Here is a 288,358-nt window from a genome sequence, read left to right on the forward strand (position 1 = left end):
TAGAATCGAATGACCTCTCTCGGTTTCAGTGCGGGTTCCGAAGAAATAGTTCCACTTTGGACCATTTAATTAGACTGGAAACATTTATTCGAGATGCTTTCCTAAAAAAGAGAACGCTTAGGTCGACCTTCTTTGATATGGAAAAAGCGTGCGACACAACTTGGAGATTTGGTATTTGAAAAGACTTTTATAACCTCGGTCTAAGAAGTCACCTTTCCGTTTTTATTAAAAAAAAAAAAAAAAAAAAATTATCCCGCCGTTATTTCCAAGTTCGAGTAGGATTCAGTCTTTCCCGGCCCTTTTACCAAGAGGTAAAAGGGCACCACAGGATCTGTCTTAAGTGTCACGCGTTTTACCATTAAAGTAAATTCCATTACCGAACAACTTCCTCCAACTATAAACAGTGCGCTCTACGTCGCTGACTTCAACATATTTTCTCAATCAAGAAATATGAGGGTTATTGAGGGACAACTGCAACATGCCACTGACCGTCTAAATTCCTGTGCCACGACCAATGGCGTCAAGTTGTCATCGGAGAAGACCATTTGCGTCTATTTTTGTCGCAAACGTATCCTTCACCCGGAGGCTGAATTATGACTTGGACAAAGCACCATTCCAGTAGTTGCAGAGACGAAATCCTTAGGACTTATATTTGACAAAAAGCTGACATTCCTCCAACATTCGTCAGCTACGCACAAAGTGCATTAGAAGGCTTAACGTTCTCCGCTCTCTCTCTTCTACTTCCTGGGGTGCAGACAGATGCACTTTACTCCCTCTGCACTGTGCACTTGTACGCTCAAAATTAGATTATGGGTGTCAGGTATATGCATCCGCCACAAATAGCGCACTTTGCTGACTTGATCCCATTCACCATCAGACCATTCTTATTGCTACTGGTGCATTCAGAATATCACCTGTACAAAGTCTATATGTCGAGGCAAATGAACCATCCTTGTCACTTCGACGATACCAGTTGTCTCTACAGTATGCCTTTAGGCTGAACTCCCTGCCAGATCACCTCACGTGGACACTCGTCTTTGAGCCACGATGGGAAAATCTTTATACCGCACGTCCGACTGCCAATTGACTATTCGGCATTCGTGTTTAAGAGCTACTCACTGAGCTTAACATCGTGGTAGACAAGGTTGCTCGATCACCAAAACAGTCCCTTCCACCCTGGCATGCTCAAATACCAGCATGTGTCTTCTCGCTCAAGAGTGCGATGAAGTCTTCTGTCTACCGTCAGCTCTATTCACAACAGCGTACAGAACATTCTGACGTCTTGCCAGTTTACACAGACGGCTTGAAGTCGGAATCGTGTGTGGGATCCGCTGCTGTTTTTGCAGATAATAATATATCTGAGCAGATTCCCCTTGAATGCAGCATCTACACTTTAGAACTGCATGCGTTAGAGTTAGCTCTAGTTCGCATAAGAAGTCGTAGATACCAAAGGTGTATTATATATGCCGATTCATTGAGTGCATTACAGGCTTTACCAGCGATGACACACACTAATAATCCAACCCTGTCCCGGATTCAGTAGAAATATGAAGATTCTATATTCCCTTCTGCTGGATCCCAAGCACATCGGAGGAGTTAGAGGACATGATTTCGCTGACATTGCAGCCAAATCGGCAGCCCTAATGATCTTGAGTTGTTAGTCCCATATACAGGCAATGCAGTAAGTTGCATTCTCAGTGGCAAGATTTGTGGCATCGCTATGTTACAAACAAACTGTATATCGGATTAAGCCTGTGATCCATCTTTGGCAGTCCAGCCTACGCAGGGATCAGAAAGAGGAAGTTGTTTTTGGTCGGCTCCGCATAGGACATAGTCATCTAACACACTCCTATGTGCGAGCAATGCAACACCATTTATCCGTTCAACATATTTTATCCGATTGTACCAGTTTTAGAAATGCTTGTTTTACAGCTTTTACCCATCTGACTGAGCCTTATACACTCAGACAGATTTTAAATGACAATGACAATGTGTCAGCAGTTTTTAAAAGCAATTAATATATATAAACTGACATGAAATATTCAAAGCGTTTTTAATCCTTACTGATTTTGGTGTTTGAATATATATATACATGAACTTTTACGAGGTAATGATTACTGTACTTTTTTAAAGTTACCAAACTCCTCGCCTCTCTTTTTTTGATTTTTAACTTTGCAATGGTACAGTATAACCTTGTTTTTGCTCCATTAAAAAATCAAATCAAAAGCTCTGTAGAGTTTGATAAGCTTCTGGCCTCCACTTCCCTAAAGAATTACTGATGTGTGAACGTAAATGCAAAATACTTATTCAGTTTGTCAGCAATCTGAGCAGGATCACTAACAGTTGAACCATCGATATCAGGTCGACCAACGTGATTCATCCCCTTCCTTCCTGGTTGTTTCTATTTTACCACATCTTCGGAATTTTAACCCTAGGATTGACATTACTATACTGATGTACGAATCAATTTAAAAGATCATCGTATAACCCTCTGGATTTCTTTTATATTAAATGAATTAATTATAATAAGTAATGTATTTTAATATCTGAAGATATGCAGTATTTAGTGTTTTTAAAATTTCTGAATTTAAAAATAAAATTTAAGGTTAAAAATTGAATTTATAAGAAATTCTTAATAAACACCCAAACCACAATTGATTTAAGAGAAATGGCTCAATGTCGGCTAGTGTGTACCTTGATTGAGAAGTGGCAACGAATTAATAAAACGAATAAAGATTTTTATTGAATAATGCAATGGTATTGGAAATGAAACGAGAAAATTCCCATACTACGAGTTGCATGGGTATTGCACCACTCCAAATAATTACGTCAGTGTATTAATAATAAATAGCTAGTCTGCCATTGATTTAAAAGAGCAATCCAATTTATTGAAGTAATAAAATTAATCTTTCTTAATATTATTCTCTAAAGCTGTCAGAATCAAACAGTTATGAACGAGATAATATATATGCAGTCCCACACTTATTTTAGAGAATTATTAACTCTGTCAGATTATTGTACCATGCACCGGATTAACTGGTTTACTATACATACACTATTTATAACTACCAATATTCGATCGTAGCTTAATTATTTAAAGTGGCTCTTTCCTACCGAATAATTGCCCACCTTTGCTAGCGTCACTTCAAATTTCACGTAGTAATTTATCCCAAAATACCCCCCTTCGAACTGCAGTCAAGGTAGCACAGCTCACATCGGCTGATAGGAATTCCGAAACAGGTATTGATCTGCTCTAATTCATCATCTACCTGAGCACGTAGAATCACCTGCTCAGAAAGTGTGCGATGCTGATCGTTAATTGTGTACGAGTTGCGTTCATGGATTCAGTGTGCAATATTCATCAAGCTGATATTGCTGCGTGTACATCGATTATCATTCTCCACGAAAATCCATTGATATATTTCATGAACGTGAACTGCATACAGAAATATAGTAAAGTATTTAAGGCAACATTTTCTGTAAAATGCTAGCACCATTTTAAGATTTCGTATTTCGTTAAAATTTAATAACCAAATTTAATGCTAATATAATTTAATAATTTAGAAAAAAAGACGTTTTTTCCCTCTGTGGCTTACACCAGTGATTCTGATTTCGTGAAATGCGAGTTTTAAATTTCGCTTAGATGAACAGTCCATTTAGAAAGGTGGTTGTTATGGAAAACATAGGTTCATTAAACGCTACAAAATATTCAAAACACGAAATTAATAGAAATCACTAACTTAAAATAACGATTCAGAAAAAAATCTCATATGGAGGGAGGAGAGGAAACTTGGAGAGGGTTAGCTACATTCAGAAGGCTATTCTCTCTGTGTATTTCTCTAACCTTCCCTTCCAAAATTTATCATACATATATGTTATAATTTCTCTGGTTTTTCTAATATCTAATTGTTTCGCAATAAAAAAAAAAAAACTGAATCTGGTGCCTTATTCTTTAAGTTAACAGAAATCTTATGAAAAGACTGATCATAAAGATCAGCTTTTCACTGTAGTGACAAATCTGTGTATTCTATCACATAAATACATTATCCTCTCAAAAGTATTCAGCAACTCCTCCGAAGGTAGTGAACAATGCCAACCACTATAAACAGCATGTATTAAAGTGTACAGGGACAACAGTTATGATAATAGAGGCCAATATGTCGCGATAATCACGTAGAATATCCTAGGACGAGCTTGAACTACGGTTCAAGGTGAAGCCAGTCTTGGCTGAAAGGGCTGCCAAATTCCAGTTGGCTTGTGGGGGGTGCAGGAATAAAGAAAAATGTCTTTACTTTTTATTTGTTGTGATTTTATTTAATATTAATATTAAATATTCTATATTTTATTCCCTAATAGATATATAGACCTATCTTATACCCCCCACTTACACATCTGACTTTGGATTCACAGGAGAATTCAGGTTCAAGGGAACTTCTCAATTACGTATAATTCCCTCGGAAAGGCTGAGTGTTCAAGAATGACAAACTCACTAATTAATAAATAACAGTTTATTTACACACACATATATACAACATGATAAAGTGATCAAAACTCAGACACATACTAATATTATCCAAATTTGCCTACGTAGCATCAGATATATATGCAATTAAGTACATAGGTTTACACTAGAAGGGTTATTCCTTTCTACACAACATAATTAATATCCTTACAGAAAACTGCTATAGTTTCTTCTTTCTTTACACATGATCAATAAATACTTAAGTGGTTTAGTTAACACCCTTTCTCCTATGTACGTGATATTCTTACTTTATAAATTGATTTAGGAATTTCACTCTTAGCTTCTTATTTAATTAGTGCCCCTTTTTGTCTTGGGGAATATAATTTCACAATCTTTCTCTGATCAAGACAGATAGTACATTTGACATCAATTTCTGGACTAATGCTTGTCTTTAGCTACATTCAGAAGGCTATTCTTTCTGTGTATTTCTCTAACCTTCCCTTCCAAAGTTTATCATACATATATGTTAGACAATAACTAATAACAAGTATCAATTTTCTCTCCTTTACCTTTCTACATATGTCAAATTATACATTAATCAAAGCCGTTGCTATCATTATGCACTCGTTTCCTCCCCTTTTAGTTCTTTTGTCGATTTATGTAGTTATACCTGTCAAACTACAACTATTATCTAACTTATCTCTACATTAAGTATATATTTTGTACATAGATATATATATATATATATATCTCACAGTATCTTTCAAAACGTTCTGCTTAATTGGATGCTAGGTTTCCTACAGTCCTTTACTTGTGAGGGAGAATACTATATAACTAGTCACTTAATTTTACGAATCGGGCTTCTCTGTTTTAGGGCCTTCTGCTCCTTGTTTGGGACTGTCATCATCTTTTGCCAAGGGCATTCATCTTAGGGCTTTTCGTTTCTCAATGGGCTTTGGTCTACGTCTGGATAGGACATCATTGAGTCCCTTAGGAATTTATGGGCTGGTCTTCAATACTGCTACTTAGCCTTCGGTTCAGCTATTCTGGCGGGCTCAGGATTACAACTTTACCTTCTCAGCTCACTTATCTGCGCATTGGCCTTTATCACTGCCTCTAGATGATGGACTAGGGTTATTTCTCTCCTTACACCACTTATTTTCACGCTGGCCACTTTCAATACCTTCCGATTACGGATTAGGCTTATTTCTCCTTACACTTCACTCGTGGCGCCTCCGTAGCCAGGTGGGAAGGAGCAGCAGTGCATAGCACACGCTTCTTGATTAGACCTTGGTTCGAGCCCGTCACCACCAAATACAGAGGATACAAAAAGGTCAGAGAATGGCCACCGCATATTCACGGAGCAGTATGGCCTTAGTTGCTAATGCTCCTAAAAACCAAATAACACACACACACACTTCACTCTGTAAGATGTAAAATCTTACATGTTAATATTTTAGAAATGAGTGAGATTTATTTAAAATAAAGCTTAGGAAATAGCAAAAGAGGACAGTAAACATTACTGGTCACTAATATTATTCTAGGTCACTCACAAGGAATTAAAAATTAGACAAGGTTGAATTAGAGAAGGGAGCGGTAAGCTATTAGCAATTAGGAGACATTTCAGTTCCCACCATGGCAAAGAACAAACAATAACAACGGGAATGGTGGCAGCGACTACTGGCGAGCAGGTGCGAATAACTATGGCCAAGAAAGAACAAAGGGCTGTAGACTGAACATTGTCGGACATCCCTTTGTCCGGTGACACCTAGATATCCGTCTGGTAGTATTGGCGTCTGACTGTCGGCGATGGCATGGTTGTTAGATCATGAAAAATAAATCTGCTAAGTTTAACGAGGGGTGGCGAAGGTGACGGCGAACTTCAAAGCAGCGGATTGCCTGCAAAAAATTTGGAAATTTATTAAAATGAGCTCTGAATATACAGCTTGAGAAATTTTTAAGGACGAATAGGAAATGATGAAAGTTGACAAAATGAGAAGATTGGGTAAACTCAGAAAAAAAGGGGGCAGGAATTATGAGGGGCATTGCTGAATTCAGAGTAACAAAGAGTGAGCAGGGAAAAAAAACACAGTTCCTTCAGTTGAGCTTTATGTGGGCGGTTATGAAGATGAGTTAGAAACAGTGAGAACCCCGAGTTGAGTATGTGGGGGTGTGTGGAAATGAGTTAGGAAAGACAGAGTTGAGTTTTTGACAATGTTAGTGGGAAAATGAGTAATAAGTTGTGTAGGGTTAGATAAGTCCTGTCCTATCCTGTCAGCCAGCTGGGAAAGATCTGACAAAGTTAAGATGGAGTAGTGAAGGGTTAGATAAGTTTAGTGCAGTCAGTAAGTTAAGAAAAGTTAGTGGAGTTTAATAATAGAAGAGAACAGTCGAGTAGTCCGTTATCGGAAGGCAAGGGTAGTGGCCCGTATGCAGATGAATGAAGTGTAAGGAGAATAAGCCTGTCCGTCGTCTAAAGGCAAGGGTAGTAGCCTGTATGCAAACGACTGAAGTGTATGGACAAATAAACCTGTCCGTTATAGGAAGGTAGTGAAAGTGGCCAGCGTGAAAATAAGTAGTGTAAGGAGAAAAATAACCCTAGTCCATCATCTGAAGGCAGTGACAAAGGCAAGGCACAGATAAGTGAGCTGAGAAGATAAAGTTGTAATTCCTAGTCCGCCAGAATAGCTGAACCGAAGGTTAAGTAGCAGTATCGAAGACGAGCCCATAAATTTCCTAAAAGACACAATGATGCCCTATCCAGACGTAGACTACAACCCATGGAGAAACTTCAAGTTCTGAGATGAATGCAGTTGGTAAACGATGATGCCATTCCCAGACAAGAAGCTGAAGGCCCCAAAACGGAGAAATCCGATTTGTAAAATTAAGTAAGTGACTTGTTATATAGTATTCTCCCTCACAAATAAAGGACTGTTGGAACTCTAATATCAGATTAGTATAACGTTTAGAAAGATGTTAAGGGAAGGATATACAAAGATATACATAAATATAGAGATAAGTCAGATGATAGTTTTGGGTTTTGATTAATGTATAATTAGACATATGTAGAAAGGCAAAGGAGAGAAATTTGATATTTGTTATTAGTTATTGTCTAACATATAGGTATAATATATTTTGGAAGGGAAGGGTAGAGAAATACAGAGAAAGAAATAGCCTTATGAATGTAGCTAACCCTTGGGACCAGTATTAGTCCAGAAATTAGTGTCAAATGTACTATCTGTCTTGATTAGAGAAAGTTGTGAAATTATATTCCCCAAGACAAGATGGGGCACTAATTAAAACGGAAGTTAAGAGTGAAATTCCTAAATAAATTTATAAGGTAAGGATTTGATTTAAATAGGAGAAAGGGTGTACTTAATCCTCTTAAGTAATTATTGTTCATGTGTGAAGAAGAAGCTATAGCAGTTTTTGTAAAGATATTAAGTTTGTTGTGTATAAAGAAATAACCTTTCTAGTGTAAAACCAAAGTATTTAATTGCCATATATAACTGATAATATATAGGCAAATTTGAGTAATAATAATATGTGCTTGAGAGTTGTTAATTTTTATATTGTGTATATAAGTGTAAATAAAATGTTATGTTATATATTAATGTGTGTGTGTTGTTTGTCATTCTTGAACACTCAGCCTGTCCGAAGGGAATTATAAATAATTGAGAAGTTCCCTTGAATCTGGAATTCTCCTGTAAAGTAAAGTCAGATGTGTAAGTGGGGAAATTAAAATAAGGTGGACAACAACTCATAAGGGAACAAATAAAAAACCAAATAATAATTAAAATAAATGTGTTAAATATAAAATATAACTATCATCAGTATAATAATTCCACCCCCACAACTCCTTTGCATAGGGGCCTCTACCCTTGCCTTCCGATGACTGACTAGGCTTATTTCTCTCTACTATATTTCTTCCATCACCAACCATATGACCAACTACTCGACTGTTCTCTTTTATCATGAAACTCATCTAACCCTTCTTAACTCACTGACTGCACTTAAACTTATCTAACCCTACACTACTTCATCTTAACTTTTTCAGAACTTACTCAACTGGCTGACCTCCATACTTATCTAACCCTACACAATTTATTACTCCATCTTAACTTTGTCAGAACTTTCTCAATGGCTGACCTGTGTCGTGTCTTAGCTACGCGCGCTCTCTTTTTGTTTTCCGAATTTGTGTACCGCCCTCTTGTGTTGGCCCACCTTCGCTCAGAAATGTAACCACTTGTACTTCAATATTTAAATTTACATCTCGACTATTCGCTAGAGTGGGTTTCCCATGCTATGTGCATCCCCGCTGGATTCAAACTCCCATTTTAATACCAATATTCCTTTCCCAGGCCGACTGTTCCTTTTGAAATTGGTCGACAAATCCGCAGACACGTGCTACTAGATTCGCACCTACCCTAAATTTCTTTGGAACGAGCTATTGCAGACTACCAGGTGTTAGCCCTGTTGTTTTGGACACGGTATTAGTCGTGTACTCACTTCCTGTTTGTCTCCTGAAGTCTCGAGCAACCCTTTTTGTCGCTTATTTACTGATGGCTCTGCTACCCATTTTAGACCTTCAGATTTGTTTAAGGTATTTATAGCCGAGTGTTTTATCCATCTGTTGGTAGAAATTTCGTGCAGTAAGTCCCATGACGCTCCCTTGCCTTCGATTAGCCCTCTCCTTAATTTAATCTCCCCCATATTTTTAACGATCCACTTTGTTCAATTTATTTGATTTGTTATTTTATTTTACAATATAACTATTCCTGAGGTATCCTTTCTTATTAAATTTCTCAGTTTGGGAATGACGATCTGTTATCTTTATATACAATTTACTTGTAAGATTTTATATCTTACAGGCTACTAACATGAACTGATCCATTGCCGTTCACGAAGGATCAAGGTGGTCATTTAGGACAATGCCCTGCTCACACATTTTAATTTCATTCTTAAATTTCTATACCATGTTCTGAAATACTTTTGAAGGGATACTGTGGATATAGCCTACGATGGTGGATTGGTTAATTCTATGTTTATGGGGACGGAATAAACAGCTCTAGAGAAAATAGATTACTATCACATGACTCTGTCTTTGTTTATATTAAAGTTTATAGTAGCTTTCTCTCTGATGTGTAATGTAGTTCAAATTCCGGCAGCAGACGTTCTCCACACATCCCCCACATGCACACCTGCCCATCTGAGTGGAGTAGGAAATAAATTCATATCACGAAAGATTCACTTCGATCACAAGAACTTGTCGTGAACGTGTTTCGATCACAAAAAACAAGTTCTTGGAAGCGAAGTGATCTTTCGAGACCGTGATATTTCAAAGATAGCTGTTACTGAAGAAGTGGTAAGAAAATACCACGAAACGTTTGACTCCATTATGTACATATTTCCAATTCGGAAATGAACGTAATAATACCAAGGTAGGTTTGAGTGCTTTATTATCTTCAAACAGCACAATTACCTACGTACCATGCCGCTCAAGGTCAAATCTGCTGTACGTGCTATGACGAGAATAACTTGAACGGTTCGTATGCGTTTCTTATACAAACGCGTGAGTCCGGAAAACACTAATGGACTATGAAAACAGGGGTGTCGAGATCATTTTTGGAGTGTAGGGTAAATACATGACTTTAAACTGGTTATGCTTTTCATGAGTATTTTGACGGGGAGAAGGGATGGCTTGAATGGTCATGGCAGTATTTAACTGAATTAATTGGACCAATAAAATAAAATGCTGAATGCTTTTGCGCAGGCCGAATGGGTCCTCCCAGAAGCGGGCCGCAAGAATATCCTTATCACCAATTATGCATTTTTCAAAATGTGATTCACTATTTGTTGATCAACGTTTGAATTTAGTTTATTTTAATTAAGACCATAATAATTAAATAAGAAAAATCCAACATTCTTATTACATGTGGCTAATAACATTCTTATTACTTGGTTCTAATAATATAACAGTACCAAAATATATATATATAATAAGAAAGCAATTCAGAAAAAAAAATTTCCTTGCTAGTGATTTCTTGTGCCCAGTTTTCACCTATCTTTTCCCATTAATATGTAACAAGTAGTCTTATTGAATGCATTCATCTAATACTTACAACTCGGCATCTCGCTCGTCCGTAACGGTCGGACGCTTTTTTTTTCCCAATTAGACTTTAACGCTGTCATCCATTTTTGTACCTTTCTTTTGCGAAACTTCTCTACTTGAACAGTGTTTCTGGCTTCCAGAATAAATCTCTTGATCTTTTTCCAGTTAACTGAAAAATACTTCAACCCGCTATGATTTCCTCATTTGAAGTCGAAGAGATTTAAAGAGAGGGGACTATGAAGGGCACCGTTTCCTTTAATCACAGAAATCGTTTTGGTATATTCACGGATATATTTTTGATACAGTTTGTATCCTTGGTAAGAACTAGATCGAAGCCCTTGTACACTTATCTGACATTCTGGAATAAATAACAAACAACAGATGGTTCGAAAAATTAAACAGTTGCCACAATGTTGTAATTACATTTGCGTGTCCATTCAAGTTCAGTTGTTTAACAATATATGTAATCGAATTTTTAATATTTGTTACAATCCATTTCTGATCAATGTTAATTGCTACAATTCGATATTAACTGTGGTAGAAATCCCCAGTGTCCCTTTTGAGTAATTGGTTCCGGTATTCTTTGTCTTTTAGTAGTTTTTGCAATGATGGAGGTCGAAATTAAACTTACCACAAGCCTTTACAATAATTGATATCAGAAGAGCATCACGCATGAGTCCAGGATGCAAATGCGATTTCATTACATTAAAAAAAACAAAAAAACGTATTCCTCTGTAGGTACTTAATAAATAAATCCTCAGAAGCGATGAACTAATAGCTAATGCAATAAGCGGATCAATGGAGAGTCTTAAGCGTTCTTACCCATCAGATGTTATTATCATTAAGCTTCGAGACGTAGAGCATAACATTTTCTTATCGTTGAAAAATTCCGTCGTCATAGTAACGAAAAACAGCGTGCGATCTTTAAAGTAGAGAGAATTACTAACCTATTCCTCTAACCAGTCTAGTAAAGAGTCTGTTTGCCCTTTTGATAATCTCCTTTCCAGATAGATTCATTGTAAGGAATACCTGCATCGCATTCCATAGCGGTTGCGATATGTATGTTTGAACAAAATATGCATTTTTACTTCAAACTGCCAATTAAAATTTCAGCGAGACCATATGTTTGAAAGTAGTGCAATACCAGGGAAAGTCGTTGCGAAGGTAAAGTTTCTTCTGCTGTGAACATGAAGACTATTCTATTATCCAAGTAGTTAAATCCTGCTGGTAACAAGGACACACGAAAGAATAGGATAACTTCGCGGGCTCCTTACAGAAAAAGACTTTATACGAGTTTGATTTCAATTAAAAAAATGAACCACAAAAACTCTGTTTTGAAGAGGCGTGTCTGAAAATAGCGGGATAATTTTCATCCAAGCTCTTTAAACATAGCAGTAGCGAGTACCCAAGAGAATCTGTCAAATTAAGAAATCATATTTCATTTGGAAATACTTCCTTTGGAAGTCGCGAAATTAATTAGCTAGCTTGAATGTGTAACAAGGAAATTAAAATTCCAATAGAGATAATTAAGGAGACTTTTAATACAACTCGATAATAACTGTACTTCTTTAGATTGTTTAAATGTATGTCGAATATTCGCTGATTCCGTCATTTAATTAACTTGCCTGGAGAAACTATTTGAAAGAGCAAACGGCTTTCTCAGAATTTTGTCCCCCCCCCCCCCACTTTTTTTCTCTTTTATCTTTCCTGTTTCTTTTTTACCGATTTTAATGTGTTAAATTTTTTTAACATCACGGACAACTTGTTCCTAAGCAGAAGACTTAATCAAATATTCTAATTACTTGAACTTAATTTGACTCTGACTGAGACGCTTGGTAATTAAGACAAGCCTAAGGCACTCATTAGCCAACGCTGGTAATTAACCCGAAGGGAACAACACAGATTAACTCAGTTTCAAGCGCCGATATGACAAAAAATGATTCAGATGGGTGATGTTTATAATGGAGTCATCAGTGAAACGATTCAAGTGGGTGATGTGCTATTTAATTTCGATAAAAACAGGCAATCCGTGGGCATTCTGTTTTGAAAGTATTTGTCGCATACAGCAAAAAAAAAAAAAAAAAAAAAAAAAAAAATCTGCTCCTTGAAACATCGATATTTTCTCTTGAAGATTTGCTTTGTATATATGCTTGTATTTTGATTTTAATCCATTAAATAGAAATAGTTAATTTCTTGCGATTATTCTGCCTTTCATAAGCATATATTTTAAGCAATTTTGCAGATTACTTAAGGTTGCAAACATTAGGTTCAGTCATGCATTAACTCATAACTCAATATGCTATAAACACTAGCAATGAAAAAACCTAAACTTTATTTCCATAATAAAAACTTAATAGTGGTTCTATTAAGAACCACTAAGATTTTCCGGATTTTAGGGAGGTATATACCCTGTGATTTATAATTTTTAGAGGATCATATTTCAGTGAATGAATATTTAATCATAAAGAGCTGAACTTATTTACATCTGTAAACATTATAATGATTACCTGTACTTTGTTTATAGGCCAATAGGATTGAAACTGCTTGGATGATGCAATAATTTTAATTCTCATAGCAGAACAAATTTCCCTTTGTAAGACGTTACTCTGATATTGCCCTACTTTCAACAGATAGCTTTAGTTCTACTGCAACTCACTGTTTTGTATATCGCATGGTAGCACAGAACGAACAACTTCTTTTACATCTGTTTTGTCTGCTTGTTTTCACTAGATCACCTACCATCCAGCGAGAAGAAAATTTTGGAATGGGCTGCCATAGCAGTCTTATCTTTTAAACAAACTGCCACTTGACCTTTTGGAGCGACCATCTCTTTGAAAGTAGTGCAATACCAGGGGAAACTCGTTGCAAGGGCAACGAGTTGTGCTGGTTGCATAAACAGATTCTCGCTGGCTGCATAAACAAATTAGAGGACAAGGCAGCCTTGCGAATATCTTATAAAGAAAAAATATCGCTTTTCATGGATTCTTAATACTTTCTGATTGTAAAATGTGGTGTTTTTTTTTAATATAAGATTTGATAGATTTTAAATTCTATATTGCAAAGTGCTGTATTTTTAGCGGTTACCGTATTTCAAAAAATATGGCGATTGTCAACTATTCATTAGCTGAAAAACATTGCACTCTTTATTGCCAAAATTGTCCTTATTGGCTCTAAACAGACCATGGCTAAATTCCAGTGCGTATAAATTATCGTAAAGAATTATACACTACAAAATGAAGCCTTCAGATTTTTAAAAATTTCATTATGCTTTAAAGAAATTGATTTGCACTAAGGATAAAAATTATTCACGGAAAGGTGCGAAGGGAATGCACCGAATACGACTGAAGATGTGGTATTTGTAGAGGTCAATTCAGAAAGCGAGATTAAAATCGTGACGTAGCATTGATGAAATGTTATTTTGGGATTTTTGTTTCGTTGGCACTGCTCGGTGATAAACACGCTACGCTTTATGCTTCTCAGGAATTAATTTGAGTATTACAAAGAATAAAAACAAATGATTGGATTTATAAACTAAAAAAAAAAAACACTTCAATTAATTTGAATTTAAATATTCCCGTTAAACATCAGGTAACAACAAGCGGTTTGTGCATGTTATTAGGCGTAATTTTGTTATTAGTTTGCAAACTAAAAAATTAAATTAAATTAAACAGAGATGGTAAGATCATTTTAAACCACACACTAAAATCCAGTCTGCTGATTGGTAGTGAATAGCATCATCTGAAGGCATCAGGAAGTGGGAAACATTACGAAAAAGCAGTTTCATTAATGGAAGAAAACCCTTATCTGATTTTCTTTCTTAAACAGAGATGTTTAAGAAAAAAATCTACTTCTAAATAGGCAATCCATTGCCTTATTGTTATTAAACATCAAGTTCCGTGGAGTTCTCTTAAGTGTATTACAAGGCTTGGATCACTTAAACTTTTTTTTTTTTTTTTACTTCTTCCTGCAAACAAACAGTAATATCCTATTTCAGACTGAAAATTAACTGAAACTGGAGAATCACAGGATTTAATTGCTAAAGAATTTACTAGAATGCATTTCAAGCAGAGTAAACTTTGTTGCCGGAAATCCAATTTGACTGGTTTGGAAATGTAATTGTAGCGAGTTTACCTGATTTCAGAAAATACAATTATTTTGTTTTCTTTAAGTTAATGTAATTATTGTTCGGCTATGTCCTTGTTTCTACCATTTTGCAGTGTTCATTTTCTCTTGGAGAAGAAACAGAAATATTTCTTAGACAATTTATTTTGGTGTCGTGAGTTAGCTTTGCATGAAGGCAAAATTCATTACCACATTGTATCCTCGTGTAAACATTACGTTTAGGAAAGGCGTTGTCCTTTCTTGAAATGATTAATTTGGTGTAATTTAAACTGTCAGCACTTCATGACTGGATTTATTCTCGGATGTTAAAGCATACAAAGCAAAAGGGAAGTTATAATTGTTCTGCTGGTAAAGTCCTTTACAGATATCCGACATTGTGACAGGTCTGTTATGTTAGAAATGCTGATTTAGCTTTAAGTTATTTAAAGAAAGAAACGAAATTATTTTACACGGCTTAAATATAAATCCAACAATTAAACATGGTAACTTGCCAGGATGAATTAATGTGTACGTCACTTTCTACAACAGCGCCCCCTTTGGAACTAAATACAGTTTAAAAAAAAATTTGTAACTTATAGAGTATTATTTTAAAAATCGGATTCCTCGGCGATCAATAATAGTTCAATATTAATTTTTAATATTTTGCTAGACTTTTGGAACAACAAATAGTGGTAGCCTCACCAAGTATTAGCTTTTATCAACACTGCAACAGCAAATTCTGGGTTGAATATGCGTTATAACAAAATTGATTTTTTTTAGCTCGCCCTTATATAGTAGTAGTAGTGGCAAGTGATGTGGTGTGGCGCATTATAGCCTTAGTTGCTAATGCACTAATAAAACCCAACAACAAACAAACAGGCATGTGATGCAAAAAAGCAAGTGTATGAGCATATGCAGCATCAGACAAAAAAAATCACACCATTCCCTCCAAATACCTGTCCAGTTCCTCCTTAAATTTATTTAATCTATTAACTTCCACAACGACAGATGGAAGTTGGTTCCAGCAATTAACCACCCGCTGGCTAAAGGCAAATTTCCGCACATCTATTCTACATCTGTGTTTTCTTAATTTGAATTTATGTCCCCTTAGGTTCGTAATCTGAACAAGTAAAAGGATCCCATAAGAATTCAGCGTGCTCAATCCATTCAAGGCCTTATACACCTCAATCAGATCACCGCGCAGGTGCCTAGTCTCCAGCCACTGCAATTTGCAGAACTTAAGCCTCTCTTGGTAAGAGGATCCCTTTATTCCCCTCACCAATCCTGTTGCAATTCTCTGTACACGCTCAAGCAAATCTACATCCTTCCTAAAATGAGGCCTCCAGACCTGTACGCAGTACAAGGCGTGGCCTGACCATACTCTTATACAGAGGGACAATCATCTCCTTTTCCCTGCTAGCAAAATTCCTATATATCATTGACAAAACCCCATGACCTGCCTTGGCAGCCTGTCTGCATTGCTCAGAAAACTTCATATCTGACTGCACAATTACTCCCAGGTCTTTCATTTTCTACTACCTTAAGTGTAGTATCACACAGTTAGTACGTTTCTCTGGGGTTACTTTTACCCATATGCAGTACTTTGCATTTGTCAAGGTTAAACTTCAGTTGCCACTTCTTAGCCCATCTTCCCAAATTATCTAGATCCTGTTGCAGTAGCACACTGCCATTACCCTCATTAACAACCCTGCCAACCTTTGTATCATCTGCAAACTTCGACACTAAGCCTGATATACCTTCCATCAATATCATTGATAGATATACAAAACAACAGAGGACCCAACACCGAACTCTGTGAGACCCCACTAATAACATTAATCCGCGAAGAGCAGCACCCATTAATTACCACCCACTGTCTTCTCCCACTCAACCATCTTTTTATCCATTGTAGCAACTTATCCGTAATACCATTCTGCTCCAATTTGTACACTAGTCTTCCATGCGCAGCGGTGTCAAAAGCTTTCCTGAAATCCAAATATATGATATCAAAATTATTTTTTGCGTCCAGTTCCTTTGTAACCACATCATAATATCCTATCAAATTTGTAAGACAAGACTTTCCCTTAACAAACCCATGACGTGTCTGAATTATTGCTGCAGCCTTGTCTAGATGATCCTGCAATGCATCTTTAACCAGCGACTCCATTATTTTACTAGGAACAGAAGTTAAACTAACTGTTCTGTAATTACTCGTGTCACCCTTCGATCCCCCTTTGTGAATTGGGGATACATTTGCACTTCTCCAGTCCGTGGAACCTCCCCCGAGTCCAAGGATGCTCTCATAATTATGGCTAAGGGTTTGCTTAGTTGCTTTGCCGCCTCCTTTAATATAACTGGATAGATCCCATCCACCCCAGGTGCTTTTCTTATGTTTAATTTCAACAATTTCTCCTCCACTTTGCTTTCAGTTATTACAAAATCATTAAGCACCCTGCTACAATTTGATAACCTTCTGCCATTTTCAAACCTTAATTCCTCATGTGTGAATGTAGATGCAAAATACTCATTCAGTTTGTTTGCTATCTGAGCAGGATCATCAACAGTCGAACCATCGATGTCAAGTGGACCAATCAGATTCATCCCCTTCCTTTTAGAGTTTATATAAGTAAAGAAATCCTTGCTGTTTTTCTTAGCATCTTTTGCCAAGGATTTCTCGTAATCTGCCTTCGCCTGCCTAACCTCTTTTGTGACCTGATTACAGACTAGCTTATATCTGCAATAGGCTTCTGAGTCGCTTGATAATTTATATGCATCCCATGAATTTTTCTACTGTTACGAGTCTCATTAGTTCATTAGATAACCATTTAGGCCTAAAGCTTGATGAACAATATTTCTTAATTGGTATGAAACTTTTAGTAGCATCCACAATTAATTCCCTGAATGCTTCCCATTTAAAATTTACTGTTGGTAACATCGTCCGTTCATCCCACTGTACAGAACTTAAAAACTATGTGAGACCACTGTAGTCACCTTTACGGAAGTAAAAACTCTTTCCTTTACCCCTGATGGTAATTAAATCTTTAAGTAAATCCCATATCAGTACACTGTGATCACTGCCACCTAGTGGTTCCTTTATCTGAAAATTCTTAATACACGAATGATCACTGCTGATAACCAGATCGAGAGTATTACCCTCTTTGGTTGCCTCGCTCTCGAACATGCTGCTGCAGATATTAGCTGGCTATAGTGCGTGCCATGAATTTTGTGGTTTAGCAGGGTCGGACTTAGGACATGGTAAAATCCGTTCCATAAATTACCAGAAACTACGGCCGATCCATTATGTAGCACAGAGAAAGCACAATATTGGGTGAGAGTTAGCGTATCTGATTTGCTCCAATGTGTTAGGCGATAGTGATTATCTTTACTAGTGCAGTTCGGGTGGCATCGTATTCGGTGCATTACACAATTAACTTCTGATTTATGAAGGAAGTCTATTGCACGTAGAGAAATGTTGCTTGTTTCGAAGTCAGTGATGAAATGTGGACTATGGCCTCAGCGAGAGACTCTCGAGATATCAGTTGTCCCTAGTTGTGCAGAGCTAAGCTTCACCAATATTTGGGAAGAGCAATGGGGTAGATTTGCTAAAATTAAAGTGCAAATGTCGGGTTATTAGCAGTGATATATGCGAGACATAGCAAGTAAGGGTGGTACACCATATAAATTTCAGCTTTGTTATACAGAGAAATAATGATCATTACGAACGATCTGCATATACACGAGAGGACAAACACAGCACAGGGTATTACGTAAACTATTCTTGAAAATTATAGGATAGCATTCTGAGACCAAAAAAAAAAAAGTTATAAAATCTAAGGATCGTGACGCTAGGAAAATTTGAGGTTTTTTCTGGAAGCAGTGAAGTATTCAAGATTCAGTGGGATAGTGTGCAAAAGAAGAACGTGGATTACCTTATGGGCTACTCTTGTACGCTTGACTCTGTGTTTACTGTGCACTTCGCAACCTTCTTAAGCTGTTGGGCGTTATGCCGGAAATTTCTCCATGTGAGGGAGTTCCATCTTTCAAGATGATGCTCCAAAATGATCACCGTTTGTTGGAAATGCTTTGACCTTCATGTAAACGTTTCCTGTAACGAACATGGTTGATAGGACGTTACGTTATTAACCTCTGTTAGGCGTAGCTCATAATGAAACTTTAAATAAAAAAAAGTCTGTAGGCGAACTTGTTTTTGATTTTGGTTGCTGCTAACGTGTAATTTATTTTTGGTGTAGTTAACATAATTTGTGTAGAAAACTCAATTTTCTTAAAGGAATTAATTATTTTTAAAAGTAGTATACATTGAAGTTTTAAGAAGAATCTAAATCATCTTAATTATAAGTTGTGGCAAGTAACGTATTCTCTCTTTCTCACTCTACGAGTTGAGCTTATACATATTCAGGACCAGTAGTGAATTAGATTTTATAATTCTACTTTCTAGACTGTAATTCTTGCATGAAAGCAGGATTATCATACTGCGTAAAATGTTAATTTTCCTTTCCAAACAAAAGTACTTTTAGTGTTAAGTCGAGGTGCACGTGGTGGAATTTCGAGGGTCTTAATACACAGGAAGTTAGAGATTCAAAAGGTAGCATATTAATAAAGTGATTAGCGTATAGAATAAAGATGTGAATCTTTTAGAGGTGTCTTGCTAATGGGCCGTTATGTTCTCTGACATCTTCACCATGAAATGCTAATGCGGATTTCATCTTGAGTCCAGAAATGAGATTTAAAAACTTAAGTTTGACATAAGGGATGTTCAAATGAAACACAGAAAATTATCTTTTTATTTGCTTTACAAAAGATTATACACAATCACTGCAGATGTTAGACGTTAAAAGTCGCACGACTGCTCATTAAACCATCTTGCTATTGTAGCTTACAAAAATGTAAGCACTATCAAACGCTTCTTTGCAATGAGTAAAAGACTGGTAATCAAACGGAGAAAGATTACTGCCACAAAGAAAATGTTTGAGCATCTCCCAATGAAATTTACCAAGTGTATCAGTAGTAGCTCTGGCTTTGCAGGAACGTATTGTGCTCACTATGATTGGACACTTGTGAGTCCAGTCACTGTGGAGTTGTACAGAAGTTCTTTGGGTTTATTGTAGTGGATTTTGGTACCACTTTGCTTAATGCTCTCAGTGATTAAATAAAAATACGAGGAAAGACCTAGAGTTGGTATTTCCAGCACTGCCCTGAACAATTTTTCGATAACCAATAATTTACATAATGTATTAATACATTATTCGTTATACCAAATAATTTTGGTAACATTATTTTGGATCCATCCTGACTCAACTCAATGGATATGTGATTATTATAATGGCAGTTTGAATATAGAGATGATGATAATTTTTTTCTTCTGTACTACTTAATTATGATTACCATTGCGATTAACTTTATTTTCACTTTGAAATGTAATATCTAATTAACATAAACAGGGTTTACTTTTTCAGTTTTGTTAGGCTAAAAAAAAACTTTTTTTCGAATCTTAAAGGTAATGTCTCAAACTGGACATTCTGCAAAAGAAAACTGACAATTGGAAACCCCCAGGTGTGCTCTATGCCTTTATTTCTTTTATAGTAAATGTAGAAAACTCTCCTATAAGCTGATCTAGCTTTATTGTCATCTCCGGAAGCCTTTTCACAACTCACAGACAACGTGTCACTTTCGGTCTCATCCTGCCAGACTCGCCATTTAATGTTCATTGGTGACTTAACTCAGTGACAGAGATAGATTGATGAAACAAAAGCGATCTAGTGGGAATTACACCACAACCCTGGAACCATATTCCACATCTCGAGAGGAATTTAGGGGGAAATCCTTTCTTATCGCACGCATACGTGATGTTAGCGGTGTCACGTTCTGCTCTTTTGACAGAACTCTATTGCCAACTAAGTTTGGCAGTTTGGACAGAAAAAGTGAGACCTTTATCATTTTCTTAAGGTGACTGCAAGAAAATGAAATGAAATGATTTGGTGGTGGCCTCTCAGAGAAACGTTAAAACATTTTTTTTATTTTAAGAGAACATATAAAAAAATTATTTTATGAACATGAGTTTATATATAGTTTGTCATGAAGGAAGATATCTGTTTTGCATCTTTTAATTGGAAATAAATTAAATGAAAACTAAATATTAATAAACAGTACTAAACGATACGTTCCATCGTCTCCTATCTTGTAACCTTCAATGCTCTTAATACAGTAAAGCAAATAAAGAAACAGCAAATGCTGTCTTAAACTGGACTACATCCTTTATGGTTCGGTTTTTTGTATTAACACCACTGAAGAGGGTTTCAAGATAGAAGCCGGAACGTGTGATTTATTAGTGATGATAGTGTTAATATTTACTGACACTTATATATAGGTTTATTTGAATACTTATCAATGAAACGAAACCAATTATATTTTAGAGATAATTAAAATAATTTATGAAATTCGTTGTTTTTCTTCAGTGACGCTGATATGCTTTGACTTACATTTGACATTGTACGTATATGAAAAGCAGTTTCATTTGGCCATGACGTTATTCGCTGGTTTATAATTAATCCCTCTCATTACTAACTCATCTGAGATTACGCGCTACTAAGCCACCTCACGCAGTGCAGCAACTATGCTACCAACAGGGTCTGAGTTAAATCAGCAGTAAAATTATTCATTTACCCTCGTGCTACTATCCGTGTTTGTCTCCCTTTGCTGTGGAGAACCAGTTCTTCGATCTACATCTCTCTCCAAACATAATATGATGGAAAAGTGCTTCCGATATCCTTGTTGAGAAGTCTATACTTACGTTATCGACGAGAGAGAGAGAGAGAGAGAGAGAGAGAGAGAGAGAGAGAGAGAGAGAGAGAGAGAGAGAGAGAGAATATAATGGGAGCATTCTCCTTTTATCAGGAAACAGAGTTTTCATGCACTGAAGGCTTTACAAATATACGTACAGTAAGATTCGTTTTCGAGAAGAATGTTTGCTTAGAGAGAGAGAGTGATTGCTGTAGTTTTCTTCTTCCTTTTCAGACTGAAAGATATCGGGATGTAAATACTTCTCTTTTTCAGAAGAGGTTGGTGCGATTACTTGCTGGTAACTGAAGGGATGCTAGTGAAGGATTCTAGTAAAGAGATTAAAAGGGAAATATGCGATATATCCCTTTTAAGTAACAGTTCTTTGAACTGTTACTTAAAGGGATATATCACATATTATTTTCTATTTATTTGAATTGATAGAATCATTTCAATGTACGCATTTCAATAATTTGAAAGCACGCATTTCTGTTTTAAATTTCTGTTTTGTGCTGTTATTTCGCTGAGAGAGAGAGAGAGAGAGAGAGAGAGAGAGAGAGAGAGAGAGAGAGAGCAACTTACATCCACAAGGCTTGGATTTATACTAACGTTGGAAATTAATCCACCGAGCGAATTCCTTTCTGGTGATGCATGCTATTTCTATTAAAGCCATATTAAAGGGAGTGCATTAGTGCAGGCGTTTGAATTGCCCTCTGTCACTGGAAGGCGGAAACATGCGTACCATTTTTAAAATTATTTTGTTATTTATTTTAAATCCAGATTATTGCGATCTTTAGCAGTGGGCAATGCACATTCCTCAAATCTTGACTTAAGGCGAAGCAAAAGTACTTTTGGGATTCTTATTTGACTGAATAAAATATGATCCTTCGTGAAGTGATATTCAAATCAAATCCTTGCTAATGGATTCAGGAGACCCATAGAAGATCGTTTCCGTGCCCTCGTGAGTAGCACAGTTGACAGGCTCGTTGTCCTCTCCACACCGGGTGGAAAAGATCACAGCTCGATTCCCGTCAATGGGAGAAATTTTTATGGGTGGGTCTTTTTCACAACGTGGCTGAGTTAGTCGGTCTCAGGCGAGGGTAGCATGGTTTTTTCTCCCAGAAACTAGATTTTCGTCCATAAAACAAAATTTACCTCAGAACACACACGCAATTTACAACATACACGAAGAAACATGGTCTTATTGCCGATGCTCCGAAAACCTGACAATAACCAACCAACTGCAATTGAGGCTTCGACATAATGTTATCCCAATAGTGATAGACAAAATTCTTGGGACTCGTATTTGATAAAAAGTTGACCTTTCTTGAACACATCCATCAACTCCGTACAAAGTGCACGAGAGGTCTGAATATTTCCATGCTCTCTCCTCTACATCTTGGAGTCGGGACCAATGCACCCTACTGTGCATCTACCGGGCTCTTGTACGATCTAAATTAGAATACAGTTTCTGAGCTGATCATTCCGACCCCTTGCCTGTTTATACAGACAGCTCGAAGTCGGAATCATATATACGATCTGCTGCTGCTGTCTTTCCAGACACAACCATATCAAAGGAGATTCTCCCTGAATCTAGCATATACAATGCAGAGCTGTATACGCAATAGTTAGCCTCGGACCCCATCAGAACTTGCCAATACCAACGGCTTATGATATATTCCAATTCCTTGAGCCTATTACAGGCTTTATTAACTTTGAGATATAATTCTCATCTTGTCCCGTGTTTGTTTGTTTGTTTGTTATTTGGTTTTTAGGAGCATTAGCAACTAAGGTTATATTGCTCCGGGGATATGGAGTGGTCATTCCCTGACCTTTCCGTATTTGGTGGTCACGGGCTCAAACCCCGGTCTACTAAAGAAGCGTGTGCTACGCCACTGCTGTTTCTGCCCACCTGGCTACGGAGGCGCCTCATCATCCTGTCCTGTTTCGGGTTCTGCAGAAGATACACTTTCTCTATAAACAAATTCGACATCCGCTTCTGCTGAATTCTCAGCCACATTGGGATTAGTGGAAATGATTTGGCTGACTTCGCAGCCAAATCAACAATTCCCACTGATAATCATGGCCTGTCTGTTTCCTATACAGACTACAGGCAAATTATACACAACAAGATTCACTCCCAATGGCAAAATTCATGGAATAGACAGACAAGAGATAAATCGCATCAGATAAAGCCTGTAATTGAAACAGGTCGGAGAGTCTGCGCAGAAATAGTAGCCAGTAAGTTGTTCTTGCTCGACTCCTCATAGGGTACAGTCATCTTACACACTTGTTCCTGTCGAGGGCTGATGACCTCCTGTATGCGAATCTTGTGACTCAATTTTAACTATAAAACAAATTTTAACTGATTGCGTCAATTTTACCTATGCTCTGAATATCTTTTAATGCTTTTACTCATCTGACTGGGCCTTATATACTCAGTAAGATCTTATCAAACAATTATCGGGTGTTTTTAAATTTTTGCAAATTATTAACTTTTACAAATATATATAATTTAGTGCATGTATTTTTAGCCTGAGTATGCTACCATTTATTCTATTTTACATTTGTATATATACGCACTTTGACGTGTAACCTTTCTGACAGATTATCAAAAATCCTTTTTAACTATTCTGTAGTATGGTCGTGGCTCACTGTAGCTTCAGTTGCTGTTTCTCCAGAAAAACAGAAATAAATATATATTATTATCCTTCTGTTATTAAATTTTCTAATTCTTAAGTCTAGCTTGAAATGTTGTTTGCATCGCCAGATATTCAATTACAGACAGGCCAGAATGTATACATGCAGTGCCATGAAGAGAGAACAAGGGATTTTCTTATTGCTGTTAGCGTTTTTACACAATTTCTCAATCGAAAAACAGTCATCATCATCACCTTGATATTTGATCGCACCCGTTGTGCTTTTTTAGTCTTTAGGAAAATATCAGATTGCTGCATGGCTTCATTATACCTCGTCACAATGCTGTTTGCAACGTTTAATAACTTTTAGAAGCCGTTCTTTGATTTTAATACATGCATCCTGTTCTTTAGAATCTGCCATTTCGAATTGATACACAAGGCCTACACAGGCTCTTGTACTACTAACACGTATAACAGACGACTGAATGTAGATGAAGAGTTGGGAATATAGATGCGAACATTCCGACACACAATGATGCTGCTTCCTTATAAATCTGAAAACTTTTTATAACCCTTCCTAAGCGTGTCTTTGAGAAAAAAATCCCTTTTTCAGAGAATTTAGCATTAGTAGAGGCACACGATGCAAGAAAGCAAGCTTATACAGCATCAGCCAAAAAAAAAAAAAACCTTCCCATTTCACTGTTACAAATGTGGTCATGTGTTTTTGTAAAGGGTGGCTCCTAGAAAGTCTGTTCAACTCCGCCTCATATCTCTGTGAAGAACAGTATCACTGCAAATGGGCCAGATATGTGTGTGACGTAGGTTTGTGTGTGTTTTGTTGTTCTGTTCTGGCCTCTTGGCTACCCAGAAGCATCTGTCACCTGGACAGATGATTCTGGGTACTCGTCCACACCACGGGAAGGTGAGCCAGTTCCAGCAGAGCACGTTAAGTCTCAAAAGAGACTCTGACCCACCTGATGTTGTCAAAAGGTGGTCCAAGTTCCTGTGGAGGGCCCATTCCAGAGGAAGAGAGAAAAAATAGAGAGAGAGAGAGAGGGAGAGGGAAAAAATCCCGTGGTGTAATAAAAAAAAAAAAGGAGAGAAGCTACACTAGTGGAGAGCGGGGGTGGGGGGGGAAGTACGCTAGTGCAGAGCGCGATGAGAAAATGAGAAAAAAATTAAAATAAATTAAAAATAAAAACAAATATAGATAATTAAACTTTAGATTAGTAAAATAAAATTTTTAAGCTGCTGTCTGGGGATCCCCATTCGTAGCCTGAGTTATTCTGTAGGAGGCTTTCTTGCGCGTGAATACTTGCGTCGAGAAGTTCTGGAAGGCAGCCAGATTCTCTGGTAACAGAATGTCCGGTTGATTTTCAGTGAGAGGGATGCTATTTGCTAGGTCTTGCCTCAGGTCCTCGTAGAGAGCGTACTCGAAGAGAAAGTGGAACCAATTCTCCTTGGCCCTGCAGTAGCAAACGTCTATGGGTACTAGGCCTAGTTGGAAGAGCTTCTCGTTCAATGAGCCATGCCCAGTGACTAGGAATGATCTCTCGAGTTAGAGAGAGCCACTTCTGTGCTGACTTAGAGGAGGGGAAAGTCACATCCGGCAGGAATCTCCTTGTAACTGCTCCCTTGGTGAAGTGTCCCATCTTGTCTGCCAGATCTTTTTCATCTCATTATAACAGCGTGTTTTTTGTCTAGTTCTGCCTTGAATTTATTTAAGCTGTCAACTTCCACAACAACATAATGGAAGTTTGTTCCAGCAATTAACCACCCCCTGGCTAAAGGCAAACTTCCGCACATATATTCTACAACTGTCTTTCCTCAGTTTGAATCAGTCCCCCCTCAGGTTTGTAATTTGAGCAAGAGGAAGAATCTCATCAACATTGAGCTTGATCAATCCATTCAAGGCCTTATACACCTCATCAGATCACCTCGCAGGTGCCTAGTCTCCAGAAGAACTTAAGCCTTTCTTCATAAGAGCACCCCTTTGTTCCTCTCACCAATCTTGTTGCCCTTCTCTGTACTCGTTCTAGCAACTCTACATCCTTCTTAAAATGAGGCTTCCAGACCTGTACGCAGTACTCGAGGTGTGGACTGACCATTGACTTATACAAGGGGAACATTGCCTTATATAAAGCTCAATATTCAATAGTAAGATTTGTGCAAATCTCTTCTCCCCCCCCCCCCTATATAAAGCACTAATGATATAGCAGGAGGGTCAAGCGCACGGGAATGCATTAGTGCACGTGTTTGAACTGACCGTAGTTCAGACTCACGTGACTGCTAAATAAAATTAATGATAATGTTCTTATCACATAACCACGTCTAGATTCATCTGATCTAGGTAGTCGTGTCGGAGTATAAACAGAAAGTGCTTTCGACGGAAAACTCAGTTTCTTCGGTATTAAAACAACAAGTCATGCCTTATAAAATCCACTACTTTCATGTTGACTTAATTCAAAATCCTGTTAAGCCCTGTTCATTCTCATTTTCTCTCTCCATAAGAAAGTCTATGCTCCCCTGTCATTATCAATTACTCCTTAGGTTTTGCAAGCTTTTCTGAAACACAAAGATCAGCCATCAGAATAGCGGGGAGCTTTCATCCCGTTCCACTATCTTAGATAAACTAAGGAGTAACATAAAGTGACACTACGCGAGCATCATTTAATGAATGCTAAAAAAAAGAAAAGAAAAATTCGCCGCTTCTCTTCCTTTTAAATTTCCAATCGGGCAACTGCAATCGTCGGTGGAACAAATGGGATTCTGGGAACTTTAGCAGAGTCAAAAGATTGTTTCACCTTTTAATGTCATTCTTTGATAATTAAAGGCAATTTCATAAATTGGATATCACTAATTAATTCTCGTAAAATGAGAATATCGGCGATAGATTTGGTTTCAATCAATCCTGCCAAATTTTGTAAAAGCATTGAAGTATCCCATGTCTTGGCAATACCAGCACCGCCTAGGGTAGGAATAGACTGGTCTCTGAAGCTGTGAAGGTTCAAATGGGATGGCTGACATACGATTGTATTTCGCACACTGCGCAGTTGTGGGAAACCACCGGTGGCTCCCTTCCCCAAACGCTATGTACACTATGTATTTCGCACACTTGAGCTTAAGGAAAAAAATATTTGACGACTGATGACATGAATTCTGTATGACAGTTTTAGATGTTGAAATAAGCTGTGTAATTGTGTGTGATTGACTATTTGACTTTTCTGGATCATCCTCATATATTGTTCCTTAAAGCTTGACTGAAATTGAAGAAATCCTGAGGGTCTCCTGTTGTGGGTTATTAACCGAGCGGTGCTTGGAGCTTGTTCTTGAATTTGGGAAATTGGTCTTGATTGGCTTGTATTAATCTGCACAATTCAACTACAATTGGAGATTTTCTTTTTTTTCTCCCTCCAGATCGGATCTTTTTATTTATAGATTAGGCAAGCAATTTATAGATTAGAAATAATTGTTCTGAAATATTGGCAGGATGCTTGTCAACATGTACAGTATAGGATCACTTTGGGGTTCTTGCGACTTCCTCAACTGATGTTTGACTGTACTTCCTTTTTAATGGATTAATGAAGTTTATTGCGGTATATGTTGAAATTAATTATGATACTTTTATTGAAGCAATATTAGCTCATTCTATCAACCAACTTGGATGGCAAGTCGTCAATTTTCTATACTTTTAGGACAGCGAGGATTATTGAAGTCTTGCATTTGCCTTCATCTCATGTTGACTTCTTGTGTTACGTTTCTTCTTTCATGTTATAAGGCTCATTGTGGCATGTTCTTTGTCTAGTGGTTCCTTGCGCTACTGATTATATTTCTGACTTTATTTCTATCGTGTAATGCGCTTTGTGATGTGTTGATTGATTGAATTCTCACGGCTTGTCTTATGACCTTGTAATTTATGACCCATTTGTATATAATGTGTTCCTGGCTAGGGGCCGCTTTTTAATAAAAATGAAATGAATACTTAAGCATACAACACGCAATACTTTTCTGGCTTTTACCGTGGTGCTGTATTTCGTCACAGAGTACATATGGCACAGACATGGGGAACCACTGGAGGCGCCTTACCATCTATGTACCTCTCCAAACAAGTGACAAGCTGTGAGTCCACTATACTGGACAGACTACGTGGTTTTAAACTCTAACAGCGCCATGTGTGAAAGGCACAATAATAAGTTCTACATATATTGCATAACTACGCATGGACGTGGTTATGCAATATACTTTCATGATCAATTTGAATAAATAAATAAATGTAATCTTTTGTGTACAAAAGGATGTATACAATGTACCCTTCACAGCAGGAATGCCAGGGGCTTCACATTGGCTGGTGGACAAAGGCTTTTAGGACGGGGCCCACATCGAAATTCGGGTTCATCCCCCAGGGCCAACAATATAATAAGTTTCAGTTAAATTATTCACAATATGCTCAAAGTTATTATACAGTATTTTTGATATTATATACGATATTATACAGATATCCTTTTTAAATTTATTATACTGCCACATTACTGTGCAGTTTGCCTGGTTGAGTTTAGGTCATCAAGGATCTCTCTCCGGTATTTGCAATTCTTGACAAATTTGTAGAGGTCGCCTTCGATCGCTTGGACTGTGATAAGCATCTGATTGGGGAGAAAACAGTCGCTAAGGGCTAGTCTTATGGTTGGCCATAAGTGTTGGAGCTGACCTCAGTCCGGGTTGAGGGATTCTCCAGCTGCACAGTTCCCATATGTTTCGCTCCGAGATTATTCCAGCGGTCATTTTGGCAGTTAGTGTGAGGCGTCTTTCCATTATAAGGTTTGACAGTCGGGCAAAGTTCAATGCGGTTGCCATCGCAGTTGTTCTTTGCTGGGATGGACGATGATGTTTATGTGTGATCCAACGAAGGAGCCAGTATTCGGAGGAGTACAAGCGCTTGATATTCGTGGGGACTGCAGATGCCCATATTTCTGAGGCATATAACATGACGGAGTATACAGAGATGTATACGTACCGCCGAGTCACATCCAGATCCTTAACGTGGAGTAGTTGTTGTTTGGTAATCCACCGCATTTTGTAGAATTTTACGGACTTGGAGTCGAAGACTACTCCCAAGTCCGTATGTATATTTACCACTGGAAGGAGAATGCCATCTAGAGAAGCTTGGACTTCAGTGGGTTGGTGCTTCAAAGAAAAGACAATTTGGGCTGATTTTGCAGGATTAATAAGTAGTCCAAATTGATGGAGATAGGATCCTAAGTCGTGTAACTTTCAGTCGATCTTTTCATTAATTTTTGAAATATGTTCGCTGGGTTTAATCTAGGTGTGTAGCTTAATATCGTCAGCATAGCAGATTATGTCTTCTCTCTGTTGCACAAACGGAATAATGACTGCAGTAAATAATGCTCCGGATAGGACTCCGCCTTGGAACTTCCGCAGTGATTTTTCTTGAGATTATATCTTGATTCGCTGTAAGAACGATTGTGTCAGAAAGCAGGGTTGCGATAAACCACAACATGCCACCTTTTATATGGAAGTAATTTTCTAAGAGGTGAACGAGCGAGGGAATACTGATTGAGTCGAAGGCAGCTTCCAGGTGGACGTACGTGATGGCAAGTTCTGCTTTAGATGGTGCTGGTTATGGATTTTAAATTGACTGGATCTTCAGGGAATGGCATAGTGAATTTGTGAGGGTTTGTGAGGCATGATTTGATTGGTGATGGTTGAAAGTTAATGCCTTCTCCATAAGTTTCAAGAGGCTGGAAGAGCGAGATATTGGCCTGAATTGTTTAATGAGGGATGCAGATTAGCATTTAGGATGTAGCCTCACAGCATATCTGTTCCAGAGAGGGGGGAAAGTAGTGCTGCGTTAAGACACGGTTAAAAATTGAGAGTAGTGGATCGGTAATAAACGTGCTGAAACACTTGATCATGAATTGTGGCACAAGGTCAGGGCCTGCGGTTGCGGTGGGTGGCAATCCATTTATAGCAGTTATAAGCTGCTTCCTGGTGATGCAAACGGTGGCGAGCATATCCATTGGGACGTTGTTGACAGGTAAGTTGCCTGGATATGTCGGGCCACATTGTTCGAGAACCGTGCAATGTGATCCATCCGCAGTTCAAGGTCCAGTGTTTTAGGAATTCCTGTGTGTTGAGAGTCATAAAATGGTTTGCCCTTTTGTAGGGTTGCTTTTAGATGGCTTTTTTTTTTTTTTATTGCGGATGATTTCTGGCGGTTGAACACTTCCCTTGCCCTGGAGAAGGCAATCCAATCTTGAACAGTGCCTGACTCTTTCCATCTGTTATGCAGATTTTGTTTTTATTAATAAGTTTTGTTCAATGCAGGTGTCCACCAAGCTCTTGAACGGAGAGTGATGCAGACAGTCTTTTTCGCTCCGTAACTGGCAATGGTTCGGATCCACCTGGTCATGAGGTCCACAGTCAGATGGAGATCACAATTATTGAGAGCTTTCCAAGGGATAGAGGATGCAGCTTCGAGACATCGTGGTGGATCAATGAATTTGGGGGCTGTTATTTCTTTTTTTTCTTTTTAGGGCAACTAGTTAGGTGCGACTAAGTGCAGGAGTATGGCAATGGGTTCGTGATCGGATTGAAAGAGATTGAGGGCCGTCTTCGAGGTCGCATGGTGCTGAGGAGAATACCAAATCTAAGAGATTGGATCCTCTCGTAGGGTGGCAGTTGAGAAGGCTGATACCCACTTAATCCATACTGCTAACGGGTGTCCTAAGATGTGCGAGAGTAGGCGGAAGGTTGAAATCTCCACAAACAATGTGCTTAGCAGAGGCGTAGAGGTTGATTCACTAGCCAATGGATTACATCTTCAATGATATCACTGTTTGGGCCTAGTGGAATATATACTGTTGCTATGTCTATCAGGTAGGTGTTGAGCTTGAGGGACACCATGGCAGCTTCAAATGCAAGGGATTGGGTTACCACAGACTGGTCGACCGGGCTAGCCGGGTGGGTAAAGTGCCTGCCTGGCAACCCAAAGGTCGCGGGTTCGAATTCCCCCCCCCTCGGGCTTGGATCAGAGTAAATGCAAAATCTTTGGGAGGTGCATTATGGTCACAGAAGCCGATGCGCCAACAACTAACACACGAAAAAAAAAATACCACAGAATGTACCAATGAAAAGAGGGTGGTATTGTAGAGTATTGCGACTCCCCCTCCTCTACGATCCATCTTTTTTTCCCGTTTGTCTTCCATGTTCCATTTCATTTTCTGATAGGTTGAATATATGATCCTGGTTTCTTTTGAGTGAACCTGTTGATCGGCGAGATGAGACTTGGGCAGGGAGTGCATGCAGTTTGTAAGCCTTGCTGGTGGGATCTTTTGGATTTTATGATAATCTTTTTGGCTGGTGACTACTTCTGCAAATGTGGGTATCGATGGACCCTTTCCAGTTTGGATTGTCTGCTCTAACATTTTAGGTTTGGTATTATTTAGTGTCGATACTGTAGAGAGGGCCACCTTAGAGGTCTTAGAGTGGCTATCTCCAGTGATGTTAGATGCAGGTTTGGGAGAGTTTATCTTTGCTGTTGAGCTGATTAGTGGATTGTTTCACACTTTGTTGGCCATCACAATATGCTGGTACCTTGTATTCTTTTGGTGTATCTCTTTTGCCATTTTGAAGTTTGGGTTCTATGGTAGAAGGCTGGTTCACTACAATGAATTTATTTGCAACTACTTGTGCCTTGAGTTGTATTTCTTCCAGTAGGCTTGAGTTTTGGGCTTTAATTTGCTTAACCTCATTAATAAGCATATTCAGCTGAGTGTTTGAGCATCAGATAATCATCACTTATCTGCAAGCAGTTTTAGTTTTCCCTGTGCATCGAAATTGTTACCGTTTGGCAGCACTTTGTGGCCGAGGTAGCTACCATCATATATGACTCCTCCAGGGCGGCGTGGAACTACTGTGTGTTGAAACAGACGTGGAGGTAGCGTTGTCATCTGTGGGGGAATGATTGTCACCATCGGCGATTTGTACCTACTGATCGGAAGTTTCCGGTGTGGTAGGATGGCTTTATTTTTCTGTGCAGATGATGCAGTTTCAGTTGATGTGCAGGGTATCTCACAACATTGGGGAGGTGCCCTTGATCCACTGTTGAGGGACTCACTGTCAGGTATTTCCTTGCATGAAAGACATGAAAAATTGCGTCTTCGTTGCTTATTCATCTTCTTTAAATCAATTTTGAGACACGATCCACAAAACATAGCCTGGCACGTAACACAGATAATGCATAGATCAGTGTTTAAATTGCATAATTTACATTCGGCTGTGGTAAAGACTTCATTTAACACGGTCATATTTGGATATCTGATGGAAAATGCTCGTGTTTGAACGTTGAAACAGGCTAAATTGATGGTATTTAGTTCAGAAAGCTTGTCACCGACTTTAGGAATGCAGTTAATCTGTTCCCGGAGGAGGGGGTGAATTTCCAGGAATTAGTAATTGACGCGTATCACCAGGGAAACTGACCGCAAGTACTAACCTAGAGCAGTGCAGTCTGATCTTAATCTGTAGCCGGCACCGGTGCTGGTCAATTATCAGAGCGTTAATACAGCTTGATTATGAGATTCTGCAATATGAAAAGGAACTGCAAATAATAAATGCCTTGGTCGTCTTGAAATTGGTGTCTTCTTCTTCAGAGTCACTTGAGGAGTATAACGATACTAAAATCACCTTATAAACTTAGGCATAACTTTATTAATTTTAATGATTACTGAGAGCGACACACATACGTGACCGTACCGTCCGGCGCCACCTTTAAGACTTGAAAACAATGAAAAGTTCATCTAAATATGTATCCGACCCTGAACGGTTGGGAGCATTGGCTGTTTTGAATTTAAAAAAAATGGCTATGGAATTTTCAATGGCAAAAATAATACAATAAGCAAATAAGTATCAAGTGCGAATATAAAATTTTGCTAGGTATGTCTCTGCTTTTTCTTATTTATTATATTTCTTATGAAGGCTTAAATATTCTAGCTTTGGATAATTAAATCAATTCTTCCTTTTCGATATTCTATTATCGATGAACACCAGATATGAAATGGCTCTGTTATGACTCTAACCTGCCTTCATTTATGAAATTCTTGCGGTGTTTTTTTCTATCTTTTTCTTTATCCGTCTTGTTTCTTGAACTATTCACAAAATAAAATAAAAAAAAATACTTTTCCGCCTTCTACGATTGCATTTTTCGACTCTGTGGAATGTCCTCTGGTTATTTTTACTTTCGTAATAATTTTCTTCAAATTAAATTTTTTCTTTCGCGGCGAAATGAAATTAGTGCGCTTTTCTTCAACGAATAAAAATTCTTGTAATACCGTCGTACACAATAAGCATTCTTTAGAAATAATAAGATTCTCTTTCCGGAGCACTGGCAAGGAGGAGATAAACGAGGCAGAATAAAAATTACAATAAAGCACGAAAACATCTTGCTCGTTCATGGGTTCAAGAATCGAATCCGCTTCGATGAACACTTACGCTTATTGTTCGCAATGAATATTTCGTTAAAAGATAAGCAGAAAGAAATAAACATTCCCATGCAACAAGCAGTATTTTTAATACCTCAATACTCTGCGATTTTTCTTCCAACCTTTCTATATACATAAACTTCGACATCATACCTATATTTAGACTTTGGTAAAGCCTTTGATACGGTCCCTCACGAAAGGTTATTGTATAAATTGGAACGAGCTAAGATTACAAGGAAGATGCGAATCGGGCGCTCCTGAAAGACAAGACAGAGAGTGGTATAAACGAGCATTCTTCGAAGTGGACTAGTGTTGTAGAGTTTTAGGAGCATCAGCGACTAAGGCCATGTTGCTCCGTGTATATTGTCTGTAAATTGGGTGTGTTCTGAGGTCCATTTTCTGTTTTTGCTGGACGAAAAACCCGGGTTTCCGGGAGAAAAACCATGCTATCCTCGCTCGAGACCGACTAACTCAGCCACATTGTGAAAGAGCCCATAAGAATTCCTTACGTCATCGACGGGACTCGAGCTCAAGTCTTTTCCACCGCGTGTTGGGACAACTGTTATTCTACCAACTGCGCTATCCAAGAGGGTGGACTGGACTCCACTATCTATACGTGAAGTCCTTTAGGGATCTGTGCTGTCAGGGTCTCGCCTCCCATTATTAATCTTCCTTAAACGCACGTTAAAGAAGTACAGGTGAATCTATCAAATGTAGCTTCTCGGGATGAAAATCCCAACGATGTCCTTAAAAGGTGCAGAGTGCAAAGTTTGGCAACGAAACAGCTTAGGAATAGAGGATATCATTGAGGTGTATAAAGCCATGAAAGAAGGTGGATGAGTAAGATAAACGATGGAAGTATCTCATAGGTTGGAGAGACAAGAACTGGGGATGGAGCGACATTAACTAAAATATTAGGGAGTAAGATTATAGTTTTCTGAAACTGCTACTTTTATTCCAGAAGACTAGTATTCTCTTAAATAGGACAAATGTTTTTGAAATTCAGCTGAAATCTCCACTAAATCAAAGACAGACAACGCATATCCATCTCACTTCATTTTAAAGACAGGCTGTGAAGTATGGATCAGCCCCATGTGATCATGTCCAGGATAAGTAATAAAGAGCCCGGCTACGAGACCACGGCTGGTTAGTTAACATAACTTTTATTTTAGACAGGCATAAGCGAACGAATGATCCAATGAGGTTTCTGCATTGCTGAATGAAATTCGATAATGCTTTAGACTTCATAAAAATCTCTCTGCGCGTTCAAATGTCACTTCCACCCTGTCATTAAGACCAAAAAGCAGCAGTGAGTAACAGTGCACGTCCATAATCAGAGTCATGCATATTTATGGAAATCTCACGTTGTCTGCCACTTCGTTTCAGTTCCTATTTTAGACAGTCAGCGAAGAAAAATATAATCAGATGTAGAACTTCGTGCTGTGATGAGATGAGTCCGATTCATTACGTTAATTAAAAGATGCCAGTCGAGGGATAAGCATCTATTGATTTCCAGCATTTTCTCTCTTTGTGGGAAGTTCCAAATGTTTAAATAGTCAAAAGGATCCTTTATTTGCACACCCACAGATCAATAATGCATCAAACTTATAATTACGACTTAAAAAGGGAATTCAGAACAAGACTGCAAAGGTAGCCATTAAGCGGATGGAAGTAATTTGCAGTTTACACCCACCCACCCATCACCTGCATGTGTGTGTGTGCGGGCGCTTAGTTAATGTCTCGGGTTGTAGTCGTCATGGCAATTTAAATAATAGATGGCTCGGTGTCCGCGGATGATGGGAGAGTTATTAAAATTCAAGACGGTCTTAATGGGGAAAACCTTCAGCCCAAGGTATGTTTCGTAACAGCGGGAGGGAATAAAGATAGGTTAAGCTCATCCTTGGATGCCACAGATAATGCTGCTCTGTCCTCCTTTCCAAGGCACTCTTTTAAATAATTGTTTGGAAACTGAAGATTATCGGACAGGCGTGCGCTGAAACGAAACTACTTTTGTAATTGAGTACTCCCCGCTGGTACCATCCCAGCAGTCGTTAATAGTTCTCGAAGACGTTTTTATGTCCGAAACACCTTTTGAAGTGTTCCTCCTTCCGAAATGGGATCTCCGGAAACGTGTGGAAGAGCTGGGCATCGACAAGCAGCAGATTAGTAGATAAATGGCGATCTCCCGGATTAGTTCCGTTTGCAGAATGTGTTAGAGACTCCGTTTTAGTAATATTCACAGTATAGGGATGTCTAAACTTTTTTTTTTCTGAGGAGCACTAATTCATCTGATGCATATAACTTTGGATAAATTATACTAAAAGCAAAGTTCCTCTATCAATAGCGTTACTGAAACAGCAAAGCTACGGAAACAATGCATTTAAAAATAACTGTGCTGTAAATTGTACAGAAAATCTTTTAATGCCTTATAGATTCAAACTATATCTAATATATTGTTAATATTTTCGTGTGTTTTCATTCCGCAACCAGATAAACTGGCCTTGGAACACGCTTTGTAATTTTTAGTAACTGTTACTGCAAAATCGGAACAGATATCATTGAATGATAATAATGTGACATCATGGTGCGTACAAAGTGAATTTCCCAATTATCCGGTCAGATTGTCAAGTTTGTTTCCATGTTTTCTTCAAAACTTCAAAATAAACTCCTTGAATGGCATTAAAAATCAGAGAGTTTGTTATAATGCGGTACTCTCCAGTTTAAAATTCCCTAAAGGATTGACTTATTCCCAATATTGCATCAGTAAATTGGGAACCACAGATTTTAACTGTAAAAATTTTTTTTAGACTTCTTAATATTTACATCATAATTTGGGTTTTAATAAAGCGCTTCAGATAAACCATTTAGACCAGCCTGCTACTATGAAAGCTATATAAAGTCATTGTACGTGTCTGCCATAGCCTCTTTCTGTACACAGCTATGAGCAAACTAGGTTTGGTACTTAGTCCATAGAGCACATCTTGTGGAGGCACTTCACTATGAGTTGCCTTGGTATTGCACTGCTCTTTATTTGAAGTATATGCCTGAATATTGAAGTTATTATTAAATTTTAAAAATAGAAATACTATTAGAGTGTATTCCTAAATATTCATACATTATTCTATAATGCTTTCATAGCTTAAAGCATTTGCCCTAGACTTAACCATGTATACTAATTTATTGTACCATCTCTTAGCTTACATACTATAGATATAAATTGTCACTATGGTGGACAGCATCGAGATATCGACATTCATTAATTCTCAGATCACTGCATTTATCACAGTTAAATAAATCATGAAAAATTTTTATCCGTTTTTTATTGAGGATTTTTTTCGATCATTTCTCGTAATCTAAGGTATATTATGCACCTGACATGGTGAGAGTTTCTTTTGCATACTTCATAATCCTCATGCGATTTTCGGACTAGTTCTTACAATTCATTTTCTTCACAGGAATTTGTAAGAATCGTGGCTGAAATCGCAAAGATTGCGATTTATTTGAAATAGCAATCCTTAATATTCAATGAAGAGATAATACAATTTCCTCACCCATACTCAATTCAATTGTCAAGCACAAACCGAAACTCGTTATCGATCGACTATATTCTTGGAAATCACGAGCCACTTGTATGCTTTGTAAGTGTTTTTGGAGGTAAGAATCAGAAAGAAAATATTCTAAAAATGCTACAGCAGTGCATACTTGCTATTAATTATCTTTCTACTCTTTTATCTCTCCTGGTGTTTACGACCAAAACGCATCCACCTGAAACACGTCGGTGTCGATAACATCTTCGCACGAATAATCAGAGGAGGGAAAATAAAACTCTTTATACTGCTAGATAAAGATGTACATAATAAGACGTTCTGCTGCTGCGATGTGAATTTTTCTAAAATAAGACTCGTTTCAAATTGAAGTATATCGCTGTCTCTAGGGGTAGCGCACACAGTCCGTTGTATATTACGATTATTACGAGATTTTCCCCGCATCAGCCAGATAAGCTTTCTGCTCAGTGAACGAGATGCTTATTGATTGCTGTAGTGAAGCATCGCTGGAAGAAACGTTTCACAACAGCGCCGTTTCCGTAGCTCGCACGTGCGTTCTCTATGTACTCCCAGGAGATTTTTCACAATGCCAAGACGACGATCTAATTATTTTCTTATGGAAAAAAATAGAAGTGTGTGTGTGTGTGTGTGTGTGTGTGTGTGTGTGTATAAACTGCAGGCAGTCAAGTTTCAAGTGATGAGAAAACTTTTTGCCTGAAGTGTTCAGAAGCAACAGGTCCACCCAAAGAAATCAGCTGCTTTTTCGCTCTAATTATAGAATTCTTATTAGTCGAAAACTAAATTTTCATATTTAACGTTGGATTGCATTAAAAAAAGTTATTTTCGATAATGTAGTGTATTCTTTGTATGCAAGAACTAATTAGGTAGCTGTTAATTGGCTTTACGTGCTCTTGTAATGTATAAGACATTCGTGGGCTTCTTGCAATTAATTGGAAGCTTTTTTTTTCCCTATTTAATGACTATAAAATGAACTGTGCAATGTTTTTCTACCTTTACAGTGCGAACTGGCTAATTTTTTCCTTGTATGAATTACTAATTGCTTAAAACGTATCCGCATAGTTTGTGAGCAGTTAATTTTAAAACTTCTCCTTCTGGTTTTCTTTCCCTTAGTCCATGACAGAATGTTTCTTCTTCTTCCTCTTTCATCTTTCTTCTAACATAACGAATAATAAAGAGCGTAATAATCATTTTCTTAGATTTTTTTTTTCTAATGAAATTCGCCTTTGTTCATCTTAATCTGCTTTTTCTCCCTATTTTTCATTGTCCATAATTTTTCTGACTGCACAATTATTCCTGTACATTTTATATTCATTAGTATTTTCTAATCCTCTTTCTCTCTCGGTGCATCTCCACGGGCAAAGTTGAGTGAATATGGAAGGTGGGGTTGTACAGGAATGTTTTCTGGACCAAAACTTCTTGAATAGAGAGTGCACTATGGCCAGGGGCATTGTCGAGGAAGAGAATCCATCCGCCACTGGTTAGGAGAGAATGCTACCGACTAGTCACTGGCCCTTTTTGGATAAATTCATAGAGAATGATACTCCATGTTGAAAGAAACAAGCAGCATTGGTTGATTCTTTCACTGAGACCACTGGAATTCCGTTTGGGGAGGGGGATGATTGACCTAAAACCAAGTTTCATCACTAGGAACAGTCTAATTGTTGAAATTAGAGGTTGCGCCTCCCATAGTTCCTAACGTGGAGCTTATCATTCAATAATCTTGGAACAAAATTTGCTGATACTAAACGCGTGCCGAGGTTTTCGATAACAATTGGCTGGAATGATAGTGGAGATTCCCAGATCCTTCATCCACGGATAAACGACAGCCTTCCTCAAACGAGCATTATTAAAAGAAGTCTTGTATTCGGAGAGCTTCTGCTCAAATTTTCCCGTTCTTCACACAAACTTGTTGCAAACAAACAATGCTCAGCTTTCATATCCGTTAGACTTCGATAGAAGCCTAAGACAGACCTTAAATTTTACTCTTTTTAGTCATTGTTTTGGTGAAGCGAGAAGTGGCTCTAATCACTAACTCACCATCTTGGTCCTCTGATTCCACCGCTTCTTTTGTAATAAAGGTTTTAGAACTTTTTGATCCGATTTCGTGTGCCAAATATAATAAACATCACACCCATTTAAGGTAGAGTATTTCCACGAAATGTCATTTCAAAGAAAGTTTCAGGATTCATTTAAAATTGTATGATTCCATGACATAATTTTCCCAAATGCTTCGTTTGTTACCAGAGACACTTTATAAGGAGTAAAAGTTTTCTTAACTTCAACGAAACTTTTCTTTTCTTATATAAAGAAAGAAAGCCGTTTTAGTAACCAAATTTACTTATTCATATTGTTATGGACACTTTTCATATAACCTTTATGGCAAGTGTGCATGAAACTACGCCAGAGTTTCCCCTATAAGAAAAAAAAAATTCTATAGAATAAACCTACATCGAAAACATCCCTTTTATGCTGGATGTTGCCGACAAAAATGCCCGACATTCCCCCCCACCCCCTCAATTTGCCAGGTGAAATTGACAATTGTGTGCGCATTGTCAATTTCTAGGAAAAAAATTATTCCTCCTGGTTCTCAAAACCCATCGAGTTCAATTCTGTTGCTATGGTTACGGAACGAAAAGATGATAAGGTCTCCACGTGGCCTCTTTATTACGAAGGTAAAATACCGAGGCGCTTGTTCTCAGTGATACGAAAAGTTCCTTACAGTGGCAAATTTAAAACTTGTTATTTCGTCGATCTTCCAAAGAAATGTAATAGCAGTAGCCAATGACATGCACTTCAACATCATCCTCCTGTTCCTCGGATGTTTCTCCAACTGGATTTGCCGCGTCTGCCTCATTCATGTTCGAAGATAAATTACTTTGGCTGATGGAGAAAACAAAAATGGAAAAGGCTTATCGGTAGGAAGGAAGGAGTGCAGAATGTCAGCCGATCTACTTTTGTCTGTCTTTTCTATGGCTGATTTATTTACTGATATCGGAATGAATGTAGACGATATTCTTGGAACAAACTAATTGACTTTATATTTGTCTCCTATAACCGTACATTTTCAGCAATAAACTCAAAAGAGCTTCGTTTATTGTTCAAGTAAAAGTAAATCATATAAGCCCGACTTTGGGAGATGTCAAGCAACATCAAGGTGGTTTACTCGTGAAATGTTCCTCAGCAACATCTGGCACGACAACGTAGTTCACCTTTTTCTGTTTTACTTTACAAGGGATATAAAATCGACAGTTGTCTGTCCGTATTTGTATCTGTGTATAGCGTACTTTAAAACAAATACCACTTCGAAAATAATAATTCATTTTAATGCTTTTGTTGACCTAGTAAAAGATCAACTATTGCGAAACTCAGGGGCATCAAAAAATACAAATATTTATTAAAGAGGAGAAATTTTAGATGAGCGAATAATCTCTGGACATGTCATGATGGATGTACGGGAGTATATGCACTTATCGAACGATAAACCAGCGCAAATAAAAAAAAAAAAACTACTTCGTTGAAAACAGTGTCATCGATCAGTTTCTGAGGTGAATGATAAATGACAAAGTCTTCAAGTAACAACAGACATGGAAATTTTTAGCGAAAAAAAAAAAACAAAATGCTCAGTCTTAGTAGCGGCCTAGTGAATTTACTATCACAGATCAACTTACAGGAATCGAAGCTTAACATATATATCTTTCTCCAAGTAACAAACCTCTACCTTTAAAAATACAGGGAATATTAAATCAAGCCCATTTTATACTATTTACTACAGAATAAATAGCCAGGCGTGTTTAACAGATTTCTATGATTTTTAACTGCCTTTATAAGTTGGCGTATATCATCTTGGTGAAACTTTTAGCTGTGCTTTTTTGCACTCGTGCAGTAAGTTGGACACCAGTGGTGGGAATGGGGGAGCTGAGAGAGAGAGGTGGAGGCCAGTGAAACTCCAATCATATTCCAAATGTGTTCAATGAGCGACAGATCTGTGAACGTGCAGGCCAAGGAAGCATGTCCGCGTCATGTAGGCACTGTCGCTACATAATGCTCGATCCGCTATGTGGGCGAGCACTGGCCTGCTGGAAAATATCATTTTGGTTGGAGTGCATTTAGAGGCAGAATTACTTGTCTTAGAATGATTTAAACATAATTCTTGTCGTCAACGTGCCATATGACCACACTTCTTTCTTATGCAGATGACTTCGCTATTATCATTGAGAGGGCCCTTTTAGATTAGCTCTTGAACATCAGGCAAGCATCGTCCGCGTCGCACTGCTCTCCTGGACTAAAAATCAACAAACTGACCATCTCCACGGAGAAATCAAAACCCTGATAATAAAGGGGAACTTTAATGCCTCCACCACCCAGATTACAGATAACTCTCTAAAAACCCAGTTCTTTAAGTATCTGGAAATTATCTTGAATGACAAGTGATCCTTTCTCCAAGCCTGACGACAATAAAGGAGATCAAAAAACTTCATCGGCATGATTTTCTCTGGGTTCAACGACTTGGGGGACTCTATGCTCGCTCCCTACATGTTATCTACAAGGCAGTTTTCATAGCTACTGTTTGTTCTAGTGCGGCAATATTGCCCTCACAAAGTAATATTTCAAACTCATCTAAATCAGAGATCCATCTGCCTCCAAATGACCGGCTCCTGCGGAAGAACATCTATGATGGATTTAAGCCATAACTGGCAAGTTTCTTCACATTGCATACGATGGATTCTTGCACTCGCTCAAGAAGAACCAAGACGCAACATTTCTAGATATCAACACTAGATTGGATACTCACATCAAGGCTGAAAACGAGGGATCTGGATCGAGCTTAAAGACATTTGGTAAGTCTGGTAGATGAACCGTTCCAGCATCATCTCTTTTCCTGTAATGCTTACCTGGACATACCAGAAGAACCATGCTTCTGACTAACCTGGGTCTTCCCACTCTCCAACCTGTTCACATTCAGAACAGAACTTCTTTTCAGGTCGTCACAGAATTTGCTACCAAATTATTTAAAAAGAGATGTCGATTCCTGGCCAACTCTACCATCCAAATCACCTCTTCAGCTACCTCAGCCTATCGCCATCCCAATAACTGGCTTCTCTTCTCTTCGTTTCATATTTCAGCGAAACCACATGCAAATGCTCTCAGGTTGTTCCTGCACTTTCTAGAACTAATGCCTGGTAGGATCTGTGGATGGCAGCCTCTCTCGCTGTGGTATTAACACACTCAGCCTCTGCTGGGTGGACTACTTTTTTTAATTTCAGCCTCCTGTTGACGTCGAAGGGCTATCTATGACGTGGATATCCTTCCCCCCTTAGGAGTATATTATTTCAAACATATGGTAGTTTCCACACCCCCCTGGCTTTGGAAATGCTTTCCAACTGCATTCCAGAAAGAAGCAGCAGTCTGGGAGAGATTCTGGCTAGTTCTCCTCCCCACCACGACAAGGAAGTCTTTGATAGACGTTATTAGTCCATCCACCAAGCCGATTAGCTTCATATGCTAATCGTTTGCGTCTATAAACGTCACAGTTACGAATAAAAATTTTTATATAAATCCGTTATTTGTGGATAGGTTAATTCCTTAAATTTACCATAGTGCTGGTTCCAATTTGCACTACGTAACTAAAATACTAAATTCGTGCTTGACGTTAGAGAGATGCACGACTACCTAGAAAAGCAATATGTTCTAAGTAGTTGATGATTTTTTTAAAAAATCAAGAACAAAAACTGCCTATCTTTGGTAGCTGGCAGCAGAGTTTTCCACGCACCAGCTGAGAGACAGACAACAGCACAATAGAGATGAAGAAAGAAAGAGAAAGGAAATAAAGATTGGGTGATATAAATGAAGAAAGAAAAGATGCCAGAAGCAAAAAAAAAAAATAATAGGGAAGAAAAGAACTGGAAAACCGGAGCACGGTAAAAGCAGAGGAAAAATGAAAGATGAAATTCAGTTTTCATGGAAACTGACAGTAGTCACTTCCTGCCTCTATGGCAGGACTACATTAATCACGTGGTACTCTACCAACCTACTGAGTTGTGATTTATAGTAGATAAAATGTCACGCGATATAAATTAAATATCAGGCATCAGAGAAACATGATGGAAAATAAAATCTGAGCGCACTTTCACCACCCCTCCTCCATAAAAACGACGAACATGGTTTGTACATAAATAAAACACCAAAATTTAAGTAATAAAACTGTATGAAATTTATTAAATTAGAGAGAACTTTCTAAAGAAAAGTATGTAATATCTGAAGTGAACTGAAAAGAAAAAAAAAAAGCGATACATCAAATTAAACCCAACCGCTAATTCATCGATATTTCTCTCGTTGCCATGGGTACGCTTTCGCTGCTTGAATAATAAAAGTGCCTTCAGAAATGATGCCTGTCTGAAGCACCATTAATTGTATATTGTTTATAGTGCAGAAGAAGCACCCTAAATGAAGATGGAGTTTACATGAAGGGTCGTTACGCAGAGATGCGTCATTAATGTAATGGCCTGGTGGATGGAGAGGAGACAGCCGATGAGGAGAGTGGGAGGCAAAGCGAACTGAAGCTTAGGTCTCAAAAGAAAGCTGCAAATGCAAGAATTAACACGCTGCTGGAATTTTTTGAACGATTTTGTATATTACCCTCCCTCCCTCTAGTACATTTTCAGTTTAAGAGACATTACGTGCAATTTAAAATCCATCACGCTTTTTGTAAATATTTTTCTACGAAATAAGCTAAGATCAGTCGAGATAAGAATAATGGCATCACAAGTGGCTTGTCCAATAATCTCCAAAGATCGCAGCATTTCCAAACAAGTTATTAAAACAACTCCAACTTGTACACACTTCGAAATCATGATACGCAAACGTCTTGTGTTGAAATATGGTACCGAATTTGAATCCTATCGGTGAGATTTGGAAATACATTATCGGAGAGCCGAGAAACCCAAAGTTTCTTCTGTTCCTCCCCAATCAGAAGCACATGAATGAAGATTTACATTACCAAAGGTACCCGGTACATCTTGTAAAATCAGTGCTAAGGTAAATCCACGCTGGAATCGGCACTATAGAAAGATGAACTCGCGACTGTATTGGCTAATAATTTTTTAAGGCAGTATATTAAAAAGGTTTTTAAAAAAACCTGAATACATAATGAACAGAAACTTATTTTTTCCAAAATTGCAATCAATTTGGAAATCTCTCTAGACTTTTGGATGGAATTTTCCCCTACAAAATTCCATCCAACCTTCATTTCCATCTTTTTTATGTTTCCAAATTTTTCTGTCGCATTGTGACCTTGAGGTAAAACTGATAGAGAGAGAGAGAGAGATAATCTTTAATGCCCTTCACGGCCAAAAAGCCAGGGGTTTACATTTTTACAACCTCCCGCAACTTCCGGGAAAATAGAACAATTAATTTACAAAAACAGGTAATTTTACAAAAGAAAACATATTTTATACAAAGGAGAGAACTCCTTACGAGAGTTAGGTCTGATTGAGCTGACTTGACATCGAGATAAGAGCACCAGCTCAATCAGACAGGAACAGATGCAAGGTACACATGTCAATGCAGATTAGTCCTACTAGACATAATTTTTTTCCTGTAAGTCCGGTCAATAGCGAATTTGTTCAGGTCGGCGTCAAGTGCCTGGGTTTGCTTGAACATCTGCTGAGGGAGGAACCTGTCCGAGAGATGGAGTCGCGCTGAATGCGAGTAGAGCTCGGGATTGGCCCTAAGGGCAGCAGGGGGGATCCTCCAGCCACAGGTATCCCAGAATGAAGGTGTTGCGATTATGCCTGTTATCATCTTGACTGTTGCTAGGAGGCGTTGGTCTTCGACTAAGGTGGGAAGCCGTGGAATCCCGAGAGAGTTGGCAAGCTGCGTGGTGTGAATCAGAGCTGGAAGGTTGTGCTTCCTGTTGGCCCACTTTAGGAGCCAGAATTCTGTGGCAAAGAGTGGTTTCTTTATTGATGGTGCCGCTGACGCCCAAATTTCAGCAGCATAGAGTAAAGGTGGAAAGATGATTGCTCTTATGTATCTCACGGTTGTCTTTTTATCTCTGATATGAAGGAGATGCTGTTTTGCTATCCACCGGAGTCTTGAAGCACGTGTGAGGAGCATGTCTATGTGGGCGTTGAATCGAAGTTTGGAGTCGAATACAACGCCCAGATCACGATGGCTGGATGCAATTGGGATGAGGGTGTTGCCGACCGAAGGCTGGAGAGAAGAAGGAGTTTGCTTCAATGAATACACCATGAATTCGGACTTAGCAGGATTGATCTTGAGCCCGAACTGGCAGAGGTAAGATGTGACTGCAGTGAGAGTGTTGTTAATTTCGGTTTTTACCAGATCAAGGTCTTGACCAGGGATGATGGGAGTCAGTATCTTGATATCATCTGCATAGCTCAGTAGACATCGAGAATGTGCAACCAGTGGGAAGATAATAGATGAGAACAGAAGGCCGGAAAGGACCCCTCCTTGTGGGACTCCTGCGGTGACGGATCTAGTAAGGGTGCGATCTCCTGTATGAAGCTTTATAACTCTGTTTTTCAGAAGAGAGGAGAGAAAGCATAATATGTTCCCTGTGATCTGGAAGTGGCATTTCAGGAGAGTGAGTAGTTGGTTTACTTGGACGGCATCAAATGCAGCCTCAATGTCTAAGTAAGTCACAGCTAGTTCGTGCCTTTTCTCGAATGCTGACAAGATAGTATTCGTTGTGGCTAGCAGATTTGTGATCGTTGATCTGTTTGGAAGGGAGTAGTGAATTTGGGCTGGATTACTGGGCATGATCTGCTTGGTGAGGATCGGGAGTAAGGTCTTCTCCAGGAGCTTCAGCAGGCTGGAGGAGTTGGAGATGGGTCGGAAATGTTTAGGTTTCGATGGCGACTGAACTTTGGCTAAAGGTTTGATAAGATAGTTTTCCCATTGCTGTGGGAAAATCTGGTTCGAGAGTAACTGGTTGAAGATAATTAAAAGTGGCTGAATAATGTACGGACTTAGGCATTTGAGCATGAATTGGGGAACTCCATCATCACCAGCGGTTGACGAGGCAGGTAGAGAATTGATGGCGACGATCAGCTGTTGTTTTGTGATCTGAATGGTGCTCAACACTTCTTGTTGGGTGGGCTCTGTTAGTAGAGCCAGATCTGAGTTTGGCATAGGATTACGATTAAATCTTGTGACGAAATCGAGCCACAATTCAGGATCAAATTGCAGAGGAAAATGAAGGTTCACTTTCTTGTATGGAATTTTTCCTTTAGCCAGATCTCGGTTAACGTATAATTTGATTGCCTCAGATTTCATGCGATTAAATTGAGCCCGTGCCCTAGAATAAACGATGCGATCATTGACATTTTGCGACTGTTTCCATGTGCGATGGAGCTGTTGCTTCAGCTGGAAACTCATTTTGAGTTCTGAATTCCACCAAAGTCTTGTATATGGACTGATTGTGATTTTTTTAGAGGCGGCATATTTGGCAACCGTGTTGATCCAGTTTGTGAGAATGTTCACAGCTATTTCTGGGTCACAAGTCTCTAAGGCCACCCAGGGAATGAGAGAGGCGGCTCTGATGCACTTATCTACGTCAAGTAAGTTGGGGCTAGTGATGTCAACCTTTTTTGTTGTCCTTCTGGTTTCTAATTTGGGGGCTGGCAGATATGCAGTCACATGTATTGGGACATGATCAGAGTCGAATGACGTTTCTGCAATGTAATCAAGGGTGCAAGGGATAGAGGCTAGAACTAGATCTAGGAGGTTATTCCCCCTGGTTGGAGCTTCATTAATAAGTTGTAGATCAGCACACCTCAAGTGTGCCAGAAGATCCTTTTTCATATTAGATAGCTGAGGAGGTAGATTGAAATCACCACAAACTACGTGAGAAGCTGTGGGATGCAGCTGATTGATTATCCAGTTGGAAACTTCAAGGATGATTTGCGGGGAAGGCGTTGGAGGTATGTACACCACACAGAGGTCAAACGTCACGAAGTTGTATCTTAACGTAACGAGGATTGCTTCATAGTTAGGGGAGTTACTGGATTTATTATCCAACAGCTTGAAAGTGGATTTCTTGTAAAATATTGCGACGCCTCCACCCTTGCGTGCAATCCGAGATGTGAATACGACCCCATAATCAGCTGGGGCAGCTGCTGCTAGGAATTCTTCATCGTCATTGAGCCAGGTTTCGGTGATGGCGAGCAGGTCAAAATATCCGGGGAGCAGAATTTGCTCCATAGTGTCAAGCTTGTTCCTAAGACTACGCACATTCTGATAAAATATGGTGCAGGCAGGTACTGTAGGTACTTTGATACGGACGGGTGGTCTCTGACATAGCACGACTCGATTCAGCGGGGTGTGTCTAGGACTGATGAGCACAGGGATCGGCATATTGGTGTTCCGTGTCTGTGGTTCTAGTTGCGGTAACGAGATCTGGGATTGCTATGAATCAGGGTACCATTGGTGGGAGTCCTTTCCATTACTTCTATATCGCTGCCCTTTCTGCCCGAGATATGGCATAACAAGAGCTCCAGCAGGCCAGATTTCAGGATTGAAGAGTGCTTCAAAATCTGCATCAGCCACATCGATCTTAAAGGAGGCGTAGGTGGGATATTTTGTGGATAGCTTGGTGACTCTACCATTCATTTTGAAAGCAGCAAGAAGGTGTTCTACATCATCAGCTGTGGTAGCAGGGGAGAGCCTACTAATGAAGACATTACGGATCCGCTTGCTCATCATTCCAGTGTTCGCAATTTGCATCTTGCTGAAGTGCAAATTGGTTCCAATAACTTTAAGATTGGGGCTCAGTTCCTTAACAGTTGGATTACGGGTCAGTGTTTGTTCTTTTGTTCGTTGGCTTGCAATTCTTGCATACGTTGTAGTGTCTCTATTGGTCTTTACATTAGATGCAATCGTAGTCCCTGCATAATGGTTACCTCTCACGTTGTTTGAAGCGGAACTACAATTGCGATGTACTTCAGCAGCCAAAGCATTATCCGGATTTGAGCGCGAGGACCCCATATGTGAGTTTTGTGATCGCGAATAGGTGCGATTTGGCAGATTCTGCTCCTGATGAATTCTTTGGGTCTTCTGTGAGGCAGTATTTCCTGAGTATCCGTTGGCATCTGCTGTGATTTCAATATATACTGGTCTAGTGCTATGTTCAGGGCACACAACTTCAGACTCACATGTTGTAAGAATGGGGGCTGGAGAGGGGTCATGTGGTAATAAAGATGGGGTGGTTTGGGTAGGAGCTCTCGGTTTCGCGTGAAAGTGTTCGTCCGGAGGCTGCTGCTCATGATGGTTAGTTTGAACAGCAAGATCACAAACCGATTGCTTCAGGTCCTCAAAATTTTTCCGCAACACCTCCAATGTTTTGTGTATGCATTCATTGTGTTCTCGTAGTCGCTTGTTTTCTAGCAGTAGGTCTGCGAGGATATTATGAATTGGCGACAGCTTTATACATAGAGTTGTCTCAATATTTGTGAGGAGCGAGACCAGGAGTGGACTGTGTTCGAGTGATGTTTGATTAATTATTGCGGAGATCTCTGTTGATAGGGTGTTATCCTGTTGGGAGCTACTAGATTTTTGCATGATGAGATCTGAATGGTCATTTTGTTCTTCCTGTAATGAGTCGGGTGTCAATTCCACATGTGCATCTGGCGATGTCAATTTTTCCGTGTCTACCTCAGGTTCGGGTTGGGTCCTGTGCTCAGGTGAATCCGAAATTTGGTTAACGTCGTTAAAAGTTTCACCAGTTGTTCCGAGTGAATGCATATAATTTTCTCCCTTACAGGGGGGACACTGCCAAACTTTCCGTCGCTGCTTTCCGAGCCTCTTTAGGTCCAACGCGAGACATTCGCTTCCGTATGTCTTGAGACAGGAAGTACATTTTATAGCTACGTCCGGAACAATTCCACAAATTACACAGCTTTCATTATTTGGGTGATCTTGCTTTAAAGGCATTTTCAGATTTTAGGCGCAGATAAAAGGATTACGAGTAGTGGATGATCTATTAATGTCCCACGTTAACCGTTGCATTGACAGCCGTCTTCATCTCAACTGACCTAATTTGTGAGTAATGAGTCAACCATATTAGAAGTTTCAAGACTTCCCTTCTTCCTTTTATAACCTCACTGTCATCAGTATATTGGAATTGAATTAAAAACAGCAAAGAAAGGGATCTGAATGTAACGATACCGGCAGATAGGAAGTTTTCTGAGCAGTGTAAACAGGCAGCCAGGAAAGTCTATGGTGTCCTATCGATGATTTATCCAACAATATCCTGTAGGGATAGGGAGGCCATAATTCCACTGTACAGGTCAAGGTCAATTGGAAGACCTCATTTGGAATACTGTGTCCAGGTATGGACACCTCATTTGAAAAAAAATACATTGAGCTTCTTAAAAGGGTCCAAAGACGGGAAACTCGCATGGTGAGAGTCAAATGGACCTTACGAGAAAGATTTCGATTAAATGGGCTATGGAACTTGGAAACCAGGCACCTTATAGGGGATCTGACTAATGCTTATAAGGGTCTGAGGGTGGTTAGTAAAATGAATGAATGAAGGCGGAATTTTCATTGTTAAAAAAAATTCAGAAATACAGACCATAAATTCAGGTTACAGTGAAAGAGGTTTAGATTAGATTGCATACAGTTTTTTCTTTTATCCAGCAATTTTTGTTGATTTGGCAAATACTTATACCAATTCCAAATATTTTGAAATCTTTCCATAATATCAGGAAAGGGCATAAAGTATATCCAGTTCCAAAACACGAATGACTGCAATCTATTCATGAATACGAACCAATAAAAGTATATTTTTCGATGCTGAAGGTTCGTGAAAAGGGGCCAGTACCTTGTTTCTGTGTCTTAATCTTGTACTGCACACTGTATTATAGGTTTATCAATATACAATATGAAGGGATCAGGTTGAAGAGGGATGAAGATTGAAAAATTTAATACCACAAGTAAGGGGGATAGAGGTAGGTCAGGGGACTGTAGGGAATGAAGAGAGAAAATATGGAATAATGGATCGAAGTAGGGATAAGGGATTATAGTATGAGACAAGAGTGGAGATCACTCCTTAGTTCTCACTCATAATTAATATAATATGAAAATTATCAAAATATAATTGAAGTCTTTGATTTCAGCAGATTATGCTGCTGGTTTTGAGAGATTTTTGATACATCTTAGCAGATGTTCTGTGATAGCTCTCAATTCTCATTAATTAGTGCTTATCTAGGAGAATACATTTAGTATCTTTATCCACAACATAAGCTGATTATTTAAAATAAACTCTTGGACGCAGATTTGGACTTGGAAAATTCCAGAAACTGTTTTGCGTGTTAATCTTTCCCTCGTTGATATATTTGGGTTGTTTCTGGCTCTTTGTGTAGACCGCTGTACAGACGGTGAGAATGAGGCCAATAACGATATCAGTAAATCCTGGTTATTTATTTTCACATCCCTCCGTAATCCCCAGAGAGTAACAGGGCAGCTCACCTACTGCGTATAAAGAGTCCTCATGGGGAAACTGGTTAATTATATGTATCGTGACCAGCTGAACTTTGCGAAACTATTCGATAGTGTGTAACTTCAGTTACGTATTTGCCACCGTTCGCTCATGCACAGAAGGCTCTAAATTGCGAGAGAGAGAGAGAGAGAGAGAGAGAGAATGGTAATCCACAAATAATTTAGACACTCCGTAGTAACAGGACAAATTTATCTTTATACATTTTTCTTTTCGCTTTCTTTGGTGTTTCTAAAATCCCTTGAAATTTAAAGCAAATGTTTTCTGATGACTTTAAATATCTTATAAGAGTCGCCTTTTTTGAAGGAAGTTTGATGTCTGACCAGTTTCTTTCTCACGTATCGAACGTGATGCTATCGTATACGCGTAGGTTTTTATCTTTCGGATAACAGAAAAATAACTTTTTTTTTTTTCAGTGTTTCATCTTAACATTTGTTACTATCCTCAATGTTTATAGTACCCTAACCGAGCAAGCACGAGAAAGAGTTGTCTCAGAGATTACTTCATCTCATGAAGCGTATTAAGGATGCCAAAAAAGTAGGTCTTATAAAAACTGCCCACGCGTTGAGGAAGCAATATTAAAGTCATTAAGTCACGAGAAAACAAGCGTAAAATGGAGAGGAGTAGTATTCAAACGAAATAGCGACTCCCTACCATTAATATTGGTACACCTACATATCGCCAAATGACCTTTATTTACCGGAAAACTAAAAGTCTGTGCTAAACTCTTTAGCGTATAGTAACAGCCACTACTAGCCTCCGTGTAACACTCTTCCACAGTTTTTTATTTTTAATAAATGTCCTCCGATATTTTTCTTCATTTGGCCTTCAAAGCAGCGATCAATTCAGCTCTTTTTTTTTGGATGGTCTTCGTTCATACTTACCCAACAATCCAGTTAATCTCCGAGGTTCTCTGTAGGACTGAGGTCAGGTCTCTGGGCCGGTCAGTCTAACTTTTCGACGCCCAAATTCTCAAGCCTGTCCATCGCAACGCGACCAGTATGACACTGGAGCATTGTTCTGCCAATATAGTTATGGGCTCTCCCCGACGTGCTGCCAAGTTGTATCATTGTCTAGAATGTCTGGGAAGACCTCAGCACTCATGGTTTTGTCCAAACAACCAACGCTCGCAGACCAAACCATGAAAAACAGCCCAGCCCATTACGCTGCCTCCACTAAATTTCATTGCAACAATGAAGTAGTGGAACGTGATGCAAGAAAGCAAGTGTATGAGCGTATGCAGCATCAGCCAAAAAAAAAAAAAAAAAAAATTTACAAAACAATTCCCTCTAAATGTTTGTCCAGTTCCTCCATAAATTTATTCAACCTATCAACTTCCACAAAGACAGATGGAAGTTTGTTCCAGCAATTAACCACCCGCTGGCTAAAGGCAAATTCCCGCACATCTATTCTACCTCTGTCTTTTCCTAATTTGAATTTATGCCCCCTTAGGTTCGTAATCTGAACAAGTGGAAGGATCGCATCAGAATTCAGCGTGCTTAACCCATTCAACGCCTTATACACCTCAATCAGATCACCGCGCAGGTGCCTAGTCTCCAGCCACTACAGTGGCTGGAGACTGGCAGTAGCTTTTTTTTTTTCAGTCACCTGCCACACCCGAGCACTATCGTCACAGTGGTAGACTGACGTAAATTGCGTGTGTTCTGTGATCGAATTGCTATTTGCTGGATGAAAACTGGAGTTTCCGAGAGGAAAAAACCCTTGCTACTTTCGCCTGAGACCGATTAACTCAGCCACGTTGTGAAAAAGACCAGTAAAAATCCCTCGTGTCATTGAGGGGATTCGAACTCAGGTATTTTCCACCTGGTGTAGGAAAGATGGTGATTATACCAACTGTGCTACTCACGAGGGCATATAACTTAAATGATAAGAGTTTTTTACTCTAAAAATGATCATTTTATACTGTCCAATTGGATACATCATTTTGTTCCTTTAAGATAGAACTTTAAACACGAAGGTGCATCTAGATGGACGAAAATCATCCGTCTCAGTTGAACCGTAATTGCCAACCGTTTAGTTTTCGCGCAGTTTTGGAAAGGCTATTCTGCTTTATAACGAGGCGATTATTATTTTTTTTTATTGATTAATAAGCATCGCTCCTAAAAACATAAATCTAAATAACAGAAAAGCAACCAAATGCATAATCACGCTGTTGAAAATAGTAGAAAACGTTTAATGATGCAGAGTAAAAGTTAGTGTTCGACTCTACATTACGCTGCGTTAAATGCGGGTTAAACTGTAAAAATCAATCGTTCCAGTTGCGGAAAAAAAAAAACAAAAAACATTTATTAAAGTACAAAAATTTCGAAGCTTTGTTATCAACACCTTAGCACAGTATACATAATACCACTAGACCTAAAACGAATTGCTAATTAACCTTCAACGGTGCCGATAGATGGCGTGTGCTAGTCACGTGTTTATCTCGGCACTTTTTACGCTACATTAGAGGAATATAAGCACGCAGCTCGAGAAGAAGTCGTGCTTGTGTTATAAACGAGAAGAAAGCTCAAAGGCAAGGAAGCGTCTCAGTCGGTTAAAAGACGCGCATGCGAACTGAGTCAGTTGGCGAGCACAAGACCTTCTGCAAACATCGGAAACAGATGCGTTGTTGGTGTCACGATGCCACGCGCAAGTAGTTCTTACCTGACTGTCACCACACACGCACACTGAGGGCGCGCGCTCGCTCGCCCGCCCGCCACACATCGCACGCCACGGAAAAGCGTGGCTTTTTCCCCCACCCCCTCGATCCCTCCTACCCCGTCGACGAAAGGTGAATGATGTGCATCGGTGTACCTGATCTCCTGCAGACATGAAAGTCCGTGTTCTTCGCAAGGCCGACACTTGACCGCTCCGGCGAACTGCGAGTGGAATGGGGTGTCCTTTCAAAAACTCCGTCTCCACGCTCACCACTCCAGTGCCGGTGATGCCCATGGTGTCTCCGAATGAGAGCGTCAAAGACAGCCGCCGGCTATCGCTGCTCAGCCCGCCACCTACCCGACTGGGTATCGGAGGTGACGACTCCTCCGATCGAGACAGCCGCGGAAGCGGAGGGTTGTCTCCCGACTTTTTGCATCTCGACCGCCCGGAAACGCCCGAAGGGGAAAGACTTGATCTCCGAGTCTTGAGTACCGCTGTCAGCACCGTTGTCGGACCATCAGTAAGTTATCAGTTTTCAACTTTGATCTCTGCCGTGTTTCGTACGTAAAGAATTGCGCGTCGGGTGACCTCGTAGAAAATTTCTGTTTTAATAGACTCCAAGCTGAAAAGATGTTTAGGGTCATTGTCATTGCTTAGATATCAAGAGGGAGAGGCTAAGTTCTTTGCGCTGTGGAGCTATTTGATTTTGATTCTTTTTTTTTTTTTTTTTTTGTGTTTATTTCTTAAGATGTTGGTTTAAAATAAAAGGCTCTAAGACATTGCTGTTGTAAAAAAAACAACAAAAAAAAAATTACTGCATTATTTGTAAGTTGGTTCAGCTATTTCAGTAACCGTTATGTTCAAACAACTGATACGATATTAGTTTTTCAGAACCCAACCTGGAATTCTTTTATCAGCAGTAACTTCGCTTTTCTTAAAAAATCCGCACTGTTCCTTATTGCTTTCATCTTTCTTAAGATGGCAAGCTGCACCAGGTCTATTCACTAACGGTGGAATTTTTCATTTGTCATCAAGACCGTATTCATCCTGGATCAATCCCCGACAGGATCATCTACTTCCACTTCAAAGGGAGCATTGTACGGTGGGTAAATCCTATTTGTATTGAACTACAATACCAATAACCTGTCTTTCTCAGTTTGCTGTCTATGTATACCGGTGTAACCATGACGACATAGTAGTGGCTCTAAAACTGCACGTCCATCGCAATATTATGTCTTTCATCCTGGGATTATGTGGAAAAGAAGATGCATTTTTTCCCCTTTATGTATTGTTGCCCAGCATTCAGACGTCAGATGATCCTCTTACGCGTAGAGATTTCTATCCAGAAAGTTATGCATTTTTAAATCCGCATTGAAGTACTTCTCTTAGTTGAGGAACAAACTATTTCCAGAAAGTTATGCATTTTTAAATCCGCATTGAAGTACTTCTCTTAGTTGAGGAACAAACTATTTGCTCAAATGTCCATCGAATCATCTCTAAATATATATACTTTCATTATCAAGATTCTCATCAGGTGTATAATCAGTATTGGACATCTGATCAATAACAAAGAAGGCTAAACTTTTCTTCTTTTAACGAATTCAAGGTTTCCTGTAATTTGAAATAGTTCAACTTTTCTTTTTTTCCCTTTTACAGTCGACTTTAATTATTCTTTATAAAAATATTTTCAAATGGGCACTCAGACTGCAGTACAAATCATGGACTGAATTTTCAAGCTATATAATATTATGCATTGTTTTAAGAATAAACACAGTAACTTTTGATTTTTCTTTGATTATATCGATTATATGCCAATTTGGATGAATGTTATTAAGTTCTTTTCACTTGAAAACGCATTGCTTGAATAATTATAGCAAAAAAGGGAAAAAAAAATCTTTAAAACGTATGCATAACAAAGCATTCAGTTACTTTAACTTAAAAGCTTGAATTTTGTTTGAGATACGCAAATTGATTCAGTTTATCGTACTCAGGATGGGGAAAGAAAAGAAATAATGTAAATAAAAAAATATTTATAAAATGAATAAAGAAAAATAATATTTAAAGAACTCGAAAATTTTGTTTTTATTCTGAACGATAATGGAATACACCTACATCTTTGATTGTATGCTAACCATAAATATTATATTCGATCTCGCATTGATTGGATTGGTAGAAATCCCCCCCTTCCTTCCTACAATATATCTAAAATGGTGTATAGTTTATTCATGTATTTAGGAAGCAAGGAATACAATGCAGGATTGTAAGAATATTCAAACTTAAGAGTGTGGGGAAGGCTGGAAAGTGGCAGATGCATTAATTTTATATTAAGAAACATTACTTTAGAAAAGTTCTTCATTTATTATTTTTTTTTGTGTAAAACAGGTTGATAAAAATGTAAAGAAAAATAGAAGAAAAAGTATAAGGAAAATCCCAAATGGGACCAGGCAACTTTGAAATAGACGGGATATGTTGCCAAGAAAAAATGTGGTGCTCGTTAGGTATTTGGTCTAAAAAAACACGGAGATTTTATTTTAGAATCTCCTGTGAACCCAATTTATTTGTCAAACAAAAAATAGCATCGCTTGCCCCTTTAAATCTAGTTTTGCCGTCTAGCGACTTCATTATTTTAACCCATCGGTGTCGGGTAGCTGGGTTTATGTAGTTGCCTTGGCAACCGCTCGAAAAGTTCTTCCAGAAACATGGATATATATATTATGCATCAGAAATAAGAGTAAAATAAATCATATTAGGAGAAATAGACATTAGGAATGTGGAGCTGCTCTTAACTGAATGAAGAACATTTGAAAATTCTTTCATGTTTAAGACTTATAAGTTTTTGATGGGCTCTACGTACATTCCTAATGTAAATCGAGTTTAGTGGATGGCATAAGCCAAATTTTTGAGAAATAAAAAGTTTAGCTGTTCTAGTTGAAGTTCCTACTTGTAATTATAGCATCATTTGAAAAAGGCTTGTCGTTAAAAGAAAACTGATCTTTTAAATAGGAAAGAATTTCTCCTACGTCTTTTTAGTACCGGCTTATATAAATAATAAATTTCTCTACAATATTTATACATGCTGCAGGAAAAAAATTAATTTTTTCTTAACTGATTTGAAGTAGCAAAATGCTGCTGAATTCAGTACGCTTTCGATAAATTTATCAACATGAGCATTAAAACTGAAATTTGAAATAAAATAGAACATTTATTTATGTTAATACTTAATCTCTGAGAAATTGTCATTCTGGAAACTATTTAAAATTCTTCTAAGGCCAGACAGCCAAGTCAATGATATTAGTAATCTCTGTTAAGAATAAAAGTTTTTATGCTCTCTGCAAATATTAACCTTAAACAGGAAATGCTTAAAGAGAAGCCCTACAGAACGATTGAGGTAAATAAATACTGAACCCATAGTAATTCGTTCTCATTACCACAACGAAAGATAAAATTATTCATGCTAGTTAACAAATACAATAAAGGATAAAAAAATACCACACTCTTTAAGTCTGAGTTTCATAAGAATGCGTGACGTAATATCTTTTCAAAGTCCTTACAGACGTCTGTGTAGATTGTCTGCTTGGTCCAATGCAAAAGGAAGCACTAACGGTGCCTCCAAGAAAGCGAACTGGACACTGCAGACTTGTTAACCAGAAACCCACGAATACTGACTCATCAATTTAAAGAGATGAAATATTTTTGAATTGTTCTTAAAGAGATTCACTAAAGATATGCGTTGAACAAGTAGAAATACGATATGGTATTCTTTGTTGTAGTAGAGTTTTAACAGCATAAGCGACTAAGGCCATATTACTCTGCATATACTCTTTAAATTGTATGCGTTCTGTGGTCAATTTTCGGTTTGCTGGACGAAAAATCCGAGTTTCCGGGAGAAAAGAACCATTCTACTCTCCCCTAGGTCCATGGTATTCTTTAATAGAAAAAATAAAATTGTCGACTAGTAGCCCACAAAGATGGTTGCCGTTAATCTTCCCTAACACGAAATCCAACTGTAAAACAAGTTACAATTATACCATCATGACTTACATCCACACTGTCAACGATAAATATCAAGAGTTCTACGCATATCTCTTTTCCTTTTACAGACATATTCTTTGCACTGAATTAACGCGTTCTTCATTTGGGACACTCAACTTCTGAAAAAGCTTTAGCAGCCTTCAGTTAAAGTTTCTTCTAAATTGTCCCAGTGTGAAGTGCATACATGATAATATAATCCACCACCATCCCAGATACATGTCGGTGAATGTGTTATTACGTTCAAAATAAAATTGGTACAACGATCAAGACAAAGGAACTTAAACTGAACGAAAGATAGCTTTCATATTTAATCAACAAGTATTTGTTGAAAACCACAGAACAAGAAACCATACAAAAACTACAATGAAGATATTTTAATATCCCGTGCATGCTTCGTGGTAATTTTAGTCTGTATTAAAATACAAACCGCCAACTTCCGGAAGTGTGTTGGCGTGACTTGGGGATTCTAAAACGTGCAAATACCATTAAAAGTAGCTATTTTACTACTAACCAGAAATGATGGCACGTTTTCTAAGGCTATTTCAAACGCCCTTTGTTTCCATTTCGTTATTATCTCTCTTACCAGTGTTCATTTCGAACCGAAATTAGTTTCAGAAAGAGTAATGATGGCATGTTCTGCACCACCCATGTCACGCATAATTACAGCCAGTTGTGATATTGCAAAGCAAGCAGACATTGCTTTCGAATAGTGTTAAGAAAACTTACATGTTTACCTTCTCCATTTGCATTTCCACATCCTGTTTCTCATTATATTCGCACCCTTCTGGTCTTATCATGGTAGCTAACCACCGAGGACTAATTAAGAAAGATGAAAGTGGACCTTTTACAGAACTCAGCTAATGCTGATTATGGTAATGAGGAAACTTTTCATTAGTTCTGAACCGCGGGGAATTTCGTAACCTTTGTTACCTGGTTATTTCTTTCCAAGAATATTTGGCCAGAGAATTCCTTCCTTCCTTCCTTCCTAATTTCAATCCAGCTTTTCATTATCGTTTGCCGATACCACGATGTCATAAATTGGATCCATCATTTATTTTCATCCCTTCTACTGAAGCATCAACTTCAATAAATACAATTTCCCTTTTGATATCTAAATATACATAAAGTATTAACATTGCTCATATCTTCAGATTATAAGTAAAAATGATGCAAGAAATTCAGGATTATGTTTTTACCAGTCTTAAATTTCATTCAAGAATCTGTCTGACCATTTCGTTTTGGTCGTTACTATGTTATGCTCTTCAAACTGTGTGTTCACAATTCTTGCTTAGCGAAATGGAGCGTTGTCTTGCTGGAAGCCGCTTCGATGAAATTGCCACGCCACAGTGTACTCAAACATTAATGTGCCAATCATGGTAATATGCATTGCGACCAGTGGACTTGAAACTCCCTCCTTACCTGCAGATCACGGCGGCATCTCCTCCATAAATTTCACAGTTGGGAAAACATAATCGGATAGTAATCGTTCTACAGGCATTCTCCATCGTCGTTCCATGAAAATATCTTGTGGAAACACTCTGAGCTTTGACCACTCCACTGATAAATTTTATAAGACAGACTACTTAAACATTTCGCAGTCACATAGAATCTCCAGCAACCAGAGAGGTCGTGTCCCATAAATTTTGACTGGACAGTGTATATAGTCTCAAGACTTTCCAACCAATAAAGATGGTCGCTCTCTCTCTCTCTCTCTCTCTCTCTCTCTCTCTCTCTCTCTCTCTCTCAGAAAACTTCGTTGTAGCAGTAAACGATCTTGTTGCTCTTCCACCTCATTCCACAATGTGTCCGTCATATTTTTCCACAGCTGCACCTTCTTACTAATGGCACATTACTCCAACTTATAAAAAAAAATCTTCATGTGGGATGGAGCCTTAATATTACTAAAGAATAAATATCCATCCACTTACTTTGTGTCAACTTAATCTTTTCAGATTAGTTTAACATGATTTTCCTTTAAAAAGGAAATGTTTTTTTTTTAAAAAACATTTGCTGTGTTTCTCGTTCATACCATTCCTGTCCAGGTGACTTTGCAATACATCCTTGATCATAAATTTCAAAAATTTCGAAGCCGTATAGAAGTTAAACGTACATGTTTGTTATCACTAGAACCAATTTTGTAAATTGGAGAAATATTAGTATATCACTTCCAATCGTCTGAGATTCTCAACTTAATTGAGAGATAGTCATTATAATAGATAAGAGTTTGGAAAATATTATGCTATCGAAAATACACTTCTCTACAAAATTAATAGAACAAAATGTTTTTCATGAATATTTCATTGTGAACAGTGTCGCCGAAGGGGAGTATTAGATATAATAAGCATCCTGGCATGCAAATTCCGAGTATCCAATACAAATCGATCTACCACCTTACAGAGTTGCACATTTATGCAAATTATTCATGACTATAAAAACCCGGGTTGCGACCACATCACTTCACTCCCGTTTTTTTTGGCTTGCTCAGTGGGATAGCCACATCTCCAGTACTCAGGATGTAAAGTCATCGTCATTTAGATGATTCTTTGAGACGGCGGGCTGGCATTGGACGACTTGAAGTCGGGCAGTCGCATGCGGAAATGCCATGCAGTGTCGTCTTGGCGCTATGAAAACAGTTTCAGGAGACAGTAACAATTACAAGAAGAGCTGGCCAAGCTCGCTAGAGGGTTACATCAACCAGAACAGACCGCTATCTGGTTCTAGCAGCAAGATGGGAACCCTACGATGTCCTGTCATCAACTGTCTCTTGAGGTTGCTGCGGCCACAGGTGAAAACATTTCCAACCGGACTTTGTTAAGAAGGCTCAATTCAAGTGGAGACTCTACCCGAGGAAGCCAGTCGTTTGCATCCCATTAATCCCAAACCACGGTAGAGCTCATCGAAACTGGTGTCATGAATGTGACTTGGAGCTCTGAAAAATGGAGTACAGTTATGTTCTGAGTCACGTTTTAGCTTACAAACAGATTCTAAACGTAATTTCATCCGGAGACAACGACGAATCAGAAAAAAGGTACACGTACAGTGGAGGCGGTGTTCTTGTAACTGAACAGAGGTACCGAGAATAGATCCTCGACACTTATGTGCGGTTGGCCCAGATTTTGTTTTCATGCACGAGAACGCCACTGCACATAGAGCTCAAGTGGTGAAGGAATACTGTATAATAAATGCACGTTGAAACTGAAGATATCCAACGATCGCCGGACTTAAATCCGATTGAACGCGTGGGACGCCCTTGGGCGTCGCATTGCATACCGACAGCCACCGCAGAATTTTATAGACACTTATCTCGAGCATGGTTCGCCGCTGTCAGACCTGTTTGGCCGTGGAGGGGATCATACGCAGTAATGATATCATGTAACCATATTTTCGAGCATCTTGTATCAACTTCTGTAATGTGACCTTTTTGGTAATTCTTATACAACCCATATACTGTCCGAAGTTTCCCGCTGTCTCCTAATTTCATCGTTATTCTATGCTACACTACCAAACCAATTTTATCCCACTTCATCACCAGAGTTGTACCCCATTTTCTACTTGTTCTATTCATTTTGGTGAGCAGTGTAATAGAATAAATGCGCGTTAAAATGATCACGCTAGTAAATTTTAGATTTTCTGTTTGCCCTCACTAACTTAATCATACGATCCCTCACTTGTCTTATAGAACTTCTTAATTTTTATTTGTTTCCCCATAAACGAAACGAATATCACACATTATTTTCATCTTCCAGTGGAAATCCACTCACTGAACTTCCAGACAATATAATAAATTGCATTATCGTGGGATCTCGGATAGAATGCAGATCGCACGTTAAAATACTGAGGAGATTTAGTTAATAAGGAGAAAACTTAATTAACAGTTTTATCTTAATCGGCGAGTTGCTCTTTATCTACAGTGTTTAATTGCTGGTGGTTGTTATTTAGCCGTACACTGTAGAGGGCAGATGAAGGCAGCTAGAACAACAGAACTATTTCCACAATTTTAAAGAAGGCATGTGTAGTTGCCAAACTTCATATGTTTAATGTCTCATCCACAGTCATCCGATTTAAGAAAATGTTTCCAACCATGGGAACTGTACTTAAATACCTTGGTATTGTTACCACTAAACAGAGACGTTATGGTTGGCGATAAATGTTAAACGTTCAGTTATCGAGGTTTTGCCATCATCCTAGGCCTTTCGCAGCAGAAAGAGCTGGTGTTTCATCGTAAGTGGGGCATTAGGGTTCATAAATATGCTGTCTTAACTCAGTGGGTGGTGAGTGCTTTGTGGCAACAAACTGAGGATCTGTTGACAACAGTAGGATACAATTTCCACTAACGCTTCAATGGAAAGCTTTAGGGTACTGTATTTCTCAAGCGATGAAGTTACCCATCGCGATCTCTCCTCCTTCCTCATTCGAGATCAACAGTCGAATCGAGTAAACGAGTATGGCTCATTGAGCCATGGAATGAGGAGATTTAACGAGATTATGGGGATCAGACATGAACGATACCATAGAAACTCTTGATGATCGTAAAACTGTTTCATCATCATCAAGCGACTCTAGGGAAGTTTGGAAACGAATCTCTAGAAAGATTATCGATAACTGCACGTCATTGCTCAGATAGACTTTGTGCAGAATGAATTATTATTCTTGCCATAGTCGAGCGGGTAAATTCGAAGGTAACAGCAATACACGCGGTTCAGGTGACCCTAAGTGTAAACGGAATTATTATGAATATATTTTTTATAAAGTGACAAAAACATTTTACAATGTAATCTTGAGAATTTTTATGGGAACTTCTTTTTCGAATTGATTAGGCATTATTCACGGATGAATTATAATATGATACCAAGTAATGTGTCTCTAAGGGACACGTATTTTCTCATTGAAGCGTGCTTTTTATTTAAAGTGAGAGTGCAATACAAGGGCAACACGGGGTGACTTAGCTTCACAACATGAGATCGACGCATTTCGTAGCAAGTTGCTTTCTCGCAGAACACTTGTAAACTTGAAGATAATGTCTGCTTATAAAATAATGTTTTATAGATCTGACAGTATGAAGCTTTATTTGGTTGTTATTTTAAGAACCATAATTTCATTTTTATTTAACACTTCATTAGATTGATATTTTTTTAACGGTTCATATCGATTTATGTAGTAAGCATGAATTCTTTGGAACCCAAGATCAACCAAGAAAGGAATTTCCCATCACCTGTCCGTCCTCTAATAATTTGTGTGGTCTTCCCTTGAATTTATTTGAAGTTACCACTTCCACTACAACAGTTGGAGATTCCTTCCAACAATCAACCACCCACTGGCGAAAGGCAGACTTCTGCACATCTACCATCAATCCTTCAGCCACCCTTCTGTGTGTAGCCTAAGCAAGAGGAAGAATGCCATCAGCATTCAGCTTGCTCAATCGATTCAAGGCCTTAAACATCTCACCCAGATCACTTAGCAGAACTCAAGCCTTTCACGGTAGGACCACCCTTTTATTCCCCTCATTGTCTTGCTGTTCTCTGCGCCCATTTGAATAGACCCACATTCTTCCTAAAGTCTGAGGCCTCCAGACTTGTATACGGTACGCAAAGTGCAGGATAAGAAGGATAATTACCTTCTAATCCCCTAGTAAAATTCCTGTATGGCATTAACAAAACTCCATGAGCTGTCCTGGCCATCTGTCTTCACTGCTCATCTGACTGGACAATTACCCCCAAGTATTTTTTATTTCTACTACTCTGAGTGAAATATCACGCAGTTGGTACATTAAGTTGGGATTACTGCCATTAATATGCGGAATAAATTTGTTATACATTTGTCAATGTATCTCTTAAATATTGATGCAATGTGTCTTAACTATTTTGATATTAGGATACATTGATCAGTTAAGAGGTTGTTGAGGTAAAGTAGATGGCCGTCCTGTTTCTTATTTCTTCCAACGATCGAATGCTTTATTAATTATTGAGCAACCAATTGTTTGCTCAAAAAAACCGGAGCATAATCTCCATTATTCAGTACAAACATAAGTCGATGGAATTTAATTAAACTGGATTGGAGGACAATCTCAAATGTGAGTTAAACTAATATTTATTCAGAAATTTCATGTGTCCCAATCCAGTTGACTCCAAAGTTTCAGAAATTAAGTTCCAAGATGTAGTGGTCTTCTCAGAGATTTTCTAAGGGATTCTAGGAGCGAATTTTATGACTCGATCCGAAGTGAATCGATGTTACTTTGTATGTGGGAAATGTTACAGTGGTGTTAAGGATTGTTAGACAGAAATCCTGAATGACGATTTCAATTTCTGCTATAAAATGTTGATGGTGGTCCAAACAACCCGGTTTAGACCTTGATTTTTGACATGTGTTTTATAAGTTCAGGTAAAGTATTACGTCACGGTAAACTGGACCGTGAACGAGGAATATGCAATTCCAAATTAATTCCTTGGTTAGCTTGGGTAGGCTAGTACGAGTAAATTGGTTAAGAACTGTGGTAAAATCGGTTTCAGAGGAAAGAAATATTTTGACCGAGTTGTCAAGACTAAAATAGTTAGCGAAAATGAAGCTTTTTGTGTTTGGAGTAATTTGCCGGTCATTGGCGCAGGTGTTGAACAGTTGCGAAGGCCAACATTACCTTTGGACAGGCAGTCCATTCTTCTGTATTCACCATCTGCTTCTTCATGCTATAAAGGATAGCATAAAATTCTATTCCATCAGAAGACAGTGTATATTATTAACTTTGTAGTGAAGGGTAACGTTATTTATCTTGTTTAGGAGGGCTCTGCGTCGATATCGTATACAGATAATGACGTCAACAAGGACATTTTTCCAGTTCTCTTCAGAACTGAATAAATAAGGTTTAATTCCTAAACGGTATACGATTTGCTGGTGTCTAGCCAAATTGTTCAGGAATTCTTCGGTGTAATGAGCGAGTCTATTCACAATCGATCTCGATTGAAAATCAAGGCAACTGGCCAAAGATGGTTCTGTAGCTCCTGGGTGACAGATACTCGTTGGTTCTATATGTCGCTCTGTAGGTCACGTACCCAATTCGTTATTTTACTGTTTGATACAGTAATATATCTTGCTTGTTTACCTTCTCTTCCAGATAGTTTCGCAGGTATAAAATAAGAATAAAGGTGTCTTAACAAGAATAATTTTGTTATTATTTTAAAACTAAAATTTAGACAAAATTAAATTTTCCTGATGAAAAAACTCTAAGATGGATTGGTGAATGACTTCAGTGCAGAAGGCAGAGGATTGTGATTAATAGATATTCTTCAGACTAGTCAGAAGTGGGTTCCCCCAAAGGATCGTTTCTTGGACTACTGTTATTTCTGATTTTCATAAACTACATCGACGGTGGGATAGAAGGCTTGGTGTTAAAATTTACAGACGACATAAAGATTGGCAGAGTAGTTAATGATCAGTACCAAGCAGCGCACTGATTATTGACCAAGGAGTCTGTTCAAGTCATCCTGAAGGATGACTTGAACAGATTTATTGGTTACAGGAAATTCAAATTACAGGGGTTGAGGTTTAGATTAGATTGTAGGAAGTTTTCTTTTAGCCAGCGAGTCTTTGAGTGTTGGAACAGACAGTTTTCGCAAGTAGTTGAGGCTGACTGTTTTAATAAACGACAACTGGACAGTTACCCATGTTTGAAGGGAAGCAAATAGTTTTCTTATCTATTCGTTTTTTTTTTCCGACCATTGCAGCAAAAGGATTGGATCGCACGACTGAATTAAGGACAACTGTGGCGTAGAGTTTTTTTTTTTTTTTTTTTTTTTTTTTTTTTTTTTAAGCCAAAATTTAGAATTCAATGTCCTCGCCAAATATACCGTCGAAGGGAGCTTTGACAATCCTGAACGATCCAAATGAAAATGACAAGCTCCTTTTTCTACTCCTGTATTTGGTTATAATTTTTCATTTCTTGATTTTCCATTCATTAGTAAATACAAATATGGAAAAAGTTGTTATTATTATTATTACAGAATATATTGTTTTTTTCATTGTCGGCTACCATTGCCTAGAAAGTAAAAACAGAAACAAGCTATTTTTCCCCATCATCCTGTGACATTATTTCAAACAGACTATTCTTTATATATTTCGGAATTTGTTACGATGTTTAATAGATAAAAAGTAAATAATGATTTGTGTTCAACTGACTTAACCAATTCATCAGTATTTTTTTCGGTATCTGTAATAAAGACAAGGAAGCAATCGCGGTACAAGAAAGAATATCCACTTCCTTTTCAGAGTATAGAAAAAAAAAAAAAAAATGGGTAAGAAACTGAACGAGAGTTTGAGTTTTCTTTTCCGCAATAAGAAAAGGCCTTCAGCTGAACGCAATGAAAGTTCTTAACCAGGAAATCAGGTCAGACCATGAAGAACAGATTTGATAGAATGAAGGATTTGCGCAACGTGACAAACGGAAGGATGATGATAATACGAATGTCTTTTTTTCCTTTCTTTCTGCGAGCGACATTTTCTTGTAGACGAATGCGGAGAACATTGTTTCAAGTATATGATGTGTATCGAAATGTGCTAAGCTGAAATCAAGAGTATGTGTGGACATTTTGCGAAGAGTAATGGTAAAATTGCTATTACTTTTGTAACATATCCAAATTGGACTTTTTTAACTTTGAATTTTTAATTAATAATAAATAAATATCAGATTGGTATTGATTGCCACACAGTGCAAGGATACCACAGGCTTTTTCTGCAATAGTGACTAAAATAAAATAAATTAACATAATAAAGTAAATATATAAAAAGAAAATGAGCAACCTATTTGCTATTTATTTATAAATCACAAATAGGTAAACTTATTTTATTGTAAAAATTTATAAATTAAAGAAATATTGTGATCACCTTGGACTACACAAATGTCATAGAAGTATAGATGGAAGTATTAGCCAGTAAACAAATCATACCTAATCATTGATGAATTTATAATATCACATGCACGTACCTTTTTCCAATATTGATATTGTTACCATTCCTAAAAGTAACCCTTCAATTCCGTTTTAAATTTATCCAGATTCACCACCTCTTCCACATTGACAGGCAATTTATTCCAGTATTCGATCACCTACTACCAAAAGGTGAACTTCAAGAGATATAATCTGCTATTCTTTGAGATTTTATATTTGTGCCCTCTGGTTCTTGTCTTATCTACGATGGCTAGAATACCTCCATCATTCATTTTACTTTATTATTTCAGCGCCTTATACGCTCCATCAGATTTTCTCTTCAGACACGTCTATGGACTACAAAGTTTGACAACTTTTCAATCCACACCTAAGCCGTCCTCCGCACGATCTGCATTCATCACTAATCTGGCCATTTTTTTTGACTCCTCTCCAGAAGAACTATGGGAACCTCAAACCAAAAAAAAAAAAAAAAAAAAAAATATATATATATATATAAATAAATAAATAAACTGTTTTGAAAACGATTGCAGTTATTTAAACCTTTTTTTTTTTTTAATCTGGTGCCATCGAGGATTGGGAGGTACCGGATTTTAGAGGTGTATCTAGTGGTTGAGCAAATTTGGAGGATCCAATTTCAATAAATATTAAACACAGACAATTTAATTACACAGGTAAAATATATATAATGACAATCTTCTTCTTTCGTCTGTTTTTGTGAGCTGGATTTAAACTTCCGGGAAAATGCAATGGCTTTCATTCTCGCCCTACAGAACAAACCAGAAAAAAAAAAAAAAACCTCTGATTTCTTGTACTGCATGACAGCTCACATCGAAAAACTCCTTTTCATCCCCCCTCGACGTGGGCACCTGTACGCGGTGAGGGGACCTCCCAGTGATGCTGCTGGGCTTCCAGATTAGCATCACTGGGATCTAACGCCCATACCTTGGTTCCATGGTTACATCTTTGGAATCCGGCGTGTGCAGCCGTGCGCCCCGACCCGTGGAATTCGGAAAGGGGGATCCTGGTGGTTGAGGGGCCCAGCCTTAATACACCACTTTGGCCCCTGTTTCGACAAGATGGGTGGTCCCGAACCGGCCCGACTGGGATTAATCCGCGGGTGGTTCTTACTGCTAGGGTCAACTGCGTTCCAATAAGTCTCCTTCCCTTTGGTTCTGGGACGGGATCAAGGCTTATTGGAAACGTGGGTATGGTGCTCCTAAGCGAACTTGGCGTCCCATTCGTGTACGCAGTACCTGCTAGTTCACGAGTGGGCGTCCTCTCCTAGGGCTCTGTTGTGGGTGAGGTACTTAGGGCATCGGAAATTTTTATTTTACTCCTATGAGTATTATAAATTCAAATTCTTCTGGGGCCCCAACAAGGCCCCTACCTAATCGAGATGATGACGCAGAAAACACCTCTGCAAAAAAGAGCCAGGACTGAGGATACACCACAACCATCAGTGACACCGCTTTTCCTCTTCTCCATTTCACCGGAGAGCAGTCAATTGGAAAGATGTCACCCTTCTTTATCCAGAAAGGATTAGAAGGGTTGGCAGGTTCACCAAAATCCGTTAAACGACTGCGTTCTGGCGACCTTTTGGTTGTAGCTTCCAGCTCAAAACAAGCTGTAAAAATCTTGAACTCTCCATCCATAGGGGAAATACCTATCACCGTAACCCCCCCACAAAACTCTGAATTCTTCACGAGGTGTTATATCAGAGTGGGACCTCCTTCATGTTTCTGAGGAAGAGATCTGCTCTGAATTAAAACACCAAGGAGTGACAGCTGTCAAGAGAATATCGATACGGAAGGATTGGAATCTCGTCCCTACCCGAGTTCTTATCCTCACGTTCAACATCCCACGGCCTCCAAGTTCCATCAAGGCAGGCTATCTAAACTGACAGTGAGGATTTATATCCCAAACACACTGCGGTGTTTTAGATGCCAAAAATACGGCCCCTCACAAACATCTTGTCGTGGTAACTCTGCCTGTGCTCGATGTGGTGTTAAAGACCACGAGAGCAAGGAATGTTCAGTTCCAAAACCGGTCTGTGTCAATTGCCAAGGAGAGCACACCGCCTACTCTAGAGCATACCAGCGACGGAAGGATGAAAAAGAAATCCAAAAACTGAAAGCAGAGCTGAATATCTCCTACCCCGAGGCCAGAAAACGTATCCAACCAATAAATAACGGGAAACCTTCATATGCCCAGAAGGTTTCTCCTAAGTGCACTATCGGTATACAAACTGAGATGACTATACCACCAAGAGAGTCATTCACTCCGATTGCACGCTATTTATTGAATTCACAAAAGCCCACCAAAAAAAAAAAAAAAAAAAAAACACAATCAGCTGCCACTCCTATATCCGTACCACCTAGTGCTCCACCACTGCCAAAACCAAGTGGTAAAAAAAGTCAAAGTTCAGAAGAGTCACCCGTGATACCAGAAACAATGGATGTAGAGAATAAGGAGGTACCGGACGAATCAGTCTTGGAACTCTTTGCGGAGTAAGAAATGGACACGGGACAGCATCCATTCTTCCCCAAAAAAGATAAATCCAAGACTGACAAAAGTAAGCCCTCAGAAGCCGCTTGATGGACCCACCAAACCATAATAATGGCTAAATTCCTACAATGGAATTGTCGTGGATTCCGGAAAAATACTGATGACATCAAGGCCCTACTGCAAAAGCACGAGCCAGTTTGCTTTTGCTTGCAGGAGACTAATCTAAAGGCAAACGATGATCCCAGAATGCATAACATCACAATTTTTCGTAAGGATAGAATTGCGGATGGTCCTGCTCATGGAGGAGTGGCTATCCTTGTGGGCAACCAGACCCCAGTTCAGCCCTTGCGAGTTACAACCAGCATAGAGGCTGTTGCAGTTCGCCTTAGAGTGGAATTTTTATTAACCGTGTGTTCTATTTATTTACCACCTGGGACTGACATCTCCCAGGAAGACCTTGATGAACTTGTAATGCAGTTGCCTCCCCCTTATTTCTCGGGGTTTTTAATGGACATAACACCCAGTGGGGCAGTGCTAACATCAATGGAAGGGGACGAGTCATAGAGTGTACGCTAAATGACAATCTTTCCCTTCTAAATACTGGAACAAACACCTTCTTCCACATGCCTACCTGTACTTCTTCTGCCATTGATCTCTATCTGCTCCCCTTCTCTACTCCCTTCACTCACTTGGGAAGTGGAGAACCCATACGGAAGTTGTCACTTCCCTGTGATAACCTCGTTACAGTGTGAGACAGTGTCTTCCTTTCAGTTTACCACGGTGGAAGACTGATCAGGCCAACATCAGGCAAATTTTGACCTCAGTACCGTCAGTCAGGAGCCTATCAATGATGCAGGAACGTACATCACAGAAAATATCATCCAAGCAGCTGCGAATGCCATCCCAAAAACATCTGCCAGGTTTCCACCATTTCCCAAACCATGGTGGAATTCACAATGAACAGCAGCCAAAAAGGCTCAAAACAAAGCGTGGGGGATATTCCGCCGATATCCTACCACTGTTAATCTAATAGCCTTCAAGCGCGTACGAGCCAAAGCTCGCTACATTCGCCGTCAGAGTCAAAAGGAATCATGGATCCGTTTTACATCATCTATTAACCAGTCTGCCAACTCTAAGGTAGTTGGCAGACTGGTTAAAAAAACATGAAGGGAAAATATACATCCCACCCTTCATCGATCTAGACTATAATGAATGCACTATTGCAGAGTCCACTGCAATAGCCAATGCTCTTGGGGAAACTTTTGCAAACATCTCTGGGATATCATCATATTCCCGAGAGTTCCTGGTCCTGAAACATAAAAGAGAAAAAGAGGTACTAAATTTCACATCGAAAGGCCTTTTTCCCTACAACGTGCCTTTCACTCTGCAGGAACTAAAAAGAGCTCTCTATTATTCCAAAACAAGTGCTGTTGGACCCGATGGCATCCGTTATGAAATGCTTAAACATCTCTCACCTACATCTGTGGATCGCCTGCTTGTTCTGTATAACAGAATCTATATAAAAGAGCAATTTCCGGATTTCTGGCGCATGGCACTTGTGCTTTCCTTTGCGAAGCCAGGAAAGGATACTAAACTCCCTACCAATTACCGTCCTATAGCTCTGACTAGCTGTCTGTGCAAAATCCTGGAGAGAATGGCTAATTTTCGGTTAATGTGGTATTTAGAATCGAATGATCTTCTCTCCAGCATCCAGTGCGGCTTTCGAAAAAACAGATCACTTAATTAGACTGGAAACATCCATCCTGGATGCTTTCCTAAAACATGAACATTTGGTGTCTGTGTTCTTTGACATTGAGGAAGCGTATGACACAACTTGGAGATTTGGCATCTTAAAAGATTTGCATAGCCTTGGTCTTAGAGGGCATCTCCCCATTTTTATTAAAAACTTTTTAGCCAATCGATCTTTCCAAGTTTGTGTTGGATCCTCACTCTCTCGTCCCTTCCGCAAATAGGAGGGAGTACCACAAGGATCAGCATTAATTGTCACGCTTTTCGCCATCAAAGTAAATTCTATCACAGAACAACTTGCTCCAACTGTAAACAGCTCCCTCAATGCTGATGACTTTAGAATATTTTGCCAGTCATGCAACATGAGGGTTATTGAAAGATAACTGCAACAAGCCATCAATCGCCTTAATTCCTGGGCTCTTGCTAATGGCTTCAGGTTCTCGCCGGAGAAGACCGTTTGCGTACATTTTTGTCATAAGCGTAATCTTCATCCTGAACCTGAATTAAGGTTCGGACAAAATGCTATTCCATTAGTGTCAGACACAAAATTCTTGGGACTTGTTTGATAAAAAGTTGACCTTTCTAGAACATATTCGTCAACTTCGTACAAAGTGCATGAGGGGACTAAATATTCTTCGCTCTCTCTCTTCTATTGGCGCCTCCGTAGCCAGGTGGGAAGGAGCAGCAGTGCATAGCACACGCTTCTTGATTAGACCGGGGTTCAAGCCCGTCACCACCAAATACGGAGGATGCGGAAAAGTCAAGGGAATGACCACCGCATATCCCGGAGCAATATGGCCTTAGTTGCTAATGCTCCTAAAAAAAAACTAAACTAAAACTCTCTTCTACGCGTTGGGGAGCAGGCAGGTGCACCTTACTACGTATTTATCGTGCACTTGTACGATTCAAATTAAACTACGGGGCCCAGGTATACTCTTCAGCCAGAGACAGTGTCCTTCGGTGGCTGGACCCTGTCCATCATCAGGCTATCCGTATCGCTACTGGAGCATTTCGAAAATCTCCTGTCCAGAGCTAATACGTCGAAGCAAACGAACCACCGTTATCCCTTCGACGTAAGCAGTTGTCTTTAAACTATGCTTTAAAGTTAATCCCTTCCAGACCATCCTACGTGGACATTCGTTTTTGAGCCACGTTGGTAAAACTTGTACAATATCCGCCAGACTGCCAATGATTTTTGGTATTCGTGTCCAAGAGCTACTCAGAGAGTTTAACATCATGGTAGACAAGGTTGCACAAACACCAAAAGAAACTTTCACCCTGGCATGCTCATACCCCACGTGCGACTTTTCCCTTAAGAAATGGGTAACGTCTGAGACTCCATCTGTCTACCAGCGGCTCTATTCTGCACACCGAGCTGAGCACTCCGACTTCCTGCCCGTTTACACAGACGGCTCGAAGTTTGAATTGTGCGTAGAATCTGCTGTTGTCCTTCCGGACACTATAATATCTCAGCAGATTCTTCCTATATCCAGCATATACACTGCAGAGCTGCATGGTATAGAATTAGCCCTGGATCACATTCGAACTTGTCAATGCCAAAGGTCAATAATACAGGGTGTTTCAGTTAAACGTTTCAGAACTTCTAAGAGGGGTAGGGTACATCCTGACAACTCGAAATCATATAGCAATGTGGGGTCGGAAATGCTTTCCTGAAGCGGTGTTGTACACAGAAGCACCATAAAGAAAAGAGACCGTAAGTGAGAAATCGTTTTAATAATACATGAAAAGAAGCAAAAGGTACATGGATTAAAGTAAGTGTTCGAAGTTTCTTCCACGGGCTACAATGCACGCCTCACATCTCCGACGCATGGACATCCGAACATTCTGGAATACTCCAGGCGAATTTCGAATTTCTTGAACAAGAACGCCAAGTTAGTAGGATGGATGATTACACGAACGCAGAGTTAGCCGATATGCATTTGGCGTACGGGGCTGCAAATTGTAGTGGGCCAGCCGCACAGCGTTTGTACGCGGAACGATATCCGACGAGGCGTATTCCCAGTCATAATTTCTTTGCAAGACTGCACCAGAGGTTAGCTGAGAGAGGTTCATTTGAAAGAGCTGACAGGGACAGGGTAAGAACAGCACGGACTCCAGCCGTCGAACAGAATGTGCTGCAGCATGTACAGGGGAATCCAAGAACGAGTACACGAAGTCTAGCAAACGCAGTCGGGGTTTCCCATTGCAGCGTCGGGAGGATTCTCCGAGAACAAGACATGCATCCGTTTCACGTGCAGCGTGTCCAGACACAGCAACCGGAGGATTATGCACCTCGTATTGCTTTCGCACAGTGGTACCTTGGAAAATGTGCTACAAATTCCCTTTTTCCTGCTGAAGTGTTGTTTTCCGATGAGGCATCCTTCACAAGGGAAGGAATTTTCAACACGCATAACGACCATATCTGGGCGGTCGAGAACCCGCATGCAATACGACGTCGTGCAGCACAGATTCGATTTTCGGTCAATGTATGGGCCGGTATTATGGGAGATCACCTCATCGGACCTTACCTGTTACCGTGTCGTCTAACCGGACCTATCTACTTGATCTTTCTGCAGCAAGTATTGCCACAACTTTTGAGAGATGAACAGGTTTCTGCATCGACGCAACAGACAATGTGGTTCCAACACGATGGAGCCCCTGCCCATTATAGCGGAGATGTTCGTAACTACCTGGATGTCACATTTGGTCAACAGTGGATCGGACGTGGTGGTCCCGTGCGTTGGCCTGCTCGGTCACCCGACCTATCATGTCTTGATTTTTATTTCTGGGGTCATATGAAATCGCTAGTTTATGACACCCCTGTTGACAATGCTGAGGAGCTGGTTGCAAGAATCGTAGTAGCTGCCGAAGAAATTCGAAATTCGCCTGGAGTATTCCAGAATGTTCGGAAGTCCATGCGTCGGAGATGTGAGGCGTGCATTGTAGCCCGTGGAAGAAACTTCGAACACTTACTTTAATCCATGTACCTTTTGCTTCTTTTCATGTATTATTAAAACGATTTCTCACTTACGGTCTCTTTTCTTTATGGTGCTTCTGTGTACAACCCCGCTTCAGGAAAGCATTTCCGACCCCACATTGCTATATGATTTCGAGTTGCCAGGATGTACCCTACCCCTCTTAGAAGTTCTGAAACGTTTAACTGAAACATCCTGTATATATATAACAAAGATATGAACTCTGGTAACCTTTAAAAAGGTTACCAGAATTTATCTTTGTTGATATTTTAATCTTTTCTTGGCGCAGTATAACCTTAGTCGTTTTTGCGCCAATAAAATCAAATCAAACATGCCTACCCGTACTTTTTCTGCCATTGATCTCTCTATCTGCTCCCCATCTCTACTCCCTTCACTCACTTGGGAAGTGGAGGAGAACCCATACGGAAGTGATCACTTCCCTGTGATGACCTCGTTACACAGTGGGAGACCGTCTTCCTTTCAGGTTGCCACGGTGGAAGACTGATCAAGCTGACTGGACTGCCTTCCAACATAAGGCAAATTTTTATCTCAGTGCCGTCAGTCAGGAGCCTATCAATGATGCAGTAACGTACATCACAGAAAACATCGTCCAAGCAGCTGCGAATGCCATCCCAAAAACATCTGCCCGGATTCCAACATTTCCCAAACCATGGTGGAATTCACAATGCACAGCAGCAAAAGAGGCTCAAAACAAAGCGTGGGGGATATTCCGCCGATATCGTACCACGACCAACCTTATAGCCTTTAAACGCGCACGAGCCAAAGCACGCTACAGCCGCCGTCGAGTCAAAAGGAATCGTGAATCCGTTTTACTTCATCAATTACTCAGTCCACTAGTACTAAGTTGGTCTGGGATAAAATCTGGAAAATAAAGGGAAAATATACATCCCATACTTCTTCAGTCCTAGATTATAATGGATGCACTATTGCAGATCCAACTGCAATAGCCAATTCTCTTGGGGATACATTCTCTAACATCTCTGCAACATCTTCGTATTCCCCTGAGTTCCTGCTCCTGAAACATAAAATCGAAAAACAGGCACTTAATTTTAAGTCTAAGAGCGTTTTTCCCTACAACGGATCATTCACTATAGAGCAGCAGAAAAGAGCTCTCATTCTTTCTAAAGCCAGTGCTATTGGACCATATGATATCGATTATGAAATGATTAAGCATCTTTCACCAAAATCTGTGGATCATCTGCTCCTTCTGTATAACAGAATCTTTATTGAAGGGCAGTTTCCGAATTCCTGGCGCAAGGCAATCATTCTTGCCTTTGCTAAGCTAGGAAAGGATCACAAATTCCCTATTAATTATCGTCCTATTGCTCTGACTATCTGTGTGCAAAATTTTGGAGAGAATGGTTAATTTTCGTTTAATATGGTATTTAGAATCAAATGATCTTGTCTCCAACATCCAGTGCGGCTTCCGAAGGAACTGGTCCACTCTGGACCATCTTTTTAGATTGGAAACATCCATCCAGGATGCTTTCCTAAAACATGAACATTTGATGTCTGTATTCTTTGACATGGAGAAAGCGTATGACACAACTTGGAGATTTGGCATCTTAAAAGATTTACATAGCCTTGGTCTTAAAGGACATCTCCCCATTTTTATTAAAAACTTTTTAGCGAATCGATCTTTCCAAGTTCGTGTGGGATCCTCACTCTCTCGTTCCTTCAGCCAAGAGGAGGGAGTACCACAAGGATCAGTATTAGGTGTCACGCTTTTCGCCATCAAAGTAAATTCCATCACAGAACAACTTCCTCCAACTGTAAACAGTGCCCTCTATGTGATGACTTTAGCATATTTTGTCAGTCATGCAACATGAGGGTTATAGAAAGAAAACTGCAAAAAGCCATTGATCGCCTAAATTCATGGGCACTGTCTAATGGATTCAGGTTCTCGCCGCAGAAGACCGTTTGTGTACACTTTTGTCGTAAGCGTAATCGTCATCCTGAACCTGAATTAAAGCTTGGGCAAAATGCTATTCCAGTAGTGTCAGATACAAAATTTTTGGGACTCTTATTTGATAAAAAGCTGACCTTTCTAGATCACATCCGTCAACTTCGTACCAAGTGCACGAGAGGCCGTAATATTCTTCGCTCTTTGTCCTCTACATCCTGGGATTTGGACCGTTGCACCCTACTACGCATCTACCGTGCACTTGTGCGTTCGAGATTAGATTATGGGTCCCAGGTGTACAATTCAGTCAGGGGCAGTGGACTCCGATGGTTGGACCCTATCCATCATCAGGCTATACGTATTGCTACTGGGCATATCGAACATCTCCTGTTCAGAGCCTATACGTTGAAGCAAATGAACCACCGTTATCGCTTCGAGGTAAGCAGTTGTCTCTTCAATATGCTTTAAGACTGAAATCCCTGCCAGACCATCCGACGTGGCCATCCGCTTTTAAGCTACGTTGGGAAAGTTTGTACAATGCCCGTCAGACTGCCAATCGTTCTTTTGGTATTCGTGTCCAAGCGCTACTCAAATAACTTAAAATCAAGGTAGACAAGGTTGCTCGTACACCAAATCAGCCCCTACGTGCGACTTTTCCCTTAAAATCAGGGGAAAGTCGGACTCTCCATCGTCTGTCTATCTGCAGCTTTTTTCAGCACAAAGAGCTGAACATGCTGAGTTCACTCCAGTTTACAAAGATGGCTCGAAGTCAGAATTCAATGTAGGATCTGCTGCTGTCTTTGCAGACACCACTATATCAGAGCAGATTCTCCTTGAATGCAGCATATTCACTGCAGAGCTGCGCGCTATACAGTTAGCCTTGGATCATATTAGTAAATGCCAACACCAACGGTTCTTTTTACATTCGGATGCTTTGAGCGTCTTACAGGCTTTATTATCTGTCAGATATAATCCTCACCCAGTTGTGTCTCAAGTTCAGCAGAAGATTCACATTCTCCTTGAATGTGAATACGATATCTGCTTCTGCTGGATTCCCAGCCACATTGGGATTAGGGGAAATGATTTGGTCGACACCGCAGCCAAATCGGCAATTCCCTCTAATAATTGTTGCCGGTCAGTTCCCTATACAGACTACAGGCAAGTAATACACAAAAAAGATTCACACCTTGTGGCAAGATTCGTGGAATAGACAGAACCAATAAATTACACCAGATAAAGCCTGGGTTGGTCACTCACACACTAGTCAGACATTTGTGGAGTTATTGGATGATTGTTTTCTGCAGCAGCATGTTCGAGAGGCAACCAGAGAAAGTAATACTCTTGATCTGGTTATCAGCACTGATCATTCATGTATTAGGAATTTGCAGATAAAGGAACCACTAGGTGGCAGTGAGCACAGTGTGCTGAAGTGGGATTTACTCAAAGAGGTAACTACCGTCAGGGGTTAAAGGAAAGGGTTTTTGCTTCCGTAAAGGGGAGTACAGTGGTCTCAGACAGTTTTTAAATTCTGTACAGTGGGATCAACTGACGATGTTACAAACAGTAAATTCTAAGTGGGAAGCATTCAAAGAATTAATCGTGGAAGCTACTAGACTTTATATACCGATTAAGAAATATCGTTCAAGGTTTAGGCCTAAATGGTTATCAAATGAACTAATGAGACTCGTGACAGAGAAGAAAAATGCATGGGATGCATATAAATTATCACGTGACGCAGAAGCCTGTGGCAGATATTAGCTAGTCTGTAATCAGGTCACAAAGGAGGTTCGGCAGGCGAAGGCGGATTACGAGAAATCTTTGGCAAAAGATGCTAAGAAAAACAGCAAGGATTTCTTTACTTATATAAACTCTAAAAGGAAGGGGATGAATATGATTGGTCCACTTGACATCGATGGTTCGACTGTTGATGATCCTGCTCAGATAGCAAACAAACTGAATGAGTATTTTGCATCTACATTCACAAGTGAGGAATTATTACAATTTGAAAATGGAAGAAGGTTATCAAATTGTAGCAGTGTGCTTAATGATTTTGTAATAACTGAGAGCAAAGTGGAAGAGAAATTGTTGAAGTTAAACATAAGAAAGGCACCTGGGGTGGATGGGATCTATCCAGTTATTTTAAAGGAGGCGACAAAGCAACTAAGAAAACCCTTAGCCATAATTATGAGAGCATCCTTGGACTCAGGGCAGGTTCCCACGGACTGGAGATGTGCAAATGTGTCCCCAATTCACAAAGGTGGATCGAAGGGTGACACGAGTAATTACAGACCAGTTAGTTTAACTTCTGTTCCGGGTAAAATAATGGAGTCGCTGGTTAAAGATGCATTGCAGGATCATCTAGACAAGACTGCAGCAATAATTCAAACACAGCATGGGTTTGTTAAGGGAAAGTCTTCTCTGACAAATTTGATTGGTTATTATGATGTGGTCACAAAGGAACTGGATGCAAAAAATAATTTTGATATCATATACTTGGATTTCAGGAAAGCTTTTGACACTGTTGCGCATGGAAGACTACTGTACAAATTGGAGCAGAATGGTATTAAGGGTAAGTTGCTACAATGGATAAAAGGATGGTTAAGTGGGAGAAGACAGAGGGTGGTAATCAATGGGTGCTGCTCTTCGTGGACTAATGTTATTAGTGGAGTCCCACAGGGTTCGGTGTTGGGTCCACTGTTGTTTTGTGTATTTATCAATGATATTGATGAAGGTATATCAGGCTTAATGTCGAAGTTTGCAGATGACACAAAGGTTGGCAGGGTTGTTAATGGCAGTGTGCTACTGCAACAGGATCTAGATAATTTGGGCGGATGGGCTAAGAAGAGTCAACTGAAGTTCAACCTTGACAAATGCAAAGTACTGCATATGGGTAGAAGTAACCCCAGAGAAACGTACCAACTGTGTGGTACTACACTTAAGGTGGTAGAAAATGAAAAAGACCTGGGAGTAATTGTGCAGTCAGATATGAAGTTTTCTGACAGTGCAGACAGGCTGCTAGGGCGGGTCATGGGGTTTTGTCAATGATATATAGGAATTTTGCTAGCAGGGAAAAGGAGGTGATTGTCCCTCTGTATAAGGCAATGGTCAGGCCACGCCTTGAGTACTGCGTACAGGTCTGGAGGCCTCATTTTAGGAAGGATGTAGATTTGCTTGAGCGTGTGCAGAGAAGAGCAACACGATTGGTGAGGGGAATGAAGGGATTCTCTTACCAAGAGAGGCTTAAGTTCTGCAAATTGCAGTGGCTGGAGACTAGGCACCTGCGCGGTGATCTCATTGAGGTCTATAAGGCCTTGAATGGGTTGAGCACGCTGAATTCTGATGGGATCCTTCCACTTGTTCAGATTACCAACCTACGGGGACATAAGTTCAAATTAAGAAAGGACAGATGTAGAATAGATGTGCGGAAATTTGCCTTTAGCCAGCGGGTGGTTAATTGCTGGAACAAACTTCCATCTGTCGTTGTAGAAGTTGATAGGTTAAATAAATTTAAGGAGCAACTGGACAGGCATTTGAAGGGAATGGTGTGTGTTTTTTTTTTTTTTTTTGGCTGATGCTGTATAAGCTCCTACACTTGCTTTCTTGCATCATGTGCCACTACTACTATTGTCACGCTATCTAATTGAAAGTAGTCCAATACTAGAGGAACTCGTTGTAAAGGCAAGTTTGTTCAACTGTAAGTATTAATAGCATTGCATTATATATGCTTTTTGAATCCTGCTGTCCACAAAATTAGACTTATAAAAAGTTAAATATTTAATTAAATTTTGTTTATTTAGTTTTTGTAAAATGTCTTGATTTTAAAAATTTTGTATTCCAAAGTGTCGGATTTTACAAAGTTTTTGCTTTTAATGGTATTAAAGAACCCTGGAAATATAGTTGGTTCAATAGCCTCTTTAGACTTAATATTTGAACATATTTTGCAATGCCAATAAAAAATAATATGTTTTTTTGAATAGACTTCATGCAAGTGGTTTTTGACACCTATTTCTTGGCAAGGTTCTCCTTAATATAAATTTGCTTCTACACGAGATTGTTTAAAGCGATTGGCTTAAAGAAGCCATTTATTATGATTTGTTTTAGCCAACAAAATAGTGAGAGAACATAACAAAAAAAAATGTTGATTTGGAAAAGAAATATTAACAACATATACTTTTTATATAATAACATGGTGCAATGTTTGAAAAATCAGTTATACTCTTTTTTTAGATTGACTACTTAAAACAGAAATCAAAAGATGCTTCAAAACCTAGATAATACACTCTATTTAGAAATAAATCTCCACTCCTCCTAACTACAAGAGAACTACGAGACATCGTTGTGACATGATTATTCATTATGTTACTTAGTGTCATACTATACTCTTCAGATCTATGGAAGTGGCAGACATCTTTATTCTTTTTAGAACCTCCTAACCTTATTTATTATTGCTATTTTATATTTTTCAAAGATAATTTATTGACTCGTGTTAAACGGCTGACATTATATCCTTGAGAACAGTCATTTTTCTCAAATGAGGAAAGCTCCTTACTGATTTCAACACTTTCTCTTAATTTTCTCATAACGCACTCTCTTCAATTGACTAGTTTATTTACCACTTAAGACAGGATACAAATTAAGTAATTCGATTTGCATAATGAAACGATTCTGTTATAGTTGACAGCAACGGTACTAGAGCAGGTCTATCACCAGGCATGCTGTACCTGGTGGAGAAATCGCGGGGTCTTAGCCCATACTTGATACTGGTAACTGCAAGCCGCATTGCCTACATACTTATCATTCTCGTAGCTGTAGCTCTTGTTGGATTTGTGTGTTACAACATTTCGTTGTTACCACGGTGATACCGTTCGATTTGTACCGAGGACCAGTGAACGTGTAGCCAGATCGATCTTATTATACGCAGATGTAAATTCAGAAATTTTCAAACTTTGTTCTTTGACAGCAAATGCATCATCATTTGAAGATGCTTATTAATTTAATTTAATTTTAATACTGTAAAAGAATGGCTATTTTGGACAGTGTCTGCAAAGAACAAACAACTGGTAGTACATTTTACTACTCGATAATTTTAATAATGGATTACAGCAACACACGAACTGACATATGTTTACCTCAGTTGACATTGTCATGTACAAAGTCTTCGCAATGATGAATATGGGGCTTTTGTTCTTGATCTTAGTTATATTATTTAGTGAAGTGACTCTATCACGCCGATATTATGGCCACTATATACGCTGAGCGGCCAGTTTATTAGGTACACCCCATATCCAAGGAATAGACATTTGTCAGAGATAGTACGTATTCGAACCAGGCTATGCAAAGCAGTTAGATACTAAGGGTGTGTGATAGTAGGCGCCAGACATGCTGGTGCAAGCTGTTGTTGGCTTTGTGGCCCTCCTGGGTTATTCACGCACAATATTGTTTATGTATCAAGGTTAGCCCAACAAAAAGGCTCTAGTCAGCGGCACCTCTCTGGTTGCAGACTGGCCTGGCATAGTCGAGTGGTTAGCTGGAGAATGCAGTAGCACACGCGTTTGAATTTATCGTGGTTCGAGCTGACGTGACTGCTAAATACGCATTCATTGTCAAAGATGATTAATTGTAGTCTGTGGCCTATAAATGAAACATTTTGACTCAGGAGGTTGACCGATGGCAGATCTCTAAAGAGTGGTCGGGGAGATCCCATCCTCCACAGGATTCTGTGTAAATTGGAACAAATACTTTGTATTCTTGAAATTGGATTAAATACTGGGTACCATCATTATGTCGCACCACTAGAAAAACAGTTTGGATCCAATGTTCACGGGAGGATGAAAAGAATCGTAGACTTGGGCCACAATCAATGAAATGCCAGAGCATTTGTCATTTTTATGCATTTCCTTAGGCACTTTTAGAATTTTGAATGGGAAACACTATGTGGAAGCTTGGTTTTTCGACTGGTCGGTCTTCCACTGTCAGAACAGAAGGACTTTAGGCTTTGGAATTAGAAGACTGATAAATTGGACATTGCATATAGGGATGCAATGTCCAATTTGTCAGTCCTAGTGTTGCCACCTTGAAATTTGAGTCACATGACCAAATTTGGATCATTTTTAAAGTGTTTAGAATATTATTAATAATATTTGGGAATTAATGAATGAGTCTAACGAGCTTTAAGTCTAGAATTAGGATGAGTCTCAATTTTCTTGCCGTTATTCTCCAACTGAATATGATCCAAACTTTGAGGTGGTTAGAGTAGTTGGTAGAAAAGACCTGAGTTCGAATCAATGACGCGAGGAGTTGCCTTTTTCATAACGTGGCTGGTTTAGTCGGTGTCAGGCGAGGTTGGATTGGTTTTCCTCCCGAAAACTCCGCTCTCTCTCGGCCAGAAAACAATAAATCGACCATAGAACATACAGAAGTTACAGTCATATTGCATACGCAGCAATATGGCCTAAGTTGCATATACGCCTAAAACCCTACAACAACCAACCAGATGTTGAAATGATCTGGTAGTGCTGCACATGAGTCGAGGAAGGCTTTTACATAATGAGATTTTAGAAGTGATGCAGGAGGGTAGTGCCATATATTTCACACTTTCTTAAGACCACCGTTGGATGCCATACTCTAGATTTAAACAGCTTAAAAAACAGTTCAAGTATGATTTTTGTGTATTTTATTATCATGTTTTTCTTGTGGGTTTTTCACAATTTCATTATGGCCTAAAAGGCATTTAACGGCGTTTAATATTTTAAATGATATTTTTGATCAAACTACTCTGGTGTGCAAATCTTAAGGACTAACACTATTTTTGACGTTTACAACCACAAAATCTTTACTTAAGGTACTCTTTACTGATGAGAGTAGATTCAGTCTCAGCAGCGATCTGGATGTCAGCTAATCTGGCGAGAGGTTGGCACACGGTATTACCCCGCAAACATCACTGAAAGGGATCGATATGGCGGTCGAGGTGTTCTCGTCTGGGGAGGCGTTATCTTGGATGGACGTACACAACTTGGATGGACGTACACAACGCTACTGTACTGAGGTAATTCTTCTCCATGTGCGTCTTTTCCTAGGTGCCATTGGCCCTGAGTTCGTGTTTATGGATGATAACGCCACACCCCATCGCACTGTAGCTGTTGATATGCTTTTGGAAAGTGAGGACATTGTTCGTATGTGGCCTGCCCGTTTTCCGACCGATCTAAATCCCATCGAACACATATGGGACGCACTGGTGAGACGCCTAGCGGCACATCCACACCCACCAGAAAATCTTCACCAGCTGAAGATGGCGCTGACAGAGGAATGGACGATGTTACCGCAAGAACTTATCAACAACATTGTTCTAAGTATGGACAGGCGGTGCAAAGCCTGCATCGACATTAGGGGTGGCCATATCTCCTACTGAGGACCACCTCTTCCCTTTGTTCCATCTTTGGCAGTGATGCATCTGTATCATCATGGCAGCCAGTGCTATGTTGCCATTTTTGATTAAAGTCCCTCTGTACCGTTTAGTTTCCGTTGTTGTTTCCTTCATTATTTCTGTACCTCACGAGGTTCCTTTGGTATGCTTTTCCCATATCCAGGTCACTCTTATGAGAAGCTACAGCTGAAAACCTGACTGGTCCTTAAATTTTTCACACCAGTGTATGATCTTTAAAGGTACTTGGACTTTGCTTTGACGGCAAGTCCAAAGAATTCAATATATTTACGGAACTCAACTAAATATTTGTTGATGTGTATCTCAGATATCTTTTAAAAAATATATAAATATATCATATATGTATTTAAAAATTGTAAGATCCCTATTGGTTCAGTTTTAAGAATGATTCTACTTTTTTTTTTCCTAAAAGAGCGAAATTGTACATGTAGACAGATGAATATGAGATAGATAATTGGCGCTTACGCGTTTCAGAAAACACCTAAAAAGAAGTATTAACAAGACGGTCTTCATGATCTGAAATTCTCATGGTTAGATCAATGGATAGCACTGTGGATCTTTTACTCTCTATGAAAAATGCATAGGTCGGTTCCCTTTTTGCCAAATTGAGAAACACTTCTCGCAGTTTTATGGGCTTTTTTAACGCTGCAGTAGAGCTAATTGGTGAAGGACAAACACCATGTTTTTTTTCTCACTCGTACAGAGAAAGGCAATGAGATTGGTGAGAGGAACAAAGGGGTGACCTTATCAAGAACGGCTTCAGTTCTGCAAATTGCAGCGTCTGGAGACTTAGGCACCTGCGAGGTGATCTGATTGAGATGTTTAAGGCTTTGAATGGATTGAGCAACCTCAATGCTGGTGGGTTTCATCGTCTTGCTTAGACTGCACAATGAGGGGGGCATAAATTCAAATTAAGGAAGGATGATTGCAGAACAGATGTGTGGAAGTTTGCCTTTAGGTAGCGGCTAGTTGATTACTGGAACAAACTTCCATCTGTCGTTGTACACTGAGTGGACAGAAATCATGGAATACCTACCTAGTAACGGATAGGCCCACCTTTCGCCCGGACAAGAGTAGTCATACGGCGAGATATTGAGTCCACTAGTTTACAAAAGGATTCCACACGTATTTCCATCCACACTTGCTGCACCGCTATTCATAATTCCGTCGCATTCCTGGGTGGAGGATCGAAATCTCGAACGGACTTTTACACAGCATCCCAAAGATGCTCCACAGGGTTCATGTCCGGTGAACGGGGAGGCCATTCCAGGGTGGTAAAATCTGTGGAATGCTCTTCGAACTATGTTGTATTCACCACAGCTCTGTGGGGGAGGCGCATTGTTCCTGGATGGACTGCAAGGATGGATATGTGACCTGAACCGTTCAGAGATGCGTCTAGACGTACCAGATGTCCCAACCTGCCTGAACAGTTCATTGTTGATATGATGGGTGCATAGCTTCGTGCGGTTTCCGCCAGACACGCACCCTTCCGTCGGCTAGAAACAACTGGAAACGGGACTCATCGAACCAGGAGACCCGTCTCCAATCATCCAAGGTCCAGTGGCGATGTTTTTTTGCCGAGTTGAGGCGTAGAGTCCTGTGTCGTGGTGTTAGCAATGGTACTCTGGTGGATCGGCGGCTCCCATAACCTACTGCGGCTAAAGATCGCCTGATGGTTTTAGTGGAGACGTTTCTATCAATTCCTTCATTGAAGTCGACGTTGATTTGTGCCACTGTCGCTCTCTGGTTGGCTGAAACAATGCGAGACAGACGGCCTCGTTCATCCACCACCTTTCTTTGCCCATAGGGCTGTCCATGATAAGATGTTATTCCGGAAATGGCATATTCCCGATACACTCATGATACTATCGAACTGGGGTAGAGCAATTTCTGTACACCACCGCGAGTGATCCATGAGCCAGCCACCCGCTGTCATTCCTCTTTCAAAGTCGGTTAACTCACGACGTTTATCCATACTAACATCGAATCACCGTCTACATGAATGCAGTGAACCTATATACCTGCCAAGCGGTAGGTTCGTCCACTAGAGTGAGGGTTTGACAGCGTTGCGTTGCCCAGGAACCAGGTATCCCATGAATTCTGTCCTTATACAGAAGTTGATAGCTTAAATAAATCCGAGGAAGAACTGGACATTGGAGGGAATGGATAACTGAAATAGGAAGTGTTTTCTTTTGGCTGATGCTGTATAAGCTTGCTTTCTCGCATCATATGCCACAGCCAATGCTAAACTCGAGCTTCCATTCCGGAAAAAAACAAACGTACTGGCCACCAGGCATTCGATTGCCTATTACGCCAAGTTTACATAAATGGTATTTTACGCCTCAGAGCCTTAGTTACCTTGATCAGACTATAAACAGTTGAATGCTCTTCTGTTGTTTGTAGGTTTATATCCAATGCATTTTCCAAATTGTTTGTTTTTCTTTTCACATTTCAAGATTTCATCTCCGCGTTTGTATAATCAACGGGAACGGTAGGAACTGAATATACAAATCCTATTCAGCGTTGCACAAGTCCCTCACGACACATTAGTGTAATTACTCATCAATTATAATGACCACTCTATAATTATGTCTTGAAGATTCGTCTGTTTGTTTGATTATCACATTTTCAATGTTATCTGTAATATTTCTTAGCCTAGAAGATCGATAGTGCCTTCTGCAAAGTGCTTACTGTTGCTCTTACTCCCAGCTGGTGTGCAAATAACTTCAAGGCTGTTATTGCTCTGAGAGTAAACTCCTATTATATTGCAATCTATAATCATTACGTTCCCGGACTCATTTATCTGCTCTCTGGAAACTTGACGGACAAACACAGAAAAACTTGCTAATTTGGCTTGTTAATTATATCTTGATCAACTTCGTATTCAGTTTTACTGTGTAAAATTATCGAAAAAAGTAAATTTGTATAACCCATGGCAATTAAGACGAGGAAAAATATGAAAATAAAAGTCTCAGGATGCATTTAGAGATATCAATCAAAAATTCTTCGACGTTAATGTCAGTGAGTGTTTCCTTTGCACAAGACGCGCAACTGACTCGAAACATCTTGTGCAAATCGCCAAGTGGCTTAATGTGACTGGAGAATACTTCGTCCCCCTTTTAATATTTGTATCTTCTGATAATGATGTGCTTATCTTGCTAAGACATCAGCAATGGGGTTGAACGAACTAACAGCTTTAGGGATATTCCATATTTTCTAATAATGAAACAAATTGTTTCCAACTGACGTCATTCTGAATGTAGTTGTAAAAGCAGAGATTACTAAGAGGCTATTAACGTCAAGTTATGAAGTGCTCGTCAAACATGCAGTTTAAGCTAACTCATTAAAGGTATTTAGCAAATAATTTCCTGAAAATTGTCTCTTGAGTCAAGTGATTATTATCTACAAATTTACAAATTATGTTCGATAATATAGCTTCTAAAATAGTCTTAACTTAAATATTTGCAATCATTTTAGAAAAATAAGTGTATTAATAAACTTTCATTTATTAACTATAAAGATTAAGAAACTAAACATATATTCTATTATTAACAATTATTTTAAATAGAAATATTACTTTAATTGCTTAAATTCACAATATTATCTTTTTGAAATTCTCTGTAATAATTTCTTTAATGTTCACTATTCAGGGTCAATTCTTAAAGATATTTACACTGAGTGATCACTGAATTATGACCACCTACCTAATACTTCGTAGGTCCTCCTTTTTCCCTCGGTACACCAGCAATCCGACGTGGTATTGATTCAACAAGATGTAGGAAGCGTTCGGGAGGTATGGCCAACCAAGCTGTGTGTAATGCGATCAGCAATGCAGGTATGGAGGTGATTGGTGTATCCAGACGCCTGATATGCCTTTCCATAGTGTTTCACAAGTGATCAATGGGATTGGTATCGGCGGAGTTCGGAGGCCAATCGATACGCTGGAAGTCAGAACTGTGTTCCTCAAACCATTCCTGCACAACAAGTGCCTCATGGCTCGGCGCATTGTCATCTTGGAAGACACCATCGCCATTCGGGAAAAAGTATAACATAGCGAGGTGTACACAGTCAGCAAGCAGTTGAGATAGCGGAGACCACTGATACATTGTTCCACATGCACCAGGGTCCAAATTCCTGCCAGTAAAATATACCCCGCCTCCATTGGCCTGCACTTTTGTTACCATGCATGATGGATGATGAGCCTCATGTTGTTGATGCCAAATCCGTACACGACCATCCACGAGTAAATAAAGTGACTCATCCGACCAGCACTCCTTCTTCTAACGTCTAACTTGCATGCTCTTTGCACCAGGCGAGTCTTTATGTCGATGAACCTTGGTTAGGAGAGGATGCCGTAGGGGTCGTCTGCTGGTATAGCCCATACGTGCGAGCATACGACGCATGTTCATAAATAAAAAAATAAAATAAATTTTCTGTTTCTACTCCGGGATGACCAAACGGTCAGAGGAGCTTTACAAGATACACAGAATGCAAGAAACAGCATCGTATTGAGCAGTCACGATGCTTGAACCCCCGGTCACCCAAGGCATGTGTACTGATGCACCCCCACTCCTGACCACTAGGCTACAGCGGCCGCCAGATATGTTCCGGATTGGCTCATGTTGTATTGGGTAGTCAACTCTTTAACAGTGCTGTGCCTGTTCGCTTGTACGAGTCGTCGGACCCGGCGCTCACCTCTAACATCAACCTTTCGCTGACCTTTGCAGTTTTGCCGTCGGGTCGTTTTTGACCATTTTGACGTACACTTTAACTATGGCGGCTCTCGAACACCCCACCAGTTCAGCCGTTTGGGAAATCGAGGCACCAGCTCGTCGAGCTCCCACAATCTGTCCTTTATCAAAGTCCGATAAACCCTTCCTTTTACCCATCACGCTCGGAAGTTTACTACCTACTGAACCTCTGACACCTTATCGATGCTACGTAGCTCAATTAATTGCGCATTCTCGTATCCCACGTGGTCAACGGGTCGCATTCAGTTTTCATAGGGGTGGTCATAATTCCGTGATCACTCAGTGTATATTTGAATATATCCTAAATATTCATAAAACTAATGTAAAAAGTATCCTAAGATAAAAACGTATCCGAAATATATCCTGGCAGGATCTTTTGGCTCCATTAGATACCTTCTGACGTATACAATCAGTCAGCAGCACTGATTCTGAAAGATAAAAGAAGAGTGCACTCAAGTTTCAACTTAATGTGGTATAGGGATAAAACGAATGCGACGCTAGCCGAACTAACCACGCTTTTAGCAAAAATGTAACGAGGATTATTGTACCAGACAAAGAACTTTTATGCTAATGCAGCTATGCGAAATTTTCATGTGAAAATCGTAGGGGATCTTCGATATTATGTTTGAAAAACTGGTGGGGTACTTCAATAAGAATGTATAAAGTAATCCAGAGTTGAGAGAGAGAAACTGCTGAGCGTACTGTACCGTTACATAAACAAAGAAAAAACTTTTACAACGGGAGAGCAGTCTGGAAAGAACCTGATGTACAATTTAGCTAATGCGCCTTCTGTTTGTAGAATGCAAACGAAATAGTGGAGTGGAGTGCGGGGCGGAGCATAGTAATACTTTATGTGAAAGCTTAAGACTGAACTACTCTATACCCTCTCAAAAATATCCGTTCAGAATTTCCATCAGGAGGAAACAGAATGATTTTTTAAATGTACAAACTAAAATATGGAAACATTGGAGCTCAGTGGATCGCATTCAACCTTTATGGGTGTGGTATAAGATCCGAATAGGATGGAGTTGAGCTACCGAGATTAGAATTACAAGAATAAGGAGTGATGTCATAATCCCACAGCGTATCACGACTTCATAAGTGATAAACGTTAGAGATGTGTGTGACTTTTCCTTTGCGCACAGTTAAAATATCCTCTTGTAAAATTACAACAACAAAAAGAGATTATGGAGTATTTCTCCTGATATGGAATGAGCTAGATTTAGATTACTGCTCTTGGCAATAGTGTATATATTGCTTAGTGATATATAGGCAACATTTGATTTGCGGTTGTATTGAGAGAAATTTGAGGTGGACTTATGCTTGAAAATTAGGTGCATCACCGACTTAGACCATGTTACATCATGGATGTTATGTCTCTGCAAGTGTGTGTTCCCTGCCGATTTGCAGTGCGCATGCTGAAAAATCCTGAATAACTCTCAGGGGAACTCTACTCCTTCTTCCTTAGTTCAGCTAACTGCGTCTCCGATTGCTCGTTTTCTGGATGAAACGCCCCAGTTTCTGGGAGGGAAAACCATGAATCTCTCGCCTGAGACCGTATAACTCGGCCATTTTGTGAAAAAAAGTCCTTAAAATTCCAGGTTTTAATGGAAGGGATGCGGAATCGGGTCTTTTCCACCCGATTCAGAGAGCAGAGTGATTATATCCACCGTGCTACCATCGAGGGCATTATGGTTAATAAATTTGCTTAATTGCCATTAGGTTTATAATAAGGATAATTCTCTTGTAGTTTAAATGCTCAGTGTTTCTATTTGGCGATATAACAAAACCTGTCACCTGGCTGTCAGGTTTTGTTAGATCGGCAAGTAAAAGTTTCTTTGAAAAAAAACAAAAATTAAATAGCTTATTTGTCCACCGTTACATCGCGTTATTCAAACACTAACACACCCTCTACTCAATCAGTCTGCTGATTCGATTCCACTATCATGTTGCGTACCCTTTTAAACAGCCTTTCGATGAAGCCAGTAGATGCTTTTGATTCGTTTCTCAGCTTATTTTGATTTGATTTCTACGAAAATTTGTCCCGATATTTGATGTGGCCCATCAAGGTGAGTGAATAGAGAATTAAATAAACGGCTGGAAAGTCTAGATGCTTCCGTTCTACTTTAAACGAATAAGTACTTATTTGCAAGGAGGATATGACAGAGTATTGTACGTTACATAAGCACTAGATACTGTTTATTTAAAAATGATGTAATAGCTGCAGCTTGATGTCAATGTCAGAATAATTGGACGCTGTGTAGCTCTTCGAGCCAACAACTCTTATTTCACAACAGTTTTTTATTTTAATTTGGTGGCTATGAGACAGAGGACTACATCGCACATCAGTAACTCCAGGTTAGAGATAACCAAGAACTCGTTCTTTTAAAGAACTATGGCACTTATGAAAAATATGATCTGGATATGGCTGTGGACATATATTCTGTTATTCTCCATTAACAGAACGTTACTGATGATTCCCAACAACAAAAGGAAATAGAGTAGCAGAACTATCTGAAGTAGGTTGGCTGGTTGATCGATTAGTTCAAGGTGAAAGAGGTCCTCACCTTGATGGGCCACATCATTCTATTGTTGATTTCCTTCATCTGGTGCACTATTAAGCATATACAAATCGAGGTTCTCGAAGGACAATTTCTGTAATGTTTTCCCTCATCCCAGGTATAAATTTTCGTCGTGTTCTCCAGTTTCCCTTCACCTTATAAACAGACATAGGTTAACCTAAAACTGCCATTTTCAAAACATCTTAGAATATTTTTCCAAAAAAAAATTAAAATTAATTTGTTGAGGCTTGCTTCCTGCATGCTACAGCTCACTGGATGAAAGCTTCCAGCAGAGTGTAGTCTTTACGATTAATGCTAATATTATGATCAAATAACTTGCGGTAAACTGCTCTGACCAACCTGGTTGTCTGGAGTATAAATTACCCTTCCAAAATAATGCTATCCGGAGTGAAGGGGGATAATAATAAATTGAAGTAAATAAATACAAGTTGCATTCAAGGCCTTCCAGGGATTAATCAAGTCAGTATTCCTTTGGCCATCATGAAGCATGGTCCTACAAATCTAACAGCAAAATAGCGCACGAGACCTTTATTTCTGACGCCAAGGTGTATCTGTCATTACTGTATATAAGGAGCTGTAGTAGAATCAAATTTGATAAATAACTGTTCAACTATCTTCTGAAAATTACTGAATTACAAGATAGAAAATTACAAGATTATAAAAAGGAAACAAGCACTTCAACCTGCGCAGAGTGTGACCTGTCTTTAATTTCTTAGAGGTTCACAGAGTATTCTCAGACGTTTCATCGTACTTTCTGTACCACTGCTTCAGTGACTAAGTACAGCAAAACAGGCAATTGTGGCTACTTAGTTTTTCTTACTCCCTCTGCTCGAGATTAGTTAGCTTCAAATCCCATTGAAGAGGTCTCTAAGAATTCCTTCAGCCTTCGACGGGGTTCGAACACAGACCTCTACGAATGAGTGGAAAGTGGTGAAATTGCTATACTGTCACACAAATCCTTACCTTAAACAATAGAGTACTATGCCATAGAAAAAGAAATCAAACAACAACCATATTTGCCAACATCAAGCCAGGGACTGTTCTATTTCCACTACAAAATTCAAATTTTGTAGTGGAAACCATTTTGGGTCTCGTTGAACAATGACTGAAGCGGTTTGAATTTTTTGACCACTGTCTTATAATTTGGCATATAATACAGGACCCCCATGGGAATAAAAGAAAAAAAAAAACACCAGAACCTCGCCTTAGCCCCACTTACTCGGTTGCACTGTGAAATTCCCGAAATATTCTCCATTAACAGAATGTTACTGATAATTCCCAACAACAAAAGCGCTCAAAACAGCGTGGCAATTAAAAAACAAAGTATCATCGTCTAGTTTTTTTATTCTCTGTGAAATGCATAAGTTCAAGTCTTGACGATGCCTCAATTTCAACTGGTGAATAAAAACACAAGAACATCGACAGAAAAGTTTTGCTATTCTAAATTAAAAAAGAATTACTTGAAGCGACAATATCTTTATATTAAAAAACGTTGGATCACAAGTTGTTTTCACTGAATTCTCCCAAATAAATTCATGTCATGAGCAGTATAGAGAGATAGAGCTTTTAAAGGTTTAGGAATCAGAATATGCAAATCAACAGGATCACTCTCTGTAGGTGAAACTGAGCTGAATACGTGAGAAATGTAATCTCATACCTTTACACGCATCCGATAGTTCTGTATTATCCATGAAGACTATTTGTTCATCTCCCCAAAGGAAGATCAAAGAAATCTATCTCGCGAGCCTTTCGCCTGGAGAATAATAGCAAGAACTGGTCTCTCTTAAAATCCGAACTGGAGAATTTCAATCGCTGTTTTATAGACTAACAATAGCCACTAGGGATGAGGTAGGAACAGAACACGTTTTGTTTTTGCCAGATATTTACTACACCATTCAATATATTTTTATCCTTTCCCAGCCATCCCTATTACAAGCTGGCTAAAACTTATAAATTAATTATTATAAACTAGTACTTCGTGAGTTTTTTTTGTTTGATGGTTGAAGGTTCTGAAGTTGATACGATCTAGAAAAATATGAAAAAAGAAAAACATTACAAAGAAAAAAGAAAAACATTACAAAGAAAAAAGAAAAACATTACAAAACATAAAACTTCCTAGTAGTTCCAAAAAACTACGCTTTAAAATGAACTACGCTACATTTTAAAGCTCAATAGAGTATATATATTTTTAAGAGGACGATTATTTCTCAGTGAGAGTTTTAATGTGTTCTTTGGTAATATTAAAGAGGTTGCCTCGTTTCTCTTATTTTCTTAACAAGCAACTTTAATCCCCCTCGCATTACAAGGCCCGATTGGGGGTTAAAGAGACCCATGAATGCTCTAATGCAACATAACCTGGAAGAGCTATTTCATGACTTTTCGCAGGATGTTCTAAAAGAGGAAGAAGAAAAAATGGACCTTTAGAAAAGTTTCCAGCAGTGGCAGAAAGTCGAACTCTGTGTAGGTCTCAAGGGGAGACCTGACAAAAAGTGTTTTATTAGTATTGCAAGGATGCTACGACTTTTGCTGCACCAGCCAAAATATAAATACAATAAACAAGATTATAAAAATAAAATGAACTACAGAGCGCTTCCTTCTTCACGAAGGTAACCCTCTAGCTGAACTTTTAATTTCCTCTGCGTCAACTGCCCATGGAGGTAACTTATTCCAGCAATTACCAATTGGCTAGCTAAATTTCCCACAGTACAGTCTAACACTCTTTCCCTGTAATTTAAATTCATGGCCTCTGGAATCCTTTAAAACAGCGAAAATTTTGCCCTCATTCATTTTACTGTTCCCTCTCGGAGCCTTATCGACCTCATCTAGGTCGCCTTTAAGTTGCCCAGTTGTGGCAGGTTTTTCGTCCAGCCAACAGAAAGTTGACATCCGAACACACTCAATTTACAGACAGTATATGCTGCTCGATATGGCTTTAGTTGCTGATGCTCCTAAAACCGTGCTACAACAACCTAGTTCTCTTGTACTCCACATTCGAAGGCTTTCCATATAACGGTTACCTTTTCCACATTTTACCAAATGCGTTGTCAGTCGTTCAAGAAGCTCTACGTCTAGCACAGTTGGTTGGATCGTCGTCCTCACCACTCCTGGTGGTAAAGACTTTAGTCCTGTCGATGACGAGAAGAATTTTTATGGGTCTTTTTTACAACTTGGCCGAGTTAGTCGGTCTCAGGCGAGGGTAGCATGGTTTTTTATCCCGGAAAGTCGGATTTTTCGTCCAGCAAACAGAAAATTGACCTCATGACAAACTCGGTTTACAGACAATATACAAGGAGCAACATGACCTTAGTCGCTGATGATCCTAGCACCCTATTACAACAACTAGGTGAGGTCACCATTTCGATTATGACTTCTCTCTAGAGACACCAAGCAAATGTTTAATAAATTATCGATTGGCAACCACAGACCTTCCTTACCACCTGTCTACTCTTCTCGGAAACTTCATCTAATTAATTGAGGAATAAAGAGACTTGGGAATTATGATGTAGTCAATCTGACTGTACGGTAACTCCCAAATCCCTTTCTTCCTCTATTGTTTTTAATTAAACCCCAACAAGTGTATAAGTCATGTCATGGTTGTCGTTCCCGAGTCAACTTGCGTTTTTCTTCATTAAAGCATAACAGTCATTTTTAGGCGTATTAGCTTATATGCGTAAAGCGCGTATTGTCTTCACTCTTATCCCCGTCTTTGTATGTAATAACTCGGCTCTTATTGGATGGATTTTTATAAAATTTTATATTTGAGCTCTTTTAGAAATATTTGTCGAGCTTTTCCAATTTCATTAAAATTAGACCAATAGAAATCTGGTAGTTATTATTTTTCTATCCCTCCGTCCATAGTGTAATAACTCGATTCCGAGTGGATGAATTTATGAAATGAAAAGTATTTTTGATTCTTAGATGGATTGATCGAGTTTTCCAAAAATTCATTCAAATTGGACTAATAGAAATCCAATCCAGCCATTATTATTTATTCTTTTAGTGATGTATATGACATAGGCTATCCATATACCGAATATAGTAGCTGAGGCATTAGATTAGTATGCAATAAAGAGTTCTTCTTCTATATGTTTGTTGTCATGCGCTGTTTGGAGGAAGGAATTTTCAATATGGTTTATGCCAAGGTATGAAATGCTATCGGTTGACTTTTTCTCGTTTTTTGCTATAAATCATGATTAATTACTATTTGCTAATGCGCCTGAAATGTAACGCAGTACCTGCTTTACTAACTTGTTCTGACTGTCCTTGAAGTCCATTTAATTCGTCCTGAAGAAACGCTGCTTACTGTTGATTATAAACTACTCCGTCAACCTTGACATCATCTGATCTACCAATATTGATTCCATCTCACACTCCTCAGAAAAATTACTGAGGAGGAAGCTAGAGGGAGCTGCAAAACACGACGCTCCAATCTGTTTCAGCAAAACTGTAGAGGAACTGAACTATTTTGATTCCCATTGTTCATTCTCAAAATTTGCAGCCCTTTTTCATCGATCTACTCCTGTAAACATTCAACAAAATTTTGCATTCTATCTGCATTGCTGCCATTTGGAGTCATATGTGATGTGTGGGAGCAGTACATTATGTTTGTAATTGTGTGTGTTCTTCGGTCGGTTTGCCTTTGCTGGACAAAAACTCGAGTTTCAGGAGGAGAAAACATTCCACCCTTCTGAGACCGACTGACTCAGCCACGCTGTGAAAAAAACCCGTAAATTCCTTGAGTCATTGTAGGATTTGAATTCGGGCATTTTTTACCGGTGTGGAAAATGGTGATTATATAAAACTCTTTATTGCATACAAAACGCACATGCCGTACACAATACCCTTCACGGCTACGAGCCAGGGGTTTACAGTAAAGGCTAATAAAATGTAATAAACAAGAATGAGAGAGGAGAAAAAAATAATATTATTACTAATTATACAAGTGTAGGAAAGCAAATGAAAAATTTACATATGAACATATATACACAACAACATGTTATCAGGTTAAATTATTCTCAAGGGAGCAGTCCTTTTACAGTGCTGGAGTCATCTGAGCAGGAGCAGAAAGTTGGAACAATGTAGTGAGGGATCCATGGGAGTGATGGACAGGTCCTTGGGAGCAGGTTCTAATGTCCTGTGATGTGGATGGAGTAAGTTATACCTGTATTTTTTATCCAATGCGAACTTGTAGAGGTCGCCAACCAAGGAGTATACGTACTGCAGCACTTGCACGGGTAAGAACCGATCGGATAGCTTTAACCGGTTTGGGGTGGCCTGAAGGACTGGATTGGCCCGAAGGCTTGGGACTGGGATCCTCCAACCGCAGTTAGCTCAGAAGTCTGGTCCGAAATAATGCCAACAATCATTTTTACAGCAAAGACTAGTCTTCTCTCATGAATAATGGCAGGAAGACGTCTGATGTTTAGAGATGCTGCTATCTGGGTGGTCCTTCGTACAGGGGGAAGCCGGAATTTCCATATGGCCCACTTCAATAGCCAAAATTCGCCTGCAAAAATCCGTCTTAGATGCGTTGCGGCAGTTGAGGTCCAGACTTCTGCTCCATAAAAAATGACCGGATAGACACATGTCTTAATATACCTGCACCCAACGGCCTGGTCATGGACATGCATAAGTTGCTTAAGCATCCACCAGAGTCGACAGAATTTTTTTTTTTGTAGGTAGTCTATATGTGGTACAAAGGAGAGCTTCTGGTCAAAAATAACGCCCAGATCAGTGTGTTGCTGAACAGCAGAAATTGCGGATCCTCTTATATTGGGTTGCACCATTGTTGGGTTCCGTTTGAGCCGGAAAGTCAACTGTTTCGACTTCTCAGGATTGATGTGAAGGCTGACACCGGAGAGGAAGGCCTCAAGGTTCTGGATTTTCTGTTCGATTAAGACATTTGTGTAGTCAGCAGTGTCTCCAGGGTTGTTAGCAGTGAACAGCTTTGTATCATCAGCGAAGGTGATAATATCAGTTCGGCTCGTCACGAAAGGCAGAAGAACAGCTGAGAATAAAATACCAGAGAGGAGTCCACCTTGTGGGACTCCAGCTGGTGTAGCGCCGATTGGCATCGCGAACAATAATCCTGTTCTCAAGCATTGTCTGAATGAACCAGAGCACGTCTCCGCCAATGTGGTAATACTCACATAATAGCCTTACCAACGCGTGAACGGATACGGAATCAAATGCTGCCTGGACGTCGATATAAGTAACAGTGATTTCCGAACCGTGCTCAAATGCCTCGAGGATCTTGGTAGTGGAGCTGACTAGATTTGTAGCGGTGGATCTTGACCAGCTGGCGTAGTGGATCTGCGGTGGCTGATGTGGCATTATTTTTTGGTTGGTTAACGTTTTCAGAAGAGATTTCTCAAATATCTTTAATAGGCTTGATGCAGAAGAAATAGGACGGAAGTGACTGGGCTGAGAAGCAGAGCGCATTTTTGGTCTTACTAGATAGACATGCCACATAGGAGGGAAGAATTTTTGATGAAGGATTTTGTTGAATAACAACAGAATGGGATCAACAATAAATGTACTCAGGCATTTCAGCATAAACTGTGGAATCCCGTCGGCACCGGATGCGGCCGTAGGTGCTAAACTATTTATTGCATCTATCAGTTGATATTTGGTGAGTTGAACTGAATTTAAGGGGTCGATTGAAATCGGATTGATTGGTAATTCCATTGGTGTAGTGGATTCTGGCTGAGCCACAAACCTAGTTATGTAGTCGAGCCAACAGCTCAGATTGAGTGAGTGGATAGCGTCCTCTGATTTGCTTCCATGGATGAGCTTCCCTTTATTTATGGTAGCCTTTAGGTGAAGTTTTATTGCTTCCCTCTTGTTCCTAATAAAAAGAGCCCTAGCTCGGGAGAATGCAGTTCTGTTCGAGGGTGAGCCGGAGTTTTTCCACCGCTTGTGCATGTTCTGTTTGACATGGAAGCTTTCAGAGACTTTTGGACTCCACTAGGCCCTTGAATGCTCTGTAATGGTTAGCTTCTTTGTTGCAGCATAGAGAGAGATAGTGGCTATCCATCTTGTCATGAGGTCAATTCCGAGTTCAGGGTCGCATTCCTCAAGGACATCCCATGGGATTTCCTGGGCTGCATAAACACACCTTTCAGGATCGAGGTATTTGGGCGCCGTAATTGTTTTGGCTGTAACTTTCCTCCTGCCAGAAGTGATGGGCATTTCTGTTTGCACAGAGAGAATGATGGGGTTATGATCAGACTGTATGTTGCTTGTCGGGTTTTGATTAGCTACACAATTTGCTGACGCAAACGCGAGGTCCAATGTGCTTTTTCACCCCTCGTGGGTGGTGCGCTCACCAGTTTAAGACCTAATATGTCTAGATGCTGACTCAGTCTTCTCTTAAGGCTCCCCAGGGTATTTGGGAGATTGAAATCCCTACACACGATATGCTTCAGTGATGAATGGAGATGGTTAATCAGCCAATTGAGGAGTTCAACTACTTGTGCGTCTGGAACTGGTGGGATATACACTGCGACAGTGCCGAGAGAAACGTTCTTGCTGTTGTTGTTTTTACGTTTTAGTGTGGCTAGAACTGCCTCGAAAGTATCGGACTGACTCGATACCGAGTGGAGGACAGAAAATACCTGCTCATTTAACAAAATTGCTACTCCTCCTCCCCTGCTGTTTTCTCTAGACGTACACACCATCTGATATCTTGCAGGCCAAGAAGAAGAAAGTGTTTCTTCACTGGGATCAAGCTATGTTTCTGCGAAGCAAATCACGTCCATTGAACTGCACAGCAAGAGCTCCTCAACTTCATTCAATTTGTTCCTCATGGATCGTACATTTTGAAATAGGAGTTGGAATGAAGCTGGTCTCCTGACCTTGACGAGGGATGTACACTGTCTGGTCCGTCTGTGATGCGTTGCTGGTTTTCCATATGTTGAAACCATGACAGGGATCGTAAAATTCGGAGATAGAGATGACGAAGATTTTGAGTAGTTTTCAATCACAGTTGAGAGTCCCTCTTCCGTACGTATGTTAAGGGCGAAATATAGAAATACCTTTTTGCTATGGCCAATCCCATGTAGAGCAGTTTGGTTGTTAGTTAGGAATAGAAATACATCGTCTAGTCTGAGTCTGGACTGTTGTGGACACCTCTCAGGGGTATTTGAGGGTATCGCTTCTTTTCTGCTTCGTGTTTCATAAAATGGCCTGATGATGGTGCCGAGGGGATTTTGGTACACGTTCCAATCCTTTCAAACTGGCTTCTGTCACTATATATGCGAAAAGAAGCATAAGATGTGCTACGAGTGTTCAGTTTCAGAATCTTTAAATCCAACTGGAGTTCCTCAAACAGTACATCAATGACGAGTTTTGCTAACGTGTCCGGGGCCAAACGCAATACAAACAAACCTCTTGGGGAGAGTCGGGGTGATGAACCAACCGGTTTGAAAGGCTGAAGCTTCGAAACTAGTGCGGTGCCCGTCCAAGTGTTTTTCTTCCTATTCGAACTGTTTTGATTGGTAGGCTGGGAATTTTCCGGTTTGGCACCCAACACCAAGTTGGTGGCAGACTTGGTAGTGGTCCGGGTTTGTTTAGGACTAAGTGACGAGTGAATCCCTGCGTGCAGTTCAAGGGCGTGTGATGTGGCATTTTGGTTTCTGTACTGATCAGGACTTAACCATGTGCCACCCGACCTTACTTGGTCGGGTTGCACATGAACACCGTTTGTTTCCTTGGGCAGGTTTAGCTTGAGCACATTTGAATATGATTTAGCTCTCTGAGGGGTGTTCAATGCCAATATCTTGTTTCTCTATTACGCTCATAGACAGTAATAGGCGGCGTGTTAGCGACTGCACCTTTTGGTCGGTTTTCCGCTTCAACGCCAGCGCTAGTCGTCGTGAAGGATACACGTTCAACGCAATCTTTTCCCAATTGAGGAGATACAGTGTCAACATTTCTGCTAGCTAGTTTTGAGGTCTGAGGAACCCGCAGAAATGATCTCAATGCGGATCTCTCATAAAGCATAACGTTGCTCTTCAGATCTATCATCTCGTTTTTCAATACGCTCATTTCCTTTCTAATTTCCTCGTTCTGTGCGCGAAGCTCTTGGTTTATACTGAGTAGAGTGGATAAACATTCATAAATTTTTGGAAATTTCTCCTCTAAATTGTGCATATGCTCTTCAGCCTGCATAGCAGCAGGGTAAACAAATTGCGTAAATGCTTCCGCTATTACGCTGCTAAGGCTATTCAGGTTGCTGAGATGTGAGGTGTGGGTCTGTTCACTCTCTGCATCACGGGGATCTGCGTGTACGGTGCAGGTACGACCGGCATTTTGGCAGTTGTCAGGACAGATATAACAACAACACGATTTGTTTATAATAGGGGTGTCGGGCTGCTATTGTGAGCTCATGGCTTTTCCCTTACCATCGCTGGGTGGGTCATTTGTCGGGTCTCGCTCATATTCCAAATGAAGTCTAACTTCCTGATCCAAATTACTTTCTTTATTCTGCAAGTCATTGTTTCGCATATCAGTGAAACTGTGAGGGTTTAAGGAATTGCCCTCTTCCGAAGTATTAAATATTTCTGCCGATGCATTGTCTTCTCTTCGCGGAGGGTGGGTATCATCCTTCATACTTGCCGTTGCTGTGGTTCCTATTTGTTTTACCTTTACACAACATTTTCCCAGAAACCCTTTCCTTTTGCTCAGTGACAAGCGAGAGAGGCTTGAATATCCCGTGTATAACAGGCATATTCTGTACTTTGATTTGCTACAGATTAAGGTTTCGTCTGCAGAAGTATGACAGAAGTCACATGTCCCAGCAGTTACTGCGAGTGTTGTGTTCTTAGTCATCATTGCCGTTAGCAAGCAGCTTCCTGTTATTGCTAAATTAAAAGATTAAAAGAATTGGTCCCTGAGGAAGAGTAGCGGCCGTTTTCGACTCCTGCGGCTAACTAGTCAAATAGCTCTATTCATGCAGGATCAACGCTAACCTTGAAACAGGGTCAGGCGGTTTTATGGCCAGCGTCCATAGTTCAATTACTATTAATATAAAAATATTAATAAATAATTACCTGATTAAGGCACAGGTAAACGAAGATTATCACTATGTAACTGGTATCCTTAGGATCATGTAGATACTACACATGGAACTGTTCATAGAGAATTTTTCACTATTAAACGCAAACACGGAGCACAGAGTTTGCGTCCGCACCGACGCTCAACACGCTCAATATCTCCGTGCTATCTCCGCGGATATCTCCGGTATATCCACCGTGCTACCCGTGAGGGTCCCCTTTGTGGAAACAGAGTACAAGTCCAATGCCCAAGAGCAACCGCCAAGAATCATATAAGAATTACCGACCAGATTCATTTGAATGCCATTTCTTAAACGATTTTGAAAAACCAATCCTGAGACACCTCAATTACCACTATTCCGTCACATCTGAGTTCAGTTCTTTACATTCAACCTTGAAGGATAGATAGAATATTATCAATTTTCTTGAGACCTTTGGTAGAATCTAAAAACCCTTAACAACGACGACCAAAATGATGTCATGTTCCTTAGTATTAAAGTACTTTTGATAAACTTTTTATCCATGTGCTTCTCACTTTGGGATCGTCGCTCCTGTCCTAGAAATCTTCAAAGAATTGTTGAGTAACCCTGAAATCCGCATGGGTCACGATGGTAGTGCCCGCAACTTCAGAGTTGGGAAGGGCATTCTTTCTGTAATTCTCTTTGTGACTGTGTTTTGATTCCTTCTTAGCTTTGCAAAGGACTTCACCCCTGTGGATGTCTTGAAGATGCCCATCACCATACAGGATGTTCAAAGTGCCTCAGACTCCGCGATAATGCCTTCTCTCCAGATCTCGAAGCTAATTACATATCTCAAAACCATCGGCTTGGAATTCAACAGTACAAGTTCGTGCAAATAACCATAATTCAAAAAAAGAGAGAGAGAGAAGATCAATGTCACTACTTTCTAGAGAGTCATTTATTCAACAGAATCTGACATCATGAAGATCTTGCAATAATTTTGGACAGTCGGCTTACCTTCACGCAACACTTTGACCTTTCCAAGAGGAAAAGGTCCTGGGTGCTAAGCGTTTGGGACTGAGCGATTTCTCTGTGATTTTTAGTGCGATTTCTTAAAAGTGATATATAGTTCTTTTACGTTCCTCTCGTTAAACAATATTTTTATTTAATTACAGCTCTTTTCAAATAAGTTCTTGTACAGAGCTAAAAAGGGAAGCCACCTTTCTTTTTATCATTGGTTTTTTACTAACCCTATAAGTTCTTTACGCTTGGTCACACCAGGCACTGCTCCTGCCTCCCCGTGACGGGGCCGGAAACCTTGGTAGAAAAGCTCATCTGCCAAGGGCGAAAAGGAGCACATATGGAGCAAAATATGTTTCCGCCTCTAGAGCTGACAAGCTCTCTGCCAGAGAATGATACTGATTTTGACGTCTCACAACCCAAGAGGTTGAAAACTAACCCATCAACAACAGAGTTTCCTGCATTTCTAATTATGCACTCACTTTCGGACCAACTTGTCAGCAAGTTATCGCCTTTCCTCATCCAGAAAAACTTGGAGAGTATTGCTGGATCTCCTAGGACTACAAATTGCTGGATCTCCTAAAAGGCTACAATCTGGAGACTTACTATTAGAAACAGCAAACCGTAGGCACACAGAGAAACTTTTACAACTGACAAATTTTGCAGGTATACCAGTGAATGTATCTCCCCATCAAACACTTAATAGATCTAAAGGTGAGATATCTAGCTGCAATCTGTTGAACGTGACTGAAGACAAAATAACTCAAGAACTTCGGGATCAAAATGTTATTGCGGATAAAAGAACCATGATTAAAAAGACAACAACCTTACACCCACTAGGAATATTATCCTTACATTTAATTCCCCAAACCTACCATCATCAGTGAAAGCGGGTTATCTTCTTGGCCGTATTCGTCCATACATACCCAATCTCTTGAGATGTTACAAGTGCCAAAAGTATTGCCATTCTCAGAAGACATGCAGAGGATCTTTTGATCATATACAAACTGAATGTCTGGCGCCTGAAAAGACTTGCCCCAACTGCAAAGGCAACCAACCTGCGTACTCAAAAACGTGTGATAGATGGAAAGCTGAGAAAAAAAAAAGTTAAATATAAGGTTGAGAACAAGGCAAGTTATCAAGAAGCGAGGAAAATAATTGCTCCTACTATTCCCAAACCTACTTATGCCAATATTACACAAAAACAACATAGTGCCCACCCAAACTGATGTTACAGTCCCCTTAAACATATCAATCTCCGACTGGGCTCGAGCTGTCCTCTCTCAGCAACAGTCCATTGTCCCTAAGCTCAGACAAGGCAAGTAACGCACCTCTTACAGTAACAGTGACATGTCCTTCCCCACCGATGATAGCTACTGCATCACATAGTAAAAGTTGCAATTCAAAAAAATATATATATTCAAGACACCTCTATGGATACTAATTACTCATCCAACTAGGAAGACCCGATTTTAGAAATATATGTGGAGGAAGAAATGGACACTGGTCGGCCTACATTTTCAAAAAAAAAGACAAACAGAAATCTGACCGACATAAAACTGACATACTGAAAAAGCAGTCAGATACAGCTCCTTGTACTCATCTCAAGTAATGCCTTATATTTTACAGAGGAACTGGAGAGGACTTCGTAGAAATATCGACATTCATTACCTTATTCTTCGCTACTCTCCAGTGGGTTTCTGATTGCAAGAATCCTATTTAACTTCCCAAATTTCCACCTCCATAAAGAACTACTTTATATATCGAAAAGATTGCAATACATCAAATGCTGCCCGTGGTGTTTTGGCCATCTTGATCAGCTCACAGATTCCAGCGAAACAAATTGTTCTTCAAACAGAAATTGAAGATGTTGCTGTATGTTTCATTACTCAGATTGCGATAACACTAGATTTAATCTATCTTCCATCAAATCATACCTTCTCTTACCAGAACTGGAAAACCTTCTACTGCAGTTACCTTCCCCTGTCTGTCTATTGGGGGATTTCAATGGTCACCACCCTTTATGGGGATCTTCAAATTAAATACACATGGCCGACTGATTGAAACCTTTCTAGATAGGCAAAATCTTACTATTCTTAATACAGGTGAACATACACACATACAATTGCCAACTGGACAAACTTATGCAAGAGATCTGTCAGTATGCTTCCCGGTACTGTTTCTAGCCATGGAATGATTTGTTATGAATGATCCAATGGGCAGCGATCATTTCCCAATTATTTGTAATATGCTTACTGCACAACCACGTTAGCTGAACCCTACTGGAAATAAATTCTCCCTTGCAAACTGGGTCAAATTTCAATCATCTATCACCCTGGATGAGGAACTTTCTATCTCATCCAGGATGATAGGTGAAGTAACGGAATATATCACATCCCACTTGTTATTAGCAGCTAAAAACTATTCCATTAACGAATCCTACGGCCCGGCGCCATTTTAACTACTGGTGGAATGAAGAATCACGAAAGCAAAGAGGGAAAAAAATAAAGCATGGAATTTATTTCGACGATCACCAACAACAGTTAATCTCATTAACTATAAGAAACTAAGGGCAAGAGCTCGTCTCATTCAAACACAAGCCGAGAAGGATTCCTGACTCGGTTTGCGTCCACTATAAATAGAAACACTGACTGCAAATTAATATGGCTGAAAATTAGACAGCTTTCTGGAAAGTTTCCGACCATCCCTTCAACAGTCCTTTCCTGGAATGGGCAAGAACTCTCTGCTCTTCAAACTATAGCAAATATCCTTGGGAAAAACCTTTGCTCAAGTCGCGGCGGCATCAAGCTGTTCCCCGGAATTCCAGAAAATCAAGAACAGCGACCCATAAACTTTTGCACTTCTCTAATTGTACCATATAACCAGCCTTTTCGGTAATTGGAACTTCTACAAGCCGTTAGAACAGCACGCAACAGTGACAGTGCAGCAGGACACGATGGAATATATTACATCATGTTAGAGCACCCTGATAACAAACAATTGCAGATGCTGCTGTTATTTTATAATCGAATATTTCTGGAAAACATATATCCTACGTCTTGGAACCATGCCATAGTTTTGGCCTTTTTGAAACCCGGTAAAGATCTCTCCAGTCCTTTGAGTTACCGGCCAATTTCTCTTTCCAGTTGCCTCGGTAAAATCATTGAGAAAATGATCCACAGACGACTCGTTTGGATAATTGAAGACCAAAATCTAATGAGTAATCGTCAACATGGCTTTCGCCAAAAAAGGTCTGCCTTAGATCTCATGATCAAGGCCGAGTCCGCAATTCCTTTGTGAGAAATGAACACCTTGTTATGGTCTCCATCGACATAGAGAAGGCGCTTGATACTACCTGGAGTCACGGAATTCTTAGAGACCTGCATATCCTTGGTCTACGAGGCAACCTGCCTATATTCATTAAGAACTTTTTATGGAGTCGTTCTTATCAAGTACGATATTTTAATACCCTTTCTACGACATTCTTGTAGGAAGGAGTTCCGCAAAGGTCTGTACTAAGTGCACCCCTTTTTGCCCTTAGAATTGACTCCATTACAAAAGAACTTCCAAATACTGTTGAGGCTTACCTGTATGCTGACGATCTCTCTCTTTCTTGCCATTCTCAGAATATGAGATCTATTGAACGTCAATTGTAGATATCACTAAATAAAATATAAAAGTGGGCAGTGCTCAATGGCTGTCGTCTTTCGCAACAGAAAACTGTCGCTATACATTTTTGCAATCAAAGCAAATTACATACAGATACCGAACTTCACATGTCAGACTTTACCATTCCGATTGCCAAGAACATCATATTCTTGGGATTAACCCGTGACAAGAAGTTAAATTTCCTTGATCACATTAAACTCATACGTAATAGCGGTCTCAAAAAGCCAACATATTAAGAGCTTTATCTCCCCTATCTTGGGGAAGCAGATCCTACCTCGTTGCTTCGAATATATAGAACATTGATCAGATTACGCTGGGATTATGGTGCTCCAGTCTACGATTCTGCCCGAAAGAGTGTATTACGCTGGCTGGATCCTGTACAACACAGTGTATTACGGATTGCACTTGGAGCCTTCAGGACATCTCCAACTCACAGTCTATATATTGAAGCTCACGAACCCCCTTTGCATCTTCGCAGAAAAATAATTCTACTGAAGTATGCAGTCAAAATAAAAAGTTGCTGTTTGCTTTCTATTCACTCATACCTCTTCAATCCTTAACTGACTAGTCTCTACAGAAATAATCCTAATAAAATAAGGCCAGCAGGCCTACGGCTTTTTGAAATATCACAGAGTTGGAAAGTTCCCCTTCACAATAGGCAACAAGTAATGAACTACTTTCATCCAACTTCGACTCCCCCTTCTCAACTGAACTTTGATACTTATTTTCTTCAATGGCGTAAGAATCTTCTACCGATTCCCAACCTGAAACAACTCTATGCAAATCATATTCAGAGCTATGTTGATATCCTGCCAATATACACTGATGGGTTCAAATCTCAAACAACCGTTGGAGCAGCAGCAGCAGTGTTTCCCTCCACTATTATTTCAGCTTACCTTCCACCTGAGTATAGCAACTTTTCCACAGAACTATATGGAATAAAATTAGATCTAGAAAATTTGAATCTTTACCCATCTTCAAAATATTTAATTTACACAGACTGTCTCAGCTCAATTAAGAGCAATGCAAAACCAGATCTTTTAAAACCTGTTTTAAACCAAATCAGGAAGTTGCTCTTGAAAACTGAACAACGTCAACAATTAGTGAACTTTTGTTGGATTCCAGCACATTCAGGGATAAAGGGAACTGAACTGCGGATATATCGGCAAACAATCCCTTCACATTAGATTTGACCTCTGTTCATATTCCAGCCTCTGACCATGATATCATCATAAAAGCAGCATGCCTTGAACAGTGGAAAGAGCTATGGCACACTCAGACTAATAACAAACTTTTCAAATTGAAACAGGAACCAAACTTCTGGCACTCAAGCATCCAAATAACTAGAAGGGAAGAAGGGGTACTTGCACGAGCAAAAAATAGGACATACTCATCTGACTCACCTCCATCTACTCACAGGTGATGATCCTCCTCAGTGTCCACACTGTTCAGTACATCTAACAATCAAGCATATTCTTGTCGACTGTTCTCAATATCACCAGGACAGAACATCAGTCATGCATTCTTTGAATAAACTGCAAGAACCAATATCACTAGAACATATTATTGGCGATCAGGCAAATATTAATGAAATTTTCTGTTTTCTGAAAAAAATTGGAATATATCATCACTTCTGAATAGTTTCTAAAGTGAAATTGAAAGGTCTTCAATTCTGAATTTTTATCTAACACATCTCTATTGACAGGCGCACTATAGCCAGTGTAGCTTATGCACCATTAAACTCCCATAACACACACACACACAAGAGGGAAAAACCCTTGCTACTTTATGGAGAGCTAAAATAGGAACCGATTGGTTTGTTTGCTGTAGAGTTTTAAGTGCATGAGCGAATAAGGCCACTTTGCGCGGTATATACTGTTGGTAAATTGCATGTGTTCTGTAGTCGATTTTCTGTCAGCTGGAATAAAAATCAGTTTCCGGGATGAAAAATGCTACCCTTCCTTGATACCGACTAAGTCAGCCACATTGTGAAAAAGGCCAACAAAAATTTCACATATCATGGACTGAACTCAAATCTTTTCCACCCAGTGTGGGGAAGATGGCGATTCTACCAACTGCGCTACCCACGAAGGCAACTGATTGGTGTCTATCACTCCGCATTAATCTTTCAGTATTTAGTAAGGTGCACGTTCTCGGTAGTCCTCTATGCGTGTCTTTTTGGGCCTTTGCTGCAAGTAACAGCTTAAAATTGCCCTTTGCATTGAATATTGGTTCCTGTGGTGGCGGAACCACATTCTGGAGAATTCTTCACATCTTCTTACGATAGAGATGTGAAAAATGCCAATGTCTGCGCGGTAGCACAATGGTATCGTCACTGTCATCCCCACACCGGGTGGAAAAGGCCCAGGTTCGAATCCCGTTAATGATGCGAGGAACTTTAATGGGCTTTTTTCACTCCTTGGCTGAGTTAGTCGGTCTCTGCGTAGATAACAAGGTTCCCTTCCCCCAAAAATTTGGGATTTTTTCGTCCAGGAAATCGACCAGACAACACACGCAATTTACAGACAAAATAAATATATGGGTTGATGTAATCGAGCATGATAGAGACGCTACCACGCCAATGAGTCTTAGAACATTCAGAAACGGCAACTCGCTACTTCAGCCTTAAGCAACCACACTAAATTGCATTCAAAGGATGTTTCCTCAGAATACCTTAGGAGTATTTGACAAGATGGACATTGGCTGTAAGCAGATCGTGGAGACAAAGCCTACAGAATCGCACCGTGCCAAGCCCGTTCCAGTTTGATTTTTCCTTCCGTTCCCGATACTCCTAGGTAGTCTTGCTAAGGATCATGATCAGTAACAGCCTGGTCAAACGGATCTAGCTTGACTCCTGATCCCATGTTTGCTTCTGCTTAGTCCTCTAATCCATGTGCGAAATCCAAATGTGATGTGATCCCGTTGTTAAAAAAATCGCGTGTGCCCCCTGTACGCACGAAACATGTTTTATTGTAAACATGTTTCGTGTTTACAATAAAATTTTTGACGACACCTACTAAATTTCGAACAGCTAAAACCGATGTAATTTATGCTCACGCCCGCTACTTACTCTACCGAATCAATAGTAGTGATAAATAGGATACACACTCGCTGCTTACTCTACCGAATCAACATTTGGAAGAGGTTAGGCCAATAGCCTAATTACCCATTCGATTGTAGTCATTTGTTGAATAGTATGATTGCAACAATACAAATACTTGTATTGTTGCAATTTCCGCGTCGCAAAATCGTGACAAATCGTGATTTTACATCAAAACTGTTAATTATTCTGTAAGTTCACATTGCACTGACCATATAATTTTTCATGCATAATAAGATATTGCATGTTATATTATTTCTTGTCATGCTGCCATTTCTTAGGGAAATTTTCATTTCAGATTGATTTAAATATAAACTTGTATCTGATTAGATTAGAAACCTCATGAAAACAAAACAAGGTTGTTTAAGGAGTGTGTAAACGAATGCTCTGAATATTATTTTTAAAACGCGCTTTGAAATAATCAGTTATAAAACAGCATTTACCTCGGAATTATTCTCTTTAGAACTACGACAGTTTCTTAAATCTGTTTCTAACTATGGCATACCAATCATTATCTTCCACGTGATCTCATAGGAAGGGCTTACTTAGGATTCTGTACTTCATAATTATTCTGACATTTCGACTTCGAACCACACAAAGTAGCGCTTCTTCCCATCACTAAATACATTAATTACTAAGCTGATTAACAGATTTCATGCAGACCACATTTCTTCAGGTTTTCCGGCGATGATGGTATGCGACAGTGCACTTGGTACTTTTGTGGTTACTCGAGCAAGACAAGCAATGTTTTCATCTTTCTTGATCAACGATTTAATTCGCAAAACAAATATTTCAAATGACATTACGTTTATTTAAAAGCGGCCTTTGTTTAACATTTTACTTTTTCCACCCAAACTTAAAAATATGTCATATCTTAACCAGAGAAAGAATCTCTGTTTATGCCATTCTAAAAGCTTAGAAGAATCTTTAGGGGGAATTATTTCATATGACTCATTTATGCTGAGAAGGATTTTAAGCACAGAATTAAGAATTACGCACTAAATAAAAATCTCAATTTTCTTTAGTACGCAAAATAAAAAATAAGTTTATAAATGCAACACAGCGATGTCGATAAAGATCAGAATAATAATGCACTTTATTAAAAATATATTTATAAGACGGCATTGCGTCTCCATATCTGGAAACTGGTTTGTGTTTGAAATTATTTTAAAAATTGAAGCGCTTAAATTTTACAGTGAACTGACTTTCCATGATGAACGAAACATTCGAGTTTCCAGGAGAAAAAAACTTGCTGTCTTCGGCCGAGAAGACCGACTAACTCAGCCACGTTGTGAAAAAAAGCCCACAAAAATTCCTCGCGTCATTAAGAGAATTCGAACTCAAGAATTTTCCACCAGGTGTGGGGAGGACGGTGATTATATCCACTGTGCAATCAAGGGGGGGGTATTCATGTGTTGTGACAGACCCTACAGTTTCCCCCATTAGCCGCTATTGTACTTCTTGTGTTGAAGCTTATGCCAAAACCGGCCATTTGTATGTAGTGTGTTGGGTGTGTAAATGTTATGATGTATTCTGTTATGTTGTCGGTTGGTACTTGGCTCTTAGCAGGTGCGAAGCGGCAACATCTACTCACCACGTCCCACACCCTCCACTTGGAGACGGCCAGGATCTACTATTAGCTCATGCTAGGTCAACCCAGGAAAAACCCAATTAGAGATATGAGAAGAGAAAGATAGAAGGAGAAGTATGGGGAAAGATAGAAAAGAGGGGAATACCTTGGAATTTGAAAATAATAGAAATAAAGCGAGAATAAAGAAAGAAGAGGAGAAATGGAACTCGCTTCTCTAACTATGGATTAACCTCCATAGCAAATCACAACCAAAACTTTGGGATCAACATCAATCTGCAAACGTCAATCAAACGATATACAAAGATACTTACAAGCTAAGGCTCCTGTATTGTAAGGACACCAAAAACCAGTTAGGAACAGTTGCTGCAGCACAAATATGACAAATCCCTCGTTTATTTACATATATACAATACTGACAGTCCCAGAGTGTTGTTGGTAAACAGTTCCAAATAATGGCAAATCCGGGCAACTGTTTACTCAAGGAAGTCCAGGAGTAGAACTGGAATCTTTAAATTCAGCGAACGAAACTGTGTCACAATAGAGCTCTGCCAGAAGTTAATAAAAACACAACGTTCATGTGTTCAGCCACTTGAGTAATTCCATGAATAGAATTCAGTTATTACCACGTTAACACAAAGTACAGTCATAAATGGAGTTATAACCTAAATTCGGTTCCTTGCCAGGCTGATCACTAGCAGAATGAATAACACAAATGTTTGACAAATAATCTCTAACTCAACAACAACATCCCCCATAAGATGACCTTCCACCATAGACGGGATTCGACCTGAGGTCTTTTCCACCCGGTGGGGAGGACGGCGATCCTTCCAACTGTGCTATCCACGAGAGCGATATGGAATCATGAAAGGTAGATATTATGTCTATAGGCAGCATGTAGTTTTCGGTTGGTGCGCTATTTGCTAGAAGAAAATGTCGAGTTTCCGAGAATAAAGAAATCATGCAACCTGAGACTGGCTAACTCAACCACGTTGTGGAAAAAGACCCATCAAAATTCCTCGCGTCATTGACGAACTCCGGCCTTTTCCACTCTGTGTGGAAGGAGGGCGTTTATAACACAGCGCTACCCACGAGGGCTCATATTCAACGCAGAATTAATAAACAACGCTCAGAGATTACGCACTTAACATTAAAAAGGTAGGAGGTAGATACCATTGTTTCTTAATTCAAACTAAACTGGGATAAATATAAGTCCTATTATACAAACATTTGAATATCATTAATACACTATAAATCTGCCAACTAGTTAACTAAAGAAACAAGATTTCAACTCTAACACTACGAAATTATTTGTATGTCCTTTCATAATGGAAGGTTTATACTATTTTACTCTATAAACCTGTTCTTTTTTGGCATAGGAAACTTTCTGAGTGAGCCATGACTGTCAGAGCATTTTAAATGTTAAAGGATTATGCTAAGCATTTTCATGAGTTTCTCCTCTGCAAGTTCTTTTTCTCTCTGTGTCCTTTATAAACGATATTATGCCTTGAAGACCTTTTGAAACTTAGATGGAAAATGTTATTTTTGGAGCCGCTTAAGAAACAGCTGTGCGTTTCCCACAATTTCCTAGCATAAAAATGTAACTTATAATTTTCTCTCTCTCTCTTTCTCTGCAATGTCGTAATCCCTTTATGTCGCGGGCTTACATGGATTATCGCTTTCTTTTAAATTTAGAATTCTTAATACCTGAAACTCTCCAAATTTAAATTACTATTAGCTTTTTGCTTTATGTTCCGATTTTCTTAGGTCAAGTTATTATGAACTTTGTTTACTGAGTAATAACGTGCAGTTGAATTAAATTTCTCCCCTTTTTATTTTGTTCCATCACCAGAAAAGAATTGTGGGTAATTTAAAAGCTTATTGTAGTACAATATGTCAGCCATAAATATTTTTATGTTTTTCTTTATGGAAGGATTTTTATGATGCGCAAAGTGAATGTGTGGTTGTAATCATTTGCTCAGCCAGTCTGAAGACCATAGAGTAAATAAAATATTATGTTTTCCTTTACGTCATATATTATATTATAACATGAATCCCAAAAGAATACTGGCTACCGTCTTGCAGAAGGAAGGAACACCAGGTTTATTTGTGAGCGGAAGAAGTCCATAATGTTTCCCATTTTTCGTTGTTCAGTGACAAAATTGCACTGAACTGTATGCCACGAGATAAGTGCATAGTAATGGTCAAAGAAATTGCCCTTTGCGATCAAACGCTTTATGGACCGGCTGTAACTTTGTTACGAATGACCTTGCTTTCCTGTTTAAGGTGTGGAATTCTTATTAGAACACACACACCTTCTCTTTGTAAGCAGGCCCTCATTAAAACTTTCTAGTACAGTCGCTAGCCAAAAAATTAGAAACCTTTATTCAGTATCTAGTAGAGCCACCTTTCCCCCGTCTAACAACCAATGTTGTTGTATAGATTCTACTAGGTGTCTGCGGGAGAAGTTCATAATGTTTCCCTTTCGTTGTTCAGTGACAAAATTGCGCTGAACTGTATGAAACGAGATAACTGCGACCATTCTTCCATCATCAGCTTTGTAAGCTGCTGTATTGTTGTCGCTAAAGAACTGCTAACCCGAATGGCTCCATCCAATGAGTTCCAGACATTGTCAACCGTATTCGGATCTGGAGAAATAGGCGGTCACGGTAGATGATGGAAGCTTGGGAATGTTCCTCGAACTTTGAGAAACAATTTTTGCACGGTAGATAGTTCCGTTGTCATCTTGAAAGAATCCACTACAATCCGGGGAAAAATGAGCATTGCACGTAAAGTTGATCAACAGAAAAGAAAAAAATATTCATTGGAGGTAACACGACCTTCTGATAGTATGATCGGATTGAGTCCTTACCAAAAGAACATACACCACACCATGATACCACCTCCAACTGCCTCAGTGGTGGACAAGAGGTAGTCTGAATGCACGATGTCATCAGCTTTATCCCAAAATTTCATCCTTACCTTTGGTGAAAAAAGTGTAAATCCCTGGTTCCTCAACTTCTGTCAAATAGTTTGGTTGGAAACGGATCTTTCTTTGCCTAAATTGAATTTTTCAGCCATTTTCTGCAACTGGAACGCACAGTTCGCTTAAAATTCCTGCGGTAGGTCTCGTTTTTACCGTACCAACTTCTTGTGGCATTTTTCCCTTTTAGAGCTATATTCTCCTTTCATCGTCCACTCATTATATACGTTAAGCATGAGAGTCAGAAGGCACCGTGAAGCCGCTTCACATCTGCCAGTACCTAAAGGACGTCACCTCAGCTTGTCTGGGCAAAAGTCTGGAAAATGAAGGGCAAATATACAACGCACACAGCATCGATCCTAGAACATAATGGATGTGTCATTAGACCCTACTGCAATTGCGAACACTCTAGGGAAGATATTTGCAAAAGTGTCTGCCGAATTATCTACCCTCCCCCTGAGTTTCTGACTCTCAAAACAAAAAGCGGAAAAGCATTTTTTGAAGTTGTCATCAAATAACTGTGAGGCATATGATCAGCATGTCACATAATGGGAAATGAAAGCCAATCTTTCTATCCCAGGTGAGTGCCGTCGGGCCAGATGACATCCATTATGAGATGATTAAATATCTTTCATCTCAATCTATGGATCGCCTACTCTGTCTATATAACAAAATATATCCCCTCTAACGTGCCTTGTTGCCAAGTTCTGTAGCCCACACACAATCGAAGTATTACCTCGTACTGCCTTTTGGTCTGCCTTTTGCCGATCTCACCATGCGAGTTGCCCGTCTTTGGACCCTTTCAAGAAGTTTAATTTTTTTTTTTTTTTTTTTTTTTTCAGATGAGATCTCCATACTTGTGTCGCTGTGTGGATATGTCATCTGAAACAATATTCCAAATATTTCTCTGTTTCCGGACCTCTGGCATAAGGTAATTGTTCCTGCCTTCCCCAAGCCAGGAAAGGAACGAAAAATCCCGATCAATTACCGTCTCATTGCTTTGACAAGCTGCTTGTGTAAGATCCAGGAAAGGATGGTCAATACCCGTCCCATGTGGTACTTGGGAATAAATGACCTCCTTTCAAAGGTACAAAGTGGCTTCCGAAGGAATAGATCAACACCAGATCATATAAGAATGGAAATATCTATTCGAGATGTTTTACTTGAATGCGAGCACCTGGCGTCAATTTTTTTTTTTTTTTTTTTTTTTTGATATGGAAAAAGCGTATGACACGGCTTGGAGATTTTAAATCCTGAAAGATACTACAGTATAATCTTGATCTTAAGGCCATATTTTTTTAATAAAAAACAAGTTCGTGTGTGGTCCGTTCTTTCTCGATCTGTCTGCCAAGAGGAGGAATTGCCCTCAAGGGTCAGTTCTAAAGTGTTACGCTTTTTGCTATCAACGTTAATTCTTTTACGGAACAGCTTCCTCCAACTTTAAGCATTGCCCTCTTCGTTGATGACTTTACAATCTTCTCACAATCATGTAACATGAGGGTTATTGAAAGACAAATGCAGCATGTCGTTTACTACGTTAGCTCTTGGACAATGAGTAACGGTTTCAGGTTCTTGTCTCAGAAGACCGTCTGTGTGCACTTTTGTCGCAAACGGAACCTTCATCCTGAACTAGAACTCAATCTCTGACAAAAGATCATTCTAGTAGCATCCTAGACAAAATTCTGAAATAATGAGGCTCATATTCGACAATAAGTTGACATTTTACCTCATATCCGACAATAAGTTGACATTTTACCTCATATCCGTCAACTGCGGACAATGTGCACAAGGGGACTGAACCTGTTATGTGCGATCTCATCCAATAATTGGGGAAAGACCGCTGCACTTTACTGCACCTCTATTGTGCATCCATGCGATCAAAATTAGATTATGGGTCCCAGGCTTTACGCATTTGCTGGAAAAAGCGTACTTCAAATCGCTAGACCTATAGTTCATCAAGCCATCCGCATTGCTACTCGAGCATTGCGAACATTCCCTGTCCACAATTTATACGTCGAAGCAACTGAATCAACTTTGTCGTTCCGATGAAGCAATTGTCACTTAAATATACTTTTAAACTGAAATCCCTGCCAGACAACCCCACATTGACATCTGTTTACGAGGCACGATGGGAAAATCTTTATAACACCCGTCACACTGCCAACCGTCCTTATGGTGGTGGTTGTTGTTGTTATTTGGTTTTTAGGAGCATTAGCAACTAAGGCCATATTGCTCTGGGGATATGCAGTGGTCATTCCCTGACCGTTCCACATCCTCCGTTTTTGGTGGTCACGGTCTCGAACCCCAGCCTAATCAAGAAGCGTGTGTGTGTTACGCACTGCTGCTCCTGGCTAAGGAGGCGCCCCGTCCTTATGGTATTCACGTCCAAGAGCTCGACAACATGGTAGGCAATGTTGTCCATTCACCAAGGCAACACCTTCCACCCTGGCATGCCCACTTTCCACCACGCAACTCCTCTCTTAACATCGCGGGGAAAGGCCAGCATTGTACCATCTGTCTACCTACAACTCTAAGCTGCCTGTCGATCCAGTAACTCTGATTTCCTGCCTGTATTAATGGATGGCTCGAAATCAGTTGTCTGTGGGATCCGCTGCTGTCTTCCCAGATAGCACGGTTTCTTGAGACGATTCCTCAGGATTTCAGCATATATACACTGCAGAGTTGAATGCTACGGAGATAGCCTTGGACCACATTAAAACCAACAATTAACAACGGTGTATGGTTTACACGGACTCTTTCAGCGCATTGCAAGCTTTATCCATAATTAGATATAATCCGCATCCAGTCCTGTCCAGAGTTCATCAGAAGTTGTATATCCTTTGTGAATCGACACTTGATATCCGCTTTTGTTGGATCCCCAAACCACATTGGGATCAGCGGAATGATCTAGGAGACGCTGTATCCAGATCAGCATAATCTCAGAGCAATCACAGATTGCTGGTCCCCTAAACAGGTTACAGCAAGTGATAATAAATGTATTGCACTCCCAATGACAACAATCATGGATAATCCAAAGATAGCAGTACTCTGCGCAGGAACCATAGAGAGGAAGTTGTTCTTGCTCGCCTCCGCAGACCACATAATCGTCTTATGCGTTCTTTTCTGCTGAAGGCAGATGACATTCCTACGTGTGAGGACTGCAACACCATTTTAATCATTAGACATATTTTAAATGAATGTCCACGTTTTGAAATCATAATTTCAAAAGAAAAAATTGATGTCCACATCAATGATTTCCTTTGTTTTCTGAATTGTGGCTCGTGCGAAACATGCTCCAACAGCAACACCTTTCTGAAAATCAGGAGGATCACCTGTCTTCCCCATGACCGGGTCGACTAAGAAGCCTCAGGAAAGCGTGCAGTATTTGATAACAAGGAACTTGTGATCATACCATGTGATAACATACATTTGCATATCGTACGTTTAATTACCTATTGACAATAATTTAAAAAGGTTGTTAATTTTTTGGTTGATGAGTGTAGTTCTTTTTCCATCATTATCCTCGAAATGAAATGATCCTATTGGTTCGATTCCATCACCAATCCCAAAATTATTGATCAAATCGTTGAAACTTCAATTTTTAATTATCCACTTACCTTCGTCTAATTATCGACTATTTTTAATAGGGCTTCCATAGAAGAAATTTTAGAAATTCCGCCAGTAGTTGATGGGAATTAAACGAAGAACTTTGGGAACAAAAGGAAGTGGTGCAACGTAGTCACCTCTCCACGAAGGACATTTTGTAGCTAATTCATCCACCGAGGATAAATGCCATCAACGAGAAGTTACTCTTCTGTTCAAATTTCTTATTTTTGCTCATATTAACTTTGAGGTCTCTCAGGTCTCCAAGCTTCTGGGATTGGTTAAGCGTGCGTCATCTCTTAAAAATAATAACTTTATCACTCTACCCTCCACAATCAATTTATTACTTCTTATTCGTGACTGTTGTGACCGATTTCGTCACCAGTGCAATTGTTACTCAACAACGAACTTAAGCATATTCAAAAACCCATTAGAATTTTCTTTCACCAGTTGCTGCACAGTCCAATGAATATTTCTTACCGTTTTAGACTTTCTTCTTTGTGTGCTATTCACCTTGAGACAACAAGGAAGATGAATGAAGGTGGAGGAAACATTTTCCTTCATGGACATTGATGCAGCAATATCCACGAAGAAACACAACGGCTACGCTATTTACAGGAACTTACTAATGACGTTAATCACCAATATTCCGATCACTTCCATGTTACAGTTTTCTTCCAGTCGACTGCTTTGGCTTGCGAAAAGTCCCTGTAATCTCGACGGAGCACTTTATTTTACCGTTACTGTACATCGGCAAGACTAATTTCGAAACTTAACTGCAGACAGATCGATCCGAAGACATCATTTTACTTCATCCCTTTGATTACTTCCTTCGGGCGTCAAGGATTTAAGTAAGTACGCAAGTCTGAGATTAACATCTCAGTTAATTAACATTTCACACAATCCACACACGACCTCAAACCATTTCAGTATCGCTGCAACAAAACGAAAATAGAAATCAGCTCTGTGAGATGCAAGGTCAGAGAAGTGTCGATAATGTGCTTTGGTGCTGAACATAAACACACACACAGTTCGACCACCAATCTTTCAATTCGTCCCATGACAAAATGTCCACTAAACTCTGAACACATCATTGTTACTGTTCTGATTTCTTTCGTGTTTTCTGAATTAATATAACCAAAATGAATCTTCAAAACGCATCTTTCACATGGGTTTCAGCGTAAGGTGCGTAGTCTATACAGTTGGGACTGTTTCAAATAGTCAGTCTCGTCAAAAGGTTAATTTGCTATTTGTTTGAGATGAGACCATGACAACCAGTTTCAGGACTAAGTGGTCCCTTATCAGATAGAAGGTGGCCTCTAGTGACAACACGCAGACAAATATTTTGTAATACAGCTAAAAGCTATCTGTTGAAAGTAGTGCAATACTAGGCAACTCTTTACAAAGGCAAGTTATTCGGCTGTGAGAATTAAGACTACGTATTGCATCATTCACTCAGTTGTAATACATCCTGCTTCCCGCAAAAACAGATGGAAAGACAAGATAGTTATTATAAATGTTCACAGATATAAAGTTCAGTTGTTTGTGCTTACTATTTATTGAAATCTGTTCATCTAAAAGTATAAAAGTACTTCATAACTAAGTACACCTGTCTAAAATTCGGAAAATTATAATTTGGCACCTCTTAATCCCCAAAGGCGTCGGATTTTGAACCAAGTATATTGCTGCTTAAAATAATGGCCAACGTGCAGCTGTATTACAATACAAAAAACTGTTAAACTGAACAGTATTTAAATAAAATCTACCGCATTCTTTATTAAGTGATGCAAATATAAAATATTTTCAGAAATATCATTGTTAAGGTAAACTAATTAGCAGTATAAGCTAGTTGAATAATAATTTACAAAAATGGAGTTAATTATTAAACTAAAAATTGGATAATATGCATTTATTAAATTTCAATCCACTATACAACCTTTTAATTTAAAAGTTTTAATCTAAATTAATAAATAAAAATTCAATTTGTTCTTCAATTACGTCACTGAGGGAACAGAAAATATATAGACACATGAGCATGTGTTCTCTGGTCGATTTTTCTGTTTTGCTGGACGAAAAACCTAAGTTTCTGGGGTGGGGGGGGGAGACTAACTCAGCCACTGTGTGTGTTTGTGTGTTATATGGGTGTTTAATGGCGCATAAGCTACACTGGCTATAGTGTGTCTGTCCATAGTGATTAGGAAATAATTCAGAAATGAAGCCGTTTCAATTTCATTTTTATAAAACTATTCAGAATCGATTATATATTCCAATTTTTTTTCCCAAAGATGAAAAGTTCATTAATATTTGCCGGATCGCCAATAATATTCTCTTGTGATCTCGGTTGTCGAAGATTTGTTAAAGAAAGCAAGACTCTTGTTCTGTCCTGTTGATAGTGAGGACAGTCAATAAGAATGTTTTACTGTTAGTTGTGCTGAGTAGTGTCGATAATGAGGAGGATCATCACCGGTGAGTAGATGGGGTGGGTCAGATGAGTATGCCCTATTATTGCCCGTGCAAGTACCACTTTTTCCCTTCTTGTTGTCTGGATGCTCGAGACCAACATTTTAGTTCCTGTTTCAATTGGAAAGTTTATTATTAGTCTGGATGTTCCATAGTTCTTTGCACTGTGCAGAGCATGATGACATTATAGTCAGAGGATGGAATATCGACAGATTCAAATGCAACGTTAACGGATTTTTTGTAGATATATCTACCAGTTCGTTCCCCTTTATCCGTTAATGTGCTGGAATCCAACAAAAGTTCACTAATTGTTGACGATGTTCAATTTTCAAGAGCAATCGCGTGATTTGATTTAAAATAGGATGGTTCGTATAGGGGGATTTTGCATTGCTTTAATTGAGCTGAGAGAGTCAGTGTAAATTAAATATTTTGGAGATGGGTAAAGATTCAGATATTCTAGAGCTAGTTTTATGCCATGTAGTTCTGCAGAAAAGTTGCTATACTCAGGTGGAAGGGAAGCTGAAATGATAGCAGAGGCAAACACTGCTGCTGCTCCAACGGCTGATTGAGATTTGGACCCATCGGTATATATTTGCAGGAAATCAACATAACTCTGAATATGAATTGCATGGTGTTGTTTCGCGTTGAGAGTCAGGAGAAGATTCTTTCCCCATTGAAGAAAATAAGTATCAAAGTTCAGTTGAGGAGGGGGAGTCCAAGTTGGATGAAAGTAGTTCATTACTTGTATGACTATTGTGAAGAGGAACTTTTCAACTTTGTGATATTTCAAAAGGCCGTAGGCCTGCTGACCTTATTTTATTAGGTTTATTTCTGTAGAGACTAGTCAGTTGAGGATTGAAGAGGTATGAGTGAATAGGATGCAAATAGCAACTTTTTATTTTGACTGCATACTTTAGTAGTAATATTTTTCTGCGGAGGTGCAACGGGGGCTCGTGAGCTTCAATACACAGACTGAGTCGGAGATGTTCTGAAGGCTCCAAGTGCAATCCGTAATGCATTGTGCTGTATAGGATCCAGCCAGCGTAATACACTCTTTCGGACAGAATCGTAGCCTGGAGCACCATAATCCAAACGGGATCTAATCAATGCTCTATATAAGGGGTGGCCAACCAGTCGATCGCTGCTTTAATTTCGGTTGATCACGACGAATTTTTAATATATATAAAAAATAGATTAGTCAAAATCTAAATGTTATTATTATGTGCCCCACTGCATACGCTTATTACAAATCCGTTCAACCACGTGACTATTCTTGTTGCCGTGCAGCCGCTAGGATTGTCTCGTGAAAGTTCGTGCAATTACGTTGTGAAGAGTGTGTGTCGAATTCTTATTTAGCTTGCTTACTTGATATTAATGACTGAACAGCACTTATACATTAATTTAATACCCTTTGATTTAAAATTAATGCTACGAAAAAGGGTAAAATGTATAATTTCCATCAGGAAGAGGGGCTGCAGCACCAATTCCTGCTCAGGATTCTTCTTTTTATGACACTGTCCACCAAATGCGCCCTCCCTCCTCCACAGATAGGCCAGAAAACTACTCCACAGTCACAGATGACCAACAGCTAGTTGGTCATCTGTGACTTTGAAGCAGTTTCCAAACCGAACTTTCTAAGGCCAAACAGGCCTAACAATATGAAAGTCATGAACAAGTCATCAAGAAGCAGGGGAAAAAAAACCACAACAGATTTGAACACCATGTAAGCAGATCTCATCTCAAGGTCGTGGTTTTCCAGAATCTCAACTAGCCCTAGACAGCTCCTCCATGATCCATTCTACCATTGGAGGAGACCACATCGCTCAGTTACAAAGACAGGCTGCGCCTGCCGACTTTAGTGCACCTGACCCCACATGGAACCTCTGTCAAACAGTGAAGCCTGTTCTTGTCAGAACCAGTTTTCCCTTCGATCCCAGCATGCAATAAGGAAGTGTCCAAATTTCCACCGGAAACAGAATCACGTGGCTGAGTCGCGAGTCAGGATACCACTCAACTCCACTTTCCATAGCTCAAGTAACCTTCCAGCCAGCCTTTATGCTTATAAAGAGCCAGATCAACCTTCACAAAGGACAACTCGCTTCATCCTTGGTGCAGACAGGTTCTCATGCCTTAAAGCAGCACCTTCGTCAGAGAAATTATTTATTACAAATCTGGACCCCTCCACCACTGTGAACGAGCTACGCGAATATATTTTAAGAAAATGTAATGTTCAAGTTGATGTCAGACAGATAAAGACCAAACACCCCACATACAACTCTTTTCAGGTCTCTTGTCACCGTAGCCACTGTGATGACTTGCTTAATCCCCGAATCTGGCCCCTAGGTTCGAAAGTAAAATGTTTCAAAACCACACACCCTACGAACAGAAGCTCCAGGTAGCACTTAAATTCAGAACGTTCAACAGTGCCGATCTTGTTGAAACTGGATCCTGCTCTAACATTCTACTAGATTGTTCGAAGTATAGCCAATAAGCTGCATATCTTAGAGTCCCTGCTTATAGCTGAAGAATACGTCGCTCTGTGCCTATCTGAAACATGGTTCCATGAAGACAAACAAATAGCATACCTTTCCGGAGCACATAAATATAATAATGTCATAACAAATGACTGAACTCACAAGAAAGGTGATGGGATGATGTCATGCGTCCACAAACGACTCCATATTACCCATAGGGGAGGAGCGACTCAAAACATTTTGAGGCCTCGAGTATCTCAATATCAGATAAAAGGAGTCAACATCCAGAATACCAGTTGCAGCTTGTGGTAATATACATACCCCCCAGATCATAGCCCAGAAGGTAGAGTCGAACTGTACAGGTGGAGCTGGAAGAGCTCACAACAATAAGGGATTTAAGGCGTTTTCAGATGGACAGGATGAACTGGACCAAGTTTCGTGGATATCTAAACACAATTTTTAATGGAGATGACAAAGTAATCATTAACATCTTAACAGCAAAAGAATATGTATTTCTGGTTCTATATCACTTATATCAGGCGATGGCCTACTCGACTAAAAGAAAACAAACAAGAAGAATTTCTGGTCCATGGTGGTCTTTAGCACTAGCTGAATTGAGACAACAAACTCAACAAGCACGAAAAGCATGCCAAAGGAATAGGCATCTATCGGACGCAGACACTCAGGCTTTGAAAAATGATTACAGAGGTATCATAAAGCAATTGCTGATAGCAGGCAAAACTGTTGGCAACGTCTGGTGAAGGAAACAGGAAATTCTGACCCTTGGGATATAATATATAAGCTCTTAAGAAATAAATAAACTTGTGTGGTGAAATTTACAATACGGTAATTAGAGAGAATCAAGATATATCGGACTGGGAATCTGATAGTGATCATTTTTCTTCAGTCGAAGCGATAGTGAGTAGCCTCTTTCCGGAAGACTTGCCGTACATGGACAATCTTGACCAACCGGAAATTAGACGCATTAATCGGGAATATAAGGGGACAACTGAAATTGTCATTTTTTAACATACTCAAGCTAGGAGCTGCAGTAGCTAAATTGAATCATAAAGAATGCCCTGGCAGTGACCTCATTGAGAATCAAGTTGAAAAATTTTATGAATTCTTCCCTGAGACCTTATTAAACTTATTTAATAAATGCTAGAGGGGCTTTTCTCTCTTGAATGGAAGCTTGCGCTCCTAAAATCTTGCATAAACCGGGAAAGCCAAAAACAACCCCAGAGCATACAGGCCAATCTCTTTATTGGCCAATCTTGGCAAATTACTTGAAAGGATGATTGCCTCAAGGATTTTAAAATTATTTACAGAACATCAACTCTCCTCTGATTGCCAGTTCGGATTCAAAAAAGTACGATCCACTGAGGACGCATTCTCAACCCTGCTGACTTACATTCAGGAGGCAAACAGCAAATATGTTCTTGCTCTTTTTATTGACTTTGAGGGCGCTTTCGATTCCCTCTGGTGGGGGAGTGCCCTCAGGTCACTGCAAATGGCAAAGTGTGATGACTGCCTGTTCAAAGTCCTTAGATCTTGCTTTAAGGTCCGGCAAATTAGATTAGAGTATGTGCAAAGCACTTATCATACACGACTACCGTTTCAAGGCTATGGTTGGGTCTGATGGCTTCCACCTCTTTATTATTAAGATCTGTAGCCCTTACATAATCGATTTTATCCTCCAAGCATATCTTGCAAACCGCCAACGTCCCGCAGATGTGGAAGCTGCACTATATAAAACTTGTTCCTAAAAAGACACATTCCAAGACTGCAAAGGATTACAGCCCATCTTAATTAGTTGCCACACCCAAAAATTATTTGAAAAAGCATTCTCAAAGTACTACGGTACCCATTGCTTTAGGCATCGCCCAGCATACCTTCATTCAACACTTAAGGGGAGATCAACCGTAACCAACCTTCTTGAGACCTTTGGTCGAATACAACGCGCTCTGAATAGTGGAGATCAACTAGATGTGATTTTCATGGATATTTCTTATCATACACGATAAGATAGAAAGTCTGCATTTTACAGACTTTCTATCAAAGCCCTACTAAAATACTGCATGACTACCATATGATCAGGAGCCCCTCTTCTTGATACAATTGCAGCTATACTAAGCAACAGGCAAACAAGTTTTTCAAGACAATACAGTCCTAACATACACCCTGAACAGAGGATTCCCTCAGGGTGAAGTCCTTTCTGTTTTACTTTTTGCTGCCGCCATTGACCCCTATCTGGCGCTACATGACAAGATGTTCATTCCTTCCAGCGATGATCGCAATCCACAGTTAACTGCAAAGGATGCTTCCAGACAACTTGAAGACTTTGTATCGATCCTAAATGACATTGGACTTGTCCTTAACCCGAACAATGTCGCTCAAATGCCATTCACTATGAAAAATGGCTGAAGAATGATATCAGTGTTGTTGTCAATGGGCATCCTGTTTAGAGAGAGTGCAACGATATAAAAGACCTAGGTATGATATGGGATGAAAAACTCACCTTTGTCCCTCACCTCGCAGAGGCAAGAAAGAAAACCCTTGGGGCTCTGTGGCGTGCTAAAAAGAAATTAACGACAGGGATACGAAGTTCTAATCTCGTAACACGCTATGCCGTGAGATGCGTTTCTCCCATCGCCCTATGCCTCTCCTGTATGGACTTCCGAACCAGTTGAAAATCTCAGGCGGTTTCGGAGTGTGGAATACTGGATCCTCAGGTGGCTAAACCGCTACCTAGGAAACACGTTTACCACCTCTAGAAGTACCCTTCAAGCAAATCTAGATTCACCTTAATCTGATTTAAATAAAAAAAAAAAGAGTGGGAACTAGATTACTTTTTTGTAATGAAAAAAGGAAAAACGTTTTTGTTTAATTTGCAATGCTTCCGTGGTTATACCCAAAAAAGGAAATTGAAAAAGCCACTTCAACGCCCTCCATGGTAAATACCAATAGAATTTTCCACCTAATAGCGACTTTAGAAAAAATAAATTAAAAGAACTTAAACGCAGATTATTCGCACAATAAAATTTGTGCGAATAATCTAATTTACAATCTAAAGCAGTAACTGTAGCATCATTGAAAAGTGAGTCATCGTCGTCGTCTTCTTGCAAAAAAATGCGAACCATTTTCTGATGGTCAATTCATGAAAGGCGCATTTTTAGAAATAACAGATTCTCTTTTTGAAAATTAAGTAGAAAAATGAAATTAAAAGTGCTCTTCAAGATCTGCAATTATCTTGAAATAGTGTGATGTGACGCATCAACAAAATGATTAAAAATGCGAGCGAACAATTGCGTGCTGATATTGCTAATTGTGTGTCCTTTTCTTTACAACTGGATGAATCTACGGACGTCAGTGATACAGCTCAAAGGCTCGTTTTTATTCGTATGGTTTTCGATGATTCTGCCACTAGAGAAGAACCGCTGGGTATGGTTTTGTTAAAAGAAAGAACTAGAGGTCTTGATTATTTAACGCATTCTGCATATTTATTTTTGGCAATGGCAGGATCTCAAAGAAAAAAAAATTAATCATTTTGCAAATATGCAAGATCACTTGCAAAAATATTCTAGTTTGAATTTAATAGTGAGAATTATGTTTCTGAAATTGAGAATGTTGTGGACGATTTTGAAACCAGATTCAGTGATTTTAAAACAATTGAAGACATTGTTCAATATATTTCTTCTCCATTTAATGTCGACTTAGATACGAAACAAATTTCAGAAAAATCGCTGAGATTTTTCACACGGAGAAAATATTACTTGAAAATGAAATTATTACATTGCGAAACGATATCGAAAAGCCAAGATCATCAGAAAAAGACTTTTGGAAATACGTTTGCAGGGAAAAGTACGCAAATGTAAAAAAAATGCAGTTAACTTTTAAATTCCAGTTTTGGTTCCACATATCTGTATCAATCGACCTTTTCGTATTTGAAACAAAGAAGAAGAAATGCTCTACTTCTTACGGACTTGCATACAGAAGATTCTTTACCGTTGGTCTTATCACAGTATATCCCAACGTGAACACACAAATTTCACATAAATTAAAAATTTAAATACGTAAGAATTTAAAATAAGAATTCTGGATTGTATTTAATTTTAAAATGTATAAACGACACTTTTAAATATGCGTTGATTAACTTTTTTAACTATGTGCAATGAAATTCTTGAGATGGTAGATCGCGGCACATTTTGAAGAAAAAAAGTAGATCGCATCACAAATTAAGTTGGTCACTCTTGCTCTATATAATCGAAGCAAAGAGGTACGATCTGCTTCCCAAGACAGGGCAGATAAAGCTCTTAGCATGTTCAGCTTTTTAAGACAGCCATTACGTACAAATTTAATATGTTCAAGGAAGTTTAACTTGTCAAGGGCTAATCCTAAGAATCTGATGTTGTTGACAATCGGAATAGTAAAGTTCAGGTTAAAGTTTCTGTTGTGAAAGATGATAGCCATTGAGCACTGTCCACTTTTGTATTTTATTCAGGGATATCTGCAATTGACGTTCAATAGATCTCATATTCTGCGAATGGCAAGAAAGAGAGAGATCGTCAGCATTAAGGTAAGCCTCAACAGTATTTGGAAGTTCTTTTGCAATAGAGTCAATTCTAAGGGCAAATAGGGTTGCGCTCAGTACAGACCCTTGCGGAACTCCTTCTTCCTGCAGAATGTCGTAGAAAGGAAGTTAAAATATCGTACTTGAAAAGAACGACTCCATAAAAAGCTGTTAATGAATATAGGCAGGTTGCCTCATAGACCAAGGATATGCAGGTCTCTAAGAATGCCGTGACGCCAGGTAGTATCAAATGCCTTCTCTATGTCGATGGAGACCATAACAAGGTGTTCATTTCTCACAAAGGCATTGCGAATTGCGGACTCGGCCTTGATCATGAGATCTAAGGCAAACCTGTTTTGGCTAAAGCCACGTTAACTATTACTCATTAGATTTTGGTCTTCAATGATCCGAACGAGTCGTCTGTGGATAATTTTTTTCAAGGATTTTACTGAGGCAACTGGAAAGGGAAATTGGCCGGTAACTAAAAGGATTGGAGGGATCTTTATCGGGTTTCTAAAAGGCCAAAACTGAGGCATAGTGCCAAGACGTAGAATAGATGTTTTCCAGAAATATTCGATTATAAAATAGTAGCAGCAGCTGCAATTGTTTGTCATCAAGGTGCTGTAACATTTATGAAATATATTCCATCGGGCCCTGCTGCACTCTAGTGTGTTGTTCTAATGACTTATAGAAGTTCCAAATACTGATATGGTAATATCTGGTTATATGGTAAGATTAGAGAGGTGCGAAAGTTGATGGGTCGCAATTCAGTGATGTTCTTAATTTTCTGGAATTCCGGCAAATAGCTTGACGCCGATGAGACTTGGGCAAAAGTTTTTCCCAAGGCATTTGCTACATCTAGAGGAGCAGAGAGTTCTTGCCCGTTCTACGAAAGAATTGTGGAAGGGATGGTCGGAAAATCTTTCTTTCTTTCTTTCTTTCTTGGCTTGTCTTTGTATGAAACGAGTTTTTGCCCTTCGTTTCTTATAGTTGATGAGATTAGCTATGGTTGTGGATCATCTAAATAAATTCCACGCTTTGTTTTCGTGCATTCATCATTTCACCAGTAATTAAAATGCGCCGTGCCGGAGGATTCTCAATGGAATTGAGTTTTTAGCAGCTGATAACACGTGGGATGTGATATATTCTGTCACTTCATCTATGGGTTGTAATCGTATAATTTCCTCATTCAGTGTAATTGCTGACTGAAATTTGACCCAGCTGGCCTGAGAGAATTTCCATCTCCTGAAAGGTTTGGTAAAAGTGGTTGTGTAGTGAGCAGATTACAAATAATTGGGAAATGTTCACTGCCCATGGGATCATGCATAACAGACCATTCCATGACTGGAAACAATATCGGGGAACATATCGAGAGATCAATTGCAGAAGTTTATTCAGTTAGCAATTTTATGTAAGTAGGTCCACCAGTATTAAGGTTGGTAAGGTTTTGCTTATCCAGAAGGGTTTCAATTAGTTGGGCCTATCTAATTAATTTATAAGATCCCCATAAGTAGTGGTGGCTATTGAAATCTATCTCCCAATAGACAGACAGAGGGAGGTAATTGTATTAGAAGGCCTTCAAGATCTTTATAAGAGAAGGCGTGATTTGGTGGAAGATATAGGTTGAAACAAGCGTTATTGCAATCTGTGTAATGAAACGTACGGCAACAGCTTCAATTTATGTTTGAAGAACAATTTGTTTGGCTGGGATCTGCGAGTTGATCCAGATGGCTATACCATCACGGGCAGTATTCGATGTAATGCGATCTTTTCGATATATAGAGTAGTTCTTTATGGAGTTGGAAATTTGAGAATTTAAATAGGTTTCCTGTAAGCAGAAACCAACTGGAGAGTAGTGATGAATAAGGTAATAAATATTGTCGATATTGCTATGAAGTCCTCTACTATTTCATTGTAAAATGTAGCAATCACTTGAGATGATAACAAGAAGCTGTAACTGACTGCTTTTTCAGAATGGCAGTTTTATGGTGGTCAGTCTTCTGTTTGTCCTTTTTTTTTTTGGAAATGTAGGCCGTCCAGTGTCCATATCTTCTTCCACATATATTTCTAGAATTGGAACGTCCTGGTTGGAAGAATAATCAGCATCCATGGATGATTCTTGGATATTTTTTCTTGAATTGGAACTTTGACTTTGTGATGTACTAGCAATCACTGGAGGAGGAGATGTCGCTGGTATTATAAGAGGAGTGTTACTTGCCGGGTCTGAGTGCTTAGAGATAATGGACTGTTACTGAGAGAGGACAGCTCGAGCCCAGTCAGAGATTGATATGTTTGAGGGGACAGTGACATTTGCATAGGCACGTTTGGGCATAGTACGAGCAATTATTTTCCTTGCTTCTTGATAGCTTACCTTGTTTTCAACCTTATATTTAACAATTTTTTTCTCCCATCTCTCGCAAGTTTTAGAATATGCAGGAGACAAGTCTTTTCCGTCGCCAAACATCCAGACTAACTATGATCGGAAGATACACAGTTGGAACAAACTGGGGTTCCTCTACATCTCGTCTGAGAGTGACCATACTTTTGGCACTTGTAGCATCTCAATGGATTGGGAATATACGGACGAACACGGCGAAGTAGATAGCCAGCTTTTACCATTGACGGTAGGTTTGGAGAACCTACCGTCAATTACTTTATTACTAACCACATACTACGAAAAGTAGTAGGGTGTTAGTAATAAAACTATGAGAAAAAAGAAAAGTGCTTTCCTATATTGTTCTGTACAAGTACTTTTGTAGCAAGAGCGGTTATAAAATAAATAGATTGCTTAACGATAGGAATGTAAAAGAACTATACATATAAAACTGACCTTCATAACACTAACCTCTTATCACTTGGTCACTAGTGGTACAGCTTCTGCCTCCACGTGGCGATGCTTGAAACTTGGCAGTAAAAGTTAATTTGCCAAATGCCAAAAGGAACAAATATGGATCACAAATGTGTTTCCGCCTTCAGAGCCGACAAACTGAGCCAAAGACAGAAAGTGACCACGCCAAGCAACCCAAGGGGTTTAAAACAAATCCCTTAGTCACAGATTTTCCTGCATTTCTCATTTTGTACTCGCTTGCAGATCAGCTTCTAAGTAAGTTACCCTCTTCTTTATCAAGAAACACCTAGAAAATATCGCAGGATCTCCTAAGACGGTTAAGGGACTGTAATGAGGACACCTGCTAGTGGAAACTATTAACCGCAGGCATTCGGAGAAACTCATACACGTCGCAAATTTTTATTGAATTTTAGTGAAAGTATGTTCCCATGCAACTCTAAATACGTCTAAGGTTATATCTAGCTGGGTTCTGTTGAATTCCACGGAGGAATAAATAACTCAAAAGCTTCAGGAACAAAATGGAATTGGAGACAAACGAATTATTATTAACAAAGATAAAGTTACACTTACCCAGAATATTTTTCTTGTACGTTTAATACCCTAAACCTACTCTAATCGGCAAAAGCGGGTTAGCTACTTTGCCGCGTACGTACCTACATTCCCAATCTCTTGAGATGTTATAAATGTAAAACGTTTGACCACTCTCAAACGAATTGAAGAGGACCAGGTTTGTTGCAAATGTGGGTCCTCTGATCATATTTAAAGTGAGTGTTTGGCGACAGAAATGATCTTCCCAACTGTAAAGGTTGCATCATGCATATATTAAGACGTGTGACAAATGGAAAACTAAAGAAAAAAATTGTAAAATATAAGGCTGAAAATAAAGTAAGTAATCAAGAATCAAGGAAACTAATTGCACCCAGTTTGTCCAAACGTACTTATGCAAATATTAAACAAAAACATCAAACAGCGGCTACTCAAACGGATTGTTATAATCCCTTGAAACATATCAATCTCTGACTGAGCTCAGGCTGTCCTCTCTCTCAACAATAGTCCAGTGTCCCTAAGACTGGGCAAGTAATATCCCCCTTACAGAACCAGCGGCATCTTGTTCTTCTCCTCCAGTGATAGACACTAGTCCACCGCATAGTCAAAGTTGGAATTCAACAAAGAATATTACGCATCCATGAATATAGATGACTCATTCAAAGAGGAAAATCAAATTCTAGAAATATTCATGGAATAAGATATGGTCACTGCTCGGCTCTTCTTCCTAAAAGAGAAACTGAAGTCTGAATCGCCATAAGTCAGCCATAACAAAACCAGTCAGATACAGCTTATACTAAAATCAATAATGACTGTTGAGATTTATTTATTTTTTTGCATTTTGTTTTATAGTGGAATTACAGAGACATTAGTGGCTACATTGAAGTTCAAGACGTATTTAATCGCTATTCTTCAATTGTTTCCCGTCTGCAGGAAACCTATTTAAGTTCTCATATTCCTACTTCCATAAAGTCCTAGAAAACCCAGCTGATGTTGCTGCTGAATTGAATAGGTACTTCGCGTCAGTATCTACTGACCAAAGACCCTTTATGCTGAGGAGAGGCTGTGCAAGTGATGCTGAGCAATGAGAAATTAGTGATTTCGAAATTGCAGATGACACTTTATTAGAAAACTTGCTAGCCTAAAGGCAAGTAAAGCTGCTGGAGTTGGTGGCATATACCCAGTAATTTTGTGGGAGGCGGCAAAGAGTGTATGGAACCATTGAGATATTATTGAGAGAGTGTATATGAACCATTAAGAACTGCGTTAACATTAGTTAATTATAAGGCCATCTTTGTCCTCGGGAGAGATTCCTTCAGATTGGAGAAGTGCCAATGTATCGCCACTATATAAAGGCGGCTCTAAGAGTGAATGTTGGTAATCTAAAGGACCGGTTAAGTCTGACTTCACTGGTAGGGAAAATCTTAGAGGCAAAGTGTGCAATCCAGCGACATTCACATAGAAATGGCACTCTGGGAGACTCACAACATGGTTTTCTTAAGGGAAAATCATATTTAACTAACCTGGTAAGCTATTTTGACAATTACTCATGAGTCAGCTGTAGGGAACAATTTCGACATAGTTTATTTAGATTTTAGCAAGGCATTTGACCCAATCCTTCATGACAGTTTACTGTATAAGTTCAAACATATTGGGATTACTGGAAGGATTCTAAGATGGATCGCAGGGTGGCTGCAGAGCGGAGGGCAGAAGGTTTTGATTAATGCATATTCTGCAAATTGGTGTAACGTTAGAAGTGGTTTCCCAAGTATTGATTCTTGGACGACTTTTGTTTCTGATTTTCCTAAACGACATCGACGATGTCAAAGTTGGAAGATGTTAAGATTGGGAAAGTTGTTCATGATCAGTTTCAAGAAGCGCTCCTTCAGGATGACTTGAACAGGCTTCAAGAATGGTGGGAAAAAATGGCAGCGAGCTCTCATTAAAAGACAAGCCAAGGATTCCTGGATTCGGTCTGTATGTACTATTAATAGAAACACTGACTCCAATTTATTATGGAAGGAAATTAGGCAGCTTTCTGTCAGGTTTATACCCATCTCTTTCTCAATTCTTCCCTGGATTGGGGAAGAACTCTTCGCTCCCCTGGATATAGCAAATGTCTTGGACAAAACCGTTGCCCAAGCCAGGCGGCATTATCATACCCTTCGGCATTCTAGAAAATTAAGACCACACTAAACAGCGATCCATCAACTTTCGAGCCTCTCTATTCCTTTCATATAACCAGCCTCTTCAATTCTGAACTTCAACAAGCTATTAGAACAACGCGCAATATTGCTTCTGGGCTAGATGAAATATATTTTTTTTCACGTTACAGCAACTTCCTTACCTAAATTTACAACTACTGCTGGTCTTTTAGAACCGAATCTTTGTAGAAAACACTTATCCCATCTCTTGGCACCATGCCACAGTTCTGGCCTTTTTAGAGCCTGCAAAAGATCCTACTAGTAATTATAATTACTGACCAATCTTTTTCTCTCTAATTGCCTTGGTAAAATCCTTGAAAAAGTCATCCACAGTCTATTCGTTTGGATCACTGAAATGTAACATTTATGAGTAATAGACAGCTTAGCTTTCGCCAAAACAGGTCCTCCTTAGATGTCATAACGAAGGCTGAATCTGCAATTCGCAATACCAATGTGAAAAATGAACACCTTGCCATGATTTCTATAAATATAGAGAAGGCATTTGATACTATCTGGCGTCAAGGAATTCTCAGTGACCTTCACGCTCTTGGTCTATGAGGCAACCTGCGTGTATTCATTAAGAACTTCCTCTATAGTCGTTCTTTTCAGTTCGATTTCAAAGCTCCCTTTCTGTGACATTCTTGCAGGAGGAAGGAATCCCGCAAGGATCTGTACTGAGTGCAACTCTCTTTTTTGATTCTATTAAAAGAAACTCCCGAATACTATTGATTTACCTTTTCGCCAATGGTCCATATTTCTTGCCATTCTCAGAAAATGAGATCTATTAAACGGCAACTACAGATATCCATGAATAAAGTATAAAAGTGGGCAGTGCTCAATGGTGAAAAATCTTTCATAAGAGAATTTTGGCGCGATCCATTTTTGCAGACAACGTAAATTGCATACAGATTCTGAACTTCAGATGTCAGACCTTTCCATCCCGATCGCCAACAACATCATATTTTTGGGATTAATCTTTGACAGCAAGTTAAACTTCTTTGAGCAGAATAAATTGGTACGTACTACTTGTTTTCCTGTTTTAAAAAGCTGACCATACTAAGAGTTCATCTGCTCTGTCTTGGGGAGCAGATATACCTCCTTGCTGGTTTTATGTAGAGCACTGATTAGTCCCGTTTGGACTATAGTGTTCCAATCTATGATTCGGCCCGAGGGAGTTACAACGCTGGCCCGATCCTGCACAGCACAGTGCACTGCGATTGCACTTGATGTTTTCAAGACGTCACCGACCTATAGTCTATACATTGAAGCTCACGGAACCCTCTGTACCTCCGCAGAAAAACACTACTACTCAAGTATGCAGACAAAATACAAAGTTACTGTCCGCAACCTATTTAGCCATACCCCTTCAATCCACCACTACAAAATCTCTATAGAAATAAACCTACTAAAATAAGACCAGCAGGCGTACAGCTTCTTGAACTAACACAGAATTGGAACGTTCTTTTTCTTAACAGCTAATGAACTATTCTTAGCCACTTTAGACTAACCCCAACTCAACTCAACTGGGACACTTATTGTGGTCAATGAGGAAAGAATCTTCTACCACTCAACGTAAAACAATTCCATGCAAGCCTTATGCAGAATTATGTCTTGGCAATATATACTGATAGCGCTATATCACATTCAACCGTTGGGGCAGCCGCTGCAGCTTATTTACACACACAGTTTTCACCGTATATCGAAGAAAGCGTTTGCCTACAGGCACGAGGTTCTTTTGTAGGAGTTGCGGACATATCCGGATAATTATTTGCTGCTGGTGGTTTATTAGGAAGTGAGACAACTCTAGTGATGACTGCTGTGCTGTGGATATCATTTCGGACCATAATGATATAAACAAAAAATAGAAACACAGCTAGCTGTCAAGAAAAGGTGGATGGCTTTCTAGTCATTGGAGTGGTGGGCTCACAGAAACACAGTAATGAGTACCCAAGAACCTTTAGGCTACAAGTTAGAATGAATCAATTTCACGTGCATAAGACACATGTGGAATCGTTAGAAGTCAGGAACTTTACCGGAAAAAGTTGCCTCTCGGCTAGTTGAGGTTGACAGTTCAAAAGTTAACTGGTTTTGTTGCCTACGCGAGTGGGAAAGCGCATAATTTATATTTTCTTAACTACTTTTTATTTTTATTTTCTTTATTTGTTTGGCTGGTGCAGCAAAAGCCTTTAGCTTACTAGCACTCTGTATAAATGTAATAAATACGAGGAAGCTACAAACGTTTGTGCATAAATATGTAAATATTTATATATTTATGCATATCTAAAAAAATATTTAAGTAATCCCAAATAATGTGCATCTATATTAAATAATTACATTATAAATCTATGCGTATTAGACAGCGAAAAGCAGACTATTTAGAAATTATATAAAACCATCGAAAACAGGGAATATACTACTTCAAACACTAATAACTTCAATTATCAATAACTTTAATTCTGTAAGCATTTTTGGATCTTAGGTTAAAAAACGCTGATATAAATCTTTACAAGAAAAATTATTTTTTAAAGTTAAACCTTCTTAAACCATACACGCATTTATAAGTATTCTGTTTCATTTAAAATTGTCCACGAGTTAATTTTGTGTTATTGAATGACATACAAAGACCCGCAACGTTTCCTCTGTACAGACATAAACAAAGGATTGTGCTTTTCAAACCTTAATCATTCCTCTAAATCTCTATGGCTTTTTTTTAATGAATTCGCTGCATACATCTGCAACTTTAAGAATGATAGTTGCAATCACTTTTTATGGGTACAGTTTGGAAGAAGGGGTAGAATAACTTCTCTACTTTTACCAATTAGGCTATTGAATGGCTCACTAAAAATAGTTCGGAAACTTCAAGAAAAAAGTTGATTCATTTAGATGATCCTTCCTTTCAAACATTTCGTTTTAAGTCTGGTCGTATATTCAGCTGGTGCCCTCTCCGAAATGGATGTCTTACAGTAAGAAGAGCAACGCAGCGGGAACTATGTAAATAGAAAATCGTTACAAACTTCTCGAATGACCAACTATCTCTCGTAATCCCACAGCTTTACCAGCAGATGGGAGAGTTCCAAACCTCGGCGAATTTGGAGAGAGAGAGAGCTTTAACATTAATTTCTTCGTGGGATATAAAAGGCTCTTCAGCTGAATTGTGCAGGAGTTTGGTTTAAGCGCATGACACTGGATGAGGACTTTCAATATCTTTAACTTCCATTAGGAGACAGGCTGAATTTTATCTGTTGGTTACAGAAACGAATCAAAATAAGTGGTTCTGGAAGTCTACAGGACTTAAATTACAGTACTCTTCTTCGAGAAATTTGTTTAGCAAGAAAGAAAAATAGTTTTGTTCCAATTTCGGTTGAAAGGAAACTTTGTTCTGTAAATACAAAATTCCCTGCCCGTATTTGCTTGCTGTTAAGATCAATTCAGACCAGTTTAGCGAATTGGAAATATTTACTTGCCATTACATTTCAATGTAACATCTTCAAAGGGAAATACACCGGTTTAATTCAAAATAAGTAATATCGCAAAAATATTGGCGATATTTTTGAGCGAAAATATCGTAAATATACGATATTATCGCTCAAAATAATCTGGCGTTTTCTTTTATGACGAGGAGTGAATATCTAACAGAACTAAAACTTGCGTTTTTCATCCAGCAAAACAGGAAAATCGACCAGAGAACACAAATTTTACATTGTTTTTATTTATATTTGGGTTTTTTGGCACAAGAGCCTCTTGGGCCATATTGCATAATTTGCAGACAAAATACATATATGTGTATATGTAATCAATTACAGATGATCTTAATATAATAATTGTTTTTTGTCTGTTAAGTTTTTTTACAAGAAGCGATAATATTCTCTAATGTACGCAGCCAGAGGTTTTATGAAATTATAGAATTACAGGCATTGGCCAACTCATATTAAGATCTGGAACTTAGATAGAATACCGATGTAAAGTTTTCAGATTCTTCTATTGCTAATAGTGCCTACAATTCATAAGTTTCACTGACTTGTTTTCCCTCTGCTTCATCACTAACTGCAAAGTTAAAAATGAAATGATTTACTTGTTTATTATTAATCTTCGTTTATTATTTACTTAATTCAACTAATGTTTCGCAGTTATGGCATCATTACCAGATACTGTACACAACTATCACTTAAGCCCGAATTAATAAACCATTCATTTGAACAAAATCAGTGATTAATTCGGAATTATAAAATTTTATTTTCAAATATAAATTTAACTAGTTTTAGTCTACAAGATCATTATACATACATTAAAAAATCGTGTCTATAAGCTATGTGTATTGCGCTATCAGTTTTCTTGTTATTTGGGAATGAAAAACCACAGATTTTGTGGAAAAAAAACCATCCGATTTCAAGGGGATGCGAACCTACTTCAAAATTTAATCGTAACTATGGTAAAATAAAATAAATATTCTGTACCAGTTACATAATGTGTCCTGCCTCTAGCATATTTAACGTGTTTTACATTTAAGAGTCATCGGCAGGCGTTAAAAATGTTTTTATTTTATTAATAATAATTACATATCGGTTACTGAGAGTATTGGTTTGTGATGATGAAGTAGGATATATAATTAATACATTGAAGAGTTCGACTAAATACACCATCTATAGTTGTTCCATTACGTGTAGTTTTTATCGAAAGCTCTGATGACATGTCCAAGTTGAACAATGTTTTCATAAATGTGCAGAACTCTTTTCCAGCTGGCGCACTATGGCCATAGTTGCCAATGTGCTCAATAAATCCCGAAACAAACAAACATCTTTTCCAGCTTCAGAGTTTTTGTATCTTAAAACTTTAATATTTCTGTTTCTAAATTCCTTAGTTTTCCAACGATATGCTATACGTCCACGTTATCCCGTTTATTACGTGAGAAATTTCTTTGATCATATTTTCCACTCTCCTGGAAAAACTACTGCAATTTTCAGAGGTTTTGAAAATTTTTCCTCTAGCATAGAGCTAAGATGAAGCTCCGTGCAAAATTTCATTAAATTTGGTCCAGTAGAAGATAAACTATTGTTGCCATCATACAAGTATGATTGCAACAATACAAGTTAAAATAATTCGCCTCTGGCGGAAGCTGAAGATGACGTCATTCCGTGACGGTTTTTCGTTACAAAATTATTGGAATAATGCCAGTAAAAATGTTTTTAACGTCAATGGTTGAGATGGGTAATGGTTTGATCTGAAGATTAAGGTTACAATGATGCCTTGTTCTGAAGATCGTTATCTGTCTTGATAATATTCAAAGTTTTTCTAATTTATATGATTATTCGTCTGAATATAAAAGTACACAGACAAACTTGCCTCTAACTTAGTGTTATACGAGTCTGGCATGGCTGAGCACCTAATGAAACAACAATATGTGTGAATGCAATTCCATCTTGAAAAGCAATCTGTAGCGATTGCTGACGAAACTGTCGACACGGAAATCCAATTTGCCGACTAATGTGCATTCTTGTATGTCGTGTTGCGCTGCAATTTGAATAGCTCTGAAACTGCTCTCTCTCTCTCTCTCTCTCTCTCTCGCTTCTCCCCGAACCTACAGTTATTCTAAGCACACAGGTGTTATGGAAGAAAGGATTCGTAGCCAAATAACACGTAAATAATGCGGTTTTTCTTATTTAACGGTAATTTAAACATTTCTAGAGCAGCGAGTTTTTAACGCACTTCATTTTTGGAATTTGTTAAAAAGAATGTCTTTCCGAAATTAACCGTTTCTTTTTCGGGTGTGTTATTTTGACGTTGCTGAAGAAACAGGTAGTTTAGAAAAGGTTTGGCAGACAGGAATTACTCAAGCGGCTCTTAAATGAATTCCATCCCGATTAAATGTGAAAAAAGGGAACACAAGAACTCACGTCACCTTATTTGAAGTGAGATATTTTTATTTTCATTAAAGTGTGCAGGGGACGTAAGAATTCCTAAGATTTGCGTGACATATAAAAATAAAAAGACAAATTTAAAACTGCGGTATTGTTACTTCATTCTTTTTTTTTTGCACGAAGAAAGGATGTTCTAACTTTTGTTTATCAAATTTTCTGCATTCTTGGTAGAATAAACTTGTCAGGTGTACCCATAACTTACAAGAGATTTGCTTATGCCCCCAACTGTAATCACAAAATCAATCAATCAATCAATTAATCAATAATTAAATAAATAAAAATAAATGAATGAAAACGCGCGCGTCATGATAACCTTTTAAAAATGTTCATATTCTGAGTTTAAGAACAAACAAAAACTTTTGTTTTCTTCAGAACTAGGGCTGTATATTAGTTTTCGATAGGTGGCAGTAGTGCTTCTATACAAGGGAGACCCACGTAATCAGTTTAGCATAATCAGTGCTCTGTTAACCGTATTTACTTGGTGGAGGAAAAGAGTGGCAGAATAATGCAAGATTATATTTCCAAATGCGTGTTAGTAGGTATGTACAGAGGACTGGAGAAAACAGTTGACTCATAGCATCCAAGCTATCGAAGTTTGTAAGCCTACTGCCCTGAGGTGCACCTCCCTAACTCACACGCTTGGAATTTTTCCACAGTACAACTACTGATAAGTCGAGGCACAGTCTGCAATCAGATTCTTGTCTGGGAGGAAGGGGGCCAGATTCTGTCCCTATAGCGCCGCGGGAAAAGATGTTTAGATATGATGATTTAATGGTGTCGAGTTCCCGTGTGGACCCTCGTGGCTGTAGTGTATCGAGATGAGATCCTCGCTCTTGTTGTGCATCCTTTTACGACTGCAATTGGTCCAGACCTTCTTTAAATGAAAGATAATGCATATCCTCACATAGCGCTCTTGTTGTTCAGAAGGAGGGATAGCAGGTATGGAATGAGTAGCTATATCTACAGACCTCAATCTAACAGGGGATGCTGCAAGCAAGTACTGTCATTTCCTAATATTCTCAAACAAAAATCAGAAGATTCATAACAGCCTCTTATGAATATAAAGATCAAAAAAATATAAATATACCTATTATATTTCTCAAACATAACTGCGTGATTTAAAATCAGTATTCATTTATTGTATGTGCGAATGTATAGTTGGCGAATATCGACAATACGTATTACAATGTACTAAGCCATTCCTTGTTGCTCTTCTTGAAACTTCTACAAGTTTTATTATTATTTTTTTCTTTTTCACATGTGGCGCTTCCAGACGATTTGAATGCAGTGTTCCAAGAGTGGTCTCACTATCCTCTTATAAAGAAGAATAATGATATTCTTCTTCTTCCTTGCAAAGATCTATAAATCATTGGTTCTACACCATGTGCTTCATTGTCATATAGTGTATTGTCATAAAATTGATACCATCTTGGTGCCCGATGATGGTATCGTAACTCCTAATTCTTTTTCGTCCTGAACTATATTTAATTCTCCCAGACTCTAAGTTACCCCTTAGTTTCTATTCTCCAGGTAAAAGACTTCACATTTAATAGCATTCAACCTTAGTTTCCATTTTTCAAACCATATCTGTAAGCGATCCAACGCATTATTAAGCAACATAGCCTTGTTCTGATCATTATCTAGCCTCTCCAAACTTCCTCATACTCTGAGATCTTTCCCTGTACATTGGGATTAGGGAAGATTAGAATCAAGAAGCGGAGGATCGTACTGAACATTGAAGGCCTCAACCTTTATGACTAGCTTCTGTTTCCTGTCCATCAAACTGATCCACCAGAAGATTCTCTCTGAAATCCATAATTTCAAAAGCTTTATTAAAGTATAGGTATATAATGTGAAGTTGCTTTTTTAAATTTAACTGTCTCGAACCCTGTCATGGGTTCATCAACCCATGAACTTTCATAGATATTACGTTATCACAACGTGACCCAAGATGCTGATACGCCGCATAACCAATAACAACATTAAAGCTTCTCTTTTTACGAACTGTGCAATGATCCCATTAGAATTCCTTCGGAGCTGATCCTATATTGAGTCGCTAACAATACATTTTATGATCTTGCCCATCACTCACAAAGTTAAGCTATAATTGGCATATAATTTACCATCGCCTCTTTAGGTCTTCTTTATGGACATGGGAGACATTAGCGCTTCTATGTCTACTGGAGTCTACTGATGATCGCATTAACGCTTCCAATGCTTTCATACACTCATATTTCACCTTTTTTAGTCTAACTGGATGAACAGTCTCGGAAAGTTGCAGGAAGGGAATACAAATACTCTAAAGAGAATTGGGACGATTTCTGAGAAACCTTGTAGTTAAAGGAGCAAAGCATTACTTTTAGATGGAGGGATGACATATCTCGAGAGCATTAAGAAGAGGAAAAGAACATTTTTATCAGTGAGGAAAATGATCTGTTGCAATGTTCGCAGATACAGATGGGAGGTTTGACGTAAAGTGTCGAAAGAATCTTGTAGATACAATCAGATTTTTCAGAGTTTGTCGCTAGTTCAGAGTTTGTTTTACATTCACGAAGTTGTTAACAGTTCAGCAGGTTAGTAATAGTTGTGCTATTTATGGAAAGATTGCACAAAATACATGTACCGTGATGATGAAAAATATCGTTCAACTGTTATTATATTGAATGCATGGCGAAGATAATTTATGAGGTATATACCGAAAGATTTTACGAGAAATTGTGGAATGTCAGAAGTTGTTGGCGCCTCATATTTGTCTGAATGTTAGCAATTTATCTTATTTGAATAGTGCTGTGAATTCGTGTTTATAGGGCAGTTTGCAGTCGTTGGTAAACAAGTTGTCCAAGCTTAATATTTCTTAGGGATTAATGTTATGCGAGGAAGGCAAAACTCGCATGATGTCGATAAAGATGAAGCTATTGAAACACTTTAAATAAATGCCAGATTCGAAGAACATAAAATGTTTTGACAGAATTTACAGTTGAATTATTGCTTATTGGTCCAAGATCATAGAGAGCTGCCCATTCCGTCGGAGACTGGAGGATCTTTGCTGAACTTAATAGTGCTTTTGCGTTTTACTTCACTTTGAAGACATGAGATATTTGGATAATTGCATCCCCTTTGATTATTCGAAAAGCATTTTCTTCTACGTCACACAACATCATCAGAATAATACGGCCAATAAGTATGATCAAATCAGAATTAGTGCAATTTTCGGTCAATATCAAATGGGCAATTCAACAAACGTATTTAGTGTTTCTCTGATGAACAAAGCTGATAATAGCCAGTATTTACTGCACTTCAGTAAGGAATCAGTGAATTTAATGTACTTCAGTCTTCTTACAAGAGCCTGCTCGACATTTCAACAAATTGCGGTTATTGCTTTTAGATTACTATATTGTCAATATTATTGACTGCATTCTTTTGGAAGAAGTCTTATGGCAAATTATGGAATGGGTGCACAATTTTACTTTTCCATAGTAACACTTAAGCAGTAATAAGGACTGCAAAATAATAAACCAAACAACAGTGCAGGTAAAATGAAATTTTCTGTTATCTTATCGAATTAATTTCAGATTTTTAAAATTAATTAGTAAATATTATAAACTACATTATATATAAAAACTGGATGTTGTTGATTTTATACTGTTAATTAGTTATGAAGCTTTATTCAATAAAAAAGTAACTATCAAAATTATCATAGTAACTGCTTCTTTAATTTATTAAAATATTGAATAATTATATATTTTCTGAATATTTGTTCTGTTATCAAATATGTCAAATATATTCTTTTTTATCAAGAATTTATATACAGTAATTCCTTCCAGATACTTAAATGATTATTTTGTTGTTAATACTGCATATGCTGGATGATGCCATTATATTCAATTCACTGTATTTTTAATAGTGCTGAGTAATTTATGCCACGACATGTTCAAGTCTCTTCTACGTTTAAAAATATGTTGATTTTTGTGTGTGGGGTTTGGTGTGCGAAGAATATGCTCGAACATTTTCCTCCGACACCGAAAAAAAAAAAAGAAAAAAAAAAACCAAACGTCATTCACATTCTTCAGGGCAGGAATGGTTCGAGGATTCTTTTGACACTTCTTTTGAGATAACCCGAGTGATAAATATCATACGGGTTTAAAGCAGGTGGCAATGTAGGCCACGCGAAAATTATTTGCCATAATCCTCAGGGTAGTGGTTATTTAATTTTGCGAAACCATATCCTGTGCCAAAATTTCGTCCAGAAACTCCAGGACAACTCCTGCAGTATGTGGCCTCGCACTGTCCTGTTGAAGCTAGTTGTCATCCACATCAGTGCCATACAAAAAAAGGCACAAAATTGCCCATAATGACACTGAGGTACACTTCACCTGTGATATTTCCATCAACAAATACTGGACCAAGGACATGTAAGAATATTCAGACGTCACTTCGATAAATCTTCCTTACTGTGCTGTAAGACATCCTCATCTGTTGTGAAAGTTTTTGCAAACTCTTCCTTGTGCTTCGCGGCAGTATTTCCCGAGCTTCATCAACCTTCTCTGGCGTCCTTAATGACGGTTGGCGAACACGACCTGTTCTTTCGTTTAAAACGCTGCCTGTTCTCGCTAATTGATCCACTGACCTCAGAACTGTTTAGTTAGTTGGTCCATCAGGCACACTGAAGCGTTGGTATCTTCTTTGAGTAGCAACAATTTAACCTCCACAACCGTAGTATTTAACAATAAAGACTCTATGGTCAATGCCGCCATTATACTGTGCCATTTTCTTAACCTAAGCAGGAGAGTATTCAATTACCAACAAAATCTCCAAACCTTTCCCTACAGGGTAATGATGTTTTATGAAAAATTAATCTTGCGAAAACTGAAAAAATAAATAGCACGATGAATTAAAAAAATCACCCTGTATGAATTTAATTTCAGTAAATGTAGCAAAAAAAAAATTAATATATTCAGCGCATTAAATTGTAACCACTGTAGTTGAAAGCATTTTCTGTTGTTGAATTCTAATATGGAATACTTTTTTCTGTAATTATTCTTTCGTCATATTGTTCTGGTGCGGTACTAAGTATTAATAAGATTATATTGAATTCTGAAATGCAGACTGCATTGATTAAGAGTATGTGGAATAGCAGCTGTTTATTCCCATTCGCAATGAAAGAAAATAGATTTTGTTAACGATTTCATTACAGAATCACAGATATATAACAGTGGCTCAGTAACACAGCATGTATAACAAGGATCTTTTAATCAGTACAGATGGTAGGTAATAAAATTAACTCAAAGTTAATTCCATATCGGGAACAGAGTTCATTAATTTTCACTGGAGGAATGTTAGAGAATAATATGGCCTTCATCTTTGCTTTTGAAAAAATGCGTATACTATTAAAAATGGTGTATACGCGCACAGCCTTTTTGTTTTTTAATTATGCATTAATATTAGTGAGGAAGACAGCACGATTCCGTTTGCATAACGTGTATTAAGGAATATTTCGTACGTCCTCGATGAGTAGAAAAAAAAAGTTTGCATGGATGGCAATTTATTGCTGTTCCATTATGTATGATCATGACCAGAATATAAGAGGCTGTCCTTCTCTCAAAATTGAATTTTAACAGAACAGAGCACCATTTTATAAAAGGGAATGAAACCACATATTACTAAAACACCATTTATTAGCAGCACAATTGCATCTTCCCATAGCCTGTTTAAGAATACTGTATATTCATTTTATGTTCTTATTCTTCTCTTGATATGTGATTAATTTTAAATTTAATCCAATTTAATCCAGATAGCATTACCCTTCAGTTGCCTGATAACAGAATCCAAATTTGTAGTTGGTATATAGTATTACTTAAAATTAGTGGAAATTTACTGTATATACCATTTTTGATTTATTAATCCAAAGATTTTAGATTGAGATTAGCAATCTTTTCAGAAGAATTTCCTCTCAGGTTCCTGAAATATTTATAAGCCGGTTATTGGAAGTCAATGGAATATAATACGAATATGCCGAGAACATCTTTCATGAACCTTTGATGGAATTTGCTCTTTTCTTTTATGTATATAAGAAACGCTTTAGACATAATAAAAAATAATGCAGATAAGGTTCTGTATTGGGATATTCATTTTAAATATTACGGGAGATCAAAAGTTTAATTACATTTTTTGGACAATTACCAGTAATCAGAAAATACAAATTTCCAAATAGGAAATTTGGAGAAGTCTTTTTAAATAAAAGACTAAAGTGTTTAAAATTTAATTTATTTATAAAACAAAAACAATATTAAATTATTCATTGAAAATAAATAAATCAGGAAAATTTAATAATTAGCGAAATCAAGTATTTATTTTAAGACACCTACAATCAACCAACAGTACTTCCAAATATAAAAAATTTTTTTGTCTGTATGTTATTTTCATTTTAATTATTAAAATTATTGCTGAATAACGTTTGTCAGAAAACGTTTCTGATGATTTCACGTGTCTTTCTTCTCAAAGCTTTCGTGATTGCCTGTATAAAAGCAGAGAGCTAAATGTCAGCTCATTTCGCAGCCAAACGCCATAGTTTATTATCCTATTTGCTTGAATGTATCTTCCTGGAGACTCGACGTCTCCAGACATAAGATATTAGAGGGAAGAGAGTCACAGATGCTGAAATATGTCGATAAGATTCACCAGATGAGAGAAATTGCGTAAGCCTCATATGTGAGTGACAGGGAAAGATGATAGTAGGCGAGTTATTCATGCAGCAACAGGAGACATTAATTTGCGAAAGTTGAATGAGTAGTCGGAAGCAACCAGCTTTGCTTTGCAATACATAAATTTAAAGACGCTGACTTAAATTATATTGCGCTGGATGTAAGGAAATTTTCTTGAATTCTATTTGTCAACAAGGCTAAAGCGATTACACACGGATGCATTTGAGTTGCTACTTCTCTTAACAAAACGCGCCGACCGGGCTAGCCGAGTGGGTATAATACCTGCCCGGCAACCCAAAGGTCGCGGGTTCGATTCCCGCCTCGGGCTTGGATCAAAGTACTGCAAAAACCTTGGGAGGTGCAATATGGCCACAGAAGCCGATGCGCCAACAACTACCAAATCAAAAAAAAAAAAAAAAAAAAAAAAAAAAATAACAAAACGCAAATGCAGTTAACTGTTGGATTCAATTTGTCATGCAGACATTTCTATTTTTCCATGAAATCATTCCTGTCACACCCAGTTGTAGCCTGCACACAGTTTCAAGTGGGGATGGTAAAGTGTGCGTAGATGAAGTTATTAATTCAGTTTTATCAACTGAAGCTGACTCTTTCGTTACAAAAGAGAATAGAAATTCATATCGTAAAGACCACATTAAGTTTCTAGCATTTATCAGTTAAACTGCTCATTTGGCTGAATGAGAAGTTGAATTTTTGCTATCAAGCATATGTTTCTTTAGTCTCACGAACACCAAAATGAACGTGTACAGCAAAAGAAGTTTATTTTTAATTTAATAAAACACTTTTTTTTATTGCGAATGCATATTCCAATATTAAAAATGCATAACTCAGTACTGAAAATTAATAAAATTATCATAATAAAATTTTGGCAGCATAAATAAATAAATAAACATCTCTTTTTTCCCTTGGGGGGGGGTTGCGTACAACATTTCCCTGAAACCGAATAACTCAGCCACAATTTGTAAAAAGCTCATAAAAATCTTTGCTTTATTTTTTTATTTATTTATTTTTATTTTTTTGTTAGTTGTTGGCGCATCAGCTTCTGTGGCCATAATGTACCTCCCAAGATTTTTGCATTTTACTGTGATCCGAGCCCGAGGCGGGATTCGAACCTGCAACGTTTGGGTTGCCCTCAGACACCTAACTAACAAGGTCAAAGAATGTGACAATGAGTATTTCCTCGTAGTATCGATTGACTTTGCCGAGGCGTTCGACTCACTCTGGTGTCAGAGCGTCTTTGGCAGATTCTGGGAATCTAAAGTACCCATCAACCTCTATAAAGTCATAGAAACCTATCTCTCACAAAGAAAAATCGACATAAACACTCAAAACAAAAAGGTCGCAAGAACAGTACACAGAGGATGTCCACAGGGGTCTGATTGGGCCCACTCCTCTGGAACTTGGTATCTGATGAGGTCTTGAGAATGGACCTAGGAGCGGTGGGGGTGCAGGCCTTCGCAGATGACCTGATTTTGACAGTGCAATCAAACTCCAGAGCCCAATTGGAAATACTAGCTAATCAGGCCCTGCAGATATTCGAACAGTGGGCCAAGAGGAATTTCTTAACAATGTCACCGACAAAGACATCGTCGGCGCTGCTTAAAGGAACCCTGCAACTGAGACGACCACCCCAGATTAAGATTGATGGGACAACTATCAAGTTCGCCAGTCAACTAAAATACCCGGGTGTCATACTAGACAATAACTTATCCTTCCAACCACATCTCAAATTCCTAAGACAAAAGATCAGAAACTACTCTGCCATGGTAGCTAGGGTCAGAAGGCGAGACTGGGGTCTCAAAAAGCGTACCCTAGCCTTATACTACAAGACAACCTTCCTCCCAATAATTACATACACTTCAGCAATCTGGTACGACAAAACTGCCTTGGTCGTAAATAAGAGAATCCTGGATGCAATTTAACCATCCTGCTCACTACCACCCGCGCCTGCAGAACGGTGAGTAACCCAGCGCTGCAGGTGATAGCAGCAGTACTTCCACTTGATCTTGAAATCGCAAGAACAGGACTTCTCTACTACTTATCTAAGGGAATAACCACCACTTTCTTGGAATTTACAATAGACCCAACAAACAACCATAAGGCAGAAAAGATCCGGCTTCAGTCTCACCTGCTGCAGGTGTGGCAGGACAGGTGGGCAGAAACAACCAAAGGAGTAATCATCCACAAGTTCTTGCCGCAAGTTAAAAAAAACTATCCAAAATCGCCTACTTGGTTCTTTCCAGGGTTGAAAACAACATACTTGTTAACTGGACACGGCCCCTTTAACGCAAAGTAAATGGATTTCGCCCTTGTAGAGGACCCATGCTGTACATGTGAAGAGATCGAAACCTGGGAACACCCCATATACGACTGTTCGCAATACGAGGATCTCAGGTGCATTCTAATCACGAGTATAAGATATCTCCCCAGAGGGCAAGAGTTTCACCCACTGGATTCAGAGGAGAAATACAGAGCCCTGACCAACTTCGTTCAAGAACTCTTCTCAAGAAGGAGAACGCTAAGTGCAATACACCAGGAGTGAAAGACGACCAGCCAGATAACAAATCAAAACATCCTTTCAGACACATCCCGGAATGATAATTGTGTGGAAGATACTACCTGTCTGCTTAGGAACAGTGACTGTGCACTTCCTGCAATGATACGAACGAACACTGGAACCAAGAAACCCTGCCTGTGTACCAAAAAATATGAGACCTAAGCGAAACTGACAAATGTATTAACTGAAGATAGAGAACCAAAAACAAAGACATTCAACTTGGACGGGACACTGTCCCACGAGTGACTCTACTACCGGACATGATGTTATGGTTACACTACGACTGCTGCAGCCTCACTGCCATGTAGCCAAATGGCGATCTGTACCAGCTCCCTTGCCTGGTACCTTTTTTCCTCTCCCCTGCAGGTGAAGGAGGAGATGGTCTTCTTGTCTCCTCCCTCCCCTGCAACCCCATTTACTTGGCTTGGTGAGGCATGGGCATGCCTTATTGACCACCTGGGGTTGCCTTCCCTATCGACCCCCATACTTCTCTTTCCATCGCAGTCTTCATTCTCTTCCCCTATTCTGATTAATACGCCAGCGTAAACCCCACACAACTAATCAAAATTAACGATTTCTAAATTGAAACCTGAACCACATTAACCGCTCCTGGCTTTTTTATTTTGGGTCTTAGCCACCGAAATCTCAGGAAAATAGGTCGCAGGATCTGCCAGAGTATATATAAGCTACTGGGTTCCTGGTCTGCCTCCACGGGGCGTAAGTGGAGTAACGTTGGGCCCCAACTGGGGTTCAGCGGCTAAACGATGAGAAGAATAACGGTACACGACACTAAACGATCCAAGAGACACTTTTAAATCTCTGGCATTTACAGCGTACTGTAACCCACCACAATGTAAACTACGCGGAGATGGGGGAAACCCCTGGTGCCACTTGACCCTAAACACACTTACACTTACCTTTGGGTTGCTAGGCAGGCACCTTACCCACTTTGCTTTATAAGTTTTGAATCCCTCGTCTTCAGGGATTAAAACCTTTTCTACGTCGTGCACAAGAGAGCTCATAACAACTCCATTACCCAAGAAAATTATAAATAAAATTTGTATGTATAATATTAATTTTAAATTTTAAGATTCTTTAAAAATATTAAGTTAAAATTTTAATAAAATTTAACACTTTTTTTTCTGATTTTAAACACAATCCTATGATCAAAAATGTAGCGTTAATATAGAAAGAAAAAATCTTTTTCATCTGATATTTTAGAAGTGAGACTACAAAAGGTTTAGAGGGTACCTTCCGCCTACTGATGAGTGGCGAATAAGTTCAAAACGGTGCTGTTTGGAGGAGTTGATGGAATCCTTCGTTACTGAGAATAAGTAACACCAGTCTTTCATACTAGGGAAGAGTTGTCTATTCGAGGGCTTATCGAGTGAACTACTAGTGTGAGTTTGAGGAGTAACAGGTTTTTTCTCCCGGAAACTCGGATCTTTCATCCAGAAAACAGGAAAATCGACCTCAGAACACAAGCAATTTACAGACAGTATACACGGAGCAACATGGCCTTAGTCGCCAATGCTCCGAAAAACCCCACAACAACAACAACGTCCTCTCCTATTACCAAGTTCCTCCATCTTTTCTCTTTTTTTTATGTCTGATAGGGACAGAGATGTGGATAAGAGTGTTTATTATCCCATACACATTTACAAACAATTTATTAAATACAAATGCAGTTTATCCTTTGAAAGACACTGTCGGACCTGAAAAATTCGTTGAAAGAGACTTCTTTAGAGAAGGATTCCACCGTGTAACAAATAATTGATTGGTTCATGCACGCAAAAAAAATCTTAGCAGTTTTATGGATGAGGAATTGAATAGGCTTTTATCAGAAATGTCCATTTAACTTAAATTCCAAAAACACTTTTCAAACATTATTCAAAACAAGTTTGCAATGCATTCTTATATAAAAGCTCTCGTTGCACCTTTTGTTATGAAAAAGACAGCTCGATCTCCTGACAAATGATATATCTGAATAACTGCAAACCACGTCTGTGACACGGGGGATGCGCCACGTACGCTCCAGGAGATATAAATTTCACGCCGAATACCATGTGCTCAGCACTGCAGAGAATGATAAATGACTCTCGAGGAAGTCTGACGTTTTGTCATATTTCCCGATGCGATCGGTTGAAAGTTGAGTAAAACGACAGCCTTGAAATTATCAATCGGAACGTTAAGTTCAGCGTGCTAAAGTAAAGTGTGCCGAGACGTTATTTTTGCAATGAAATAAGATAGAAACCTTTTTACGCGTAATAAAACAATACAATTGAGAAGAATTATTCATTTTCTTTTAGTATTAAATAATATAATAAGATATTAGTACGGCCTCTGACATTGAAATTGCAGCACCCGGAAGTGCATATAAATAAATCAGCCCGGTTGAGTAGCGCCGAGATATGCAAATGATTAAAATACGGGACCAATGAGGCTGGTGTAAAAACGAACGTAGAGAACCTGCAGCCCAAAGTGTGTGACGCGGTTAGCAGGCTTTTGTCTCGGAGGAAGCCGACCGGGCTAGCCGAGTGGGTAAAGTACCTGCCCGGCAACCCAACGGTCGCGGGTTCGATTCTCGCCTCGGGCTTGGATCAAAGTACTGCAAAAACCTTGGGAGGTGCAATATGGCCACAGAAGCCGATGCGCCAACAACTACCAAATCAAAAAAAAAAAAAAAAAAAAAAGTCTCGGAGGAACCAACTTCAGAGTGCAACGAGATTACAGAGAATGCCGAGACATCACATTTGACCTGCAGATAATGAGCAACTCAGCGACTTCGACAGAGGGCGGATTATTGGTCTTCGAGAGGTTGGATTGTAGTTTCGTCTTGTAGTGGAACGTGTGAGCTGTGACAGTATCACAGTGAACAGATGTTGGCAAAGTGATTGCGAGAAGGTACGACTGCTCGTTGAATGGGTAGGAGGAGCACGATGGAGGATCATCTTACTCGTCGAGAGGTTTACACCCCAGGTTAACACCTCACCTACAACCATCAGGGCTGTAGGTGAGATGCAAACTTGTCGACGGGTAAGATCAGTCTAGTCTCTAGAGGCTGAAATTTGTAACCTTTCTTGGTAAGATCGTCCTTTTGTTCCCTTGGCTAATCTTGTTGCCCTTCTAGGAAAGATTTCCCCTTTTGGGAAAAAAAATATGTTAATTTTGCTACACGGTATGGAGGATCGTAACCAGCGACTTACTCAGTAGGGACTGCATTAGGTGCTATTGCTGCATCAGTCCTATCACGACACTTGCATGATCTTTTCAGAATTGTTCAATACATTTGTACGTATAGTCTTATTTATGACGTTATCCGATTAAAACCAACGTTAGTTATTTTAGGTTGCCTACAGTGTAAAATGAAGTCGTTTCTAAAGAATTTAAGCGCGAGCGCTGTCACTGGATGGACAATAACTTCTCCAGACAATCGATCGGAAGTGCATCCAGTTGATATAGATGAAGATTTAGTGGGGCATGGGCATGCCCCACTAAATCTTCCTAGCAACCTGTACCAATGCATAAAAAATTATCTATCACAAAAATTATCTACCACCAGGACACCATATAGCAAAGTTACATGCCAGATCTACAGAGGATGTCCCCAGGGCTCTGTCCTGGGTCCCCTACTATGGAACATCGTACTTGATGAGTTCCTGAACATAGACCTACAGAATGTACAATCTCAAGCATATGCGGACGATTTAGTCCTTACCCTTGCCGCTGATACTAGATCCCAACTGGAAGCCGCAGCAAATAGAGCACTCGGAACTTTACAGGACTGGGCTTGGCACAACCACCTGGAAATCTCACCAGTAAAGACAAACTCCATCCTGCTTAAAGGCTCTCTGAACGTGGCGAGGCCACCGCAAATCAAAATCCAAGGGAGAACTATCCGGTTAACAACTGAGATGAGATACCTTGGAGTGATCTTGGATAGGAACCTATCTTTCACACCACACCTGAAATATCTACATACCAAGATTCGAAAATATACTGCGCTAGTGGCAAGAATCGCACGTCGGGACTGGGGATTGAAGCGACGCGTGCTCACCCTCTTCTATAAGGCTATGTTCACCCCCATAATCACTTATGCATCTGGTATCTGGTTTCCAAAGGCCACCACAGCAGTTAACAAGAGGAAGCTTGACTCGATTCAGCGTGTCATCCTGCTCACCATCACCCGGGCCTGCTGCACAGTCAGCACACATGCCTTGCAAGTGTTGGCCGGCGTGCTACCTCTAGATCTAGAAATCATCAAATGTGGTTTGCTTTATATGCTATCATCTCCTGTCTGGATTTTACCACCGACCCCTCAAATAACATCAAGGCCGAGAAGAAGCGCCTCACTGCATACTTGCAGCAGGTCTGGCAGTCTAGGTGGACACAGTCTACAAAAGGAGAAGTCACCAGAAAATTCATTCCTACAATAGCAACAGTATACCCAAAATCTCCCACATGGTTCTCCCCTGGCCTATACGTCACTTTTTTGTTAACTGGCCATGGATCTATCAGAGGAAAGCTCACTGCACTCGGGATCACTGAAAACCCACAATGCCTCTGTGGTTCCCTCGAAAGTTGGGACCACCTGATGTACGAGTGCGAAATATATGAAGATTTGAGATGCCTCCTCCTGACTAGGATACATTATCTTCCTAAAAACCAAGAACAGCACATCCTCGAAAGAGAAGAAGATTATGCCGCCTTTACGCGCTACGCACAAGATTTATTCGCACGGCGGAAGACCCTACCATGGATATAGTCAATATTCCGATCATCGTCAAAACCAAGAGAAGCCAACCACCTATATTTTGGGAATCGATGCAGAGACCTACCAGCAAATGAGACTACACCACCAAATCTAAGAAGATCCAGTATAGGACAACCACAGCTACATTCCTACTGATTTAGACACAGATCACCGGATGACATCACCACTGAAATTGACATCTTGACCGGACCTGAATGAGAAGAGCAAGAAGATTTTGCCAAATGGCGATCACGCTTGTGCTCTCTTGCACGGCAACTTTTGTCCCTTACTTTCGCCTGATGGATGTATTCCATTGTACCTGGAGGATGCCTTCTTCATCCCCCATATTTCGGCCCCAGGTGCCAAGCGATTTTGTGATCAAGTGTATTTGCCAGTGAATTGCGCTCTCTTGAATAAGTAAAATCGTCTTCTTTATTTACAGCGTTACACTAACAATCAATTAAATAAGCTTCAGTAAAGAAATCACTTTACTTGAACAGGAGGAAAATTAACCTTCTTTCTTTTATTCCCCTTTTTTTCTTTGCATATTACTACTAACCCACTACCACTTGGTCACAAAGGTGGCACTGCTCCTGCCTCCACGTGGCGGGCTGGTAACCTGGAGGGGAAAAGATCTCCCTTCCAGGGCGAAATGGAGCAAGAAGTCCATAAAACCCAGAAAAACACTGGGTACACAGAAGAAACTCTAACAAGGCAAGAACAAGAGGAGTCTGGTTCTGTCGCAGCAAAACGTCAAAAGACTGACGTAGGCAGAATCCGAACCCCTACCTTTTTAATTATACATTCAACTCAAGAACAACCAGTTGGAAAACTCTCCCCTTTCCTAGTGCAAAAAAGCCTAGAAAGCATAATAGGTACTCCCAAGACAGTTCGTCGGTTAAGATCTGGAGACCTACTGGTTGAAGTTGTCACTTCCAGACAATCTGAACAACTGCAAAAATTACAATCCTTTGGTGGAATTTCGGTCAGCGTTTCACCGCACGTTTCCTTGAACACGTCAAGAGGTGTCATCACTGAGTGGGACCTCCTCAATTTGTCAGATGAAGAACTCAAACAAGAATTACGAGAAGAAGGAGTCATCAATGTAAGGCGAATTCTCACGAAGAAGGATAATGTACTAGTTCCTACCCGGACTATAATCCTTACTTTTGATAATCCTAAACCACCAACATTGATCAAAGCCGGTTACCTTAACTGCCGAGTTAAACCATACATACCAAATCCATTACGCTGCTATAAGTGCCAGAAATTTGGGCACTCACAGACGGTCTGCAGAGGAGCAGCTGCCTGTGCCACATGTGGATCCACTGAACATTCTACAAATGACTGCACTAACACAACTCCAAACTGCATTAACTGTAAAGAAGCCCATCCGGCGTATTCGAAGGAGTGTCCCCTTTGGAAACGCGAAAAACAGATACAGAGATACAAAACTGAACATAATGTAACCTACCAAGAAGCTAAAAAATCTTTACCAGTTCCAAATACTAACAAGCCAAGTTATGCCAAAATAACCAAAAATCACGTATCAATTGCTACCCAAACAGAGGTAACTATACCACCAACAAAGTCACTAGCTGAATGGGCAAAGTCAGTATTGTCCCCAGTGCCAACACCCCAAACAAAAAGCAAGCAAAGCAAAGGAATAAATATGCCGATCACAATACAACCAGATGCCACTCAACAGCAAAATACTACAGTGTCTACCACTCCCGACTCAAACCAAACAGACTACATGGATTCAGAAGATAAATCAAACGAAGATGGACAGATTTTAGAACTGTTTACTGAAGAGGAGATGGATACAGCGAAACCTTATTTCCCAAAGAAGGGAAAAGGTAAATTTGAGCGATCTAAACCTTCTGCACCTCGAAAACAAATCGAGGGCCCCACTAAACCAAAATAATGCTTACTTTCTTACAATGGAACTGTAGAGGCTATCGCAGTAATTTGGCTGACATCCGAGATCTCCTTTCGCAGTATGATCCTGTTGCCTTCTGTCTACAGGAAACCAATCTAACACCAAATACAATTGTTTCCCTTCAGAAATACATAATGCATCGGCAGGATCGTGTTGCCCACAATCTGAACAACGTTGCACATGGAGGAGTAGCACTGATCATCAACTCCCAGATACCCTCAAAAGCAATCCCACTAAAGACAAATCTTGAAGCAGTTGCTGCACGAATCAATGTCAACTTTGATTTAACCATAGTCTCATTATACTTACCACCTAACCAAAACATAAGCTATGCTGAATTAGAAGAACTAGTGATCCAGCTTCCCAAACCCTACTGTATCCTAGGAGACCTGAACAGTCACCATCCGCTATGGGGAAACCATAACCTGGACAAGCGTGGAAAAACTATCGAAAAATTACTTGATCAACACAATCTGATAACTCTCAATAATGGAGCGCACACCTATACGCATCTTCCTACAGGATCTACCTCAGCTATTGATGTCTCTTTATGCTCAGCAACCATATACCCTCTGTTCGGATGGACTATCCACAGCAACCCACTGGGCAGTGATCATTACCCTGTGATATGCCGCATTGATACAACCGTTCCCCATACTTCTTATCGAATTCCAAAATGGATATTCTCCAAAGCTGAATGGGATACGTACAAGCAGCTGGCTACACTAGAAGAAAAACAAGTCCAACAAACACCCATAAACTTGGCAGTAGAACATATATCTAACAAAATACTGCAAGCAGCGGACAAAGCAATTCCGAAACGATCCACTAAAATATCGGCCCGCTCTAAAGTGTGGTGGAATAATGAATGTAGTGCCGCAAAAAGAGAGAAGAACAGAGCATGGAACATCTTCAGAAGGTTTCCAACAACAGAAAACCTTATCTGCTTTAAGAAGGCAAGGGCAAAAGCAAAACGAGTTAGACAGACCAGCAAAAGGGAAGCATGGAGGCGTTTCGTTTCCACAATTACAAAAACGACAAAAACCCAAACAATTTGGGCCAAAATACAACGTATGTATGCAAAACATCCAAGTGTCAACTGTCCCATTCTGACTGTAAATGGCTCTGATATTACAAAGCCTGAGGAAATTGCAAACGCTCTAGGTAGATCTTTCATGGAAATATCAGCTGTGACATCATACTCGCCACAATTCCAGACACTCAAAGCACAAGCTGAAAAACACTCAATTAATTTTGAATCAACATCCACTGCTGCATATAATCTCCCTTTTACAATGTCAGAATTACATCATGCTCTAGCCTCCACTAAACTCAGTGCAGCAGGGCCAGACGGAATACATTACATAATGATAGCAAAACTTACTGAACCCGCACTCAAAACACTTTTATTGCTCTACAACAGAATATTCAAAGAAAACACTTTTCCTGACAAATGGCGGCATGCTTATGTTTTGGCATTTCCAAAACCTGGAAAAGATTCTTCAAATCCGCAGCATTATCGACCTATTGCACTCACCAGCTGCATATGCAAGGTAATGGAAAAAATGATCAACGCTCGGTTATCCTGGTTTCTAGCTCGAAATAACCTTATGAATCCAGTGCAATGTGGCTTTCGTGAAGGTAGATCCACTCTTGACCTTTTGATTAAGACAGAAATAAACATCCGTGACGCCTTCGTACGCAAAGAGCATCTTGCGATGGTCCTATTTGATATTGAAAAAGCGTTTGACACTGCCTGGAGATATGGTATAATGCAAAACCTATACGATCTGGGACTACGCGGACACCTACCACAGTTTATAAGAAACTTCCTACAACACCGCTCATTCCAAGTTCGATTTCACAATCACTTATCTTCAAAGTTCATACAGGAAGAAGGAGTGCCACAAGGATCAGTGCTAAGTGCTACCCTCTTTAATATAAAAATGAATTCAATAACACAGGACCTGCCACAAACAATATCCACTACCCTGTATGCCGATGACTTTAGTATCGCCTGTCATTCGCCTAATATGCGAATGGTAGAGCGACAGCTGCAATGTGCAATCAACAAAATAGCAAAATGGGCCCAAAACAACGGGTTTCGCCTCTCAACCCAAAAGACTGTCGGTATACACTTTTGCAGGAAGCGTAATCTACATCCACACCCAGAACTTCGACTAGAAAATCAAATCATACCAGTTGTCCCTAGTGTCCGCTTTCTTGGTGTGATACTTGACCAAAAACTCACCTTCCTGGAACATATAAAAACACTTAGGATTACCTGTCTAAAAAAGCTAAATATTTTAAGAGTTCTATCAGGCACAACATGGGGAGCTGACCGATACACACTATTACAATTGTACCATGCGCTAATACTTTCACGTCTAGACTATGGTTCTGTTGTTTATAGCTCTGCTAGACAAAGCGCTTTACGCTGGCTTGATCCTGTGCACCACAGTGCTCTTCGTCTTGCACTGGGGGCATACCGTACATCACCTGTCCACAGCCTATATGCTGAAGCACATGAAACCTCCCTTCAGCTACGCAGACAAATGCTTTTACTACACTATGCAGCAAAACTCAAAGGACATCCAGACCATCCCACTTGGAACGGACTTTTCTCTCCTAAATGGGTAAACCTATACCAAGCGTATCCATCAATCAATCCACCAACCGGGTTACGTCTTTCCGCATTGCAGGCCGATTGGCAAATTGACTTTAGTAAAATACAGCCCACTGCCTCTCATACAGTCCCACCTTGGACATGTTATATACCACCGTGTAACTTTTCATTGACAGTCTGGGGAAAACACACCCTGTCTCAACAGAACATACTGCAAATGTTTGCCGCATTGAGAACCCAGCACGGCCAGTACACACCAATCTACACAGATGGGTCTAAAACAGACAACCATGTTGGTGCAGCAGCAGTATTTCCTAACATCACTTTGTCCAAAAAACTTCCCATTGAATGTAGCAGCTATACTGCAGAACTCTGTGCACTCCACATGGCCTTAAACTACACACTCTCAAGAACTAAACTGCACAGCGTTATTTATACCGATTCCATTAGTGCTATCCAAGCCATACAACGCAATACAAAATATGATAACCCCTTACTTAAACAGATCTGGAACACTCTGACCAAATTAAACCAGAATAAACAACAAGTTCTGCTATGTTGGATTCCTGGTCACGCTGGAATCCCTGGAAATGAACAGGCCGACCTAGCTGCCAAAACTGCTACCAATCCTATAGACCAATCCTTCACTACACCTGCATCTGACTATAAGTACATTATAAATAAACGATGCCTTGAAAAATGGCAACATATCTGGCAGAATCAAGTCAACAATAAGCTACTTGGCATAAAGAAAGGTCTTAAACCATGGAGATCTAGTATACGTGAAAACCGACACGAAGAAGTTGTACTAGCCCGATTAAGGATAGGCCACACACACCTGACACATCTTTATTTGCTTGCAGCCACTGATCCGCCAACGTGTACAAACTGTAACACCCAGCTCACTGTCCATCATCTACTTATTGATTGTCCCAAGTACAGTACTGAGCGACAAGCTATGTTTACCTCATTTCCAACGGCGAACACCTCTCTCAGCATTTCTGACCTACTAGCAGACACACCACATGTGACCAAAATATTTGACTTCCTCAAACAGATAAAACTATACAACATGATATAATTCTGAATATCATCTATACAGATAGAACTATGTATCTTAATATCACCATAGCTAGGCGCATTATGGCCTTTGCTGTCCTTGCGCCGTAAAGCCCCAAAACAAACAAACAACAAACAAACCCCCATATTTCTACCTGTCCCCCCCTTTCTTGACTCTAAAGCCCACCTGCTCTAACTTTTTTTTTTTTTTTTTTTTTTTTTACATTGGTCTCTGTCAGGAAGCTTAGGCGACCCTGCAGAGACTAGCCAGAGAATAATGGGCAGCCTGGCTACCTCCTAGCGGTGTGTGCGGGCAACGTGGGGTTCCATCAGGGGCCCTGCGGCCAAATGCCAGGACACCCAATAGAACCCAACGCAAAACTACGTATTCAACACAGAACACTTTTCTGGCATTTACAGTAGTTCTGTATTTCTTCACAGTGTACATATGATGCAGATGTGGGAAACACCAGGGGGCGCCTGACCCTAATACTATGCACACTATGCACACTATGCTCCACTGACTTTTAATGGGGTCGCCTCCTCTATTGACCCCATTTCTTCTGTCTTTCTCCCTCCCAGTCTTCAGTCTCCTCTCCCTCTCTACCTGCTCGCCAGCGTATATCCCACAGGTCAAAATTTAATAGCTCCAAATTAATTTCGCTCACATTTCGGTCTTTCAATCTAGCGATCAACCCACGCAAACGTTTGTTTTTTTTTTGTTTTTTTTTAAGGTCCTTGCCACTGAAATCTCAGGAAACTAGGTGGCAGGGCCTGCCAGAGTAAATAACTGTAATACTAGTGTACCTGGTCTGCCTCCACGGGGAGAAGTGTGGGCAACGTCGGGCCTCAGCTGGGGTCTGGCGGCTAAATGGACAGAAGAACAACGGTACACAACATCACACATCTCAAGATCCATATACTTTTAAATCTCTGGCCTTTACAGCGAACTGTATCACACTACAATGTAAACTACGCGGAGATGGGGGAAACCCCTGGTGCCGTTTGACCCTAAACACACTTTACACTTTACCTATTAAGAAATATTGTTCAAGGTTTAGGCATAAATGGTTATCAAATGAACTAATGAGACTCGAGACAGAAGAAAAAGGCATGGGATGCATATAAATTATCAAGCGACTCAGAAGCCTATGACAGATATAGGTTAATCTGTAATCAGGTCACAAAGGAGGTTCGGCAGGCTAAGGCAGATTACGAGAAATCCCTGACAAAAGATGCTAAGAAAAACAGCAAGGATTTCTTTACTTATATAAACTCTAAAAGGAAGGGGTTGAATCTGATTGGTCCACTTGACATCGATGGTTCGACTGTTGATGATCCTGCTCAGATAGCAAACAAACTGAATGAGTATTTTGCATCTACATTCACACATGAGGAATTATTAAGGTTTGAAAATGGCAGAAGGTTATCAAATTGTAGCAGGATACTTAATGATTTTGGAATAACTGAAAGCAAAGTGGAGGAGAAATTGTTGAAGTTAAACATAAGAAAAGCACCTGGGGTGGATGGGGTCTATCCAGTTATATTAATGGAGGCGGCAAAGCAACTAAGCAAACCCTTAGCCATAATTATGAGAGCATCCTTGGACTCAGGGGAGATCCCCACGGACTGGAGATGTGCAAATGTATCCCCAATTCACAAAGGGGGATCGAAGGGTGACACGAGTAATTACAGACCAGTTAGTTTAACTTCTGTTCCGGGTAAAATAATGGAGTCACTGTTTAAAGATGCATTGCAGGATCATCTAGACAAGACTGCAGCAATAATTCAGACACAGCATGGGTTTGTTAAGGGAAAGCCTTGTCTGACAAATTTGATAGGATATTATGATGTGGTTACAAAGGAACTGGATGCAAAAAATAATTTTGATATCATATATTTGGATTTCAGGAAAGCTTTTGACACTGTTGCACATGGAAGACTATTGTACAAATTGGAGCAGAATGGTATTAAGGGTAAGTTGCTACAATGGATAAAAGGATGGTTAAGTGGGAGAAGACAGAGGGTGGTAATCAATGGGTGCTGCTCTTCGTGGACTAATGTTATTAGTGGAGTCCCACAGAGTTCGGTGTTGAGTCCTCTGTTGTTTTGTATATTTATCAATCATATTGATGAAGGTATATCAGGCTTAATGTCGAAGTTTACAGATGATACAAAGGTTGGCAGGGTTGTTAATGACAGTAATGACAGTGTGCTACTGCAACAGGATCTGGATAATTTGGGCAGATGGGCTAAGAAGTGGCAACTGAAGTTTAACCTTGACAAATGAAAAGTACTGCATATGGGTAGCAATAACTCAAAAGAAACGTACCAACTGTGTGGTACTACACTTAAGGTGGTAGAAAATGAAAGACCTGGGAGTAATTGTGCAGGCAGATATGAAGTTTTCTGAGCAATGCAGACAGGCTGCCAAGGCAGGTCATGGGGTTTTGTCAATGACATATAGGAATTTTGCTAGCAGGGAGAAGGAGGTGATTATCCCTCTGTATAAGGCAACGGTCAGGCCACGCCTTGAGTACTGCGTACAGGTCTGGAGGCCTCATTTTAGGAAGGATGTAGATTTACTTGAGCGTGTACAGAGAATGGCAACAAGATTGGTGAAAGGAATGAAGGGATCCTCTTACCAAGAGAGGCTTAAGTTCTGCAAATTGCAGTGGCTGGAGACTAGGCACCTGCGCGGTGATCTGATTGAGGTGTATAAGGCCTTGAATGGGTTGAGCACGCTGAATTCTGATGGGATCCTTCCACTTGTTCAGATTACGAACCTAAGGGGGCAAAATTCAAATTAAGAAAGGACAGATGTAGAATAGATGTGCGGAAATTTGCTTTAGCCAGCGGGTGGTTAATTGCTGGAATAAACTTTCATCTGTCGTTGTGGAAGTTGACAGGTTAAATAAATTTAAGGAAGAACTGGACAGGCATTTGGAGGGAATGGTGTGTTTTTTTTTTTTTTTTGGCTGATGCTGCATAAGCTCATACACTTGCTTTCTTGCATCACATGCCACTGCCACTACTACTACAACACAGAGAAGCGTTACTGACGAAGCCATTTCGAAACGCCACGTTAATACAATAAGACCTATTGTATATATCCTGTAAATTATATGAATGAATCAAAAAAAAGGCCGTAAAATATTTTAGGTCCTATCAGCATAAAATACAAATGTTTATTTTTATAAACACGCATTCAGTTTCATTTGTATGAACATTGCATTTGTGCAGCATAAAAATCGTCGGTCGCCTCTTTGATTCAACGTATTTGTTACTAATTTCGGGGGAAAGTTTATCGAGTATAAGTCCAACATTCCTAAGAGTGTGAAGGTGATATATCTGTGTATTTTATACTATTCATTCCACTACACCTCCTTCGTAAATAAACGTATGTTGTGCCAGGCCGAGTAAGAAGATTCTTGAATCACTGTCCACACAGAACAGACGACTTCTATCAGAGAAAATATTTCTGATTTAGCTACCTGTTTGCCAAGTCAGGTATTTTCGGTACGGATATTTGAAAAACTCTCGTTCTTCCGTTATGATACGCCTCGAGTACAATTCGTTTCATCGCACAGAGAGAGAGATGAAATTCCTGGATGGACTGTTAGAGATATGAGTAATAGAAAACTTACCAAATAGAGATTTCATAAGAAGATTCCTCGAAATGTTCAGCGTGGCATCTGGAAAGAGTTGCGCAGTTTATCTTCATTTTTCTGGAACGCTTTGGCAAGATAAACGACGGTCAAGAGACGAATCTTTCTTTAGTATATTGAAAGAAAAAGTTACCTCTTAGTAAATGCCTTAGATGTGTGTTTAATGCGCACGCGTGTGTTGCATTTTATGGAAAGCTTTATATATCGTCTATTGAAAACAAAAATGTGCTTCCAAATGTATATTTTAAAGTATCTTTTGAATAATAATACTGGTTTACAGTGTATCTGGAGTTTGAGTAAAAGTATGTGGCACTTATTTATGCATGTTTACTGATTACTAAACCGCATTAAACACACATCTAAGGCATTTACTAAGAGGTAACTTTTTTTTCAAGAAGATATTTAAGAAAAATAGCTAAAAATGTACTATAAATTAATTGTATTAGTTGATAAAAATGAATTAGTATTAGTGCAAGTTGCTCGTAAATAATCAGTGTACATTAACAGCAAGACTGGCAAAGTTATTTTTATTATTTATAGAATATTTGATAGAAGAATTATTGATATTAATATAGTTTATTATAAATAATTATATTAAAATTAAATTTACAATAAATTCAATGATTGTTACTTTAATCAATTCATTATTTATTTTTTTTTTTTAGGCTTCTTTCCTTATTCCAGCTCTTCGGAGAGCTGTATCGGGAAGAAGAAGCGATGCTTGGCAATCCATTACGTAAGTTCCATGCTTAGAAGTGCATATTAAAGATTGTATTCATTGTCGAAATGATTAACTGTTAATTCCTCTCACTGAGTATAAATACTCGATCACACGAGTGACTGAATATAAATAGAAGTTTATTGTTATTATTGCTACATTATTTCTCCTTGATTGGGGGTTCCATCCCGTGATGGGTACTAGTACGAAATGCACAGGGTGGTTGCTATGTCCGGTGTTACTTTTGGTCGAGGAACTGTCTGACTATCCTACAGGTGCTCAGGATTGCGACTTTCTGGAGGTCCTTGTAGGTGTTCTCTGGGAGACCTATTGCTGCTAGGCTGTTATGTAGGATCTTTGGCGCCATACCCGTGGTTGACACGGTGATCGGGATGGTCGATACTTCTTGCATATGCCACATCTCCTTGACCTCATGTCCGTGTATTTCCTGATCTGGGGGGAAACCTTGCTATCTACGCCTGAGACCGACTAACTCAGCTACGGAGTGAAAAAAGCCCATTAACATTCCTCGCGTCATTGACGGGATTCAAACCCGGACCTTTTCCATCCGGTGTGGGGAGGATGGTGACGATATCACTGTGCTACGCGCGCAGACTGTGTCATCTGACACTCCGGACTCCTGGGCTATGCATTTTCTACAGTTCTTGGTGTTGATTACCTGGTCTTGGATGGCGAGCATGAATCCTCCAGTCTCGCGAAAGAGTGTCGCAAGTGCGCCATGCATGGTGGAAGCTATTTTCTCTATGTGGTCTTGGAGGTAATTGTAGTATCTACCATGGACTGTCTTTTTTGTCCATTTAGCTTCGTTTGTTCCATCTGGGCGGGAGGGAACTCCATGCTTAAGGTGAGTGAAGTAGACCACTTGTCTATCTTCCTTATGGCCTGGTAGTGTGCTGCTGTGTTTTTCTGGAAGTAATACTTCAAGTTAGCTATCGCTGTCTTCTGTTGTTTGATGAGGTCATCAAACAACAGAAGATAGCGATGGCTCCCTTCCTCCTCTTTCCGAGCTATTGTCAGTCTTTCCAGGGCTAACTTTGGGTTGTGTTGGCGGCTCTTGGTCATCATTGTCCTTGGTATTAGTCCAATCTAAGATCCCGAATGTTAGCACAGGGACTGCATAGGTGTTTATGAATTTAACTGTGTTCCCTCCGTTTAGTTTTGCTTTGAGCGGGTCTCTGATGGTATTTTTCGGTTAGGCAGACCTTGATCTCTTTGTATTCTAACTGCTGAGCCTACATCATCCCCCGGTATTTGTAGGTCTCTCCTCCTGTAATGGCTTTGATCTCTTTTACCAGTCTGCAGCTGGTAGTTTCGACTAGATGTCCTTGATGCAATTCATTGATCGTGCATTTGTCTAGGCCAAATTGCATCCTGCTGTCGGTGCCGATCTCTTCAATAATCCGAAATAGCTATTGGCGTTGATTCTTGGTTGCGGCATGGAGTTTGATGTCATCCATGTACATCAGGTGAGAGAGTATGTACAGGTTGTTCCTTCCTTCTTTTAGGGTATATCCATACTTGCATTCAACAGAATTGAAGGATTCCTCTCCTGATGGGATCGGTCTGGTTGTGATGTTCTCGACCTTGATGGCAGTACTCCATTTCGTCATGGTAGCTTTCAAGAAGTTTATCGCTCTCGGATTGACTTTGTAGATCCTTAGAGTCTGTATTAGCGAGCTATGAGGCACGGAGACGAAGGCCTGGCTGTAATCGATGTATGCACGCTGTGTACAGGTTGCGGTGCTTCTTGTAGGCTTGCTCTATAACTTTGGTATCAATGGTTAATTGCTCCTTGCATCCATTACTCATCCGCTTGCATCCTTTCTGCTCTTTGGCCATGTCTGCGCCGGTAGCACAGTACTATCGTCACTGTCCTCCCCACACCTGGTGGAAAAGGCCCGGTTCGAATCCCGTCGATCACGTGAGGATCTTTAATGGTCTTTTTTCACTCCGTGGCTGAGTTAGTCTGTCTCAGGCGTAGATAGCAAGGTTTTTCTCCCTAAAAACGAGTTTTTTCCTCCAGTAAAATAGGCAAATCGACCAGAGAACACACGCAATTTACAGGCACAAATCAGGGTTTATGTAATGAATTACGTGTGACCCTAATATAGTAATTTGATTTTTTTTTGTGCTCTTCGGCCATGATGTTCTGGCTCTCTAAGTGGTCTGATATCCTCTTGGTTATGGAGCTGGTCATGACCTTGTACATCGTTAGGAGACAATTTATCGGCTTATATGTCACCGAGGTTCTTGTATCTTGGTCTTAACCTTCAGATGTGTGATTCATGGAGTACGACACTGTAGGATTGTTTCTGGGTGCCTTATCATTCGGGTGAACTGCTCTGCTAGGTGCTTGTGTGCGCAAGTGAGCTTGTACCAGTAGTTGTGGACGTTATCTATTTCTGGAGTTCTTCTTTCTCCCGAATCTCCAATTTTCTCATCTGTTGCATGTCCTTTTTCTTGTTTTTCTTCCGCTCTATTTCTATACAGGGAGCTCGGTTGTTTCGTCTTACGTCACTGCTCCAGAACTCCTGGATCGTCTTCTGCGTGATACGTGTCCCTCTTTTTCGTTTCTTGCTCTTTTCAACTGAATCTTTCAGTTGTTTATTTTCTTCTGGGATTTCTCTTTGTATTGGCATAGTCGCTTGCTGAGTGCGAAGAGGTTCTGTTTCAGTGTGTTTAATTATTTTCCTGTTCTCTGATTTGGTCTCGTGTTTGCTGTGGACGTTGTCTCTCTTGAGTGCTCTTCACTTTTCCAATCATTTTCTTACTCCTATTACCCCGCCGGCATCGGATCAAGTGGCCTATCTTGACGCTTAATTCTTCTATCTTCTGCTGAAATCTTCTTTCCCAAGCTGGCGGTTCCTTGTCTTTTCGTTTCTTCTGTTTCTGGTCTCTCGTTTCTCTTCCATTAATCTTAGTGTCTGCTGTGGGAGCACAGTATATGGCTGTGTGGATGGCCTCCAGTGTCACCGTCGTCGCCAATGTAGTATTATTTGCCGATTGAGGTAGTTTATGACTCTCCACAGGATTCTGTTGGGTCTCTGCTTAGGTATCATGTGGGTGTTTGTGGAATCCATTTCATCCGGTAATTGATTTTATCCAAGATTGCAGGAGCTTCCAGGTTCTTCGTGACGGTGGTCCTTCTCTTGTTCCCTATTAGCTGTCTTGAGTACCTGGGAATCGTTCCAGCCATTTGGTATGTGATCTCGATCTGTACATTGTCATATCTGTCTCTAACTTGGCTATTTCGTAGTCTGTTCGCATGATGAACGTATTCATTTCGATGCTCCACTTCGCTTTTAATTCCTCGTGGGTGGTCACTAGCGCAGGAAGCAATTCCACTTGGTTGGGCTGAATGCTCTTGCCCTTCCGTTGTGGTAGCCATACGGGGGACAGCGCCACTTGCTCCACTCTCTTCTTAGGGAGACGGTTTCGCACTTTTCGAGCCGACCCCTCTCGCTAAGGCCTGAACGCAAGTAACTTGATGCTGCGTTACTCACGATGCAGAATGGTTATTGCTTTTCTTCGACATCATCATCCATTTATGGAGGTGGAGCTGTTTAGTTTCGGTGAACGTTCAGTGGTTGTGTTAGTTCTCGGAAGAGACACCAGATGACGTCATTTTCCGTCTCAGTCATCACTTCGACCTTGTGGGAGGTAAGCCTGCTGAAGCGACTTTCGCAATGGTTATTATTATGCCGATCTTCCAGCGTGATGAAGACGTTATCTTTCTTTTAAGTTGTAAAATGTTACCTTTCTTTTCGGTTGCTACTATCGTTTTATTCTGATAAGTCTGCGTTATTGTCAGATTCTCTGATTCATCCCTCATATTCATTTAAACCTATTATATCATTCATTCTTTCTTCGTCATTTCATTGCTTTCGTTTTATTGATTTTCTTCCTGCTTTCGTTTTATTGATTTTCTTCCTGCTTTCGTTTAGTAGCTAGGCTACAACATTTTCTCTTGATCTGCAGACTTCTTCCTTCTCTTATTAGAAGTGGGAATCTTTGAGACAGGGGAAATAAAGGTTTTAAAGAGAACAAATTGAATTCTTCCTTGGAGAATTTGGCAGCGCTCAAATGCAGCTAAGGCTGATGGCTAGGTGAGTCCTGAGCATCAGCAGTGGATATTGATGAATTCGAATGTGATGGTGACTTTAATGAAGCAGTAACGTCTACTGATGCGTTTGTAGAACGTCTGCAGCACGATTCTGAGAGCGAAAATGAAGTGGTCAGGATGAAATGGATAGACTTCTGTGTTCTGAAATCCAGACTGTGGAAAACTACCGTTGCAATCTTTTCCAATCCTTTTTAAAAGATATCCCTCGTGGCATCTTGTAATTTTCTTAACTGTATACAATTTTAAAGGTCAGGAAAAAAACCGATCCAACGGTTGATGTGTAGATGTTGTTTACTGAAAAAATACATAATTTTTATCTATCTGTTTTAAGCATTTCGATTAAATTTCAGCGTGCACTGTAGCTATCTGAATCTCTTAAGTTTTATCAGCTGATTTACGTTTAAATTCAAAAGTATTCATTTCATTAAATTAACAGTTCATATGTGGCATCTCTCTTCTAAAACTGTGGGGGGAAAGCCGCATATCACCACAAGATGCAAAAGGTCTTTAATGAATGACCTTGGTCACGAAACATAAACTTTTAATAATAAAGTAAAACTAAACATTATCGATAAAATATGGTAACAGACAATCTGAAACAAATTTAAGTTAGAACACTAAAATTTTTTAATGGTAAAGACAGTTTATCGACAAATCAATGCCCTGAAAATCATCCCTTTTTGAAAAACAAAACAAACAAAAAAATTATGATATTGCACTTTTCAAGATATAATGAAAAATGAAACACCTAATATCCTGTACTGGCTTAACTCAGAGATATAGTTCCCGTAGTGTTTCTTCTGAGCCATTGTTCATTATTTACCATATATACACTGAGTGAGCACTAAATTATGACCACCTACCTAATATCCTGCTGGGCCACCATCTGCATGGGTAACAGCCGTTATTCGCCGAGGCATTGATATCCTCAGACATCTAGTAGATGTCTGAGGACATCCGTAGGGATCTGTAGCCATGTGCCTGCAAGGCTTTCCACACTGTTGGAATAAATGACGGTTGCGTGTTCATACACCTCACTTCCCGTTCCAAAACAATTTGGAGATGGGTGATATTTTCACCGTGTTCCTCGAACCACTCGTGCACATTGCGGGCCCGATGACAAGACATTATCGTTTTGGAAGATCCCATTTCTGTTCAGGAAAAAATGCAACATGGCAGGGTGCACATGGTCTCCTAAGAGCTGCCGGTAAGAAAACTAAAAAAAAAAAAAAAATCCTATTATATTAGGGTCACCTGGAAAGTTAGAGAGAGAGAGAGAGAGAGAGAGAGAGAGAGAGAGAGAGAGAGAGAGAGAGAGAGAGAGAGAGAGAATCTTTATTACCCTTCACGGCCATAAAGCCAGGGGCTTACAGTTTCCCAAACTTCCGGGAAAATTGAACAATTATTTAATTATTTACAAAAAGGTAATTTTACAAAGAAAACATTATAATACAAAGGAGAGAACTCATTACGAGAGTTAATCTGATTGAGCTGGCTTAACATCGAGATAAGAGCACCAGCTCAATCAGACAGGAACAGATGCAAGGTACACATCAGTCATTGCTGATTAGTCCTACTCGTCATAATTTTTTTCCGGTAAGTCCGGTCAGCAGCGAATTTGTTGAGGTCGGCGTCCAGTGCCTGGGTTTGCTTGAGCATCTGCTGAGGAAGGAACCTGTCCGAGAGATGGAGTCGTGCTGAATGCGAGTAGAGCTCGGGATTGGCCCTAAGGGCAGCAGGGGGGATCCTCCAGCCACAGGTATCCCAGAATGAAGGTGTTGCCATTATGCCTGTTATCATCTTGACTGTTGCTAGGAGGCGTTGGTCGTCGACTAAGGTGGGAAGCCGTGGAATTCCGAGAGAGTTGGCAAGCTGCGTGGTACGAATCTGAGCTGGAAGGTTGTGCTTCCTGTTGGCCCACTTTAGGAGCCAGAATTCTGTGGCAAAGAGTGGTTTCTTTATTGACGGTGCCGCTGACGCCCAAATTTCAGCAGCATAGAGTAAAGGTGGAAAGATAACTGTTCTTATGTACCTCACAGTTATCTTTTTATCTGTGATATGAATGAGATGTTGTTTTGCTATCCACCGGAGTCTTGAAGCACGTGTGAGGAGCATGTCGATGTGGGCGTTGAATCGAAGTTTTGGGTCGAATACAACGCCCAGATCACGATGGCTGGACACAATTGGGATGAGGGTGTTGCCGACCGAAGGCTGGAGAGAAGAAGGCGTTTGCTTCAATGAATACACCATGAATTCGGACTTAGCAGGATTGATCTTGAGCCCAAACTGGCAGAGGTAAGATGTGACTGTGGTGAGAGTGTTGTTAATTTCCACTTTTACCAGATCTAGGTCTTGACCTGGGATGATGGGAGTGAGTATCTTGATATCGTCCGCATAGCTCAGTAGACATCGAGAATGTGCAACCAGTGGGAAGATAATGGATGAAAATAGAAGGCCCGAAATGACCCCTCCTTGTGGGACTCCTGCGGTGACGGATCTAGTAAGGGTGCGATCTCCTGTATGAAGCTTTATAACTCTGTTATTCAGAAGAGAGGAGAGAAAGCATAATATGTTCCCTGTGATCTGGAAGTGGCATTCCAGGAGAGTGAGAAGTTGGTTTACTTGGACGGCATCAAATGCAGCCTCAAAATATCTAAGTAAGTCACAGCTAGTTCCTGCCTATTCTCCAATGCTGACAAGATAGTATTCGTGGTGGCTAGCAGATTGGTGATCGTTGATCTGTTTGGAAGGGAGTAGTGAATTTGGGCTGGATTACTGGGCAAGATCTGCTTAGTGAGGATGGGAAGTAAGGCCTTCTCCAGGAGCTTCAGCAGGCTGGAGGAGTTGGAGATGGGTCGGAAGTGTTTAGGTTTCGATGGCGACTGAACTTTGGCTAAAGGTTTGATGAGATAGTTTTTCCACTGCTGTGGGAAAATTTTGTTCGAGAGTAACTGGTTGAAGATAATTAAAAGTGGCTGAATAATGTACGGACTTAGGCATTTGAGCATGAATTGGAGAACTCCATCATCACCAGTGGTTGACGAGGCAGGTAGAGAATTGATGGCTACGATCAGCTGTTGTTTTGTAATCTGAATGTTGTTGAACACTTCTTGCTGGATGGGCTCTGTTAGTAGAGCTAGATCTGAGTTTGGCATAGGATTACGGTTAAATCTTGTGACGAAATCGAGCCACAATTCAGGATCAAGTTGTAAAGGAAAATGAGGGTTCACTTTCTTGTATGGGATTTTTCCTTTAGCCAGCTCACGGTTAACGTATAATTTGATTGCCTCGGATTTCAGGCGATTAAATTGAGCCCGTGCCCTTGAATAAACGATACGATCATTGACATTTTGCGACTGTTTCCATGTGCGATGGAGCTGTTGCTTTAGCTGGAAACTCATTTTGAGTTCAGAATTCCACCAAAGTCTTGTATATGGACTGATTGTGATCTTTTTGGAGGCAGCATATTTGGCAACCGTGTTGATCCAGTTTGTGAGAATGTTCACAGCTAGTTCTGGGTCACAAGTCTCTAAGGCCACCCAGGGAATGAGAGAGGCGGCTCTGATGCACTTATCTACGTCAAGTAAGTTGGGGCTAGTGATGTCAACCTTTGTTGTCGTCCTTCTGGCTTCTAATTTGGGGGCTGGCAGATATGCGGTCACATGTATTGGGACATGATCAGAGTCAAATGACGTTTCTGTAATGTAATCAAGGGTACAAGGGAAAGAGGCTAGAACTAGATCTAAGAGGTTATTCCTCCTAGTTGGAGCTTCATTAATAAGTTGTAGGTCAGCACATCTCAAGTGTGCCAGAAGATCCTTTTTCAGATTAGATAGCTGAGGAGGTAAATTGAAATCACCACAAACTAAGTGAGAAGCTGTGGGATGCAGCTGATTGATTAACCAGTTGGAAACTTCAAGGATGACTTGCTGGGACGGCTTTGGGGGTATATACAGCACACAGACGTCAAACGTCACGAAGTTGTATCCTAACGTAACGAGGATTGCTTCATAGTTAGGAGAGTTACTGGATTTATTATCCAATAGCTTGAAAGCGGATTTCTTGTAGAATAATGCGACGCCTCCACCCTTGCGTGCAATCCGAGATGTGAATACGACCCCATAATCAGCTGGGGCAGCTGCCGCTAGGAATTCTTCATCATCATTCAGCCAGGTTTCGGCGATGGCGAGCAGGTCAAAATGTCCGGGGAGCAGAATTTGCTCCATAGTATCAAGCTTGTTCCTAAGACTACGCACATTCTGATAAAAGATGGTGCAAGCAGGTACTCTGGGTACTTTGATACGGATGGGTGGTCTCTGACATGGCACTACTCGATTCAGCGGGGTGTGTCTAGGATTGACGAGCACAGGGATCGGTATCTTGGTGTTCTGTGTCTGTGATTCTGGTTGCGGCAACAAGATCTGGGATTGCTATGAATCAGGGTACCATTGGTGGGAGTCCTTTCCATTACTTCTATGTCGCTGCCCGAGATATGGCATAACTAGAGCTCCAGCAGGCCAGATTTCAGGATTGAAGAGTGCTTCAAAATCTGCATCAGCTACATCGATCTTAAAGGAGGCGTAGGTGGGATATTTCGTGGACAGCTTAGTGACTCTACCGTTCATTTTGAATGCAGCAAGAAGGTTTTCCACATCATCAGCTGTGGTAGCAGGGGAGAGCCTACTAATGAAGACATTACGCATCCGCTTGTCCATCATTCGAGTGTTCGCAATTTGCATCTTGCTGAAGTGCAAATTGGTTCCAATAACTTTAAGATTGGGGCTCAGTTCCTTAAGAGTTGGATTACGGGTCAGTGTTCTTTGTTCTTTTGTTCGTTGGCTTGCAATCATTGCATACGTTGTAGTGTCTCTATGGGTCTTTACATTAGATACAATCGTAGTCCCTGTATAATGTTTACCTCTCACGTTGTTTGAGGTGGAGCCACAATTGCGATTTACTTCCGCGGAAAAAGTATTATCCGGTCTCGAGCGAGGGGACCCCATATGTGAGTTTTGTGATCGCGAAAAGGTGCAATTTGGCAGGTTTTGCTCCTGATGACTTCTCTGGATCTTCTGGGAGGCAGTATTTCCAGAGTATTCGCTGGCATCTGCTGTGATTTCAGGGCACACAACTTCAGACTCACATGTTGTAAGAATGGGGGATGGAGAGGAGTCATGTGATAATAAAGATGGGGTGGTTTGGGTAGGAACTCTCGGTTTCGCATGAACGTGTCCGTCCGGAGGATGCTGCTCATGATGGTTAGTTTGAAGAGCAAGATCACAAACAGAGTGCTTCAGGTCATCAAAGTTTTTTCCCAACACCTCCAATGTTTTGTGCATGCATTCATTTTGTTCTCGTAGTCGCTTGTTTTCAAGCAGTAGGTCTGCGAGGATATTATTAATTGGGGATAGCTTCTTACATAGAGTTGTCTCGATATTTGTGAGGAGCGAGACAAAGAGTGGACTGTGTTCGAGTGATGCTTGATTAAATATTGCCGAGATCTCTGTTGATAGGATGTTATCCTGTTGGGAACTACTTGATTTTTGCATGATAAGATTTTGTTCTGCCAGTAATGAGTCAGGGGTCAATTCCACATGTGAATCTGATGATCTCAGTTGTTCCGTGTCTACTTCAGGTGCGGGTTGGGTCCTGTGCTCAAGTGAATCCGAAATTTGGTTAGCGTCATTGTTAGAAGTTTCACCAGTTGTTCCTAGTGACTGCATATAATTTTCTCCCTTACAGGGGGGACACTGCCATACTTTCCGTCGCTGCTTCCCGAGCCTCTTTAGGTCCAACGCGAGACATTCGCTTCCGTATGTCTTGAGACAGGAAGTACATTCTATAACTACGTCCGGAACAATGCCACAAATTACGCAGTTTTCATTATTTGGGTGATCTTGCTTTAAAGGCATTTTCAGATTTTAGGCGCAGATAAAGGATTACGAGTGGGTTGAAAAAGAGTTTACAATTGTGTTTAGTAGTCAAAGTAAAAGTGGTCTGTTGAGAGCGTTGTCCAGGCAAAAGCTGACAATTTTCAAAACTTCGTTGCCAGGCAAATAGCAGACAAATAATCAAACGCTTGATTGCCAAGTTTCTTCCAGCTTGTTGCCGAAGGCAGTCTCATAAGTAGAGCGGGAGCGTAAATAGGTCGGAGTTTTAAACGTCCTGCAATACGGGGGGTCGACTGGCGAATAACTCCAAACACAATGCAACTGCTTGACCTTGTGATACAGTACTGTAGTGGGCAAGAGTTAGTGAGCAGTGAAGGCTAGTAACCAAGGAGTTAACATCCGGGCATTGAGACAAGCAAAGGCGGCAAATATGAATACAGTACAGGCAAGAAAAAAATCACGTAAAAAACAATAATTACCTAAAGATTCATGGTATTCATCTTCACCAAGGATGCAGGATAACTTAGGAAGTCACTATACGAACATATTACTCAGACTCGCTAAAAAAATACATTAAACACTGAAAATTTGAGGAGCTCAAGATTAGGCAGCCGTCACACCGACGCGCACGCGGTGTTACTTTCAACTATCCATGTTCGTTGTCTGAAAATTGCGTAATGGTGTGAAAAAGACTCAAAAATTCTTCGGGTCATTCACGGGATTCGAACTCAAGTCTTTTCCACCCCGTTTGGGAAGGACTGCAATTACATCAACTGTGCTACCCGCGAAGGTTAAGAAACAATGAAATTATGTTAAAGCGTCAATCAATAGTGGAGCTGTTAAAATTGACAAATCTCACAAAAACCTGGGATTAATATGGGTGAAAAATCTTCTATCTCAAGGGTAGAATCCTATCCTGAAGCGTGGGGAATCAGACAGGAATTAATGGGATCACAACTACTAAACTCACTCTTAATTATGTTCAATAATGCTTATTGCCTAGGCCCCGGGTGCCAAGCGTTATAGTGATCAAGAGATTTCCGAATGATTCATAGAACGTTTACTCAAAGCCACAGTTCTTCTTCAGTTTGAAAAGATTTTACGTTCTCGTTAAGCATTAACAAACTTAGTCTTACGAATTGTAAGCAAGTTTAAGAAAGGTAAATCACCTTTCTTTCTTTTTCCTTTAGACTAACACTAACTTTTATACCGCTTGGTCACTCTAGCGGCACTGCTCCTCCTCCCCGTGGCGGGGCCGGTAACCTGGGAGAAGAAATCCACTCTCCCAGGGCTGAAAGAAGCAAAGATGGAAAACAGTTCATTTCCACCTTTAGAGCCATCGAGCTCAAGACTAGCAAATGACAATGAAAATGACTACTCTCAACTGAAGAGTTTGAAAACAACACCTAAAGAGGAGCTACCAGCCCTCCTCATATTGCACTCTCTATCAGATCAGCCAGGAGCATATTATCACCCTTTCTAGTGCAGAAATGCATTGAGTCTGCTGCTGGTTCACTTAAATCAGTAAGGCGACTTCAATCAGGTGATCTTCTAGTGCATACAAAGCGCACACGCCGTACACAATACCCTTCACGGCTACAAGCCAGGGGTTGTAGCCGTGAAGGGTATTTCTAATAGAGACCAATTCTAATAGACACTATCAACCTCAACATTCTGTGAAGCTATTAAAGCTCACACCCTTTGGAGGACACCAAATAAAACTTATTCCCCATGTCACACTAAACTCCTCTAAGGAAGTAATCATAGAATGTGACTTATTACTTGTATCAGAGGAGGAAATTGTCCAAGAATTACACGGTCAAAAAGTCATCCAAGCAAGGAGAATCATGACCCGAAAAGACGGTACTCTCGTTCCAACAAGAGTATAATTTAACTTCTAACTTACCAACATCTGTGAAAGCAGGCTACCTGCATTGCTGTGTCCAACCATACATTCCGAATCACATCAGGTGCTATAAATTACAAAAATACGAACACTCCCAGACTGCATGTCGAGGCGAGACAATATGTCCTAACTGCGGGACAAAAGATCGTAACCAATCTGATTGTTCCACTACCACTCCGCATTGCCCAAATTGTAAGGGTAACCACCCAGCTTTCTCAAAAACAAGTGAATAATGAAAGCAAGGGAAAAAAATTCAAAAATATAAAGTATAGAACAAAGTGACATACTCAGAGGCAAGAAGATATATAATCAAAACAGAGACAAAGCGAACATATGCTACAGCAGCTCAACCATTACAGTCTGTAGGGATCCAAAGTGAAGTATCGGTTCCTCCGAATGTATCAATTGCGAACTGGGAACGTTCGTTGCTTTCTATTTCAAAACAGTGTCCTACACAAAAACAAGCAAGCAGTCCAGTAATACCCCAATCACAATACCAACAGATGTTTCCTCAACAATAAAACCAAAAGTAACAGAAATCACGAAACCACAATCATCCACCACTGGAATGGACATCGACGAACATCATGATTCAGAAGATACCATTTTAGAATTACATGCAACCGATGAGATGGATGTGATCCGCCCCGTCTTTCCTAAAAAAGATAAAACAAAATTGATGATACAAGCAAGCTATAACTAAAAAACAGTCAGAACCTAAAACAACACAGAAAGCCACATAATGGAAAAAATCCTTCAGTGGAATTGCAGAGGCTTTCGGAATACAAAAGACGATTTGCAGGATCTAATCGATAGGTATGTACCAGCTGGCATAGCCTTACAGGAAACTCTTCTAAATTCACGAGTGTGTCCTACCGTCAAAAATTATACCATCTTTAGACGAAATAGGAGTATTGACACGCCAGCTCATGGAGGGTGGCTATTATTGTCAGAAATAACATTCCATCCAATCATGTTTCTCTTCAGACTCCTTTTAAAGTAGTAGCAATGCGCATTGTAATTGGTATCACCATTATAATAGCTTCTATATATCTCCCTCCTAATTTCGCTTTCTCCTCAGATGAATTAGAACACCTAGTAGATTAGCTGCCATCTCCGTTCTGTTTACTGAGTGACTTCAATGCTCATCATCCGCTATGGGGATCTACTAAAATTGATAAAAGGGATAAAATAATAGAATCGCTCTCTGTTAAACACTGGTGAACCCACCTATGTCCATTTTTCTACAGGATCCATGACTGCAATAGACCTTTCAATCTGTTCTCCCTCCATATATGCCAATATGGCGTGGTCAGTTCTCGATAACCCGCTAAACAGAATCATCTACAGATTCTTTGTAATATTCAAACACAAGTAAACTTGTCTCCATTGCAGCGATCCACTTGGAAATTCCGTAAGGGAAACTGGCATGAATATTCCTCCCTAATCTAGTTTGATGATGAGATAGTACAGTCCCAGCCCATAGATAGTGTCACCGATCGTATAGCGAATCAGATATTACAAGCTGAAAATTCTGCAATACTTAAATCTTTGCCTGGGAAACGCAAACAGATCAGTTACTGGTGGAATCAGAATGCACACATGCTAAACAGACAAAAAATCGAGCTTGAAATTTGTTTCGCAAATTCTCTACAACTGCTAATTTTATTAACTTTAAAAGACTCAAGGCCAAATTCCATAAAATAAGAAGAAAAGCAAAGAAAGATGTCTGGATAAGCTTTGCTTCCACCATAAACAAAGACATAGACAACAGACTCATCTGGAAGAAAATTCAAGCACCGAACGGTAAATCCGTGCAGTCTCCAGCCTGAATCCTGAACTGGAAAGGGCAGGAATTGTCCTCTTTAACAGAAATAGCAAACGCATTAGCTGAGTCATTCGCCAGTATATCAGCAGTATCCACATTCAGCCAAACCTTCCAAAAAATTAAGGCATCTGCAGAACAACACAGGCCCCTCCGTAGTCAGGTGGGAAGGAGCAGCAGTGCGTAGCACACGCTTCTTGATTAGACCGGGGTTCGAGCCCGTCACCACCAAATATGGAGGATGCGGAAAGGTCAGGGAATGACTACCGCATATCCCGGAGCAATATGGCCTTAGTTACTAATGCTCCTAAAACCAAATAACAAACAAACAAACAACAGAACAACATGAAATAAATGTTTATACTAAAGCATCCTACCCGTATAATCAGCCATTCACACTAAAGGAACTTTTGGAGTCTCTCAATAAAACATCAAGTACTGCTGCCGGCCCGGATGGAGTATGCTGTATAAATGTTAAAAAAGTTAAATAACAAAGCAATAAGTTCCCTACTGAAATTCTACAATCGAATATATTTAGAAAATACTTATCCGCACTCATGGCGTCACTCAATTGTACTGGCTTTTCCGAAGCCAGGTATGGATCATACAATACCGAATAATTACAGGCCGATATCGATACTAGCTGTTTAGGCAAAGTCTTAAAAAATATGGTTTACAGGCAGCTAACGTGGTTTCTGGAAACAAACAATCTTCTAAACCGAAACCAGTATGGATTTCGGAAAAACCACTCAACCTTAGATGTGATGATTAAAGCAGAAGCAAACACCCGAAATGCTTTCATCAGGAGACAACATCTAGTTAAGGTCAATCTCGACATTGAAAAAGCTTTTGATACCACTTGGAGATATGGTATGCTCCAGGACCTACGTTTCCTTTGAATTGAGGGGGCAGTTACCCCAATTTATACAAAACTTCCTACACTACAGAACGTTTTTAGGTCAGGTACAGGAACAATGTATCCAAATCATTTGAACACGAGGAGGGTGTGCCGCAGGGCTCCATCCTGAGTACAGCACTATTCACAATAAGAATTATAAATATGACACAAGACATACCAAAAACAGTTGAATCGTATATGTTCGCCGATGACCTCATTATCTCTTGTCAGTCACAAACTATGAATGCCATTGAAAGGCAACTTCAACTATCCATAGCCAGAATAGAATTGTGGGCGCAACGGAATGCTATTCATTAGCAAAAAATAAATCGGCTGCAATTCATTTCTATAAAATACGAAAATTACATCCAGATCCTGAAATATATTTAAAGTACAATCTGATTCCTCTTACCAACAATTTTCGTTTATTGGGTTTATATCTAGACAGTAAACTTAATTTTTCCAATCACATAGCCTATCTTAGAACGGCCTGTCTAAAGAAAATAATCATCTTAAGAGCTGTCTCTTCTAACTCTTGGGGTGCTGATAGACACTCACTCTCACATCTTTATAAAACCTTAATCCGGTCCCGCTTAGATTATGGGTCACATGTCTATGACTCTGCAACAAACAGTTCCTTGTTGCGTCTGAATACTTTTCAACATAGTGCCCTAAGGATAGCCACAGGAGCTTTCAGAACGTCTCCAGTCCACAGCCTGTATATTGATGCAAATTAACCCCCATTGGACCTCAGACGAAAATCCTTACTATGTAGCTATGCTGCAAAAATTAAAAGTATTCCATCCCATGCTTGCTGGGAATACCTGTTTGACCCTCAGTATGTAATGCTATACCGTAATAAACCTAATTAAAACCGTCCTGCGGGTATTAGATTGCAAAAACTGATGCTTAGTTGGAATATTAATCTCCAGCTTATCCTTGAAGACGTTGCTCCTCCTGAGCATCCCTGGATTCAATACTCACCTCTCTGTGATAATTTCTTTCTGAGATGGAGAAAAGGTTCCCTGCCAAACAACTTCCAGCAGCTGCATGAAGCCTACGTCTTAGAAAACGCAGAGAAATTTCATATTTATACAGATGGCTCCAAAATAGATGAAGCTGTAGGTGCTGAAGCAATTTCTTCTACTTTTTCAATAGCTGTGTCCCTTCGTACAGAATGCAGTATATATACTGCAGAACTGTATGCAATAAAACTAGCTCTTGACAATGTAACCAAGCAGCAATGCAAGCAAAGCAAGCTCTTATATACACCGATTCCTTAAGTGCCGTCACTGCCATTCAATCTACTACTTCTTCCCAACATCCCATTATGAAACAGATACGGTCTCAATTATACCAATATCAAACATCCAACCAGTTGGCCACCTTCTGCTGGATCCCTGGGCATGTCGGCATCCCAGTTAATGAAAGTCTAGATCGTGCTGCTAAACATTCTAACAGTGGATCATTCTACCATCTGAAAGTCCCATACACTGATTATAAATCCATTGTTAAAACAGCACGTGATCTGTGGCAAACACAAACGAATAATAAATTATTTCAGCTTAAAAAAGAACCTCAGTTGTGGACTTCTAGTTTCAGGAAAAGCAGACGAGAAGAAGTAATTTTGGCAAGACTCCGTATTGGTCACGCTTATACAACTCATTTGTTCTTGCTTATGGGTGAAAACCCACCTCAATGTCCTTTCTGTCAAACTCAGCTAACAATCAAATATATTCTAATAGAATGCCCTAAATACTGAAGTAACCGGAAATCCAGTTTTTATTCACTGTCCAATCTGCATAAACCTTTAACTTTACCACACATACTTGGCAATAATGAAAATTTTGAAGCACTGTTTAGATACTTGAAAGGTGAAATCCAACTTATATTCTTGGTGAATAACTGTCAGGGATTTTTGTAAACTAAAATACAGTATATTTGCGAGGTATATATATATATAATTTCATAGAACAGTAGTAGTGCCGGATTTGAAACTGTCGAAGGCTTTATGTTTAGAAATGTTGTATTCAGTTGGCTTTTTCCGTTCAGCAACACTGGACCTTGAATAATGTATCAAGAAGATTCTTCGTTGTGGTCGATCTCCTATTAATGATTGTATGAAGGTCTGCTATCGTCTTGTGGATTTGTTTTTCAAACATTATTATGTTACGAATAGGTTAACTGTAAATAACGCCCTAAAGACAAGCTTTTGGTTCAACGAGTAATTAATATAAAGACACAGTTAGACATATTTTTTTTCGATATGAAGTTAGCATATAGTAATCCTGATATTCCAGAGTTGATCCACAACTTGCAAAATCACTTCGGTATGACAGGAATGTTGTTAACAGTGCAAAGATCCATATCGACTATAATGTGGTCATTGTGACTCGTTGTGATCTCAGATGGTCCACGTTCATCGAATGCTCCACACGTATATTTTTTCAATCTGTTCTGGCGATCACACATTGTTTAATTATTCACTTGCGGCATTGTGGATTTTTATTTTTCATATATATTTGTTTCTTTATTAGGGAGAACATCGGCCTGGATGCCCTCAATCTGGATGACGTGGAAACTATGGAGATTTGGATCGTCCCACAGGAAACTGTCAATAAGCAGGAGGAAGCACTGGCTGAGATTATTTCTCAAGCTAGTATAAGTCTTGGTACGTGTTGCCATATTTTTATTATAGAATTGCTAAAATAAGCTATAAACAATAAAGCGTGAAGTCTAGACTTGATGTTTGAAATATGACTCTTAAAATCGTCGGTCGACTTATGCAAAATGCTTAAAATCTATCGCAAATATGGGAGCGATATTACACATTTAAAATCTTGTTTAAAAATTTAAAGCACTCATTCATAAGATTATAAACAGATTAGATTAAACAATAAAATTCGATATACAGTAATGATGCTAATACAATCTACCAAAAACATGGTACGTATCCACATCTTCACTATCGGATAACAAAATGTCTCTTATAATATCCTCTTCAATTTCAATAAAGATTTCGTCATACGCACCCCACTCATTATCCGACACATACGATAAATAACCATTCTGCCACAAAAATCATCTTCTACGTCATCCATGGAATTTGATATACCGCATTGAGCATATCCCAAACAAATAAACTAGATTCATTTCATAATGAACCAGACCGCCTATTCCAAACGATATCAAAAATATTTTTGATAATCGGGTGCTCTTTGTCTTTATCTGGATGGATATTTCCTCACCATTCTTTCGAGCGGTAATGTACCACATTGTTCTTCACGAAGACCCCGTTGATTATGTGGGTTAGATGAACTTGTCACCCTACCTCATGAACTTAAGGTAGTCAACCTAACAAACACCTTTAACGTCAAGCTCTTCAACATCATGCAAACATTCCAGAAAATACAAAACTGCATTTATGCCAACTTCTTGACTCAGACAAATATGATTATGACTCTTCATCAATGACCCTCTCAGGAATTTTTGTTGAAAAGGGTCCATTTGTATTTTGTGCGAGTCCAAAAAACAAACCAAGAATCAGTCAAAGAAGAAAGCCTAATCCTTCCGTCAATATAGATAAAGCCTTTATTAAGTTATTCTATTAATTGAGGGAGGGAAGGTTTATTATTTGAGTTCAGTTAGTTTGTGTAATAGTTAAGCTTTGCTTTTTGTATACTCTATGTAGTTTTCATCAGTAAAGCCGTAGTAGTTTGGAAAAAGAAAAATAAAGAAAGAAAAATGAAACTAAGGGAGAGCAAAGGAATGGGAACTATAGACCAAACTTCATGCTTTGAAACACGTTCAGAATTCGCAGCAGCGGATATTCTAGAAAACGGAGTAGTCCCTAATGTACATGTGATTTTTCAAAACAAAATGTAATGGCCCTCGTAGAGAAATGCGCTCCCAAAACTCTAATATCCTCTGTCATAGCATTTCTTGCTACATTAGGGTTGTAGGTTGCTCTAAGCAGAAAGAACCTTTAAGGGAATCATGAATCTCAGTTCTGGTGAAACTCGTTTCCAAAACTTTGTTGAAATCCAGTTTTCAGTTGCAATTTTTGTAGGTAATACATCTTAATGAAAAGAGCAGCACGTTTTAGGTGAAGCTATACATTTTTTAAATCTCATGTTGGAAGAATCACAGTTTTAAATTCTAAAAGCATTTGATGATTTTTATTTTTAATTGGCGTAATTAAATATGGTTGTTTCCGAAGTCAGAGTTCCTCCAGGCTTGGCGACTTCAGGTCGTCAACAGCGGTATCGAGGGAATTTTCCCTCTAAGTGGGCTTAAGGGATTAACTGGCTAAGAATATTGCGACTATTTAGCCGATACGAAAGCGATCGACCATTCTGGGCTAAGGTATGAAGGTGAACTGTACACAACTGCAGAAAGTTTTATTCGCTTGACGACATTATCAATATAGAAACGCGATAAATAACACTACATTGGAGAAGTGCGAGAATGAAAGCATCAATTGATCAATCATTTGATTAGGATACCTATGATGTGTAATACGTACAGAGGAACAACTTTTAAATGCTTTATTTTTTATTCTTTAATTGAGGAGTACAAAATTCCATGACTGCACACAATTTTGTGCATTCGACAATGAGAAAATATGTGGCTATACCTAATTTTACACACAGACTGGAATCCAATTAATATCAAAAGTTTAACAAATTATAGTGGTTATGGTCACTGTCTGCATCGTATGGGTTCTATCTAGACAGAAGGAATTTTTATGTGCTTTTTTTCACGTTATGGTCGCAGTAGCCGGTTTTGGACGAGGGTGATGGAGGAAAAATCGAAGTTTCTGGAAGAGAAAACCACGCTACCCTCGCCTAACTGAGCCACGTTGTAAAAAAGACCCTTACAAATTCAACACGTCATCGACAAGACTCGAGTCTATTCCACCCGGCGTGGGAGAGGACGGTGATTTTACCAACTGTGCTACCCACGAGGGCAGATTACTTGTAATTTATAATATACCAATGCCTCATGGCCCAATTATAATGGACATTTTCAGCAATGCAATTTTCTGAATGATTTTAGTCTTTTGCTTTGTTAATTTAAATGTATTTTTGAAATATACTATATTGCCAAAAGTAACCGGATACACGCATGTTTCAAAGGACAGCACGTGTTTCATTCATGTTTCATCGTATCGAAAACCGTGTGTCGTCGTTCCATTATACAGCTTTTCAACTCTTTAAGATGGATTGGAACCAAACAAGCCGATGTGTGCGTTGCGCGCTTTGATGTTTGGTTTGTGTGCTGCAAATCTTCCTTAAAATCCAGTGCAATGCAGATCTCTATGTAACGTCCTTGTACTCATGTCAATTCCTGCGCCTCACCTCACCCAAACTCCTGATTAACGGTGTTCTATGAGGACACTGAAAAGAGAGCGATCAGATCTCGCATTTGTCAAATTTTTCTGAGCGCCCTCTTTTTGTTCATTTTTAAGTCTATCCAAAAGTTTTCTGGTTGTAGCAATACCATGACATTTCCATTTGGTGAATACGTTAGCCTCCGTTTATCTGGAGTGCAGCAATTTCGCTGCAATGGAATGAACAGATTGATTGCTAATATTGACATCCTGTGATGACTTCTAACGTAGTTTGCTGTTATCTATTCATGACACGAGGATGGCGAGCATGATTCATTTTACCCAGTACCCAGGGGTATCCGGCTACTTTTGGCAATATAGCGTAATATTTTAGAACTTAAAATTTAGAATCTAATTTCAAAATGTTTTTACGTTATTTAGGGGTTGCAGAGTCGCTTTTGTTAGAAGAGGTAGGGGAATATCATGCATCCTTCTGTCTTGAGATGTATGGCAGGGCTCTTCTTTTCTTGGGAGGTACTCTGGTGGACTTCTTTCGTAGTATTGAAAGTCTTCAAGACGTTATGATGCACTGCTATGACGACCAGTTTACAGAACTGTTGAATGTGAACGCTGAAAATGAAGACCTTCTTCTGGAATATTCCACTCAGAGGACTTATATGGGATACGTGTTTGTCGGAATCCTGAAGCAGTTGTCATCGGAAGTGTTCGGCCAGAACATCACGGTAATATTGTGTCGACAACGAACTCAGGGTTTCCGTTATGTAGTGCAGGTGGTGAACAATCTCAAAAGACGGAGTATTCACGAAAAGTCTGAAAGGTACGCCAAAAATCTCTCAACCCATCCCTCTGATCTTGAAGTATCGGTGGCCACGTTTTGCAAAGCTTTTCCGTTTCATTTTATATGTGACAAACAGTTGCGGATAATCCAGGTTGGAAATGGACTTATGCGCGTGCTAGGGAGGAAAAGAAACATCCACGGAACGTACGTGTGGAAATATTTCGATTTTAAGCAACCTAAAGTGAAAATGGACTTCGAAGACATTGTGAATAAAACGAATGTGACTTTTTTACTTGTTGTTAATGAAGCCAGCAGGGAGTACGAGCAAATTAAGGTAGGGCACGCTTCTTATTCAAATTATGTCAAATAATTATAAGAGCAGTTAATTATTTCTGCTTATTTAAATTGCTAACTGTTTCGTTGTGATTCCAGCAGTGGATAGGAGTTTACCACTAAGTCAATGTGAAAATTTCTTAGTAAATCGGTATCCTTCAATTGTCTTTGAAGGAATGGCTAGAAAATGCAGTTAGTAATGCAGCACTAAACAACCATCTTGGTTTTATTTTATAATAAAACTATCAAGTTGTAACTGGTTAATTACCTGCTGTACTGTATTCTTGTTCACAAGTTGGTTACTCAACAGGACTTGACCAGCAGGCATTTCATGTTGCACGCGATCTGTTTGTATCTAAGTGCTGGATTTTCCTTGAGATCTGGGCTACTTATCTTCAAAATTGCACATTATCCAGTCTACTATTTGCTCATGCTTTTAGGTAGCTCTCGTGTTTGTAGTAAGTGCTCTTTTATTGATCTTTAGTTTTTGCATTAATTAATTTCTATACTATTGAATTTTTTTTAGTTGAAATAAATCTCTCTCTTTTCTGTTTTATTTGAGCTGAAGAAGTATCATAACTTTCCACTGTCTGTGGTATTTCTGTTTATTTTTAAAGTACGGTTTCAGATTGTGTTTGGAATGAGAAGACAGTCTAACCAGTTTGGATGTTGACTCTGCTTTTAGTCGATTCAGCCATTTTATTAGTAGAATGATGGCATCCTGTATACCTTGGGAAATATTTCAAGAGCTGAAAACATTTTTTTTTTCTGAAGGAATTTTATTTATGATATTATTTTTGTGATTTCCTACAGTAAATTGCTGCTTTCAGCTATACATTTCTGTGATTAGATTTAAATGTAATATTGCCGCTCTGTTTTTCTTGAAGTGGAAGATCAGAATAAACAAGATCAAGCCGATTTTCTCTGGTAAAAGTAATGTTGATTTTTTAGCTCCTAGAATTAATAAGGAGTTGGGCAGCATTTTTAAGAAATATTTGGGTAAGGGGAGATTAAAATCGCCTTATTATAATTATGTTAGTTTGAGGTTTATGAACAGTAGTAATACAGGTTATTAATGATGTCATCCCTAGTTCGGGAAGGAATATGGATATTACAAATTTGTAGCAGAGAATCTTTAAGTTGGACTATCAGCGAAATTCCTGCAAAGCTGTAGGTGTTCATAACCTTCAGATCAGATTTTAAAATAACTGCTGCCTCTCCACCTCTTCGATTAATCGTTGATGTGATATACACTGCCCTACCATTAATATCCGGAAACCTGCCTTTAGACAAAAAGAGCTTTTATTGTTTCATTTAATATTTTGTGCTGAAACCTTTTGCTTTTATGACGGCCTTCACTCTTCGCGGCATACTGCCAACCAGCTTTTTATAAATGTCAGGTGATATGTTCCTCCACTCGACCTTTAACGCAGCCACCAGTTCGACCTTGTTCTTTGGGCGATCTCGATGTGCACGTACCCGACGATCCAACATGCTCTATAGGGTTAAAATCTGTATTCTAGGCTGGCCAATCCAACTTTTCCACACCCATGTCCTCAAACCACTGTTACGACCCGAGCAGTATGGCATGGCACGTTGTCTTGCTGATATAGGCCTTCCCCGAAGAATTGTCATAACGTTGGAAGTGCATAATCGTCCAGGATGTCCTAGTATTGCACAGCATTCATGGTTTTATCGATAATGACTAATGGGCCCAAGCCAAACCATGAAAGGAGCCCCATACCATGACACTGCCTCTACCAAACTTCATTGTTGGGAGGATACAGTCAGGAGGGAACTGTTCCCATGGCATTCGCCACACCCAGGAACGGCCATCAGACTGCTAGAATGCGAACCTCGACTCGTCCGTCCATAGGACTGTTTACCACTGCTCTGCAATCCAGGATTCGCCTCCTTACACCATGTTAATCGGCGTCTAGCATTTGTTGAGGTGATAAATTCTGTTGAACGTATCATCTTGCATGCCCACTTTTGCAATTGTCTGTTCGAAGCCCAGTGTGCATATTTATAGCAGGTTCTGTGATGTGTTGCATGCATGGGACTTGTTTCCCCATCCATGGAAGGGTGTCCAGATGTTAATGGTAGGCAGTGTATAGTATGTAGCTGAGTTTTTTGGCAGTAAGAAAACATCCTGTAGAGGTTACTGCATACATGTTTCTACTAAACACGTGATTTCATGAGATTCTTCTATTAATAACGCGATAAACGCAGGCAGTTTTCTTTTATGCTTCTTACATTTTGAAGAAAAATGTTGAAATTAATATGTGCCAGAATTATATCTATAAACAGATGCAATAAATGGTACGTTGAATTATCGGTTATTATGCAAATCAGGTGAGGTGTTCTGTAGCGATGCAACAAGGTCACTTGATTGAGAATTCGCTGTTAGATTATCACCCAGTTGGTGACTATACTTCCAATAGTTCCGTTTTTTTGCATTTTTGCTGGAGAAAATTCTTGATCATCTGGACTAAGAGTCAAAACTGCAGCAACCTTATATTCTATCTGAAAACGATGCCGTTTCACATCACCATTTTCGCTAAATAGTTTCCTCAGCATTTGTTCCAGAGTAACAAATGAGCTATCGATCTTTAGAGATGTTAGGAAAGGGAGGAGGTGTCGCTTGTTTGGGGTGGAAGCATTGTTAGTTGACTTTATTGAATTATGTGAAGATTTAGGAGAATGTAGCGAATTGACAGAAGAGGGAGATGGCTACGGATGGCCGAAGTTGGGTGGGAATCGATGGTGTGGTTAATTGGAGGGTATCTTGATCATTTAGCAAATATCGATTAGATGAACACTTTAAAGCTAAACTTTCATTTTTAATTCTTTTATATGAAGGGCATCTTCAGTTACTCTTTAATATATTTTATCAGTTAGAAATTTAATTTAATCAAAGAACACCCATCACACAAAAAGAAGACCTTAATAAATATATTCTTTTACAGATAATCCAGTTACGTACTGTTTTCTGACACTGCATGAAAGAGACTCCTTATATGGCTTGATGATGAGGTAGAATAGATCTCAATAGACACATAATATAGCAAATAGGCAGCTGCGCCGTGAATGACATAGTAGAGGACAGTAAAATTGTCTGAGAACAAACTCGTTCACACGTGAATTAAGTACGTAAATTGTGCACGATCTCTGTCGGTAACCTTTGACAGTGTTCGAACTTGATTTATAATCCTTTATTGTGACACTGAGATGTTAGTATCCAAGCCAAACCCTTCAGCTGTTTGATAGAAGTGAAGCTCCGAAAAAAAAAATAATTGCACAGTTTAAAAACTTTCAGAATTTCCGGAATTTGACTTCTCTCGATGGAGAAGAAGAATATCGACAACTCAAACAAAATAAAAAAAATGAGACTGCGGATGTTCAGTTCCAACTACATAGGCTACTAAGTGAGAAGACGATTCTTATGAACAAAACTTTGTACAGAATATTTCTGGAAGAGCGAAAAATATCCAATAGAATCTTCCTTTAAGTAATCATATTCAGGTGCTGTTTATCGGACAAACCAAACTGAAACACGCAGACAAAAAATTTCTTAGGCTGTCTGCATACTGTACTAGTAAAGAGCCATATCGCTGTATTATAATATACAGGGTGTTTTCAATTAAATCTACTTTATTTTTAAGTTTAGACCATTTGTCATCTGGACTTTTTTGTCATATTTGGGCTGAATTTTTTGAATTTGATGTTTAAATTTTACTAATATTACTGTTTAGGTTTTACGATTTTTAAATTTAAATTTTCTTTTCATCTGCTTTTTTTTTCACAACGGAAAAGTTGTTCCCCGTCCTCGATTTAGTCTTAAACCATCATCGATGTACTATGTGAGCGAACGTAATGCGATTTAGTTAACAAAAACGAATGAACACAACAGTTGTATGTGATGGGCATTTATGTATGGCACCTCCTCTTTAAAATAATGGAAAAAGAATTAGCATCATTCAAAATAATTATTTTAAATAAATGTTTTAATAAAGGCAACATGCAGGGAATGCTCCGGTATTTTTAGATTTTATTTAATTATAATTTTAACCCTTTTAATTCAGTATATTTTAAACATTTTACAGGAATATTTTATTGTATATTTAATCGGGGTTATTTATGTTTTATTTTTAGTAACAAATAAATACATTCTGAAATCTGGTCGGAATGTATTCAGTCAAAAATGAGTTCCCGACCTCCGAGATTTTTTTTTTTTTCAGTCAACAGATGCCTGCAGTATATAGAGAAAGTAATTTCAACAAATATCTGAAGCATTATAAAGTGGTTCATGGAAAGGTGGCCAATATTATTATAAAATTTCTGTACGTAATGGATTTAAAGTCTGAAAATATTTATTACCACATTTCATTCCTAGAAGCAGCAGTGTTATTGAGGGAGCTCAAGGGAGGGAATAATGCAGCGCATTTTGTTTTTAGGTCAACCATAACCATCATGCTTAAATCAGAAGCACGCAATAGTTGTAATTGTTTTCTTATAAATTGCTTCTGTTAGGGCCCTTTTGACTGAGTCTGGTTTTATTTGTTTTGTGGGAATCATTTCTGAACTCAGATTCGCACAACGTTCATTTAGTGTTCATGTATAGCATTCCCTTCCTCACCAGATTCTTGTGGTGGGAGAGGAAATTTCAATGAAAATTAGCGGCGGGAGGGGATAAATCCTTCCCACTTCTAATAAAACCAAAGTGAGAAATCCTCCCCGGATTTTGTACCTTGGTTTTAATTTTTTGCTGAAGTTTTATCAGCCATTATCTGCAGACTTTTGACACGTTCTGCATCAGCTTACTTCTTCTGTTGGCCTTGGATCGTCCCAGTGGACGGAAATGATTAAACTTCCTAAGCAAGTCAAACAAGTGTGTAAAATCTGGACTTATGTTAAACATCCACAAGACAAAGGAAATGTTGTTTGAGAAGATAACCAGATTTAGCTGTCATAAAGATTAAATGCAACGGTTAAGGATGTGAATATGTTCTGGAAAAATTAAGGGAAGACTGACTCTGGAAAGAAAAGCAATGGCATGCTTGAACAAGGTCATGAAGGATAACAAAAGTACGCAGATTTTTGGATTTTTTATGGTAATGTATCATTGCAAAAGCTGCATGGACCTTGACTTCAAGAAGAGCAAGAGGAAGATGATTGATTCACTCGAATAGGCTATTCGGGATTCTGTGGACTGCGAGGGAAAACCAATTGTTTTTTTCCTCCTGTACCAAATAACGCCTGCCTGTTCTCTGCTGAAACAGAGAGCACTGTCTGTGAGGCTTAGACTTGTAGTTCTTTCATTTTAGAACAATGTCTGGTTAAAAGGACCGTGATCTGAATATTCAGGGTAAACCAATTTAAACGCTGCTTGTCCACGAAGGTCACCGAGGGGACGACTAGCTTATTGACACCGCCTTTGGAAAAAAAAAAAACTGTCCACGGGTTTTTCCAAATTTGGAGGTTTGCTCATTGCAGTCACATTTCCGTTCAGCCTTAATATGCATTAAGGCCGAGAAAAGCAGCTTCTTTATTGAGATCCAGTAGAAGAACCCAAAGAAAATTATGTATAGATCCAAGGTGAGACTGGATGTGATGATTTATCTCCGGAAACTCAGGAGTTTCTTCCATCTACAGGTAAAACGATCACAGAATAAACGCAATACTGATGTCTCGTAGCCTTAGTTGCTTTGGCGCTAATACATACGTTGAAATCAGGCATTGTGAGCGAGACGTACTCACTGTTAAGTTGGCGTATCTAGCAGAAAGTACGCCCATGAGTGTTAATGAAATTGCCACGCAGTGTAGTATTTATTTTTCTTTTATTTCTGAACAAGCCATCGGTGCTGTTCGAAAACTGAAGTCATACTTAAATTTTTAAAGTAAAAAGTGAAATAATAAATTTTCTCTTTATACTTCGGGATAACCACGTGGTCAGAGGAGTTGACAAGATAGAGAGAATACAAGAAACAGCATTGCATTTTAGCAGATCACAAGTTTGAAACCTGATCGCGCAAAACGCGTATTCTAAGGTGTTAATAGGGTTTAGTAAGTAGCAAGTTGGTATAGAGTTAGTTGGTTAGAAAAATTGAAACACTATATTCTCTTCAAACTACTCTTAACAGGGAAATGCTGTATTAACAAATTTAAAGATTATTCAGTTACAATATGACTAAATTTATAAAGCTGGCTCAATTAGCGCAAAAGAACAAGTCTTTGGTCAAATATATTCTGGAGATATTTCCTATTGGTAGTGAATTTAAAAAGGTCAATATTTAGTGACTTCTATCAGCCATGTGCAACCTGTTTCTATTGGTCGTTAGGGAAGGAGTCGTCCAAAGAGTACAGAGTGGAATCCTTCAGTGAACATCGTCCCATAGATCAGGATCTGAAATAGGTCCTATTAACATATTTACTCTGGCAGTGAGTCTTCTATCAAAGATTAAGTTGTGGAGCCTTGGAATTTTTAGAGATTGCGTGGGCTTTAGTGCTGCTGATAAAGAGAATACCATGTTTATCAGCTGTCCAACTAAGCAGCCAATATGGGCTGCTTAGGTGGACAGACTCAAGTCAACCTTGAGTAGACTTGAAACGAATGAAATAGGCGGTAGTGAGTGACTTTTGATGGATTTTAGGTATGGGTTTTACGGAGTACACCTTCCACTGTTGAGGGAGAAGTAGTATAAGGTGAGATACTGGTGAACCTGCAGAATCTGGAATGCTAGAACAAATTTCAGCACTACGTACATCTAGCCAATTACGCTCTGTTGTACAAACCGCGTATAAACTTCATTGCCAATGTTAATACTGTTACGTTCTTGTTCTTTCGATTGCCAACTGTTCAAATCCTTCTAAGAGTACTATCTATACATCAATGAAAAATATTTAATCATGCAGTGTAAGCGCTGCACCCAATGGCGCGTTATACCTTCATGGGGCCCGACTAAACTGGAATTTGGGGGCAACATCTAAAGAAAAAAAAACTAATAAAAACATTTTCAATTTCATTTTATGTGACAGATGTGACAGCAAAACAAACAAATTATATGATATAAGAACTAAATATAAAACTTTATCAAAATCGGTAAAACCATTTTTGAAAAAAAACAAAAAAAAAACGTAATTTTCAAATTAATCTTCAAAGTAAAGTTCATTGACCTTGGCAGGTACAAAGTTCAGTTTTCAATAAAAATCAGCAATGAATTTTTGAAACAGTGATTTTAGGCCTCCTCTCTGACCTGGGCCCTAGGCAGATGTATTTTTTTTGCCTATACGATAAAGCCTCAATGGCTGCAACTACTGTATGTGGTTGCTTTCGAAAATTACGAATCTGCGTTTACTGTTGGAGCACGACTGTGGCTTCTCTTATTTAGAAGTATGCAACTCATTGTGAAGGCAAAGTGGTCTTTTTTTCTGCTTTGAGCATAAAAAACAAGTCCATTAACGCTACGAAGCTTGGAATTGTGTTTGTAATTGAAATTTTACTTGCTTTTAGTCTAGTTATTTAATAAATGGAGGACGTAATTTATTTAAAAGTAGTGCAATTATAAAAGTCCTTTGTGCCTTCTCTTTTAATAAGAAATAATGCCAAGTGCTGTTTGAAATTTCATTTCATAACAAGTTATCGTACACATAGTAATACTTCATGATTTATAACAAAAAAAATCAGCAAAAAAGCAACGAGTTTTATGCACAACATAAAAAAAAACTTTGGTTTTGAGAGTCTGCCATATTGGACATTCATTTCTCCAATCAGCGCATGACATTCATTGTTTCAACTACAGTACTATGCAAACCTAAAAATAGACTAAAATCATGTTATTTGCATTAGTTTAATTTTATAAGGTTTGTTTTATTTCTATGGATACTGTTATTGAATTCACTCGGCAATAAAGATTGCCTAAACGTATTTGCGCCTGAGGGATTTCCACTTAAAGTACACATGCGATTACTGCTTCTTATTACTTCCTAATAAAGTCCAGCAAGGGCAAATACCCTCTCCTCGATTTCATAGATAAGTAAGTCGTGCGTGTGTCATTTTCTTTGTAAATATATTTTCAACTTCCTTAGACAATTACGATTCGAATACTGAGGCAGCGTTTGATTTTCGGAAACTGAACTTTATTTGAAGAATAAGAACGATAATAACAAGTCTAGACAGTTACCTTCTTTCTGAAAGTTCGTTTAAAAACTTCATAAACTAAGAAACTTTAGGAAATCATGTTTTATGTATTTATAAGACAAAGTGAAGCACTGCTGATGCAGTGCTCCAATTTCTAAGGTGCTTTGGCGAAATCTTGAGCCTTCGTTAACTTGAGTATAATCAGATTTTGTGGCAGTACCTAAGCTCTACGTTAACAATGTGTGAATATAACTACACTGCTCGACAAAATTAACAGAACACGTAGTGTAATTCGCGTAGCCTAGCGATGAAGAGGGACAAAATTTGGTATGGTGGTGTACCATAGGATAAGGATGAAATAAGGAGACAGCAAGAAACTCCGGACAGGTATAAGGGACATTTTAGGGGTTGTATAAGAATTTCCGAAAGGTCACATTACAGAAGTCGATACAAAATTCTCAAAAATAGGGTCACATGACATCAGTATAGCGTATGATCCCTTCCAACAGCTAAACAAGCCTGATAGGTTAACCGTTCTCGATATAAGGGTGTCTATAAGATTCTGTGGCAATAAATCCCATTCTTCCACTAGCGCATCCCTTAGCTCACCAAGTGACCGAGGAGTTAGTTGTCGACGTGCGATGCAAGGCCCAAGGGCGTCCCATACATGCTAGATTGGGTTTAAGTGTGTGATCGTGTTGGCCGCGGCAGTCTTTGGATATCTTCGGTTTCAAGATATTCCTCCATCATTTGAGCTCTGTGTGCAGTGGCGTGGTCATTGAAAAAAAAATCAAAGCCAACCGCACCCCTAAAAGTAGCACATAGGGTTCGAAGATCGGTTTTCGGTAGCTCTGCGAAGTTACAGTGCTGCTATTAAAATATTAAGAGGGATGTGGCCATTGATCATTATTCGCCCTACACGAGAACGCCGCCTGCGCTGTATGTGTCCTTTTCGCTGATGTTAGAGGGATAGTACCGCATTCCTCGTTGTCTCTAGATGAAAAAACGGCTAGAATGCGTTTGTAGGCTAAAATGGAACTCATCAGAGAACAGAACTGTACCCCATTTGTCAGGGTTCCAAGTCACATGTTCATGGCACCAGTTTCGACGAGCTAATCGGTGGTTTGGGGTTAATGGGATACAAACCACTGGATTGCTTGCGTAGAGTCTACTCGAATTGAGTCTTCTCAATTCAGTCCGGTTGAAAATATTTTCACCTGTGGCTGCAGCAACCTGAAGAGACAGTTGATGACAGGACGTCGTGGGGTACCATCTTGCTGTTAGGATCAGATAACGGTTTGGTCTGGTTGACGTAGCACTGGGGCGACCTTGGCCTGCTCATCTTTAATGGTTCCTATCTCCTGAAACTGCTTCCATAGTGCCGATACGACTCTACGTGGCACATTAAACCAACTTTCCACCTCCGACGGCCCGGCTTCAAGTTGTCCAACGGCCTGCCATCTCAAAGAATCATCTAAAGGATGAAGACTTGCCATCCTGAGTACTGGAGATTTGGTTATCCCCCTGAGCAAGCCAAAAAACGGGAATGAAGTGATCTGTGTCGCAAGCCATGTTTTTAATAGCACAGTATATACAATTTGCATAATGTGTGGCTCTGTAAGGTGGTAGATCGATTTCTATTAGATGCTCGAAAATTGCTTGCCAGAATGCCTATTATATCAAATATCCACCTTCGGTGACACTGTTCACAATAAAATATTCAATGGAAAAACAGTTTGTTCTCTTATTTTGTCGAGCTGTGTAATTAAGGGTAAATTAAAGTCGTATATTGTTAGGTTTAACTCAATAATTCATGCTAAGTCGTGCTCAGCTAAACATGCTAAGTTATGCTTTACCTTTAAAGTACAGTAAGCTAAACAATAAACAGATTTTATATTTATTTTACAAAAATATTCTCTACATAAATTCTAGTATATTTGCTGTGAAAAGACAGCAGAGAAAGATTTATTCATCGTCATTGTCCAAATCTGTTATACCCAGTGGGTAGACAGGTCGCTACCATAATAGAAAATCAGTCCTTCTTGACTATCAGCGTTCTGTTAACTATTTTTCCTCCATCCTACCGTATCTCTTGTTATATCTTTAGCCAGGCCAGAGCAAACCTTTCTTTCTTCTAGTGTTTGTTTAGCATCATCGATCTGCCTTCCTCTTGATCTGCATCTAGACTTATTGCCATTTATTTTTGCTCTGAATAACGTTTTCGCTAATCTCCCTTCTCCTATCCTTTCTACACGCCCATACACTTCAATTTGCTTCACTTCTCCTTGAATGGATTGTATTTACCCAAGAGGTTTTCTTATTCCCTCGTTTATAATATAGTCCTATGACAACACTCATTTATGAAGATTCTAGATTTCATTAATCCCTTTATTTCGAACTAAACTCTCAGTTCCAGAGGCTAAAACAAACTTAAAACACCCCGCTATGAACAGTTTTTCTATTTTCGCTTTTAAAGGCTTCAGTTGAGCAGGATAAAACTCTACATAACTCTAATAAACTGTCTTCCCAACCAATAAAACTGTCTTCCAGACTAGCACAAAAAGTTTGAATAAACTTCTCTGTTCACGCATGAAGAATTTTTGCGGTTGTTAACTCCAGTGGCAGAGTACGTCTGGAGTACACATTCACCAATTTATAATTGAGCCCTAAATCGTTTTGTTATAATCGAGAAGAAAGTGGAAGGAAAAATTCTGAAGTAAAAGTAAATAAAGTACCTGGGGATGTAGAGATCCAGCCAGTTATATTAAAAAAAGCAGAAAAGAGGTAAGCAAGCCTTTCGCCATAATGACGATGGTATCTGTGGGTACAGGGAAGGTTCCTATAGATTGGTGGTGTGAAAATGTCTCTTCTGTTCACAAAGAGGGATCAAAGGGCGACTTGAACAATGGTCTGTAAGCTTGACGTCTGTTCCAGGGAAAATAATGTAGCCAGTGGTTAAAGAAGTATTGCAGGTTCATCTTAATAGGAATGGAATTATATAGAAAGAAGAGCATGGGTTTGTTAAGAGGTTGATCCTGTCTGATCGGTGTGATTAACGACTATGACGCAGGATACAAATAATAATTTTCACAACATATATTTAGATTTCAGTAAAGCTTTTGACTGTTCCACAAAGAAAGACTGTTATAAAATTTGGAGTAGTGTGGCTTTAAAGGCAAGTGACTGCTATGGATGAAGGGACAGTTGAGTGGCAGAAGAGACGGAGGATGGTTATAAATGGACATTGCTCTTCTTGGACTAATGTTATTAGCAGAGTTCTCCAGCGTTCAGTGATGGACCGCTAACTACTTATAGTATTTATTAACTATATCGATGAAGGCATATTAAGCTTACTAAGTTGGCAGGATGGTCAATGACAAGAATCAAAGCATACTACTGCAAAAAGACCTAGAAAAATTAGACAAATGGCCTGAGAAGTCGCAAATGAGATTTAACATTGATAAATGCAATGTACTGCACATGGGCAGCAGTAATCCCAGAATAACATACCAATTAGGCGGTACTATAATCAAGGCGGTAGAGAACGCAGTGATTTATGGGAAATTGTACAATTCGACATGAAGTTCTCTGAGCAGCGCAGATAGGCTGCTATGGTAGTTGGATTCTGCCAATGATATACAAGAATTTTGTCAACAAGGACAAATTATCCCATTGTATAAGGCAATGGAATAATCACATCTAAACAATGGTTAGGCTGCATCTTGAATACCGCATCCAGGTCTGGAAGCCACATTTAAGAAAGATGTGGTCTCTTGGAACGGGTGTAGAGAGAGAGAGAGAGGAGTAACAAGATTAGTCAAGAACACAAAGGACTACCTTTATGTTCTTGCCACAAAAGACTTCAACTATGAAAATCGCAACAGTTGGAAGTACTTGTGAGGAGATCTGATTGGAGTGTTTAAAGCTTTAACTGGATTCAGTGAATTTAATGATCATGGTATTTCTCACTCTTTGTCAGACAGAAACTAATTTATTGGGAAGAATTAGACATATTATTAGGGAGGATGGGGGATGAGCCGAGTAGAGGTTTTTTTTTTTATAATGATCTCTCTCCAGAATAATATTTAGCACTGATACAGAAATATGAGTTGTTATTATTCTCTTTTAGGCTAAGGAAAATAATAAATAACTTTTATTCTCGTTTAGTGTTGTAAATGTTTTTGAAATACTGAAAAATAGGCTGTGTTTGCAGTTTCTGCCCTTGTGCTGAAATTTACTGGCACAGGAATAGGATCGTTGATGTTCGATTTTCTGTTTGCTAGAAACAGTGACGTGAATCTGTCACGTCGCTGGCGGCGAGACTGTTATGTGAATTATATCATTACAGTATTTATTTATTTTTGGTATGGAAGTTCCGATGTCTGCTCTCTGAACAAAGAGCGAATTTCTCCTTACTGGTAATCTTTAACTTCTTCGCAGTGAAGCCTTCGTCCCGCTTCGTCAAGGGATCAGAAAACGTGAACAGATAATTTTTACAACGAGAACGTGCGCACCCAAACATATTGCATTAAATGTGATATCGGATTTAATTGGCACTACTGTAGTGGTTTGTGTGTGGGAGAGTGTGTTCGCAGGCCGATTTGTATGCTGTGTGGCTTAAAAAAACTCGGAATAACTAATGGGGAAAACCCTATTCCCCCCCTCCCGAAATCAGCTAACTATCGCTGAAGGAATTGGACCAAACCTCTTCAACTGTCCATTCGTCCGTCCACATGAAACAGAGAGACCCCAGTAAATCGGAAAAATAGAAATCCGGCAATTATTATTTGTTTTTTACATACAATTTGTATGGAAAAAGAAATAATATTACAATTGTGATTAACTTAACGGTTAAGTTTATAGAACGCAAACTAAAGAATATTATCAAGTGTTCTATGAAGTTACAATATTAGTACTTAATTGTGATAATCACAGAAAAAGAAAACAAAATTCAGTTAATTTAGGAAATATTTTGAACACGGCTGAAATATAATTAACTGCGTACATTTATTTTATTCTAATAAACTACTATAATAATTAAATGTTTTAATAGTTAAATGTCCTACGAAACAATTCTACTTTTCTCCAGTTTGTAATATCAAGATATTACAGTTCTCTCTTAATAATAACTTAAGTATGGGAAATGAACTTTGCGATCCACTTTTTCATCCAGCAAACAGAAAATCGACCTCGGAACACACGCAATTTACAGAAAATGTACACGGAGCAACATGGAGTTAGTTGCCGATGCTATAAAACCCAACAACTAGTTTTCCAAAATAAGTTTTGGTGGTAGAAAAGTAGCATATTCTCTCAAAGTCAAATTCGCAGTTAGAGTTAATCGATTGAAAGTTAAATTCGTGCTCTCGAATGTGCAGACTTCAATCCATCACACCAAGTGCAAAAAAATATGCTTGTGTTAGAATAAATTTCAATTTATTTAAGAGAATCGCGGCATTCCTCTCTAAAAGGAATGGCGATTCATAGGTCAGAAATCCCTGATCTAACATAGCATGGAAAGAACAGAAAACTGAATATAAAACTTAACAAAAACTTAATTTTGTATTAAAATTATTCTAAAATATTTTCTCCATTAGGAATTTTCAGTTGCTGTATTGTGATCGACAGAGAATTAAGCCGAATTGCCCTTTCAAATATATCCCAGACATTCTCAATTGGATTGAGATCTTCAGAACTGGGCGACCAATATAGATGTTGGAAAGTTTAGGAATATTCCTCGAACCATTCAGATACAATTTTTGCGCGGTAGATAGTTGAACTGTCGTCTTGAAATATTCCATTGCAATCCGCGTAGAAATGAAGCATCGCAGATTGAAGTTGTCCGAAAAGAGGGAAACATAATTGGAAGTAACACGACCTTCTCAAAGTATGAGTAGACAAAGTCCATACCAACAGAACATACCATTTTACCGGCTCCAGCCACTTGAGTAGTGTACTCGAGACAGTCTAGATGCATGGCTTCATGAGATCACTCCATACCATTGGTAGAAAAAATTATAAATAGAAACCCCAACCACATGATCCTTTTCTACTGTTCCGCAGTTTAGCCTTGGAGTTGGTCGTACCACTACAGTCGAATATTTCGATTTTTACAAAAAGAAGTGGCTCTTGTATAGACCCACGACTACCAAATTCCATATTCTTCAACTCCCGCCGCATATTTCATTGGAAACGGTTCATTCTTTCCCTAAATTGAAATTTTCAGTCATTTTCTGCACACTAGAAATTCGCTTTAAGTTGCTACTGTCTCGTTCTTCGAGTACCGACTTCCTGCGGTATTTCTTCTTTTTAGAGCTGCATTCTCCTTTAGTCTTCTAGTCAATGTGAGGCAGCCGCTTTCGACAGACAAGTGATTTCCTTTGTTTATCTCAATTTTGGCTCCAACGCACTCCAACATCTTTCTGAAAATCCGGATGATCACCTTGTTCTCCGTAACCTGATTGAATAATAGCATCAAGAACGCGTACAGTATTTATCTGATATTCTTATGATCATACCATATGACAGCTTTCATTTGCATATCGTTTAGTTATCTGTTGACGCCAATTGCAGAATCTTTCTAATTTTTTAGCCAATGAATATACTTGTACAACAGTTTAAGAGTTTAATTAAAGTAAATTTAACGTTCAAAGTGCATATCGCTTAACTAACAGAATGCTTCAGAAAGTCCCGGCTTTAATCATCTAAAAGTCCTCCACAAATCCTGTTAGTACCAATTGCTCTGCTGTATAAATATTTGCCTTCAAATGACTTCACAGATAAGTCAAAGGGATTTAGATCAGACGCAGGTGGTAGTCATGCAACGAGCCCCGGTTGCGCTATCCAAAGATATTTAATGTTTACGATGTATCGGTGGTTTAAAGATAAAATTGTCTTCCTTTATTCCTGACATAAAGTTGCTATATGATGTTAAACAAAATAATCGTTGACATTCGTTCTCTTCTTAGTTATTTAAGAATAATTGTCCATGCGTCCATTTTTAAGTTTATTACATTACGAAAACAACCTTCATATTAATTATAAGGGCATAAAGGTGATTTATAAACCTGTAATGTTTTCAACTGTACGATTATCTTCAATGGTGCGTAGTTCCGGAAACTGGAAAAACTTTTTTTTTTGCAGCACGTTTTATTTGAATAAAAAGAATTTATCAGTAACTGTGTTAATGAGTATTACTTGCCCGGTAGAATCAGTTGCTTTCCATTTTATGTTTTTATACGTAATATTCTAAGCATGTGAAGCATTAAAATATTTAAATACTCCAACCAGAAAGCGTATAATTCCACAAAACTTGTAATGGTAAAGAAGTCAATGGATGATAGCACTCTTGCTGAATTCTGCTTACTAACTGACCGCTGGATATAGCAGAGTAATGACATCGGCTCTCCAGTGTCGCCATTTTGAGTCAAAAGGTAGGTTGGACATCATCTCTCATTTGAGAATTTGGGAGCGCATCATTAAGCTGCCCTTGTAGCACAGTCGGTAGGATCCACCATCCTCTCCATACCGGCTGGAAAAGACCTGCGTTCGAATCCTATCAATGACGCGAGGAATTTTTATTGGTCTTTTTTCAAACCGTGGCTGACTTAATCGGTCTCAGAAGAGGATAACATGGTTTTTTCTCCCGAAAAATCTGCTTTTTCGTCCAGTGAACAGCAAATCCACCGCAGAATATACGCAATTTACAGACATAATATACGGCACGTCACTGATGCGCCTAAAATGCTACACCAACCAACATGTCATAACATTTTTTATTTGTAGAATTTTGTTTTTCGGTATTAAGGTTACAGCATTTGATGAGATCTTGAACGCTCACCATTTCACTGGCGAATGTACTGGTGGGTGTTATGGCCTACGTTAAACACCACTGCTCTAAAGTGATGCAGCTTCTAAGTTTACCTAAATCTTAGCCCTAAATCACACTATAGAATTAATCAATAATAATACTCTAATAATAACAATAATCAGGTCGAAAGCGTTGTCTGGTCTTCCTATCAAAAGAAAACAAGCATTCTTAATGTACTTCGGTTATACGTAACTTCCCTCGTGTCTGAATAATTTGGCGCCTCGTGACTTATTCATTTTCTTTTTGGCTAAGGATATTCGGTTTTTTATTTTTAATTAACTAGGGACCATAAATTTAAATTATACCAGGATTACACTGGATTGTACGAAGTTTTCTTTTAACCAGCGGGGGGTTAATTACTTGAATAAATTACCTCCGTAAGTTGTTGAGGATAATAGATTGGAGAAATTCAAACCTACCTGAGGAGGGAAACGTGTTTGTTTATTTTATTTTGGCTAGTGCAGCAAAAGTCTGTGTGTTCCTTCCACTGAATGGATAATACCAATTCTTTACTATATCATCTTGCAAAAGATATACGCTAATTCCCAGAGCTTCTCCACGCAGTTACTTTTTTAACAGACCCTTTCTATGATTAAAACACAACAACAACAAGAAATTCGAGACCGATCTGCGAATTGCTGAAACCAGTAAGTACCTCGTTCTCCATAAGCTGGACCACTCACAGTTTGACCTCAAGACCAATAAACGATCATTTATGTTCACAAAAACCGGGCATTTATTTGTATTAGTAAGGAGTAGTAGAATTTATTTTATGATAGAATGCAGATGTGCAACTTTATTGCGAATTCATCGCGGAAGAATACATATATGGACGCTGTTTATTGTATAAGTTGCAATCAAGTTACGAAGAAAGTCAGGCAAGTTAGGATAATTACAAGAAGTATCGACAAAGAATTCCAAGAAAAGCAGCAAAGACTTCCTGAGTAATATCGGCAATGGAAGGAAGGGGTTGAATCACATCGATGCACTTGATACGTAACAGGTTTAACTGCTGACGATCCTGCTCAGGTTGCGGACAAGCTGAATAGGTATTTTGCATCTACTTTCGTACATGAGGGATGGGGGATACCAGAAGTGAGTCAAATTCTGGCAATGAATGATTTTTTGATAACTGAGGAGAAAGAAAATTACGACGCGGTCTGGAACTTTATGTGCTCGAATATATGGACACTGAACAACGTCCATACTTCCCAAAAGGATAAATCCAAGACTAAGAAAGCACAGTCCTCAACTCTTCGGAAGCCCTCTGACGGACCCACAAAGCCAAAATAGTGGCCAAATTCATACAGTGGAACTATCATAGGTTCCGCTGGAACGTTGATAACATTAAGGCTCTACTCCGTTGGCATAAGTCAGTGTTTCTTTGTTTGCAGGAGACATATCTGAGGGCAAATGACGACGTAATGTCATTTGCCCTCAGATATGTCTCTCTCTAACAATCAACGTAGAGAGGAGGTTGCTATTACCTGTTTGTAGGGTTTCTTCTCACAGTTTGTTCGGTACATTTGCTAACTGCGATCAACATCTCCCAGACAGACCTTGATCATCTCATTGCGAGAAATTGCCTGTCTCTATTCTTTTATTAGCACATAATACCCTCTGGAGTAGTGCAGACATTAATGAGGGGGCTTTAAAATAGAGTACATGCTTGAAAATAACGAGCTTTCTCTCCTTAATGAGGGAATAAACACCTTTTTCCACATGCCTACCCGTACGTTTACGGCCATTAATCTCTGCACCTGCTCCCTACTCTCTTCCCTTTGTTCACATGGCAGGTTGACCAATATCCCTATGGGAGTGATCACTTCTCTGTGATATCTGTTATCTCTGAAAAATCACCATTCCAACTATAAAGGATGAGTCAGTGGAAGTTTGATAAGGCGAACTATTCCGCTGATATCCCAAGACTGAAAATTTAATATAATTTAAACGTGCACGTACCAAAGCACGCTATATTCGACATCAGAGTTTACTCTGTCGATTCAGTTTACTTCCTTCATAACTCAGGCTGCTAGCTCAAAAGGTATTCTGGGATAAGATCCGGAAAAATGAAGGGAAAATATCCACCATGCCCTTCAGTGATCTCGAGCACAATGGATGGCCAATTACAGATTGAACTGCACTTAAATTCTGTAGGGGAAACGAAAAATCTGTACAGTAATATCATCCCCCCCAGGGTTCTTGGCCATGAAAGAGAAAAGTGAAAAATGTCCATTAAACTTCTCTTCAAAAGGCTTGGGCCATATAACAAGCCCTTTACACATGCAGAGTTAAGTGCAACACGCTTTCTCACACGAGAAAGTGCTGTTCGGGCTAGCCGGGTGGGTAAAGTACCTACCTAACAACCCAAAGGTCGCGGGTTCGAATCCCGCTTCTGGCTCTGGATCAGAGTAGTGAAAAAACTTTGGGAGGTGCATTATGGCCACAGAAGACGATGCGCCAACAACTAACAAAAAAAAAAAATAATAATAAAATAAAAATCGCACCACAATCTCAGGATTATCTTTTAATTTTATTTAATAGAATCTTTATTCACAAAGAATTTCCGGATTCCTGACGAAGGAAATTGTCCTTGCCTTTCCAAGGCAGGAAAATATCCAGAAAATCCAAGTAATAATGGTCCCATTGCTCTGATAAGCTGCTTGTGCAAGCTGCTAGTCTGCGCGTTTAGCACAGTGGCATCGTCATCGTCCTCCCTTCCATAGGGTCGAAAAGGCCCTGTTGGAATCCCATCGATGACGCGAGGAACTTTAATGGGCTTTTTTCACTCCGTGGCTGAGACTAACTCAGCCAATCTATCTACGCCTTGCATCTCAGGCGTAGATAGCAAGGTTTCCCTCAACAGCAATTGGGATTTTTTCGTCCAGCAAAACAGGCAAATCGACCGGGAACACACGCAATTTACAGACATAATACACATATGCAAGAAATGATGGGATTGCCCTAATATAATGATTTTGCGCAAAGTCCTAGTCTGCGCGGGTAGCACACTGGTATCGTCACTGTCCTTCCCACACCGGTTGGAAAAGGCCCGGGTTTGAATCCCGTCGATGGAATGAGGAACGTTTAAGGGGGCTGAATTAGTCGGTCTCAGGCGTAGACAGCAAGGTTTTTTTTTTTTTCCCGGAACCCGGGGTTTTTCACCCATCAAAGCAGGCAAATCGACCAGAGACCATACGCAATTTGCAGACACAAAACACATGGGTAGATGAATTTACTTTCCTGGTGACGTTAATAAATAGTCTTTTTTTGTGCAGGGTTCTGGAATGAATGGTTAATACTAGCCTTATGTGGTATTTGGAAACTAATGTTCTGCTTTCCAGGACACAGTGCGGCTTCCAAAGAAAGAGTTCCACTTTGCATCATTTAATCAGACTGGAAAGGGACAGCCCTGATTCTTTTATAATCTGAGCATCTGATAGCAGTTTTCTTTAATATCGATAAAGCGTACGATACAGCCTGGCGATTTGGCATATTGAAAGACCTTTATAACTTTGGTCTTAGAGACAACCTCTCTTCATTAAAAGCCCTTGTGCCCAAAAATACCAATACCATCCCAGTCATCACATATGCTTCACCAGTTTGGTACAAAAAGGTAACCACAGTGGTAAATAGAAGAATGTTGGACAGCATCCAGCGGTCAATAATTCTGACAATCACACGAGCTGTCTCCACAGTCAGCACGCACGCACTCCAGGTTCCGGCCGGAGTCCTCCCGCTGGACTTGGAAATCATCAGATGCGCCCTGACATATAATATGGCAAAAGAAATACCGTGCACTGTCCTAAACTTCACGTTGGATCTCACCAACAACAGGAAGCTTGAAAAACCAGATTGCTTGACCACCCCCGACAGGAATGGCAGGATCGGTGGACAGAATCCACTAAAGGGGAAATCACCAAGAAGTTCCTCCCTAGCGTAAACAGAGTATTTCCAAAACTCCCGAGTTGGTTCCAACCAGGTGTCCACGTCACTTTTCTGTTCACAGGGCACGGGCCATTTAATGCAAAACTTCCGAACCCCACACGAATCACTGAGGATCCCCGTTGCCTCTGTGGCCACGAGGAAACATGACAACATCTCATGTATGACTGCGACCAGTATGAGGACCTGCGATGCAGGCTCACCACTGCTATCACCTACTTCCCGCAGAACATGGAACAGCATCTTCTCGACTCGGAACAAGCATACAAAGCCCTTACCATTTTTGCACAGAAACTCTTTGCTAGAAGGCGAGCACTTATAGCAAACCACCATGCACAGCACCCAGAAGCTGATGATGAATCCCAAAACCAGGACTAGAGAAAACTGGAATACACAAGAAAACTGTACCGACAACTACGAACATGACCATCATTTAGCCTTGTTCACGAGGGAACTGACAACCAGGAAGACCTACGTCTGAACCAGAGACAACCTGACACAGGACTTGATTCACGTATGACCCTGCGACTGGGATCTGACTCCTACATTGAAAAAGAACACCAAAGAAGATCCAGTTCAGATCGCTTGGTACCCCCACGTACTCACAACTGTCAATGCCTGATGGCGATCTGTACCGGGCTCCCTTGCCTGGTACCTTTATTCCCTTTCCCCTGGTGGGGAGGAGGAGACAGTCTTGTCTCCTCTCCACCCCTGCTAACCCTGATTCTTCTCCTGGTGGGGCTTGGGCCTGTCTCACTGAAAATCCTGGGGTCGCCTTCTCTATCGTCCCCATACTTCTGTCTTTTTCCCCCAGCCTTCAGTCTCCCCCCCTACTCTGGTTAATACGCCAGCGTATAACCCCACACAAACTGCAAAAACTTAACTCGGTCCAAATTAAACCGCATACACCTCAATTGGCTTTTCTAATTCCAGCGCTCATCCCTACCGAGTCTTTTTTTTTTTTTTTTTTTTAAGGCCCTAGTCACTGAAATCTCAGGAAACTAGGTGGCAGGGCCTGCCAGAGTAAAACTTCATTCTGTGTACCTGGTCTGCCTCCACGAGGCCAAGTGTGGACAACGTTGGGCCTCAGTAGGGGTCCAGCGGCTAAACGGCCAGATGAACAACGATACACAACACTACACATATACAAAATCCACACACTTTTAAATCTCTGGCCTTCCCAGTGAACTGGTACACCTACAATGAAAGCAACGTGGAGATGGGGGAAACCCCTGGTGCCGTTAGACATCAATACACTTTACACTTTACCAATACCAATCTTCATTAAAACTTTCTTTTAAATTGCTGATTTCAAGTTCGTTTAGGATCCGCTCCCTCTCTCTTTCTCTCTAGTATTTTGCAAAGAGGAGGAAGTCCTCAAAGATCCATACTACGCGCGTCCCGTTTTTTGCAATTAAATTAAACCCTAAAGTGCAGCCATTATCAACCCACTGCAGGATGGAAGCCTCCTCAACAATTCATGCTGAGGGAAATGGACCATAATCTGCCACGCTGGTCCAGTGCGGGTTGGCAGATCGACCGAATTCAGCAGTCAGGGGCTTGAACCCCGGTCTACTCAAAGAGCGTGTGCTAATGCACTCCCGCTCCTGACCACTCGGCTACGGAGAAACCCTATAACAGAATAACTTTTATCCAACGGCAAACAATGCCCCCCCCTCCGCCACGTTGATGATTTTGGGACATTTTGCCATTAATGCAATATGAGGGTCATTGTTATTTGGTTTTTAGGAGCATTAGCAACTAAGGCCATATTGCTCCGGGATATGCGGTGGTCATTCCCTGACCTTTCCGCATTCTCCGTATTTGGTAATCATGGGCTCGAACCCCGGTCTATCAAGAAGCGTGTGCTACGCACTGCTGCTCCTGCCCACGGAGGGAGGGTCATTGAAAGGCAACGGAAAAGAAGTCATTGATTATCTTACATCTTGGTCATTGGCTAATGGGTTCAGGTTTTATTCACAAAAGACCGTTTGTGTACACTTTTGTCGCAAACTTAATCTTTATCCTGACCCAGAATTAAGGCTTGGACAAAGCAAAATCCCAGTGGTAGCAGAAGCTAAATTCTTAGGACTAATTTTTGACAAGAAGCTGGCATTTCTCCAACACATTCGTCAACTTAGGACAAGGTGTGTCAAAGAGCCTAACATCGTTCGTGAATTTCGTCAACTTCATCGGGGTGCATGTCGCTGTACCCTTCTTCGTCTCTACCGAGCTCTTGTCCGTTTCAAACTCAATTGTAGTTCTCAGATGTATGCAATGCACTCCGACGATTACATCCAATTCACCACTAGACCATTCGAACCGCCACTGTAGAATTTCGCACTTCTCCTATCAAAGGTCCCTATGTTGAAGCAAACGAACCATCTTTGTCTTTTCGACGTAAGCAGTTTGCCCCTAAAATACGCTTTTAAATTAAAATTCCTTCTTGACAACTCTACGTGGGCACCAGCTTTTGAATCAGAATGGGAAAACCTCTACAACACACTTTGGGCCGCCAACCTACCTTTTGATATTCGAATCCATGGGCTATTAAAGAGTTTACCAGCAACTCTTTGCATCACATCAAATGCATTATTCTGACTACCTGCCAGTCTACACGGGCAGCTCGAAGTCGGAGACACATTTGGGGCCAACTGCGGTTCTTCCACACAAAACAGTATGCAACATGATTCCGCAAGGAACTAACATATATACTGCACAGTTTCATGCAACAGAAATTGTCCATGAATGCATTAAAAATAGCCGTTACCAAAGGTATGTAATATATAGTGATTCGTCGAGTGTGTTATTGCTATTTTATCGGTAAGGCGTAACCCTCATCCAGTCCTGTCCTGAATTGGCAGATCCTTTATCTACGTGAGTCAGAATTTCACATTCGGTTCTGCTGGATCCCAAGCCACATTGGGATTAGGGGAAATGAATTAGCCAATGTTGCTGCCAAATCAGCCACTCCTTTCGATAATCATTGCCTGTCAGTCCCCTATACAGACCACAGGCAAATAATACGCACCAGATTATATTCAAATGGAAAAATTATTGGCACAAACAGGCCATAAATAAACAATATATGGTTAAGCCTGTAATCACGCAGTGGCAGTCCAATCTACGCAGGGTCAGAAGATAGGAAGTTGTTCTTGCTTGGCTCCGCATAGGTCACAGTCATCTGACACATTCCTACTTACTGAGGGTGGATGATCCCCCTACGTGTCAGACAAGTAAAACTATTTTAACCATTCTTCATATTTTACTGAATTTCCCCTTTTTACCGGTGCACGCAGTCTACATTTTACAGATTTTATTAATCTGGCTGAACTGTGTACAATTCTTCCTAAAAGAAATACAGCAATAATACGTGCAAAAATTGAGTAGCGTGTAGGTAAGTTTCTTGCCTATGTCTCATACAACTGTTGGGAAACGGCAGTAAATTTTCACTTTATTACCATATATATATATATATATATAAAGAGCCAAACTTTGATTAGATACAAAACCAACTATGACTGATTGCTTTCGATTTGCAGTTTAGTATCCCCCGAATAATTTATAGTCGTAGTGACAGGAATCCAATCAAGGGTTCAACACTAACAGCTCCACAATACTGAAGTTGTTAGTGGAATTATTCAGACACACGAGAGGATATGCAAAGGACTTCAGTGAGTTTCTCTGCGGAGTGTTGAGTAGTTCAATTGGAGGATCGATAAGAATGCTTTTAAACGGCGCCCAACATAAGGAACGAAGCTACTGAACCAAGAAAATCGCTATGAGAAGGTGGCTGTTAGGTGAAATCTAAGAAAATGCAAAGAAACGCCTTCAAAGAATGTAAAGTGCGCCTGAAATGGTAAGTGGTAAATTAGAAGTGTCGCGTTTTTAAAAGGTAGCCAGTAATCTATTTACGCGTATAATGAAAAACCAAAGTGCATAAAATCTATGATTAGGCGAGGCTGGATGGACTTTGTCCTCAGGATCCATCTAATTGTAATGAGAAATAGTCAACTCGAAACCTGTCGCATTAAGGGGCTTTGAGTTTTCTTTACATGATTGTTATAAGAATACTATCAAGAAAACCCTCTTCAGAATTATATTTGAAGAAAGGACTATAAAAGGTTGTAGAGTTAAAAAGTTCTTTGTAGTTTTAATTAAATGTGTTTAAGATTGGTACTCTACTTCTTGCAGGGCATGGAGCTCAAAGGTCAAATGATCAGCTGTCGTGAGTCGGACACGTTGTTGTTCCTGGTGTCTCCCGTAGTAGACGGACTAGAGGCAATGACCAGCAGAGGTCTGTACATATCGGACATTCCCATACACGACGCCACGCGAGACATCATTCTGATGGAGGAACAGGTGAGGGCTCAGGACGGCTTGAAGCGAAGGATGGACAAGTTAAAAAATAGCATTCAAGAGGCCAACAGAGCGGTAGAAGAGGAGAGGAAGAAGAATGTGGATCTTCTTAATCTGGTATTTCCTCCCCATGTTGCGAGGAGTCTCTGGCATGGTAAGAATATCTTGAAAGATTATTTCTTTGCAACCGAAATTTTTTCAGACGTAATTAATTCGAATAATTTACTTATTAGTATGCCACATATATTAGATACAGTAGAGTAAATTCAAATCAGTCACACGATTTTTTGTCCTAGCTCTCTCTCTCTCTCTCTCTCTCTCTCTCTCTCTCTCTCTCTCTCTCTCTCTCTCTCTTATTTTTTCGCTGACCGAATATTTCTTCTCTTTAATAAAATTGTTCATCTATTTTTCCTAAAGTATTCAAGTCAAATGAAGAGCAGAATACTAAAAGTGTATACACTTACGATGGTTCTAAGTTTATTTACCCACGAAATTCATTAAAAATTTTAATCTATGCTTTTTGTGGTTTACAGGATTTAAACTTCCTAGTAAATGCAAAAGTCGTAATGCTAACAGCAAAATAAACTCCTTAACTACGAGTTGCCTTGGTATTGTACTGATTTGGCTTCACCACAAGTCACCTTGGTATTGCACTACTTTCAAACAAATGGTATTTCCAAATTTGCCATTTAGTCTGAACAGACGAGATAGGCCTCTTAATTTCATTCTAAAAGAAACCAATATGGCAATAGTAATAGCCATATAGTGAAAGGAAGACAGACCGTTTCAGCACTGGTCAAAAAAAAAAAAAAAAAAAAAAAAACAGGAGTAGAAGAAAGAAAGAAAAAAAACTGTTGATAAGAAAACACAAATTATTTGCTTTCCTCCTGTTTATGGCCCCGAGTTCTGGAATTCTCCGTAACAGTGAAAATTCCGCCTTCAAATCATTTTACCAACCCATCTCAGAGATTATGAACGTCAATCAGGTCACATCTGAGGTGCCTGGTCCACGTAATCAGAGTTATTCCTCTTATGATCCTCCTTTTGCCAATCTCATCATGGGAGTTGTCCGTCTTTGGACCGTTTCAAGAAGCTCAATATCTTTTTTCAGATGAGGTCTCTATACTTCAAAAGAGTATTTCAAAGGTGGTCTTACAATTACCTTATACAGTGAGATTAGTATTAGTATTAGTAACGGCCGCATGGTGCAAGAAAGCCTATGGCTTATGCTGCACCAGCCAAAAAAAAAAAAAAAAAAAAAAAAAAATCCGAACAAAACAATGATAAAAAAACAAAAAAAACCTGAATAATAATAATAATTAATAAAAAAAAAAAGGAAATTAAACCTATCATCCTATGCGCTTCCCTTACCCGAAAGTACTATCCAGATGACCTTTGAATTTCCCCAAACTGTCGGCCTCTACCACCCATGAAGGCAACTTATTCCAGTAATTTATAACTCGCTGGCTAAAATAAAACTTCCTGCAGTCCAATCTAAACATTTCCCCCCGTAACTTGAATTTATGTCCCCTAGTTCTAGCATCATTTATAATCTTGAAAATTTTGTCCTCATTCATTTTACTGATGCCTCTCAGAGCCTTAAACACCTCAATCAAATCTCCTCTAAGGTGTCTAGTTTCCAAACTCTGCAACCCACATATTCGAAGTCTTTCTTCATAAGGACGCCCTTTTGCCGATCTCACCAAGCGAGTTACCCTTCTTTGCACCCTTTCAAGAAGCTCGATGTCTTTCTTTAGGTGCGGTCTCCATACTTGAACACAGTATTCCAAGTGTGGTCTAACATAAGCCTTATATAATGGGATTATCCCTATCTCTACTTGCAAAAGTTCGATAGATAATCGATAGGACACCATGGGCCTTCCTTGCAACCTGTTTACAATGCTCAGAGAATTTCATGTCTGACCGTATCGTAACACCCAAGTCCCTTTCCTCCAGTACTGGGTTTAGTTGAGCTCCACCAAGTGAATAAGTTATTTTGGGATTACTGTTTCCCAGGTGTAATACCTTACACTTTGTTGGATTAAAGCACAGCTGCCATTTTTCTGACCATTCTTGAAGTCTATCTAGGTCTCTCTGAAGAAGCTCAGCTTGACAGTGATCATTAACTACTCTACCAATTTTAACATCATCTGCAAATTTAGACATCACGCCCTCTATCCCTTCATCAATGTCGTTTATGAAAATTAAAAACAACAGTGGTCCTAATACTGATCCTTGGGGAACCCCACTTCTTACCTCAACCCAATCTGAGGAATAGCCATTTATCACAACCCTCTGCCTCCTGCCCTGAAGCCATCCTTCTATCCATCTAAGGATTTTCCCAGTGATTCCAACCTGTTCCAGCTTATAAAGCAACCGCTCATGTGGGACTGAGTCAAAAGCTTTGCTGAAATCTAAATAAACAATGTCGAAATTATTCCCTAAATCCAGCTCGTGAGTGACCCTTTCGAAATAGCGAACCAGATTTGTTAAACATGATTTTCCCTTTACAAAACCATGCTGAGTATCCTTGAGAATTTCAATTCGATCCAAATGATCCTGAATTCCACCCTTGATCATTGCCTCCATGATTTTCCCTACTACTGAAGTCAGACTGACAGGTCGATAATTTCCAACTTCACTTTTAGAGCCACCCTTATGTATGGGAGATACATTTGCACTTTTCCAATCCAAGGGAATCTCCCCAGAGTCTAGTGATGCTCGCATAATTAGCCTCCATGGTTCAATGCATGAGCATTGAACCAGAGATCATGAGCTTTACAGGATAACGTTCGATAAATCATTTATAGGATACCATGGGCTTTCCTGGTTGTCTTTTTACATTGCTCAGAAATCATTTGCAACATCAGCTGGGTTGTCTAAGACTCCTACAACAGCTGGGACAACCAGCTGTTGTAGGCTTCAGTACTTTTTATCGCTCTGTTATTGTCCCATGATATCTGTTTTTTTTTTTTTTTGCTTTATTTGACCGGTTCCGCATTCATTCATTTCAACATCTTCCGCCGGCAATATTTGCTTAATGGTATGTATGCATTCAAGGCTTCTGTGATTTTTGCTTCAAAGGTATTCCATACTTCAAGCGTATTCTTCCTCACTCTGCAATTCGCCAAATTAATGGATGCCATACAGGGCCTTAAACTGTCAAAGTCCCCTCTGTCTGAAATTAAAACCTGTGCTTTTACCTTTAACTACTGCAACATCTTTATTCATCTTCCAACTTACGACTGCGTGATCACTACTTGCTAATGGTCTTGAATTTTAAGTCCTGTAATGTCATCTGCTTCGTGAGTAATGAGGTCAAGAATATTATCACCCATAGTATTGTCTCTGACATGCTGGTACAAATAATGATCATCTAGTTAATTTATAAAATTTTTTCCCAGAAGGTAAGTTTCCCTTCCACTTATTCCAATCCATCTGGGGCAGATTGAAGCCACCCATAATAAGATATTCATGTTTTCTTGCCCATTCCATCTGCATGAAGACTCTCGTCATATTCTACACAATCTTCTGATAATAAATGAAGATTATTGTTAACTATTAGCAAAGTGGAGAAGATTTGGCTAATCTCTTTAATGTCCTTAACATTAATGGTGGAATAACTATGATTTTTGAGAAAAGGTCAGGTAACCCATGGAAAACAATACTAACATTTCAAATCAGATGAATACCCGAATACATAAAGCTAAAATAAAAAGCACCGCATAGACAAAACAACGGCTATTTCTTTGGGAACAAAACAATATCATAAACGTAAAAGGAAATGGATCTTCTCAAACTGCGCGAGATATTCCAGCCTCGAGGTTTAACCTTGTTTGGCCATTCCAAAGAAGCCACAGAAAGATAACGCTGAGAATAGCAAAACAGTGCATAGTTTATGGAACATCAGAGGATCATTTTACCATTGCCCGAGTGAAGTGATAAAGAGTTGAATAAATATGAAGTTTCCAGGCAAAACTGAATATTTTTAATAGCGTTTCGTGAACAGGTGCTGATGGAGGGGTTATGTTAAACAGGATTCCGCGTTACTAATATAGAGCACGGCTGCTCATCTAGTGATATATTACTTTGGCCACCTCTACCTTTATCTAGATAAGATCTGGACGTATCATCTCATCGGTGTGCAAATTTTGCCATTTATATGCTTCTACTCCCTTGGCAGACATACGAGATGGGTTGATACATGATACGCTGATATGGTAGCGTCAAATAAAGTGCATTTTAGCATATTTTCAGCGCGTATCATTTACGAACGAAGAAAAAATCGACTGAGGTCCTGGAATACGTGAAGTAAATATTACGTAGCGTTGCAACTTGTCCCGTGTATTCTATTTGCACGCCTTTTATCTCCAGCTTTACTTTCCACGAATTTACAAAGGGGTTAAGTGCCAAGACAGGGGAAAGACGTTTTCTTTAAGCAAACTATATTTACTGTCCAGTTTTAAGAACATAAACACAAATTCCATCATAAAATTGTTAATTGAGGGGGCTCACTTCGCATATTGACAGTAAGCTGCACAAACGCTACACCAAAACACGTTTTTTTTAATTTATTTTTCTGCAGGAACGCCGAGATATTAACCTTTTCGTAAATTGCTCTCCAGAGTTAGAATTTCATGCTGGAAAACAGCTCACATTCCCAAAATAGCACCTATTTCACTTCTCATATGAACAGCCATACTTTTCGATTAATAAATAATCAGGAATGGAAAGCAGTTTCTAGATGTCTCGTTGAAGTGAAGTTGCAATTTTCTGCATGACCCAAGGGACACATAACTCAGTAGTAATAGCTCTATTTGTAACTTACAGCAAATAGGCCTGCGTGACTACGTGCATCTTTCATATCAAGTGTTTGTGCGTGTACTATTTAAAATTAAAAGTTCACATCTGCGGGATTTGTTTGTTTTTATGCGAGTTCGCACATATGCGTACAGCGCCTATTATCTACACCATGTCCATCCATCTGCGTGTGTGTCCATCCGTCTGTCTGTCTTCAAGTAATAACTCGACTCTCGTTGGATGGATTTTCATGATATTTTATATTAAGCTATTTTTGAAAGACTTGGCAATATACCCAAAATTTCATTAAATTTGGACAACTAGAAATCCGACAGCTTTAAAAAAAAAAAAAAAAAAAAGTTCCGGTTCTCCGTCTGCGCATATAACTGGTTGCATTTTGATGAGTCAGTTTTTTTTTTTTTTTTTTTTTTGTTTTCGGTTTAATAACAAGATAAAAAATGTATTATATTAACCATAGCCGAAATGAAATACATGTTTTATTTCAATTTTTATCAAAATACAGGAATAAATAAGTAAAACGCATTACAAAAATGTTGACTTTAAACTACGATCGGAGTTACGTGTTAATATTTGTTTATATTTTTAAACCGCAGGAGGGCTGCGACATGCAATGTTGCGTTTCAATTTTATTAAATATTTACATTACAAAATGTAATGTAGATATTTAAATGTATATTACATTTGTAATGTGTACATGTATTACAAAATGTTGAGTGAATATTACTCTTGTAATATTCACTCAACATGAGTGAATTATTATAGAGGTATGTACAGTGATATGAATAAAATTACTTTTGTAAATGAATATTAATTAATTAGTAATTAATTGGTAACTGGATAATTATTTATTTATTTTCACTTCAATTAATCACTGAAAAAGGAAAAAAAAAGGATGCAGTTGACCTGAGAAATAAAAATTCGAATGAAAATCACATTTGTACCTGAAATGTAACGTACTGAGTACTAACATACATGTGACTTGTTGGTGTCTGAGTTCCTAGATATATGAATAACACAATCAAATATCATAAATTCGAGTGAACACCATCACTGTGTTTGGAGTGGGAAGCGCACTGACTGATCTTGAGTTGCCCACTGTTTTTCTCCCTAGTTAGTGGTGTGTAGACAGACGATTTGATGCACGTGGCGTCCTCTAGCGACAACCAACGAATGCCGTTCATCGGCAAAATACTTTATTTACCAATATTTACGTGGAGAGAAGATATTATGGTTAATTTAAATTTTATAATGAATTTTCTGTATGCCTTTAATACAGTAAATATGGTTTAAGGCTGATTACAAGTTCAAGCGTATTCGTAATTTATTGTCGCATCATAATATTTGGAAATTGGTGTGTATTATTTGAATGCATTGGATAAACGTTTCGTTAAAAAAACAGATTTAATTTTGGTTGCAGTATTAGTGTTCCAGTAGTTAATTTTTCTAATTTGAATGCAAGTTGGAGTCATAAAATAATAATGGAACCGGGGACCACTCTTAACTTTTATCTCCCTGAGAACATTTCTGTTCCACTGGCTTTTATCTGCACAAGTTTTAAACTTGCTATTTTTATTTTTTTTCTGCATTTTTTTGGATAAATTGTTTAACGTAAATCGTGGTTCGATAAAACTATTCATCCATCGCTATTCATAAACGCTCTGGTTTTGGAAATTACTCGTGTTTTGCTTCATTAAAGTCTGAATAGCATTTCGTGCCCTTCTGCCACTAAAATTACTTAAATCACCACAGATGCATACAGAGCACCAGCTTCCAAGAAAAGCTTCAATATAAAATGCAAATGGAGCAATATTTTTGCCAGATGACATTTAATTTTTCTTAACTTCACGTTTATTGATTGAAATTTATAGGATTTCTTCAACGACCATTGTAATGCTTCAGAAAAAAAAAAAAAAAAAAACCATCAAAATGCAAATTTTATAGAAAACGCATGTCATTCGGCGTAACCTCATTACGTATCATAAATTATAAATCTTACTGTTTTAATTTAATCTTATTCCTTCTTACTACAACATCTGTTGGATGGCATTCATTAATATTTATAACTTCTATATTTACGAGCTCTTTAAATTTTATAAAAAATTCTTAAGAGGCTCAGCATTCTCACTTTGATTTTCTTAATGATAAAAATGTCCTGCTATACATTTTAGAAAGAACTCTGTCTTTTCCCTATTATATGTATTTATTTATAAAGCAAATATAAATTATGAATCTTAATTGTAGTTTTGGTATAATTGTACTTTTATCCTTTCCCTGTTCTGTATAAGAAAGGTTCTCAGAGTTTTCCCATCAAAGAGACAAATCACTATTCTCACAAGTTTCCACCATGTGGCAGTAAATAAATCTTCTATGATAGCAATATCTTGAGGAAAACGATATGATTAACGTGTCCAAAGTTATCTGGGAAAAAAAAAAGTTTAAATGGAAGCGAAGGAAGTGTATTTTAAGAGACATATTGCACCCGAGATTTTGGTAAGCTTGTAATAAATTCTCAACCACGATTTTATAGTTCTGTGCGCTGGTATTGTCTCAAAATTCTTCACTAACTTTCTTGAAGTTTTTAAAGCTTCTATTTCCTTATATGTAAATAAAAGAATCTTCTGTTTATGGTCGGAGGAGTTTACAAGACGGAAAGAATACAAGAATAGCGCCGTATTTAGCAGTCGCTAAAACAATGGTCAATTCAAATGCGTGTATTACTATACCCTCGCGTTTGACAACTCGACTACATAATTAGCGCAGCATATATGAAGAGCCCACTTATTCAATAGAGACTTTATACTATGGACTGCGATTTTTTTTCATTCCATATTTATTTATTTTTTTGCATAAACGCTGTAATATACACTGGTTTTGACATGTTACTTCTTTTAAAGAAAAACAACACTCCAACTTTTCCTTTCTTGTCAAAGAAATCATGCTACCGATTGAGAGTGACATTTTTAAGAGCTCGCCGTCTTAGATCTTTCATCTTATTCGATAGGACCGTGGTAAAGTAGCTAATCTCTGAGTACAAAGAACCATTTCAAACGGTATTAGCTTTTAATAGACTGTCGTACACGGATTAAATGTGATAAATGTTTAGGGAAGCCAGCAGGCATTTTAAGAGGATCTTCTTAAAGCAGTAAAGTATTTCAGAATCCGTCTGAAATACTTTACTGCTTTAAGAAATGAAAGAGTACAATTCGGAGATTACGTAGAAGCAATAAAAATGTCAGTGACTATGTGGTTTCAGTAATGAACCGCTGAAAAACAAAAGAATCTTCGCCTGTAAATAGCATAAGAACGTAAGTAGTACAGCTTACGTCCTTTTTAGTATGCTAAGCTAAAGACAAATCGAATACCTGACGTGTGCCATCATATATATCCCGAATTGCTCGATGTTGCACTTTGAATAAAAGCCCCACTCAAGGAGGTGTGATCAACTTGTACTCACAATATGCTGCTACCAGATATCAAGGGCTGATGATCAAAATTAAAGTTCACCTACTCTGAAGCTACTGTTGACTAATTGATGGATTGTTTCCAAGATGCAGAAGAGGCTTACGTTCTCGTGGCATCGAAGGAACAACTGCGGTAAAGAAACATATGCAAGTACGTGCATTTTCAATAATTTTGGGTATAATTACAGAGTGTGTTTTTCTCTAGGAAACAATTCCTGACGATCGCAATGTCTCTTAAGGTGAAAGTCCCTGAGTGTGATTTTTCTACGAGAATGATGTAATCCCATTACAAACAGAAGGAGGTACAGATGGAGGGAGATATTAAGACGAGGTCCACTGACGTCAAAGAATCTTAGAAAGAAAATGGCCGAACCTGACGAGACAGAAAGAACATTGCTCCTGGCATTGTTAAAGGGTTATCCGCTATACTCAGTGAAATGGCTGACACCCGCTCCATTAGTATCTCTTGGGACTTAGTAAGCTTGCTGTTACCAAAGACATAAAGAAAGAAGAAAAGAAAACTCATCCGGCACCCACTGCATTTTAATGTATTTATGAAAATATAAACTTTGATACGAAATAAGCTTCATGTAGATGAGGACATTTATGCAAATTTGTTCAGTATATTCTTTTTAGAATGTTTTAATGTAAACCGTGAGTTGTAGTTACTTCATCATTAGGCTCATTAGCATATACGCATAATGTGCTTATTGTCTTGACCATCTGTCTGTCTGTTGTCTATCGGTTTGTTCGCAGATAACTCATTGGCGAATTTTCATCAAATTGTATATTTAGGCTTTTTAAAAAAAATTGTCTAGTGATTTCAGATTTTATTAAAATCGGATTGATACACCTGGCAGTTATTGTTTCTTTTTTTTTTTTTTCGTCCTCATGAACAACTCGACTTTAGCAGTCTGCGCAGTTAGCACAGTGATATCGTCACCATCATCCCCACACCGGGTGGATGGACCCGGGTTCGAATCCCATCGATGACCAGAGGAACTTTAGTGAGTTTTTTTCACTCCGTCGCCGTAGTTTTTCTCAGGCGTAGATACAGGGTTTTTCGTCCAGTGAAACAGGCAAATCGACCAGAGACCACATTCAATTTACTGACATTATGCACGGTAGATGAATAAAAATAGTCGCGTGGGCTAATATGATAATTCTTTCAGTGGATAGGCTTTCGTGGAATTTTATATTTGTATCTTTTAGAATGATTTGTTGAGCAAGTAGTGTAAATGCTTTTTCATCTTCCATTTGATTTCGATATACATTCATTGATCACTGAATCATAATCACCCATTCGTACAGGACTATGCTTCATAGCTCGCAGTAAAAAACAAAAAGACGAACAGCTTCGTACGCCAGAGAAGTGGTAATATGTATGTGGTCATGCAATTAAAAGTGATAAAGTAGCAGTTACCGGACATACTGAAAATATCACGCAGTTTCAAAAGGGCATCATTATGGGAGCTCGTGAGTAGCGTGTTTCCATATCGGAAACGGCATATCTTGTCGGTTACTCACTGCCCGCTGTGGTTAAGGTTTGTACACCTTAACCCACTGACAGAGCTGTAAAGGATTACGCAAGATGGATGTTCGTGGTGAGAAGAGAGTGCAGCGCTTTGTACGGGCTCAACGGCAGGTCAGTATACGATAGCTGATCGCAATACAACATGGTGAATGCAAAAAACAATATCTGAAATGACGATGCGCCGCTCACTCAAACGTATAGTGGACATAGTGTTTTTTGTTATGCGGTTCCTGTGGTTTCCCACAAATCTGCGTTAAATACTCTGTTAACATAGCAAAGCCAGAGTACTGTGTTGTTTGTCTGGCCTCTTCGTTACTGGGAGGCGCGATTACCAGGAAGGAGCCTCCCAGCATCCGTCCACTGGCACGAGGAGCCGGACCAGGGAGTAAAAGACATCTGGCGGGTCGTCCACACTCCTGCAGGAGCGAGAGTGGGGAAGGCCAAGGAAAGAGCAGAGAAGAGACAGGAAAGTGGAAGACAGGCAAGATAGCGAGGATGACAGAGCGTACGCATCCTCCCAGGCGAAAAGGAGCAGGAAGAGTGCTAGGTGCAGTTGTGGGAGTCCTGGAGAAAGACTGTGGGTAGGAAGAAGAGAATAGTTAAAGTTCCAATTAAAGAGTCCAGGATCGTCACAATGGAGAATCACGGAGCGGCGTCGACAGGGCTGGCCGCCATTTGCAGTTTCATGTCTGGAAGTTTCCGGTGCTGGGTATCAGTTGCTGTCTAGAGGAGGTTATCCAGGAGTAGGTGTTCGGGAGTTGCAGGTGATGCTAGCGACGACGAAAGACCTCGTTGGCATAACTGGTCAGTGCACGGAAGGCATCATTAGATTCCAATAATTTGGTTTCTGGCCGAAGTGATGTAGTGTGGAGGTCTAGGAGTAGTTGGATTCTTAGATCTAAGTATATGTTGCATGAGTGCATCACGTGATCCCAGGCTTCAGGTTCTCCGCAGGTACAGAGGGCATCCTCGACTAGGCCGAACTATAGAAGGCGTCTCTTGAAGGACCCGTGGCCAGTTAATAGGAAGGAAGCATAGACGTTAGGGAAGAACCAAGTGGAACGTTGTTGGTTGATGTAGGTTACCTCAGGAAGGAAAAGTTTAGTAGTTGCACCAGTTGTGGAGTTATTCCAGCGGGTTTGCCATAGGTTTATCAATTCTAGCCACACACGTTTATGATCCTGTTTGATGTCGGTATCGGGACGGGTTTGAATAGTGAGGAATTCAGCTTCCTTATTCTTCTTAATGGCATGAGAGAGTCTGATAAAAGCGACGTGGAGGTCCAAGGGGAGGCGGCCTGTTAGTAGGTAGCTGTAGGGCGGCAGTTGATGTCGTTCTACATGTGCGGGCCATTTGTAGTAGCATAAGTCGTTGAATTTGCTGAATTTTACGTTGAGCATGCATTAAAGTCATTCGGTGGTACCATACTGCAGCTCCATATGTGATAATTGGTATAAATACTGCTGAGTATAAAAGGCGTTGAGTTGGTCCTTTAAGACCCCAGTCCTTGAGGGTAAAGCGTGCTAACATAGTGATGTAACACTCAAACGTATGCGGTTCCATAGCAGATGACCCAAGAACCACCACCCTCCCCTCACTATTGTTCATCATCAGCGAATGATGTGGTGTCAACAACACGCTGGTTGAACAGTCGAGGATTGGTAACAAGTGTACTTGGTCGGAGTCCAAATACCTGGTACAACATGCTGACGGATGCATCATGGGCGGTGCAAGCAACACGAGTCCATGGACCTATCGTGCATGGTACCCGCTGTCCAGGCAGGTGGCGGTGGTTGGTTAATATGGGGCATTTTTGCTGGCAAGAACTAGAACCCCTAGTGCGTATGGACCATCGTTTCACTGGTGAGGTCTACCAGCAGTTCATAGAAGACCAATGCACCATGCCATGTTGCATTTTTTTTTTCCCCGGACAGAAACTAGATCTAAGACGCCGTGTCATCGGTCTCGTACTGTGCACAAGTAGTTTGAACACTGAAGATATCACCCATCTTGATTGGCCTCCAAATCCAATTAAACACCTCTGGGATGTTTTGGAATTGAAAGTGAGGCGTGTGGTCATGCACCCCTCAACTATCCCGACACTGTCGAAAGGCAGCATGGCTGCAGAAATCTTCAGACATCTAGTGGAGTCAATGCGTAGGCGAGTAGCAGCTGTTGTCCGTGCCAACACTGTATAATGTAATGCCTTTCAAAAATAACACAAACCGATATTTTTAAATAACAATAATAATACTATTACGTAATTTATTTATTTTTGTTACACAGAGCATTAAAATTATGATAAATGAATTAGCTTTCGGCTGGGTGGCAGCCTTCATCAGATTAAAATACTTTGAATGACAGTTAGAATAGAGATGCACTGCCAGGATGGTACGTGAGACACGTGGTTAATTGTTTGTTGATGTTTGTGGCTGTGACGTATGGTGGTGACGTGGCCAGCGTTTGTCTATGGACAGAATTACTGCTTCTGTGATGGGGTTAAGTTGACAACCACTGTTCCTGTTCAACGAGGTATCCGAGCATTTTATACTTAACGATTCCAACCAGGTGCGCCTTAGGTAATGGTGGGACTTGTCTACAACCACGACATCGCGGTGTGGGTCGATGTCGTGGTGGGTTGTCCAGACATGCTCGGCAATAGCTGAGTGTTCTACATCCGCCAAACGGATCGCCCTTTTATGTTCTGAGAGGCGTTTCTCGAGACGACGACCAGTCTCTCCAAAGTAGCAGCTCGTGCAGTCACGGCAAGAGATGCGATAGACCACACCACTCTGTAGAAGGGTGGGGACAGGTGTTTTTATGTTGGAAAGGAGAGAACGCAGTTTCTTGCCTGGGAGTTGGATGCACTTCACCCCATGCGATCTTAGGATTCTACCGATCTGCTGTGACAGGTTGGGGTAGTATGGGATGAATGCCCTCGTGGAAGACTCGTCACTGTTGGCGTTGCTGTTGGTCGTCACGTTGTCGCGTGCTTGTAGATCACATCTGTTAAGGACATCGATGGGGTAACCACACCTCGTAAGGTCTACTTTGACTCTGGTGATCTCTTTGCGCCTTTCATCTGCAGAGCTGGAGTGTGTCCAGGCGCGAGTTAGCAAGGTTCGGGCGGTTGAGAGGAGGTGGCCCCGTGTGTGTGCTGACTGGAAGTTGGTAAATTGGCCAGCACACATAGGCTTACGATAAACCGTTGTCTTCAAGCATGTGTCTTCGCGCCGGACAAGTATATCTAGGTATGGTATAGAGTTGTTCGACTCCAGCTCAACCGTGAATTTTATGAAGGGTGACAGTGAGTTGAGGTGGGTTAGGAGTCGCTGACTTGAGTCTCTAGGGATCACTACGAACACATCGTCTACGTAGCGACACCAAAAGGCGATGTGATCCGGTGCGTGTGTAAACGCACGTCCCTCTAACTCCTCCATCACGATGTTTGCTGTGACCGAGCTGACAGGGGAACCCATGGCTGTGCCATGTATCTGCTGGTAGATTGAACCATTAAACATGATTGCACCCCCTGTTAAGCACAGTCTGAGGGCGGCGGAAATGTCATCAGGCGTCAGCTTAGTTCTGTCGCTGAGGGTTCCATCATTGTCCAAGAGTTGTTTTGCGCAAGAGATGGCAAGTTCCACAGGGATGGAGGTAAAGAGTGATACGACATCGAACGATGCCATGACTTGATCTTGCGAGATGGATATAGTGCGGATCCTTTCTATGAACTCAACACTGTTGGAGACGGTGTAGGTGGTCTTGCCAACTAGAGGAGAAAGAAGTCTCGAGACAAATTTAGACAGCTCGTAAGTCGGTGATCCACAGCAGGATACAATAGGTCTTAGTGGCGTGCCTTCTTTGTGCACTTTCGGCAGGCCGTAAAACCGTGGGATCTGACACCCGGAGGCACGGAGGTGATTACGGGTTGACTGTGTGATTTTCCCTTGCTTCAGCCAAGTGTTGGTGAGGATATTCACCTCTGACTCCCATCGTTCCAAAGCCTTGTTGGGGTCGATGGTTAGGGGTTTGTAGACGGTAGTGTCTCGTAAGAGCAGTAAGGCTTTCGCCATGTAATCAGTGTGGTTCATTACAACTGTACGACGGCCTTTGTCCGCCGGTAGAATGACGATGGACGAATCCCGTTTCAGTGCCTTGAGGGTAGAAATCTGTATACGGCTGAGGTTTGAAGAGACGGGGCGAGCATGGTGTAGAACTGCTGCAGTCTTTAAGCGGATTGCGTTGGCTACATCTTCTGGGAGGCGTGATAAGCTTGCTTCCACACCCAAGGCGATGTCGGTGATTGGTGGGTGCTTTGGAAGAACGGCAAATGTCATGCCAAGGGTCAACAAGTTTGTTTGTTCTGCAGATAACTGCTTGTTGCTTAGGTTCAATACGAAATCCGTGCAATTTGTGGGAGGGGCATTACGCTGGCGCCGAAATTGACGGGATTCATTAATCAAAGTATTGAACTTACGTTTCTGTCGGGCACAATAACGATCTGATTCTCTGACGGCCTGGCAACATAAAGTATTGATTACCTTGGTGTAAATAGGATCGGGAATCAGAGCCTTAAGGTCGGCAAGTAGGGCTGCTTTGCTCGCTGAAGCACGTTGTATGTCACGATGGAGGCAGCCGATCCATATGCGTAGAGTTCTGAAGCCGAAGTTCCGACAGGCACGTCCCATACGCTCACTAGGAAACGGTTGTTTGTAGCGAAACCCTTTCGGTATAATCCAGTTAGCTTTGCATCTATGTGCAAACCTCAGGTGTTGCCTGCTACGGGCTATGAAGATAAAATCTTTCTGGAGTCTCACGACCATATCATATGTTGGTTGGCCAAGAATAGTCCGTACAATACTTTGATTAATGAATCCCGTCAATTTCGGCGCCAGCGTAATGCCCCTCCCACAAATTGCACGGATTTCGTATTGAACCTAAGCAACAAGCAGTTATCTGCAGAACAAACAAACTTGTTGACCCTTGGCATGACATTTGCCGTTCTTCCAAAGCACCCACCAATCACCGACATCGCCTTGGGTGTGGAAGCAAGCTTATCACGCCTCCCAGAAGATGTAGCCAACGCAATCCGCTTAAAGACTGCAGCAGTTCTACACCATGCTCGCCCCGTCTCTTCAAACCTCAGCCGTATACAGATTTCTACCCTCAAGGCACTGAAACGGGATTCGTCCATCGTCATTCTACCGGCGGACAAAGGCCGTCGTACAGTTGTAATGAACCACACTGATTACATGGCGAAAGCCTTACTGCTCTTACGAGACACTACCGTCTACAAACCCCTAACCATCGACCCCAACAAGGCTTTGGAACGATGGGAGTCAGAGGTGAATATCCTCACCAACACTTGGCTGAAGCAAGGGAAAATCACACAGTCAACCCGTAATCACCTCCGTGCCTCCGGGTGTCAGATCCCACGGTTTTACGGCCTGCCGAAAGTGCACAAAGAAGGCACGCCACTAAGACCTATTGTATCCTGCTGTGGATCACCGACTTACGAGCTGTCTAAATTTGTCTCGAGACTTCTTTCTCCTCTAGTTGGCAAGACCACCTACACCGTCTCCAACAGTGTTGAGTTCATAGAAAGGATCCGCACTATATCCATCTCGCAAGATCAAGTCATGGCATCGTTCGATGTCGTATCACTCTTTACCTCCATCCCTGTGGAACTTGCCATCTCTTGCGCAAAACAACTCTTGGACAATGATGGAACCCTCAGCGACAGAACTAAGCTGACGCCTGATGACATTTCCGCCGCCCTCAGACTGTGCTTAACAGGGGGTGCAATCATGTTTAATGGTTCAATCTACCAGCAGATACATGGCACAGCCATGGGTTCCCCTGTCAGCTCGGTCACAGCAAACATCGTGATGGAGGAGTTAGAGGGACGTGCGTTTACACACGCACCGGATCACATCGCCTTTTGGTGTCGCTACGTAGACGATGTGTTCGTAGTGATCCCTAGAGACTCAAGTCAGCGACTCCTAACCCACATCAACTCACTGTCACCCTTCATAAAATTCACGGTTGAGCTGGAGTCGAACAACTCTATACCATACCTAGATATACTTGTCCGGCGCGAAGACACATGCTTGAAGACAACGGTTTATCGTAAGCCTATGTGTGCTGGCCAATTTACCAACTTCCAGTCAGCACACACACGAGGCCACCTCCTCTCAACCGCCCGAACCTTGCTAACTCGCGCCTGGACACACTCCAGCTCTGCAGATGAAAGGCGCAAAGAGATCACCAGAGTCAAAGTAGACCTTACGAGGTGTGGCTACCCCATCGATGTCCTTAACAGATGTGATCTACAAGCACGCGACAACGTGACGACCAACAGCAACGCCAACAGTGACGAGTCTTCCACGAGGGCATTCATCCCATACTACCCCAACCTGTCACAGCAGATCGGTAGAATCCTAAGATCGCATGGGGTGAAGTGCATCCAACTCCCAGGCAAGAAACTGCGTTCTCTCCTTTCCAACATAAAAACACCTGTCCCCACCCTTCTACAGAGTGGTGTGGTCTATCGCATCTCTTGCCGTGACTGCACGAGCTGCTACTTTGGAGAGACTGGTCGTCGTCTCGAGAAACGCCTCTCAGAACATAAAAGGGCGATCCGTTTGGCGGATGTAGAACACTCAGCTATTGCCGAGCATGTCTGGACAACCCACCACGACATCGACCCACACCGCGATGTCGTGGTTGTAGACAAGTCCCACCATTACCTAAGGCGCACCTGGTTGGAATCGTTAAGTATAAAATGCTCGGATACCTCGTTGAACAGGAACAGTGGTTGTCAACTTAACCCCATCACAGAAGCAGTAATTCTGTCCATAGACAAACGCTGGCCACGTCACCACCATACGTCACAGCCACAAACATCAACAAACAATTAACCACGTGTCTCACGTACCATCCTGGCAGTGCATCTCTATTCTAACTGTCATTCAAAGTATTTTAATCTGATGAAGGCTGCCACCCAGCCGAAAGCTAATTCATTTATCATAATTTTAATGCTCTGTGTAACAAAAATAAATAAATTATGAATCCAGAGCACACAGGCGTGTTTTATTAAATACTATTACGTACTTACAATTTAGCGAGAATGCATTACTTTATGAAATCTCTCTACAGACAATATTTCCTGTGTGCCTTTGCCTTAGTGGATATCTGAGACTGCCTGGTTGGTCAATTTTATTTACTCATACGTTTAATTTGATAATAAAGGCCTTTCCTTCAGGAATTTAGTTGAATTTATCAATGAAAGAATGAATTTCTTCATTGGCCTAAATAAACACACAGGTTCTTCCTCTTCCTAAACCCGTGACTCAGTCTGCATTGCCATAGCTCAAAATAAAGCGAAAAAAGGACGCAATTTTCTCTTCTTTCCATCCCAGTTTTTTTTTTAATACCATTTTCTTTCTTTAATAAGTCAGTCCTGCAAAGTTTGAGATACAGATTTCACATCAAACAAAGGATTATCAGAAAGAACTGAATCAAGTTAAAATCAATTTCAGCAGAATTGTCTAAGTCTGTATACTTTAAAGCTAAAGGATTCACAAAAATCACAAAAGTGTTTAGAGTTTACAGAAACATGTACAAATCTAATATCTGTATGTTTCATTATACAGAAGCTGTTTTACTAAGTAAACAGCTTCTGTGTAATGTGGTACATTTTACTAAATCTTCGAACTAAACTCTTTCTCGTTTTGAAGATAAACTGTTTCCATAAAGAACACCTGTTTTAAAGATAATCTTTCCAATTGCTTCAGCATTCCAGAAAACAAAAATAATAAGTTCAACATCAAGAACCAACACACTTGCCACTGAAATAACATTTCGTTTATACCTGAAAGAAAAGATAAATATATACAAATTACTCTGCTGTGCCTTATTGGCATAAAAAGACCATTGGGTGCTTTTCTAGCGGAGGATAACCAATGCCAAGGAAACTACACGCTGCAATTTCAGCGCGACCAATTTAATTTCATTATTTCCAAAGAAAAGTGGTTTAAAGCCAACTATTTACCCAAATTAAATGGAAATTGGCTTAATGAAAGGGCTGGCCATTCTTCATAGATTACACTTGCGTTATCCTGAAGCTGCTAAGGAGATTAAATTTATAAATCTTGTTTAGAAAGGGGAAGAACCTGTGTATTTATTTAGTCCAATGCAGTATAATATTTATGCTAAATTTGACTTAAAACACAATGGTATATGTTATTAAGTAATAGTGTTTACTCTAGTATTATATTTCCTCCTTTATACTATAACGTAAGGAATTAACAGGAATTAACCAGTCATAAAGAATTAACAGGCCTTGGAGACGTTACTCAGCAATGTCTCAGGAATCCTACGATATAAAAGAAATAACTGGACACTTTCCCTGATATTTGGAGCTCTTGAAAATATCCCATTATCTGAGCATCTTATCAGACAGTCGAGTGGACGCAAGCGACGTCCACTGTGGAATATTCTGCCTTACTAAGAATGCTACCATAAGGTGATTACGGTGGTAATCGGCCCACTAAATCATGGATGGAATGCGGACAAAAGGGGATGAATAAAATGCGAAAGTCGATATTCGAAATTGAGGTAGTCTAAGAGTCTCCCAGTCGCTTTGAAGAGCAATGCGTCCTTGGACTCAGCGAAATACATAATGGCCAGAGAATAATTTACGACAAAGAGCCTGTCGTGAAAGCATTGGAGCAAAGCTAACAGACAAAGAAAACATTGTTTGAAGCGCTTCTGTATCATATTTGATTCGAACATCAAGCACTTCAAATTGTAAATCATGCCCGACCATGCGATCATCATAAAAGATGGCAAACATCGGAATAAATCAAAATCACTATTGATGAACGACACTCTGAAGTATGAGTGCCAACAGAATTTATTTTATTTATTTATGACAAATGCGTACAGTTATGCCAAGGAAATGTGTGAATCATTAGTCCGATTTCATGCAGCTAAAAATTGTCATTTATTTAGTTGACATTTATATCGACATTTATTATTTTTTAGTGCCCAAAGAAAGTGAAAAGATTTATCTGATTTGCAGACCAAAAGTAGCTATTCTATAAAGTGACATTAAAGTCCTTCAACATAATCCCCTCTTTTACAGCCAGGAATTCTCGTGTAGATGTTAAATGCTTACTACGTTCACATCAGTGAAATCCTGTTCAAAGTTTTCCTTCAAGGCATAGATTTCTGTAAGATTCTTACCATGTAGTGTTTCAGTTTTAATGAATGACCTCTGCTCTAGGTTATTGTCTGAGACCACACATTTCCCCCTCTATATCTTTGAAAGCTAATTTCTCAGAAATACTACAGGAGACAACAAAAAATATAGACGAACCTTCTTACGAGATTTAAACTTCCGACGAACACTAAACAAACAGTACAGTATCCCGCAGCTTTCCAATGAAAACTATCTACTTTTCCCAAATGGTATTTGTTATTCTTTATAAAAGAAAGCTCCACTCTTTACCGTATTTTATAGGACATGAGTATATAGACAGTTATGAGTATATAGAGCTAATTAGCATTACAGTCAATCCAAAATACTTCCCTTCCTTCATTAAAAAAGAGATAGTATGAATCAGAGCTGTAATACTCAATATGTTCTACGTTGATAATAATATTAGTAAATTAATAAGAGGAGTTTACCTCAATATAGTACGTGGAACACTTCCGTATGATACCCTCCAGAAATTAAAACGGAAAAAACGAAAAAATCGACAACTTACCGGTCCATTAAAGTAAAATATAAATAATTAAAGTAAAATATAAATAATTAAATAATCAATTTAACACAATTCAAAATCAATTCAAAACAATTAAAATTCAAATTAACGCAATTAAAAGAATAACGAAAATATCAAAACGATCTTCCTTCCTGAAGCTGACAATGCTTTTCGACCGACTGTCGTGATCACAGGAATGAAAATCACCGAATCAGGCAAAACCTGCAACTTAAATAGTGATTATGTGTCTTCGCGCATGCGCGTAAAGGTCCACGCATCGGAGATCAAATATGGCCGCCGAACATTAACAGAATTCTCGTGTAATTTAATTTCAATGGTTTCTGCAATTAATAGTCGCGTATAATTACGTTGAACATTAAGTATTTTGGCCTCGTTAAATAAAAAAGTATGTTTTTCGTTAATGGCATGAAAGGCTAATTCTGACGCTGCTGAACGAGAAGCACGAACTGAGGTTTCGTGTTGATTTACACGAATATTAAGAGAAAACCGCGTCGAACCCTGATAAGACGAGTCGCAATCACCGCAAGAAATGTTGTATACTAGATCATTAATTTGTGTTGCGAACGCGGAAAGAACCGAGCGATTGTTCAGTATAGTGTGTAACTTCCGTATAGGTCTAGCTATAATTTTAAATTCGGTATCTTTAAAGAATCTGTTAAGCTGTTTGTGCCACTGTTCAACGTATGGGACAGAAATAAAGTATTTTTTGATATTACTATTGTTGATTGGTGCAGTATTTTGTATCCTATCCTTAGCTTGTACCCTAATTCGATTTATTGTGTTAATGGGATAACCCCTGTTCAAGAATCTGCTAGTTAATATTTGTATTTCTGAGTCCAAAGCAGAATCGGTCGTTGAATATTTATAGGCATTTAGAAATTGATTAAAGATAATCGATCTTTTGTAGGTGAACGGGTGGTAGCTATTATAATGTAGAAGCATACCGGTGTTTGTGGGTTTTCGATAGATGCTAAATTGTATTTTGTTCGAGTCCCGGGTAAGCGTGAAATTTAGAAAGTTTAATGATTTAGTATCCGTATCTTCCCTTTCCAATGTAAATTTGAGTCTAGAATGAATATTATTAAACGAATGTAAAATGTCTTGGATAGTACTACTATCGGTAATAACTAGAACATCGTCTAAATACCTCCCATAGTATGTGATACGGGGACGAAAAGGTGTCAAATGTATCTGCTCAATCGTTGAGAGATAGATCTCTGACATTAAGCCACTCAGGCTCAAACCCATTGGTAATCCAAAAATTTGTTTGTACACCTTGTCTCGAAAGGTGATGTAGTTAGCCTCAACTAATAGTTTAATTAAGTGAAAAATTTCCTTAATAGGCAGCTTCGTATAATTAGTCGGTGTCGAGTTTTTATTTAACATATCCCAAATAATATCTAATGTGTATTCAACGTTTACATTCGTATATAATGATGTAACATCTAATGAGAATAAATTGTCATTGTCGCCGAGTCTACAGTCTTTAAGATTATTAAATAATGTATCGTAATTCTTAATCCCAAATTGTATAACCTGTCTAAAAGGTTTTATAATGTTATATACATATGTGGCTAAGGCTGAAAATGCCGAGTTCCTGTAGGAAACAATAGGTCGAATCGGAAATCCAGGCTTGTGTAATTTTACCTGACCAAAAAGTGCAGGAATATTGTATGTTCTGGACTTCAATTCCTTCAACTGAACCATAGTAATGTAGTCGTTTTTACGATATGTGGTTAACGTTTTATTGTATTGATTTACCAAATTGGTAAACAGTGTCGGGTCCACTTCACGATAAGTGGAGGTATCAGACACAACTGAATCTAACTTATTAATATAATCATGTTTATCTAGTATTACCACTGTGTCTCCTTTATCTGCCCTCTGTATAATAATGTCCTTATTTTCCCGAAGTTCTCGTAAAGCTGAACTGTCATGTGTATTCAATTTAGGAAGTCGCGTTTCTTTTATGTTATTCACTACTTGGTTAACTTGTTGAATAAATACATCTTTTTGTGGAACACTACGAAGTCCAAATTCAATATCAATTACGCATTGTTTTTTTGGCAGCTTTCGAGGTGGTAAATTATAATTTAATCCTTTGGATAAAAGTGAAATCTGGTCCTGCGATAGTGTACACGAGGAAAGATTTGTAACCTGTTGATATGTCGGTTCGTTGGATACTGGGTGAGGGGGTGTTCGTGAACTAGCCGACATATTCTGTGGTAGTGCGTTATGTGTCTGTGGGGGGGATGTCACCCAACTCGTGTGAACTTGGTCGCAAGCTCGCGACAATGTGTTAGAATTCGCATGAACGTGTCTTGAACTATTCGATAATGTTTGCAACTTATTAACGTGTCTGTTTTCTATCTCTGAGGCTTGTGCTTCACGTCGCAAATCTATGGAGGTCTTCAATACAGACCAATCGTTCGGATGTAGATAATTTTTTAATTTATCGCGAAGCTTCCTAACCTGGGAAAGGTATTTTTGTTTATCCGAATATCGAGATTTTAAGGCAAGCTTAACAATATTACGTGATGTCGCCAGTGATAGTTGTTTTATGCCTGAAATTTTTTGATTTAAATTCACCCTGGCAAACTTCGGAACGATGTTGTTTTGAAGGCAATATTTTAGGAAAGAAATATGGTAACTTTGGGCCGAGTACCTTAGTGTAGATTTAATGTAATTTTGTACCAAGCCATTCAAAAAATCTCCCATAATTGTGTGTATCGATTGTATACTACTGGAGAGACAGGAAGAGAATGGAATAGTCAATAAGAGTTTGGAAATTAATATAAAAAATAAAGTAAAATATAAAAATTATTTATATTTTACTTTAATGGACCGGTAAGTTGTCGATTTTTTCGTTTTTTCCGTTTTAATTTCTGGAGGGTATCATACGGAAGTGTTCCACGTACTATATTGAGGTAAACTCCTCTTATTAATTTACTAATATTAAAAAAGAGAGTACGTTTTTTTACTCCCAGAAACTCGGGCTTTTCATCCAGCAAATCAAACAAACTGATAATGGAACGCACGTGGTTGATAGACACGATATATTGACCCTCATCATCTTAGGTGCCTTGGCGATTATTCTAAACAATGCAGTCTGAGCAGCTGTAAGCGATTGTAGAAATATCTTAAAAAGGATACTACTTTAAGAAGAAATCAAAAACTTATTTTAAGTGGCTGTGGAGCAAACAGATAAATTGTAAATCGGAACTCTCGTGAACCTATAGTCTTCGTGGGTAACACGGTGGTTATAATCACCATCCACCCCACACCGGTTGGAAAAGACTAATTCAAATCCCTTAAATGATGCGAGAAACTTTTATGGACATTTTTATTCCGTAGCTGAGTTAGTCGGTCTCAGGCAGGGCTAGGAAGGAAGGATTTTATCTCGGAACTTAGTTTTTCGTCCAGCAAGACAGGCAAACGGACCAGAGAACACAGTTTTCATAGTACAAAAGGGTAGATGAGGTAATTCTCGGGTGACCCTAATATGACAGTTTTCATCATAAACTTATTAAAACGTATTTCATAATAAACATCAGACTGCTAATATCCAATATATTGTTTTTCAATTTTTTTTCAGGAAAGCCAGTCGAAGCTCAGCAGTACGATAATGTAACCCTCCTGTTCTCTGACATCGTCGGATTTACGGCCATCTGTGCCACAGCAACTCCCCTTATGGTGATAAACATGCTGAATACACTGTACACTCATTTCGACCAGTTTTGTGGAGAGCTAGACGTGTACAAGGTAATGTTCACTTCTTTATCTTTGCAAATATCTTCTTTCGCTTTAACACTATCGTTCTCTTCAACTAACTAGCGAAATAACGTGCAATTAATGGCGTGTTCGGCTTATCTCTACACTGTTTTGTTTTAAGGAATTAGACTGGGAGTTATTACGCTAATAGACAAATTACGCTAATAGACAAGGATTTATCCACCTCGGCATTAAGGAGGACGAATCAATAAAATGATCAGAATGCTCACAGCTTTATTAAAAAGAGCGCGCGCACACACAAATATAAGTGTAGATTTATTGAGCTTGGAGAATGGTGTTCAAATAGTTTAAAATAAATTGTGTTGTATTGCCCAGCGAATCATATTTGGTTTCTATAAAACATGCAGAGTTTTAATTTCCGTTTAAAATAATAATTTTTTTCTCCTTATTGTTTTGTTGGCTGAAGCTTAAATACATGCGGCCGAATTCGGGTGATTTAGTCGGTTTGTCAAAAGTAAACTGCTGTGGCAGACATCCAAAAATTTGGCAGATTTTTTTTTGCATTAAACCATTATCGTTTACGTGTACACTGATGTTGCAATACTGTAGCAAATGAGTGTCAAAAAAGGGAACCGCATATCTTGAATAAACAAAGTTGAGTAAAAACTACCTAGTTTTGGAAATTTACTATTTTTAAAAGTTTACCAATCCGACTCAATTGGTTGGAGAACGTATGGTATAATTTTTCAATATTCGGACGGAAATTAATTAAAATTAGCTGAGAATAAAATATTAAGAGAAATATTTAAAAATACAATATTGATACTTTTAAATTACTTAATTAAAAAAATTAAATAGAACTGTTTATTCGGCTACCTATTTCAGGCTTTTATATGAAAGAAATAATAAATTTAGCTATGAAACATAACTGAATTTACTGGAGTGATTTTTCTGAAAAGTAAATACGAGGAGGTATCAAAAAGTTTACCCTTACCTAGAAATAATAGCCCTAGAAAGGAGAAAATTTACTCTCTATGTACTCTCCATGTATAGTGACATTTCTTTCATCTATGGATCAGTCGTTTAATGCCTTGATCATACAACCCGCTTTTTGCCTGAAACCACGATTCCACTTCATTGATGACTTCTTGAGAAGAATCAAAGCGGTGTCCACGCAATGGTTTCTTCATTTCTCGAAACAAGAAGTCTGACGGTGCTAGGTCAGGAGAACAGTTGGCAATTCGACATTGCTTCTGCAAAGGCGTCAACAATCTTGGAACCTATCGCGCGGAGACCTTAGACATGTGCAGATGGTCATGTAAAATGCTGTGGGCAGACCCATAACTAATTCCCATTGCATTTGCGATGAAATAAATTGTCACTCAGCACCAGCTACTCAACCTTTGCAACCGTCTGTCTGTGGATGTTGATGGCCTTCCTTCTCTTGGCTAGTCAAAGACACTTGTACGACCGCACTGGAAATCCCGTTTCCACTTTTTTACAGTGTCATAGGATGGACAATTCTGCCCATGCACACCTTTCAGTTCTTCGTCAATTTCCTGAGCTTTCTAGCCCTGCAAATGCACGAACTTGATCAGTGCTCGATACTCCACTTTTTCAACCATAGCGTACTTCCTCAGATTCTGGGCTCCACCTCTGGAGTATGATCACCTACAGGAAAGCCGACCGGGCTAGCCGAGTGGGTAAAGTACCTGCCCGGCAACCCCAAGGTCGCGGGTTCGATTCCCGCCTCGGGCTTGGATCAAAGTACTGCAAAAAACCTTGGGAGGTGCAATATGGCCACAGAAGCCGATGCGCCAACAACTCCCAAATCAAAAAAAAAAAAAAAAAAAAACCTACAGGAATTAAATTTCACCTGTTAGGTATTGAATATGTAAACAACCTATATTAAAAATGGCATCTTCCTACTGATGTTTTATCTAGGTCAGAGTACGAACTTTTTGATATCCCCCTCGTACATAACTCACACTAGTTTTAATTGCTTGATAATTATTTTGCGTTGTTGCTCCAACCACGAAGCATTTATTTTTATTCCTTTAATTTAGACTGAGACAATTGGCGATGCTTATTGTGTGGCAGGGGGTCTTCATCGTCCGAGTCTTACACATGCGCAGCAAACTGCCTGGATGGCATTAAAGATGATGTCGATATCCAGAACTGTCTATTCCCATGATGGAAAACCTTTACAGGTAATTATAAACCACCGATAGACATTTTTAAAATTCCAACAGCCTCTACGAACGTCCGGGACTGGAACACATTTTATATAATTTTTTTTCATTGTTTTTGGGAACTGAACCAATCCAGAAAATACTTCCCACACGTTAAAAAATACCCTGTATAATTGATGTTTATATAGAAATGTAAGCAGCATATGATTGTGGCGAAAGAGAAAAAAATAACATTTATTTTAATATAACATTATATAATTGTTTTGTTGTTGTTTTTAAACCAAGAAACAATCCATATTCTCAGATCTAAAAATGTCCTTGTATGGAATATCAAAAGCATTTAGATATAAAATGCATGTTTTTTTTTTTCAAATTTTGAAATTAATTGTATACGGTACAAGAAGTTAAAAATTAGTTTGAATGGATATCTCGAATGTGACACTCAAACCTTTTCATGCAATGCTAAGAATTAATTTAGCAAATATATAATTAGAATTTTTTCGTTCATTCTCTTAGATGAGGATAGGCCTTCACACCGGATCTGTGCTTGCTGGGGTGGTGGGAATGAATATGCCAAGGTACTGTCTGTTTGGAAATAATGTGACTGTTGCCAACAAGTTCGAATCTAACAGCCAACCAATGAGAATCAACGTCAGTCCAACAACCTACAAGTAAGCACCTAAATAAGAATGTAAACTAATGATTAGCTATTAAATAATATTGGAATTTTTTTCCGAATGATTACAGTTCTTCCAAACTACATTCATTCATTCCACTAGAACAGTGCAAACATAAATGTAAACATACCCTAAAATTCAATGTAATTATATTCTATGTAATAACCTACGCCGGTTATATAACCAACTACACAATTTACGTAACCAGTTAGGATTGCTATATTTTTTCAACTTTTTTTACGACTTTTTTCTTTCGTCCTAATCTTTTACGCTTTTCCTTAATTTTCATTATCCTCCTAAGCAAATTTATCATATAGCCTATTACATAGATTATCGGCCATTAAGGATTGGATAATGTGAGAGACTATTTTCAAGCCTCCATCAAACACAAGGTTTTAAAAGAAGATGAATATCTCTCGCATTTCATTGCGTATAGAGGTTTCACCATTTGTCTCTCATTTAGAGCACTAGGTTCACATCCCTTCAGAAAGCACAGGAATCTTTAAAGGCCTCTTCAATCATAACTACAATAGAGTTCTCAAGAGGAGGGAAGAGGTTCCTCTTGTGAGTTATTCTTGATGAACCATTCGTTCACTCAACCAGGGGTTGGAAACAAACTTAAATTTTTATGAAAATTCATCCACAGGGATGGATTTTCATAAAATTAAGTTATTACATGCGGAAGGAGGGACAAATAAATAATAATTGTCGGATTTCTATTAGTCCGATTGTAATAGAATTTTGGATGGCTCGACAAATCTTTTCAAAAGGCTTATATATGAAATGTTGACAAGCCACCTTCTAGGAGTCGAGTTGTTATTACATACGGCCGTATAGACGTACAAGGTTAAAAGATAATGAGCATTATCTATCAATCCGAGACAACGCGCCTAAAAAGAAGGCGCCGTTAAAAACAGACATTTTTAACTTCAAGTAATAATGAATAGCAAAAATCAAATATCTATTTTCTGTTCCAATTTTTTTCCAAGCTTCTCTTATGATATTTGGAAGCCAAAGCACACCATTGTGTGAAAGCGTTTTATAGTTTCAAAGTTTAATACTTTTTATGATTATCGTACTTATCGATCTTCAGTTATTACGTAAGGCATCTGTGACCAATTGCTTCACTTAACGATTTCGAAAACACTCAGTGGCTTATACAAAGCCAATAAAGATGCATAGTTCAAAAATCGCTAAGGAGGCAAAAATGCAAGAAACTGAAAGGTAATGGAATTTAAATGTGCGTCGTACTTTTCCAGTAGTTGTGGTGGAATACATAGCAAAAATCTTCCAAAAGTGCCATCAGCAAATAGGATTCATAGGAGGAAATATCTCCGACAAATCCTTTAAAATTTTGGAGCTGTGTCCACGCGTTTTGTTATTCTCACAGCCAGAGAAGCTACTTAAATGAATTTTTCTTCAACTTGATTCCATCCTTTGGAGGATATGAACAAAGAAAAGACAACTGATGTCTTATTAGCGTCTTTAAAAGTTATAGTTTGATTCAAGGCAAACTCGATCACAATGATCTTCTCTGATTCAATAAAACAAACGTTTTATTAGTTGTAAATAATCTCTTGAACAAACCATCGGCAAAATTTAAACAATATAAAGTATTATAGTTATTTAATACACCAACTCTATTAATTATTCTTAAATTTGATTCTTTTGCAAAAATTCATTTGAATTTCTTTCGACTCCATAACTACGAAGTCCTTTTCCGTTTTTAAGAATAAATTAATACACGCATTTTAAATTTGGTTTTGTTTTGAGATATCTGTTAAAAGAAATATTTTGTTCATTTATTAAGTTGCCATGCCATTAAGTAATTCAATTCATTTGTTTATATTTCTAGGTTGTTAAAAAAGGTTGGTGGTTTCGAGCTCACCCCACGCTCACCAGGTCACCTACCTAAAGAATATTCGGGAGACCCCAATGACACTGTCTATTTCCTCAAAAACTACACCCACTCCAAAGTGGATTCATCGGCCGATTTAAGTGTGCATGTTTCCAAAGCCATGCAGGAAATAATTTCTAATTTTTCTCAAATGTGGACTTGTAACAAGAGTTAAGATTATTCCCAGTTGTACATCAGTCGCTTCATAAATTTAGTAGCCGCTGTTAGTAAATGTCAGTGTGTCAATAGGAAGAGAAATAAATATTCATAATTTCGATAAAAATTGTCTCTCTTGATAACTTTCGTCCATTTACTGTAGCCTGATTTTTATTATTCTTGAAATTAAATAACCTGCTGATATATTCTAATAATGAATCTGAAACTATTCTGAGATCCTCAATGTCCTTCAAACTACGACTCGGCAGTAGAAATCACCTCATCATAAGGCGCAAAGTGTTTTCCACGGAGAAAGAGCTTCAAGGTAGGAAAGAGGAAAAAATCCAGGGGTCGAAGGTCGGAGAATATGTAGGATGCTGCAATATTTCAGTTTTTCCTGGCACATCGACTACGTTTGCAGGTTGGCTGCAGGGTAGAAGGCAGGGGTTGTGATTAATGGATATTTTTGAGATTGGTGTAACGTCAGAAGTGAAGTCCCCCAAGGATCGGATCTTGGGCCACTGTTGTTTCTCAATTTCATAAATGACATCGACGAAGGGATAGAAGGCGAGATGTCAAGACGACTTAAAGATTGGTCGACTCGTTAATGATCAGTGCCAAGCAGAGCTCTTTCAGGATGATTTGAACAGGCTTCAAAGATTCCTTTGTTCATTATGTAAGAATTTATTATGAGCATCTGTTTAATTAAATATATGGTTGACAACACATCATCCAATGAAACCGGAGGCTAATATACTCGAAGAAAGGGCTCTTACTAGTATTCACCTCACAACAGGCAGTGCAACAAATAAGGAATAAAAAATGCCCAGATCTTCTGGAGCCGGAAATTATTAAAAAAGTAGTAGACATCTCTCCGCAGACTTTACTAAACCTCTTCAACACATTCCTGAAGACTGGAGTCTTTCCAACCGACTGGAAAATGACCAACGTCAAATTAATTCTAAAAAAATCCTATGAAGCCACCCGAACAACGCGAATCATACCGGTCAATTGCCCTGCTCCCAGTTGCTAGTAAACTCCTTGAAAAGATGCTTCACAAGCGACTCTTGCACCACCATGAAGCTGCAAATCTCCTGATGCCCACACAGTTTTGGTTCAAACCCGGAACCTCAACAGTGGATGCTCTCGATAGCCTCCTGAATTCGGCTGCTGCCTGTGATAGGAAGTACTTCTTGGTTATTTCGGTCGATTTTGCTGGGGCGTTCGACACCATCTGGTGGACGAGCGTCCTGGCCAGACTGCGGAAGGCAAAAACACCCATCAACATTTATAAAATAATGAAGTCATATTTATCCCGGAGAAAAATACAAGTAGTGACTCCGTACAAGAAACTAACCAGGCCTGTTTACAGGGCCTGCTCCCAGGGCTCAGTACTGGGATCGCTCCTCTGGAGTATGGTATTTAATGAATTTCTGGCCTTCGACCTGGGGAAGTCCACTCACGGGCATCGCAGATGACCTTATACTGACTGTTGCCGCAGACAACCGACTTCAATTGGAAACCCAGGCAAATCGAGCAATTCAAATTCTACAAGACTGGATGAAGATCCATTTTCTTAAGATCTCACCGGGAAAAACCTACTCAATGCTACTGAAAGGAACATTAAATCTCCGTAGACCACCGCAAATTAAAGTAGAAAATACAACTATTAAACTACTTACTGAGATGAAATACCTAGGAATCATACTGGACAGGAACCAATCTTTCAACCCACTCAAGAGGCACACCTTGGGACTGTATTACAAAACGACATTTATACCAGCAATAACTTACGCGTCCCCACTCTGGTTCCAGAAAGCAACTGCTGCAGTTAACAGACGGACACTAGATTCCATCCAGTGGACAATACTCCTCTTTATTATTACACGGACCTGCTGCACTGTGAGTACACATGCTCTGCAGGTTCAGGCGGGAGCATTCCCCCATGACCTTGATGTGGTGCGTTGTGCCATGGTGCAGCATCTCGCAAAAGGGCTTCCCTGCACCATCCTGGGCCACTCCATTGACCTGAAAAGAGAGAGAGACCTACCCATCTTCAGTAGGTCTGGCAGGATAGGTGGTCAGAATCCACAAAAGGGGAAAGAACGAGGAAATTTCTGCCTAATGTCGGAAGATTATACCCAAAAGCACCATCATGGTTTCACCCTGGACAGTACACTACGTATCCTTTAACGGGTCATGGGGCCCTGAATGCCAAACTAAACAGTTTTAAATTAGTAAACGATCCTCGCTGTGTCTGTGGAGAAGCGGAGACATGGTCTCACATAATGTACAACTGTAAAAACTATGAGGATCTCCGCTGCCTCCTGACGACAAAACCGACTTGCATCCCTCGCGACAGGGAATCAAACCTGTTGTACTCGCAAGAGGAGTATAAGGAGTTGACAAAATTCGCCCAGGGACTGTTCACCCGAAGGAAGACACTTATTGCTATCTACAGGGATCAAGAACAGGCACCACGACAAAACTAACCATCCTTGGACACAACCAAACTGGCTCTCACCCAGATACAGGACTTTCCTTTTGGAACTGAACTAACATAATAAAGGACTCGCAGGACCCGACCCAAGATAGCGAAGGAACCCGCTCAAGATTAATACCACGGACCTAACAAACCACAGATGGACTCCAAACACCGGACTGCACGGATGGGATTTATCCCACGAAAGACCTTTTAATTGGTCTGATCCCTGCTGGGATCAGACTGGGACAACCGGACAGATCGCACCTCTGCTGCCAAATGCTATTGGGCGATCTGAATAGGGTGCTCTAACCCTATTCACTTTTAATTACCAAACCCCTGGCAGGGGGGGAGGAGACTTTTTTCTTTTTTACCTCCCTTCCCTGCCGTGTTTTTTATTATTTTTTTTTTTATTTATTACTATTATTTTATTTTGTTTTTTTAGGAGTATTAGCAACTAAGGCCATATTGCTCCGGGATATGCGGTGGTCATTCCCTGACCTTTCCGCATCCTCCGTATTTGGTAGTGACGGGCTCGAACCCCGGTCTAATCAAGAAGCGTGTGCTACACACTGCTGCTCCTTCTCACCTGGCTACGGAGGCGCTCTATTATTATATTTATTTATTATTTATTTTTTATTATTGCTATTCTTTTTTTTTATTATTATTATATATATTTTTTGTTTATTACTATTTTATTTATTATTATCTAAAGGTCCTAGCCACTGAAATCCCAGGAAATAGGTGGCAGGACCTGCCAGAGTAAATAACTATAATAGTGATGTACCTGGTCTACCTCCACGAGGCAGAGTGTGGACAACGATGGGTCCCATTAGGGGCCCAGCGGCTAAATGACCAGAGGAACAACGGTACACGACACTACACATGTACAAAATCCATACGCTTTTAAACCTCTGGCATTGACAGTGTTTTGTTTCACACCCACAATGTATAGCACGCGGAGATGGGGGGAACCCCTGGTGCCGTTTGACACTAAACACACTCTACTGGTATTCACCTTTAAGTTATCAAACTAAAATGCATCTTGAAATAATTTCAAAATACATTTTATAATTTACAAAATCGTCAATATTTGACATTAGGCGACCTGCTCTAAGTAATTTGAAGAAAAATAAATCGATATTAATTAATTATATATTATAGTTTTGATTTTAAGCACAATTATATATTATAATCGATATTAATTACTTATAATTGATTATAATAAACACGAAATAGTAATGGAAAACCACTTCAAGAAAGAGTACGTTTATTGGTATACATTTCCTATTGTATACCAATATGAATTGGAATAGAAGCTTACTAGTATACATTTACTAAGAAATAAAAGGAACTTCTTAGGAAATAAAAATAATTTTCTTAACTCAGGACTGTGCTTATTCGAAACCCAACCAAATTCACGCTATAGAACTGCGCTTATGTAAAAGACTGGTTAAAACATAGGCACTTATTTAATTAGTAATTTTATTCAATATTGGAAACAACAATATATCAGCTATTACATTTCGCGCTTAATATAAGAAAAAAAAAATAGTTCTGACCGTTCATTAATGGTTAGAACTAAATATTTTTCTAAATCCTAGACGCGATTTCACTATTTTATATAAACAGACACGCTGATAGCATCCCTTGAATTTGCACAATGTCGTAGTCAGCAACCACTGGGCAAATACAGTGAATGGTAAGAAGGAAGTCGTTTGATGTCGACCACAATAACAAGACTGAAGATTAATCTCGCGGCAGAATAATTACCTGAAGAGTATCCACATCTAAGTAAATAAGACGCTTCTATTTATACTCTCACCATCGACATCCCCGAAAGGGAAATTTTAAACGAAAATGGAAAACAAAGCGAGTAGCATTCCGTGATGGGATTGTTACGGTGTGGTTACAAGGAAATGATGAGCTTATTACAGTTGACAAATTGGAATGTCCAATGAGCTCTGTCGAGATCTGAAACTGGTCATGGATGATAATAATGCGATTCTTTGGCTATTTATTCTAGTCAAAAGGGATAGAGATGCATATACTTTCTGCTCAAAACATTGGAAATATTGTAAGAAATTGCTTATAGCGTAATATTTTTACTGGAGTGTTGACAGCAAAAAGCGGATAATAATAGTGGACATTTAAAGAATTTAATTCTACCTTCTACTAAACAACTAGAAAAACGCTTCTGTGGAAGCGCACTGGCATAGTCATGCGAAACTGCGTTAGCTGGGCACATACGGACAAACCGACCTTAGAACATACTCAGTTTGTTGACGCAACACACGCAATGCCTTGACTTCAATTGCCTCATTGCTAATTCACGATGTACACTTGCCTCCGATTACTGAAAAAGGGACGCAGCAAGCATAGTTACAAACTGAAAATAAATTATTACAACTGTAGATTGGAAAGGAACTAGGTTTATGGGTCGTTCTGTAGATAAGATTTTATCTTATTTAAGATAAACTTCAATGAATGAATGACAAAGGGATTGGATTTTTTGAGAATGCCGATGCCCATAATAAGTGAATTTCAAGGTCTTTTATAAAGATAACCAATCCACTTAGAATTTCTGCATGGCAGCTGGATTACGGCTTCAATAAAAAAGTAATCAAAATATTAATGGACGCTTTTATTATCTGTTCGCATTAAAGTTCTCCTCTCTAAAGCTGGGAGGAGAATTTTAATGAGAGCTTTTATGTTGTAATAGGTTAAGGCTGTGTAAATCTGATCTTATATTTTAGACGAAGTTTTAGGAGTGGTTTAATGAGTTAGTGGGACCCTAATGAAACAGAAAACAGCCAAACTTCTACTACAGAGAAAAGAAAGAGAAAGTAATATATTGGTTGTGCTCTTTGTGGTCACTTTCTTAAGAATCAATTTGTTCTATGGCAGAAATACAGTTGTCCTAGAATAGGACGGCTTCGCTCTTTCTAAGGACAACTGTACGGAAAAATAGGACATCCAGTGCAGCAAATAACATCTGAATTCAACCATGTCCAGAACTGCCCCATTTCAACCAGTACCATGATGAGAAAATTGAAGAAATTAGGTATTTGCCGTCGCCTGCCTATTGGGAAGCCATTTGTTTCCGAGAAAAACGAAAACTCTGCATGCAGTGGTGCCGAGAACGTCGTGATTGAACGGTGGATCAATGGAAATGTCATGTGGCCAGAAGACTCACGATATACTTCGTTCTGCGCTGATGGTAAGCAGAGAGCGTGGCGAGAACTTCACGAAGTGATGGACCCTGCTTGCGTTGTTAAGACAGCCCAAGCATCTGGAGGTGGTGTCATTGTATTGGGAATGTTTTGTTGGCACGGGCTGGGTTCGTTGATATCGGTGGAAAGTCGAATGTCATCCAGGAGAGCCTGAATTTTGTAACAGATCTATTGCCTCCTGCAATGTTACCCTTTTGTCAGGAAGCTGATGGGCCACTTTATGGATGACAATGCAAACGACGCACATCCTGCCAGAATCGTGCATGAATGGATGGAAGAATATGACGTGGATTTCCACCATCTTCCCTGCCCACACATTCACTTGATCTCAATCCTATTGAGAATTTGTAGGATATGCTGAGAGAGCTATTCGACAACAAAGTCCTCGTCCTTCAGCTTTGTCACAGCTACACGGTATTTTGCTGGAAGAATGGTTACAATTAAACCAAAACAAATTTTACAATAAAGGTTCGTATTTTTTTTGGCCAGTGTGTATAATACACTGCTCAAAACAATTAGTGAATATCTTGAGACCAACTGGTTCCGCAGTAAACTCCATGTTGTCTGTTATTAAATATTGCAGACTTATTTTCAGTTTACGGGGGAAAAAAATAATAAAACAGACAGCGATAATCGAGCACATGAAAACCACAGGACTTCAATAAATAAACAAACAATCAGTTCAATATAAATTCAGAATTTTAAATATTTTAGTCTGGAAAATGTAGATTTTTGAGACTGCACAGAACTCCCTAAAATGGTCCTTAAGCGAAAAAGAATAGGTAGTTTAAAAAGAATGTGCTGCCCTTCACATTTATTTAGAGCAAAAAACAAAGCACTCCCACTCTGAAATACAACCAGTCGACTACATAATCTTTTATAATCTCCGAGAATAATTATTTTCGCCATGAAATTAATATCTCTCTAATTACCGTATGGACGAAACACACTCTAATTAGCGATGGGATTCTCCTGGATTACCGGTTACATGTTTTCTTTTTTTATTGATTCTGAAACGTATAAAATTAAAAATAAACCCGTGTTTAATGGGAGCTACATTTCATGGGATAATCACCTCGCTATTATTGTAGCTGTCTTTTTAATGTACTTTGAATGGAGACAATAGAGGGGCGACAGTGCGTGCCTTCATCAGATCAAGCGATGTGAATTAACACCCGAGAGATGAACTGAAGAGGAGATATTTCATTAGGTTTAAACATTATTCCACAGGCTAATGACTTGTAAGGGGATGTCTGAAGAAAATTCCTTAATTATTGGACTTCTCGGACATTTTATTCTTTTTTCTCTGTTAAGTTTCCACTGCTCTTTTTGTTCCCTATATATTTCAAACGCATTAATTAGCAACGTCTGTTGTTAAAGTTAACGAAACATATTTTATGACGAAGCAGATGGACTAAAGGAACAGATCCTAATGTTAGGATCTTAATTAATTATGAACAATATTCGAATGGGGCACACTAAATATACCGAATAATGCAATTTAACTTTTATTTTGATTTAAGGATGCTTTGTAAGTGTTATTTACAGAACTGGAGTTTCAAAGATGGAACGGCTGGTTAATTTTTTTTTTATCATTGTGATCAACCGAATATAATTACACCCTATAGAAAAACTATAACCACGAAGCTTTTGGGAATCAGTTCTGTCCTTTATCCGGAGCTGTTGGACTGTGAGGCATGGTTTAGGACTCAAGATGCTCTAACCAGGAAGGCCGGCTCCAAATCCATGATGCTCGGACCAAATGGTGAGCCACCAATTTCGGATCCAAGATATTCTAAGCAAATTGTGAGATGCTGGTTTCATGTAGCACTATATAAAATTAGATTCTAAAAAAAGAACCTTCAGAATTAATTTACATCTTTTGATATATATTATTTGTCCATTCTGCAAGAAATCTGTGCACATTCCTCCACTTTTGTTCTTCTGCACGATCTTAGTTGAAATTGCCCCTGATGGTGGTGCTGCGGTCAAGCAGAGGTAGTCTTGTACATGAAAACGTGGGCTCCACCTCCGTTAATGCATAGAATGGAAAGCAATCCCACTCTTTGTTTTCGCTTAAGTGATTCTTTATTTATTTTTTTCTTTCGCTCGCTGCTTGTAGGTTGATTGACGCGCTTCTATCTACCCGCTGGCTGCCTTTCTCATGTTCCATAAGTAAACACGGGCCGTCCCCCTCACTCTTTCTCTTGTGTCATCCAGAACAACTTGAAGAGTTCATGAGAGGCTGTTCTTTTCGGTATCTACCACTTACTCTACGGAAGAACATCAAAGGAATTCGCTAATGTACACCAAGAAACTTGCCTGTTTAGTAATCCTGCAGTTACTCTTAACATAAACTATGCATAAGCGTACATAATTAAGAATTCATGAGGCCTAATAAACTGCGCTGGAATTTCGGGCAAAGAAAGAAGATAAGAATAAAAGCAAAAGTTTATTTTTTTTCCTTTGTACACTGCACAAGATTGAAACTTCTTAAAGAGAAGTGCTCTGATTGTTTTTAACAACATTTAAAACTTTAAGTGGGGAATTCTACATTAAACGAAACACTAAGCAGAAAAAAGTTTACGCAAAAGTGAAATGAGTTTATCTAAAACTTTTACTTCGTTTGGAACAAATAGAAAAAAATTTTTTCCATAATGAGCTGATACAGCTTGGTTCAGTTTTAATTGCATATGAGCATCTATTTCCAGATGTTAACGGTACGTCAGTTACTAACATAATTGATGGTCACCCTACAACTGTGGAAAACTGTATATGTTAGTGTTCGCTTTTTCGGTATTTATCCATGCTCCATCTTCAGTCTCCTGAATTTTAATTGTCCTTTTTATTAGTAAGAAAAAGGCTGTCTTCCCTAGCTTTATATTTTATTTTCCACAATCGTTTTTAAATCACCATAATTTATTGATTTAAGGAAAATTTCCTTACATGCAGTCTATAATTTTTTTTTAATTTAAATCCATGTCCCCTACCCCTCTAAGGCCTTAAATATCGCAATCAGATCTACAAGCAGATGTTCTTTTGTATCCTTTCAAGCAAGTTGATTTCTTTCCTGAAATGAGTCCTCTAAACCTGTATGCAGTAATCAGGATGTGGTCTGACCATCGATTTGTACAGTGGTGTAATAGTCTTTAATTCCACCAGCAAAATTCCTGTATATCACTGGCAATAACCATGTGCTATCCTTATAACTTAAGATACTATTGAGAGAACGAACTGCATGTCTGACTGTATTATAACCCAAATGTCCTTTTCATCATCAACAACATTGAATGCGCAATCCCCAGCTAACTTGGGATCACTGTGATCCAAGATGCATAAGCATAGATCACTTACTGGAATTAAAGTTAATTTCCGTTTTAAACGTTTTGTACAAGATGATTCAAAATTTATGCAACGCAAACTGAGTATTCATTTATCATTGACAACTTGATGGAATTTGATTCTACTTGCTACAGTAGCAGCACTGACCATCATAAGATGTCCAACAGTTGTTAACAGTGTTTTGTTTACAACGAAAGTAAACAAAATTTTCCAAAATGAAACTGAAAATATACTATGGGTTGTATGTCTTTTCAATTACCTTGTAAAAAATATCTAAATTGTGTAGCAATCTAACCCGATTCTTATTGTTATCATCGGAAATTTTAGCATGAAACCAATATCATTGCTTGGAGCCAGTCAAGCTGGTGCCCCGCAACAGTTGGTCGTTTTCAAATAAGAACTGCTACCATAAGTTTAGTCATCATGTCTGTAAGTTCCACCAATATTCATCTTGGTCCAGCAGGTACATCAACGGTCACTAACTGGCCGATACACTTATTCCGACATTACAAGAAAGTGTCCAGCGTGATATTTTCCACTTAGATATTATAAATCAGCATTTGATATCCTCAACGTAAAAGGAAGCAGTATCATAAATAATAATCGCAGAATAAACACTACAGTATCCAGCTATCTCTTATATAGCCTAAACTGTATTCAAACCTACGTGTTCAAACCTAGCTAGCTTCAACGATATCACAGCCACTATATTCGCAGGTATACCTCAAGGAGTACTTCTGTCAACGATTATCTTCGCAGCCTCACGACAGCCACTACTTCTAATCACATCCAACTTCATCTCATATGCTGGTGATTTCGAAATATTTTGACACAAAAAAAATAAATCAACTTAACCATTAATGTAAAGAAATCTGTCCAAATTACCAACACTTTCCAGAAGAAGCTTAGGCCAGTTGATGTTCTCATTCAAGGCACTCCAGTATACCAAACGTAGAGTCTCGCAAAGATCTTGACATAATCTTTGACAAAAATCTTTCGTTTTCATACATGTGGCAAAAAAAAAACAAAAAAACCAGAGCTAAATGGCTGATCTACCAAGAAACATTCACAATACCCTACAGAGCAATCATGGCCAGGCAAATGTACATCTCTAAATTGAACAGACTACAACAAATGGACAGGCTACTTTTCAACTCTGCATTTCTACTAATTAATAAACTCAGAATCGACTGTCACAAGTTTTTCTCTAGCAAATACTACAGAAAGGACATAGCTTTGCACTAACTTACTTGTCTAGTAAATTTCTTGTAGTCTAAGGCTTTCAGACCTAAACCCATTTTTAGTACTATAGCTCCTGTAAATTTTGTTAAGCCCATCATGGTCTTATGACCACTAGCCATAAGAAATCTCTGCAAGAAACCATGGAGGATATTTGCGAGTGATGATATTTCAGAAAGAAACAAAATTAATTAATGTGAAACTTAAAGTTACTTGAGGACAGTATTATGTGTAATATTAAGGAAGCTACCAAAATGTATATGTCGTTTAAATCCGGGTTCATATTTCACATTAATTCAACAGCAATTTATCATGGACACGATCTATTGTAATAAATTTTTCAAAACAATTTTACTTCCTAGTTTCATTCGAGTTCTCATTTATTTCAATATTGTCCATTATCATAATCATGTGTCTATACAAACACTGTAGATATTGTTAGTTAACAGAACCAGCTAACTGTGACAGCAGATATCCTCTGTTTCTGTAAAAGTCTACTGACTGAAACACAGATATCTTGTTATGAATGTTTTGTGAAAAAGTTGGACTTCAGCCAACGTTCAGTAGCGGCATCCATTTATCAAGAGAGAAGACAAACTGAACATCCAAGTCCAAAGTTTCTTGGAAGTAGGCCATGTTCTGAAAAGGAAGGACTGGAAAAGTTATAGCTATTTATTAAAACACGGCAATTTATACTGGGAAACTCTTTCATCATTTCTAATAGATGTCACATTAAATATGGTTAGCACTTCTAGGACACTTACAGAAAAGAACTCAACTCGCGTAAACTTAAACGCAGTCCAACAACTATTTAGTAGTAGTGGTAGGTTTTTAGGACCTCAGCGACTAAGGTCATATTGTTCCGTGTATACTGTCTGTAAATTGCATGTGTTCTGTGGTCGATTTTCTGTTTGCTGGACGAAAAACCAGAGTTTTGGGAAAGAAAAAACATGCTACTATATCTCTCAGCCACTTTGGGAAAAGGCCATAAAAATTCCTCACGTCATCGACGGGACTCGAATCAGGTCTTTACAACCCGTGTGGGGAGGACGGCGATTCTACCAACTGTGCTACCCACGAGGGTCCAACGACTACTTAGAATTGTCAAATGTTTAGAAGGATAAAGAATGAGAATTACTCTAAAATTCCAATTTTTATTGAATTTTTTTAAAGCGGAAAAGAAAACTCATTCTGCGAATATTCCAGAGGAGGGGACTATGCTATTTATAGATTTCTATCTTCGTCTGACTGCCAAAAATCATGCTTTATTTTTTGCCAAACAGAGGGATATTTCGTCCCCTTCTCAACTCATCCGATTGGCTTTCTAAAAAATAGATTCTCCAAAATAAAAAGACAGTTCGATGTTTTGTGACTATGTTGAAGTTTTCAGAGTCTGATCTCATTACGTATTCTTCGAAAGGATATTTTTGTGCACGAGGCTGTCACACGTCATGCGCTTGTTCTAATCGATAACTGCTTAGTGCCGTGAATGTCGGTTTCTCTCCCCCGTGATTGATGTAATTACCCCAGCATGGCCAAGAGAGAGAGAGAGAGAGAGAGAGAGAGAGAGAGAGAGAGAGAGAGAGAGAGAGATGGTTGGATCCTTATCCTTAATGATATATAAAATTTTAAGATAGCATCTAGCAATGTATAGTCTGGAAAAAAGATGGTAAAAAAAGACTCCCATCTTTGCTACTGTTAGGGCACGGTTCCAATGTAATACTGTAATGCAAATGCATGTGCATGATGCCATTGACGTTCACAGAAACTGACCTGAAAAATCGCTGCTATCAATATTTTCAAACTTCCTTTGTGCACGGTGTCGTTGCTTGTATTTTCTGGGCGATTTGCTTGTTTGGTGGATGAAAATCGAGTTTTCCGGAGTGGAAAAGCCATAAAACCTTGCATGAAACCGATTAACTCAGCCACGTTGTGAAAAAGTACCATAAAAATTACTCGTGTCATTGAGGGGATTCAAACGGAGGCGTTTTCCACGCGGTGTGGGAAAGACGATTATATCCACTGGGCTCACTGAAGTGCTATGTGACCAGTGACAATTTTGTAATTTGCAAAGTACATGGAATAAGCAATAGTTCTAAAAGAGATAAATGTCACTCATGTTTATATGGATTTTTTAAGACGTAAAAATAGGTCATTATATACGAGTGTTAAATTGCTTTTTAATGTTTCCGAATTGGAAAAAAGGTTGATGATTGAAATGTGCTAGTTTTTAAAGAATACCGGGATTATAAAGTGCTCACACACGGGTTCCAAAACACGATATATTTAATGAAAGTTGCTTAACTCGTTGAAAATAAATATGCATGCGTCTAAACATTTACAGGATGATGTTAAAATAATTTTCCACGATGAATTTGAATTTTATAAACGGATGCCTCTTTATTACCTCAAAATACTGCGACATCTGATGTGAAAAAGGACACATAACCTCAATTTTAGGCGCTCGATATTGACAAAATGTCTGTTCAATATGTGTTCGATATTGAACAGACTGTATTTTGTACAATGCAGCCTTAATTTTGCTTCAGGGACTTCTTTGCGGAATAACAGAAACGTGACGCAACCCGGAAATTGGTGATGAAGATTCCTCTACGGCATGTATGTTGCATTTAGGAAAGGTAGGGAAGATAAGAAGGGGTGGAGGAGTGAGCTTCTTATCAAAAGCAGCCTGAGCGCGAAAAGAGCTTTTGATGATTCTGAAATTACGTCTGCTAACATCTGTGTGGGATGAGTTAGTTGGAAATTAAGAAACAATGAGAATGGGAGTAATCTATAGACCAGAAGATTGCGAAGAATACGACGAGAATCTTTACATGCAGATGGAATTCACAAGGAAGTGTGAATATCGTATTATGTGTGACTTTAATCTGCCCCAGATTGATTGGAATAAGTGGGAGGGAAACTCACGATTGGTAAAAACTTTTTTTAAATGAACTAGATGATTACTATTTGTTTCACTATTTTAGACAAAGTACTAGGGACGACAATATTCTTGACCTCATCGTTATTAAAGAATAAAATGACATCACAGGGCTTGAAATACAGGAACCATTGTCAGGAAGTTATTACGCAATAGTCAATTGGAAGACGAAGAAGTTGATCTGTAATAGTACCACAAATAAGGTCAGGAAGTCCAAGGCCACACATGAGAAAGCATTGTCAAAGAGAGCAAAGAATGGGGACAAGGAATTTTTCTTGTATGTGAATACAACAAAGAAGAAAGATAATCAGATCGGACTCTTGTGCACTGGGTGTGGGAAAGTCTTATATAACCCACCTGATGTTGCAGATGAATTGAATGAATAGGCGCCTCCGTAGCCAGGTGGGCAGGAACAGCAGTGCGTAGCACATGCTTCTTGATTAGACCGGGGTTCGAGCCCGTGATCACCAAATACGGAGAATGCGGAAAGGTCAGAGAATGACCACCGCATATCCATGGAGCAATATGGCATTAGTTGCTAATGCTCCTAAAAACCCAGCAGATGAATTGAATAAGTATTTTGCATCAGTCTTTACTGACGGAAGACCCTTCGTGCTGAGAAAAGGCTGAGCCATATGAAATTAGTGATGTCGTAATTAGATGATTGTCCATTGGAAAAACTTTTGAGCATAAAGACACGTAAGGTTTGAGTTGATGACGTATTTTTTGTAGTTTTGAGGGTGAGCTCAAGGCATCTGTATTGAACCATTGAGGTTAATTAGGAGGACATCTTTGGACTCAGGGAAGATTCCGTTGGATTGGAGGAGTGCCAATGTATTGACAATATATAAAAGGGGTTCTAAGAGTGAAGTTGGTAACTACACAGTTAGGCTGACTTCAGTGGTAGGAAAAATTGTATAGGCCATGAGTAAGAACACAATTCTGGGATATTTAGATAGATATGGCATTCTGAAGGACAAGCAACATTTTGACAAGATTTTAGCAAGGCATCTGACTCAGTCCCTCATGAGAGGTTACTGTATGATCTTAAACAGGCTGGGGTTACCGGTAAGATTCTAAGACGGATTGCTGGGTGGTTGCAGGGCAGAAGGCAGAGGGTTGTGATTAATGGATGTTCTTCAGATTGGAATAACGTCAAGAGTGGGGTCCATCAAGGATCGATTGTTGGACCACTGTTTCTCATTTTCATAAATGACATTGAGGAAAGGATAGGCGTGATGTCAAAATTTGCAAATGACGTAAAGCTTGGCAGAGTCGTTAATGATCAGTGCAAGCAGTGCTCCTTAAGGGTGACCTTGAACAGACTTAAAAGATGGTAAGAGAAGTGACAGTTATGTTTTAATGCTGCTAAACGCAAGATCTTACACTTGGGGAATAGTAACCCACAAATACATTATACACTTGTGAGGTTGAATTAAAAACATCGGAGGAGGAAAGGGATCTGTGAGTTACGGGAAAATATGAAATTTTCTGAACAGCATAAACATTAAGCCAGGAAAGCCCATGGCGTCCTATCGATGATTTATTGAAAATTGTCCTGTAGAGTTAGTGAGGTCATAATCCTCACTATCACTATACAAGACTATTGTAAGACCACATAGGGAATGCTGTGTACAAGTATGGAGACTTCATCTGAAAAAAAGACATTGAGCTTCTTGAAATGGTCCAAAGACGGGCAACTCGAATGGTGAGATCGACAGAAGGACGACTGATTATGTGGGCTACAGAGCAACCAGGCACCACAGAGGTGACCTGATTGAGATTTACTTTATAACGCTTTCAGAGGGATTAGTAAAATGAATTAAGGGGGAATTCTCACTGTTATAAAGAATTCCAGAACTAAGGGTCATAAAATCAAATTGCAAGGACCTGAGGTTTAGATTAGATTGTAGGAAGTTATCTTTTAGCCAGCCTGAAGGAACAAGTTGTCCTCGCAGTCCTACCTGCGAGGACAACTTGTTCAATTTATTCAAACTGAGGCTGACAGTTTGAATAAATTGAAAGGTCAACCGGATAGTTACATGTGTGAAGATGGAAGCATATAATTTGTGTTTTCTTATCTACGAGTCTTGCTTTTTTTTTTTTTAGCCCGCGGCTTCCTTACAGTATATGGCGAATACTATTACTGTAACCAGACAAACGTCAGGCGATGTCCCTGTCCCTTCAGATGCCCATTTTTTTTATTTACATAAATACAAAACACTCTCTACAGCTACACACAGCAATAGTAAATACTTTCTTATTATCTCCATCGACTTTGCCGGGGCATTTGACTCACTTTGGTGGCCAAGTGTTTTCGGCAGACTCCGGGAGGCAAATATTCCCAGCAACTTATACCAATGCATTAAAACCTATCTTTCGGACAGAAGGATCTCAGTATCTACACCCTATAGCCAACTCACCCGGCCGGTGTTCCGGGGATGCCCACAGGGATCAGTCCTGCAGCCTCTCCTCTGGAACTTGGTGTTGGACGGCTTGCTCAACCAGGATCTAAACGGAGCAGATGCTCAAGCCTTCGCACATGACCTGGTCCTGATGCTGGAGGCGGACAATCGTGCACAATTTGAGGCTACTGCAAACAGGGCCATAGATACCCTCCAAGAATGGTCAAAAAATCATCACTTAAGAATATCACCTTATAAGACATCCTCAATACTTTTAAAAGGCTCCCTTGATATCAGGAGGCCACCTCAGATAAAAATAGAAGGAAAAACCATAAATCTGACCACGGAATTAAAATACCTAGGAATCATCCTTGACAAAAATCTTTCATTCACCCTACACCTTGTATATCTACAAAAAAAGATCAAAAACTACTCAGCCCTCATAGCAAGAGTCTCGCGAAAGGATTGGGGCTTAAGGAAAAGAACGCTGACCCTCTTTTACAAGGCTTTCTTCATTCCAGCCATCAGCTATGCAGCAGGTATCTGGTTTAAAAAAGCAACCACCGCAGTCAATAAAAGAAAGCTAGAAACGATACAGCGCAGCATCTTACTCACCGTCTCCAAAGCATGCTGCACGGCCAGCTCACACGCACTGCAGGCGCTTGTGGGGCTCCTACCCTAGGACCTGGAGATTGTCCGCTGTGGCATGCTATATCAACTATCAAGAGGGAACAGTGTAACTTGCATTTGCTTCACCACAGACCCGACCAACAACAGCAATGCAGAAAAGAAACGACTAACCAAATATCTTCAACAAACCTGGCAGTCCCGATGGGCGGGCTCAACTAAAGGTGAGATAACCCGGAAGTTCATCCCGGACATTACCCAAGTGTATCCCGAACAGCCAAACTGGTTCTCACCAGGGCTCTACAGCACCTTTCTTCTAACGGGGTATGGCTCTTTTAATGCCAAGCTGTCAACTTTCGGCATCAGGGATTCCCCATTATGCCACTGCGGAGAAAACCAAACATGGTCACACCTAATGCACGATTCTCCCTTCTTTGAGGACATCAGATGTCATTTCATCACAAAGATACGCTTTAATCCGAAGGAACGGGAGCACCTTATATTACATGAGGAGGAGCACTACAAGGCTCTCTCGTGCTTTGCACATGAGCTGTTTACCCGGCTAAGGGCAATGACCCAACCTCCCCAGGCCTGATGCAGGACCTCACTACAACTACAACTCATCGGACGGGACTCTGCTCTCATGAGTGCCATTAATTTGTCAACTGTACCAGAAAGATCAAAGTACCACGATATCGGACGGGACTTTGCTCCCACGAACATCACAATCAAACACGGACACCCTTGTCAACTGGACCGACAGCGCATGTAATTTACCCAATGAACTACCCTAGGATGTGATAATCACCATATGCAGGACTGACAACACTGTATCGGCGCCCAGACAACAGAACAAACAGTGGAAGTGACTACATATCAACAATGACCACCCAAAATGGAAATAGAATGACCACGACCAAACTGGATGAGACCTTGATCCCATGACCAACGCCGACATTCAACCGATCTGTGAACAAGTCGGTAGAGACCTTGTCCCTGGATGTACCTCCTGGTGGGGCCAGTGTTGTGGTGCTGTCCTGAACCTGCTGACCTAGCCACTCTGCAGCCAGGCTGCACACACGCCATATTGGCGACCTGTGCCGGCTCTTTTGTCCGGCCCTTTCTACCCCATCCCGGCAGGGGGAGGAGACGGTAATACTGTTTCCTCCCCTCCACGCCACCCCATTCTTCCTTCTGGCAGGGCATGCCCTCCTGACACCAAATTGAGGCCTCCTACTCTATTGGCCTTATCCTTCCTCCTTTACCCCCCCAGTCTTCATTCTCCCCCCTCTCTATCTTTACACAAGCGAATTTCCCCCCCCCCACATAAATTCAATGAATCCAAATTAACGTACGCCCATATTTCGGTCTATCCTTATTCAAGCGACATCACCCTACGCAATCGAGAGATATCACACATATATCTATACATATATGTGTAAAAAAAAATTTTTTTTTTTTTTTTTTTTTTTTTTTTTTTAAGGTCCTAGCCACTGAAATCTCAGGAAATTAGGTGGCAGGACCTGCCAGAGTGAACTAAAGACTATCGGGTACCTAGTCTGCCTCCACGGGGCGTAAGTGGGGCAACGTTGGGCCTCAGAAGAGGTCCAGCGGCTAAATGGCCAGAGGAACAACGGTACAAAACACCACACTTCCATAATCCATACACTTTTAAATCTCTGGCCTTCCCAGTGAACTGGTACATCCACAATGAAAGCAACGCGGAGATGGGGGAAACCCCTGGTGCCGTTAGACACTGAAAACACTTACACTCTCTACAATCATTCTAACCTGTGTAAGAAACTCCAGCAGAAAGTGGAGCTTCGCTTACAAAATTGTAAAACACAACAAAACTCTCAAGACTCAAGTAAAAGAAATGCATGTATGCACACTCAATGACATTTATGTATATTCGTGTATGTATGTGGCCTGTTTTAGCGGCTCCAGGACCTGGGTCCATCTCCTCAAATTGTCTTGACTACAGAATCTCTGTAATCAGGGCTTGAAATGTGAGCAGCCAACACCTGAGCAACTGCTGCCTGATGCCCGCCCCAAGGCACGTGGAGCCGGACAAAATCAACAATCTGCGCTTCGGTAGTGCGCTAAAATCCCGCATCCACTGGAGGTAGTGCAATACCAGTGGATGCCAGCAATCCCGTAATCGGGATGCCCAGTCCTGAGTACCAGCAGGAGAAAAAAAAAAAATAATAATAAATAAATAAATTAATAAATAAAATATATCAATTAATAATAATAAATAAATATTAAAAAAAAAAACACCAGTGGTTGACATCTCTGAACAACCTCAGAGATTAAAAGAATTCAAGTCCAGGATGACTGGTAGATGACACAGGAAACAGCTCAGCAAGAATTTGTTGAATTATCCAGTGTGGTGAAGCATCTGCATTCTTCTGCTGAAGACGTCGTTGCTGAAGGTTTGAAGGGCTTGAAAGTTAGTCTCATTTTCCAATTAAGGCTTTAAGATTGACTTCTGAGATGTTCTGAACCTTATTTTTAAGTGTTGTCCGTTGTTCTTCGTAGTTGGGACAGGACAATAGCATGTGGTTCCAGGATTCCTCTTCCCCACAGGAGCAATGAGGATTTGTCGCCAGTCCGAATTGGAACAGTTTCGCTTTAAGAGCGCCATGTCCTAGGATGTGCTCATGGATGGGTAGAACCAATTACAATGCCGCTTATTCATGGCAAAGGTGACATCTGGGATAAAAAGTCTAGTGACCGTTCCAGTTGGACTTTCATCCCATCTAACCTGCCAAAGGGAGAGGAGTTTATTCCATAGGTTTATTTTTTCCTGTTTGATATTTGTAGCAGGATTGCAGTGTATTCCAAGGAGTGAGGTTGGTAGGCTTTTTTGTGTTTGTAGATGAAACCTCTTTAAGCTATATACAGGTCCAGGGCCCCAGATAGAACCTGCAGTGCATTAGTTGATGTTGTTCTTGTTACTCGGTGTGTCGCAAGCAACACAGTTCTTTGCATGGAAAGGAGTTTGGCCTGAAGTTTACTGTTCGTGACCCTATTGAACAAGACCCCAGCAGCATAGGAGGCAATTGGCAAGAACACAGCTTTATAGTAGAGAGACGGGGTTATTTTGCTGAGTCCCCAGTTCGAACTGGAGATCCTGATGGCGGCTACAGTGAAGGCTTTGGTTTTGTTTGCTAAACTGTTCACGTGTGGTTGGAAACTGAGCCCGTCGTCCAATATTATGCCAAGGTGTTTTGCAAAAAAACGTTGCATGTTTAGTTTGTGCAAAATATGCAATTTGCTTCCCGTGAATAAGCACTTTAGGGGATCTGCGGTAATCCAACCTGCTTTTGAAGATCATTAGCTTTGTTTTTGTGTTTGATATTTTTAATTTATTTGTGAGGGTCCAGTTTACCAGGTCATCCAGGACAATCTTTACACGGTCCTCAAGGGTTCTCCTGGATCTTTCTGCAATGCAAATAACCAAGTCGTCTGCGTAGGCGAAATTGACGCAGTTGTCAAAGCTTCTGGTGAGCCACTGGTCAAGTACGGAGTTCCAAAGGAGTGGTCCTAGCACTGACCCCTGTGGCCAAGCCGACCGGGCTAGCCGGGTGGGTAAAGTGCCTGCCTAGCAACCCAAAGGTCGCGGGTTCGAATCCCGCCTCGGGCTTGGATCAAAGTACTGCAAAAAAACCTTGGGAGGTGCATTATGGCCACAGAAGCCTATGCACCAACAACTACAAAAAAAAAAAAAAAAAAAAACCTGTGGGCAACCTCTGTTTATAAATTTTGAATATGACTGATATAAATAAATAAATCTTTATTTGTCGTACCAAATTTAAATATAGGTTTACATTGGTAAGTGACAAATTCCCTTCACGGCAGAAAATGCCAGGGGATTACCATAAAATGTGAATAAAAGAATGTCTAAAATATACAAGAAAGGGCAACAAATATACAATAAATATACACGAAAAGATGACATATAAATTGCATTACTCTTCACTACATTTCTGTCTAGAGTCCTGGCAATTGTAATACAAAAGTCGTACATCTTGACATCGCATCCACTGATCAACTTGTGAGAGATATACATTGTTCAATTGCACACACACAGTTCTTGACAGAAATTCACACAACTGCTAGGCAACAGTAGCCTCAGCGAACCACACTGCGGTTTGTTTTCTATATTTTAGATCTTCTGTGAGCCTTAGTAGGTCAATTCCTATACGTGTTAGGCACTGAATTGATTCTAACGCACTAGCGGGTATAAACCTGTCGGCCATCTTCAGTCTGTTGGTCTTCATTCTCAAGGATTTTGTACCTCTTAATGCAGATGGCGGGATGTGCCACTCACAAAGCTGCCAGAAGCATGGTGATGATATCATGCCAGTCATCATTTTGATTGCGGTTATTAATCGTTTCCAGGCAATGATGTCTGGTAAACGCTGCAGTTTAAGCTGTTCAGAGAGCTGCGTGGTCCTTAACTGTTGAGGGAGGTGGTGCTTATGGTTTGCCCACTTCAGCAGCCAGAATTCACTTGCATATATTCTCCTAATGTCGGTAGGGGTGGCTGACGCCCACAATTCTGCGCCATACAAAATGACCGAATACACTGTGGTTCTTAAATATCGTGCGGTTGTTGCAGTCTGTTTCACGTGCAAGAGGTGCTGTTTTGTTGCCCAACGTAAGTAGTTCATTTTCTTTATAATCAGGTCAATATGAGACTTGAACGTAAGTTTCGTATCAAATGTTACTCCCAGATCTCTATGCGTCTCAACAACTGGGATAGGTTTGCCATTAAGTTTCGGGTGTACGAGCGTAGGGGATTTTTTGAGCGAGTACACCATAATTACAGTCTTCTGCGGATTTAGGGCCAAGCCAAATTTGTCTAAGTACACGAATAAGTTCAGAAGCTTATAATTAATCTGTTCACACAATTCACTATTGGTCATGGACGGTTGGATGGGTGTTAGGATCTTAATATCGTCTGCATAAGTGCATACATCATCCCTACCCTTGCAGAACGGGATCATCATGGCGGTAAAGAGGAGTCCAGATAAAACTCCACCCTGTGGAACTCCTGCATGGAGTTGGCGTTGGAGGATCTGACTATCTGTGCGGTAATAAATTGACCGACAAGTAAGTAGGGCCTGTAGGAACTTCAGCAAATTTCCTTTTATTTGGAAGGCGTGTTGGAGCAGATGAAGTAAGGCATGTACATCCAGGCTATCGAAGGCTGCTTTTATATCGGCATAAATTATTGCAATTTCCTTTCTGGCTTGGAAAGCATTTAGTATCGCGGCTTGAACTGTGAGGAGGTTAGTAATTGTTGATCTTGCAGTTACTGAATAATGAATTTGTTGAGGCTGCCCAGCCAGTATCTGATTCGACAACTTTGGCAAAAGAGCTTTCTCTAGTACTTTTAACAGGGTAGATGCAGTAGATATTGGCCTGTAGTGCTCCACAAGGTTAGGCTTTGTAATTTTCGGCATTGGAATTACAGCGTAGTTATTCCAGTTCTCAGGGAAAACTCGGCAAGCAAGGATAGAGCTATAAATTGCTTGGAGTGGTTCAATTAGGTAAGGGCTGAGACACTTTACCATGAAGTGGGGGACTCCATCAACTCCAGCTGTCTTAGTTGCCCTGAGGGAGTTAATACTCTGTATTAGTGCTTCTTTAGTGATAATAACAGACTCCATCTCATTGTCAACTAATTGATGAGGGAGTTAATACTCTGTATTAGTGCTTCTTTAGTGATAATAACAGACTCCATCTCATTGTCAACTAATTGATCCCACTCAAAATCCCTGACTTGAGACTCATGATATATGCTGGAGAATCTGCTGATGTGGTCCATCCACGCTTCTTTGTCCAGCCCCTTATTTGTGTCACTTTTATGTGTGCAACGAGGTAGCTTTCCCCTGTCAAGTGTGTCTTTGATGTAGCGGTTGATTGCTCTAGATTTTTCCCTATTAAATATTGCTCTGGCCCTCGAGTAGTCAATTCTATTTTGTGGGTCATTAGACAGTTTCCATTTTCTGTGCAGACTTTGCTTTAGTTTAAACAATGCAGTTAAGCTAGAGTTCCACCAGGTTTTAGATTTTGATGACCTCCTTACTACTTTGGAAGCCGCAAATTCTGTAATAGAGTTGATCCAACTGGTTAAGAGAGTTGTTGCAAATAAGGCATCACATTTGAGTAGACATTCCCACGGGATACAGCTGGCAGCAAATAAGCATTTATTTGGGTCCAGAAAGGCTGGCGAAGTGACAAGCTGGCTCTTAATTTTTTCCTTGACATTGAAGTCCACATACGGTAGCATTATGAGCATTGCAATTGGGCTATGATCGGATGGAAAGAACGTTTCGGGGGGTACATCAATTATACATTCACCAGAAGACAGAATTAGGTCAAGTCTATTTTCACCTCTTGTAGGTTGATCATTGATAAGAGAGATGGAGCATGGCTGTAGTTTATTTAACATGGTGTCCAGTAGGTTATTGAGCTGTGGTGGAAGGTTGAAATCTCCACATACTATATGGGTGGCTGACACATGTAATTTGGTGAGAAGCCAGTCTACTACATTATTTATCATTTCTAGACTAGGAACAGGTGGAATGTAAACGACTGCTATATCTAAGAGTGCTGTGTGGACTTTTAAAGTGACAAGTAATGCCTCATAAAGCTCTGAATCCGAGTAGGCGATCGAGATTATTTGAAGTGCTCTGTCACGTACTAATAGGGCTACTCCTCCACCCCTCGCTACAGATCTGGATTTGAAGTAGGCATTGTATCCAGCAGCGTCAGCAGCGACTAGAGACTCTTGATGTGGCTGGAGCCAGGTCTCGGTAAGACAGATAACATCAGCAGACCGTGACAAGAGCATTTGTTCCAATGTATCCAACTTGTTTCGTATGCTCCTAACATTCTGATAAAAAATCTTCCCTATGGATAATGGTTTTATCTGTGTCCTAGTAGGTCTTCTACGGGGTATAGTCTTACTTTGTATCATGCGTCGGGTAGTGACTATTGTAGAAATTCGATTGACATCTGACTGGCGATCCGGTAGAGGTTGAGTATCCAGTGTAACTGACGGGGTACATATATTCTGCGATGGCCTGGTTTCCTTCCTTTGGCGTCATACTTGTGAGTTTATGGTTGGCTTACTGGGATATACATAGCGAGGTAGTTTTAATCTCGGGTGGCCGTTGTGATAAAAAGGCCTGATGAGAGCTCCCACTGGCCAGAAGTGGCGGCAACATTATTAATATCTTTTTCATCACACTCAATTTTGAAGGACGCATATGTGGCTGCCCTCTTCAGTAGGGTGACTCTTACAGTTATATTCATGAGTCGTAGGCATTCAGACACAATTTGGCCTGGAGTAGTCTGAGGGTCGACTCGGGAAACAAAGATGGCTTTAGATTGTTGGATGGGTCTTGTGATCATGGGTTTTATTCGAGAGGAGAATGATGCACCTGACAATCTACCGCAATTGTTATTGGTAGGGTATTGTGTACCAGCTGCCAAGGTGGAGTTGTTTCGGCTGTACCCGCTACGATTAGATGAGTAGGAGGGGACGGAAGGTCTTTGAACAACTTTTCTATTGAAGAAAATTTCATTTCTGTTCCCATATGATTTGTTATTCAGTCTATTCGGCATAAGGCTACTGAGACAGTGTATAGCATTCTGTATTGGCGGGGAATCCGGCAGACTGGTATATGAAGTATTAGCTTCTTGATACGGCCACTCGGTAACGTCTTCATTAAGGCAATTTTCCACTGGATTATTTTTTGTGGATCTGTCGATGCATTTTCCCATATGAGTTAAGTGGTCTCTCTGAAACTCAGTTGGTTGGTTTGTGTCGAGATATCTGGCCTTAGGACCTACCGCATTAGGGTTATTTAATGTGGGAAAAATGATATTATTCACACAGCAGTCACTCGATGCAGGTGTGAGACTTAACTTCTCCATTCATGACATGAATTGCTTGTGCTAAGTTTATCATGAGGTACTGATAGATTAGAATGCTGCCAATTCTGAGTTTCAATTTCTGGCGAAGGAATTATACCGTTGATAACACTAGCTTCTGGAACTGATTGAACACAGTTTGTCATGTGTTGACGGTTTTGGGTGCCTTTAGTATCATGACCATTACGTGACCTCACCCCTGGTTGATATGTGTGTGAATTGACCCTAGGGATATTCGTCATCGTACCCTGATTGTCGTGATCTTCAGAGAGTTTTAATAATTTGGCTTTGACTAGAGACATTAGTTGACTGTCTAGAGTGTTGATTATTAGATGTCTTATTTCGTTCGCAATGAGTTCTAGTTTTTGGTCGTCTAGGCGGAGGAACGTAGTATTATCTGATTGTTGATACTCAGCTTTTTCTTTGGTTCCTAGGCAAGGTTCCTCAGCTGAGTTTGATATTTCACTCGGGGCGTCTAGACTCACGCTGTTATTTGTTTGGTTGTATTCATTTAAATTTACACTTACAATAGTATTTCCACTGTTAGAAGCAGTATCAGTCAGGGTTTCATTATAATGTTGGCTGACATACACAATACTATCACTAGTATGCCGCCGTCTGCATTGATTTCTGTAGAGTTGCGCTCGGAACGTAAGTGGCTTAATGGAGGAGGTAACATTGCCAATGACATTAGCATCGTAATTCCCATTCACGGGATGCTGTATCCCGATATCAAAATTCATTCCAGATATTAGTGTAGACACGTCAGATTGGCTGTGTTCGCGTGCTATTTTGTCATTCTCATTATGTCCTGGTGTTTTCTCCGGCATCAAGTCGTCTGTTTTACGCGCTAATAGTACGTCGCCATACATAGAATTTTCGACGCTGGGTGGCGCCTGACATGTAGATTCAATTTCATTGACAGCTACGGCGTTCGGTGAGCTGTATAAGACTGCAGGACTGACAAGACTGTTGCCAGCGTTGGTTACCAAAAGAGGCTTCGCTTTATCTATGTTAGTGGAGTTATTAGGTTGCATTTCCTTTCCTTTCGCCCTTCTATTTGGTGGTACCTTCCTATGTACAGGTGTTTTGCACGCTTGGCACAGGTACGATTTTCGCTTAGAAGCTGACAATTTTGAGAGATTATTTACGCAGCAAGCCCCTAGGCTAAGTGAGCAGCTGACACACTGCACAGTGAGAGACGTAGGCTTTTGACACTGGCTACACGTGGTTTTTCCAGCGCCCATCGCATTCTTCTGGGTAGGGCTTAGCATATTTGAACTCCGACAAATTTTGCTGTAGTGAACTTTGAATATGCTGCTTTCAACTGAATTTTCAGTTAAGCCCAGAAGAGTTACTTTCAAGACGATTTGCTACGGTGACTTTCAGCAGATTTAATTACAGACTTCAGGCCGCTGGCGCTAGGGAGGAGGCCATTAGGGAATTTAACCCACTCAATGATCGAGGGGATTAATCAGGTTCATTGTGTGGCAACCTTGACCTGTTGAGGTTTCTACTTACACAGTTGGGCCAACTTCGAAATACCGTAGTTATGATTGCAATATATGAGACGAAAAAATGACAATAAAAAATTACCTGTCATGGAGAGTTCTACGACAGCTCCAACAATGGGCCGCAAATACTAAACGGAGTCTTGTGGTATCGGATTCATCATGGTACACAGTTATTAACACGATATTTTTAGCACTAAACGCGGAGCATGAAAATGCGTGGCCGCACGGTGGACATTTCGGGACTATACTCGAAAAATAAATTTTCTGTTTATACTCCGGCACGACAACCAAGTCAGTAGAGTTTACAATAAATCGTCAATACAAATATTTATCGTATTTAGTAGTCACGGGCTTGAACCCCGGTCCACTCAAGGAACGCGTGCGATGCACTCTCGCTCCTGACCACTGGGCTACGTCAGGCCTGATGTTGGGCAGTGACCTGAATTGATCTGTTACTGAAGTAGGATCTTATGACTTTGTAAAGATATTGATTGCAGTTTGCCAGTCTAAGGGACCTGAGGGAACTCTCCCACCAAAGGGTATCAAAGGCACCATCAAAATCCACAAAGATGGCCATCTCATAGACTGCTGTGGAATGTGTACAGTGTTTTACAAGGGCTGCTGCTATGGTATCTTCCGCGGAGGATCCTTTCTTGAAGCCATACTGCGAGTTGGATGAAAGATTTTGTGAGTTTAGGACAGTTGGGATTCTGGGACCACTCATTCTTTCAAACAGCTTTCCCAGGTTGGCTAACAGAGATTGGGCGGTACGCTCTTGGATCGGTATTAGGTATTCCCGGTTTTGAATAATTTTAAGCTGTGCCTGCTTCCATAAATTGGGAAATATGCCTTCCAAGAGGCACTTGTTGTAGAGATTTAACAAAATATTAGGGAATAGCTCATGAAATCTGGTGATGACTGTATTTTCTATCACTTCAGATGAATAAACTAGATTATGAAGAAGCACCAAAAAAACGTTGCATGTTTAGTCCGATCGACAGGGTACTTTCATGATGACAATGCAATCATTCGCCAGTGCTAATGTGTGAAAGAGTTGAGGAACACGAAATCATCTGTACTGGTCAGCTAAATCTCCGGTTCCCAATCCCATTGAGCATCTGTGGGATGAACTGGGAAAGATGTGTTCGCCAGTACAATCCCTTCTGTTGTCTCATCATAATCCAGTCGATGTCATCCCTGATTTTAATATTTATACGCAGCAGTTTCAAACTGTCTTTTAATATACGAATTCGATTATTTTCAAAATATTTCAGCAAAATTGTCTGAAATGCTTTATTCATGTTATTTCGCAATTTTGAAATACATCTGACTTTGTTAGTAACGGTGATTGAATTTCAGTTTAATTTATTGGAATTTTAGATATTTCTGATTAACTTTCGAAACTAAAGAAGTCTCCTTCTTAGATATAAATTCTACATTTCACAAACAGATCCTAGGGACCACGTCCACATGCGTGCTTACACCAACGATGAAAAAGTTCCAACTTTCCAGGATAAAGCCACACAGGCGAACATTTTTCATGAGAAAGAAAAAGATAAATTTTCATTTCAGATTTTGTCTTAACGTTCGTGACTCAGGGGACGGTGCGTTCATCAAAGCAAAGATGTTTACTGCCGACAACCACTAATGGAAACATTAAGGCACTGGGGAATAGCCAACTGCACGCACTCGTAATGGGAATAGTCACTTCAAACAGTTGCTCAACAGTAATATTTCATAGTTAGAAATACTTATTTAAAACAGCCCGTAAATTATATTTTAAAAACATCTTAAATTTATTTAAATTATATTCTGATAGAGCCATATGGGCAGAGGAATTTACATCAGTGGGTTGTCTTGGCAACTCGCTTTGTAATCTCTAAAGATTACAATTTATAGGCTGTTGAGTTCTCCGACAATAAATAATATGTCAGATCGAGAAAGACAGAATATAATACAGATGAACATACAGATGATAACAGATATGAACTGCAGATGGATAAGACAATGGAAACCTTAATCCGTTTATCCTTTATAGTAAGACTTCAGATGGTATGAAAGATACGGAAGAGAATATACAGATAGATGAAGGCAGCTAGAATAAATAGATTTCTGAACTTGTTTCGTTAGAGACTCGGAGAAATCATGTGGCAATGATTAATTCTACCAGGCGTCGACATTAATGGAAGGAAATAATTCACATTAGTTAATTTCGCCTAGTAAGATAAATGGATGTGAGGTCATTATTAGTGTGATAAATCGCCTTCAGTTTGATTAAATCCCGTTGGCAATGAAAGTCAGTAAAAGTTTTCTGCATACTCCGAAGTTAGGAAAAATAAAAATGTAACTGTGCTAGATGCAGCATAACATGTAGATGCATTGCCCTGCCAAAGTATTAGATGATCGGGAAAGGCAATTGCCTACTCTCGAATTCAAGCAGAATAATCCACCGTTTTGTAATCTTCGGAATTATCGTTACTTATACAGATGCATCGATTAGGTGTTGACAACCACTATTATTTCACAAGAGGTTGTTGTAGCAAGCGTGTAATGTGATCCAAGGAATCGCATTCCATGATGTTTTACTGCTGATGGGCAGGGTACATATTGATGTCTGGAGAAAATTGCACAAAACAGTGGGTTCAGAGTTCGTGTCCTCAGGAGTCCTGTACTATGGGTGATGTTTTCATTATAATGGCTTTGACGAGAAGGTCGTTCAAATAATATCAGTCGTATATACAAACATACACCGCCCCCAAAAAAGTATCCCGACATACGTTGATTTCATGGTGAGGACAGCGCTATTTACTTCAGCATTATTTCGGTACTATTCAACCAACGAATGACAGATTGTAGCGAATATAATCCATTGTAAGATGTCAGTCTTACAAATATAAAGATTTAGAGGTCATTTTTGTAATTTGGGAATAATTTAATCTTGGATATGGAAAGGAATTTTGCTATTTAAGAGAAGCATATATGGGAAGAATACTAGATTTAGAAAATAAGGGATAAGAGATGTGCAAACTGAATAGCAGTCAAATAGAGGAGAAATTAACATAAATCCTTGAGAGAAAAAGAGGTGAACTGACAGTAAACAAAGAACAGCCGCCCACATTAGGGAAGGAGATGTCATTAGTGAACGAGCGGAAAAGGGTTACTGGAAACAGGACAATGGGTCGGTGAAATGCAGGTGCTTAAGACGCGTTTGATCTATGCGGCAGCTGTGGACATAAGTCCCGATGGGCTAGCGTCTGGGTCGGAAAAGACCAGGTCACTGTGGTGGCTTTTTGGTAAGTTGTCAACATTTTCGCAAATGGGAAAAGACGAAAATGGCTATCCTGGGAGACGGCTATCCGACGGACGGCAGACATGAAAGGATTGTTCTTCTTTGAGAACTAAACAATGAAATTACGGAACAAGGCTTGGTTTGCACACGGAACAAAATAAGTATGGTGAATTCTTTAACGAATAGAAAGATTGGACGATTAGGTGATTCCTGGGATTGGTAGAGAGGATGGGGAAGGAGGTTCAAAGAAAAAGTTGGGATGGTGAGGGTGATGGGAGACTGAAAAAGCACAGGAGTGGCAAGAGTAAGAGGGAGTGTGGCTAAAGCAGTTATAGTGGAGAGGGGGCGAAGAAAAAGTAAGTCGGGCAGTTCAAAAAAAAAAAAAGGGGGCCCTAGACAGAAAGAGGAAATAGTTAAGAGTAGAAAAGTAACGGCAAGGCTAAGTATGATAAGCAAAAGGTTATGAAAGACGGTTAAGTGAACCTGGAAAGGTAATGACCCCTTGGAGAAAAATACATCTGAGTAATCCGGAGTAAAGGAGGAGTTGTGTATTCAAAGCAGGAGAAAGGACGCCAGACCCATGCAGCCAAGAGTTCCGGAAAATTATCTGAAGCAGATTCAGGAGAAAGCAGATGAAGCCTTAGAAGATAGCCTGGAGAGCCTAAGATGGAGACCTGAAACCTCCCTGGAAAAGAAAAGAAAAAGATAGAAGTAGGTGAGCGATATATTAAGTATTGTAAGTTAGCAAGAAGGACTGTTAGTGAAATAGTACAGTGATCAATGAAAAGGGGGTAGCACTAGAAGGTAAAGTGAAAGATAAATTATCTCTGAGGTAGATGTACTAACAGAGTTTATTATGTTAAAAAGGATTAATGTATAATGCAAGGGAAAAAACACAGGATGAAATTGATGTAACAGATATAATGTGTTAGAAGGGTAGTAAAGCTTATAAAGAAGAATTCTGAATATGTTTGTAAGTTATATATAATTAAGTTATATGAGCAACTCTGAATATAGTGTTTTTATTGATGAAGATTTGTTGGTTTATCTGAATGACTAATAACAAGTAGAGACTTTAGGAAAGTTAAGACTGGTCTACAAGTATATTGTAACAGAGTGGTGAGAACACAGAGCATAATGATGAAAGTAGTATATTTGATTGTTAATATATGAAACGGAATTGTATACAAGAGTATATGAAATAAGTATAGTGAATTTACAAGTGTCAGGAGTTAGGGCAAGAAAAATGAATCAGGTGTTTTCATATAATGGTAAACTCAGATTAGCTAGTGAATGGAAACTGTAATTAGAATGATTATGCAAGGTATCTCTGAGTCGACTTTGTATATTAGGACTGTATGCTTTTAATTCAATTGTATATTACGTTGTATATGTGTATGTAATAAATTTCATGTTTTGTTTTCACTTTGAGTCCTGTTATTCTAAATAACACGCGCCTTTCTTGCCTAGTTAAGAGTTTGCTCTCACACAATTTGGCGAGAGAATCCTGGAAACTGATTAAGGGGAATGAAAAGAAATTACCCTCAAGATCTTGAGAATCTTCTGTGATATATACAGAGTATAGCAGTCAGGTGGAAAAAGGGAGGGCAATTATAGGTGTGAGCGCACCTAAGAAAAATCATCTGTGAAATAATATAAATAAGGAAAGAAATCTGTGTGAGATAAATAATAAGTAAATAACCCCCCACACCATCATTTCTCTTGAAGAACAGTGGCCATTTGTGCTATCGATGTGGGACGTATTGGTCTGGCCCGAACCCGGCTTTCCAGTTCATCCCACAGGAGTTTCAAACGGTTCAGATCCATACTGAACGTGGCCATTCCAACTTCTGTGCATTGTTGTCCATGCTTGAGCCGGCACGGGTCTGTATCAAAGAACTCTCAGATTGTAGGATACAAGGAATTGTACAAAAAAGTTAAAGTAGGCGTGAGCGATCATGGTTCCCGCATAACTAGCTTTAGTAATTGGGCGCGGAGGGAAGGTCTTACCTGAGAAACAGGGCCACATCATAACATCACCTTCACCTCTCCCGAATATTACTGAAGTTGGGAGACTCGACCTAACTGGATGAGCCCCCTCTGCCGAAGTCTTCCTAGGCAGCATCGTGTGGGATGCTGACACTGGTTGCAGCTGATCTGACCAATGTGGGAGAGTCCGATTCTTCTGAATTACAAACCAGACTGCGTCCCCCCCCCCCCTACATAGGGTTCCGTGTCCCTATAAAGTCCCCTCAAACATCCCCAGGCACTGCTCACTCCCTCCTCACCTTCCTACCTAATAAATTCTCCTAGTGGGTCCTACCACCTTAAATACTTTTTGCTGCCCTTAACAGCCCCCCCCCCCCGGGGAGAGTGGGTTTCCCCGCAGGTGAAACCTTCCTATCATCCACCTTCTTTGTTTCACTTATTCTCTAAACCTGAAATGTAAACCCCCCCCGGCGCTCTTTTCCAATAAAAACGTACTATTTTTTGGTTCACCCTAGTAAGCTCAGGCAACGCCAGGGTTCGTCCTTCCAGAGCTCCTCCCTGCTGTAGTGTTCCACGGGTCCCTAGGCTAAGTGGCCGGATGAACAACAGACCAACCTTACACTAAACTGACACAAACACTTACTAACCCACACCATCTGGCCTTTACTGAGTTTGCATTACGACTCACTTTTATTCAGTTGGGGAGACTTGCAATGCCGCATGACAAGAAACACTATAAATTATAAACTACTCTCCGAACTTCACTGTTAGCTAAATACACTCCTCTGGCAGTAGACGTTCGCCAAGCATCTTCGACGTACAAAAAGCCCATCTGATTGGAATAGGGTATAGCAAGATAGTCAAACTGGTTTTCTGCTCTATGGACCAGTTATGGAATTCATTGCACCAAGCAAGGCGGGACCGCTGATTGCAGTTAGTGACGTTTAGCTTATGCGCCGCCGCTCAACCGTGAAAACCGAGGCGAGTGTGGTCGTACAAACCGCAACCACTATTAACGCCTTACTCTCGTGCAGGTTGCTGTTTTGCAGAGATGCCTGATAAGATTGTTGTACTATCCTTCCGAGTACCGCCTGGTCACATGGAGTGAGCTTCTGTGGCGTTCCTGTGTGATGGTCGCCGGCGGTGGTACTGTCACATTTCAATTTCACGATAACGTCATCGACGGTCATCTATGGGCCGTGTAGGCTCTTAATGTGAAGCTAATTTAAGACGGCGCCTAACGAATACACCACATTATTTGATAGTCCCCCGCCCCAGAGCAACATAATAAATCATCGATTCATTAGTGAGTGTTTCTGTGTTAACAAATTAAACATATCTATAAATTGAGCCGTGGTATGAGACAACATTCATTTATACGAGGAATGCATAAAGAATTACATTGGGTAGTAAATTGGTTCCACTTTACTACCACCAACCGTGCATTAATTAGCATTTATTGCTGAAGCCGAAAACAAATATCGCTTTCTGTACCCAAAGGATATCGGAACGATCTTTTTGTCAGCAACCGTCCCTTAAGACAAAATATTTAAGAACAGAGGAAAAGCGGATAGCAATAAATGCAATTTCCTCATCCGCGGCTGCAACTGATGAGAAGCAGAGGCAATTCATCCAATACTCAGATGTGATGTGATCGGATTATAGCAGCCATATAATTCGAAATTAAAGAAAGAAATCGTTTAAATTTAAGTCGGCAGAACTGAGAAAATGGCACAAAGACCACGTGATAGCTTTGATATTGCCAGGTGGAAATCGTTCTTTCAGAGTTGAATAAGATTAAAACCTGACTTACCAAGGCGAAATCTTTTACCATTACAACGATTTAACTACTTTTCGCAATTAATCCAGATTGCTTCGATGGAGATAATTGTATCCTTAACTGCAAACGGTTCTTTGTTACATCTTGGGTCAGCTGAAAGAAACTTCGGAAAAAGCTAATCGAAATCGATAAGCGATAAAACTGCAGATCCTCGGTTATACAGGGTATCGAAGTGAAGGTTAAAGATAATGAGCAAAGTGGTACAGAGAGAGAGAGGGAAGGCAGGAAATGATAGTGCCTGTCTTCCCTCATATTAAATGATCACTAGTCCGTAATGGCGATGCGTTTATCACCGAACTCCGCAGGTGGTTTTCACGAAGCAATAAACGGGAGCAGATAACCGCTCGAGAAGTGTCATTGTTTCAATTACGGTTGCGGTAGCTTATCTGCTTGCTGAGCCCTTAACATTCAAGAAAATTCCAGAGAAAGCTTCCTTTACTCCCCTTAAAGAAAGAGATCTATAAAGCTTGCGGTAGAAATTTATACAACTTTTCGTTACTGTTAATTAAATGCATAATTTTTGTACCTTAATACTAGAATGGTATTTGTACCAGAACGTATTGGTCTCATATTGTTAATCAAATCAGAAAAATTTATTATTACAGTTGTTAGGTCCTACACTGATAGATGTGTAACTCTTCGCAGAAACGGTGTCAATAAGGCGAAGAGTTCTTGAGTAATGACACGCCCGTTACATTTGGGAGCATTTATTGTAGTGTAAGAGCGAGGCAACTCGTAGTGATTTTTTCAATTAAATCGTTCACTGAATGTTGCACAATAAGATTGTCCATAAATTTGGAGAACTTGTGTTTTGAAGATAATAACGCGGAAGACCTGCCTCACAGCCCTGAATCGAGCTGAACCCAGTGAAACATTGAGAAGTTTTAGAGAGTAATTGATCAGTGTTAGCTGCAGTACGTTTAAAGTGAGGTTCCAGTGACTTTTTGCTTTCTCAAAGTTAATCAGTATAATCAAAATACTAAATTTTTAATTCATAAGTCTCTTAAAGGTAATAAATTGAGATTTATTCAATAGCTGTTTATAAGTACAATGCGTATCAGTCAATTCTTTTCTTCGAAAATAAAAACGAAGTTTTTATTAAATATTTCATCACAGTAATGAGAAATTCGGTACGTAAAATGAAAGACAAAATGCTATCTCGATAGTTAGTGTCAGTGTTAGCTGCAAGATAAACAGGAAATATTAAACCGTAAAGTGTAAGAAAATCTGTCTAAAGGCAGCACCACCAAGTTCAATCTAACGGAAGTTGTAAAGCAATGAGCGATCGATCTGCTCAATATCTTATGCATTCAATTAGTCTGAAAGGTGCCTAGAAGTCAGCACACGGAACCGCGAAGGAAAGAAAGTAATCGACAGCTGAACATTGGCTTGAGAAGAATTTTGGGCCTCACGTACTACTTCGCACGAGTAAGCACTAAACACCTTGAAAACCTGTTCAAGTAATCATTGGCCATCTTTTTACGCATCTGATGACCAAATTTCAGAAAAGAACCTAGTTGGCTATTGTTAGACATTCCGGAACTACAATTCCAAGGATTTTTCTTAAATATATTCAGCTTTTGAATTTGTCGAGACATTCAGCTTAGCAACGATTCTTCAAAAAATTTGCTTTTTTCACAAAAATTGAATGTAAACGAAGACTTAAAAAAAAAACCAAAAAACACCACTCTTTTGTATACTAATCAACGAGATTTTCAATAAGCCAAAGTCGCTATTATGCTAATAAAACTGACTTGAGAAATAAAAACTTAGGCAATCATCTTCCTAATAAATGCCGTTAATTAGAGGGGAAAAAAAGGAAACCATTAACGAAATCGGACATAAAGAGAAACGAGATTAAACATTCAGAATTCCGATCTGCAGGCAACTTAAGCGAAGAATTTTCTTAAGCGAAATTTTTCTTTTAGTCTTCAGAAGCTAATCGTATGCCATTCATTTGCATACCACAACAAACGCGATTTGCCGGTAACACCCAATCAATTTTTTCATTTATTTTTTGCATTAGCAACGAACAAAAGATAAAAGCAATGTATACAGAGTAAAAGAAAACTATTGCATAACTTTCAGTTCCTATTTAATTATTTCAATGGGATGCACCACATTAGAGAGTTTGGGTCATTGTGATTATAACTCAAGCATCATATCTGTCGATGTTCAACATCGCGATTAATGTGATGTCCATCATTGGAAGACGGCATCTTCTTGCCGATTAAGCTGCTATTGTGGATGACATGTGGACATGTGGATGACGAAACCTAATATTCCGAAGAGCTGTACAAGGTCAACAAAATCAGCAGATGTTTTTTTTGCTTGTTTTTTTTCGCCAAAGAAACTAAGGCAGTGAGGCGTCTGTGTATTATATCTTGGATGTATTCTTCATTCGTTTGTTTTTTTTTTTTCTGCTTCTCCCATCGCATCAAATCATCGCAGAGAATACTCCACTTCAATTGGACCCAAGAGTAATGGGCCCACTGCAATATTTATGGACGAATCTTCAGCGTACAGTAAGATTCCCGACGTAAACTTTGAGAAAGGAGCTGTGACTTAAAATTCATGGACCATGTAAGATTTTAGGGATGTGGTAGCCCCCATTCTTTCCTCATGGAATATAATTGTTGGAATACTTTCTTTAGAGTGAGGATATTTTCCAGATGCAGTAGCTGCACAGGGCTACAGACCTGAATCCCATTGGATATGCACAGTATGAGATAAGACAAATTTTAGGTCTTACCCCCCCCCCCCCAGAACATTACATGACCTACAAGTTGAATCGAATAAACTGTTCACCTGGAAGGGTGAACAGTTTATTCGATTCAACAAGAACTTCTGAACGTTATCAAACCCGATTTGAGTGTTGACTGGAAGTCAGGTAATAATATCTCCTATTAAGATTTAGAACCTCCTCTGCTAAATATTTATTTTGAGGTATGCATTACTAATTTGCATATTTTAGTAATGACAAACTATAAAATTCGTCAAATTGTACTTCCATACCAACTTTCATTGACTTGCATCAATTATTTTGCAAACTATTCACTTTTGTAATTTAAATTTTGTTCACAAAAGTTAAATATTAAAAATAAATTTTAAATCACACATGCGCATTATCTTCTTTTTTATTTGTTAATGATATTTTTTTCACTACGCCGCCATTTTGTTTTATATAATGGTCTCTGATTTGTATTTTAATTATGCGCAGCCAATCATGGGACTAATACAGGAGTACCGACATACAATGTATTAGATTTCTGTACAGTTAAACGTTAATTATTAAATGCTTGTTGAACATGTCTGGGTGATGTGTTTATGCCATGTTCTGTGGCAGGTCGATAATGATCTGACGATCGTGGAACAACCGATACGAAATAGTTTAATGAGAGCAAATGTGCGATTTAACAGCATCTTCTCAATTGATTCTGGAATGTAACTATCAATTTTCATTAATATATAGAACTTACGCCATATTTACATAAAATAGGACTCTTTTTCTTGACTTTTGTAATTTCATAAACAAGATTGCATTTTACCTGTTCGCTCTGATCTCATACTATTTATTGCGCAGCGACCTCTACTGGCTGAAAATTTATGAAGACATTATCCTGTGACAGAGTGTTCCCAATCAATTTGTTCTAATTATTTGTTTAAAAAGCTAAGTTCAGGTTTTTCGACAAGTTCAATACTTCCAGATTTGAAAAGGCAATTTTACAAAAATTAATGACAAATCTAACCGCCCTTCTCTTCCTAGGCACATATCAGAAATCAATGTTTAAATACATTGGAAAGAGATTTAAAATCAAACTTTAGCAAACTTTTGGAAGGTGTCGGAGAGCTAATAAATTATTTTACCGATGATCTTTTAGATCGTGAAGCAAACTGATTATCGCGGTAAGTAAAGAGGGTTTCTTAAAGAAGATTTTGAAATATAAACTGGAGCATTTGTAACGTTCTTTAGATATAATTAGTCACTTCACTGCTGGCAATAAAAAGTGGGTTTACGTATAGTGATGTCACGTATTGGACGTATTCTGTAGTGCAAGCACTCAATGACTAGTTCTGACATCATTTTACGTCAACTACACTTCTCGACAAAATTAACAGAACAAAATGTTTTTTATAAATATTTTATTGAGAACAGTGTTGCCGAAGCCGGATATTCAATATAATAAGCATCCTGGCATGCAAATTCCGAGTATCCAATAGAAATTGATCTACCACCTTACAGAACCGCACATTATGCAAATAAGTCATGCCTATAAAAACAGGGGTTGCAACTAGATCACTTCATTCCCGTTTTTTGGCTTACTCGGTGGGATAGCCACATCTCTCGTCTCAGGATGGCAAGGCATCGTCGTTTAGATGATTCTTTGAGATGGCGGGCCATTGGCTGACTTGAAGACGAGAAGTCGCAAGCGGCAGTGGCACATTTGTTTAACGTGTTACTCAGTTTCGTATCGGCATTATAGAAACAGTTTTAGGAGACAGGAACCATTACAAAAGAGCTTACCAAAGTCATCCGAGGAATATGTCAACCAGAACTGGTTGACGTATTCCTCGGGAAACCTGTGATGCCCTGTCATCAACTGTTTCTTGAGATTGGTGCGGCCAGAGGTAAAAACATTTCCTATCGGACTGTGTTAAGAAGACTCAAGTCAATTGGACTCTACGCAAGGAAGCGAATCCAGTAGTTTGTATGCCATTAACCCCGAGGCAGGGCAGAATTCGTCGAACCTGGTACCATGAACATGTGACTTGGAGATCTGACAAATAGGGTGCAGTTCTGTTCTCTGATGAGTCCCGTTTTAGCCTACAAACAGATTGCAGACGTTGGGCGACTTTTTAGGACTGTGGTTGACCCATATTTTCTTCTCATACAGGACAACACCACTGTACATAGAGCTCAAGAGTGGAGGAATATCTTGAAACTGAAGATATCCAACGACTGCCGTGGCCAGCACAATCAGGCTTAAAGCGGATCGAACATGTGTAGGAGGCCCTTGAGCGTCGCAGTGCACGCCGACAACGAACTCCTCGGTCACTTGGTGAACTGAGGTCTGCGCTGGTGGAAGAATGGGATTTGTTGTCACAGAATCTTAACGCCTTATTGATGTCATTTGACCATGTTTTCGAGCATCTTGTATCGACTTCTGTAATGTGAACTTTTTGGTAATTCTTATACAACCTCTGTAAATATGCATTATACCTGTCTTTTCATTTCATTGTTATTCTATGGTACACTACCATACAAAATTTGATCCGCTTCATCGCAAGCTGCACGAGTTACACCACGTTTTCGACGTGTTCTTTTAATTTCTTCGAGCAGTGTAGAACAACTAATGATTGGTATGATATGATACATCCAACAAAGAAACATCTCCGAAATTTCCCAAAGGAATTCATTCCAGCTGCTGATAATACCTTTGCGCTCTTTTTTTTGCACTTTTATAGCTTTTATTACTCTGCATGCCGACAACAGCCTACGTCATTAGTGGAGAAGGTATATCCGAAAGCAAGGAAGAAAGGAACAGAGTCACAGCTAATACGCTTATATGCAAAACTGTGTGTATTGCCGTAACGTGAGGCGGAGCAAAAGACTTCCTTTGCCACCGTAACATATCAATACACGAATGATGGATTGGCTGGTAGTTTTAAGAATCGTGTGCAAAACAGAAGGTTTCTTTCTCTCCTAACTAAAATGTTTCTCTCACGCATTAAAAGGAAATATCTTTTTTTGGAGTCCTCTACAGCTAAGGACTATCATTCATCATTATGACATAACAAGATAAAAATACCATAAACAAACATCATTATCTGATCTTTGAATTTTTTTTTTTCAATGCTGGCATTTTTTCCATTTAATATCTTCTGAAAATTGGTCTCGGGGGAGAAAAAAAAAAACCTACAATATCACGTGACTTTCCTTTAAGATAACACAGATATAACTGATTAAAAGTAATAAATTTCTAGAAAGATATCACCGACATTATCAAAGAGGAAAAAATGTTTTCCAAATCTCGAACTACACGAATTACATAACTTATCCTAATGCCTCAATTGAGGAGTCAGGAGAATCGTGAGAATTATTTTTTTTTATTTTTTCAGAATTTTTTAGGAAGCGAAAAAAAAAAAAAAAGTTATATACGCAGTGCGTTTCACTTCAGGCGCGTTCGATATAAATAATTTTTCTTTTTCTGTGATTAAGAATTTATGATTTCAGTGATTTTTTAATCAATTTCTAATTGATTTCTTATGACTAAGATTATAACTATAGAATATTTAAAAAACAATAGATTTATGTTCTCTAAACCTACCCCTTCAGTTTAATTAAAACTATGATATTTATTACTCTTCTCTAGTGTACTTTTTTTTTTCTAATCCTCGTTTTTCTCTCTATATATAGGTATCTCTTCATAAGCGACAACACATCCACGAGCCTTACATAACGATGCACGAAACATCAAACAATACAGGGGTGTTTGTTCAATAAACTGATAATAATAATAATAATAATAATAATAATAATTAAAAGTACATTTAATATATGAATGTATTTTTTCCATAAAATTTGTATTTTCAAAAGGCTTAACTATAAAATTTTATGAAAATCCGTTTGATGGGAGTCGAGCTGTTGATTGTGGACAGACGGACGGACATTGTGAAGAAAATAGGCGCTTAATATACACTGAGTGATCATTGAATTATGACCCCTCTATGAAAATTGAATGCGCCCGTTGACCAAGTGAGGTACGGGAGTGCGGTGGTAGTCGACCTACGTAGCATAGATAAGGTGTCAGTGGTTCAATAGGTAGTAAACTTCCGAGCGCGATGGGTAAAAGGAAGGATTTATCGGACTTTGATAAAGAACAGATTGTGGGTGCTCGACGAGCTGCTGCCTCGATTTCCCAAACGGCTGAACTCTTGAACACCCCACCAGTTCAGCCGTTTGGGAAATCGAGGCAGCAGCTCGTCGAGCACCCACAATCTGTTCTTTATCAAAGTCCGATAAATCCTTCCTTTTACCCATCACGCTCGGAAGTTTACTACCTATTGAACCACTGACACCTTATCTATGCTACGCAGGTCGACTACCACCGCAGTGTTTAAAGTGCACCAGAACTGGCATCAAAATGGTCAAACAACGACCCCACGGCAAACCTGCAAAGGTCAGCGAAAGGTTAATGTTAGAGGTGAGTGCCAGGTCCGACGACTCGTACAGGTGCAGCACTCTTCAAGGGTTGACTACCCAATACAACATGGGCCAACCCGGAACAATATCTGGCATGGCCATGCGTCGCACGCTTGCACGTATGGGCTGTACCAGCGGACGACCTCTACGGCATCCTCTCCTAACCAAGGTACATCGGCGTAAGAGACTCGCCTGGTGCAAAGAACATGCAAGTTGGACGGTAGAAGACTGGAAGAAGGTGTGTTGGTCGGATGAGTCACGTTATTTACTTCACACCATGGATGGTCGTGTACGGATTTGGCGTCAATAACATGAGGCTCTTCATCCACCATGCATGGTATCGAAAGTGGAGGCGGTTGTATGGCGTGGGACATGTTTCACTGGCAGGAACTTGGACCCCTGGTGCATGTGGAACAACATATCACTGGTCTCCACTATCGTCAACTGCTTGCTGACTGTGTACAGTCAGCAAGCAGTTGACGTACCCCGCTATGTTACACTTTTTCCCGAATGGCGATGATGTCTTCCAAGATGACAATGCGCCAAGCCTTCGGGCCTTTGTTGTGCAGGAATGGTTTGAGGAACACAGTTCTGACTTCCAGCATGTCGATTGGCCTCCGAACTCCTCTGATATCAATCCCATAGAGCACTTGTGGGACACTATGGAAAGGCAAATCAGGCGTCTGAATACACCAATCACCTCCATACCTGCATTGCTGACCGCATTACACAACGCTTGGTTGGCCATACCTCCCGAACGCTTCTGACATCTTGTTGAATCAATGCCACGTCGGATTGCTGCTGTATTGAGGGCAAAAGGAGAACCTACGAAGTATTAGGCAGGTGGTCATAATTCAGTGATCACTCAATGTATATATGAGGGGCGTTTGAAAAGTTCATTGCCTGAGTATGAAAGGGTAGTGGTACAGTGTTAAAAATTTCTGTACCTAATGCATAACACTCCAAACACTACCCTGCTAAGCTTCATGCAGTTTCAATAACGTCTTTTATTTTTAATTACAGGTCGTAATTTCAGCAAAATTATGTGAATGAGTAAAGATGGAAAAAACACTCACCGTGCAGTCGTCCAATATTAAGAAAAAAGGAACTAAGGCAAAGAAAAATTCACGAGAAAATGGTTACAACATCGGAGAAGGAGGATGTCGTTTCCTATTCGATAGTTAAGATGTGGACAGTAGAATTGAAACGAGGGAGAGAGAGAGAGAGCCTGGAAGATGACCCACCTTATGGAAGACCTGCAAAATCCATCACTCCATAAGTCGTTGATAGTGAGCATGATCTGGTGACGAGTGAGAATTCGGTACACTGCTAGCCTCTTGTGCATAGAGGTGGGAAAGTTGGAGCATACCCAACCCACCAGTATAGCTAAGAAAATTTCGCAAAGTACTTTTAGATTATGGCAGAAATGCTGGGACAAAGCAGATCCCAGCAATTATTATTTATAAAAATTATAAATAATTATTAATAACTAGTAAAGTGTACAGATATTGTATATATATATATATATATATGAATATGGTACATACGATACACGTTTGATGTAACCTTCAAAAAGTTAAAGCTACGGGGTCTTCTGAATAATGCTGAAACTATATTTAGTAGATTGTTGTATTGAGATGTCCTTGATTTTAAAGTGTGCGTAGAGTTTAAACTGCACAATGTTATGCTGCTGTATAATAACAATGATGTAGTGCATAAGGATGTCTGTTCAGAAAGCACCGTATTGCATGGTTAAACAAATGAAATGAAACGAATTCATCCATTTGCCCACCGACAATGACGCCATTGCAGGATAAGACAAGTATTTTTACTGTGAGAAGATAAAAATGAATTTGATGTATTTTTATCTTCTGACACTTCATGAAATGAAGACGCTGAAATTGATGGATCGATGCTTCATAGAAATCAAAAAAATCACTATCTCCTGCAATTTTAACATATCCCCAATATGCCTGGTGGATCCAGCACGATCCTTCATTGAGACACGACACTTTCATCATTCAGAAATAACTATTTTTACAATAACGCACAGAAAAAGATGAACTCTTACATACTGGACAATCTCAACAGGTTAACCCTTAGTACGAGTGTCAAACATTTATGCTGACTTCGTGTCAAGATTCAAAAAATAAATAAGGAAAGGGTTTGAATGGTGGTCAAAGAAAGAATTTTGAAACACAAAAAGGCCTTGGATGAAGTAAACTTTGGAATGGGATCTGTATTTTAAACGGAATTTACATAATTAACAGACATTTTTCAGTCTGTTGCGATTTCAAATTAATAGAGCTAAAACAAATTAAATAAGGTCAGCACGATAATTAAATTGTCATCTGGAGGAAGAAGAGGAGTTGGATAAGACAAGGTTGGAATGAAACACCTCAGTTACATATTCTGGTGTTTAAACTATCGACATTTCTGTATATGATGGGAAAAGGATAAGATTGAAGATTTCTATGAATGTGGAGAATATTCAATAATGGTATAACGTTTTATTTTTTCAGATTGCTTTTCCAATTTCATTGCCGATGAAAACAGTCAGTCAATAATGAAAAATACAGGAGATTGCGTTTTCCCTTTTGAAAATCAGAAAGAATCGATCGGGTACGATTGGATATATTTGCATAAAATTATATATACAGTTGAAAATAATAAAGAAGAATGAACTGCATCACCTATGACATATCTATACGCGTCGCAGTTGTTGGAAGAATGTTTCTGAAGTAGATGAAACATGTTTCCACAGTCTGGACTCTAAATTTCAGTAAAAGTGCTGTAATATGTGGACAGGCCACAGAATAAATAAATATGATGCAAATTTAATATCTTTCTACGACTCTAAATTTAGACGATAGTTGGATGTTTGGCAAATATACTCAAATATACAACTGTTATCTAATCTTGTAACCCACTCTTCGATATCGAATGGAACAGAAATGATTTAAGAGGTAATTCTAGTTCATCCAAACCAGTGGAATTCCTAATTAGCACTCGGCATTGAGATGTAGCGCATTTCATCGGTTAAGGAATCTCATCTCCAGGAAGGAAACAATCGGTAGTCGATTATGCTGCCCCAAGTGTTTATTCATTCGTTTGAGTGAAGGCTGAAGTATGTTTTATTGACGCAACTCATATGCTTTGCAACGGTATTAATGGACTATCGGGTAATTATGCAACAAAGGTACCGTATCTCCTTTGAATTTATGCGTTCATGTTACGAAGTTCCTCATCTATTCGCTGAGATTACAGTCCGATAATAAAGATATTTGTTTTGTCATCAGCAAGATGCGATGGACAGCAATGACCATTTTTTTCTCTATATTATCGCTAACTATGGATTACTTATTTTCTAAACAAATGGGTGTGTTTAGGGAATTGGAAAATATTTACATATATTAATAAATTTTAAGATTCTAAATATATATAATTATTGAATATATATTTTTTATATAAGAGATGTAATAATAAAGTTCCTGGTGCTGTTTAGGACATGTTCGATGAGTTTTATTGCAATATAATTAAGTGCGGTGGTATTTCAACGCAGGTTATTACAAAAATTGAAATAATTTCTTAAAATAATGCTTTTCTGTGTTATGTTTTCAGTCGACCGCCTGGGGGACGTTGTTTACTCTACAGTGACAGCGCTTGGACTTAGGCTCTTTAGAAACAATTTAAAAAAAGACTTAGAAACACTTAAGCGGTTTTGTCACTGGAGAGACAGCAGTGTCTCCAGATGGACTGAATTTACTTTATATTGACCGTGCTTTGTGTTAGAGAGTTTATCACATGATAATACAAATAAGTCACTTTCTCCAAAGAATTGCCACAATGGAGGTAAGAGGAAATTCTTCAGAATGTCACTATAGACATCTGCATTCATCGTTTCATCTTTGACAATCAGTATCACCAACGACCTTCATTATTCGTCAATGTAATTTTGATGCGATTGTTTTTTAGGCATATTCCGCAACCAGATGCGTCCATCGTACGCCTGAATCTGTGTAAGTTTGCTGATCGTTCCACATCGCGTTCTGCTACGCCTTCGTGGGTAGCACAGTTGGTAGGATTGCCGTCCTCCCCACACCGGGTTGAAAAGACCTGAGTTCGAGTCCAGTCGATGATGCGAGGAATTTTATAGGCCTTTTTCACAACTTAGCTGAGTTACCCTGTCTCAGGCGAGGATAGCATGGTTTTTTTCCCCGGAAACTCGGGTTTTTCGTCTAGCAAACAGAAAATCGACCATAAAACACGCGCAATTTATAGACAATATACACGGAACAATATGGCATTAGTAGCCGATGCTCCTAAAACCAAACTACAACAACACCTACTACTGTAATGTCCTTCTCTGAACCAGGATAGGCAGTGAGATGCACATTACCCATTTTATGAAGTGTTATTCTAATATTTGTCGGTCTTACTATTTGACGAATGGACATGCTCGTTATGTGACAACCTATTTTCGTATTTCTTGTAAAGGGATCTCAATCCTTTTCTTGCCTCTTTCTGATGAGTACCTTTTATATCCAACTCTTTAACTGATACTGCCTTTTACGTGTCACAGGACATCTGGAGCTAACCATTACTTTCCATGGGTAGACATCTCAGCATGTTGGAGAACAGTATATTATTATAACGAAGACTGATTTGAAATTTTGGAAGAACATTTGAGCATATTTGAAACAAAATGCTTGGACGTTTCTTTCAACGACTGTCACAGAAGCTGGGATGCACGATTTCGCCACAACCGAGATAAATTAATAGCAATATTAAGTTATTGAAGTCACAATATATCTTTGAGTCAGAGATGTGAAAATAAACTATGGGGTTGCCAATATTAAATGGAATACCAGTATTTAGCTGGGGATCATCTTCAGAAATGATTTCTGAAAGAAAGTGCAGTCGTTCTAAGTCAAATGATCATAATAACAATGAAAACAGGAAGTTAAGATGAAAAAAATAACTAAGACACTTAAGCTATTTCTTACACCGATTTTCCTCCACATCTGAAGATACGGTAATTTTGATGATTAGCTATTTATCGTATTTGGTGAAAAGGTCTTCTTTTGGTCAAAATAAAATCCACATGACGCAGAAGAAATCGAACGACATCCATCCTGATCACGTGAGTAGTTGCGAACGCTTGTCACGATATTGGCCCGCGATTTTTTAATGGACCTGCCCATCAAAATTCTTCTTTCGATATGATGCGGAAACGATCCTTACCACCGCACGACGTAGATGTCATTCCGTTTTGTGCGTTCGCCATAAAGGCAATATTTCAATAAACCTGAATTTATATGAAATGGGAAACTACAAAGTAGTTGTTGTGGGCATCATTTGCTGTTTCTCATATTGTGCTCTGCCTTCACGACGAGTTGCCATGATATTGCACTACTTCGAATAAGTAACTCTTCACTAATAGAGAAGACTATTGTTACTTATTCTCAGTTGAGTACCACCACCCAGACAGCACTGTTTCACGGCTATTGGCCGATCATCAGTGGGTGGGCAGGTACCCTGGTAATGCAGACATGACGACCCAGTTGTGAAGTTAATCACACAATATGAGAGATGCCAAGAGGTCATATTGTGTGATTAACTTCACAACTGGGTCGTCATGTCTGCATTACCAGGGTACCTGCCCACCCACTGATGATCGGCCAATAGCCGTGAAACAGTGCTGTCTGGGTGGTGGTACTCAACTGAGAATAAGTAACAATAGTCTTCTCTATTAGTGAAGAGTTACTTATTCGAAGTAGTGCAATATCATGGCAACTCGTCGTGAAGGCAGAGCACAATATGAGAAACAGCAAATGATGCCCACAACAACTACTTTGTAGTTTATTAAGAGTTATCTATGGTGTATCTAAACACTGATATTATATAGATACCAAACTCTTAAAGTATTATGCCTTGTGCATTTATTTATTTTAAATAATGAAATGGGAAAATAACGATATTGGTGTCAGAAAATAAGTTTCCATTAATTCGTCTTTCCAAATCTGCTTCAGTGAAGTAAACAAGTTAATCCATTCCGAATGTATTTAGCGGCATAATTACTTTTCTTTGTTTATCACTGCAGAAGCATTTTGCTAAGATCTTACTCTATCGGTTGTAACGTTCAGTATTTCAATGTAAGGAACGTAGATTAATTTCCGTTAATTGTGAAACGGAATTCGTCGGGCTTGTTCTCATCTGGATTTCTCCCTCCCACGCCCAATCACTTTTTATGTGACGAAACATTCCAGCTGTCTCCAAGACAAGCTTTAGGTTGGTTATTTGGGTAGCATAGTTGACTTGAAGAATGTAATAACACGGTGTCTCGACAAGACCTACTCCTTGTAACACCACAGTGCAGTTCATCAGTCCATGTTCTACAACGCAGTAACAATTCCGCCATCTCTTCACCTTTCTTCATCTTGTTCATGAACTTAACAGTAAAAATAGTTTAAAAAGTTAGCTCCGTTGTCAATTTGACAGCAAACAGCTCAAAGAAATATGGCTTTTATTCTCCAAAAAACTCGAACAAGCATCTTAAGCGCTGAACATTTATTTTGTTTTGTTAAAGCATCACGGCATTGAGAAGGGAAGAAATGTTCCTTAAGAAATATTGTCGTAAACTGGGTCATGTAATGCACACAGCCTTCCAAGGACTATAGTTCAAGGCTGACTTGATGAAGGGAACAGTTGTGTTGTTTGCATCATTTCCTCATAATTTTCAGAGAGATTTGGCGGACTTTTTAATATGAATTCTAATCAGATGCATTATTAAGATTCACCAAACAATTTTTTACATCCTATTATGAATTGAGGCTAAAAATAGTATCCAGGTTATTACGCCTGACGTGATTAATTATATTTGAACCGGGAAAAAAGATAATAATTCAAACATTATTAAAACTGTTCTTGTATTGAAAATTTCATTCCTTAACTTTAAAAATAACGAAGTCAAATGTTTTGTAAGACGAAAATGACCGTATTTTGAAAACATTAATGCTTCAATAAAATCAGATTCCACTTAAGTTTCGTGAAGATTTCTAATTTAATATTAATTGAATATATTTCTTTAAAATATATTTATTTTTATTATCAATATGGTCATAATTATTAAATAATATTTTAACTTAGGAATTTCACTATTTAATATAAAAAAAAATAGCTACCAAAGAATTTTTTCGATAAACGACATTTATAAAAAAGTAATACCGGCTTAAATTGCGCTAGTTACTGTCCACGAGGGTGGCTTACAGTTTTTATAAATTACATCAAGACTTTATATACAGGGTGATTAAGGAGGAATAGTAAATATTTTGGGAAGTTATAGTATCGACTATTCTGAGTAAAAAAGTTCATATAAACATGTGTCCAATTCTCAATGGATACGGAGATACAGCTGTTTGAATCTGACGCGCACAAAGCCATTAGAAGAGGTATTAAAGAACGATAAATTAGTATTGTTTGTATTTGTTGACTTTTATCCAAAGGACTAAATTATAATTTACCACCTCGAAAACTGCCTAAAAAACAATGCGTAATTGATATTGAATTTGGACTTCGTAATGTTCCACAAAAAGATGTATTTATTCAACAAGTTAACCAAGTAGTGAATAACATAAAAGAAACGCGACTTCCTAAATTGAATACACATGACAGTTCAGCTTTACGAGAACTTCGGGGGAAATAAGGACATTATTGTACAGAGGGCAGATAAAGGAGATACGGTGATAATACTAGATAAACATGATTATATTAATAAGTTAGATTCAGTTGTGTCAGATACCTCCACTTATCGTGAAGTAGACCCAGCACTGTTTACCAATTTGGTCAATCAATACAATAAAACGTTAACCACGTATCGAAAAAACGACTACATTACTGGGTTTCCTATTCGACCTATTGTTTCCTACAGGAACTCGGCATTTTCATCCTTAGCCACACATGTATATAACATTATAAAACCTTTTAGACAGGTTATACAATTTGGGATTAAGAACTACGATACATTATTTAATAAGCTTAAAGCCTGTAGACTCGGCGACAATGACAATTTATTCTCACTCATGTTACCTCATTATATACGAATGTAAACGTTGAATACACATTAGATATTATTTGGGATATGTTAAATAAAAACTCGACACCGATTAATTATACGAAGCTACCTATTAAGGAAATTTTTCACTTAATTAAACTGTTAGTTGAGGCCAACTACATCACCTTTCGAGACAAGGTATACAAACAAATTTTTGGATTACCAATGGGTTTGAGCCTGAGTGGCTCAATGTCAGAGATCTATCTCTCAACGATTGAGCAGATACATTTGACACCTTTTCGAACCCGTATCACATACTATGGGAAGTATTTAGACGATGTTCTAGTTATTACCGATAGTAATACTATCCAAGACATTTTGCATTCGTTTAATAATATTAATTCTAGACTCAAATTTACATTGGAAAGGGAGGATACGGATACAAAGTCATTAAACTTTCTAAATTTCACGCTTACCCGGGACTTGAATTAAAATACAATTTAGCTTGTTTGTTTGTTTGTTTCGGAATTTATTGGGCGCATCGGCAACTATGGCCATAGTGCGCCATGCATATGGTAACTATGCATGTCATTTCTTCTCAAATAGAGAAAATGGAAAGAAGGGACCAGAAAGTTTTTTTTTTTTTTTCTCTAACTAAAGGAGGTGATATACTTTAATTATCTTGAGAAAGTTATAAATGCTTGAGACATTTGTTTCATTGTTTAAAAGTGAGGTAAGTGTAGGATCTTTTGTTGTGGCTGAAGTGCAAAGATTCTGGCGTTCTCTTGTATATTTTGTGCATTCAACCAGAATGTGTTTCACTGTGAGCATTCTATTACAGTGATGACATTGAGGGGGTATCTCTCCTCTTAAAAGATAACCATGAGTTACATTTGTATGTCCTATTCGCAGACGAGCCAATATTACCTCCTGGTATCGGATTTAACTGAAGCTGGAAGGCCATCGCTCAAGGTTTGGCTTGATACTTCGAAGTTTATTGTTTGGCTGATTTTCCCATAATAACTGCCATTGGCACGTGCATTTTTCCTGGATTATTGGTCGATAGTCCACTTGTTCTCGAGTGGAAGGTGAGCTAATTTGGCAGCATTGTCCGCTAGTTCATTTCCAGGAATTGCCATATGTCCTGGGACCCAGCAGAAGTGTGTGTTTTTCCCAAGTACTGATAAGGTATGCAGAGAGCTGACTATTCTTTTCACGACTGGGCGGGTGATGTTCATTGTGTCTTTTGGTGCTTGAACTGCACTTAAGGAATCTGTGAAAATTATGCTGTTGTTAATATCGGAAGACTCGATATGATTCAGTGCAACCTGAATTGCTATTAGTTCTGCGGAAAATATACTGAACTCACGTGATAACTGATAAGCTAATGTGATGTTTGGGAAAACTGCGGCGATTCCAACGTGGACATCATTCTTTGATCCATCAGTATGTACTATGGAAAAGCTGGGAAACTGGTCCACTACTGCATGGTATAGCTGCAAGAAGTTTTCTCTATGCAATGTAGATTTATTCCATTCATTCTATTACAGTGATGACATTGAGGGGGTATCTCTCCTCAATCACATGAGGGCGGACTGATATTCCAAGGAGCAAGAGAGGATGGGAGGCTATGTACCACATTGTCTAAGGTTAGATTTAGTTCTTCTAAGAGGCGTTTTATTCTCATACCCAAAGGACGATTAGAATTAGGGCGGTTTTGGTATAACCTGGTGTACTGTGATGAGAAAAGTATCTGCCAATTTGGGTGTTCTGGCATAGATCTAATTTTATAGGCGTAACGTAGTATCAGTTGTTGTCGCCTGATCGAGAGAGGAGGTTCGTGTGCTTCAGCATATAAGCTAAGTATTGGTGACGTGCGATATGCTCCTAATGCAACGCGTATTCCACTATGATGGATAGGGTCAAGCCAGCGAAGGGCACTAGGTCTTGCTGAACTATAGACTGGTGCTCCGTAGTCAAGTTTTGATCTTATTAATGCTCTATATAGCCGTAATAAAGTAAGGCGATCAGCTCCCCAATTAGTTGCAGAGAGAACCCGGATGCTATTTAGTTTTTGTTGACATGAGTTTCTTAGTCTTTTGATATGCTCAACAAAAGTGAATTTCTGGTCTAAAGTGATTCCTAAGAACCGTATGCTCGGATGAACTGCTATTGGTTGGCAATCCAGTTGTAGCTCTGGATTGGGATGGAGTTTGCGTTCGCGGCAAAAATGGATGCAAAATGTTTTTTCCGGACAAAGTTGAAATCCATTAGTCTGAGCCCATGAATAGATCTTATTTATTGCCCCTTGCAACTGTCTCTCAATAGTATTCATGTTTTTTGCATGACACTAAATACTCAGGTCGTCTACAAACAGTGCTTTATCAATAGTGTTTGGAATTTGTCCGGCAATGGTGTTTATTGCAATTATAAAAAGTGAAGCACTGAGTACAGAGCCTTGAGGAACTCCTTCTTGGGAAAATACTTGGGACAGTGAGGTTTTGAATCGAACCTGGAATGTACGCTTGCATAGGAAATTCTGTATGAAGATCGGGAGGTGACCCCGAAGTCCATGGCGATGTAGTTCACCGAGTATTCCATACTTCCACGTGGAATCATAGGCCTTACTGATATCAAAGCAGACTAACACATGGTGTTCCGATCTGAGGAATGCATTTCGAGTGGAATTTTCTAGTCTGACTAGTATATCTAGTGTAGATCTGTTTTGTCGGACACCGTATTGTGCAGAATGTAGCAGATTGAGATTTTCAAGGTACCAGATCAGTCGGCGGTTCACCATCTTTTCGAGAATTTTGCAAATGCAACTGGTCTAGGCAATTGGTCTATAATGAGTGGGATTTGTAGGGTCTTTACCTGGTTTAGGGAAGGCAAGGACTGTGGCACGATGCCATTGATTAGGGAATTTATCTTCCAGGAAGAGTCTATTGAATAGATGAAGAAGTAACTGTAATGATTCGGTACTAAGTTTCTGAATCATGGAACAGTGAATATTATCTGGTCCTACAGCACTGCGTCTAGATGTTGACAAAGCTCTGTGTAATTCGTGAATGGTAAAAGGTAAGTTGTATTGTTCATCTCCTTTTGAAGAGAAGTTTAATTTTTGTTTCTCTAAACTTGTTTTTAATCTTCTGAAAGTCGGTGTATAACTTTCTATTGCTGATGTTTTTGCAAAGGTGTCACCTAGTATATTGGCAATTCCAGCAGGATCATTTACATTCTGCCCTCTCCATTCCATGATGGGTAGGGGTATCGTTTTATATTTGCCACTCATTTTTCTGATTGCTTTCCAAATTTTATGTGTAGGCGTTGTTTGATTAATAGTCGAAGTGAAGCGGATCCAAGCAGCCTTTTTATTGCAGCGTCTGATATATCTCGCTCTTGCTCTAGCGCGCTTATATTGAATGAGATTGGTTGTAGTTGGACTCTGGCGAAAAGAATTCCAAGCTTTGCTTTGCTCTTTTTTAGCCACAAGGCATTCATCACTCCACCAGGTTTTTGGATGAATCGGTAATTTTGATGAGGATTTCGGGACAGTTTGTTCTGCTGCATGTAATATCGTTTTTGTGACATAGTCAACTGCTTCATCAGTTGTGGAATTTTGGATTATTTCGGGATCAAACTTAGTTAATTTTTTATAGGACTGCCAATCTGCTTTTTCAGTGAGCCAATGTGGAATTTTAGTAGAATGATGAGAGGGCTTATTAAGTAATTCAATTATTATGGGGAAATGATCGCTATGTAGCGGATCGTTGTTTATCATCCACTTTAGAATAGGATATAAGGTTGCTGAACAGATAGACAAGTCTATTGCAGTGCTTGTTCCTGAAGGAAGGTGAACGTATGTAGGTGAACCGTCATTTAGAAGAAGGAGGTTGTTATAGTCTAGACACTGTTCAATTAGTTTTCCTCTTTGGTCGATGTTGTTGTTACCCCATAGAGTGTGATGACCATTTAAGTCTCCCAGAATGAGGAAAGGTGTTGGGAGTTGAGCTATAAGATTGTTGAGATCATTTTGTTGGAAGGTATAGCTTGGTGGGATGTATAAGGAGCAGATTGTCATATGGATGTCAGCTGCCACACGGACTGCTATTGCCTCGAGGGGAGAGTTCAGTAAGACCTGTTTGGCAGGAATATGTGGGTTTGTTAAAACAGCTACGCCACCATGTGCAATATTCTGATTGGTTCTGTCTTTTCTAATAATGTTATAACGAGACAGTTTTGGTGTATTTTGGGGTTTTAAATACGTCTCTTGAGGGCAGAGACATATTGGTGAGTACTTACAAGAAAGATCGTATAGGTCATCGATATTGGCACGGAATCCACGACAATTCCACTGTATTATTCTGTTCATTATTTATCTCTTATTAGACTTTCTGAGCGTTTTCGGGTTGCTGAAGTTTTCTGTTTTTACTTTTGTTTTTATCTTTTTTGGGAAGGAAGGAATTTCGGTGTCTGTCTTCTTCAACAAAAATTTGAAGAACGGGGTCATCTGCTGATTTTTCTTTAGTGTCCATTTGTTGTTGTTGTTGGTGACTAGAAGTTAGAATATGTTTTTCTTTGGGTCCTTGATCCGGAGTCTGGACGTTTTCTTGTGGTATGGTAATTGGTGTATTTACTGCTTGGGTTTGAGTTGCACTGTACAAAGATTTTACGTAATTTGAGAAAGACTGTATTGGGGATACTGTTAGTTCAGTTTGCGATCCGGTTGATTGGAATTTTTTGGTGGCTTGGGCATACGTAGGTCTGTCTGCATGAGTTGGTGGTGAGATGATTCTTTTTGCTTCTTGGTAAGAAACATTATGCTCAGTTTTATATTTCTGGATAAGTTTCTCACTTTTCCAGCGCTCGCATATTCTGGCATAAGCGGGATGATCTTTTTTGCAATTTGGACATACTGATTGAGGAGCATTACAGTTTTCGCAATCGTGTTCGATTGAACCACACTTTGCGCAAGTAGGGGTTCCCCGGCAAGCTGTTTGGGAATGTCCATACTTCTGGCATATTAAACACCATAGCGGGTTTGGGACATATGGTCTGACATTACATACCAGATATCCGGCCTTAATGGATGATGGACGATTCGGTGTGTTAAAGGTCAAGATCAGATTGCGGGTAGGGATCAGATTACCATCTTTTCTCTTGGAGATTCTCTTGACATGAATAACTCCTTGTTCTTTCAGTTCTTCTAGCATTTCTTCTTCAGTTACATCTAGTAAGTCCCAGTTTGAGATCACTCCTTTAGAGG

At 39.4% G+C, this 288,358-nt stretch overlaps 1 protein-coding gene across 1 annotated transcript; it reads left to right on the plus strand.

Moving 5' to 3' along the window:
• The first annotated feature begins 53,430 nt into the window (after positions 1 to 53,430).
• LOC150088040 (head-specific guanylate cyclase-like) lies at positions 53,431 to 235,057 on the plus strand. Its single transcript, XM_090369990.1, has 9 exons — positions 53,431 to 53,866; positions 161,223 to 161,293; positions 178,477 to 178,610; positions 181,713 to 182,404; positions 206,553 to 206,871; positions 229,923 to 230,089; positions 232,126 to 232,269; positions 232,768 to 232,922; positions 234,784 to 235,057. Exons 1-9 carry the CDS (start codon positions 53,579 to 53,581, stop codon positions 234,998 to 235,000), a joined length of 2,187 nt encoding a protein of 728 aa, XP_090226116.1. The 5' UTR covers positions 53,431 to 53,578; the 3' UTR covers positions 235,001 to 235,057.
• Positions 235,058 to 288,358: the final 53,301 nt, after the last annotated feature.

This window comes from Mastigoproctus giganteus, chromosome 3 (assembly GCF_048544385.1).
Source record: "Mastigoproctus giganteus isolate SK-2022 chromosome 3, ASM4854438v1, whole genome shotgun sequence".
In the NCBI taxonomy this organism is placed as follows: domain Eukaryota; kingdom Metazoa; phylum Arthropoda; class Arachnida; order Uropygi; family Thelyphonidae; genus Mastigoproctus; species Mastigoproctus giganteus.

Coding starts and splice junctions, on each gene's coding strand:
- LOC150088040 (XM_090369990.1), top strand. CDS start 53,579: ATGGGGTGTCCTTTCAAAAACTCCGTCTCCACGCTCACCACTCCAGTG. Junction 182,405..206,552: donor GGGAGTACGAGCAAATTAAG/GTAGGGCACGCT, acceptor TACTTCTTGCAG/GGCATGGAGCTCAAAGGTCA. Junction 232,270..232,767: donor ATGATGGAAAACCTTTACAG/GTAATTATAAAC, acceptor TCATTCTCTTAG/ATGAGGATAGGCCTTCACAC.